The sequence below is a fragment of the Zalophus californianus genome, chromosome 1 (genome assembly GCF_009762305.2).
Source record: "Zalophus californianus isolate mZalCal1 chromosome 1, mZalCal1.pri.v2, whole genome shotgun sequence".
NCBI lineage: Eukaryota > Metazoa > Chordata > Mammalia > Carnivora > Otariidae > Zalophus > Zalophus californianus.
Genome location: NC_045595.1, coordinates 152040666 through 152243580, shown reverse-complemented (window position 1 = coordinate 152243580; position 202915 = coordinate 152040666). Strand labels below are relative to the sequence as shown.

General features: G+C 41.8%; 8 protein-coding genes across 26 annotated transcripts; 5 read left to right on the top strand and 3 right to left on the bottom strand.

Moving 5' to 3' along the window:
• Positions 1-1823: 1823 nt before the first annotated feature.
• Positions 1824-32544, bottom strand: TMEM39A (transmembrane protein 39A). Its single transcript, XM_027585432.2, has 9 exons — positions 32251-32544; positions 30920-31106; positions 24377-24599; positions 19418-19501; positions 14779-14933; positions 9077-9425; positions 8113-8300; positions 6077-6197; positions 1824-3171 (listed from the first exon to the last, which is right to left on the bottom strand). The coding sequence occupies exons 2-9, from the start codon at positions 31030-31032 to the stop codon at positions 2938-2940; spliced, it is 1467 nt and encodes a 488-aa protein (XP_027441233.1). The 5' UTR covers positions 31033-31106; positions 32251-32544; the 3' UTR covers positions 1824-2937.
• Positions 32545-33869: 1325 nt separating this feature from the next.
• LOC113918112 (10 kDa heat shock protein, mitochondrial) lies at positions 33870-34365 on the top strand. Its single transcript, XM_035722134.1, has one exon. The coding sequence runs from the start codon at positions 33936-33938 to the stop codon at positions 34242-34244; it is 309 nt and encodes a 102-aa protein (XP_035578027.1). The 5' UTR covers positions 33870-33935; the 3' UTR covers positions 34245-34365.
• A 2631-nt stretch (positions 34366-36996) lies between these two features.
• POGLUT1 (protein O-glucosyltransferase 1) lies at positions 36997-63754 on the top strand. 2 transcript variants are annotated; one of them, XR_004819638.1, is made up of 12 exons: positions 36997-37120; positions 37843-37933; positions 39050-39193; positions 45950-46085; positions 48252-48373; positions 53765-53824; positions 55406-55505; positions 57289-57347; positions 58364-58531; positions 60735-60791; positions 60895-60986; positions 61444-61569. XR_004819638.1 is itself a non-coding variant. In XM_027587260.2 (11 exons), exons 1-11 carry the CDS (start codon positions 37036-37038, stop codon positions 61598-61600), a joined length of 1179 nt encoding a protein of 392 aa, XP_027443061.1. In that variant the 3' UTR covers positions 61601-63754. The 2 variants fall into 2 exon arrangements, 1 of the variants encoding a protein (XP_027443061.1); XM_027587260.2 differs by lacking the exon at positions 60895-60986 and having other exon boundaries at positions 37036-37120; positions 61444-63754.
• A 3204-nt stretch (positions 63755-66958) lies between these two features.
• Positions 66959-89202, top strand: TIMMDC1 (translocase of inner mitochondrial membrane domain containing 1). The gene is made up of 8 exons (XM_027582187.1): positions 66959-67078; positions 67179-67386; positions 69746-69911; positions 72736-72824; positions 73341-73408; positions 82211-82289; positions 86272-86382; positions 89049-89202. Exons 2-8 carry the CDS (start codon positions 67193-67195, stop codon positions 89197-89199), a joined length of 858 nt encoding a protein of 285 aa, XP_027437988.1. The 5' UTR covers positions 66959-67078; positions 67179-67192; the 3' UTR covers positions 89200-89202.
• A 2179-nt stretch (positions 89203-91381) lies between these two features.
• On the bottom strand, positions 91382-129635 carry CD80 (CD80 molecule). Of its 3 annotated transcripts, none has more exons than XM_027582185.2 (10): positions 129505-129635; positions 120803-120881; positions 114069-117886; positions 113937-113987; positions 113686-113793; positions 106117-106434; positions 101097-101378; positions 95626-95727; positions 94290-94402; positions 91382-92449 (listed from the first exon to the last, which is right to left on the bottom strand). In XM_027582185.2, exons 5-9 carry the CDS (start codon positions 113783-113785, stop codon positions 94305-94307), a joined length of 900 nt encoding a protein of 299 aa, XP_027437986.1. In that variant the 5' UTR covers positions 113786-113793; positions 113937-113987; positions 114069-117886; positions 120803-120881; positions 129505-129635; the 3' UTR covers positions 91382-92449; positions 94290-94304. The 3 variants fall into 3 exon arrangements, with proteins under 3 accessions (XP_027437986.1, XP_027437987.1, XP_035581932.1); XM_027582186.2 differs by having other exon boundaries at positions 113937-114213; positions 114952-117886; XM_035726039.1 differs by having other exon boundaries at positions 113937-114210; positions 114952-117886.
• A 407-nt stretch (positions 129636-130042) lies between these two features.
• ADPRH (ADP-ribosylarginine hydrolase) lies at positions 130043-137286 on the top strand. Its single transcript, XM_027582184.2, has 4 exons — positions 130043-130181; positions 132170-132495; positions 133289-133649; positions 135272-137286. Exons 2-4 carry the CDS (start codon positions 132183-132185, stop codon positions 135684-135686), a joined length of 1089 nt encoding a protein of 362 aa, XP_027437985.1. The 5' UTR covers positions 130043-130181; positions 132170-132182; the 3' UTR covers positions 135687-137286.
• Positions 137287-146034: 8748 nt separating this feature from the next.
• PLA1A (phospholipase A1 member A) lies at positions 146035-179169 on the top strand. Of its 12 annotated transcripts, none has more exons than XR_003517926.2 (13): positions 146040-146376; positions 152975-153176; positions 154699-154876; positions 155382-155490; positions 156706-156807; positions 158358-158447; positions 160477-160644; positions 162254-162343; positions 165834-165942; positions 169073-169237; positions 170512-170723; positions 172111-172157; positions 178083-179169. XR_003517926.2 is itself a non-coding variant. In XM_027582666.2 (11 exons), exons 1-11 carry the CDS (start codon positions 146304-146306, stop codon positions 170534-170536), a joined length of 1311 nt encoding a protein of 436 aa, XP_027438467.2. In that variant the 5' UTR covers positions 146040-146303; the 3' UTR covers positions 170537-171759. The 12 variants fall into 12 exon arrangements, 7 of the variants coding, with proteins under 7 accessions (XP_027438470.2, XP_027438468.2, XP_027438467.2 ...); XR_003517925.2 differs by having other exon boundaries at positions 171767-172157; XR_003517927.2 differs by lacking the exon at positions 172111-172157.
• Positions 167192-202245, bottom strand: POPDC2 (popeye domain containing 2). Of its 5 annotated transcripts, none has more exons than XM_027582660.2 (4): positions 201317-202245; positions 196991-197099; positions 192025-192509; positions 167192-167774 (listed from the first exon to the last, which is right to left on the bottom strand). In XM_027582660.2, the coding sequence occupies exons 1-4, from the start codon at positions 201805-201807 to the stop codon at positions 167438-167440; spliced, it is 1422 nt and encodes a 473-aa protein (XP_027438461.1). In that variant the 5' UTR covers positions 201808-202245; the 3' UTR covers positions 167192-167437. The 5 variants fall into 5 exon arrangements, with proteins under 5 accessions (XP_027438461.1, XP_027438465.1, XP_027438462.1 ...); XM_027582664.1 differs by having other exon boundaries at positions 167588-167774; positions 192119-192509; XM_027582661.1 differs by having other exon boundaries at positions 167643-167774; positions 191978-192509.
• Between the last annotated feature and the right edge of the window lie 670 nt (positions 202246-202915).

Below are 202915 nucleotides of genomic sequence, written 5' to 3'. Positions count from 1 at the left end.
TGGCACCCAGCAGTGTCCAGGACATAGTAACTACTCAGGAAATAGAAATGGGGGAGGGGTACTGGTGGTGATGATTTGATAGGGAGGGGAGAAGCTTAAGGAACATAACATGGAATCAGAGTAAACAGGATGAGGAACACTTCCATCACGCTCATGCCTGTGAACTATTTTCCTCTACTTACCTACCTTAAGCCACCCTAACAACTGGTCAAGCATCTTCCTTCCTTTTCTTGTATTCAAAGTTCACCCAGCTGATCTTTTGCTATATACCGTTTTTCCACACACCATTTAATTTCCCAGTATATAATCACCAAAAGGCCATCCTTTACTGAGTATGCATCTCCTATCACTAAACAAAGATGATATCCTTTCTCTCACATGATCCATAATAGCATACACAGGTCACTGGTAATTTTTCTCTTCCCCATATGAATGTGGCACCTATAAAGGGCGGCTGAAATGAGTAGCAGCATGTTGAACTGCAGACTTTTATCTCCCTGATGCTGTTGTATCTGAAAAGAGAGGGGGGCACTTCCTAATTCCTATAGCCAAAACTAGTTATTTCTTATCCTCATTCATTTTGCCAGCCTGGCCTCTGGTCCTCCTGTACCACTCTGTTCAGGTCATAGCCGAGACAGGTCAAACTAGAGGGGGTGGGGGTGGGATCAGCTCACAAGAGTAGTCTGTTATCTCTAATCAGTTATCTGGGCTGCTTTTCAGTGACAGAACCAACTTGGAGCCATTTTGATGAGACATCTTTGTGCCAAGACCACCCATTTTGCTCTTAACTGTCAAGTAACCTCATCGAGATGTTTATTAGTCAAGGGTGCCTGGGTGGCTCAGTGAAACGTCTGCCTTTGGCTCAAGTCATGATCCCGGGTCCTGAGATCAAGCCCCGAGTTGGGCTACCTGCTCAGCAGGTAGTCTGTTTCTCCCTCTCCCTCATGCCCTTCCCCACCACTCATGTATTCTCTCTCACTCTCGCAAATAAGTGAAATCTTAAAAAAGAAAAAAAAAGATGTTTATTAATCAAAAGAAACCCTATTTTTAAGACCCTAAGGAAAGAATATGGAAATGGCAACTTTCCTGCCCTCCTTCAGTCCAAGAACTACCATATTTAGGCTGAACCATTTACGAAACCGATATACTGTGGTTACCTTGCTATTTTTCCAATATACCAAAATTGTTCCCACCTTAGGCCACTGCCCTTGCTATTACTGAATACTCCCCAAAGCTATTTCTATGGCTCAGTCTTGCTTCTTTGCTTTGCTCAGAAATTATCTTCTCAAAGATGCCTTCTAGCAATGCCACTCCTAGTACTTTCTATTTCCCTTGCCCCAATTTTTTTGCTCTTTACCACTTATTATTACTACCAGGAGACATTATATATAAATTTATTTATGGCACATTTTTGCACCCCCCCACATTCTAAGTTCTACGAGGGTAGGGTCTTTGCATTTCTTAGTCACTGCTATCTATATCCCCAGTGCCTAACATGGTGCCTGGTGGTCAACATGCGTTTGCTGAATAGCTGAATAGACTCAGACTTATTGCCAAATTACATAACTTAAAAAAAAAAAGTACATACATCAAAATACTTATGGAAACAATGGTTAATTTAAACAGAGCATTCACCTTGGGTAGCTGCGTATATACCCCTAGCCCTCATCATGCTGCCTTTGCTGCAAACCTGTTGGGAACTCTTCTGCAAGAATTGTTTTCAGAGCCAGTTTATGAATTACATCATTGGTCTTTTTACTTCATAAGTCATATTGTGTTTCACCAAAAAGTTCACAGTGTAAAAAAGCCAAACCAAGCACAGAAAACATATGAGAATATATTTCAGGCTCTCAAGACAAGGCCTCAGAAGCTTAGATGACTAGTGACATCAATTGACGAAGATCACCTCTCGAGAATACGGACATGGACTGAAAAGGGTTAATGCTCACAAACATAGAGGTTCTGGAATTTGAAATTAAAAACACATTTTAGGCACAGATCAAATTATCGGGGGACAAAGAGGTAACTTCTTCTATTTCACTTCAGCTTATAACTCCAAACATGCCGCTGTAGGTGAGCTGCTGCCCAGACTGCATCCAAGATCGTTTAGCTGAGGACTTGCCCATTCTTCTAGTCACTTGGGATCTTCAGCCTGCCCATACTCCAGCCCACATGGCATTTGCACTCATCTTCTCCCACTGGTCCAGCCATACACCTTCTTCCTGAGTGCAGGTACTCTAAAGACTTTGTCTTAAAAAGTATCACTTCAAACAGCTAACAGTTAAAGGAAAATCTTAAGAGGCAAAAGAAATGAAAGAACAGGGAAAACGACAGCAATATCCTCTGAGTTTCAGGACAGTAGCTTATTCATAGGTATTTTTAAATGTCATTGGGCAGAACAAAACACTGAGTTCCTATTTCTCAGAAATGCTTCCTCCCAGGATGCAACAAAGAGAGTCCCAGCCAGGACTATAAGCCACTCTTTGCCCCAAGTATTCCAATACTATTAACCAGCCAAAGAGAAAGAGAATGGGCGCTGTCAGGCACTGATCTCCCTTTCTGTAGCACGAAGGCCAACTGAGGACTGAAGATAATGAAAGGACTGGAAGGAAAGTAGACACACCAAAGATACGGTGTCAAGTGATATATGAGATGTGTTCATAAATGAATGAGTTATTCCAGAGCCATACAAACAAATCAATCTCTTTACTGGAGAGGCACACCTCTCGTCCTGTGTATTATTCAAATGTACTAACACATGAAAGATCACATCACCTTGTTTGTGGATACATTTAATATCCCTTACCCTTCCCATCTTTCAAAACATAATAGTATACAAAATATAAAATATCTTAAATATTTATAAAAATCGCAAGAAAAAAATAGAACGTATGAAAATATTTTTATCTGAGTTCTCCCTCATTGTTGAGAGGCAGCTTAGTTTGCCTTGAGTTCATAACTGTTGAGTGGGTAGGAGTATGCCCTGCCTAATACTATTCTGTCCCGGAGAAGTTTAAATAAAACATAGTAGTTGCAGAAGAGGATGAGAGCCATGGAAAGTGTGTGGTTCCACTTCTCCGACCGCAGCAAGGAATAGAGCTGGTAGAAGACGACACTGCCCTCGATAAGGATGAGCAGATTTAACAGCCTTAATGGACGATGAAATAGGAACTGTAAGGAAGTTGAAAAGCAAAACGTTATTTCATAGAAAGGTAAAGACTGTAGTTATTCTCACATTTTTCTCCTAAAACAATTTCATATTTACAGGTTCCTGTGTGCAGTAACATATGGATCTGCTTACTGAACATCAATCAGGCTATTTCTTGCTGTAGAGACCCAAACCTTCTCCTTTTTGCTCAAGGAATAATGAAATAAATTTTATTTCAATGCCCTGAGATATGAGAAAGGATCCCACCCAAAAGAACTGCCTCTAAACATTTTTCTTAAAATTATATCTTGGCTATATATTTTTTTTGAGATAATCGAAAGTACATTTATCTAAGACAGGGACTGGATAAATTGACTGAATGGAAAATATTTTATTTATTTTTTTTTAAAAAAAGATTTTATTTATTTATTTTAGAGAGAGAGAGAATGAGAGATAGAGAGCACGAGAGGGAAGAGGGTCAGAGGGAGAAGCAGACTCCCTACTGAGCAGGGAGCCCGGTGCGGGACTCGATCCCGGGACTCCAGGATCATGACCCGAGCCGAAGGCAGTCGCCTAACCAACTGAGCCACCCAGGCACCCTGAATGGAAAATATTTTAGACTTCGCAAGTCAAGAGGCAAAAATTAAAGATATTATATAGGTACTTAAAGCCATTTAAAAGGAAGCATTTAAAAAAGTAAAAATCATTGTTAGTCTGTGGGCTGATCTAAGACATAAACACACTAGACATGTCTGGGGGGGAGGGGAAGTCTTACAAGTGGAAATATCAAAACAATAATTTCTTAATTTTCCCTTAAACCGTTCACCCACCATCATCACTGACTCAAATCCTCTACACCATGTATTTCTGCTGGGTTTTTTTCTGGATATTAAGAAGTAGGGTACACTGACAGGACAATGAGGAAGGAAGGAAAAATTCATCAGAATTAGAGTTTGGCTAAAAACAGGACTGCTCACTGTTTTCATTCCACCAAATTCTTCACTCTAAGAGGCTAAATCCTGGTTTACTAATAAAAACATATTATGAATAGAAAGACAGAAGGTTGCAAACTGTGACAATGGTAGCATATCAGATCTAAATAAACTAATTTAGACCTCAAGGTTCAAATCTGAGAATAAAGCCAAATCATCATGACAGCTCCAAAAGGTAGCAAGATTCTTCGGGTCCTTCTTTGAGAGGAAGAAAATGTTTAACCTGGGTTATAGTATATGATACCCAGTAATATCATGTATAAAATTGGCTCAGAATTAATATTCCAAAAGGACTCAGGCAATGGGAGTTTCTGCGACAATTATAATATTTAAAATTAAATGTGCCAGTAAGCTATAAACTGAATGAGTAGAAAGGTGAGGAAAAGTTTTAACTTCTAACAGCTATAGGTAGTCGGCACATTTTAAATGAGTGTTCTCAAACTTCAGTGTGCCTAAGAATCATTTCAAATAGGTAAATGCTGCAAATTCCTGGAATCCTTCAGACATTCTGATTCAGCTGGGGTAGGGACCCTGAATTACTTTATAAAGAGTGAGCCAGGTGATTTAAATGCAAGTGGCCCAAGGACCACTTGGACAAAACACTGATTTACCTGTTCGGTCATGCAAAATCAGTAATAAGTTAATTTTCTTAATCCTTATTCTTTGGATTTCACCTGATTCTTCAGCAATCCAACACACTAGCAAGGAAAATACTTATTTTTCAAGCAGAAAACTCCAATAAAACATCTGGTTATTATAGGTTTCTTGAGGCGACTGCAAGGGCCAACAGAAGTCATTAACGGCCTATGGAATACACCTGACTGAATTAAATATTCTGTGTAGAAACCAAATGCTTATGTGGTTGTGACTTAAGTCGGCTCCTCCCTAGTTTCCTCATTCAAGGGCCTCTCACCTGCCCCATGCTCCTCCCAGCCCCCACCCTGTCCTCCCCTACCCACCCCCATTGTATTTACAAACATCCAGCCCTATGTGAAACTCCCAGTATTTAACTGCAAGGCCCTTAGCAGCAAACACCTGCAGAACCAGAACACCCATGTACCTTCACAGGGAACTGAGAGGGAGGCAGAATGAGATTCAAGTATCTCAAAAAAAGATCTCCAATTCTTTTTTAGACTATAATCTCCATTGAAAGGCAAGGCACTGCACTATGAACAGTCCCCTGCATGCACCTTCTTTTCCCCACTGCGACTGATCAGCTAGCCTTTCCCATATAATAAATACTTCTGCCTCCTAGAGTCAGAATTTCCAGAAAACTGAAAGATCAATAGAACATAATCCAAGGCATAAATTCAAATGGGACAGAAGCTGGGTTTAATGGATGTCTATTGCTTCTTCCTTTTTAACTTGTAAGCCTTTTTCCTTTTAATCCAGGAAAAGGTAAAAGGCCAGAGATCATGGCATTTGTCTTACTTTCAAAAGGGAAGTCAAGGTACTTTAAGGAGGTGATACAAATGACAAATACCAAAAAAACAACAAAAAACACAAAAAAAAAACCCAAACAAAAAATAAACCCAAACCCAATAAAAACAAACAAAACCATTACATTACTACTATACTAATATCACTTAAGGATACATAAACACAATATAATAAGGATACCACTAAACCAAACTATTACAAATAAAAATTATAAGATGAAAAAGGGAAGTCTTAAATAACTGCCTACTTGTTTTAGGTAATACCAGACATGACAAATCCCAATAGGACTTTTAAGCTGTTGGAGCTGGGACAATGCTAGCTGGTACCTGATCTTCAAACTGCCTTTCTGAATATATTTCCAAAAGACAAGGGCCATTATTATAGTAATAGTAATAATTATTACAGTGTGCCACACACTGTGCTAGGTGCTTACACATAGTGGCCTCCTAACACTTAGCACTAAGTTTATGTTTGAAAATAAATAAGTGGTACTTGCATAAAAGCGGGCATGGGATACATCTGAAGGCACTGCCACGTTGTAAGGCCCCATGGCTCTATATAAGCATCTGCTGTGTCGCACCAGCACCCCTTGAGGCCATATTGTATTTTCTGACCAACTAAGGGAGAAAGAAATGCAATGTTAGCATATTGGCAATTACAGATAAGACAGTGTCTGGCAAGGCCAACTACATTTCTATGGAAGGGATTAAGTATTCAAGGCTTCATCTGCCTGAATTCTGAGAATACATTGTATAGTCAAACTGGAAAGAGTTAGGAAGGATTTGTTATCATAACTTCATTGCTATATAGTAGAGAGGCTGCAAAGTGATACAGTTAACTCAGGGTCAAAGGACTTATGAGGCTTTGGAGAATGAGCAGAAGTTAATGTGTAAGGCATCTATGAGCCAGAAAATCAAGCGTTAAGTAAGTGGACTGTCATCTCAATCCCAAGTGAGCAAAATCTACTGATGGAAATGCTAGAGAGAACAAACAAGAGAAAGTGGACTGTAGTGAGAATAGTGGAGAAATGAACACACTGTCAAATCAGCATGACATCTACTGTAGACCTACATCCCAGAAAGCTATAGAAAATCAAGCTATTTGTCACATACTTCAAATGCCTCATATATGCGTGAAGATATACAGAACACAGAGACACACAAGGTAATGACACACAGACTTTACTTTTTACCGCTTTCTTGGTTTATTTTTATAGAAGTTTCTCTAGGAAAAAGAAGTTATGGAAGAAGCTTCATTGTTTCCAGCACCAATGTAATGGAGTTGGGGTGGGGTTGGGGATCTTCAGGTTAAGCTTTTTAAAAAAATCTAAGTTAATTCATCTCTTCCTGATTTTGGAAAGGTTAGTTTCCTAGGGTAAGAACTGGGACATTTTAGGTATGTTAAAAAAAAAAAAAGGAAAAGAAAAAAGTCTAGCACCCTGAAGCTTTCCCAGTTCAGAAAATGTTCCGTCGGCCTTGCTCACACTTACCAGCATTAAAGTGATGATACACCTCATGGCCATGTGCCATCAAGGAGCCTGAAGATGTACAGTACTAGTACTGTGGATTGTATTTTCAATTTTTATTGAAATTTGTCCTTTGCCCACAGTCGGGTTTCTTTTCAGCCTGGCCCAATCTCTTTCAGTTCCTGGGCTTGAAGGCCTGTGCTAATCTGTATCAGACATCAAGGCAGATAATTGAAGGGAGGACTCTGAGGGGGAGAGGGGAAGGGCAAGTCCCCTCAATCTGTCCCACTTCATTAGGAAAGAATTTCTAGGTGATGAAATTTGTGAAATGTTCCAATTATAAAAGGGAGGAAGATGAAGGTCCAGGTCTGACAGGAAGGTATGGTGAAGGGCTCAGAAGTGAGAGAACAAAAGGGTTCTAAAGTTACCCATTTTGGATCACAGGGACCATGCAGAGAAATGACTGATAAGGGGACACAATGAGAGGAATACTCAGAGAGAACTCAATTAGGGACAGTTTTCATTTAAATATGGGAAAAGCAGGGAAACATTCACTAACGAGTTTAGGAAAAAAGATAAAAAATGCAAGCAAGGAAAACTACTAGAACAAATTTGCATTTATTAGAAAGAAAAGATGAGAGAAGCAAATTCTAGCTGCCTGAGTGTAAGATGATTAGCTAGCAACTATTTAGCTGTGGCAATGAGGAGGAGAAGATGAATCTTACAGGCTTCCAAAGAGAATTAAAAATATATCATGACTCTGTGAATTTGGGCAAAGGGTTAAGACTGAAAGAAAACTCCAATATTACAGCTTGGGAAACAAATTACACACTCCAGGTGACCGAGCAGCTGACAGGTAGGAGGCATTTAAGGAGGGACTGGGGATGGTGGTGGGAATGAGTTAATGTCCCCTGTGTTCAGTTTAGAGTGATGACAAGCATCCACGTAGACAAAAAACTAAAAATTAAATGTTCAAAAGCCAAGAACAAGAATGACATACAAAGCAAATAAACATGATCAGCAGCATGTAGAAGGTGTTATATGGTTTTACCCTCTAGGCTACTCACATGTGCTGTGGAGCATTGCTGTAGGACCCATGTTCAAGCTTCTGCCACTTGCCCAGGTGAGCAGCTGATTTATGTAGCAAATCACAGTATTTGGATGGCAGCAGTTGTGTGGTGAGCATGACAAAAGCATTGATCCACACCATAATGAGGTGCTCACATGACCAGCGCATGTCATAGTACTGGGTACTCTGGAAAAGATCAGAAAAGGGAGAAATGATCTATGCACTGTTAAGCAAGAAGGTAGGGATGGGTGCGTGTACATATGCCCTGCAGACAGATGCCACACTGAGTCACACATGCACTGGTTGTCCTGCTGTCCGTGCAGAAAGTTCAAGAGCAGAGTCCTCCAAAATCCTTCAACCTGACTTTCTGGCTGTATGAATTAGGGTTGGGAGGGAGAGGCAATTATATTTTAAGTGCTTCCTTTCTAGAAGAGGTGAGTGCCCTCTGTAAATGACCACTCCGGCTGCAGATGTGCTTCTCAGTGGGTGAAGAAAGGGTACTAAAATGTCCCAAAAGATTTTGGGCTGAAGTGACATCCAGACCATTTTTCTTTTCTACTGAAGTAAATTGAAATTTAGATAAAGGTTAGATTAAATTCAAGGAAAGTCCTGATTAACCATGTTAAGATCAACTACAGTAGGCTGAACTGTATTAAAACCTCAATCCTCTTAAGCTACTACATACTGATTCTATTATAAACACAAATTTTATTTTTCCCAGAAACTGGAAAAAAAAAAAAAATTTAAAAAAGGAAAAAAAAGAGGGGACCACCACGGGTGCATCACATATATGGAAATACCTATCCGCCAACCAGGAGCGGTATTAGTGCACTCCAGATGCAGCCGAACTCCACCATCCAGGCTGCCAAAGGGGAGACAGAGAAAAGGGGGATTAAATAAGAAATACCCAGTTTATGTCATTCACACACAAATTCAGGAAGCACATAAAAGGAACCACTTACCTTCACAAAACACAGGGGGAGAAATGCAACATAGTAGGCACTGAAGAGGGAGTTGAAGAGAACTTCCTTGATTCTGTGGTTGAAATCCGCTTTTAGACATTCAACTTCATTGCGAATGAGGTCTGGAGATAGGGGGCAGCTGTGTGTGGGGATGGGCGTGGCATTATTAAACTGTTCTTTTAGAGACTCCAGCAATAAGGAGAGGAAGTCTTTGGATTTGGCCAAGCCACCCACAGTTGAGGCACTTTCTTCTACCGCCTGGTGCTGAACCACATAATTATAGTCTGTGAGAAGAAGATGAGCTCTACTATCTTGGTGGAAACAGCAGAGTGGAACATAAACACCAAACCTGTAGAAGACGGTAAATATGAAAATGAGACCACAGATGCCACCTAAGATCAAAGCTGATAACTATGTTAGTAAAATAGTCATGATTCACGAGAATGAACTTAAGAGAACAGGGACTCTGCTGACAGTAAATTCATTACTGGGGAAGTTCTTTAATTTCTTCACACAAAGGCAATATACATTCATTGGAGAATAGAAGACTACAGAAAATCACAATGACAAAATAGAAAACACCAAAAAATGATCACTTTTATAATTTTTACAACTGGGTGCACAGACTTCATACTTTTTTTTTTTATGTTTAGCCTCATACAGTATAAACTGTTTTGTAACTTTGAGTGTGTGTTTATGTATGCGTATCTATTTTGAGCATTTTTTTCATGTCATTACATATTTTTTCTATAACAATTTTTAAAGATACTATAGTATTCTCATAGAGATGTACCATAATTGACTCATTTCTCTCTTGTTGGAAACATAGGTGGTTTCTTACTTTGCATTACCATAAATATGAATGTATGGATAAGATCCTACATGATCTTTGTGTGCATCTGGTAATTTTCAAATGGTGCGCCCTTCACTTCCAACTTCCCCTTCTCAGTGAGGGGCTCCCCTGCCTCCCCACTACATCACCCACCCCAGTCCTACAGGCCCTCTCAGTTCCCCCTGCCTGGTTATTTTTCTTCACAGATCTTACCACTCATATATTTACATACTTTTCAGGTTTTTTATTTGGGTGGGGGTGTTTTGTTCTTCTTTTTTGGTCTATCTTCCCCCTCACTACAATATTAAGTTCTGTGTACCAGAGATTTGGGTCTACTTAATTCACTGCTATTTCCTTGATGTCTAAAATAGTGGCTGAAACATACTAGGCACTCAATAAATATTTGATGAATTAATGAAACAAATTCTAGAAGTACAATAAAAAAATTTCTAGAAGTAGAGTAACTTGGTTAAAGGACTGGATATTTTTGAGACTTTTCATAACTTCTTACAGTCATTTCAACCTTGGTTCCTTAAAACTTTTTAAAAATACTTTCCCCAATCCTCATTAAGTAATGTCCACATTGTGATTTACATATTGTAAATAAAATGGTCATTTCACTGGCATAAATTCAGATATGAAAAACAGCAATTACAAAGATATCCTATTTAGTTATGTATTTTATAAAAATATTAACAAATTCACCTATTCCTAGTTTTCTCTAGAGGGAGAAAGAATGAGCTTGTTACAAAGTAAGAGGATGGTTAGCAGCTCCATGATCCACCATGAATGTGCCCTGGAGTAGTAGTGTGGGAAGGAGTAAATGAAGAAGCAACCGGCAGAACTCACACATATGCAAAACTGTGAAGGCCAGAGAAACCTGTCAATATTGCTGGAAACACAAGCTGCACATATAGAGGTGAGACGAGAGGCTAGGGTGTGTGGCAGATTGCAAGGATGGCCCCATTTCTTAACCCTTCCTGTAGTCTTACTACACAGCCCTCATTCTGTGTGTGAAGTGACCCTGCCCTAGCCCCACAATGGGCTCAACAATGTGACCTGTTCTGGCCCATGGAATGTCAGCAAACACGATGTGATCAGAAGCTTAAAATGGGCTTGCACGCTGGGGCTTGCTTTCATTCCATTCGATCAATTTCATGTGTCCATACCTAGCCTGCCAGAGCATGAGAGACACTTAGAGCAGAGCTGAGTTGTCCTGGTTACTTAAACTGACAGCTAGTCAATCCCACAAGGGTGACTGAACCCAGCTAAGATCAGGAGCGCTTCTTGACTTCCGGCTGACTCCAACGCATGCACAATAAATACACATTGTGGAATGCTACCATGGTTTTGCAGCTGTTTGTTACAGCATTATATGGCAATAGATAACTGATACAGGGTAGAATGAGAGAAACTAGAAAGGTAGCATCAAAGGCTTAGACTTTGGAGGGCTCTGTAAGGTAAAAGGGGGTAAAGGAAATGACTCATTAAAGAATTTTAAAGAGGGTTAGTGACATGATTCAACTTCCATTCTGAAAATCATTACGGCTACAATAAAAAATGGAAAGAAGGAGAGCAAGAATGGGTTACCAGAAGACCAGATGGAAGTTTAGAATGTAACAGCAGAGGTTACAGAGAGCAGTGGATAGATTCAAGATAAATATAAGAGCTACAACCATTAGTCACTGGACTAATCTAAACTGAGAAGCTAGCTGAGAATCAAGTTAAAAAAAAAAAAGGCAGTAAAGAGTCCCTTTTTTAACCTATGAATAAACAAGAAAATAAAGATGTAGTTATTGCCACTGTCTAGTATGTTAAACTTCTTATAATTATTTTTTAATTTAAGTTAGGTGAAAGATTATTCAACTTTTAAAAAGTGAAGAAGGCAAATATATTTAAACATAAAATCTGTTTAAATTACATGCTTCTTTCATTGTTTTACAGGGGCGTGGGGAACCTTCAAAATTAAGTTTCTTTATATTCTACTGAAATGAACAAGTTTGCTACCCATTTTGACATGGTAATTCTTTTAAACCTGCCCAAAATATTGCTTGATATATCCATAATTAGCCTTTCAAATCAAATGCAGTTAAACCCAACTGATTAAACCAGCTATTGCTGAGAAATAGAATAATGAAATCATTTGAAGTTGAAGTAGGTGAAGTATTAGTCTAGACATACAGAAACAACTGATGTAAAATATATGCCTTGTAATAAATATGAATCATGGAAAATGTTTATAATATAGAGTTCATTTTGTAGGGAAAAGGGTAATACTAATGAACTGAGTTGATTGCCTTAAATAATTAAACAGTATAACTAGAAAAATAAATAAGTAAACAGTATAATTAGACCCACCATAGGACAACCAATAGAAAGACTCTTCCTGCCATCCCTGCATAACCTCTAATTATGCCTTGATTTTATACTATGTAACTACCCATATAAATCCATGCTTACACTTCAGCACCATAAATGGTTATATAAAGCAATGATTCTCAAGCTTGAGTAAGCATCAGAATCATCTGGAGGGCCTGTTAAAAGACAAATTGCTGGGTCCTACCTTCTGGAGTTTCTGTTTCAGTAGGTTTGGGGTGGATCTGAGAATTTCTATTTCTAAAAAATTTCCAGGTGATGCTGATGCTGCTGTTCTGAGAACCACACTTTGAGAACTACTGATTACAGAGTAATGGTGCAGACAAGAACGCTGGAATCAAAAAGACCTGAGTCTTTCTAATTGTCTGACCACAGGAAAGGTTTTTAGTCTCTTAATCTGTCTTTACCTGTGGCAAGGCCTGCTAATTGTCTGCCAAGAGCCACTGTTCTCCTGCTCTTCCACTGCAATAGAATTTTTAGTTGAGATACAGCTGTTCTACTAAAGACAAATTTCCAACCTCCCTCATAGTCTATCCTGTTAGGGAAGGTGGAGCAAAAAAGAGAGCAGAAGCCTGGCTCCCAACACCTTGGAAGCTAGCTGCCACAGCTATCCAAGATGATTTACACACAGACTATACAGAAGAGAGAAATAAACTTCTAACTTTTTAAAGCCACTAGTACTTTGGAACTGTTATGTCAGACTAAATACACAGCCTCCTGGGTTATGGGATGATTTCATGAGGTGATGTTTATAAACATCTAGCCCAGCAGCTAGCACATAACAGCAATAAGTGGTAGCTATCTACTAACATCCAATGAAGAAAGTATTAGCCCAAGGTATACAAGTTAAACTATTCAGAAGAGTTTAAAAGCCAGTATGTATAATAAGATACAACTATACACTCATCACAATGGCTAGAATTTAAAAAACAGAAAACATCAAATGCTGATAAAAATGTGGAGCAACCAGAATGCTTATAGAATTGATGGAAGGTGGGCGCCTGGGTGGCTCAGTCGTTAAGTGTCTGCCTTCGGCTCAGGTCATGATCCCAGGGTCCTAGGATCGGGTCCCACATCAGGCTCCCTGTTCCGCGGGAAGCCTGCTTCTCCCTCTCCCACTCCCCCTGCTTGTGTTCCTGCTCTCGCTGTCTCTGTCAAATAAATAAATAAAATCTTTAAAAAAAAAGAATTTATGGGAGGATAAAATGATACTTCTTTGGGAAAAGGTCTGGTAGATTCTTATAAAACTAAACATATTCCTCCTACCTTATGGCTTAGCAAGGCTTCTCCTAGGTATTTCTTTGAAGAGAATGAAAACATTTCTTCACAAAAAAAGACTTGTATAAGAATGTGCCTAACGGTTTTATTTTTAGTTAATAGCCCCAAACTGGAAACAACCCAGATATTCAACAGGAGACTAAACAAACTATAGTATATTCATATATGAAACGTTACAGACATATGTAACCACGTGGAGGATTCTCAAAAACAACATGCTGAATGAGAGAAGGCTTATACAAAAGTGTATATACCTTATAATTCCATTTATATGAAATTCTAGAACTGGTAAACTAATCTATGGTGGAAAAAAAATCAAAACAGTTGATTACCTCTGGGAAGTGGGGGGTGGGGTTTGATTGGAAAGAGGCATGAAGGAACCTCTGGAATAATGGTCATGTTCCACATTGGGATACAGGTTTGACTTACAGGTATATGCATTTCTCAAGACTCAGCAAATGTATACCAGATTTGTGAATTTTATTTTATATAATGAATTTTACCTCAAAAGGAAAACTGTAAGCAAATATCAAACTCTAGTTATTGATACGCACATGCTGACATATTTTGGAGGAAGTGAACTGAGGTCTGCAATTTAACTTTCAAATGTACCAAAAAAAGATGGACTGATGGATGGACAGAGGAATAGCTGGACAGTTATGTGTCACGCAAATATAGTAAAATATTAATGAATGGAATCTAGGTGGGGTAACAGGTGCTTGCTGAAAAATTCTTTCAATCTCATGTTGTTTAAAATTTCCATAATAAAATGCTGGTCAAAAAAAGTACTTAAGTCCACAGGGCTTGAGTATGGGGTATTTCTGTTACGTGAACCCAAAGATCAAAATAATCTGACCAAAAGACTAAGATTGATGAGCCAGCTCATTCAACTAACATTACCTATCATTTGTGCCAATATAGGCAGTACTTGGGCGCCTTATTTGATGAAGAGAGCCAATTAAAATATTCTCCACTGGTAGAATAGCCAGACCTCTCCAGTTTCTTGGGACAGTCCTGGTTTATCCCTATTGTCCCAAATGTATCCTAGTGTAGAGAATAAATTATATGGTCACCCTACTCACTGATTTTTCCAATTTTCTGAGCTTTTGGCTTATATTTGAACAATTTCCTCTTTCTCACTTTTATAGGATTGTTTGCTTGACCCAATAATTTCTTTAAAAACTTACTGATAAAATGGTAAAACTGGAGTACTCACGGGTAGCCAAGGAAAAGGAGATTGAGCACTGAATGGCTTCGGAAGAGATTGACGAGGGTCCAACAAAGTACCCATCCACATAAAGTGAGTAGCACCAAGCGAGCTGATATCAGAACCATGTAGTGAATCATAGATGCTGCACCCGCCTTAGTGGCCTGAAAGTTTGGAAGCACCAAAAGGAACATTTTATAAATGGCCTTATTCAAAAGCAATGTGACTCAAGGAATTAAGATTTAGTGGAAATCTGCCCCCCCAATTAAAGGGGGGGAGAAGAAAAACTGCCCGATCCCACCTTATCTTCATTTTTAAAGATTCAGACTTTTCCAGGCAATTTGTTGGTTCCTCCTTGTATTCTCATAGTGTCTCATACAGACGTCCCTTAAGTTCTTATGACATTGTCTAATTTGTTTACACTGGGGATTCTCAAAGTATGGTCCATGAACCACATTCATCAGAATTACTTGGGCTGCTTACTGAACTTGCAAATTCCTACTGCCTTTCCTTACCAAATATAGGGAACAAAACTAAGTCAAGGGACCTATATTTTAATAATCCACCAGGTGATTTTTATGTACATAAAGATACTGAACCATTAATTTACCTGATTTCAGACTAAACTGTAATAGTCTCAATAGTAGCAACAATGTTTTTTCCATTTTCCTTGGGATCCTCCTCCCAATCTATTTGCTGAATTAATGTTTAATGAATTACTGGAGCTTCAAAAAATAATCAGAGCTTCTCTGACAAATCCCTATATAAATAAAAGTTTCTCTTTTGACTTTTGCAAACAGAAATAATGGACAATCACTTCCACTTCTTTATATCACAGCTATTCAAATATTTTTCTTTAATCCCACATTTTAAAGACAGATTAAATATAGTAACGCATACTTGTCTAAATGTGAAGCTCTGCAATGTTATGTTCTTTCAGAATGAACTAGGAAGAGAATGAGCAAAACGCAGGGGAAAATGGCAGATTCCTACAACCTGAAAACAGCAGTGTCAGAATGTAGAAAAGGCAAAAAAAAAAATTATGTAGGGTCAACAGCAATGGGAGGGGATAAGGAGTTTTCAGGTCCTTCATGTATCCATTTCTTAATTTACCCAACATACTACATAGCATATATGACATATACGCAATATATAATACTTATACAGTGACTTATAAATGCGAAGAAGCAATTGAATTAATACTATAAGCCTCAAACCGTGGGGAAGGTTCAAACTGTTCTAACCGCAGGGCAAATAATTGTGTTATCACTCCCCTGATACATACCTCATGCCAATGTACCCTACATGTCAAAGCCTAAGGAAGGCATTTAAGTGGCTGGAATTACTCCATTGTCTCCATTTTCAAAATTAAAAAGGCTGCTCTGCCCAATGTCACCAGAGTAGCAGAGCTTGGACGTATTTATCATTTTTGTCTTATTCCAGAGCCCAAGCTCTTAACCACTATGCTAAGCATGGCAGATGCTATATCGGGTCCTAGGGACACAGTAGTAACCAAGACAAATTAAGAATTCTGTCTTTATGAGGCTGCCCAATTAAGAAAGACAAAAATTAAACTTATATTTACACAAATAATTATTTTTACAATTGTGGTAAGTGCTACAGGAAAAGAGTGGGCTATAAGGGAAAGCAAATAACAAGAGACCCCAACCTAGGGAAGCCTTTCTGAGGAAGTAGTATTTTAGCTGGGATTAAAGAATAAGCAAAAATGAGCCAGGTAAGGAGTAGAAAAATATTCCTAATATTATGTTAACTGAGAAGTATAGTACATATGCACATAAAAATTTATATACCAAATATATCAAAAATATGGCCCTTTCAATAATGAGGTTGTAATTTAAAATTTTTTTCTGCTTTATATTTTAGTGTTTTCCAATTTTTTTTTCCCAATAAAATGTACTACCTTCCTATTTAGAAAACCAGTTTCTTAAAAAGGGAGTTGCAGGGGGTGCCTGGGTGGTTCAGTGGGTTAAGTGACTGTCTTCGGCTCAGGTCATGATCCTGGAGTCCCGGGATCGAGTCCTGCATTGGTCTCCCTGCTCAGCAGGTTCTCTCTCTCTCTTATCCTCGCTCTCTCTTAATCTCTCTCTCTCTTATCCTCGCTCTCATGTTCTCTCCCTCTCTTATCCTCGCTCTCAAATACATAAATAAAATCTTTAAAAAATAATAATAATAAATTTAAAAATAAAAAGGGAGTTGCCTCAGGTTGGTAGAAGAATAGCTGAATTACTTTTTGGTCTTGCGGAGCAAGTCAAGAAGTAGAATTGGCCTGGAGGTGAATAAACAGTCTTATCTAGTTGGAGGTATTCCTTTTGAATAGTATTTAGCATTCTGAATTAATTACCTCCAGCCTCTCCTTAAAAATGATTGGTCTTTCTCAGGATATATAAGCAACTGCCCCTCCCCCCCCAAAAAAGGCAAACATTTTAATGGAAGGAAGGAAAGATGATTTATGATGGGTCTTACCATCTAATTTAGCTTTTTTAGGAAGAGAATCCCTATACAGCTCTTATTTTTAATTTCTGAACAGGTAATATGTTCACCAACACTCAAGATACAAAATGTGCAATAGTGTTTGTTGTGAAATTTCCCTTCTTCTGGTCCTGTTACCAGCCACAACTAGGCAGCCTGTTATTAGTTTGTAGGTCCTTCTAGAGATAATTTATTCATACATAAGCAAATGTATTTTGTTCCTTCTACCCACCTATTCTAAACACTGTTATATACTTTGTTTTTTTTTTTACTTAATATTTTAGTGGTCAGTGCATTTTCATCTTTTTAATGGCTGCATGCTATTCCATTATGTAGATATCCCATAATTATTTAAACATTCTTTCATTCTTCCTCATGGACTTTAAGGTACAGATTTCAGTCTTTGACCAGAAACCTGTTTAAATTTAGCTTAAGTATTTTGTTCTCAGTAAGAATTACAGGTTTCTTTAGAAAACAGCTAACATACTTTTCAACTAAGGTCATGCAAAACTTGTTAAACTACTGTGAAGCCATTAGCAAAAGGAAGAAATGGAGTACATCAAGTTATAGCCCTTGGAGCTCCAAGGTAGAAACTCCAGTTATGAAGGATTTACACATTAGCCGGACATACTAATTTGGCATGTTCAAATACCATTTCTATGTAACTGAAGAGATGAAACGAAATCCTGCTTGTTTTCACATAGAAAAACATAAAACTCCACTGAGTTCCTCTAAAGGAAGAATATAGTGTAATATATCCAAAAGTAAGCACCTACTTTCATGACCTAAATAACAAACTTGGGAGAAATGTGTTTTTTGTTTGTTTTTTAAAGATTTTATTTATTTATCGTCAGAGAGAAAGAGAGAGCACGAGCACAAGCAGAGGGAGAAGCAGGTACCCTGCTGAGTAAGGAACCCCTTGTGGGACATGCCAGGACCCTGGGATCATGACCTGAGCCGAAGGCAGATGCTTAATCGACTGAGCCATCCAGGCATCCCCCTGGGAGAAAAGATTTTAGACAGACTTTCCCCTTGTGAAAAACAGGTGATCCTACTACCAGTGTTTTTCAGTTAACTTCAAATGGCTTTCAGGTTATGACTTAATACGTTCAATTACTCTGTGCTCACAAGAAATAAGGCTCCTGAAAATGAGGGCTTATAAAAAGACTTTTCATGCATGTTTTAGAAGGAAAAAAATTGACTCTCAGTTATCTCTGATTACAGTAACGATTTAAAATTATACACTGAATTATAAACTCCAATATAGGGAGGTAAGGTAATTATTAGCCACTTTAGCTAAGTTAACATTTTTGTTTTTATTTTTATAATCATTTATAGGGCTTAAGATAATAAAATCCTAAGAGAACACATTTACCTCCTCCAATGGAGTTTACAAATAAAGAATCTTACCAATGGCCAGTTCTAGTAACATTTAATTTTAAAAAGATCATATTAATGTCCCAAGTCTTTACCGTCCACTAAGATTCTAATCTTCAAGATTAGTCTTATACAAATTTGATGTTGTCATTTTAAAATTCCAAGTTTTAACAAACTCAAATGTCTCTTGCTAGTAACCCCACAAATGGTACCTAATATTAAGCAAATATTACCTGAAACAAAGTTTTAGATGCAACTCAGCATTTATATATAACTCTTCATATCAACAGTTACTTAAAATTCATTCTATTTTTACTATAACTATCAAAATTAGAAAAATTATACAGAAGAACTCGGAAGCCAGAAATAAGCTCCTATCAAACAAATGAGATTTCTAACAGTTCTCTTGGATTCCAGCACAATGAATTTTAAATCCATTGCAGGAAAACCTTTTAAAAAGAACTAGCACATGGGGGCACCTGGGTGGCTCAGTCGGTTAAGCATATGACTTGGGCTCAGGTCATGATCCCAGGGTCCTGGGACGGGCTGGCGTAGGGCTCCCCGCTCAGCGGGGAGTTGGCTCGCTTTTTGCCCCTCCCCCCCACTCGTGCTCTAATGAATAAAATCTTAAAAAAAAACTAGCATAACTCATATGGAAGTAGAGAAATTAATTTGTAATTGTTTTCAAATTGTATTTGGGCAATTCACATACTCAGCTTGAACCCATTCTAGTAACTAACTCTAGCTACAAGTGATAAAATACAGTGAAATGAGCTATTACCTCTGAGATAAGGGCCCACACCAGCCTCCTTGCAAGCATCACCGTGATGAATGCTGCCAGGTGGTAATCAATGAGATGGAAATTCTGTTAAGAAAAACAAATCACTGCATCAGAAAGAAATATGCATATGTAGCTGGAACTACTACATCAAGAGGTTTGCCCCCTCAGATCTTCCTTACATCACCTTATAGGTACAGACCACAAGAATCTGAACGATCTTAGAGAGACTATCTACCTTCTACTTTCTACTACCTAATTCTACTCCTTTCATGAAAGATTGCTTTAACTTTTCAAATACTATTTTAAACTATCTGGAATGCACTCTCCTTTTTTTGAAAGTTTACTGTGTTGAAAGGAAAATAGAGCTTTGAGTTAAAAAGTGATAGCTGCAGAACTATGGCAAGAATAATTTAGTTAAGGGGCACCTGGGTGGCTCAGTCGGTTAAGTGTCTGCCTTTGGCTCTCAGGTCATGGTCCCAGGGTCCTGGGATCTAGCCCCGGGTCGGGTTGCCTGCTCAGCAGGGAGCCTGCTTTCCCTCTCCCCACCCCGCTTGTGCTCTCTCTCAAATAAATAAAAATCTTAAAAAAATAAAAAAGAGTAATTTACTTAAAATGCCATATTTATAATGAGTGTCAAATTCAATGGATCAGATGAACTCCCAGTGTTCAGGAGTTCCTATTTTTGGTCTCTCTATGCAAGCTTATGTTAATCTAATTGGGCATCTACTGACCTAAACTCCCTACTGGCTGACATGTCTATTACCTTCAATTTAGTCTTTCTTCTTAACTTGATTTAAAAACATGTCTTGGGTCCCTGGGTGGCTCAGTTAGTTAAGCCTCTGCCTTCCACTAAGGTCATGATCCCAGGGTCCTAGGATCCAGTTCTGCATCAGGGAGCCTGATCCCTCCTCCAGTGGGGAGTCTGCTTCTCCCTCTGCCCCTCCGCCTGGCTTGTGCTTGCGCTCTCTCTCTCTCTCTCTCTCGCAAAAAATAAATCTTTAAAAAAAAAAGTCTTATATTTGATCTTTTCCTTCCTAAGAAATGATAGTATTACCTAGATGCTGCATATGGTTCCTTCTAATTCTAAGCCTATATAAATAATAAGCACAATGAAAAATCATTAGCAACAAACAAAATTGGTAGTCATTTTGATGGTCAAAAGGTCTGTAGGTTTCTAGAGTTCTCCTTCCAGACTCAAAAGCTGTATTTCTCAGTTCAGTCAGTAAATATGTACGGGGCATCCACAATGTGTGCCAAGTACTCTTCTCGATACTGAGGATACAGTGCTGAAGAATAACAGACAAGCTTCCTGCTCTCTTGGATCTTATTTTTTACCGCAGTGTGAGAGGGAAAGGGGATGGCAAGGATTACTAGTTGTCTCTTCCGCCATCATAGTCAAATTTAACTGGACACTGACTCCTTGATAACTGGAGGTTCATTCCCTTGCCTCCCTTGCAAAAACTACTTGTAGGTAAGGGATGTGAGGGGAAATGACATGCCCTTAAAGGAAGGAGCTATCTTTCTCCTTTCCTCCTTCTTGCTGGCCAGATGTGCTGACAGGAGTTGGAGCAGCTATCTTGGACCATGGTTTGGAAGAAGCATGTGGGGGGTGGCAGAGCAATGGAAACAAAGAGCATACCACCTGCCTAACTCTTATTTAATAAGGAACTAAGGTTCTACTCTATTTTAGCCATCCTGTTACAGCAGCTAAAGCCGTATCTTTAATAAATTTAAGTGTAAAGTCAATGAAAAGCTGACAAGCAAAAGCATTTTAGCTAGTTACAACTGCTGGTAAGAAACAAAACAATGATAAACAGTAACTGGAAAGGCAGTTGCAGAGCCAATTTAAATTGTTGGTTACGAGGACATCTCTGAGATTGTGGCATTTGGGCTGAGAGCTGAATGACAACAAAGTAACACCCATGGCAAGATCTGAGGGCAGAGAGCCCCAGGCAGAGAGAAAAGGATCACAAAGGCCCTTAAAACAGGGAAATATGTCTGGTGTGTCTGAAAATCAGCAAGAGGGCTGGAATGATGTAATGAGTAACAAAAGACTGAGTTTATAGATATTTTTTCCTAATGAGAAGTCATGGAACTGTTTCATGCAAAGGGTGCCAGGTTCTATTTTAAAACAATCACAGTGATTGCTGTGTGGAGAATATACTGTAACAGGGCAAGATCGGTTAGGAAGTTACTGCTTTTAATGCAAGTAAGAAATGAAGATGGATTGAACAGGGTCAGTAGCAAGGGCGATGGAGTGGCAAGATTTGGTATACATTTTAAAGGTAGAGTAGCCAGAATGTCAAGAGAGTGCTTACCTCAGATCATTTCCTTTTCTCTTTCTCTGTTTTGGATTCTAGTGATATTTATCCCTTCTTAGCTTTGAGACCCCTTGTTCACCCCACTCCTCCAAAATAATGCAAGCAATTCACTAGACCCCCTACCTAATGTTTGAGGGTCTTATTTATGTATCACCAGTCAATCTCAGACATTTTTGTATCAAAAGATTTAATGCCTAACGTATCTTATTGTTAAGTAAATTTTGTTATACGCTAAATCACTGAAAACTAGTAATCTACTTATGATTAATTCTATAAACCAGAATATTTGATTAATCACTCTCCACTCCTGACTAATCTGAATAACATACTATGCTACTTCTAGCTTTTATGTTTCTTAGGGTTAAGACTCACTACTCAGCTAATTGCTTGATGGCTACAATAATACTTTATATAGTCGGGGGTCCACATTTCTTTTTGATAATTATTAAGATCTTGAAATGGAAAAAGAAAAACCTAATATATAAATCTGACAAATTTCTGAGTCAGACACACAAAATAGAAGAAAACTTAAAAGAGACAGACCACTAGTTGATATCTAAGTCCCTTCTAGAGCAACTCAGGCATGTAGCCATCTCCCATGTTCGAATACCTTCAGTGACAGGAAGTAACTAGGTCTCTGGCAGCCCATTCATCTTTGAACAGCTCACCAATTCAGGCCCCTTTCAGACTGATGGGCTGAAATCTTATTTGCTATTCCACAGATGTTACTCTTAGTTTCACAGTTAAACGCTAAGGTTTGTGTGAGCCAGGACCATATGTGGCAGATAAGTGAGCCAGGCCACAGGATAACCTGCTTCAAGTGTGCCTTCCTCTATTGCACAGACCGAAAAACTAAAAACTACATTTCCAGACTTTCTTGCAACTGAAGTTCTAGATTTGACTTAGTTTCTGCCAACCATAACCATTACATAAAACCTGAATTCAAACTGAAATTGGGAGAGGGGCAAGGTAAAAGGCACCCATGTTTGGTGGTATGAGTCAGAGCAAAGGAAGCATAATTCTGGGCTCAGCAGCTCTAGCAGCAGCTTCCTGATTATGACAGGAGCACTGGCTCCCTTTGTTGCAAAGCAATATTTGTAGGGGACTTTTAAAAGAACTCTTGTCAGAAATGGTTGACTGAGAGAAGAGCTCTTTGATTAGCCTGAAAATTCAACAACTGAGAAGTTTCCATGGAATGTCAAAGTGAAAACTGAATGATGAACTACCAACAAGCCCTTATGGAGTAAATACAGAATAAATAATAGGAAGTAGAGCACAGCAGTGAGCGAGAGTACTCACTCTGTTACTACGTGATTTTGAGCCAGTTTTATAATCTCTAGGTTTCATATTTCTAATTTTTTGTGGGTTTTTTTTTTTTTTTTTTTTTGAGTAACACAAGCAGGAAAGTGTTAAACCGAAAAGTACAGTCTTGATATACGAGAGCAGGTGAGCTCAAGAGTGAGAGCTGCAACAAATCATTACAATTCATAAATAAAGAAACCGAAATTCTCTTTACTTGGTATTAAGTAGGTACCTTGTCAATATGGAAAGAAAATTCTTAATAGTTAATTCCTGGAACAACCAAGTGATATATATTTTTTTAAATGTTTATTTCTTTCCCATATTATTTTGAAGATTTTGGTCCACATTTGATTCCTATGTTCATCAGGCCAAGGAACATTTCTAATCGTTGATAAGCCCCAAACACACACGTAAACTACCCAGCACAACAATCTTCTTTCTCCTAGAGCATATCTCCAATCCAAATCTGCCATTGCCAACCACTTACCTACCAAGTAACCTGAGTAGCCTTACTCGTTATTTTACACCCATCTATGGAGAACTTCTCTGCATCAAGATTATCTCTGCTCTCCTAAATAAATGGAAAGAGGGTGGAAGAAACCTACAATATACTTTAATGTACTTCAGCAAAGACAACTAGTCCTTGTCTCAATTTTTTGTAACAGAGCCCAATTTTATTCCTGGTAACAATAAATCATATGAAAGAATTATAGTTTCCAGTCTCCTTGTAGCTAGGAGTGGACATATGTAAACGTGATGTGAGCCTGGCCTATAACAAACTCTCCTATATACTTCCCTATGCTCTTTCCCCTTTCTAGCTGAAAGAGGTGGACCACAGCCAACTTGGAGGCCACGTCCTGGAAGACAGCAGAGCCTCCATCAGTCTAGGTTCCCTGTTGACCACATGGAAGCGTGCTACTCCTGCAAACCAAAACAACTGCCTCAGACTATTATGCGTTTGAAGCATTATACAATTTTGGGTTTATTTGTTACATTAGCAACCATTATCCTAAGATAGTCATTAAAAGGGTAAATTTCCTGGAATTTAGTCATACAGGCACCTTAAGTCCAACAAATTTAATATACTGCAAAGAAAGCTAGGCATCAAAACTCTTGATATTATAAAAAATTATTTAAAGGCTTTCTGCATTTTCAATTGTAATTTAACTTTCCAGATATTTATATTTTAACAATCTTATGAGATTACAGTTCTGAAAGTAATCTGTGGTTTAACAGAAAACATTTTTTTGGAAGAAAAGTAATCTGTACACATAGGCTTTCCAACTAGTTTCTTGGTTAAGTAACATACAGAAGTTAAAGGCCGATTAAGACTTACCAGTGAAGTACAAGAAGCAGGATGATTATAAGGGTACCACCACACTGTTTTATAGATATTGATGTACTGAATAAACAGAGCAACCAGCAGGTAGATGAAAAAGAGAAATTCAAAGAGCAGGCTTCCATCCACAGGCAAATCAGGAATTTGGCAATGACGAACAGGACCTGGGGTGATTAAGGCTGTGATAGGTGGGACCGGAAGGCCAATAGCACTACCATTCCTGAAAGAGAAAACTACGGTTAACTCAGATGGTGATAATCTTTCAGTATTATAGAGCATAAAGGGCCCCTGCTTCCCTCTCCACTTACTGCTTAACTGTTGGCCTTCCCTCAAGACTCTGTCCTAGGATCTCCTGCTCTTGTCTTCTCCCTCTCCACACACTCTCTTAGTGATCGAACATGGGGCCATGGCTTCCATTACCTCTAACATGCTGAAAACCACAATCTGAGTTTCAGACCCATGTTATCAAGCTGTCTACTGGACACTGCTGTGTTCTTCCTCCTACAATCCTGACCCTAGTTCATGGCCCACTCAGTAGCTGCCAAAATCAGAAAAATGGGAGTCATATTAGAACTTTCCTCTGCCTCTCCATATCCAATCACTCCCTAGATCTTAAATATTCCACTTTGTAAAGGTTTTTCCACACTGCACCCTCCTCTCTAAACCCACTGCCTTAGTTCAAGCAGTTACCATTTTTCACCTAAACTACTGAAGTAATCTCCCTAGAATTAACTCCATCAAATTCTCCAACCTGCCTTCAGAGATCTAAAGTGAAACTAATAGTGCTACTGTCTTGCCTAAAACCCTTTAATAACTCCCTACTGCCAACAGGATAACATCCAGAAATTTTTAGTATGTCCTATGAGGCTCTTGGCTTAACAGATTAGTCCCATCTCTTGTCACTCCTCCACATGCAACCTATAGAATATCCATGCTGTTTGCTATCTGTGAATATATATGCTATTCTTTTGTATATACTATGCCTTCCACCAGCAATACCACTCAAAACCACCTTCCTTAACCCCTCACTTACACATTTACTGACAAATCCTTCAAGACTTTTAAAATGATCAAGCATATCCTCCATGAAGCTTACTGACTCACTCAATCTAAACCAATTCATCTCACCCCTGTGCTCCCATTATACCTGAATTATACCTTTATTATTGTACTTTTCATTACTGTTACATAATTTCTTGTATATATCTATGTTTTGTCTATCAGATCATAATTAAGGATAGAGACTGTACTTTTCCTACTTCAATTCACATATATACCTTTATGTTGAAAAGACAGCAGACTAATGTGGTCACAAAAGAGAGATATCTTAAATACAAATTAAAATAGAGAGATTTTACTCCCCATCTTCTGGCTGTTCTTTCTTCCAGGCTTTTTTTTATAGGTCAGAAAAAGCGGGGCTATCTAAAATGGTAAGATGGGGTGGATAGGGAATAAACCTGCCCACTGTTTATAAACCTGGGAATAGTTACAGATATCTAAGGGTCTACTGTTTCAGAACAAGAAAAAGAGGCTTGGTTCGGTTATTTCCAAAGCAGATTCCAAAGAAGGAACAATATCAGCATTACCATTCTACTCTAAGATTTCCAAATATAGAATTGTAGCATTAGTATGTGACATTTATAGTACTTTAAGTGACTCATGGAACTATGAACTCTGCTCATTCTAAACATTTAAGAATACCATGGCAGAGGGGCGCCTGGGTGGCTCAGTCAGTTGAGCATCCGACTCTTGATCTCAGGTCTTGATCTCAGGGTTGTGAATTCAAACCCCATGTTGGGCTCCACGCTGCGTGAGGAGCCTACTTTAAAAAAAAAAAAAAAAAAGAATACAATGGCAGAATCTCAGAAAAGCTGGAAGCTAGAAGGGAAGAACAGGGTTGGGTGGGGAGATGGTGGGAAAAAAACTAAAAATTTCTTCCTCTTATTTCCAAAGAATACTCCAATAGAACAAGCTTACCAAGGAGTAGGTTGTGAACTACCAATAGGTCTCACAACCACACCTGCTTAACCATAAATCAATCATTAACATATCAGAGCCCGCTGATCTGTTCTGGGACATGGGCCACTGCACAATTCCAGGAGCTATCACGCACATAGAATACAACGTGAAAGGTGCTCTGTGGAGTCATACAAGTCAGTGGATCTGAATGTAGGGGATTAATGCCAATAGCTAATCTATTCCCTCTCCCCAGTTAAGCATGAGATAAGGAAATACAAAATTCTGATGAAAAGTTGTAAGGTTAGGAGCCTCTACTCTAGAACAAACTGAAAATTCTTATACCTCTTCAGTCAAAAATACATGAAGGGAGAAAGCATGCTAATTATGTTATTATTTAAAGGTTAAAAAGGTTTTTATAGAATTTTTCCCAAGTAAAGCAAACTAATGTGCTTCTGCCATTAACAAAGTCAATGAAATGCTGGGGTTCAAGAAATATTCAAAAAAAAGTGCAGAAGATCTACATTTATGATACTTTATACAGCCTTGGCTATTATACTTCAAGCCAAAAAACAAAGGGACAAAGATCAAATAAAATGATGCAGAGCATCTGAGGGGAAAAGGAACATTTTCTTTTAATTTGAAAGCTTAACAGATAAGGTCAAAGTTCTTAAAACCAAAAAAAATAGACAGCTAAAATAAACAGACTTGGTCTATACATCTCAGAAAATTAGTTAGAGGGGCACCTGGGTGGCTCAGGTGGTTAAGCAACTGCCTTCGGCTCAGGTCATGATCCCAGGACCCTGGGATCGAGCCCCACATCTTGTTCCTTGCTCAGTGGGGAGCCTGCTTCTCCCTCTCCCTCTACTTGCTACTCCTCCTGCTTGTGCTCTCTGTCTGCCAAATAAATAAATAAAAATTCTTAAAAAAAAAAGAAAATTAGTTAGGATTATGATCTGATAGACAAAACATAGATATATACAAGAATTTATTATTTAGGAAAAATAAAAGTATTTCTCTAACAGGATATAAAAATAGATGCAAAAAAAAAGCAAAATGGCACAAATACATTTGAGATACAATGTGGGATAATCCTGGTCTATCTAGGCCTAGACCAGGACTATCTACAGTCTTTGTAGAAAGTAACTTTAAAGGTTAGTCTTTGTGAAAGTAGTCTTTGAGAAAGTGACTTTATATCCTTGAGCCTCAGTTTCTTCACCTATAATACAAGAATTGGAATAGATTCTCTTTAAAGAATTCTTTTCAATGTTAACATAGAATATTCTCTTTCAAAACTGTGCTATAGGTCCCCAAGATCGTGCCCAGGCTTAAAGTTCACTAGGAAGATTCACAGGACCTGGCATACAGTTGTGTTCATTACAGCAAAAGGAGAGAAATCATAATCAGCAGAGGTAATAGGTACATGGAGCAAAGTTTGGAGGAAACCAGGTGCAAACTTCCAAGAATCCTTTTCAGTGGAGTCATACAGGACCCACTTAAATCCTTCAGCAACTCCCTGTGACAACACACGTGAAAAGTTGTCTACCAGAAAGCCTCATTAGAGACTCTGCACCCAAGGTCTTTACCAAGGTTTTGGCTAAGCATGTGGATCAAGAAAGATTCAAAGGAATAAAAAAGAATTAGGAGGGATGGAGAAAGCAGTGATCATTTGGACATGCTCAGGTCATATTATTAACAAAGTATATGCAAGGACAAAACAAAGAAAAAAAATCATTTAGTCCTTCTCAAATAAGATTCTCCCTCAACTAAAAGCTCTCTAGGAAACTCAGAAATTCACAGCATATCCTCCTGCTTTAGAAGGCAATCATCTAAGCACATTATCCTGTGAACAAATCCCTGCTCCCCATAGGAAAAAAAAAAAAAGAACAGGGAACTATGGATTTCAATCTTTACTGTGTCACCAAACTAGCTTTCTGTCATTCCCAAGTTGACCTTCACCAATCACGCCACAAACATGTACCAAACACGGGCAAATGCTCTCTTCTCCAGCTGACCTATGTCTTGCAGAACCAAATATATCATCCAAAATTATATCACTTAAGCAATTATCTATTTCTCTCTTCAGTACTCTACGGACACTCCAGAAGTTAAGTTCCACCTAGACCTTGTCTTTCTTTGTACATATCCTTCTTAAAACTGTTTTCTAGGCCATCTACTGGTTTTATATTTCCTATAACCCTTCCTAGGTGTTATATAATAACCTATTCTGGGCTTTTTCTTTCCCATCAAGAAACAAATATAGAACCATCTTCTTCCAAAATAACCTCTCTAGGTAAAAGTGTCACAAAATAATCACTCAATAATACTTTTAGTGATTTTTTAAGCCATGAACAACTATGATCTTTCACTTTATTCAAATATGTTAAAAAATGGATTCTTCTTCTTACTACCCCCATTGAATTGCTAAAGAAATATATATTAAAGGGGGAGAGTGGGTGGAGAAGTAGATCAAGGCAACCATGACTGGAACCCTGAAAGCCAGGATAGAAGAGCTACAAAGAAGATAGAGAAAAGAATACATGATCATAGCCACAACCATTCAAGAGCACAGGTATTTTCCAAATGTTCCTAGTTCTTCCTGGTACTCTATTTGCAAACTTGAAGGAAGATTTTGGTTCACTTTTGATTCCTATGTTCACCAGGCCAAGGAAGAAGCATCTAGAAATGTGATTTTCAATTCTTTTTTTTTTTTTAAGATTTTATTTATTTATATGACAGAAGGAGACACAGCGAGAGAGGGAACACAAGCAGGGGGAGTGGGAGAGGGAGAAGCAGGCTTCCCGCCGAGCAGGGAGCCCGATGCGGGGCTCGATCCCAGGACCCTGGGATCATGACCTGAGCTGAAGGCAGACGCTCAATGACTGAGCCACCCAGGCGCCCCTTCAGTTCTTTTTTTACCAGCAGAACACTTCATTTTCCCTCCCCCAAAGGACATTTCACATGATATCCTGATATCTGAACACACAGAGAAGGAGTCAGTCTGATTAAGAAAGGACTTGTAAACCTGAAGCCTGGACTACTAGGCCTCCTCCTCCCTTTGAAGCCCTCCTACAGCAGTCCCTGAAACCCTCCTACTCCTCCGCCATCTTGCTCCTCCCCTCATCCCTGAAACCCTGAGGAGGGATTCCATGGACAGTCTGAGAACATAATTATCTAGGGGAATCCACAAAGGCAAAGTAAAGGAAAATGAACAAACAACTGCCGGAGTTAATACAGAGACAGAGTTAGAATTTTTTAGCTAGCTACAATCCTAGCAAGGCACAGCTATAATTTCCTATTGCAATTTAAAAGAACTAAATCACTAAATTGATGGTATATATTAGTAAAATTAAGGCATGTACTCAAATACAAAACATCCTCTACCTCAAAATCTATGTTATATTTTTTATTTTTAAAAATATAAAGTAATACATTATTGTAGAAATTTTGGAAAATTTAAACTTTTAAAAAGTTACTGCAATTTACTATTTCATTTATTTTCAACATCCTGCTATAAAGCAGATAGTATCACTGTTTTTAAGATGAGGAAATCCAAAAACCAGCAGAGTAAAAAAATAATACTCTAGAGTAAGTTATAAGTACTCTGTATACATACATAAATATAAAATTTGGATTGAAAATTAGGATAATGAGAATCAGAGACTAGAAAAATCCCTTTAAACAGGAATTTCAGGGAAAGCCCCCCTGAAACAACAAGATCAGAATTGATTTTGAGGATTGAGCAGAACTTGGGTTGGAAAGTCAGAAAGAAAGGAGAAGGGCAGGCCAGGAAGAGCGAAGTGCACAAATAACATCAGGAGGGCCTAAAAAGGCGACAATTGTATTGATTGCTAGTAGTACTGAAAACTAGAATCCAAGCAAGAGAAAACTCTATTCAGAAAGGAAGCAAAAATTAGGTGACAAAAATCATCTTGATCAAACACTTGATATAAAGTAAAAGCCATCTCTTTCCACTGCCACATGACTGAAACTCCTCATGAAGTGAGTTATCCTGGCTAAGATTAGAAATAATTCATCCTAACTTTTGAAAATTAGGAACAAAGATAAATTTCCATTAAAAAGACCACATTCTTTATTCTCAGATACAAGTCTTACAATGTTTCGGTTACAACTGACAGTTTATTTAGTCATTTCAAACAATTTTTTGAACAAAATAATTTTTAAGACCCTTGATAGAATACAACTTCTAATTTTAGAATTTCATGTTAACTGTCAGTTTTAATTTGTCCTCCCCCACGCCAAAGAAAGAATGCTAGTAAGTAGTTAAACTACAACATTTCTCTTATACTTTAATTCACGTCTCCCTTCTTTTAATAGCTAAAAAAAAGTGATGACTAGAATTTGGATTATCAGCCATAAGAATGGGACTGCTTTCACTTTGTGGACCCCATATCACAACTTTCCACTCCAAAAGTATTCTGAAATACTAAGCTTTCAATCTTCAAGGGCAGGATCCCCACTTCATTGTCAAGAAATAAGTATTTGAATAGCATGAAGACTGCTATGTTAGTCGTACCGATCACAGGATATTACAAATTATGCATTGTCTTATTTCTTCTTTACCTGTTTCTCAGGCCTGTTCCATTGCCACAGCCCCCACCAACCAAAGTCTGTAAAGACGGTAAAGCTGAACGGCTTAGCTGCTGCCGACTAGGGCCCCTCCTTCCACCGGGCATGTCCGGGAACCAGTCTGCTTCCAGTGCCACCTGTAGTTGCAACCCAGGTTAATGGCTGTCAACCTGTTTCAACTCTGAACAAAAGAAAAGACATTTAAATATCAGTTTACTATTTCTAAATTAGGCAATGTAACAAAACAACAGAAAAACTGAATGAGTAGGCCTCGTAAAACCAGATTTTCAAATAAATGCTCCCCCAGTGTCTATTACCTACTTTATTCTAAGGAAAGGCCTAGTCAGACTCTAATGGGTTAGAAGCCTAAGTTTTGATCTAAGCTTTGTTCAGCGTTAGATAAGTCACAATTTGTGTCTTTTGTCTGTCGACTTGTGTCATATGAATGATATTTCAATCAGGTAGAAGTTAACAAGAAATGCCTAACATATGCATTTCCAACTCATATGTAGTATTTCACAGTAAGCCACTGGAAATACAGGAGAATCAGCACTGTCCAAAATGTTAGGTTTTGTTATCAAGGGATCTGGGCTCTGAGATTACATGTGCCACATATTATCTGACTGTAACTGAGGCATTTAACCTCTGAGTTTGTTTCTTCAAAAGTATTCCTTGTCCTATAGAGGTTGTTGTGAGGACAAGATGGACGAAAATACACCAGTTGGCCTTTAACTCTTTTAAAAGTAAAACTGCTCAAGTGGTAACTCCATATATTAGAGTGAAAATATCAGAAGGAGCTATAGCGGATGCCCACTACAGAAAAACTGGTATGAAATCATTTAGAAATTACTGAAACTGCGGGATTTTTTAAAAGACAAGTAACAGATGAAGACCCTCGCCGAAAGGAGGGTCCGCCCATATGTACGCCAAAACCTGCTTCCTAAACAAAACTTAAAGACTGAAAAACGGCATCCGGGAAAAACCCTGGTTTTCAAATGTTACTGCAGAATGATCCGATGTTCCCTATTCCTAGCAGCCTTTGGCTGTAGACTAAAAAAACGCCAGGTGAGACAAAACATTCAAACCGTCGGATGTAGGGCCTTCTGGTTCTTGCTCAATTAACGAGGGAAATAAAAGTGTGGCGCAAAAAATTGGGATAGAAGAGGCGAGAGGATGAGGTGGTGAAGGCGGATGACAAGAGACCACAAACTTCAACAGGCTGGCCCCTACAAGGGGACAAACGACAAAGCGGTTCCCGCGGCGCAACCCGAAGACCTGAAGCAGGCTGGGACAATCACACAGCGAGGAGGCTCGATAATACTCACGCATGGAGGAGGCCCAGCCGGGGGGGCGGGATCCCTAGGAGAAGGTGGCGGCTTTACAGGCTAGACCCCAGGCAAGAGAATTCCCTCCCTGCGTTGAAGCGCTCCAAACCAGTTGGTTGTCTGCAGGCCGTCCCCGCCCGGAAAGTCGAGAAAAGGTGTCCAGGCTTCGGGCTGCCAGCCCCCGCCCCAGCCCCAGGTCAGTACCAGAGTCAGAGCCAGAGCTAAAGTTAAAGGCAGAGCCCGGCCGGGTCAGCACTCATCCGCAGCCTCCATTACCGCGGAGCTGAGGAGACGTGGCAGCGCACGGAGATGACGTCAGTTCCGCGACTGCCGGCCGCTCCAGCCTCAGGCTGGCGTCCGGAACTACACCCTCGGTTTGGGAGCGGGCTCCCCCACCCGCTCCCGCATGCACCTGCGCAGTGGGACTCCTCTGTTGGCTCTTGGTCCCGCCTTCCCCGCCAGCGCTGGCCAACGTATTTCCTCCCTGGTCGTCTAAGATGCCCTGGCACCATGCTGGCGGGTCTTTGCTATCTCATGGACTCCCCTTAACAACCACATACAAATTATCACCCCAATTTTTACAGATAGGGGAGGTTGGGAGACGTCGCCTACGGTCACGTCACTGCCAGGTAAAGGAGTTCCAAGTCGTGATGTCATGCTTCAGCATCCAGTCGTGCGCCTATTATATGTAAAGGACTGGATGGATGCTGGAGTTAAACAAGTGAATACCACAGGTTGCTCAGTCTATTGAAAGAGACGAGACACCAGGAAAACACAGTAATTACAATATAGTAAATGCAACAAAGTATGCCTAAGGTCCAGAGGTTAGCATGCAATTCACTGTAATTTATTCAGTGTAATAAATTCTCTGGGATAGTGGTGGTGGCAATACCAAGAAAAACTTGTGAGCCTGGAGTTTAAAGCCAAGACTCCAAGAATGATTAGGCTGTTCGTGGGAGAATGGCTTTCTAGTGAAGGAAGTGGCAGATAAAAAGGTAAGATGGTGGGAAACACCATGATGAATTCAGAAACTGCCAATAGTTTAGTATTAGAAGAGTAAAAGTGTCAAGAAGAGCATGTGTTGAGATCTCTGGCTCCAGAGATTTTAAACACCTTGAGAGAATGCCCTTTGTATGTAGTATCACACAGTTATAGATTAGTTAACCTTTATGAGAGTTATTGCCCTGTACTCAAGTTATTGCCATGTACGACAGTAGACTAGTACCTTTACACATTTCATTTACATCTTATATTGCTTTGATATACCATCATTGTTCCTATTTTACAGAGGAAACAAGTTTTTTTAAATAGAAATCTGAGCTTTTTTTTTAAGATTTTATTTATTTATTTGAGAGGGAGAGAATGAGAGACAGAGAACGTGAGAGGGAAGAGGGTCAGAGGGAGAAGCAGACTCCCTGCTGAGCAGGGAGCCTGATGCGGGACTCGATCCCAGAACCCCAGGATCATGACCTGAGCCTCAGGCAGTCACTTAACCAACTGAACCACCCAGGCGCCCCAGAGGCAACAAGTTTTAAGAGAAGCTAAATAACTTGCTGAAAATAACCCAGCTAATAAGTGGCAGAGCCAGAATTTGGAGCAGAATGACCAATATCAAAACTACTAAAGTTAGCTTCTTGCAGAAGCGGCAGCTCCAGAGCAGAGTACCAACTGCGGCGGTCGGCGTCATGGCAGGGCAGGCGTTTAGAAAGTTTCTTCCCCTCTTTGACCGAGTTTTAGTTGAAAGGAGCGCAGCTGAAACTGTAACCAAAGGAGGTATTATGCTTCCAGAAAAATCTCAAGGAAAAGTGTTGCAAGCAACAGTAGTAGCTGTTGGATCGGGCTCTAAAGGAAAGGGTGGAGAGATTCAACCAGTTAGTGTGAAAGTTGGAGATAAAGTTCTTCTCCCAGAATATGGAGGCACCAAAGTAGTTCTAGATGACAAGGATTATTTCTTATTTAGAGATGGTGACATTCTCGGAAAGTATGTGGACTGAAATCATTATTAAAATGGCATGAAGTGAAGCTGCCCATTCCAGTGAAGTGAAATCTTTCATCATGTAAATAATTTTCATGTCTCTCTTTTATAATAAACTAATGGTATCCAAACTAATGATATCCAGTGTCTCTAAAATTCAGTTTTAGTGTACTGATACAAACATTAGTAAATAAAAATGCATAAATGAGTGGTTAAAAAAAAAAAAAACTACTAAAGTTAGTAATATTCCAAATATTCTTAGTACCCTAATATACTACAGAACTTTCATTCATGAATATATAAAACCCGACGTAGATCATTACATATTTCCATAATTTTGTACATTTATTTTCATGCTTGCTCTGCTAACTGCTTCCTAGCTTGCTACATTGAAACTCCTTTGCCGCTTTTCTTTTGGCTCACCAGCATCCTTCATTCATTCAGCAATTATTTATTTAGTGCCTACTGTGTACCAGGCACTGTCTTACTGCACAAGACAGATATGTTCCTGATCTCCTGGAGTTTATATTCTAATGGGAAGCATTTGATAAATAAAATAATTACACATTATAAGTATTATGGAGACAAACAGGGGCTAAGGTAGAAAATAAAGGAGGTTTTGTTTTGAGGGGTTATGTATATGAGGGAATAGTATTTCAGCAGAAACCTGAATGTTGGGAAGGAACCAGAGAGACAAAGATGGGAGGGAAAAATAGTCAAAATAGAAAACAAAATTTATGCAGAAATTCTATGTTGTGCAAGAGCTTGTTATGTTTGAGAAACAACACAAAGCTGTATAGCTAGGTCATCGTGAGCAAAGGAAAATGTGGCATGAAATGAATTTGAAGACACAGGAAGAGCTTAAACATGGAAGATCTTTTAAACCAGAGTGTTTGCAATTTAAATTAGTGGCTGGCATAGGACCCAGAAATCTGTGATTTTCATAGCTCCAGGATTCTGGCACTTATTTACATATGGGACCCACTGGAATAAACCACCTCATCTGTTAAGGAAATGAAACAATTATTGTTGGGGTTCACATGAAGTTCACTAATGTGTACAGGGCCCACTTATCTCCCAACCTCTTTATGTTCTTCCACATAGATAAACATTGTAAAATTGCAGAAAATACTGATTTATTTTCATTTCAAAGACATAACACAAGGTGATTTCCATTTTCTTCTGATTACAGAAAACTTGAATTACAGAAAATAAAAACTCCTTTATTAAAGTTTTAAAAATTATTCTCCACTATATTCATTTTAGACTAACTTTGAAGCCAGGGTTACTGTGGTGTTTGTCTATGTAACACACTGTTTTAGTTATGTGCTTTCAATGAACCATTCATTTTGAAGTACTGCACACCTTCCAGAAGTAGAAGAAATGGATTTCAAGTTTTCATTTGGATTCCTGAGGAAGTCTTGTACAATATAGTGTTGACGATCCATTTTCTCTTCTTGCCTACACACCCAAAGTGAGTGATATAACCCATTCCTAACTGATCAGCATTATTTTATCTTTCACCATTCCTCAGTGTATATCCTAAACCTCCCCTGCCATCAATCTATGCTCTGCCCCCACTTTCTACAAATTATGGCTTCCCCATTTTTAGGGTCTCCAGCACAATATTCCTTAACTGCAATATTTCATTTTCATGTCAGTAGACTCCTCCCACTCCTTTTCCAAATTTCCATCTCATGTTGATCTTTCTCTCCACTGAAACCAATAGCAATTGCATACTGCCTTATGTTGTAAATAATCTCTGGGGAAGTATATTTGTCTTCTCACTAGTTCCAAACTCGAGGACACAGATCTCATCTCGTACTTTCATATATTTCCACAGAGCCTAGGAGGTTACCTTGCACATTTTAGACAGTGAGTAAATACTTGTATGATTACTATATATACCTATGTATAGCTATAAACCTATACTGTCCAGTATAATGTTACCCCACAGGTTTTTCCCATGTCTAATTCACCTCAATTGTTATAAAATCCTATTATAAAGAGATTTGTGCTATATTATTTTCCACCTCTTGGTTTTTGTTTTTATTTGTTTTAAGATTTTATTTATTTATTTGACAGAAACACAGCGAGAGAGGGAACACAAGCAGGGGGAGTAGGAGAGGGAGAATCAGGCTTCCCACAGAGCAGGGAGCCAGATGCGGGGCTGGATCCCAGGACCCTGGGATCATGACCTGAGCCGAAGGCAGACCCTTAACCGACTGAGCCACCCAGGCGCCCCACACCTCTTGGGTTCTTACAGTGCTGTATATATTCAGGTACTCACCAAATCTATACTATTTAATAAGAAGCAGTCTGATGTGCAAACAACTTCTAGCCTACGTTGTTCCAACTTCAGTTTTCTGGCCGCAGAGTTTAAGGTGTTTTAAATATGCTACAGAGTGTAAGGAATTACCATTATCAGACATATTTTCCCAGGGGATGCCTTTTATTCATTCTCTCCTGGGCTTCAATTTTCTGAGAGACAGAGAGAGACAGAGAGATGCATTTTGAACCTTTCACTACACCTGGCGACATGAAGCAGCTAACTCTACAGTTAGGTTCCACACCAACGAGCGAGATTCGCCACGCTCTGCGGGCCCGACCCTCGGCTGACATCCCGGCACCGCCCTCCCGGAGAAACTCAGCCGCCTGCCGGCGCTTGGGGGCGGGGAGGCGGAGTGGCGCGCGGCCATCTCTGTGCGGGGCGGCCCTCCGCCCACGTGGTGCGGCGCCCACGGCCATCTTTGTGCGGGGCTGCGCTTCCGCCGGCGCGGCAGCTGGGACTCCGCAGTGGGTTGCGGGCGATGGAGCGGTGGGTGATCCCGCAGCTCCGGCTGTGGCTGCTGTTGCTATTACTGCCCCCAGTGCCGGGCCGCCAGAAGGAGTCAGGTGGGCTCCGGGCAGGGCAGAGCCTGCCGCTGGGGCTCCGGGTCGGGTCCGGTCCGCAAGCGCTCTCCCGCCCCCCTTGGTTTCCCAGTGCGGCGGGCGGCCAGCTGATGCTGTGGCCGCTGGAGCGCAAAGCTGGCCAGAGGGCACGGGGGAGCCTTGGAGCGGAGAGTGAGAGCGTCTGGTTGCCTGGCGCTGCTTTTACTGCCCAGGACCCTGGAGAGTAATCCGACTTTCAGGATTGGGATAGTGGGGAAGAGAGGGAATTGTGTTCACCCACAGCGGGTGTCGCCTGCGCTTGGTTACACTGCTCCTCCCTAAAACACACTGGGGGATAATTCGTGTGCGTGCGTGTGTGTGGTTCTTAATGAATTGCCAGAGAGATGAAGGGAGAATTAAAGTTTGTGGCTTTTAACTGATCCTCTTTATAGGGTTCACTTTGATTAGTAAAAGATGAGCATATTTGTCACCAGTTTATTCATAGCTTTCTGAGTGCCAGGCTTGGACATTTTCCAATTTCTCGGACACCTGACAGCCCGAGTAGAAGAGCAGACTTGACATGAGTGCTGGAGAGTTACAGAATGACTCCTTCCTGGCATTTCGTTTCCACCAGTGGAATGGGAAGGGGTGTCTAAAAGTTTTGGCCTTCTGTTGGTTCTGCATGCTTGCTGCTAGCAAATGAGAATGCCCAGGGTATTTTGTTAACTCTCATTTACTTCTTGAAGGTTCAAAATGGAAAGTATTTATTGACCAAATTAACAGGTCTTTGGAGAATTATGAACCATGTTCAAGTCAAAATTGCAGCTGCTACCATGGGTGAGTTCTTTTCTTTGATGTGTCTTTGAGAGTTTCGTGCTTGTCACAAGAAGTCCCCTAAAATCCCCAAGAGACCTGGGTTACAGTGATCAGAGTGCCAAGCATGCCTTGATAAAAGACAAGGTTCCTGCAGTAGGTTTTCTCTTTCTAGGGAACAAAAATCTACTAGGATAGGAGAGGCCCAGGTGGTCTCAGCAAGGCTACTTACTCCTTGGAGTTAGCTACACATAGTTATCTGTGTTCCCCACTGGACTGAAAGCTTCTTGAGGTCAAGGCCTATGTCTTAATCAGTGTTGCATCCCTGGTGCTGGCTTACTGAGTAAGTACTCAGTAAATATTGTCAGGGGAATGAACATATTTATAAATGAACCTAATCATAATTTCTTGTTGGTTATTTTTAAAGTTGCAAATTATGGCTGAGAGGGTAGTGTGGTAGAAAGGTTACTTTGAAAGCAGCCGTGGGTTCTAGGATCTGCAGAACTCCCACTAATTATCGCTGTGGCAAGTCACTTAACTTCTCTGGGTCTCAGATTCCTCATCAGCTAAATAACAGGGTCCTTTAGTTCCTCATTGTGTTATTCTATGACTCCTCAAAAAATTCACCTAATGCTTTTGGTACTTGTTGAAAACTATATACTGAACTTTAAAAGGGATACAAAATAGTGTAATTTCTGGTTACTGCTGTCAGGCTGTGAGAATATGTGAGGTGAGTGGGGACCAGACAGACCAGAACAAGGGAGTCAGTCTGAGACCAAGGACATCAGACAGTGTCAGACTCTAAGGCATAGATCATACCTTCTGTGGGAATCAGAGAAGGGGAGGTCAGTGGGAGGACATGGGTGTTGTGTATCAAAGCAGGAATGTGCATCAAGCAGAGGAGGGGCAATCCAGATGGAGAGAGGAAGAAGAGAAATTGACTTGCTTTTTCCTCTTTGTGGCTTTGTCGTTTGGGTTTAGATTACCTGTGTGCTTCTGGGGGAAACTCATTTCTGCCCTTTATTCTTTCTCTGGTTTACTGTGTCTTCTAATACTAAATCTAAACCCACAGATAGGAAGTAGGTGGAATGGTACCACTTTCTTGACCTGCTTTCCTTGACGATTCACATTCTTTCCCAGGGTCATAGAAGAGGATCTGACTCCTTTCCGAGGAGGCATCTCCAGGAAGATGATGGCGGAGGTAGTCAGACGGAAACTAGGGACCCACTATCAGATCATTAAGAACAGATTATACCGAGAGAATGACTGCATGTTCCCTTCAAGGTAAGAATTATGAGGTAGATATATCTTCCGATCTTCTTATATATGGGCTTACTTGATACTGTTCTTTTTAATTAAAGGGACCCACAGGTGAATCTCTCCTCACATTTCAGAGGGGCTAGAAAATAGTGACAAGCTCTTCTTACCTGGGGATTTTCCTTGCCAACTCCTGCCCCCCTTTCTCCTATATTAAAGTCTGTCTCCTCTTTCTTCTTGAGGCTTGGGCACATCACTGGTTGTACTGGCTATGGCTCTGCCCTCATCTTTCCCCAGATATAGAAGCTGCAGGGCACAAACTGATTGAGACCTGGTAGGAGTGAGCTGGGCTCAAGGAGGAGAAACATTGAGTGTTTATCATGGGTCAAGTATTGTTCTAGATACTGAATATTTGAAGAAGGGTGGCTGAAAGACAAGAGTAACTGGGGCTGCAGATTACGCAGGCTACACTAGCCAGGAATTCAGATGTGAAAGTTGAGGTAACATATCAGTGGGCTGAGGGCTTGGGGTGATTAGGGAGGGTCATGGACTGAGCCTGGAAGTTGGGTTTAGGTAGCATTATATATTTATACAACAAACGAGAAACTTCCCTTTTAGGGGTCTTTTTTTTTTTTAACTCAAATCTTTATAAAATTATGAAGTACAAAATTCAGAGGCCATGGTATTCCCCTGCCTAAGATCTTCTTTCTAAACAATCTCTATTCTGTCATTAAAAGTAAAGTAATTGAGGGACACCTGGGTGGCTCAGTCAGTTAACTGCCTTCAGCTCAGGTCATGATCCCAGGGTCCTGGCCTCGAGCCCTGGGTCAGGCTTCCCCCCTCAGTGGGGAGTCTGCTTCTTCCTCTCCCTCTCCCCCCCTCCTGCTTGTGCTCTCTCTCTCTCAAATAAATAAAATCTTAAAGTAAATGAGCAGTATTGCAAGTAACATCCATCCATATGGACATAAGGAATTTTTCTTAATAACAACTTTATTACAAGTTAGTACATTTTCATTGTCAAAAATACATAAAAACAACAACAAAAAAGAAAATAAAGATCACTTAATATCCTACTACCTTGAAGTAATCACAATTACATTTTTGTTATCAAGTGTCGGGGCAAATAAGGTGGTAGTGAGCAAAATTATTGAGGTATTTTATTTTTATTTTTTAAGATTTTATTTATTTGAGAATGAGAGAGCACGTGAGCATGAGTGTGGGGAGGGGCAGAGGGAGAGGGAGAAGCAGACTTCCTGCTGAGCAGGGAATCCTGTCGAGGGGCTTGATCCCAGGACCCTGAGATCATGACCTGAGCCAAAGGCAGACGCTTAACCAACTGAGCCACCTAGGTGCCCCTATTGAGGTATTTTAAACAGACATTTGTTTCATTATTTGGGATACTAATAGAAACTTTATAGATTATGAGTGTAGAGGAATTTCTAATTTCTACAAATGAAAAAGAAAATAGGAGTATAGACATTGTTAGACTTTGATAGTTTACCTAATGTTTAATAGTTAGCCAAACAATTTCCAGATGAAATTAAATACTTTCAAAGTTTCTGAAAGGCACATACCTCTCATTCCAGACCTCATAACATTTTGGTCAGAATCATGAGCTCTTAGAAATGTTCTTAAGGAAGCACAGGACCTTTCATTGACAATAAAATAGTCTATATCTCTAACGCATGGAAAGTTCCCTATCTCAACTACGTACACAACTAAGGAAACAGAGTTGAGCAAAAAAGAAACAAAATGAAATATTCAGAACCAGTGTCCTTAATGAAATGGATACAGTTGAATAATATCTCAGATTCCCATCTAGCCAAAACAGTATCTTTCTAGGTCTAGATACTTTTAATTCATCCAGTGGGAGAAGCCTGTATGGCATTTAGAAAATTTTATTCTGAACAAAGTAAAATGTAAATTCAGCAGTTAAAGAATGAGCTGAGAGATTTTGCTGAGGAACCAGAGCACCATCTAATTAAATGACTGGAGACATGTCATTTCAAAGATGGAGAATAATGGTATTTTTAAAATAATAACTTTAGTGAGGTATGGCTGACATAAACTGCGCACACTTAAAGTATACAACTTGGTAAGTTTCTTGATGTTCATTATCTTTTTAAAATTAATTTATTCTTAATTGAAGTATAGTTAATATACAATATTATATTAGTTTCAAGTGTACAACATAGTGATTAAGCATGTATATGCATTACAAAATGCTCACCCTGATACGTGTAGTTAGCACCTATCACCATACAAAGTGATTATAGCATTATTGAGTATATTCCCTATGACTTCTTTTTATTGAAGCGTCGTGACACACAACATTAAACTTAGTTTCAGGTGTACAACATAGTAATTCTGGACAACTCTGTATACTTTGCTGTGCTCACCACAAGTGTAGTTACTGTCTTTAACCGTACAACACTATTATAGTACCATTGACTGTATTCCCTATGCTGTCCTTTTTATCGTCATGACTTATTCATTCCATAATTGGAAGCCCGTATCTCTCATTCTCCTTCATCCATTTTGCCCCATCCTCTCACCCCCTTTCGCTTTGGCAGCCGTCAGTTTGTTCTCTGTATTTATGGGTCTGTTTCTGCGTTTTGTTTATTCGTTTGTTTATAGGTTTATAGGTTCTCACTTATAGGTTCCACATATAAGTGAAATCATATGGATTTATTTATTTATTAAGTCTTTTTGGTGCATGGTATTTGTCTTTCTCTGTCTGACTTATTTCACTTAGCATAATACCCTCTGGGTCCATCCATGTTGTCACAAATGCCGAGATCTCATTCTTTCTTACGGCTGATTAATATTCTATTATGTTATCTAATAATAATATCTGTATGGTATATTTTATATATATATATATATATACACACACACACACATCTTTATCCATTTATCTATTGATGGGCACTTAGGTTGTTTCCATATGTGGACTATTGTAAATAATGCTGCAGTAAACATAGGGGTGTATATATCTTTTCAAATTAGTATTTTTGTTTTCTTTGGATAAATACCCCCTAAAAGCAGAATTACCAAATCATAAGGTATTTCTATTTTTAATTTTTTTGAGGCACCTCCATACTGTTTTCCACAGTGGCTGCACCAATTTGCATTCCCAGCAATAGTGCACGAGGGTTCTCTTCTCTTCACATCCTTGCCAACATTTGTTATTTCTTGTCTTTTTCATAATAGCCATTCTGACTGGTGTGAGGTGATGATGTCTCATTATGGTTTTGATTTGCATTTCCCTGATGATTAGTGATGCTGAATATTTTTTCACGTGTCTGTTGGCCATCTGTACATCTTCTTTGGAATATGTTTATTCATGTCCTCTGCCCATTTTTTCATTGGATTGTTTTTTGGTATTGAATTATATTAGTTCTTTATTTACCCTTTACCAGATATATCATTTGCAAATATCTTCTTCCATTTAGTATGTTGTCTTTTTGTTTTGTTGTTTCCTTCAGTGTACAAAAGCTTTTTAGTTTGATGTAGTCTCAATTGTTTATTTTTGCTTTTGTTGCCCTTGCCTGAAGAGACAGTTCTAAAAAGATATTGCTAAGACTAACATCCAAGAGTTTACTGCCTGTTTTCTTTTAGGAGTTTTATGGTTTCAAGCCTTGTACTTAGGTCTTTAATGCATTTGAGTTTGTTTTTGTATATGGTATAAGAAAGTGGTCCAGTTTCATTCTTTTGCACGTAGCTGTCCAGGTTTCCCAACACCATTTATTGAAGAAGGTATTTTTTCTCCATTGTATACTCTTGCCTCCTCTATCATAGATTAATTAACCATACAATTGTGGGTTTATTTCTGGACTCTCTATTCTGTTCTAGTGATCTATGTGTCCATTTTTGTGTCAATGCCATACTATTTTGATTATTATTGCTTTGTAGTATAGTTCAAAACCTGGAATTATGATACCTCCAGCTATGTTCTTCTTTCTCAAGATTGCTCTGGCCATCCAGAGTCGTTTGTGGTTCCATACAAATTTTAGGATTATTTGTGCTAGTTCTGTGGAAAATGCAATTGGTGTTTTGATAGAAGCATTGAATGTATAGATTGCTTTCAGGAGCATGGACATTTTATCAGTATTAATTCTGCCAATCCATGAGTATGCTATGTCTTTCCATTTATTTGTATCATCTTAAATTTCTTCCATCAAGTACAGTTTTCAGAACAGGTCCTCTACCTCATTGGTTAAATTTATTACTAGGTGAAAATAGAGCTACCATATGATCCAGCAATTGCACTACTGGGTATTTACCCCAAAGATACAAATGTAGGGATCCAAAGGGGTACGTGCACCCCAATGTTTATAGCAGCAATGTCCACAATAGCCAAACTGTGGAAAGAGCCAAGATCTCCATCGACAGATGAATGGATAAAGAAGATGTGGTATATATACACAATGGAATATTATGCAGCCATCAAAAGGAATGAGATCTTGCCATTTGCAACGACGTGGATGGAACTGGAGGGTGTTATGCTGAGTGAAATAAGTCAATCAGAGAAAGACATGTATCATATGACCTCACTGATATGAGGAATTCTTAATCTCAGCAAACAAACTGAGGGTTGCTGGAGTGGTGGGGGGTGGGAGGGATGGGGTGCCTGGGTGATAGACATTGGGGAGGGTATGTGCTATGGTGAGCACTGTGAATTGTGCAAGACTGTTGAATCACAGATCTGTACCTCTGAAACAAATAATGCAACATATGTTAAGAAAAAAGAAAAAGAAGAAGATAGCAGGAGGGGAAGAATGAAGGGGAGTAAGTCGGAGGGGGAGACGAACCATGAGAGACGATGGACTCTGAAAAACAAACTGAGGGTTCTAGAGGGGAGGAGGGTGGGGGAATGGGTTAGCCTGGTGATGGGTATTCAAGAGGGCACGTTCTGCGTGGAGCACTGGGTGTTATGCACAAACAATGAATCATGGAACACTACATCACAAACTAATGATGTAATGTATGGTGATTAACATAACAATAAAAAATTTAAAAAAATTATTACTAGGTATTTTGTTCACTATACTGTGCATGAGATCTCTAGGGCTTATTTACTACTTGTAAGTTTGTACCTTTAAGCACCATCTATCCTCTCCCCCCTCTGGCAACCACCATTTTTTCTCTCTTTTTACAAGTTTGGCTTTTGGGACATTTCTTTAATATGGTTGAGCATCTTTTCTTTTGTTTATGAATCACTGATATTTTTTGCAGTAACCTCCCCATATATAAGTCAGTATTTTAAATCAGTCATTTCTATGCTGCTGGAAAACTTTGGTTGAACCCTGGAATGCTGCCCCCAGGCTAGTGCTGGTCAGGACCTCAAAGAATGGGGCAGAAGAGCTAAGCTGTCAGTGTATCCTCTCTTTCCAGAAGTCCTCTGAGGATACCTGGAGAGGCTAATCAGAAAGCTATACAGGCATACCTTGTTCTATTGTTGCCTCACTTTTATTGCATCTTGCAGATACTGCATTTTTTCTTTTTTTTTACAAAGTGAAGGTTTGTGGCAACCCTGCGTCAAACAAGTCTATTGGTGCCATTTTTCTAACAGCATTTGTTTACTTCATGTCTCTGTATCACATTTTGGTGATTCGTTCAATATTTCAAATTTTAGTATTATTACTATATTTGTTATGGTGATCTGTGATCAGTGATTACAGCTCACTGAAAGCTCAGATGATTGTTAGCATTTTTATTTATTTATTTATTTAAGATTTTATTTTATTCATTTGACAGAGAGAGAGACAGCGAGAGAGGGAACACAAGCAGGGGGAGTGGGAGAGGGAGAAGCAGGCTTTGCGCTGAGCAGGGAGCCCAATGCGGGGCTCCATCCCAGGACCCTGAGATCATGACCTGAGCGGAAGGCAGACACTTAACGACTGAGCCACCCAGGCACCCCTTGTTAGCATTTTTTAGCAATAAAGTGTCTTTAATTAAGGTATACATGTTGTTGGGGCGCCTGGGTGGCTCAGTTGTTAAGCATCTGCCTTCGGCTCAGATCATGATCCCAGGGTCCTGGGATCGAGCCCCGCATCGGGCTCCCTGCTCAGCGGGAAGCCTGCTTCTCCCTCTCCCACTTCCCCTGCTTGTGTTTCCTCTCTCGCTGTGTCTCTCTCTGTCAAATAAATAAATAAAACCTTTTAAAAAAAAGATATACACGTTGTTTTTTTAGACATAATACTATCACTGAATACTTAATAGACCCCAGTATAGTATAAACATAATTGTGTACATAACACTCCTTTTCTGACTTGCAAAACTGATTTTGATAGTGTTCTGTACTCAAGTTGAAGGCAATAAAAGTTTTCCTATCTTTCTTCCTAAATTATGAGACTTAATTTTGGTGGAAAGAAAAAAAATCTTTGTGAGAAGCAAAGCCCAAGGGACACAATTAGAAAATTAGCTTTCTCCAGTTCTTATCAAAATTTGTATCTTGCTTACTAGTTAAACAAAAGGGGAAATTAAGAAAAAAAACTAGGAATAGATAGAGAAGAGGTGGTAGGAGTAGCAATAATACATCCTCCAAACTTATGACCTAGTTGGAAAATTTCATTAAGTGTTGCAAGCTGGAGGAGGTTAGCTAGGAAAGATAACCTGCACAATATAAAAGAATAGAAAAGTCTTTTTAGAAGCATTGCTTTCAGGAAACTTTGCAGTAGGCTGATGATCTGAACACTGGCTTTCAAAGTGGGAATGGGACCCTGTTTTGTCCTATGGCAGACACTAGTCTGGTGAATTTGTGGTATTTCTGGTTGGCAGGTGTAGTGGTGTTGAACACTTCATTTTGGAAGTTATCGGGCGGCTTCCAGACATGGAAATGGTGATCAATGTGCGAGATTATCCTCAGGTTCCTAAGTGGATGGAGCCGGCCATTCCAGTCTTCTCCTTCAGTAAGGTAAGTGTGGGAAGAACTGTGTGGGGAGATGGAGGGTGGTCCTCTAGAGTATGAGTAGGAGATGACTGTCCTGTGACAGAGTCTGATGGGTAATGGTGAGGATGAGACCTGGATTCCAGGAATTGGTCTGTGTCCTTCTTAGCTTCACAGTGGCTGAGCAATAAGACTGAGGAGATGGGTAATGTGAAAGTGTCTATAGGGCTAGGGATGAAGGGTAGGGAATGATGGAGGCCTGAAGAGCCACTGAAGGCAAGGTTCAGAGATCCTACGGAGCATGGGATAAAGTGGCTCAAGATAGCTCATGGGCTTGGAGTTAGGAAACACCTTCGTTCAAAAAATATTTGTTGAGCTCCTATATATATAGTCCTATCTGTCCTATCTGTCAGTCTATCGTAGGGGCTCAGCATAGCTAACAGTGAAACTGAAGGTGGTAGATAACTCCACACAGTTTGTGCCTAAACAGTGTGTTGAGGGGGTAGGCCTGGGATATCCAAGAGGGATATGTGAGAGAGTGATCTTTGGGTCTAGTTATGGAGGAATAGGAGTACTAGCTCACACCTGTGGACTTGGAGAACTTGGGACAGTTAATATCTTCTCAGTGCTCAGGTTCTTGCAAATATTTATTGGCAGGGATGGGCCTTAGTTCCCTAGAGATGAGGCATGAACACATTTAGGGGGAGGCCTTGAAGAGAATAGATAGAAGATTCTATGGGGGAAGAGTGGATTTAGGAAAACCCTATGGACTTTGAGAAAAGGAACACCATCTCTGATTTGGTTTCTCCAAAGAGGGACCTTATATCCATACTTTTTCTTTATCACAGTTTACTTTCTCTCTAGACTTATTTCCTGTGTTGCAAGTGGGCTGAGGCCACATTGGTGTTGTGTTTCCCATGGTTTAGCCTCATTTATCAAAAGTGCTTGGTCTCGCTGTTTATCCTAAAACCCTCCCAGAAGAACAGATAGAGGCTCCCATGTACGTCAGTAAGGACTTTATGTTTGTTATTTATTTGTTGTTTTGGTGGATGGTAAAGTATGACCATCAGTATACTTTCTTTTCATCTTTACTTTTCTTTTCTTTCTTTTTTAAAACCAGTGACTCCTAGTCCCTAGAGAGGGATTTTAGTCTTTCATCTTTATAGGAATTGTTCAGCTTCTCTTGAGCAGCTGTTATGCCTGAGCTGCTTGATGAATCACGTACCATTTTTTAAAAGGATTTGAGAAAAGGTGAACAGCATATTGCATGTGTAATTCCAGTGAAGAAACCAAAGAGTTAGAGGTCTGTCAGTGGCCAGAATTTTAATAGAAGTAACCATAAAAAGGGGAACAAATGGTTTTTTTTTCTTTTTTTTTTTTTTGGAACAAATGGTTTTAAACTTTTTTCAAAAGATGTAGGATGATATCCCTTTCCCCCGTCCTGCCCATCAGCACTTCTGGTCCTGACCAACAAATAACCAAGAATTTACTGACCAACTGGTGTGAGCTCCACAATACCACAGTATTAGGTAATACTAATTAACACTTATTGAGTACTTACCATGTACCAAGCACTGGTCTAAGCTTTTCACATGTACTAACTCATTTAATATTCAAAACAAACCCATTAGATAGATAACATTATTGGTATTATTATTTCTCGCATCATAAAGATAAGGAAACTGAGGCATAGAAAAATTAAGTAACTTGTCTGGAGTTGTAAAGAAGTAGAATCAGCATTCAAACTCAGATGATCTGTTTCAAGAGCCCACGCTCTTAACCATTGCACTGTGATTCTTGCTCTCAAAAGACCCATTTAGGAAATAATCTGGAACTGGTAAGACAGTATATACAATAAGTGTAATAGCAGTTAAAAGATGAGAGAGTTCCTTAAACTAAAAACCCTAACAGTGTAATAATGTCCTCTAGAAAAACAGAACTTTGGGTAACTGGAAAAGTTGACTTTTAATGAGATTTCAAATTCTGGGATTCAGTGAGCCCATGAATTTTAACCCATGGTCATTTTTCCCTTTTAATGTCTAGAGTGTAGACTGCAGACAAGGGAAAACAGATGTGTGGCAATGTTAACACTAGAGCAAGACCTCTGTCCAGATCCTGTGGCATGACAGTAGTTTGCTTCTTCTCTCTCTGTTCTGAGACTGATTTTGAACAACCCTTCTGTTTCTGTTGAAGACATCAGAGTACCATGATATCATGTATCCTGCTTGGACATTTTGGGAAGGGGGACCTGCTGTTTGGCCAATTTATCCTACAGGTCTTGGACGGTGGGACCTCTTCAGAGAAGATCTGGTAAGGTAGGTCCTTTAGAGAGGTTTTCTTTGTCCTTCTTTGTGGGTCTTCCTGAAATAAACAGTAGGGTATACATAATTATTTACTTTAAAATGACTAACTTTTAAGTTAAAAACAAAAGAAAAACTGCTTACAGCTTAAGCAATTTTGTATGTGTATAAAATACTTATATATCCACAAGAAAAGAGCAGAAGAACCTACCCTAAAGTATCAGCAGTGCCTCTGTGGAAAGGATTATTGGGGCCCTTTCTTTTCTTCTTTAAATTTTTCTGTATTTTTAAGATTCTCCAAATAAGAGTGAATTCCTTTTATAATTAGAAAAAAATGAATGACCATGTTGTGGAGAATAGAGAATGACTTGGAGGAACGTAAATGCACTTTATAATTTAGAGCTAAGTCCTCCAGGTGGGGATGAGGAGGGCATAAATGTCCCAGAGATATCTCAATTACAAGCTTATTCCGGATCCTCCTGATTCACAACGGAGACGTGCCTGCGCCAGTTGACTGATCTGCTATCATTTCAGAATTTAGATTGTCCAGGTCATCCAAGCTGTAGGTATTTATTACCTGGCTACATTTCACATTAATGATTCAATCAACATTGGTACCTAATTAGCATACTTCTAGAAATATGGTCTTTATAGGTCTCAGGTAATGGGAAAGCAAAAATTTAATTCAACTTTATTTCCACAAATATCTGTCACCTGTACCACATGTGGCTGGAGATTCAATGGGGGTGAAAAGAATGTCCCTTTCCTGGAGAAACAGGTAGGGCTGCAGTCCTTAGTGGCAGTTGGAGCTGCCAGGTAAAGAATGAGTCTATTATCCAGTAGGTGTTATTTTGAAAATTCTTTTTTTTAAGATTTTATTTATTAGAGAGAGAGAGAGAGAAAGAGAGCAAGCGCATGAGCTGGGGGGAGGAGCAGAGAGGGAGGGAGCGGGACAAGCAGCCTCCCCTCTGAGCACGGAGCTCAATGCAGGGGGCCTTGATCCCAGGACCCTGAGATCATGACCTGAGCCAAAGTCAGACGGTTAGTCGACTGAGCCACCCAGGAGCCCCAAAAATTATTTTTTAAGATACCTCGGTCTCATATTTCATTGAACTAGGACTGGAAATTGTCCTTTTCAATTCTTTATTTCAGGGATGAGGGAAGGAAGGCCCAGAGAAATTGAGTGACTTGGTTAAGGTCAGGAACCAATTTAGGCCTGAAGTCCAGGCGTCCACACTACCAGTTAACCTTACCTATGCTCTCCAGACATTGAGACCATCATTTCCTATGTAGCTTTTGGTTTTGAACATAAGTTTAAAAGGGAAAAATAAAAAGGTCTTAACTTTTTTTTTTAAGATTTTATTTATTTATTTGACAGACACAGTGAGAGAGGGAACACAAGCAGGGGCAGAGGGAGAGGGAGAAGCAGGCTTCCCGCTGAGCAGGGAGCCCAATGCGGGGCTCGATCCCAGGACCCAGTGATCAATACCTGAGCAGAAGGCAGACATTTAACAACTGAGCCACCCAGGCGCCCCTAAATAAAAAGGTCTTTAACCAGTTTTTCTTTAAGTTATTCTTGGCCTTAATTATCTAATCCTTTTTTTTTTTTTCAGGTAATTGCAAATGCTCTTTTCACATTCTTCCTTCTTTTTACAGCTCTTTTTTGACCTGCTATACATCTACTTTGTTTTGTTTTTAGAAGAGAGAGAGTGTGAGCTGGGGGCAGGGGGTGGGGGGAGCAGCAGAAGGAGAGGGAGAGAATCTTAAGCAGGTTTTGTGCTGAGTGTGGAGCCTGACAAGGGGATCAGTGTCACAACCCTGAGATCATGACTCGAACCAAAATCAAGAATTGGATGCTCAACTGACTGAGCCACCCAGGCACCCCCTACTTTGTTTCTTAAATCCTCAAAAACAAGCTGTTTTTCTGATTATGAAACCTATACATGCTCATAAAAATGTATGTCTAACATCAGCAACTTTCCCACTGACTTGTTAGTGTGTCTTAGAAATCTTTCCATGTCAGTACATATGAAACTACCTCATTATTTTTATCAGTTGCATGATATTCCATTGTGGGGATAATAATTTACCTCATTATTTTCTGTAATAGACTTCTAGGCCACATATGTAATACGTGCACAATTTCTTTTTTTCTAGACTATTTGAGAGTATGTTGCACACCTTATGACCCTGTACATCTTAATATGTTAGTGTGTATTTCCTAAGAGCAAGGGTATTCTCTTTTATAACCATGCTGCAATGATCAAATTCAGGAAACAATATTGGTACAACATTTAATTATGCCAATAATGTCCTATATGGCACATTCTGCCTCCAGTACATGATACAATCCAGGCTCGTGTGTTGCATTTAGCGGTCATGTCTGTTTAGTCTCCTGTGATCGGGAACAGCTCCTTAGTCTGTCTTTCTCTTTCATAACATGGACATTTTGAAGAATGCAGGCTGTGCATTTTATAGAATGTTCTTCAATTTGGTTTTGTCTGTTTTTCATGATTAGATTCAACTCACGCATCCCTGGCCCGAATACTTACCTAAGTGATTTGCATCCATCCACGCCTCTTTAGAGCTGTTTATTTTGATCACCTGGTCAAGGTGTTGCCAATTCCTCCACTGTGTAGTTACTGTGCCCCTCCCACCTTGTAAACTACTAAGCAATTTTTAGGGACATAGATTATCTTTTAAAATCTAAGCTTATAAGAACATATTTTTCTTTTGGTATCTTCCCCTCTTATTCTTCAGTTGAATTTATTTATGGGGCACCTGGATGGCTCAGTCAGTTAAGCAACTGCCTTCAGCTCAGGTCATGATCTCTGGGTCCTAGAACCAAGCCCTGAGTTGGGCTCCCTGCTCAGTGGGGAGTCTGCTTCTCCCTCTCCCTTTGCCCCTCCCCCCACCCCCACTGTCTCTCTCAAATAAATAAATAAATAAAATCTTTAAAAAAAAGTATATGATCATAGAATTACAGTTTTATTTTTTAGAGCCTTCCATTCAGAAGTTCTAGCCATGTGATTTCATTTCTTAATTTGAAACTTTAATAATCTGCTTGTTTATCTGCATTGATGCCTGCCTACTCTTTTTCTATTTTTCTAATGTTTTGGGAGTTTGTCCCCATTGACTTACTTTTCACTCTGTAGAAGAATTAAGTGTTTCTGTAGATTTAAAGATTTCTGTCTCTACTGTCACGGGGTGGTTATAAAAGAGGTCTGACTCAGCACCAGGGTGCCACTTTTAACACTTGCCTGGGAAAAAAAGTCCTAACATAGGTCTTTTGAGGGGTAGGTAGGTGGATAGAAAGAAAGAGGGCGAGGGAAAACAGAGATGGTACAAGTCTGTGTATATTAAATGCAGCTTTCCCAGGGACTGAGGACATTTATACTCAAAATTTCAGTGTAAATTGATACTTTTTTGTTAGGTAGTTTGGCAATGTATATCAAAATATAAAATGTGTATGTCTTTGACCCAGCCATTTCACTTCTAGAATTTATGCCAAAGAGTTAATTAGACAAGTATGTAAAGATGTGTACACAAAGATGTTCACTACAGTGTTGTTTCTTAAAGCAGAAAGTTGGAAACTTCTTAAAAGCCCATGAATAAGTAATGAAGTGAATTATGACATGGCTGTAAAATGGAATATTGTGCATGAGTGCAAAGTAAAGGGACTCTGGGTTCAAACTCTGGCTCTTATTAGCTGTGTGACTCTAAGCTGTGCTTAGCCTCTCGAGAACCTCAACTATAAAGTAAGGATAATAAAACCCACTTCAAGAGTTTGTGAGAATGAGTATGTGTGTGTGTATATATATATATATATATATATATATATATATATATATATGATCTCTGTTATATAGAGCAAGGTTTCTCAATATTGGTAGTACTGAATTTCGGGCTGGATCATTCTTTGTTGTAGGGGGCTTCCCCGGGCATTGCAGGATATTTAGCATCCTTGGTCTTAATGTCACTAAATGCCAGTAGCAGTCCCCCAGTAGTGACATTCAAAAATGTCTATAGTCATGGCCAAATGTCTTCTGGGAGAAAGGGGCAAAATCACCACCAGCAGAGAACTACTGATACGGAGAAATGACTGGAAGGAAATTCTTCACAGAAACGTTAAATTGCTAAAAGTGGGATTGGGAAGGTTCCAGATGATTTTTTTCTACTTTTACTTTATGCTTTTCCATTAGAATTTTCTATAATGAGGATATATCATTTTTTCCACTAAAAAAAATCTCATAAAACAAAAACAACCCAGGGTTATGGTGTTTCTTTTTTGGTGGGAGGGCATATGGAGCACAGTGATAGATAGTTCTGGCCTTGGATTGGAGAATCCAGTAAAGATGGTCCAGCAAGAAAGAGCTATAAGATAGGCCAGGAAAATGAGCAATGCTCTCAGCTGAGAGAAAATGAGTAATGTGACATTTATGTATCTAAAAGTATCTCTACTTAACAAGTTTATATCCTAAGTCTCTCCATTATGGTAAACAGCCCCCCAATCCCTCATTAACTCCAGTTCAGCCCTTCCCCTCCTTTTTCAGAGGAAGACACTGTGCAACTTCTGTGCAGGTTTCCTACGAAGGAAGTTAAGAATGATGCATCTGTGAGCTAGCAGTTTCAGCAAGGAAAGATGGTCATGGTAATGTGTACTGAGACCTGAGTTTCAGGGACTTTGACGGAGCACTTAGTACAGTCTCAAGAATATCAGGATGCTTTGCAACATCAGACAAATTTCTGGTGATACTGCCTGTGCATCCAAAAAATGAAGTCAAGGAGTGATTTGTTTTCTTACCTTTAATTCAATTTCTGATATTTTCTGCAGTTCTCTTTGCCTATTAAATTTATCAGTAGCAGCACTCTAGTTAAAGTAGAGAAGAAATCCTCATTGTATTGCATTTAACAGCTCTACACATGTCATTTAGAACTTGGGAATTTTTTTTTTTTAGATTTTATTTATTTATTTAGAGAGAGAGTGTATGTGCACGTGCCTAAGCAGGGGAAGGGACAGAGGGAGAGAGAATCTCAAGCCAACTCCCTGCTGAATGAGGAGCCTGATGTGGGGCTCAGTCTCAGGACCCTGAGATCATGACCCGAGCTGAAATCAAGAGTCAGATGCTTAACTGACTGAGCCACGTAGGTACCCTGGGAACTTTTCTTTCGGTGTTGTTAACTCATTAGTGGAGCAATGGATTGTAGATATTATTGGCCAGCACCTCCAAAGAAGTGAAGTAACAACAAAAGGGAATATAATGTCATTGAGGGCTTTTTCTTTTGAGAGCCTGGGTCAGAGTTATTTAAAAATGTGAAGTTCTGAGCTAATCTTCAGAACTGGTTAAAACACATCCTCATATAGTTCAGAGAAAAACATAGAAACTAACTGAAATCTAATTTTAGGTCAGCAGCACAGTGGCCATGGAAAAAGAAAAATTCTACAGCATATTTCCGAGGATCAAGGTGACTATATTTTCTGATAATTTACGAAGATATTTGTAAGATACAAATAATTTTGAGGGTGTGAAGAACTGTAGTTCAAGGAGAAAGCTAGGATAACTAAGAAGTAAATGTAGAATCATAGAATTTTAGACTAGAGAAGAACTCAAATTATTTGCCCAAATCACTCTTTTTTTTGAAGAGAGCGCATACGTGTGAGCAGGGGAGGAGAGAGAGAGAATCTTAAGGCTTCATGCCCAGCCTGGAGCCTGACTCAGGGCTTGATCTCACAACCCTGAGATCATGACCTGAGCCGAAATCAAGAGTCAGATGCTTAACTGACTGAGCCACCCAGGCGCCCCTTGCCCAAATCACTCTTAATTGAACTGAAATTGAAAGAAGTAAAATTCATTCATCTAGTCATTCAACAGGTATTAACAGAGTGCCTTGAGTGTGTTAGGCATTGAATATATATTGAAGAGAACACCTGACTTGTCCTCTTGCCTAAAAGATTATAGTTTTCTACAGGGAGCTTCTGACCTGGCTCTCTGCTAGTCACTGCTAGTTAATGGCAGAGCAGCATCCATTACCAGATATCCTGACTGCCTTTTTCATGAGGCCATGTGGCTGCCAAATAGTGGTGGAAAGCACAGACTGAGACTGGTGGAAATGGAAAGGGAAGCAGGGAAGAAGAAGAAGAGGAGGGAGAGGGAAATGTTGGGCAAGGACCCTCTCTCTCCATGTTGCTCAGACCTACATCCCCGGTGCCAAGAACAGTACCTAGCATGCAGATACATGATGAATATTTGCTGTACAGATGAACAGAACAGGGAGAAGGGTTTAGTCGTTTTCCTGGTCAGTTCTTGTCGGAGATCACACCTTCTATTTACTTGGGCCGTGAACTTGAGAATGCAGACAGGCCCAGCAGCCACTGCTTACTGGTCCTTACCAACTTCTCTGATTCTCAGATCTGGAGATCACAGCTTCTTAACTTGGGACCTGTGTGTGGACTTGAAGAGTTCTAGGACTTCCTCTAAATTATATGGGGATATGGGCACTTTTCTAGAGAGCAGGCCACAGGGAGTCTAGGACCCCTCAAATGTCAAGACCATCTGCTACTTGAACCATAACTTGGACTTTTTCTACATATAATCTTCAGGTTTTTAAGCCCTTTAGCTTTCTTTTTAATTTAAATATTGTGCTGGACTGTACAGAACACAGACAACAAAGGTCATGTAGCTATTTTGGGGAGGGGTGATTACCTAGTCACAGAGCTGTGAGTACTAATGATTATAGAGGCTACATGAACTCTGCTAAAAGGGCACTCATTCCTTGGGATATGTCTGTAGTGCCCAGAGAAACATAATCTTAAAGATTAGATGCAAGCACAAAAGGGCCCAATATTCCCCATCCCTGCAGGGTAGAGTAGGGAACAGCCGGGAACACCTGTATGCCTCAGGGCCCAGTAAGCCCCTCCTCTGCTGTGAAAATAACCAATAAGTTATACGTCTCTGTGTATGGTCATTGCACTGCTTACCTTTCAGATATTGGGAACAGTATTATGGTGTGGGACACATTGTCTTATGTCACATGTTTCTTTTCTAGGACAAGTCCAGAACGAGACCCTCTCATTCTTCTATCTCGGAAAAATCCAAAACTTGTTGACGCAGAATACACCAAAAACCAGGCCTGGAAATCTATGAAAGTAATCACCAATCATCTGACTAGAACCATAGCAGTGCACGTTCGCATTCAAAAAACATTGCCACCTGGGTAGAATTCCAGATTAAGTTTCCTGTCAGTGGTAGATGGATGTAGAGAAAGTTCCACAAACTAGTATTAGCATATATGTAAATTACTCTTTTTCAAACTCATGTTGGTTTTCTGGGCCGTATTATGAGTAGTATTTTTTACCACTTTGAAGGTTTAAACCAGAGGACACCAACTTTTTATGGAAAGGGCCAAATGGTAAATATTTTAGGCTTTGTGGATTGTATGGTCTTGTTGTAGTTGCTCAGCTGCCATCACAGGGGAAAGCAGTCACAGACAATATGTAAATGAATGAGCCAGGCTGTGTCCTAATAAAACTTTATTTATGGCACAGAAATTTGAATTTCATGTAATTTCCACATGTCATAAATATTCTTCTTTGGATATTTTTCAAGCATTTGAAACCTAAAATATTCTTAGTTTGTGGGTTGTATACAAAAACAAGCAGTGGTCCAGATTTGGCCTATGGGCTGTAATTTGCCAACCCCTGGTTTAAACCAGTGGTTCTTAACTCTGACTATACAATCCAATCAGAGAGCTTTAAAAAAAATGAATCAAATGAATCAGAGTCTCTGGGGATGGGGTCCAGGCATCTTCATTTGTTTGAAAATAAGGATTTATGTTTCAAAATGAATAAAACATGTAACTGAAATATTATAATTGAATGCCAGGACTAAGGATTAGGTGAACAGGTAAAACCAGGTAGGGAGGAGGAAGTGGGGGATTCAGAGAGGTGAACTATAAGGTGAAGTGAGCAGTGACTGGCTCCTTCAGGTTGGGGTTCATCTCTGTCTTCTTAACTGTGTGACTTCTTGCCATATTCAAAGAACTTTAAGGCCTAAATATCCTCTTTTGAAATTTCCATATACCACATGAGGATGATAAGAAAAAAAGTTTTAGACTTCTTGTGGGAAAACTAAGCGTACCTGAGATGCATTATTTTGATAGTTTTAATCGAACAGGAGCAAAAGTCTAAGAAACTTTGTTGAAAAATAAAAATATGAAAAATGTATCCATTCAGCACAGCCTATACTGTGGGAAGCTACGAAAGCAAACCAGACTTATTTCCCTCATTAAGACGTTTACCATCTGGCAGGGTAGCTGGAATATAGATGGGGGTCTCAAACTGAAATGCCCCTGGGGGCCACAGGCATGAGCAAGAAAGAGCACTAAATGTCCGGTCATTTCTGCCAAGGGAATAGAAGCCGAGTTTACCAGACCTTCCTTTTTCTTTATAAGAAAACTTGGAAATCTGGATTTTTGTAAGAAATATCTTACCACCTGTGAATGTTGGCAATGGTTTGAATTTTTATTTTTAAATACTTTGCATCCCCAACAGAATCTGTGTGTGGGTTACACCTCTAAGCCCACCAGCCACCACCTGTAACATCCTCTATGTATAATTTACACAGAGTGAAACATGCTGTAGGTTAGGACCTCTAAGTTCAGAGAAGGATCCACATGGCCCTGGGAGCTTAAACTCTAAAATCAGACAGGTCCTTGCTCTTCTCCTTAGGCCCACATGCCCCTGAACAAGTCTCCCAACTTTTCAAGGTCATGGCTTCTTCATCTATAAAATGAGATAACATCTCTGAATGGATTTATTCAGGACACTGAAATGAGGTCATGTTTATGGAATGCTCAGTAATGCTTGCTGCACAGTGGTCTTCAATAAATACTACCACTCTCAATACTAACAGCTTCCTTTTCGCTTAAAGGATACTTTGGGGAAGCCAGCTGCTAAGGATGTCCATCTTGTGGATCACTGCAAATACAAGTAAGGCTTCCAGGATTCCTGACTCTTGGCTTCCCTGTTGCATTCAGAATAGCTTCACTTTGGGGCAGAACTTCAATACTAGGGCCCCGCTGGGGTTTATGAAAGTCCTGTTCATTCATTTGGTTGTTGTTTACCGAGACCATGCTGTGTGCACGAGGCTCTCGCCTGAGTTCTGCGGGAATTGCAGAGACAATAATGGTCCCTGCCTCCATAGACCTTGCTGCTAGTAAGCAAAGTGGTGGGACTCCCTCTCTCCACACCCCATCCAGCCAAGAGCTGAAGTTAGATGAAGTATTTATCAGGTAAAGAAGGGTTTATGTTTCAAAATGAATAAAGTATATGTAACTAAAATATTATAATTCAATGCTAGGACTAAGGATTAGGTGAACAGGTAAAACCAGGTCAGGAGGAGGAAGTAGGGGGATTCAGAGAGGTGAATACTGATTACACTGCACAGTGGGAAGTATAAGGTAGAAGCAACTCTAGTTGGAGACAGGGGTGCATAAGAAATGCTGAAAAGAAAATGTTCTAACATGGCTTTTTTTCAGAGGGTATTTCTTTGAAGATTGATTATGTATGCCTGGTTCTCTTCTCCCAACTTCAGAAGAAGAGGGAACAGGGACCAACAGAGGCTTTGGTGGGGTACCTTATGGGAAAAACAAGATTTTGGGGAGCCATGACTCATTAGAGACATTAGGCCCAGGAAAGCTTATAGGAAAGCATAAGCTACTGTCTCCATCTGAGCCTTGTATCTCTGTCTAGCACCCAGCTCGTGGCCCTATCTAGCTCTGTCTGGAGAAAGAATCCTCCTTCCTGCCTCACCCTGACATTCCCTGGAACAGTCAGTAGCCCCTGGAATCCCACAGGGATATGTGGATGTGTCCTGGAAAGCTGAAAATAGAAAGGGAGGGGAGAGGGGTCATAAAAGGAGAGAAGGAGAGGAGGGAATAAGAAGAAAAAGATATTTGTGGCAGCAGACATATAGTATCAGGTATATTTTGCTCTTTCTTTCCCAGGTATCTGTTTAATTTTCGAGGTGTAGCTGCAAGTTTCCGGTTCAAACACCTCTTCCTGTGTGGTTCACTTGTTTTCCATGTTGGTGATGAGTGGCTGGAATTCTTCTATCCACAACTGAAGCCGTGGATTCACTATATCCCAGTCAAAACAGATCTCTCCAATGTCCAGTGAGTGGCTCTCACCCAAGCAGAGTGCCTAATGATTCCCACAATCTGCCTCTAAGACCCCAGCCATTTAAGACATTTACTACTCATGACTCTTTCCCTTGACAGCTTTTTCTCCTTACATGGTTTGCATATATAATGTCACTATTCAACTAGGCTGTAAGTGAGATTTAATTTGAAAAAGTGCTCTAAAGCTAGTTTAAAATGTAACATTCAGATAATACACAGTAGAAAAGCTCTTATCTCTCAAAGACTAAAGATAAGGATATTAGATGTTGTTATATTGTCAAAGGGACTTTCAGATACAACATGAGAACTGACCCCACTGAAGCTGAGGCAGATTTTCTCACATGATAGAAACTAAGAAGAGATATGGAAAGGGGCCAGAAACATAAGCCCAGTGCCCTTTTCTGGGGGCAGGAGCAGGAGATAGAAAGGAAATTTTTCTTCATTGTTGATATTTGATGTGTATCATTGAACATTTCTCTATTTTCTCACATATGTCCCACATCTACAACAGGTTGCCTTCAGCCTGTGTGTGGGCTTTTGTTGTTGTTGTTTTGGTCTTGTGAGGACTCTAATATCTGTGCTTTAAAAAAGAAATAATCCATTATCCACCTATCTAGAGATTAACCATAGATCTCAGTCTATGGTCTTTCTTTCTTTTTTCTTTTCACATTTAAGGAACTGTTTTTATTTTTATTTTTTTATCTATTTAAATTTTATTAATTAACAAAATTTAGTGCAATATTGGTTTCTGGAGTAGAATTCGGTGATTCCTCACTTACATACAACACCCGGTGCTCATCACAACAAGTGCCCTCCTTAATACCCATCACCTGTCTAGCCCATCCCCCACCCACCTCCCTCCATCAACCCTGTTTGTTCTCTGTCATTAAGAGTCCCTTATGGTTTGTTTTCCCTCTCTCCTTTTTTACTTTCCCCCCTTCCCATATGTTCATCTGTTTTCTTTTTAAATTCTACATATGAGTGAGATCATATGGTGTTTTTCTTTCTCCGACTGACTTATTTCACTTAGCATAATACAGTCTAGCTCCATCCACATTGTTATAAATGGCAAGATTTCATTCTTTATGATGGCTGAATAATATTCCATTGTGTATATATACCACGACTTCTTTATCCATTCTTCAGTTGATGGACATTTGGGCTGTCCCCATAGGTTGGCTATTGTGGATAAGGCTGCTATAAACATCAGGGTGCATGTACCCCTTTGAATCTGTATTTTTTTTATCCTTTGGGTAAATATCTAGTAGTGCAATTGCTAAGATATAGGGTAGTTCTGTTTTTAACTTTTTGAGGAACCTCCGGACTGTTCTCCAGAGTGGTTGCACCAGTTTGCATTCCCACCAGCAATGCAAGAGGGTTCCCCTTTCTCCACATCTTCACCAATACCTAGTGTTTCTTGTGTTGTTAATTTTACCCATTCTGACAGGTGTGAGGTGGCATCTTATCATGGGTTTGATTTGTATTTCCCTGGTGATGAGTGATGTTGAGCATTTTTGCATGTGTCTGTTAGCCATCTGGATGTCTTCTTTGGAAAAGTGTCTATTCGTGTCTTCTGCCCATTTCTTAATTTGATTATTTGTTTTTTGGGTGTTGAGTTTGGTAAGTTCTTTATAGATTTTGGATACTAACCCTTTATCAGATATGTCATTTGCAAATATCTTCTCTCATTCCGTAGGCTGCCTTTTATTTTTGTTAATGGTTTCCTTTGCTGTGCAGATGCTTTTTATCTTGATAAAGACAAAACAGTTCATTTTTGCTTTTGTTTCCCTTGCCTCTGGTGACATGTCTAATAATATGGCTGTTGCTACAGCCAAGGTCAGAGGTTACTGCCTGTGTTCCCCTCTAGGATTTGGATAGATTCCTGTCTCAGATTTAAGTCTTTCATCCATTTTGAATTTATTTTTGTGTCTGGTGTAAGGAAGTGGTCCAGTTTCATTCTTCTGCATGTTGCTGTCCAGTTTTCCCAACACCATTTGTTGAAGAGACTGTCTTTTTTTCCATTAGATATTCTTTCCTGCTTTGTTGAAGATTAGTTGACTATATAGTTGTGAGTCCATTTCTGGGTTCTCTATTCTGTTCCATTGATCTATTTGTCTATTTTTGTGCCAGTATATATATGGTCTTTCTTTCTTAGTTTGGTCTGTATTTTAGAGTCTAATAATTCTTTCAATTTTAGGGAGTTGTTGCATTTTGTAAAAGCAAATGATGATGTGGCTCAAGAAATTGCTGAAAGGTAAGCTCTGTTCATTTTTCCTTTTCATCCCCGTTTTGCCCCAGCTAAAGGTATATGAATGTTGTTATCATGGTGATATCTGGATTTCATCCTCACTATACAGAGATAATCAGAATTAAAGCTGTCCAGGAGGAAAACACACATTCACATATATCCCAGGCCCATCCTTTATAGAAGTAGACTGAAATCTTTGAGGTAATTAAACATGTACAGAATTTCTGAGCATTCACTGCTTATGTGTTTGTTTTTTACGAAAAAAATATTAAATTTTGGGCACCTGGATGGCTCAGTTGTTAAGCGTCTGCCTTCGGCTCAGGTCATGGTCCCAGGGCCCTGGGATCGAGGTCCGCATTGGGCTCCCTGCTCCGTAGGGAGCCTGCTTCTCCCTCTCCCACTCCCCCTGCTTGTGTTTCCTCTCTCGCTGTGTCTCTCTCTGTCAAAAAAATTTTTTTAAAAGAAAAATATATTAAGTTTTATTGCTAAGTGCATGTATGTGGCTAGGATGGCTATAGGGTTGGCTCAGAATCAAGAGTTAATTCATATAAAGCATAAGCATTCTGAACAGTGCTTACCACAAGGTAAGCAGTCACATGTAAGCTATTAGTATTATTAAATGCTCTGCTTTAAATGTTCTTGTTAATCTTGTCTCTAGGGGAAGCCAGTTTATTATGAACCACTTGCAGATGGAAGACGTCACCTGTTACTGGGAGAGCCTGTTGACTGAATACTCTAAATTCCTATCCTATAATGTAACAAGAAGGAAAGGCTATGATCAGATTATTCCCAAAATTTTGAAAACTGAACTCTAGGCATCATCAGCGGACCACAGTCCTCTCTGGCAGCAGCTCTCAGATATCCTGTGGTGAGAAGCTTACCATGAGTGCGGCACCTATACCTTGAATACTGTTATCAAGCCAAATATCTGGTTTTCCTTATCATGCTGCACCCAGAGCAACTCCTGAGAAAGATCCAAAATGTGTATGATACAGACCTGAAGCAGCTCAATGCTTTGGCTGAATAAGGACCAGAAATCATGAGATGTGGGTTTTTAACCCAGTTCTACTTTTTATTTTCTTAAGACCAATCACAGCTTGTGCCTCAGATGATCCATACATGACTCTCCATCACCGTGAAACTGACTGTGTCTGTGGGATGATACTTTGTCCCATTATTTGGAGCAGAAAATTAATCATTTGGAACTAGTACAGCTCATCACCGCAGTTCTGCAGTTATTCTAGGTTTGATCTCTGTCACTGTATTTTACTGTAGGAAGCCCTATAGGGTTTGTGAAAAACACTTGGGGATCATTTCCTGAAAGGTCTAAGGAAGCAGTTTGTACCATGCAATGATGGGGCAGTTCTCTTTTGTAAAAGCATAGGCTTTTTAGTACTCAGGAGGTTTCTGTAATGCTACAGAGAAAGGGGCCAATTGCCTGAGTAATTATTGCAATTGGATTTCAAGTTCCCCTTTTGTGCCTTCACACACTTGTTTTTATTGTCTCTATTTAAAAAACAAAAAAAGACAAAAACCTCTTAATAAATGTAGGAAGTAGTCCTCATTTTTGAAAGGAACTGTGCATAAAACAGCAGTCCTTCCTCACTCCTTGCACACCCTTAACATTTTTCCTCTTGAAATTGGCAGCAGTCCATATCCTCAAAGGTGTGCAGGGACCTCAAGGAGTCTTCACCTATGAAATGTTACACTGGGAGTTTAGACCATCCAACTTGAGCACTTACTTATGTTGGAGATACTTCAGTGCAAATCCATGTTGGAGTACCTCCTTTCCCCTCTTTTCCCTTTTTGAAAAACACATTTGGATAGTAATTTAATCTCTCAGGATGCACTCCCTAGCACAGTCAAAAATGAAGAAAACTTTTTAGATGAAAACCCACAGAGTCTGGTGACTCAGAACCAACTTCGTCCCTTAGGCCCAACTTTTTCACATTGAAATCAACTCTTTTCCTTTGCTTAAGAACTGTTCAGTATTAGTTGGTTTCAAAATTAGTAAATGTAAGGTTCAGTCATATAAAATCAGGTATTTTATTCCATTAGTGAGAAATGTATTTGGCTTTTTAAACTTCCTTCCACAAAAGTTTAAGTCTAAGGACTTTTTAGAGGAGTTGAATATCCTTGGTAAGATCATTGCGTAGAATAAGGCAGACATTGAAAGATGTTTTGTTTCTGAGTATTAAAAATTAATGGGGACCATGTCTTTAGGTGCTAGAAGTCTAGCGGTAAACAGTCTGGATTTCTGAGTTGTACTGTAGTTTTGCCTTGTCAATATGAGGCCCCAGTAGATGTTCTCTTTCTGTGTTTTAATTTTCCTGTCACTAAACTAGAAACAGAATTTTCTATCCTTTGGATTAGGAGCTGAACCTGCATTTCCCTGGGAATTTCCCATTTTGCTTCAAGTTCCAGCTCAAGCATCTCATCTCTGAATCTTTTCTTTCATTCCTCTGGGCAGTTAGGGGCTATCATAAAACTTTGCTCATGCCTGTTATATAACATCACATTGCACTGTAGTTATTTGACTGTTTCTGCTACTGTTCTGTGGGCTTCTTGATGGGTGGGAATCATGTTTTACACATCTTGATGTCTCTATTACCCAGTACAGTGCCTCGCATAGAGTAGATACAAAGAATTATTGGAAGAATGGATGGGTGGATGGATGGATGGATGGATGGATGGATGGATGGATGGAGGCAGTTGACTTGACTAGATCCTCTTTATAGATAGACTATAGCCATTGGCTCCTAAGGGGGACTGGACAAGACTGTAAAAGTGGGATCAATGCAGATTCTTATCTGCTCTTTGAATAGTCAATAAGGTCATCTTTGTATTTAAATTCAGGAAATGTTATTCAGATTTTATACTTATCTGTTTACCTCAGTGTAGGCGGTATGAGGATGGTGTGTAACAATATGAAAAATGTATGTTTTTGGAAATAATTTTTATCCCCATAACTTTTGAAGGTTGTTGTTGTTTGTTGTTAACACTGGCTAGGTCCTGGGGTACCTGAGTGGCTCAGTCAGTTGAGCGTCTGACTCTTGGTTTTGGCTCAGGTCACGATCTCAGGATCATAAGATTGAGCCCCATGTTGGGCTCTGTGCTCACTGTGGAGTCTACCTGAGATTCTCTGCCTCTCCCTCTTCCTAAGCATGCCCCCCCCACTTACATACTCTCTCTCTCTCAAATAAATGAATAAATAAAATCTTTTAAAACAAAACAAAAAACCAAAAAAACACTAGCTAGGTCCCCACTTACCTTTCCTCCTCAAAGCGCTAAAGGCCATACTTTTCTTAGAAAAAAAAAGAAAACAATAGTTTATTTGAATGAAGTGGGATACATGGGTAACACAAGTAATGCTTTTCCTTTCTTTATCTGGAGAGTATTCTCTGTGTGACGTCATCAGTGTCCCACTTTATTTTACTGTGGTAGTCAGGTTCTCCTAGTTGCCAAGAACAGAAACTTCTAGCTAGTTTAAGCAAAAGAACTTATTAGAAGCATATAAGGGCATCTCGAAGAATCTAAACAAATTTCCTAGCAGTTAGAGGGATAGAAAGTAGGGCAACTCCAGGAACCTCAAGAAGAAGTTTGGACTGCTCTGGAGTGCTGTGTACATTTCCAGAGACTGTCAGGCTCTGTCTCTCAGCCTGAGATTCCCAAGAGAAAAACAATTTAATGGGCTTCTTTGGTTCAGCTCCAGAGAGGATAGTTCCCTACCCTTGATCCCTACACTGACCACAAAGAAGAACGCCCAGAAGTACACAAAAATCCATCTTCCCATGCATCTAAATATGCCATCACTTAAGATAATCCTACTGCATCCAGAGATAAGGTGCTGTGGGTAAGCCAGAGGGATACAACTACAAATCATTTAATATTTATCAAATACTTCTTGAGCATCTACTGTGCACAAACAGTAGGAGATAAGAAAATGTTTACAACAGACTCCCTAGCCTCAAAGGGCTCTGTAGTTGAGATGATAAAGTAAATAACAATATGAGAGGCTTCATAGGCAGAAGGTGATTAAGGTGACATGAGGCCTTAATCATAAGGCCAATTACTCATACAGACAATGGAGATTTGGAGTTCAGAAGAGGAAGAAATTTCCATCTAATGCAAATGGGAATCTTCATGGAGATAAAATTTGAGTTATGCTTTGTGGGATGAATAGTCCTTAAAAGTTCTAAAAATTCATTCTAACTATGAAAACAGTTTATGTCATATATAATACAAGAAACTAATATATGTAGCAAGGGCAGTATCTGGTGAATGTAGCAGGGAAAGGGAAACTTTCAGCTCCTGAGAGAAAGTTCACAATGGAGGAAAAAGTTATTGAGTTCTATGAGCAGAACTCAGCAACAAGGGCTGAGGGTAGGAGAATGGTGTTTCCAGGTAGGGTGACTATACTGAAATCCTTCCTTGATGCCTTTACTCTGGTGGCAAAGGCACATGCTGGGAAAGAGAGAGCTGTATTTAAACAATAATCCAAGCAAACCTCATAACACCTTTTGGCTTGGCGTTGTTCTGAGACCTCTCAAAAAGGTCAGATCACAGAGTAAGGAGAGTATTTCCCTAGTGATAAAAAGTAAGACCTGGGGCCTTGGAGAAGCAGAGTGTGACAGAAGGTAGAGTCTAGGGAGCTGAGATGGAATAGCAGCAACAGTGTGAGCAGTCACCAAAGGTGTGGGGACTTCCCGAGGTACTACTAGATGACAAAGGGAACCTTACAAATGAAGGTCCCAAAATTAACAAAAGAAGCAAAGAAGGCAGCTACAGAGTCAGTGAAATTTGCCTGTTAAGACATCATTTGTATCTACAGGGTAGTGAGTCCTGGGGACATTTGAGTTGTATACAGATGACTTTAGTAACTGCCCAACATCCCTGCTCCACAATTCCAAGTCCTCCCTCATCCCAGAATGATTCTGGGATCATCACAAGCATTTAACTTTTTCTACATGTAGACTGCAGACTTCACAGCCATTCTCTTGGATTTTCAGGCCTTGGGACTTTATCTTGGTGCCCACCCATATCTATACGGGATAAGCAGGAACCTGGACTCAAAGCCAGGAGTAAGGGGATCTGAATTCTTCATTCAACAACCTACATGCCAGACACAATGCTAGGACCTGGACATACAGAGATGAATATACCTGGTCTCTGAACTCAGAATTAGTCTACTGAGACACATCAGTAAATAGGAAGTTGTGATGCAATGTAGTAAGTGCTATGATGGAAGTTAATCTAATCCTGTCTCCCAGATGACTGTCACTAATTAAGGTAGTCCCTGTAGTCAGTCACTCTTCTGGGCCTTATCAAATTCCAAAATTCTATTTGTTGTATTCTACTAAAGAGTGTAGCAGTTTTGAATTACATCTAGAAAGGAATAAAGGAGGGTTAGGGATTGGCAAAAAATAAGGGGCTATGGTTGCCAGTAAAATGAAATTACACAAACCAGGTTGGGAATATTTTAAATGCGTGCATTATACCTCGAAGCATATGTTAGCAGAGGCTGTACTGAAGGGAAATTATTGCTGGAATATCAAAGAAAAACACCTGATAGAAATTCCGGAAGTTGTCTTGCCTTTTGAGAAACAGTAGGCATATCAACTGAAGGGGGTAAAATCCATCTTGTGAAGAACCGCCCAAAGCTGATTCTTCAAAAAAGCGTTCTGGAAATCCCGGTGTATATGGCACCAAGACTCATCTTCAATGCCACGGTTCTTTCCAGAAACCAGAACTGAAGAGTATGGGTGGACCCCGCCCAGCCCGGGAGATTTCTGCACGTCGGTGACAGGTAGGTTGGGCTTGTATTTGTGCAAATTGTCCTTCCCTTTCCCTCTCCACTTGTATTGAATACTGCACTTTCTTTTTCATCTGTGTGGAATTTCCGGATTTTTAAATACGCTAAACTACTTCAGCCTGTGACAACATCTCGTCGCCCGGAACCTGCCCAAGACCCGGCTTGTGTAGCCCAGGAAGCCGAGAGAAACCCACAGAAACCGGGCGGGAGGCGGGGTGCACGGTGCTGGCGGTGGCTACTCACTCTCAATTCGCTTCCGGGGGCGGGCCTGACACCTCTGGGGTTCGTCCCGCCTCCAACCGGAAGTGTTTTGACTAGGGCTCCGCCGTCGCCCCACCCATTGGCTTTTGCCCCGGTGAAGGTGGGACTTCCTGTCTCGTGTATCCAAGGTCCTCCAAAGTGAGGACAGGCACGGAGGACGAGGGTGTTAAGAGCGGTGACGGCGAGTCTGGCAGCAGATTAGCTGGGGCCTAGTGCACGGGTACTCACCCACTCATTACTGCAGTTATCCTTATTGCCCTCCTACGGCTTCTCCGGGAGGCCTTGGAGCCCTGAGAACCTAAGCGTGTGTCTGTCCACAGGTTCGGAGAGGGCCATGGAGGTGCGGCCGCCGGCGCCACAGAGCTTCCTCTGCAGGCAGCGGAGTACTTTCCCTCGGGTTTTTGCTGCGGGAGCTGTGGCCGCCGATTCGGAGGCTCTCGCGAAGAGAGAGAAGCTGTCTTCCTACGTCCCGGAGCCCGATTACTCGGAATCCGGATGGGACCGCCTCCGGGACCTGTTTGTCAAAGAGTAAAAGTGCCTAGGGTCTGTGGGGAGGGGACTGCGAAGAGCTGTCCCAAAACCTGGGTCATCTTGGGGTGAAGGACCCCTGGATGTGGTTTATTTTTAAATAAGATTTGGCGTTCTAGTATCTGTATCCCAAGCTTGTATCCTGACATTTGGTAGTTGTGTTGATTGACAGGACAGATTTCAGATGGTAAGGGTGAAACTCATTACATGTTCCAGCTCTTAGGAATACTTAGGGAATATAGTTTTAGTGTAATCCCCTGGTTTTACAAATTAGAAGAATTGTACCGAGCTAATTAGTGTCAAACTTGACCCTGGAATCCACATCTGCAAGATTCCGCTCCAGTATTCTTTTTCGTATTTCACTTTATCCCAAACTGATATTTTGTGACCATGAACCCTGCTCCTCTCCAGAAAATGAAGGTTGAAGAGATGGCAGAGAGACCTGTAAAATTTTTATTCTGTCAAATAAGGAATATATAAAACGTAGCAAATATTGTCTTATTTTATGAAACAAGATATTAGCTGGATTAATGGATAAGGTTATTTCAGAATAAAGGATCACTCTTCAAATTGAATTAACTGTAATGAAACTCAGGATATTTCATTCATTCGTTCATTTCATCATTTATTTATTTATCAATTACTGGTGAAAAATTTGCCCTTTCATTGAGTACGTTACCATACTACACTTACCCAGTGGTTAAATTAACTTTGAAGCGTTATGATGTTGCTGAGATTGTGAGATTGTTGGCAGAATCATATTTAATTGCTTTATTGAGATTTCATCATCTTTTTTTAAAAGGTTTTATTTATTTATTTGAGAGAGCAAGTGAGAAAGAGCATGAACCAGGAAGAGGGACAGAAGGAGAGGGAGAAACAGACTCCCCACTAAGCAGGGAGCCCAGCATGGGCATCTATCCCAGGACACTAAGATCATGACCCGAGTCAAAGGCACATGCTTCACCCACTGAGCCACCCAGGCGCCCCTCGTCTTTATTTTAAAGATAAGGAGGCAGCCTTTCTCATTTGTCCTTCCAATGAGATACTGGTGAAAGATGCTATGTAGTATATAACAGAGGAGGGTTATTTTGACCAGCTTTATTAACCACAGAATGTTGGAGCTGAAATAAATTTGACGGTAATGTGTATTCCATGCTCCCCTCCATTGTAGATGAGGAAACTAAGATTTATAGAGATTGTGATCTGGCTGCAGGTCGTTTAACAGTGGGTGACAGAACCAGAACCACAACCGTGTTGCCATTTGTGGTTTAGGTCCTTTTCACCACTGTGCCTTTTCTTGACTTTAATGCTGTTTGGGCCAACCATAGAACTTTTTCGAGCCTCTGTTTCCGTATCAATAAAATGGAGATAAATATCACCTATGTCATGGAATTTTTCAGAGAACAAAAAGGCAAAGCATATACATCTGGCTTGTTAAGTTTTAAGCTCTTACATTTTCTCTTCTGAGTTCTGCCATAGACCAGTTTTTAGGTAAATGTGTTTGATCTTATTCACTGTAAAAGATAAATACAGCATTCAAATTATAGGAGTTTTTCCTGTTGACATAAGTATAAGAATTAGTTTTCTAAGAAATTAGATTTCTCTTTAGATGCAGGAACTATAAAGAACTCATTGATTCTGATTTCAGAAATGTTATTGACGGGGCACCTCGGTGGCTCAGTCAGTTAAGTATCCGACTCTTGATTTTGGCTCAAGTCATGATCTCAGGGAACAAGCCCTGGGGTCAGGCTCTGCACCCAGTGGGGTGTCTGCTTGAGATTCTTCCACACCCCCTTCTCCTCCCTCCACTCATGCTCGTGCACTCTGTCTCTCTCGCGCTCTTAAATAAATAAATAAAATCTTTATTAAAAATTTCAAAAAGGGAAATACTGATCTTTGCATTCAGCTTACAAATTCTTCTTGCTTCCAGAGATGTGGTTAAGTTGTAATAGTCATCACATAAAAGCACCTTAGGAGAAAAAGCTTTGTTGGACTATAATATGCAACTAGAAAAATATACGTAAGTGTATTGATCAGTGAATTTTCACAAACTAAACATAGCTCTGTAAACAACACTGAGAGACTGTTAGCAGCATTTCAAAAGCTCCCCTTGTGCCCCTTCTAATCGCTGTATTTCCAAGAGTATTCAACCAATAGCCTAATTTCTAACAGCATAGATTTGAAGTACTTGTAATATAACTGCTATTTAATTCATCAGAAGATTTAACTTATCAGAAGATTCTGCCCATAATGAAAAATGCGGTGATGTTGGTATTGGGATAATTTTGAACATACTGTCTTTCAGAGAGCAGTATCCGTAAACTAATCCCAAACAACGTTGTCTTTCTGATGTCTTAAGCGAACAACAGAGAACGTCAAAGGAACTTGAGAATATTTATAAGGCAGCAGTTTCAGCAGGCATCATTGGCTGGGCATATGGGGGAATACCAGCTTTTATTCATGCTAAACAGCGCTATATTGAGCAGAGCCAAGCAGAAATTTATCATAACCGTTTTGATGCTGTGGTAAGTACTGATATTCTAAAAGTATTTGAGGGCACAGCATTTTAGTAGTTCATTTTACACTTAGTTACTCAAGTAGGAGGGTTGGGAGGGTTTAGGATGTCAGAGCAAAGGAACAAAGTCTATACTTAATAACAGTGGAAGTACTAATGCTAAAGTGCATACACATGGCTTGTCAGACCATGTTTCTTACCTGCAAAGGGATTACCCACAATGGCTCTACTCTCTGAAATAAATTTCTAATCCCTAGCTAAATCATCAAGGTTAGTTATAGCATATTAACCCCATTCACAGAGCCTCCATGGAGGACACTAGTTCGCACTAAAACGACAATTAGCATTTATAACTACAGTTTGTAGAGTGCTAACTCATTTGTTAGATTTGTATATCAGTTCTGTTGTATAAGCGAGGAAGTTATAGCTCAGAGAATTGTTTTGGGGTTTTTTTGAAATGTCAGACTCAAAGACAAGTTGTAAAAGTAGTGCAAAGAATCCCTATATACCTTTCACCCAAATTCTCCAAATGTTAACATTTTACCACATTTACTATATCATTCTCTGTCTGTATAATGCATGCTATTATTTTTTTGTGACTGCTAGAGAGTAAGGTATAGTCATGATGAATGCTTCAGCATATATTTCCCTGAAAACAAAGACGTTCTCTTACATAACCACAATATAATTATCCAGATAAGGAAATTAACACTGATATAGTACTTTTATTTATGTATTTATGTAAATTGTGCTAGTCATCCCACTAATATAAAAGTAAATAAAAAAATTTTTTTCAGTCCAGCATCTATTTCTGGATCAGATGTTGAATTTGCTTCTCATGCCTCTTTAGTCTCTTTTAATCTAGAACAGTTTCTTTCTTTAACTTTGATTGTGACATTTTTGAAGATTGTGGGCTATATATTTGGTAGAATGTTTCTCAATTCGGATTTGCTTAACGTTTTTTCATGATTAGATTCAGGCTCTTGAGTTTTAGCAGGACTATCCTAGAATTGATGTTTCCTTTTTAGTACGTTATATCAGGAGCACATGATATCTTTTGTCTCGTTACTGATGATGTTTATTTTAGACACTTGGTTGAGATGGTCTCTACCAGGCTTATCCACTGTAAAATTACTATTTTTTCCCTTTGTAACTAGTGTCTTATGGATACTTACATTTTGAAACTATGTGGATATCCTATTTTTCCACAGATTTCTGTGCTCTAGTTTTAGCATTCAGTGATGACTCTTACCTGAAAGACTTAGTACTGTGGTGGTTGCCAAATGGTTATTTTCTAATTCCATCTTTCCTATATTTGTTTGTTAGTAGTCAGCTTTAAGGAAGAGCTTTCCCTCCTCTTCTATTTGTTTCTTTATAATTTATTTATATCAGTGTGGACTCAAGGATTCTTATTTTATTCTGTAGGTTCATAATCTATTATTATCATTATTTATCTTGAAGCTCAAATTGACCTAGATTTGGACAGTTGGGGACCTTCAAACTAGGTCCTTTGTCCTTTTGATCTGTCCCCATCATTCTTTGAGCTTATCTTTACTTTTGGGCATAGCAGAATGCTCCCGACTCACCTTTTACTTTTCTAGCACCAGCCCCAGAATTAGTTACCACCAAAGAATTCTAGTTTCTTTTAGTGGAAAAATGGTATTTAAAAGCTAAGATTTGATGCTAGGTATGCTCATTGCTTACAAGGCTATCATGGCTTCTAGGCCCTAGGTAGACAAAATTAGGGCATGTGTGTGTTCATGTCTACTTCTATACACATATTCATACACACTTTTATATTTATTTATTTGTCCACCTATTTATTAAAAGCTATGAGTCCAGGGGCACCTGGGTGGCTTAGTTGGTTGAGTGTCTGGCTCTTGGTTTTTGCTCAGGCCATGATCTCGGGGTCATGGGATCAGGGCCCGAGTTGCGCTCTGCCCTAGGCAGGGAGTCTGCTTGGGGATTCTCTCTCTCCCTCTCCTTCTGCCCCTCCCCCTGCTCACATGCTCTCTCTCTCTAAAATAAATGAATAAATCTTAAAAAAAATAAAAAAAAAACCATGAATCCATACTGATACTCTTCAGAGAGTTTTGACTTGCCCAATATCGTATAGTAGTTAAGGATACACTTAGGAATTCTCTCAAAATCTAGACTATATCCTCAGGATATTATACCAGACTTGCTCCATGGTGATGTGATGAAAAAATACTGTGGAGACCGACAACCTATCTTCCAATTCTGACTTTATTCCTTATTGGCTGAGTGATCTTGGTTAGAAACTTCCTGTCTATGCTTTAGTAAAAACCAAAGCACCTGCCTGAAAAAAATGTTGTAAAGATTAAATGAGTAATATGTTAACACAACTTTTATGTAGAATGTGGATGGTAAATTTATCAGTTCTCTTCTCTTTCTCTGTTCCTTTTCTACATATCTGTGTTATTATCTTTTCCCTTTAATTTACCATTTAGTTGGTTCTTTTTTAGTTTATGGTTTCTTTTCCCCAAGATTTCCCAAATATAAAAAGCATGTCTAACACTGACTTTATATCTGCCATGGCATTTGCCATATAGATCCTCAGTTTATGCCTTATTGATAGATTACTTGGTTGACACAGCAATTCTTAGTTCCTTTTCCATCTCCAGATAGAATAGGATGCACATGGGACTTTTGCTTTGGCTTCACTACTTAAACAATGATATTTTTAGAGATTGTATGGTGTTTCTGTTTAGGTGTCCCTGCCTAATCCATAGCCAACATCCCTCTGCCACAGTTTCAGAATAAAGAAGGTATCAAGGTGTTTTGGAACCTCACAGGCTTTTCATTAACTTTAGCAATCTGCACATCGTGCTGCCACACGAGGCTTCATCCGGTACGGCTGGCGCTGGAGTTGGAGAACTACAGTGTTTGTGACTATATTCAAGTAAGTTCTTTCTGAATTGTGACAGAGCGTCTTGGTATTCTTTCAGGAGCGCATCTTTTGAGCAAGTGAGATTTTTAAAAACTAAATACCCACATGAAAGTGATTCATAATACCCTTTTCCTCAAGATCTTTTATCTATCTGTGTGAAAGATTGGTCCAAATGTAGTTTTGCATCCATGGGTGGAAGTCTACTAACTATTATCCAAATACATACAAGGTTTTCTAAGTAAGAGAAATTCTGCAAAACTCTTCTTTACATTTCTTTTTCTAAGTGAAAATTTTTTCCAGAAATTTGACTGCTCTTTGGTTCATTCTTCAGCAGAAGAAGGCCCACCTAGAAAACCGAGAGGCGTATTAGTAGTGCGGAACACATTGACGGGGTCTAGACTAAGACCAGGAATTGACATAGTAGGCATGTCTAAACTAATACCTAACACTTTAGTGAAAATTATGATCAAGAAAGTAAGGGGGATATACTTTAAATTTTATGTTTTCTTCTTTCCCTCTTCTTTCCAGCACAGTCAACACTGGTCTAAATGTGTACCGAAATAAAAATGCCCTAAGCCATTTTGTCATTGCAGGAGGTAAGACATTTTTGTTCTTGTTTATGTTTTTTCAGTCTTCTCAAATACGGTCTGGAAAATATTTATGGACTTATAAATCAGAGCTGCTGAATTCTTTCGTTGACTTCTCATCACATCTCATTCAACATTCATGCAAAATGTATGAAGAGCATTGTGCTTGGCCCTTGGTGTACTTGGTGAACAAAACAGAAAAAGTCTTTGTTTTCATGGAGTTTTACCATCTAATGTGGTTGTGGAAAAAAGGTTGCTGTGATAGAAGGTAGCAAATAGTTGAGGCAATGGGATGGTCAGGGTGATCAGAGAAGGGTTTTTTTTGTTTTTTTTGTTTTTTTTAATGTTCATTTAGCCAACATATAATACATCATTAGTTTTGATGTAGTGTTCAACTGTTCATTAGTTGCATATAACACCCAGTGCTCATCACCTCCAGAGAAGGCTGACATTGAAGCTGATACCTGAAAAATGAGAAGAAGTAAGCCTTGTAAAAAAGAGTAGCCTAGGCAGAGGGAACATTGAGGGTGAAGGCTCTAAGCCAAGAAAAGTTCCTCAAAAGCAGGATAATATGACTGGAACATAGTGAGTGAGGGGAAGAGTGGCTTGAGATAAGATTGGTGAAATGAAATAGAAAGGGACGAGATTTTTCATGGTAAGAGCTTGGATTTTATTTTAAAGCTTTATGCCTCTGGTAAATGTGACCTCTTTAAAATGAACATTAAAAATAGTATTGAAATACTATTTCCAGAAATGTGAATTATGTGCTATATATACCCAAGCACTCACTGACTCATGTACATTCTCTCACCTACAAAAACATACATATAATGCACATAACATTTAAAAAATGTTTAATTTGGAAATAATTTCAAGCTTACAAAGAGCTTTAAAAATAAAAGTAATACAAGGAATGCCATATAGCCTTTATTTATATACAGAGATTGAACTGTTGTTAACATTTTAGCCCATTTGCTTTATCACTTGTGCTCTCTTTTGGGTGCATGCTCTCTTTCTGTATATGTATAACATAGGCAAATACACATACACATAATTTGAATTTAACATTTAATGCAAACATTTTAAAATATAAAACTAGAAGTAGGCATTAATAGCATTGGAGCAGCTGAAACTTGCCCTTTTTTAATTTGCAACCATTTTTCCATGGTATTCTGTAGGCTCAAAATCCTGTATCCAAACCAAACTCTGTTTTCCTCCCCCAGCTTCCATACTTGTTCCTGCTTTTATGTTCTCTAGCATCCAGCCTATTAAATTAAAAACAACAATGAAGCGAAGCAGTGATATGGTTCTGCCCTTTATGCGCCTCTTTCCAAAGTTCTAGTCCTATCAATTATTTCCTTTAATGTATATGGACTCTCAGCTCTTCTTTCTTCCCACTGCTGCTGTGCGGACTTCCCTGTTTCTAGTTTTGGTGTGCTCCACTTCTAGTGTTGCCTTACCTTTTTGAAATACGAATATGATTGTAACACTTTTTTGCTTGAGGTTCTTCCACAGTTTTCCATCATTTTAATGTTGAGTCTTTATCTGGCCCCCATATACTGCTCTTGCTCCACCCTTATGACTCTACTTTGATTTCCCAAACCCAACATAATCTTGCTTTACATGTATTGGTCCCTCTTCTTGAACCTGCCTTCGCACTCCCACAGACAATTTTGTTCAGCTCTTATTGGACCTATCTTTCAAGGTTCAGCTCATCTGTCAGCTTCAGTTTCCCTAGAGATCCTTCCTAGCCCCTATTCTTATCTTTGGGTCTTTTTAGGTGTCTTCCCCTGTGTTCCCATAATTTACTATAAATAGTTTAATTGAAGCACTTATAACACTATGTTGTAGCTGTTAACTTGTTTTGCTTCTCTACTCAATGACTTACTTGATATCAGAGAAAGCCTTTACCTTTTATATCACAACTCTTTGACGCATGGTAGAGTAGAATAAATGTTTCTTGAATGTAAATTGAGTGTAAAAATTAGTAGAAATAGCCCCACATCAGGCTCCTTGCTCAGCGAGGAGCCTGCTTCTCCGTCTGCCTGCTGATCCCCCTGATTGTGCTTGCTCTCTCTCTGACAAATAAAAAAATAAAATCTTTTTAAAAATTATTTATTTAATTATTTGCAATTTTAATTTTAATTTTAATTATTTAATTATTTAAAAATAATAAGAATAGAAAAATACATCTGATACAATAGAAGTTTTTATTCTCAAACCAGCAACCAACATTGAACTTAATGGTGTAACAAAAAGTAATTTCCTCTGAAGTCAGAATCAGGTCAAGGATGTCTCCTCTCATTATTTGGCATTCATCTGGACATTTATAAATGTATATTTGACATCTGGAATGGCCGAGTGAGGAGCTTGTAAATCCTCTCCACAGAAAGCAACAATAGAATTGGACAAAATTATCAAAAACAACCATTTAAAGATGCTGGAAGATGACCACAAACACCCAACAAATCAGTAAGCATTTATCCATAATTTCCACTGAATCTCAGTAAGAACATTGAGAGTCTAGTCTCAGCCTAGGGCTGCTCCTGCCCCCTAACCCACAGCTCCATGATGTAGAAATTTCACAAGGACAGGCTGGAGGACCAAATTTCTGCTGCTTAAGGTGGCTGACTTTATTTGGAGCAGAGATCAGAAAATTCCAAGCCAAGGGGTATTGCTGAAAATAATTGCAATAGGGAAGGATAATATCACACAGCTAACCTGAGGTTTTGATACTATTTGGGGTAAAGAATAGACTGGCAGAGGAGGCGGAATCTTAACAGGGATAGCTAGGGAACAAGACAGCCAAAGAGGGCTTTAGTAAGATCCTACTTATTCCTAGAACTCTGGAAAGTTGCACACGTGTAAGTATTCATGCACATTCAGGAGAGACTGGTAAGGGCTCTAGCAAGCTACTTGTCTTTGGTTCATTGTGAGGGTTAATTGTGAACACCAAAAGAAAAAGCCAGAAAAGATTCATAAGCTATCTAAACTTTGAATGCATTCTTCAACCACAGATACATTGGCAAAGGATGGAAGCCTTACTGCCTTGAGATGTTTAAGCATAACCTCTGATGAATCATTGGCTGACTGCTTATACCAGTATGATGCCTAGGAAGCCAGGCATAAAGATAAAAATTAAGCAAAGACATTAGTGGCTGTAGTCTGCAGAAAAAAGACTCCACAGAATTGGTCCAGGCAAGGTACTACATAAACAAAGAATTATAGCCATGCCCCTGTGGAGGATGTGCTAACTCCAGAGATGCTGTAATTTATTACCTAAAACATGCAGTTTTCAACAACAACAAAAATATCGTAAGACATGCAAAAACGGGATTAAAAAAAGCAGCCATTGGGAATGTCTCTGACAGGACCCATCTGTTGAACATATCAGACAAAAAGACTTCATGCCATTTTTAAAGAAATAAAAGTAGGATGACAGTGACTTATCAAATAGAGAATGTCAATATTTTTTGACAAAAAATATTTTTATAATTATAAAAGATAAATTATAAAAAAAATTATATGATTATAAAAATTATATTAGAATATAGAATCACAAAAAAGGATCAAATGAAAATTCTGGAGTTGATAAATACAACAATAGAAATTAAAAGTTCACTGGAGAGGAGGAGCTCAACACCATATTTGAAATAGCAGAAAAGAATTGGTGAACCTGAAGATGCATCAATATAGATTGTTTCTTATGAAGGATATAATTTTTTTTAAAAGATTTTATTTGAGAGAGAGTGAGCGCATGAGTTGGGGATAGGGGTAGAGGGAGAGGGAGAAGCAGACTACCCACTGACCAGAGAACCCAGTGCAGGACTCGATCTCAGGACCCCGAGATCATGACCTGAGCTGAAGGCAGATGCTTAACCGACTGAGCCACCCAGGTGCCCATGAAGGACAGAATTTTTTAAAATGAAGAGAAGTGATCTGAGCCTCAGCAATCTATAGGACACCATCAGAAATACCAACAGGTATGTGATGGGAATGCTAGATGGAGAGAAAAGAGAGGCAGAAAAAAGTGTTTTAAGAAATAAGGCTACAAACTTCCCAAATCTGATGAAAAACATTAATCCATACATCTAAGAGGCTCAACAAACTCTAAGAAGAATAAACATGAAGAGATTCACACCTAGACACATAATAATTATACTATTGAAAGAGAAAAATCTTAAAAGCAGCAAGAAAAAAACAACACATACAAGGAACACCCCAATAAGATTAACAGCCAATTGCTTCTCAGAATGATGGAAGCCAGAAGACCGTAGAATGGCATTCAAAGGCCTGAAAAGAATAAGTTATCAACCAAGAATTCTCTATCTAGCAAACCATTCTTCAAAATTGAAGGCAAAAATAAAGACATCGGCAGATAAACAAAGAAAGAAAATTTGTTGCTAGCAGATCTGTCTTACAAAATACTATAAAAGTTCTTCAGGCTAAAAGGAAATGATACCAGATGGTAACCTGAATCTACATGAAGCATTAAAGAGCACTGGTAAAGGGGCGTATGGGTGGCTCAGTCTTTAAGCGTCTGCCTTCGGCTCAGGTCATGATCCCAGGGTCCTAGGATCGAGCCCTACATCGGGCTCCCTGCGCAGTGGGAAGCCTGCTTCTCCCTCTCCCACTCCCCCTGCTTGTGTTCCCTCTCTCACTGTGTCTCTCTCTCTCAAATAAATAAATAAAATCTTAAAAAAAAAAAAAAAGCACCGGTAAAGATAATTGTATAATTATTAAACGTCTATATATAAATTTTCTCTTAACTGATCTTAAAAGACAATACATAAAAATAAAAGGTAATACATAAAATGATAAAATTGAAGTGTTATACATATAGCATGTTTAAAACTGTATATGGCATTAATAGCACAAATGACAGGGAAGGAATGGAAGTATGCTGGAGCCAGGAGATGATACCAAATAGTAACTTGACAGGAAGAAATGAAAAGTACGAGAAATGGTAAATATGTAGATTAATATAAAAGACATCATAAACCTATTGTTTTTCCTTTCTTAATTTTTTCACTTCTTTAAAATACAGGGATTGTATAAAATAATAATAATATTGTATTGCTGTGTTTTAACATATATACATAACATAAGTGACAATAATAGCACAAAGATGGGAGAGGAGTGGAGCTGCATTGGAAAAGTCTGTGTACATCTTACTGGAATAAAACTGGTACTGATCTGAAGTAGACTGTGGTAAATTAAGATGCATAGGGTAGTCCCTAAAGCAAGTAATAACAAAGTAACTTTTTTAAGGAGTAACAAGGTCAAAAAGAAATTAAATAAGATATATAAAAACAAATAATAAGATGGCAGGCCTAAATCTAGCTGTATCAGTAATAACATTAAATATGAGTGGATTGAACACTGCAATCAGTAGAGATTAACTCTATTAAAAAAAGTTCCAACTATATGCTGTCTACAGGAGACATATTTTAGTTCAAAGAAACAAATAAGTTGAAAGCAAAACAATGGAAAAGGATAAACTGCAAACAGTAAGGAAAAGAGCTTGAGTGGCTCTTCTAGTATCAGACAAGATAGACTATAATATAAAAATGCTAGAGACAAAGACATTTTATAATGTTAAAAGAACCAATCCATCAAGAAAATATAACATTTATAAACATATGCATCTAACAACAGAGCTCCTAAATACATGAAACAAACACTGAATTGAGAGGAGAAATAGACAACTCAGTAATAGTTGTTGGAGGCTTTAATATGCCACTTTTAATAATGGATAGAACAACTAGAGGAAATACCAACAAAGATATAGAATACTTGAACAACACTATCAACCTGTATGACCTAACATCAATAGAACACTCTACCCAACAACAGCAGAATACACATTCTTTTCTTTTCAAGTGCACATGGGATATTCTTCAGGCTAGACCATATATAAGGCCACAAAACAAGTCTCAATAAATTTAAAAGTATTGAAATCATACAAAAAATGTTCTCTGACCTCAGTGGAATTAAACTGAAAAAAATGGGGGATCCACAACTATTTGTAAATTAAACAACATATTTATAAATAACCCATAGACCACAAGGAATCACAAGGTAAATTAGAAATATTTTTAGTTGAGTGAAAATGAAAGCACATGTCAAAATTTCTAAGATTCACCCAAATTAGTACTTAGTGGGAAATTTATAGTTATAAAACCTACATTATAAAAGAAGAAAGATCTCAAATGAACAATATAAACTTCAACCTTTAAAAACTAGAAAATGAGGAGCAAAATAAACCCAAAGTAGGCAGACAGAAGGAAATAATAAAATTAGAGCAAAACTCAGTGAAATGGAAAGAAAGAGAAAATCGGTGGAACCAAAAGTTGGTTTTTTTGAAAAGATAACAAAATAGACAACCTTTAGCGAGACTGACCAAGAAAAAACAAAAGACACAAATTACCAAGATTTACTCAAAAAGAAATAGAAAATCTGGATAGCCCCATAATAAATTAATAAACTAAATTATTAAAATTTTTTTTTCACAAAAGCCTGGGACCAGATGGCTTCAATGGCTATTTGGGAAATTTCTTTCACAAACTCTTCCAGAAAACAGAGGAAGAGGGAACACTTTCAAACTCATTCTGTTAGACTAGTATTATCCTGGTACGAAAGCCAGATGAAGACAACAAAGAAAACTACAGATCACTATCACTCAAGAGTATATACACAGGGGTACTTGGCTGGCTCAGTTGGCAGAGCATGTGACTCTTGATCTAAGGGTTGTGGGTTCAAGTCCCATGTTGGGTGTAGAGATTACTTTAAAAGAAAAAAGTATATACACAAAAATCTTTAACAAAATCATGACCCAATGAATTTATCCAAGGAATTTAAGGTTAGCTTAGAAAAAGCATTTGACAAAAATCCAACATTCATGATAAAAACTCTTAACAAACTAGGAATAAAAGGGAACTTCTTTAACCTGATGAAGGTCATCTATGATAAAACCTGCAGCAAACATCATATTTAATGGTGAAAGACTGAATGATTTTCCCCTAAGACTGAGAACACAGCACAGATGTATACACTTGTAATTCAGGTACTTGAGATGAATACAGTCGAATTCAGCATTATACTGGAGACTTTAACCAGTGCATTCAGGTAAGAAAAAGAAAAAGTACCAAGAATGAAAAAAACAAGTAAACTGTCTTTATTCATAGAAAATATAGTTATGTGTAATAGAGTCTTACTCCATTTTTGGTTTTTGGCTGCTGACAGCTTATAAGCCTCAATACTCCCTCCCCTGCCCTTTAATATAGTTACAGGTTCGCAGTAAAATTGGACAGAAGATATAAAGATTTTGCATATCCTCCCTCCCCCACTTACATGTAGCCTCCCCGACTATCAACATTTCACACCAGAGTGGGATATTAGTTACAATTGAAGAACCTGCAGTGAAGCATCATTATCACCCCAAGTCCATAGTTTTCTTTAGGGTTCACTCTTGGTGTACATTCTGTGGGTTTGGACAAATATATGATGACATGTATCCATCATTGTGGTATCATAAAGAGTATTTTCATTGCCCTAAAAATTTGCTCTACCTATGCATCCCACCTACCAACCCCTGATAACCACTGATTTTTTTCTTTTTTACTGTTTCCATCGTTTTGCCTTTTCCAGAATGTTATATAATGTTACATAGCTTTTTCAGATTGACTTCTTTCACTGAATAATCTGCATTCAAGTTTCCTCTAGTGTCTTTTATTGATAGCTCATTTCTTTTTAGTGCTGTGTCTGAATATACCAGTTTATGCATTACCTACTGAAGGACATCTTGCTTGCTTCCAAGTATTGACAATTATGAACAAAGCTGCTATATATATAAATGTCTGTGTGCAGGTTTTGTTGTGGACATAAATTTGCAGCTCCTTTGGGTAAATACCAGGGAGCATGATTACTGGATCATATTGTAAGAAACTGTCAGGCTGTCTTCAAAAGTGGCTGAACCCATTTTGGGTTCCAACCAGCAATGAATGAGAGTTTCTTTTGCTCCACATCCTTGCCAGCATTTAGTGTTGTCAGTGTTCTAAATTTTGGCTATTCTAAAGGGTTTTTTTTTTTTAATTCTTATTTTTTAAAAATGCTTTGGAAAAGAAGACTAGAAAAAAAAGACCAATTTATTACTACCTCTGGGTAGTAGAATTAAAGATAATTTTTGTTCTTGTTAATTTTAAAACTTAGAAAATTAAAAAATGATGAATAGTACTTAAATAAGACAAATAAATCTCAAATGTTTTTTAAAAAATGTTACTACCTGAGATGGCATTAGTTGTGTTGTACCTGGTGAGGGAGGAAAATGAATGACATCGTGCAGATGCCGTTCCAGTGGGAAGGAAAGAGGACCTGTGCACTGACCACCAGGTGGCACTGTAGGCCAAATGCCCACTTGCAGGCCTGCCTGAGGCGTGTAGCAGTACAGAAAGGGTGAGGCTGGGGGGAAGGTATAAACGGCAGGGGTTTTTGTTTATTTGGGGAAAGTTTTTCTTGAAGAAGGCAGAAATAGAAGAGGTGGAAGTGAATAAATTACAGATTTTTAGGAGGAGGTGGGCAAAAATGAAGCTGAACGAGAAGAGATTGGATCCTAGAACAGATGGAGAAAGTAGGTTTGCAAAAGGAATGTTTTCCTTTGAACCTGCAGTGTGGAAGAGATTGTGGTGGTATATTAATGTTGGGTTCAGAAAACTTAGGGGTTTATGTCATTTTTATAGAAGGAACATTATAAAGATAGATTCTAGTGTTTAAAGATAATTTAATATTGGGATTTTTTTTGTTTTAAAATAGCTGTCACAGGAGGTCTTTTTAGAATAAATTTGGGCCTGCATGGTCTGGTGGCTGGTGGCATAATTGGAGCCTTGCTGGGGTAAGTGTTAACACAATTTCATTCCAAATTAACACAACCTTCATTAATGCCTTACCTGTTAAAAATCTCATTCATTTCTAAACAAATTTAAATCTTAAAGCCTATAAAAGGTCTTTAGTCTTGTATTGTCAGTGGCTTTGACTGTCAAATTCTAAGTCTACCCTGATGGTTGATTTTCCTTCCAACTGTCACTGAGTAAAAACTGCTTAGCTATCACTAACACCTGAAACTATTTGTGGTTTGAACAATGGTATTTACAAGGAGCAGGAAAAAAAGAGTAAGAAACAATTAACAAGCACATTCTATTAAAATTGTTTTTGTTTGGGTTTTGTTTAGTTTAATTGTAAAAAATTTTCTTCTTCAGCTTTTTACTTTGAAACATTTTGAACCTATAGAAAAGTTGAATGACTTAGTACATTGAACACCCATGTATTCTTCACTTACATTCACCAATTGTTAACATTTTGCCATATTCATTTTTATATCTCTATGTGTGGAATGTATGTACACTTCTTTTTCTCTTTTTGGTTAAATCTTTTGAGACTTCATAATTCTTCACCTCTGAATACATCAGCATGTATCTCCCAGGATGAAATGAAGAATATTTGCCCATGATATCACAGTGTACTCATCACAATAAATAGTTTAGCATTAAGTAAAAGAAGCCAGCCACAAGAGGTTACAAATGTATGATTTCATTTATATGGTATGCCCAAAATATACAAACCCTTTGAGACAGAAAGGAGATTAGTGGTTATCGGAATCTGAAGGGAGAGGAATGAAAGGGTGTACTAACAGGTATGGGGTTTCTTTTGGGGATGATGAAAATGTTCTAGGATTAGTAGTGATGGTTGATGGATTTATAAATCTACTGAAAACCACTAAATTCAATACTTTAAAGGTGACTTTTATGGTGTATGAATTACAAAGGTCAATTAAAAAGGTAACTAACAAAAAAATAGTTTAGCATTGATTCAATATAGCTATCTAAAGTAGGGTCCGTATTAAAAATTTTTCAATTATTATAATAATGCCATATATATGTATATATGTTTTAAACCCAGGATCCAATTGTATATCATTTTTATGGTTTTGATTCCTTTATTTAAAAAAAGATTTATTTATTAGAGAGAGAGTGCACACAAGCAGTAGGGGCAGAGGGAGAGGAAGAGTGAATCTGAAGCAGACTCTGAACTGAGCATGGAGCCTGACTTGGGGCTCAATCACAGGACCCTGAGATCACAACCTGAGCTGAAACCAAGAATCCAGGGCTTAACCGACTGCGCCCCCCAGTTGCCCCTTGATTCTTTTAAACTAGAACAGTTCCACTGCCTTTTCCCCCCCAGAAAATTTCTCAATTTCTTTTGATTATCCCCTCATGATTAGATTTAGGTTAAATGTTTTCATCAGGAATACAATATAGGTGAAGTTGATTCCTTCTCAGTGTATCACATCAACAGACATATTGTATCACCGATTATAAGTGATGTTAATTTTAATTACTTGGTGCAATAGTTTTCTGTTGCTGTGTGACAGATTACCACAAACTTCAGCAAGTTGAAACACTACCCATTTATTGTATCACAGTTCTGTAGGTCAGAAGTCTGAGTAGGCTCAGATGGGCTCTCTCTGTTCAGGGTTTTACCAGGCCAAAATCAAAGTGTTGGTCAGGCAGGCTCTTATTGGAGGCTCTAGGGAAGAATCTGTTCCTAAACCATTCAGGTTGTGGACAGGATCCTTGTGGCTGTAGGGCTGAAGTCATTGTTCCTTGGCTGGTTGTTAGCCAGGCACCACCGTTCCTAGAGGCATCCCCATTCCTTCTCATAGTGACCCCCCCGCCATGTTCAAACCAGCAACCAGCATGTTGAATCCTTCTCATACTTTGAATCTCTCTGACTTCTACTCTGCCACCAGAGAAAACTCTCTGCTTTTAAAGGGTTTATCCAGATAATTTACTTTTTGATTGACTCAAAATCAACTGATTATTAGCCTTTATTACATCTGTAAAAATTTTTCCATGTAGCATAATCATGGGTATAATATATTTATAGTTGAAGGATTAGGGCAGGACAATTTGGGGCACCATTTTAGAATTCTGCCTACCGCATTTGGTGGTATCTACTAAATTTCTCCACTGTAAGGGTATCTTTTTCACATTGTGATTAATAAATAATCTGTTGGGGGCGCCTGGGTGGCTCAGTTGGTTAAGCGACTGCCTTCGGCTCAGGTCATGATCCTGGAGTCCCGGGATTGAGTCCCGCATCGGGCTCCCTGCTCAGCAGGGAGTCTGCTTCTCCCTCTGACCCTCTTCCCTCTCGTGCTCTCTATCTCTCATTCTCTCTCAAATAAATAAATAAAATCTTTAAAAAATAAATAAATAAAATAAATAAATAAATCTGTTGGATAAGATTGAATTGCCTGTTCTCCAGCTATCTTTTTTCTTGTGGCTTTAATGATCTATTATAATTGTTGCTGTAATCAGTTATTATAAAGATGGTTGCAAAATTATTTGGTAGTTCTGTCTTTTCTTCTGTTTTTATTAGTTGGCATTCACCGGAATAGAGGAGTTCTCCCTTTCCTTCCACCTGTACCCTCCCTTTTTCTATCCACTTTTTAGGAGGAAGTAACACTGTAGATTTATGCATTCTTTTTTTAAATTCTTTTTAAAAATTCAGCATGTCATAATCTATTGCTGAACATGATTTTTATTATATTGTGTTTTTTGTTTGTTTTTTAGCAAAGTCTACCCCCAACATGGGGCTCGAACTCAGGACCTGAGATCAAGAGTTACATGCTCAACTGACTGAGCCAGCCAGGCACCCCTTGTTATGTTGTTAATATACCAGCTTAGTTTTGGAGGGAAAAATTGTTGAAATTAGAAGCAAGAATAATTTTTTTCTTTGTCATTAAAAACACATAACATAAATTTTATCATCTTAACCATTTTTAAGTGTACAGTTTAGTAGTGTTAGGTATATCCACATTGTTGTACAAAAGATCTCTAGAACTTTCTCATCTTACAAAACTGAAAACTCTTTACCCATTAAACATTAATTCTCCCCTCCCCCTGTCCCCTAGCCTTTGGCAGCCACCTTTCTACTTACTTTGTTTCTATGATTTTGACTACTTTAGATACTTCATATTAATGGAATCATATATTTGTCTTTTTATAACTGGCTTATTTCACTTATCATAACATCCTCAAGTTTGATCCATGTTGTAGCATGTGACAGGATCTTCTTTTTAAAGGCTGCATAATGCTCCATTGTATATACCACATTTTCTTTATCCATTTGTCCATGGACATTTCCACTTAGCAAAAATAATTTTTTGAATGAGCTTCAAATGAGCTTGTAGTCAGAGGAAATTTAAGTTATATCAGAGTCAAAAACTTCTCTTTGATAACACAGGAACCAAACCCTCTTCTCTTACTGTAATGATTGTTATCTAAATCAGTTTCCCGATGGGTATCTATTGACGTTATGGGTGAGACTGTTGTGCCAGACTTTGGAATTTGAGGATGTTTTGGTGGTCCTGCCTCCAGAAGCTAGTAGTATCCTTCCTCCAACCAAAATGCCCTCCACAGTTCCTGCCCCCTACAGGGTTTGGTACCATTCCTGGTATTAATTTCACTTCTGAGAAATCTTCGGTGTAAAGCTACTTACTAGAACTTGTCATAAATATATATATTCCCAGTTTATCATTCATGATAAAACACAGAGCCAATTTATAGACCTGTTGTTTTTATACCAGTTCATTTTAGGAAGTTGCAGTGATTGTTTTTCTCTACTGTTTAGAAGACCAGGAAGGAAATTGCCTTAATAATTTTTCTTCATTTGACAAGGACACTTTGTCAGAGTCCCTGTACCTGGCAGGGACCAAGTGGCTGAGTCAGTGTTTCTCAGGCCTCAGCAGAACCCTCCCACAATGGTGCGCTCTAGTGGCCCTTTCATCCTAAGCTTGCTCTCTGCTTCCCCCTCAGCACACCTGTAGGAAGTCTGTTGATGGCATTTCAGAAGTTCTGTGGTGAAACTGTCCAAGAGAGAACACAGAAGGATCGCAAAGCACTCCATGAGCTGAGACTGGAAGAGAGGTAAGGAGTGCGTGAAGATGAGGGTATCTGACTTCCTTAGCCATCGTGGTGCTCTGTTAATCCAGGTCCTCCAAACTGCCCCTCAACTCGAAGATGAGTTTCTGGGGCACCCGGCTGGCTCAGTCAGTGGAGCACTCTTGATCTCAGGTTTGTGAGTGCAGGTCCCACGTTGGGTGTAGAGGTTACTTTAAAAAATAAATAAATAAAATCTCAAAGAAGGGTTTCCTTTTCTTCAACTTGTACCCTACCTGATCTTTTAATCTTTTTAATGAAGGAAAAATGAAAGATACTAATTTTATTTTTAATCTGATGAGGATCATTCTTTAGATACTTTTTTTTTAAGATATTGTTAATCTCGCTTGGTTGCATATTTTTTCTTTTTCTATATTCTTGACTGCATAGGAAATTACCTAAAGGAAGTGGACAGCAATGAGTGAGTTTCACATGGCGTTATTTAAAAGGCAATATCCCCGCTTACACATGCATCTATGAACAATACAGAGCATGTTAGGTCTCTACATGCAAAGATTCCACTTCTTGCTGTGGATGCACATGATTTAGGTAGTTATAGTGGCTGTTCATGGACTGGATGCCACTGAGGAGGAGGAAAACTTTGACCTGTGCCATCTAGTCGTTCCCTGGGGTCCAGTTATCAGACTGAGAGTGGACTTTCTGATTCTTTGTAAGATCACCGTAACAGGCTGCTAGCTAGCACTCCTGGTACAAAGGATTCTTGTAGCTCGGTTTCCTGCGTACTGATGAAAGCTGCTGCTGTTTTCATAGTTGAATAGATAAATGGTCTTTTTTTTTTTTCCATGTTTTTACTTGAAACTTCCATTGGTGCTAAACACACATATGCACTTGGAAATTCTTAATATCTATAGATCAGTTGTTCAGGGACTTGGGTTCTAGAGAAAAGCATTGATTTTGCAGCCAATGAGACCTTGAAAACAAACCTTAAATCCCAGTTAGGCTATTGATTAATTCCATGACCTTGGATATTTTACTTAACTTCAAGCCCTCTTGTTTTCTCAGCCATTCTGAGGGCAGAATCACACCAAAATGCTCAATATATGTTTGTTTCATTCGTTCCTCTTCTCCAGAGTAAGAGGGTAGGTGGGATATGTAGTTATCTAAGTTCTAGAATAAAGCACTTAAAATTCTAAATGCCAGAATAAAATGTGATGTAGAGAATTAAAAGCATGAAAGCGTTAGCTTATTTCTAGTTCTTTAGGTGTCATAAGAAACTTTTTTTTTTTTTTTTTTAAGAAAAGGAAGCTTTGAGAAAGGAATTGGAAAGGTAAGGAAAGTATATTGGTATTTGAATTTGATCCAGAAAGTTGCAGAAGAATTTACAGTTGGAAAAATATGAACAGATAATAATTGTACCCTCCCAAAAAAAGGAAACCAGAAAAATAACTGGGGGAAGTTGATCAGTTATTTAGAGATGGAAATCTCAAAAATGGTTAAAAACAATAAGTCGAATTGAATTATAGTAATGAAATACTTTAGAAGGAAATAAGGTAAAAAATTTATAAGATATTTATATGTCTATGATATATATGTGATATTCCTGAGGAGTTAATTTAATACACAGTTAAGAACTTATTATATGCCTGCTTCTTTGTTTGAAAATAACTATGGAGAAGTCAAAAAGAGTGTGAGTATAAAAAATTGCCTTAGTGAGCAGAAAATATAGAAAACTGGCTATGGAGATATGGAAGAAGAAATGGTCAAACCCAGTTATGAAGAGTTGAGAAAAAAGTCATGGATGACCTTGATAATCACTTAAAGAAAGGAAGACACTAATACGAGATTTAGAAAAAGAACTGATCTATGTTATTTGGAAATTGGATTTTAATTTTTTGTAAATATACATCTGTAGCGTTGTCCCATCTGACTTTTCCATATTGAATTTTTTTTTAAAGATTTTTTATTTAGTTATTTGAGAGAGAGAATGAGATAGAGAGAGAGAGAGAGAGCACGAGATCCAAGAGGGTCAGAGGGAGAAGCAGACTCCCTGCTGAGCAGGGAGCCAGATGCGGGACTCGATCCCGGCACTCCAGGATCATGACCTGAGCCGAAGGCAGTCGCTTAACCAACTGAGCCACCCAGGCGCCCTCCATTTTGAATTTACCATTGTTATAGCCTTTGCGCAGTTCCGGTAAGGTCTGGCAGCAGAGAGGTAATGGAGTGGCAGGGGGTTCACACCAGCCCCCCCATCCCCACCCCTAGCCCTGAGGGCAAGAGGACAGCCAGTTTGCAAGGGTCACACTTGAGCTCAGGGTGCTTTTCGTTCTTGCACGATACCCCTGCAGGAACTCTGGAATATTTTAGGGATCAGAGCTGCTGCCATAGCAGTGTCCATTTTGGTGATGTGAGAATTGCAGTCGGCCCTTGAGTGGAACAGGTTAGGAGAGTGTAGAAAGTCATTGTTTTTGAAGTTCGAGGAGCAATGTTTGCTCATAAGGCACAGGGAAAATGGATAAATACTATCTTTTTTAAAAAGATCTCTCTAAGAACTAAGAAACAGCGTTTTTGAAGTTCGAGGAGCAATGTTTGCTCATAAGGCACAGGGAAAATGGATAAATACTATCTTTTTTAAAAAGATCTAAGAACTAAGAAACAGCAGTACATGATATATTCTTTTCATTCTTTTATTACAGCAAAGCCAGACTACAATTTACTGAGCTCCTCCCTGAAGAAATTGAAAATAGCTTACAGAAAAATCGATCCAAAGATGATGTTAAGAAAATTGAAGCACTGCTAAATCTTCCTAGAAATGCTTCATCAACAAATAAACAAGACAAAGACTGAAAATGTTCTGGACTTAACATTCATTGGTGAATCGAAGGAATCTGTGTCCATTGAATGCCAATGGGTAGGCTTCCCTTTGGTCAGTCTGCTGACAGATTACGTGCTGGCATCTCTAGTGGCACTGACTTGCTCTTATCTTTTTTTTAACCAAGAACTGGGCTATTGTGCGCTCACTTTACTTATCCTTAAATCTAAATACACACTTACGTCTTTCCTGATTGATCTATATATTTGACGTTATATCTGTAGTGATCAATCAATACATAATTCTTTCCCCTGGATTTTACGACACTAGATTTAAAATTTCCCAAGATTGGAGTTGAATTCTGTAGGTTGTATGTTTATTCTTGCAGCCCTTTAAAAGGATACTCTAGGAATCACTAGGAAGAGGAGAGGAAAGAACCAGGTGAGGCAAATGGCCTGTGATAAAACCCTTGTGCCTTTGGGTCCTGAAAACATCACAGGCCTAAGTGTGTAGGGGCAGCTGGGTGGCTGTTGACTGAGTGTCCGACTCTTGATTTAGGCTCAGGTCAAGATCTCAGGGTTGTGGATTGAGCCCCATGTGGGGCTCTGTGCTCAGCGTGGAGTCAGCTTGTCCCTCTCCTTCCCTCTCTGCCCCTCCCTCCTCACGCATGCCCTCTCTCAAATAAATAAATAAAATCTTTAAAAATAAAATAAAAAGGGAATTCCTATACCATTTGAAATACAATATAAATTTAACAAATAAGTAGATAAGCATTACTAAAAAAAGGAGCCTTTGTTTCCTCTCTTAGTGTTGCTGACAAAGTGTCTATGCTGTAATATGCAGAAGTTACTTAGAATAGATACACAGTCTCTACACTCCAGGAGCTTGCTCCTTAAGAAGGACTCTGCAATCCTGCAGATTTTAACTTTTACTAAAGGGGGGTGGGTGGAATGAACTGTGTTAAGTGTACTAAGGGGGAAGAACTGCTAGTGCTTTGTTTTGGTGTTAGATCTCTGTTTTTAGTTCCTGCTCTGAAAGTAACTGTTTTCAGGAGCTGGTTTTATGTAGCCGAGTGATACAGTGGCTGAAAGCATGGGCTCTGGAGACAGATCGCTGGCTTAGCATCCCAGCCATGTGGCTTTGCTGCCATGTGACCTATAGCAAAGCCATTTTTACTTCAGGTCTCAGTTTTCCCCTCTGTCAAATGAAATAGTATCTACCTCAGAATGGGTATTAAGTGAAATGATGCATGTGGAGCATAGCACGATGCCCTGGAGCACAGGGGATGAGAGATAGAAGAACAGATATTAGTAATTATAAGGATAGAAGAACCTCTGCACAAGTATATTATTAACATGATTTACATGTTATCACCACACTCCATAAAGCATGTTTTTCTTAATTATCCCATTCATAAACTGCTGACAAGTTGGCAGTCAATCTGTTTATTATTTTATTCACATCCACATAATAGATTAAATTCTCCAACTAGAAATTAGAAAACTAGATGGTTGGTTTTAAAAATAATTTTATTCACATCACAAAAATATCAGAAGTACAACTCTTTGAAAAAATAGTACTAACACATTTATCAAATGTAATAAGTAATGTAATATAATTTAAGTATAAATAAGCTGTCTCTTAGGTGTGTACTATTTTCTGACTTGAGGTCTCCTTTTGATGTCTAAGGATGATTAATCTTAACTAAATGCGGCAATTCCCTTTTTTTTTTTGTTCTTTGCTTTAAGTTCGTGTCGGTTTCCTACTTTTATTTCCTTCAGCGATTTTGTTCTGAGAGCAACCATTTAAAAGTGTACTTCTGCTCCTTAGACTATGTAGCATAATCTGGTCCCTTTATAGCTACCAAAATTAAATGTTTTAGACCCAGCCACATGTGAGAAACTTGGTCAACTTGCTGTCCAACGTCAAATTTTCAAATGAGAATGTCTGATTGCTCCCGCTTAAGTCAGGTCCACCTCCTGATCCGTTGAGTTGTGGAAGACAACTTCAGAGAAAGAGGAGTCATGAGCAAGTAACAGGAACAGCAGTTGGCCACCTTTTCAATTCTCTGCTGGTGTCAGAGGATCAGAAATACCAAGGAGGGGGCGCCTGGGTGGCTCGGTTGGGCGACTGCCTTTGGCTCGGGTCATGATCCTGGAGTCCCGGGATCGAGTCCCACATCGGGCTCCCTGCTCAGCAGGGAGTCTGCTTCTCCCTCTGACCCTCTTCCCTCCTGTGCTCTCTATCTCTCATTCTCTCTCTCTCAAATAAATAAATCAAATCTTTAAAAAAATTAAAAAATAAAGTAGCCTTTAAAAAAAAAAAAAAAAGAAATACCAAGGAGGAAAAGCCACTTTAGGGATCTAAGGAAGGCCTATGGAATGCTGTTTTCATTACCTCGATAGATTTCTAAGGACAGCTTACTGTTTAGTAATACACCATAAAAACCTATCTCATTTTAAATGAGAACCTTCTCATATTTTATAAATGAGGTTAAACTAGCATAAAGCCATTTAAGGAGATTATTAGTCCAATATGAACCAGTAGGATATGATTCTTTAAACCCACCTATCCCTCTCCATCCTGACTATTGCTTTGAGGTGTATAAGTCATTCATCTTACATGTCACAGGATATCAGTTTTGGATAGATCTACTTTCTCCAGAACCTGATGGAGAAGTGGGAGAGCAACAGAAGAGAGCACAATGAAAAATGAAATACTGGCTAACACCACTAATGTTTCCATCGTCCTCACATCGGTATACATACCAGCATACTACCAACACATGAACATCAGATTGCTTTTTATAACAACACAAAATCCTCCAGCGTTGCATCATATCAAGTCTCAAGAGTTGACCTGACATTGGACAAATTCTTTTTCCAGAAGCATTTTGACTGGTGTGTGTGTGTATATATATACACACACACACCAGTTAATAGCACAGAGCCAGGCTAATGGAAAAGAGCACCAGAGACAGGAAATCTGAGTTCTGGCTCAGGCCTCTATCATTCAGGTCACCCCCCTGGGCCTTGATGTCCTTGTCATTAATGAGACAAGTGTTTTCAAATGTCTCTTCCACGCCTGAACAATTCTTTGTTTCTAAATTCTTTGACCAAGGTTACCAGAGCTACTTATGTCCCCACCATATTCCTCTGGTCACTTTTTGCAGGGCCACTGAAATGAAGAGGCTCCTAGAGAACAGATACTTGAAGTGCAAGGTGGGATAATCCTGGCCATCCGAGGAAATTCAAAGAAGAGGTCAATCTAAGTTGGAGGTGGGACCTGAGAAAACAAAAAATTAAATGAATACTTCAAACGCTAAATTCTCAAAGGGGGAAACCATTTTAAAACTTTATATTTTTTATCACAAAGGTGCTCCCAAGTTGAGGTGACATTTGTAGATATTAATCTTGATGGCCAAAGAATATAAAGGGAAGTCCAAATTATGGGATAATTTAGGATAAGTCTGACAATTTTTATTACATGAAATATCAGGCAAATATTAAGCACCAGCTATCATCAAACAACCAAACATTAGTGATCAAGGTAATATTCTACCTATGAGGCAAACAGAGGTATCAGGCATGGTTGTTCTCAATAAGCCTACAACTCAGTAAAGAATATAAGACATGCACGTGAGAATAAACGCAGGATGGAATGTGATGTGCTGGAGATTGCACCGCTCCAGCAGCTCAAAGGCAGAGTTGCTTGAACTGGACAAGATGGCCACGTAGGAGACTGGACTCCTGGCTTCAGTATGACATACCAGCTGGCTGAGCAGAAGACTGTTAACAAGGAAAGTCAAGGAAGTTCTAGGTAATCACAGAACTGAGGGGGACATCCTGGAAAGGGCATCCTGAAGAAGTTGAAAACAGGAAACAGAGAATGCTGTGGGGAAATGTGCATAGGCTGCTATGATGAAAGGAACCTGAGCTTTCATACCCGGTTTGAGTCCTGCTCTGCTCCTTGCCTGCCTGACCCAAGGCAAATCACAGCCTCTGGGAGGGAGCCTCGGGTTTCTCTCCTATAAAATGGAGATAAAGATCTTGTTCACAGAGATTTTTATAAGACTAAATGAAATAATAAAATAATGCTTTTGTAAAACATAACCTATTACATTAAGTCTCAGGTGTTATATTTCATTTCCTTTTTTTTTTTTTAAGATAACTCTGCAGACTCTCATTTCTTATGCTTTCTCACCCTAACTTCATAAGTCAAAAAGGACTGTTTATGGAGGCTATAAACCGCCCTGGACCTGGTATCAGTCTCTTGGATTCCAATGTTTCTCTCAACATGAAAAGGCCTGGGTAGTTTGGGATAACACAAAATTGATGTAAGTTAATAGTGTGACAAAAAACCTGCTGCTGTGTTAGGCTTTCTTAACAGAAAAAAACATTCCAGATCCCAGATATTAATTTTCCCATTGTATGTTGAATTAGACCATATCTAAAGTCTTGGACTCCATTTGTTGACATCTAGTGTATTCACATGAAGCTTCTGGAAAACTACTATGTGGAGAACAGTTCAAAGAACTGAGAATGTTTATACTGAAGAGATCAATTGAAATGTGGAAAGTTAGAAGTCTTAAAACTTTTCCTATAGGCATTGGGGGTCTTTTCTGAGTTTTTGAGTGGGAAAATGACATGGAGAAATGATTCTTTATAAAATTTGGCTGTTACTGGGTTAGTAGGATGACTCTGTTAGAGGCAGAGAGACCAATGAGGACGTTACTGAGGTGGTACAGAGTGACCAGTTAGGGACCCTAATCTGCATCCATCAGTAGTGAGGAATACAGGCAAAAAGGAATGATCAGAATAAGCAGCTGGGCCAGGAATATTACTTCAAGATGAACTTAAGGTATTTTACAGATAATGAAAGACAGTTGACTGACAAGACAGGGTGACATTTCAACACAGCAGAATGGCACAGCAAAGAAAGGGGTAACAATAAGCAAGTCATGTGGGGAGAGAGATTCCAACCATCTGTTTAGAGTAACCTGAATTAGGTTTTTGAGAAGGTGAGGTAGGGTTTAAATCTGGTACTGAGAGGAAGAAAACATTGTGCCTTGGGATCCATATATCTCATATATTCCACCCTGGTAGAGAAGAGCTAGAGGAGCTACCTCTAGATGTTCTGCTCATACGGATGCTTGGGCAGATCCTATGTTGATAGGAGTGATCTTTTCCATGTCCATGCCCTCCTCATTCCTCTTTCTCCTACATCTTGCAGCAAGTCCTTGAAGACAAGCACAAACAATAAAGATTTAGATAGGTGAGTTTCCCCTAAATTGTGCCCAAATATTTCAGGAAGCCTTCACTGGCTAAGAACTAGATTAGTGGTTCTTAAACCAGGGAGATTTCCCAGCACCCCCCACCGCCACCCTGCTCTGGGACATTTGTAATGTAATAGAGACATTTTTGGTTGTCACAACTGGGGCAGGCACGCTATTGGCATATAGTGAGTAGAGCCTAAAGATGCTGCTAAATATACTACAATGCACTGAATGAACCCTAAAACAAAGAATTATCTGGCCCTAAATGTCAGTAGTGTTAATAAGAGATCCTCAACTAGAGGGGTAAGGCTGGGCAGTCTGTATCAAAAACATCCTTGAGCCCACCAGACTTCTTCACCCTATCTGTGGGTTGAGTTGTTGGTTGCAGAGTCTTAGTGACTTCCCTGTGCTTTGACAGTTTTTGTGCTGAAGTTTGGGAAAATCATCAGATGTTGGTCTTCCAATTTTCTTTGCTCAATATACATGATTTCTACTCCAAGAAAGGTTGGTGCTCCTTCATGGTGACTATGGCCTCAGCTCTGGCCTAGCAGTTCCTCTTCATTTAATTACAGAGTTGGAGGGTAGCATATGTATAAGGCCAAAAATTTGAACTCCTAGGGAAAAACGTCCTAGATATCTCTTCTTTCCTCAACCACTCCTTATCTTTCAACCAAAAATGTATTCAAAGCAATTGAGAATTGGCAAAAATCACCTGTGGCCATGTAATTTCTCAGTGTCATTAGTGCATCTTACCCTCCTTTAAGAATTCTTGACCCCAAATCTTGTCCTTCTGACTTTCCTCCACTTGAAAATCAAAGATTAGAATATCACTTTGCATCAGAAATATTTTCAAATTAGTTATCAAGCCTCAGTGTCTCCAAGAAAACCCAAAGGGGAAAAAATAAATGGACTAAACTAGAATGTGTCTTAAGGGCACTAATTCCTCATGTTTGTAACTCCAGTGCCTAGTAGAGAACCGGACACAGAGTAGGTGTCCAAGAAATGTCTGTCCAGTGAATGAATAGAACTTGGTGGGACAAATAAAGAATACACTAAGGTTTCCATAAAACGAGAAGAGGCTATAACCTAGGCTAAAACCTTGGAAGGTTGCTGACACATACTGATAGAGTTTGGGCTTCCAGGAATTGAGGTCAGAATGATAGTATGATAGTATGATAGTACTTACTGTAGGCTGAGCAGATTCCTTTAATGACAGTGATCACAAAAATCCCACTTACTACTACGATGACCCAGAGCAGGAATGAATTATCAGGAGGGGGTGGCTCAACTGTGGAGGGAAAAGAATAGTGTCAGCTCTAATGTGTTTCCAGCTGCAGGATTCTATACCTGTTATATCAATACAACTGTAGAGAGTATTTTTCACTTCTTTCTCTGCTCAGCTCTCCACTAAGTAGCTGCTAGCATTTTTCTTGAATAATTCTTTGATCAGACACGTATTTGTGGGCAACTAATATCCAGATGTCAGGTATCAAATGTGAAAAAGAAATTTTGAACTTTTGCATTTACTGAATTAAGTTGGCATAAAAAAGATTCTAAGGAGATACTTTAAAAGTATTCTTGTCTTGGGGTGCCTGGGTGGTTCAGTCAGTTAAGTAGCCAGCTCTTGGTTTTGGCTCAGGTCGTGATCTTGGAGACCTGGAATTGGGCCCCACATGGGGCTCTGCACTCAGTGGGGAGTCTGCTTGAGGATTCTCCCTCTCTCCCCCTCTGCCCCTCCCCCAGCTCATGCACACACTCTCTGTTTCTAAAATAAAAATAATAAATAAATCTTTAAAAAAATAAAGTGTTCTTGTCTTTATATCTCATTTTTATAGCTGATATTTCTATGTATTACTAAAAATTAGTTGACATCATGTTCTAGATATACCTTAGTTTTCTCTTTCTAGACCTGTCATGCCTTTTCCCTTTCTCTCATCCACACCCAAGGTTTAAAATACCATCTGATTTCTAAATCTGTATATCATATTTCTGATCTCATTTTTTTCCTTACAGCACATTTTATTTAAAATGCAAATTTTATTTACAGATTGATTTACTTTAAATATTGCACAGGCATTGTCACAAAAAAAATTACTGGGTTGTTTGTTTATTTTTAAATTCTAGTTAGTTGACATACAGTTCAACATTGGTTTCAGGAGTAGAGTTCAGTGGTTCATCATTTACATAAAACACCCAGTACTCATCATAACAAACGCCTTCCTTAATACCCATCACCCATCTAGCCCACCCCCCACCCACTTCCGTCCATCAACTCTTAGTTCCCTATAGTTAAGTCTCTCATGATTTGTTTTCCTCTCTCTCTCTTTTCCCCCTCCCATATGTTCATCCATTTTGTTCCTTAGATTCCACATGAGTGAAATCATACGGTATTTGTCTTTCTCTGACTTATTTCGCTTGGCATAATACATTCTAGCTCCGTCCACGTCATTGCAAATGGCAAGATTTCATTCATTTTGATGGCTGAGTAGTATTCTACTATATATACATATGTGGACACCACATCTTCTTTATTCACTTATCAGTGGATGGCATTTGGGCTGTTTCCATAGTTTTGCTATTGTTGATAATGTTGCTATAAACATCGGGATGCATGTACTCCTTAGAATGTGTATTTTTGTATCCTTTGGGTAAATACCTAGCAGTGCAATTGCTAGATCATAGGGTAATTCTATTTTTAGCTTTCTGAGGACCCTCCATACTGTTCTCCAGAGTGGCTACACCAGTTTGCATTCCCACCAACAGTGCAAGAGGGTTCCCCTTTCTTTGCATCCTCACCAACACCTGTTGTCCTCCTGTGTTTCTGAACTCCAGATTTGAATTTCCAAGTGCCGACTACATGGCTGGATGCCAGAATTTCCACCTGATTTAAACTGAACTCACTATAATCTTTCCAAAGCCTATCTTCCAACCATATTCTCCCATTTCAGTGAAGAGCAACGCCATAGTTACCCAAATAAGAATGAAGCCTTATTTTTGTGCTCACTTCCCAGTAGGTTCCCATGGACTTCCTATTCTGTATTCAGGATACCTCTGCAGTTGGTTCCTTTTCCCAAAATCTCATGCAACAACTGCCTTAGTTCGGGTTTTTCTTCCCTCCCACCTAGTTGTCTCCATACTGGTCCCTTTGCCTCTGGTTTCCAAGGCTCTAATAATTCCTACATATTCTTCCACAGTGATTATTCTAAAATGCACATCTGACTTTAGTGAACCTACCACTTAGAGACTAGGGAAAGTTGGGTTTTGTTTTATTTTGTTTTTCTTTTCCTCTAAAACACCGGATTGCATGAAGTTGAGTGATTACCAGAATTGGCCTCTACAGACCAGAATGACAGGGAGGCTCTTGCTCTTATCCTGGGAATCTAAAAGTTCCACAGGTTCTGACTTACTCCTGACTTCCTCTCAGAGGCCACTCCTCACTCATCCTCAAGCCTCACTCAGCCTAGAAAGAGGATGTATGTTTGAGAAAAAGAAGGAGGAACTAGTAGCAGCAAACCGGCTCTGTCATGATGCCAAGTAGGAATCTAGTAATGCACCACCAGAATCCGAATTACAGAGTCAAGTGTGGACATCGGCACATACAGCTTGTGAGCTACACCATGAGTGGGACTCCCTGACTTACCTCCTTCCACACACATATGTGCCTTCCAGTATATCAAGGGTTAACCAATTTGGCAGGCCCAGGCTAAAAGAATCATGGACCCAATCTGTTTAATTAATAAATTGGGGGATTTTTTTAGAGTGGGTATTTACATAAAGCTTTATATAAATATATTTTTAAAAGACTTTATTGATTTATTTGAGAGAGAGAGAGAGAGTGTATGTGTGAGTAGGGGGAGGGGCAGAGGCAGAGGGAGAGAGAATCTTAAGCAGGCTCCACACTCAGCATGGAGCCCAACGTGGGGCTCGGCCTCTCAACCCTGAGATCATGACCTGAACTGAAATCAAGAGTCAAACGCTTAACTGACCGAGCCACCCAGATGCCCCTATATAAATATTTTTATGTAAATACATTTATATAAAGCTTTACATAAATATTTTTACATAAAATAAATTATAAAAATATTTATGTAAAGCTTTGCTCACATTGACTTGTAACATTTTTAGGAACTGTACACCTAATTTTTGTTTGTTTATGTAGCCAGCCCTTGACCACCCACAAATGCATTATTTGCTTTAGACTCTAAATGATGCCTGCAGTTCAGGGGCACCTCGTTGGCTCAGGCAGTTAAGCGTCTGACTCTTGATTTCAGTGCAGGTCAGGATATCAGGGTCGTGAGATCTGAGATCAAGCCCTGTGTAGTGCTCCGTGCTGGGTGTAGAGCCTGTCTTAGATTCTCTCTTTCTCTCCCTCTGCCCCTCCTCGCCCTTAAAAAAAATGGGGGGGAAAAAGATGCCTGCAGTTCAGTTAATAGATTTGAAGTATTTATACACTAAAGCTCTCTGACAATCAAGACAACACTAGTACTTAGGAAGATGCTTGGTATCTGATAACTACTTTAATAAAGATTGAATGAACAAAGAAATGAATAAACCCATACACTTAATCATCTTTCCATTAATTGTTGTAAATGTAGGGCAAAGAGCTAGTATTTTTCATTAGACCAAAAAGGTATACTCTTCATCCTTAGCAGGAGGGAAGAATTGAGAGAAGGCATATCAGGGAAAAGATTAAAGCTGGACAGTCTAAATCATCTTTAAATAAGAGCTCCCTCCTTTTATTTGAATGGGCTACATTCTGTTTCCTGTAAGTTAGCAAACTACAGTACACAGACCAAACCTGGCCTACTGCCTTTTTAAAATTTTGCTGGAACACAGCCATATCCTTCATTTATGTCTTGTTTATGGCAGCTTCTAGGTTATAACAGCAAAACTGAGTGTTGCCAATGATCATCTGACCTACAAAAACTAAAATATTTACTCCCTGGCCCTTTTCTGAAAGTATTTGCCAATTCCTGTCCTAAAATATCATATACACTCATATTCCAAATATAATGTCCAAAATAAGATGATTGAAGCTGCTATTACTGTTTTGTGTGCTAATCCCTACCTTAGTCACAATAAATTAATAAACTATATAACTCAAACCTCATTTTTATAAAATCTTTAGAACACATAAAAGATGACTGAAAGAAATGAATTTGGACTATTAATAAAATCATGTCAAAATTTTGTTTGTATTTGAACTAATATTCCCAGGAAATTTTCTCTCATTACCTACTGAAGAAAATAATGAACAAGTGTACTTCAAGATGGAAAGATCTAGAGTAAATCATTCACTAGAATGAGCTACTAGACCATCTAAAATATCTCCTCTACTACAAGTAAAGATCAGAGGAAGACATGCTATACATTCTATCTTATACTATATATCCATGTGCCACTATATATCAAATTCATAGTATTGTTTATTACTATGCAGCCACAAAATGTGCCATTAAGAGTGGGCCTGGGCAGGGGGAGAGAGAGCTGATGGTCTTCCATACAATCAGCCATACAAGTTAGACACTTATTTTAAGTATCTGAGTTCTGTAATAACCCATTATGGGTTTAACATGCATAAATTTATAGAAGCTCAACTTATTCCATTTTACATTTTCAAATGATTTCATGTCTTGGGGACAGAAAATTCTGTAAGTTTATGAGCTGAAGGGTAAAGTATTTGAAGGTCATGGTATTTGGGCAAAAATGACCTCTATTTTCAGGCATTGTCCTCAAGTAGTTTGTCATTTACCTTCTTTACCAGACTTAGTTGTGAATGAACCAGTAGTTCTTAAAAGGCACATTCACCCACAAAAGGCAATGATTTGATACCATGGGACAATGGGAAGGAGGTGCCCAAAAAAGAAAGTACCAAAGCCCCAAGTGCAAGTCCAAAGAAGGACAAATTTTAGTGCTTTCAATATCAACAATATTGTTACAGTAACTTCCTAGGATGACTACTTGAGGGAGAGCACTTATTTGGATGTCTCAATTTTAGAAAATTTCTTAAAGAAAATAAAATTGGGGCGCCTGGGGGTGGCTCAGTCGTTAAGCGTCTGCCTTCAGCTCAGGTCATGATCCCAGGGTCCTGGGATCGAGCCCCGCATCAGGCTCCCTGCTCCGTGGGAAGCCTGCTTCTCCCTCTCCCACTCCCCCTGCTTGTGTTCCTGCTCTCGCTGTGTCTCTCTCTGTCAAATAAATAAATAAAAATCTTTAAAAAAAAAAGAAAGAAAATAAAATTAGTCTAGTAACATGCTCACACCTTGTACAGTGATCTTAACAAGTCATAATATCACTTCATTATCATTTGTGGGTATAAAAATACAAGAAATGCTATCAAAGTCAATATACACGATTCTAAAATGGATCTGGCTGAGTTTTCTTTTTTTTTTTATAAATTTTTTTTAAAGATTTATTTATTTATTTTGAGAGAGTGAGAGAGAGAAAGAGAGAGCGTGCACATGAGAGGGGGGAGGGCCAGAGGGAGAAGCAGACTCCCTGCTGAGCAGGGAGCACGATGCGGGACTCGATCCCAGGACTCCAGGATCATGACCTGAGCCGAAGGCAGCCGCTTAACCAACTGAGCCACCCAGGCGCCCTGAGTTTTCTTTTTTAGATTTTACACAGTAGAAACTCCCCCAGAACAATGTTACTTACATTTTTGCCAGTTGAAGATCTGTGATACTGCTAAGTCTCCATACTTGACAAGACACACAAAGCTATGGTTGTTTGTTATATTGAAATCCAGTTCACTGCTGATAGTGTAGAGCTCAGTTTCAGGATCTTGGGAAACTGTTGTGTTGATGGCATTTAATTCTTCTTCATTTTCTAACCAGGAGAGGTGAGGCTTTGGAAAACCTCCAGAGGTTGAACACATTATCCTTTTGATGTTACGGGATGGATTTCCAAGGTCAGTTATACTAGGGACAGGGAAGTCAGCTGAAGAAAGAACAAAGATATAAGTACATATCATTATGTATTGGTGCGGTGGGGGTGTGTGAGGTTTTTTTTTAATAAATTAGCTTTAATAAGAATAATAAAATGAGATATAATTTGCAACTTCTCATAAATTATTGTTATGTATAATCCAAAGATCAACTTTGGTTTGAATTGGGTATGTCAATTCTTCATTACTTTTTTTTTAAAGATTTTTATTTATTTAAGTAAACTCTACACCCAATGTGGGGCTCGAACTCATGGCCCTGAGATCAGGAGCCACATGCTCTTCCAACTGAGCCAGCCAGGCACCCCAATTCTTCATCACTTTTGATGGAGGTAGGAGGATACTTATAGAAAGAAGTAGATCTATGTGAATAAATACTGACATAGTATTTTGCATTTGTAAGAGATGAAGGGAAAAATAATAGACAACATTTACTGAGCTCTTAATGTTTGTTAGGTCTTAGACATTACCTCATTTCATCTTTACAACAACCCTACGAGGCAGGTGTATGTCAAGAAAGGTCAAATATCAGCCATTTCATTTGACTTAACCTAATACTATTTCCATTTTATAAATAATCAAATTGAGGTCGAGAGAAATCATGAGTAAGTGGCAAAACTGGGATGTGAATTCAAGTTTTTCTGATACCAGAAGCTTCTCTTTCCTTCTCTTCTCTTCCCTTGCCTGCTTTTTTTCCCCTTTCCTTTCCTGCCTTTCTTTTCTTGCCTTTCTTCCTAATATTTGAGGTATACAAAGTGGCTCTCTTATTTATCTATTTATGAGTTAATACTATAAAAAACACCTGTGAAACCACCATCAAACTTGAGAGCCAGCACACTGACTGTAATAACTTATGTAAATCTACTTGTATGGTCTCACCTTTGTTGTCTCCCCATTTCCCAAACTTGAGATAACCACTACTCTAAATTTTCTTTAGAAAATTCTTTAGAAAATTCCCTTACTGAATTTTCAAAAGTAGTCTTTAATAAGATAAGCCTCTGTCCAAATTGTACAATATTGAAACTGTAATCTCAACCACTCTACTTTACCGACTCCCTTGCTATTCTGATATGCATCACAAGGACACAGGGGCCTTCCTAGCATTCCTCCAAGATACTTGAGGCATTCCTGCATTTGTATAGTTGACCCCCAATAAGATACTAAAGTATATACAAAGCAAAGCATAGTGAAATGACTGCAGAGAACACAGGACAAAGCTCTCTAACTCACATTCTCCCTTTGTCTTAGGCCTAAAGAAATGTATACTTCTCAGCCTGAGTGTGGGAAACCAAGCCCCGCATACTTCATCCCATACAGTTAGATTTCTTTTCACAATTCAGAGTTCCACAGAGAGACATAGTATAGCGTAATGGTCATCAACAGCGGGTTGCTGTGTTGTTGTTTTTTTTTTAAAGAGTTTATTTAGAAAGCATCATAGTGTAAACAAATTGTACCACTTGGATTTTCTTTTAATACAAAATGTATAATGTAAAGCTGAAGCCACTCATGAGGATTGTGATTCTCTAGAAAGTTGGGGTTTTTTAAAAGAACATTTGGGAACCATACATACGTAATTAATAAAGATTTCCTTTAAGGAACAGGCTGGCCAAGATCCAACAGCAGGTTTTGAAACCAGGTTTGCCTTTTAGCCCTGGGGCCAATTACTTCACCACTTTCAGTTTTAGTTGGCTCATCTCTAAGATGGGGATAATAATACCGGCATTTCAGGGTTCTAAGAATTAAATGACGTCATTAATATAAATCATGAAGCACAGGGCCTGACACATAGCATATCAGTTAATAAATACATGGAGTTATGTGGGTCTTAAATTTGTACTCTCTTGGATGAGCTCCCTCATTTAAATCAAGCTGCCCAGTGAAAACTTCCAAAACCACCCAGTAGCGCCGTGAATAATAAGAGAAAGGGGAAGTTATGACAAGTGATTATAACTGCCAGGAAAAGGAAAAACTTGCATTTGGTAGGAGGTGAAGTCATCTTTTCTGCATCAACCCTGTTTCTAAATTAAGTTTGACATTTTCCTGAGCCATTTTTAGTTGACATTTCCTACTCCTGCAATTTATCTTATAAGATCAAAAAATTATAATGGTAGCTGACATCAAGAATATTCCCTTTGTAGGGCGCCTGGCTGGCTCAGTCAGTGGAGCATGCCACTCTTGATCTCAGGGTTGTGAGTTCGAGGCCCACAAAATAAAATCTTAAACAACAACAACAACAACGAATATTCCCTTTGTTTCTTACAACATCAATGTTATGTGTTATAACCTGGAATAACAAATCCAAGTAACCCATATCCTAAATTATGATTCATGTTCATTTCTGTGCTCTGCTTTTCTGAGAGATACTTAACCACAAGAATATTGAAAATATTCTGTATATTAGAAACCATCTTTGCAAGGTCTGGCTAGCCTTAGCACAGCCTCAGCTGTCTTCTATCCCTTCAGTGAGGTGATCCATCTCAAATAACAGCACCTAAAGCCTTGCAAGACTGTGAACCATCAAAAAATTATTCCTTTGGGATAATAACTGGGTGGCTTAGTTGTTAGGCATCTGCCTTCGGCTCGGGTCATAATCCCGGGGTCCTGGGATCGAGCCCCACATCGGGCTCCCTGCTCAGCGGGGGAAGCCTGCTTCTCCCTCTCCCACTCCCCCTGCTTGTGTTCCCTCTCTCGCTGTGTCTCTCTCTGTCAAATAAATAAATAAATAAATAACCTTAAAACAATTATTCCTTTGTATCTCGTTTTAATGCATTAACCCACATTTTCACCATTCTGAATGGGTAGGGTAAAAATATCTTATTAGGAAAGGAAGAGGTGCACACGTGTTAGAAAGGTAAACATCCGTTACCCTAGTTAATCTGTTAACTAGTACAGCTAGTTCCCCAAATGCTGGTTAATGGAGAGGCTTTTAGATATTGTAATGCCGATATTATACCATTTTGCAATCTTAGGCAAATGTAGAGAGACCAACTTGTTCAGTGCCAAACCTGAGAAAGTCTCAGGTGTCTGAGGAAACCTCTTAAGTCCCGGGCAAAATGGGACAGCTAGTCATCCTAGTCAAATAAGTGATTTAATGTCTTGTTTCTCAAACCGTGGTCCTCAGCAGCTGTACATTTGGGAATCACCTGGTGATCTCTTAGTTCCAAATCGAAGATCCAACCCCACACCTACTGAATCTGAATCTGCATTTTAACAAGATCCTATAGTGATTCATAGGAACCCTAATATAAGAGAAGCACTGTTGTAACTGATGCAAATGGAAAAATAAGAATTGATTGGTTCTGAGTCAAATGAAAATTTTCCCTTTTTGTCTTCACTCATCTGACTTTGGTGCCCTGCCCCTCCGGGCCCTTCTGAGACCCCCAGCACTCTTGTGTTGCCTTTTGAGCTGTCCCTGGTCTGCTGCTGTGGTCTCCTACTAGGTCTTGCCGTTCCTGAAATTCTGCCTCTTCTCCTCTTGGGTTTTATTCTTTATCTTCCTATCAAAATGTATATAGTCCTGCATCTACTTCCCTTCGGGCATTCTGTGACAGGACTGACTATATCTAACGTAATTAACTACTACAGGCTAATATGTTTGTGGTGCCACCTCCCCCAGGTAACACATTTTCATTTTTAACAGAGATCTTGTAGGGGGAACAATGCTGAAACTGGCAGGAGAAGCAATAATGGTGGGAATTCTAGGAATCAGTGCAGGTCAGAACTTCGGAGAAGGTGGACCTGGTAGAACCCCTAAAATCACACCACCATATAATCATTGCTCTCTCCATGAGTAGGGAATACACAAAGAGGGAGGTTTAAGGTAATCCCATGTAACTGGCTTATCTCCTAAGCTTTAGGTGTGATTTGGATGCTGAAGTGGAAGATTCAACATAGCTGGAGAACAGAGCAGGAAAGAATAGTGAAGAATTCACCAAGGATCCACTTACATTATCTGTTACCAAGGTGAATGATGATCTCTTATTAAGTAATAGGTTCAGTTTCCACTAAAGGCCCAAGTGTCCAGGAAGAAATAGAAACATGGCTGAATTTCAGGTATGGGGGAAAGGTCAAGGGCTATCATTTCTCAGCAAGGGGCTCAGGCTATATTAGTATCTTCTAGTACTATCACCTGTGATAAATTCCTACCTTCCTACCCAAGAAATGCTTGCCTTCACAGTAGATGTAGAAGTAGAGCTTTGATTTATGAATTAATTTTCTTCCCTGTTACATAAATTATGCATCCAGTCCTCTAATGTCTAACTTTGTAGGAATACCCATTAGATGAGAGCTTCAAATATAATAATAAATATAAATCGTACAATAGCCATAGTAATAGGCATTCAAATATTACTCGAAAAATATCTCTGCCTGCATTGTTCTTATACCTTTCAATATACTTTCACAAGAATATATTACTGGATCAAGGGCAGTTAATAGTTCAGCTACATCAAATCAAGTGAGTCCCCTTATGACTCAGAAGGCATTTTAGGTCATTCTAGTGCCTCAGGATGACTGTCATAAATCTGGATTGTCAAAATGCAAGAAATGCACACTAATAGATATTTCCAGGATGTCTTGAGAAGTCAATTAGGGCTTGTAAAACCACAGACTTACTTAACCCTAAATGAAGATACATCCCTCTTCGGTAAAATTTTCAACTAAATCAGTAGGAGTATGTCTTTAAGGGCATCAAGAATCTGCCAGCTTATCGTAAATCAGAAAAATCCCACTGACCTCTGACCAATAACATCACCGAAGTCATGTGTTTCACTTTGTAAGAGCCTTTTTCAATCTTTTGAACGATACAGGTGTATTTGCCATTGTCTGACAGGCGCAGAGCCAGGATCACAATGGAGAGGTTCTTGGTGAAGTCAGTGAAGGTGCGATTCTCATACTTGGACCACACTTGCTCTTTTCCAGACATGATGGCCAACACCATTTCATCATCCTTTTGCCAATAGATTCGAACTTTCATCAGTTCTTCAGTGGAAATGTTGTAATCACAGGATAGTACTGCTACTTCTTTCACTGTCTTGTTCACCTGGATGATGCCTAAGGAGAGGTAAACAGAAGATTTTCTATTAAATATAGCCTCCTGCAGAAGCAGGAATTCAGAGTTGGCAATTCAGAGTCACTTATAATTTTGGTCCCCAGTGCTTTTCTCTCTCTCTCTCTCTCTCTCTTTTTATGTAGATTTTTTTAAGATTTTATTTATTTGAGAGAGAGAATGAGATAGAGAGAGAGCATGAGAGGGGGGAGGGTCAGAGGGAGAAGCAGACTCCTGGCTGAGCAGGGAGCCCGATGCGGGACTTGATCCTGGGACTCCAGGATCATGACCTGAGCCGAAGGCAGTCGCTTAACCAACTGAGCCACCCGGGCGCCCTATCTCTCTCTCTTTTTTTATGGTGGTTAAAAAAATGTAAAAATATACCATCTTAACCATTTTTAAGTGTACAGTTCAGTAGTGTTAAGTGTATTCACATTGTCAGAAAACAGATCTCCAGAACTTTTTATCTTGCAAATCTGGAACTCTGTATGCATTACACAACTCTCCTTTCTTTACCCCCCACTTTCTTGGTAACCACCACTCAATGTTCTGTTTCTATGAGTCTGACTACTTTAGATACTGCATATAATGAATCATAGAGTGTTTTCTTCTTGTGATTGGCTTATTTCACTTAGCATGGTGTCCTCAAGGTTCACCCATGTTTCAGCATGTGCCACAATCTCCTTCCTTTTTAAGGAATAATAAGATAATGATAATAATATTCCATTGTATGTATATACCACATTTTCTTTTCAATTCATCTGTCGATGGCCAGTGAGGGAGAAGGTCCACTAGTCCCATAAGAAGGACGACTTTAGGAGACCTAGCATATGAATGCCAACTATGGGTAGACAATGTACTCAGCCCCATGGGGATATGGAAGTCATCGGAACGTGAGATCTTGAAGGGACTTCCATGTTCATTCATTTTGGTGTTCTTATTTATAGATGAGGAAACTAAGCCCAGGAAAGTAAGCTGTCCCAGCTCTACACTTTCTGGGGCAGACCTTTCAAGCCACTCTCCTTGTTTACTGGTTTCCCCAACTTTAGGCCCCAGTTACAGGATAAGTGGGCCAACACTGCCCACACCCCAGCTGGACCCCACTGTTAAGCTTTTTTGCTTTGAAAAACAGTCCTTTTCTTTCCAGGCCTGGACTGACCTCATAACTTAAGGCTGAATTGACTCCCCTCATCCCCACCAGACAAAGTGTAGTTTACACCTCCAGACCATTTCTCTTCAGCGACCCTAAATGATCTATATCTGGTCCCCATCTCTTTCAGCTATCTGCAATCCATGCAACAGCTGCCCTATAAGAGGGTCCCCATTTAAAACATTCTGCTCATTTTCCCATCAGTGTATTCCAGGTTTACCAACATTTCAGTATCCAAGCTCCATCTTTTTGTTAGCTCCTAAGCATTTATCAGTAGCACCAAATTCCCGTCAGGCTGTGTTTTCTGATTTTTTTTATCATTCTTCCTATGCTGGGCTTGACCTAAAAGCAGATCCCCTAAACCCAAGCTCTTTCACAACTAGCCACTGCCTCCCCCACCCAATGCTATTATGCATTATCTCCCAGAGCCACACAGCCTCCCCTGGGCAGGAGGGGGGGCTGCTATCTAAGGATCGAGTCTCCAATCTCTCTCTCTCTCCTCAGACAGCAGGATCATGGAGCACTAGCACCTCTCTATTTCAAGAGCCACTCTTCAGGTCTTCATCAGACTGGATATGGGCCCCCCAAAGCATTAGGAAGTGAGTTTTGTGATGGCAGGTATCTTCATAGCAGGGTGAAGTAACTGAGAATGATCTAAGGCACCCCTTTTGGCAATTGTGCTGAACAACTTTAGGGAACATATCTGAAAAAGGGGGAAGAGATGAAAAGATATACTTGAGGGGAGCATATAATAGCTAAATAACCTGAGCTCTCTTTAAAAAGATACAGCAGAGGGGCACCTGGGTGGCTCAGATGGTTAAGCGTCTGCCTTCGGCTCAGGTCATGATCCCAGGGTCCCGGGATCGAGCCCCACATCGATCGGGCTCCTGGCTCAGCGGGGAGCCTGCTTCTCCCTCTCCCTCTGCCTCTCTCCCTGCTCATGCTCTCTCTCTCTCTCTCTCTCTCTGTATCTCTGTGTCTCAAATGAATAAATAAAAAAAATCTTTAAAAAAATAAAATAAAAAGATACAGCAGAAGCAAACTCACAGGTATAAGGAGCATGAACTATGGGTTTCTGTTGACTTGGATTCTAGTCCCAGCTCAGCCACCTGCTAATAAATCTGTTCCCTCATCTGTAAAAAGGATATGATACCTGCCCCCCAGGATCATTGTAAAATTCAATTCAATTAAATGATATACATGGAAAGTCCCTAATACATAGCAAGTCTTCTCTAAGACTTTCCTTTCCTCTCTTTCCCAACTCTTGCTCCCAACTTCTACCCTCTGGTCCTTCCATTGCACTCAGGGGTTATGTCAGGTACTCAGGACTCTGGTCTTGCTATGGGCCAGACAGATACCATGACAGAAAGCAGCTCATTGATCTGGGATTCCAAATAGGATCTCTCCCTATGATCTGTTTGTTCCCACCCAAAAAGAATCCAGGATTTCTAACCGAGTTTGACATGTGACATTAGCAAAAGAGGAATCTGAACTGAAAACGAGCTACTTTCAATGATGACACTTAAGGAGTTTTTGTCCAGCCATCTGAGGAGAAGCGTGGGTGTCCCTCTAAAGGTCAGTAACCATCAATGGGATCCTTAATGTTCCTATGTGAAATCCTCTCACCACACACTCATGCTGAAGAAGAACCAGACTGAAAAGAGGAACCAAAAATCTTCTGAGCGATTTGGAAATTCCACGGGACCCGGCTTCCATACTCTGGCCTGCTGCATGCAGACAACTGAAAGGTCTGAAGTGTTTTGTCTGCCTCAGTGGATTTGGAGGGGAGAGTCGGGTCCCTGGATTCTGAGCATTACTGCCTAAAACCTAGTGGAATTTTGACTTTGCTTCACCATTTTACAGATGAGCAGAGCCACACTTACCTTACAAAGTGGGCATGAAGATTCTGTGAGGTAACACACATGAGACGCCCCTGCAGACCTTGGCAAGTGCCAGGTACCAGTGCCTTCCCCAGACAGCCACACAGCTCAGTGCCTTGCTTCTCTCGGGTTTCTGCTCTGGTCCCCCTTTGTCAGAGATCCCTTCTCCGACTCTCCCTAACCAGCACCTTCTTCCCAGACCCCATCCATCCTGCTGCTCATTAGTCCCTTGCCCTGATTTATTTCTCTTCAAGTTTGTTTCCAGCAGTAGTTACTTTTGAGGCTGTGAGAGCCGGGGCTTTATCTGTTTAGTTCATGGCTATATCTGCAGAATCTAGGACAGGGACTGGCCCATAGTAGGTCCTCAATAACTATTTGCTAAATGCATGGTTAGGCATTAGAAGATGAGATCTGGCTCTATTAGCTGCACATTAGAATCATAACCTTGAACAAGGTGGTTCCTTGGGAATTTCTGCAAAATAAGCATAATAATTTTTCCCCTAAAATTTCACATAATTATCACAGGGATTGTATGATACCCAGATGTAAAAGTGCTTAGTTAACTGTAAAACACTATACAGATTTTTAAATGGGGCTGTTCCTGTCATTAATAGGATGTGATTTGTTGAACCACACCCAGGACAGGCCAGAATAATCGTGGTAACTGGCTGACATCCGGACTGAGCCAAGTATCCAGAGCTGGGCAGAAGAGCTTAAGTCCCCATGTGCTGTGATGTATGCTATGTCACTGGGACTTAAGTATGCTTTTTAAATAAAGGTGTTCTCGGGGCGCCTGGGTAGGTCAGATGGTTAAGCATCTGCCTTCAGCTCAGGTCATGATCTCAGGGTCCTGGGATCTCCCCACATCTGGCTCCCTGCTCAGTGGGGAGTCTGCTTCTCCCTCTGCCCTTCCCCCACTCTCCACTTGTGCTTTCTCTCATGTGCACGTGCTCGCTCTCTCAAATAAATGAATAAAAATCTTTAGAAAAATAAAAGAATAAATAAATAAGTAAAGGTGTTTCCTGACTCTAAAGGAGACACACATTAAATTTATAGAAAGAATAAAAGCATAGAAAAGCATAAAAGTCATCTATAATCCCACCATCTAGAGATTTACTGTTAATGGTCTGTGTATACCCTTCCAAAGGCAGTGACCCTTTGGGACACTGCTAAGTGCTCTTCATGAGGTGAACCAGCGCCCATGGGGCTTGTGTCGGCCTTGGGCTTGGTGCCAGGAACACAAGGAAGATAAGTGTCTGTTCTCCAGCGGCTGACAGATTTGAGACCTGTCACCTGATTTTTGCATCACTCCTGACTTTCTCTCCTCTTGAGACCCAGCCTGTACGCTCTGTATAAATCTGATCCTTTGCATCTCCAAATGGTACTTAAATCTTGAAAAAGCTCAGGGACTTTGAATATCAGGGTTGTCCCAGCCAGAACCACGGCTCATAGGAGCCCTTGGCCAGCAGCGTTCAGATGGTACCTGACGACGGGAAGAGTCCCTGTGGCACTCTGAGGGCATTCTTTTCCCTCTGGCTCAGTCTTCTTCATGCCATAGACTTACAGGCAACACCGTTCCTGTGTCCCTGGCCAACTCCTACCAAAGGCCTCTCCCCTCCCCTTGGAGCTTGCTTTCCTGAAAACACCCCACCTCTGAGAGAAAGCTGCCCGTGCTGGCCCCTCTGAGAGCCACCCAGTTAGACCCTCTCCGCCTTATAACTGCCAGTTTCTGGAGTCCACGAGTCCAGTGTTTTGCCTCCACAGACCCAACCAGAAGTGGAGAGGAGTTCGGCCAGCCCCTCCCTTCTCAGGACAAAGTGGTCCCCTGTCCTGGGCAGCAATGGCCAAGCTGGGGATGGGGGCGGAGGGGTGGGGTGGGGGGTAGTGCAGCTTCCTGGCCCAGACCAGGAGAGCAGGGTGTGTGGCAAATCCCTTTCTCCGAAGCCAAAGCCTCTGTGATCTCACCCAGCCTTGCCTCCTGCGGGCCATCCGCAGCTCCCAGCTCCTCCCTGATGCTATAGCACCACACTCTCCAATCCCCACCCCCCGCCCTGACTCCAGTGTCTTCATCAAAGCTGTCCAACATAGCCTCCTGACTGGTTTTACGCCCTCACTCTGGCAGCCCTACAAGCCGCTCTTTATGCTTTAGCAACACTTCTTTTTTAAAACATCATTTCGGAGCTTTACTACCCAAACGGAAGGTCTGTGGCCCAACAGCATTGGCATCACCTGAGTCCTTGTTAGAAATGCAGAATCTTAGGCCCCTCCCTGGCCCACCTCAGCAGAAACTGTATTTTTCAAAAATATACAGACTTTATTTTAGAGCATTTTAGGTGCACAGCAAAATGAATGGAAAGTACAGAGAGTTCCCATATACTCCATTCCCTCCACGCACACAGCTTCCCCTACCATCCACATCCTATGCCAGAGGGTACATTTGTGACAATCAGTGAACCTACATTAACACCTCATTACTACCCAAAATTTGTAGTCTCCCTTAGGGATCATTCTTGACACTATACATTCAGTGGGTTTCCACAAACATAAAATGACATGCATCCATCATTATAGCATCATATGGAGTCTTTTCACTGCCCTGAAAATCCCCTGTGCTAGAAACTGTTTTGGACAAGGCCCCCAGGTGATTGGTACAGACCACGTCACTCCTTAAAACCTTCCATGGCTTCCCAGTCCCTCCAAATAACATTCAGATTCCTGACCATGGCCTTGGAGCCCTATGGAGTCTGGTCCCTCCCTCCGCCTGCCCCAACACGCTGTCTCCACTTCCTTGCTTCTCTGTTTCTTTCACATGCTGCTCTTCTGCATTCACCCAGCTCATTCTTACCACTCTCCCCTCTGGCAGAGAAAGACAGTGTTTGTCGTTTGCACATTCATTTGAGGGATTCTTTGATTGAGTTTCACGTTCTTCCTAATGACCGTAAATTCCATGAAGGCAAAAGCCATGTCAATCTTGCTCACAACTTGTCCCCAGGACCAAGAAAAGTATCCTATACAGAGGAGATGCTCAATATTTGTTGAATTAATAGATGAGTACACAAAAGAAAGAACACTTGTGCCAGACTCATCCTTACCTTTAGCCTTTGTCTGCACTGTGGCCCCACCCAGAATTCTCCCGCCATCACCCGGCGTCTGCCATAAAGTTGGCCGGGCCGCCCCAGCCCGCCACGGTCCCACCTTTCCCAGGTCTCGGGCTCTTAGGATCGGGACCAGGCACTCTACTGCTCTTCACTAGCTTGGGGGTTAGTTTTGCCTTCTTCAACTAACACACTCGAATCTCTTAGAGGGCAGGAATCCCAGGTTCAGTTTTTGAGTAAATAATAAGTGTTCACACATAAGATGCTCAGGGCTTTGTTTGTTGACTCAGTACAGCAATAGTAAAATCTGAATATAGCTGTAGGACAAAGTGCTTTCCTAAATATTTTTCTTTAGCTCAAACATCGTCTCCTTCCACTTGCTTAATTGCTAAAACCCTGGTTTTCATTTTATAGTTTCTTTCCCTTTTTCATTGGTTTCCCCCCAACACACACACACATATTTCTAGGAAGCCTGTATAAATTTCCTTCTAAACATTTTTAAACTCTTTAGACTCCCCCAGAAGATTCATTAGGGAGTGCTTCCCCAGCTTCCTAGAAGAAAATTATAACTGTTGGAAATGTCATAGAACTGTCAAATATACACAATATCTGATGCATAAATTATGAAACTTAGGTCGTGGTTCTCTTGGTTCAGCAACCATGTAAAATAGCAAGTTTTCCAGCCCAGGACAGAAAATGCACGACTACCATCACGGCAGGCACGTAATCCGTGTGCCCAAACTCCTCTCCTGTCCCCTCTTCCTCCCTCCCTCACACTTAGACATTCTGATGCCTGCAGTGAACACATGCTTTAAGTGAGCAGCTCTTAAGACAAGGACCTTTGACATTGGGCTCTTTGCAAACTGGCAGACCGTGTTGAAGCCAAAGCCTTCTCTTTACTTTGGGGAAACCAGGTGGTATTCTGTTCAGCAGAAAGAAGATCTTTTGTTTTGACTTTAAAAATAAAGTCAGAACCATTCTTCAGCAGGATGAGCCCCACTCTTCTCAACAGCCCCCCAAATCCAGCCCTTGAAGGTCAACTTGCAGGGTGACAGAAGGGGGCAGCACAGAAAACCCCACCTCCTAAACCTTGAAGCAGCAAACTCAGTCAAGCTCCTGAGAGTTCCTTACCTGAACAGAAGTAAAAAGGACTAGTTAGCATCAAGAACTGAAAGAGCTTGAGATACAGATGCTCGAGTAGTGGTGTTCTCCACTTCGCTGGGTGATCCATGGCTTCTGCTGCTTAGAGAGTGAAAACAATTTCAAACCAAGTGAGACCTGGGTACCTTCCAGCAAGCACCAGGCAGGAGCAGAAGACAATTCAGCTATCTCACACAGAGGGTTCTCCTGTGATGTTTGCAAAAACACCGTGGATGGCGTACCTGGGTCTCCAAACTCCTGAATATAAAAGATTGTGGATTTATTTTCACAACCTGAAAGGGAAAAAAAAAATTAAAGTCACCCAGGAAGAAAGGTTGGCCTAGTATGGGTCATAAAACTCTCTAGTTGCCTACCTGAAATGAGTCGGGAACCTTAATCTGAGCAACATCTAAACCACACAATCTCAAGGGTAAAGCAAAGGTCGGGGGAACTCCGAGGAGGTGATCTTGCCTTGTACATGTTTCCAGAACGAACCACAGCTCCCATGGAATAGTTCTGCTTAATGGGGACAATGAGACTTCGGTCAAAGCACAGAGAACTATCAGGGCCCTCAATATCCGCTGGCCAAAATTCAGATCCTCTTCAAAACATACCAAGAAACACAGAGCACCAATGAGGTCCTATTTTGTCCAAGGCAGGACTTAAATTATGAAACGACTTCCTTCTCAATACATTAACATAAAAAAGTGTCTCCATTCTTAAACGCCCTGCACAAAGAACATGTCTTAAACCGGCAGAGGTTCTGAATCAACAGAAAAATCTGTTAGTAAAAAGGGAAAAGACGTACTACAAAAATTACTTATTTATATTATGTATTACCATGGGAGGAAATTTTTTCAGGAAATTTATCAGAATTTAGAACTGAAAATGAATGTTGTGCTCCAATGTGATCTTCTGAGCTTGTCACCACAGACACAGTCCAATGCTACTCAGAAGACATTTGGGACCCCTTTTGGGAACCATCCCAGAGCTCATTTTCTAGCCTCACTTGACTGTTTTATTAGCCACACTCCATTTTAACCAGGATTAGCTCAAATTCACTTCTTTAGAATTTTATGAGTCATAACTCTGTTGATGACTCACCAGCCATGCTGGGACCCCAGGGAGGCTCCTTTGGAAGTAAGTATGCATCTTGGAGATAGGAGTGATGGTATGTTTATTTAAAAAGGCAGTCAGGTTGTTGGTAACTATTCCTACTGAGCTATCCCATATTAAGATAGTAGTAAATGTACTTACTTGCTGAAGAACAATTCCTCTTTTTTTCTTGTGTTTAAAAAAATTAAAAAATCAAAGGATGAGGCCCCAGTTCTGAGATGTTCTTTTCTTGCCGTCTCCAAAATAATGGCAAGTTGCTCAGCTTTTCTTTGGGTGATATACCAGAGGTGGCAATCCCCCTTCCAACTTCCTTTTACTCACTAGAAGATCTATCTGATGTTCTTTCACCAGAAGCATTTAAGTCAAAGCAGGAGATGGGTAGGGTATTATGTATAATTTGAGGAAGCTTGCTCTTGCTGTCCTTTTTTGTCAGCCACCTCCTCAGAGGGTGTGGCCAGGACAAACCACACAGCACCTCCCTCACCATCTCACACAAACCAAAAGTCTCAAGGGGAGAGAAGACTGTAGAGGGCAGCCTGGGGGTGAATGGGAGGCCAGGGTGGGGAGTTGGGGGGGGCATTGGCTTTGGCGGTAGATAGACTGTGAGCTTTGTGGGCCAGTAGTTTCTGAGTCTCAAATTTTAACAACTAGTTACCCCTCTCTCCTCAACAGTCATGCCAATGCAGGAGTGAGCTGTCTACCTCATATGTCGTGGTCACTTTTTGGAGAGTGCTGGGTTCACTAGGCTGCCCTTAACTGCACTCCCACCCCCACTATCTTCACAGACAGGACTTCCGGCAGCCATGTTGGACAGGATCCCAGGCACCTCAGGTGAGCACAATGACAGAACCGAGGGGTAGGGTGAGGAAGATTTTAGTACCACCCCCTTACCCCTTACCCCACCCCCAGACTCCCTGTTTTCAACCAGCCTGTGTAGAATTCTGGAGCATTCTGTGGGTAAACAGCTGACACATGCTGGTGCAGCTGACTGGTTTTGCACAAATAGAACCTGACAGCACTTTGCCTGGGCCTGCAACCTTTTGCAGTTGGCTCCTGGCCCTGGGGCTTCTCTTTTGCTTTGGCAGGGGTTACCCTTGCAAGTTCTGTACTTAAACATGTGCAGCCTGGGAATATGGGGGTAGTTAGTGTCCATGGGGCTACTCTTGACCAGAGGAGGTTGGAAGCTGACAGCTTCCAGGTGGGGAGTTCTGAGAAACATTTCATGAGGGTTTCCGGAAGGCCCCAGTGGGACTGAGTGCCAGCTGCCTGCAGCAGAAGCCAGCATGGTAAAGTACCCTTCTACTGGCTTTTCTTTCTTCCCTGTCTCAATCCTCCCGTTCTGTACCGCTGGACTACCTTCTCAATAAACTAGACCTTTGTTTCCAGCTTTGCTTTCTGGATACTCTAGGCTAAGGGAGGAGGGATGCTCTTATGGTAGAAATACAACAGTTTTCTATCTAAATTTGTAAAAGTAGAAAGGTGAGTCAATTCAGAGAAAAAAAAAGAAATGTAGATATGATACATGAATATGGTAAACATTGTGAATATGGTAGAGAAGTGTCTGAACTATTGACGTCAGGCTATTAGAAAGTAGCCTCTCCTGGCAAAAATCGCAGTGTAAGCTGCCATCTATCCTAGTATTTTTCAGTGTTAAGGAAGGCACTGAGGTCCCTTTAAATTAAAAGCTGATAGGGAAGGATGACTGTTGAGGCCCCTGGATGTCCACAGGGTGGGAGGCGTGACAATCATCCCAAAGGAAGAGAAGGAAAGAATAAAGCCTTTTCCACTCCATGATTGTGCTTAGGCTCTGACAAGGCCTGTGGTATGGCGGATACAGGACCTCACTAGGGGGAATATGTCCCAAGGCTCAGCTCAGGCCTCAAAAAACTGCTGACTGCATTTGAGACAAATCTTATGCACTAAGTGAGTGGCAGCTTCTCTGATGTGATCTGCCAGGTCCACTCCCACACCGGCCCTCCTGGTATAGCATCCACAGTGCTGTGCTTCCCTGCCACCCACAAGATACAGCTGTTTGGGCTACGGCAATGTCTTCAAACTGAGATAAACCCCCAAGGGCACCTGCAGATTTTCAAAGGGTATGCAGGCCCGGTAATTTTAAGAGAATCCATTTCCAGATTTCCAGTTTCTTTATGGATGCTTTTGTAAAACTTACCTGCAGTGGGAAGGACCTTGTCTTTCTCCCTATCAGAAGAAAAAAGGCTCTGACCTGACTTGAATATTACTAGGGTGCCATGTTCTGGAAAGTGAAAAAACTTTAGGGTGCCAAAGAAAGAAACAATTTGAAATAGTGGTGTCTTAATCAATGCTGCCTCCTTAAGTCAAGACAATCTAAGCCCAAGGGAGGGTCTCACGTCCCTCCCATCTTGTCCACATTTCTGTAGAGATAGAAACGTGGCATTAGACACAGATGTACTGTAGAGTGGGGTGGTAGGAGAGGTGGCAGCGTTTACTAAATAAACGTGGCCTCTTCTACTTCCTGTCTCTTGGCAAAGACACCATCTCTCCGGAGGCAGCCAGAAAGAGCAAAGAGAGTGTGGGTAGGAGACAGGGAAGGCACAGGCACCTTGCCTTGCCCCAGCGACAAGTTTGTGGCAGGGTTCAGTGGATGGCTGCTCTATCTCAGATTTGGAATATTCAAGCTCTATAAAGTATGCCAGGCAAACTTTCTATGACAGGGGCCCCCTGCATTTTCATCTTCTCTGCGAGGAAAAAAAAAAAGCTTGGTGAGCATTTTTATTCATCTGTGTCTTGGTCTGAGTGTCAGCTGCATATTTTGAATAATGATGAGGAAGGATGTAGCAACTTCTACCTTACAGTCGCAGCAACCTTCAGCCTGTCAGTGGAGGGGCTGAAATCCTCATCTGGCTCCTCGCCCTGCTTCATTCAAACTGGCTTATAACCTGCGCCCAGCATGGGGTGGCCAGATCTAGCCTCTCAGACCATGGTGCTCCCAAGGGGTACCACAGTCTGCTTAAGCTGGTAGAAACGTCATCAGTGTGAAGACATTGAATTCCTCTTTGAATGCTGGTTCTCTGAAATGGAAGTCACTGGAATTCTTAAAAGGAGAAGAGAAGTGGACATTCAGAGTTAACCCTTGTCCAAACTGTCCCCACTGCCCACTGCCCCTCTTCTGCCTGCATTTGGCACTATAGTCTCTCTGCCTGGAAACCTTGCGGGTTCCTTAACTTTCTAGATGCCTTTACTTGTCTCTTTGCCCATCTGAACATCTTCCTTCCTAAAAGGACCAGACCAAATGCCAGTTCCTCAAGAAGCTCTCGTTAACTCTTCTAATCCCCATCTGCTCTTTCCTTTCTCTTTGCTTCTAATGCATGTACCATTCCTTTGTCATGTCAAGCCAATTCCCCTCAAATTTATTGAGTTTGCACTGTGAGCCCAGAACTGTGCCAAGCACTGGGGATACAAAGGTGAGTAGAATGGGAGAAATAAGAACAAGGTGGAGGGACCCTAAGCAAAAGAAGCAAGCAATAGCAGAAGAAAGAAGCAGAGCAATCAGCTGAATTGGAGTCTGCAGAAGGGGAAGATGCCCTCCCCACCCCGTACCTCCCCCAGAGCAGTAGCTCAAATTCTGTAAGTCACTATTTCCTAAACTTGGATTGGGAGAGCCATCCACCAGTAGATTTGGAACCCTTCTTTGGCACACTTCCTACCAGATGGCCTCGGCCTCTCTCCTTCTCCCAGTCTTGTTGGGATTTCCCACAGGGAGGGAAGCTCAGCTGCCCAGCTGACTCCCCAGGCTCCCCTCTCTGGTTTGCGATGGGTCTCTGATGCTCAGCCCTGTAGCCCTGTTCTAACAGACTTCGCTGCTCACCGGCTGGCTCTCAGTGGGTAGAAATACAGCTTCCAGAAAATGGAAAGTAACCACTCCTGTGGTGAAGCCTGGGGTGGGGAATCTAAAAAGAGTTTAGGCAGATTTCCTAGTGGTGTCAGGCTCCTAGAGAGTCCCTCAACCCTGCCCCCATCCCCACCACGCTGTGGCCCCAAGAAATCAGTCCAAAGCTGGAGGGATTTAGTCTGAGAGCACTGTTAAAGCTCTTCACTCCATCAAATTCTGCCTTCATGGTGGGTACTTGCTCTCTGCAGAGGCTTCAAATAGATTCTTTCTCACATGCAAATAGCAGCTAAACGTCTGTGTAAGGTGTGCTTTAAATGGTGCTGTTTCTGGGAAGACCTGCTGAGAGATGAATTTCCCTCTCTTTTCAAGCCATGCAATGTCTCTTTAATTGTATGAATAAAATTCAACTACTACTCCCCCTCCCCCTTTGAAGTCTGATGATCTTCTGTTTTGACCTTTTGGTTTTCCCCTTCAGTTTATATTACATTGTCAATGAGAAGCAAATGGCAACCATTACTTCACTTTTCAGAAAAATATTCCACAAGGAAGAAAGAGGAGAAGGGGGAGGAAGGGAAGAGAGCGGGAGGAGGAAAAGGAAAAACTTGAAGGAGAAGGAAGGAGGAAAGTGAAGGAGGCCAATGGCTCCATTTTAGGAGTGGTAAATAGCTTGGTGTGTCTAAGCAGAGAATAACACACTACTGTTAAATCTTTAATTCCCACGACCTTTAATTCATTGAAGTTTGCTTTCGTGGCACTACACTGTCCCGTTCTGAAAGCACCAAGATCATTTCTGACTTTTTCTCCTGCCTGGTGGTTGGCTCCTTATTATGTTTCTCAGGGGACAAAGAAAATGAAATAGAAAACTGAAAAGAGTGACTTTTGTAAATTTGTTAAGGGCTCTGGTGGACATTGTGGCTGGGGGAGTGGCAGCCAAAGGCTGTCTTAATCCCCCCCCCCCCCGAATCCTTAATTCCCCCATCCTTAATCCCCCAATCCTTAATCTCCCCCAATTCTTAATCCCCCCCCAATCCTAGAACAGGGACTGGCCAGGATCTGGGGGCAGGTCCCTACCTTCAGGCACAGAAGCCTCAAGTCTTCAGGACACAGTGTTTGTCTCTTCCTTTCTTGAAGGACTGAGCAATAAAACGCTGCAAACTCCTTCGAAAGGCACCCTTTCTAGTTTTGTTCGAAAAAAAATTCTTCCCTAAACACAACCAAACTATCTCCTGCTTTACTTTAAGCTTATTTTCTCTCTATTTTCTCTCGTTCAGTCATCTACAGAAGGTGGGGGCATTTATATCCATTACAAGCTCAAAACAAACAAACACTTTAGGGTGATAAAGAATCATTATCCAGCTCCTCAAAACCACTAGATCTGTGTGAAAAAAAATTCGCTCTTTTCTCTGAGTTACCAGTTTAGCATCCTTTTTCTTATTCCTTGTTACTTATCTCTGAATCCATTTTCTATATTTAGTTTGAACCTGAAGGTAGTAATATATCAATAAGGATTTGGGCTTATTTAGAAAGAATCCACAAAAATAATTCCTGGCCATGGTATGTCATATTCCCACCCATAATTACCACAATTTCCACTCAATATTTCCACGAATATTTTGTTGGCATTTTCATCATTCTGCAGGTGCATATTTAGCCAGTTGCTCCAGGCCGAGCAACTGTGCATCATTTGGGGAGAAAATGCCAACCTAAACTTGCATTTTTGGTTTTCTTTTTTTGCTTCTCCTGTGTGCTGTTTGGGTTATTTTTGGGCTTCTGGCAACTTTAGTTTATCTTTATCTTAATTATGCTTCAAAAATCAGCCCAGGTGTAATTTTCTCTGGATGCCTTCTCTGAACATTCTAAGCTGGCTATGTCTCTCATATCTGCTGACCTTGTACCTTGAACATTCCCTCTTGTCATAGTCTCATTGCCTAATGTCATTATACTCTACCAAGTCTCCACTATTAGTATGATTTTTGCCTTACCTCTGTAACTGCAAGGAGGACCTAGCAAAGTGCCTGGCACATCTTATATGCTATATTAGTAAGCATTCTCCAGAGAAACAGAACCAGTATGTATACACATGGAGAGAAACAGGTTTATTCTAAGGAACTGACTCACCTGATTGTGGAGTTTGGCAAGTTCAAATCTGCAAAGTAGGCCAGCAGGCTGGAGACCCAGGGAGGAGCAGATGCTGTAGCTGTGGATGCAAAATGAGTAACCCTTTTAGAATTTCTAAAAAAGAAAAGGAAGAGAGTTTTATCTGAGCCCAAGTTAGGACAGCTGCCTGGGATACAGTCTTCACAAAGAAGAGAGGGAACATTTGGTGTAGGGTTATGTACATTTTTACATAAAAAGTTACAAATTATTAGACAAAGAACACTTCAGAAAGTTGCAGACCTTAAGTTTCTAATATATGCAGGGCTGTAGGACTTTAATCTTATGGGAAGGAAGGAAATCTCTTGCTTTTTCTTGTCTTTTGTGTTCAGAAGACACCTTTATGGTGATTTTCTTTAACGAAGCAGATGGACAATGTGTGCTCTGGGCAGAAATAGAGCCCATGCTTTGAGGTCTTGTGGAATCAGTTTGACTTGGTAAATGTTGAAGTATAGCTTCCCTGGGAGCCCAGGAGCAGGGCGCACAAACATGAAAAGTTGAAAACTTCCTTTATATCAGGCCTGGAGACAGTCTGCTGGTAGAATTCCTCCTTTCGTGGTAGTCAGTCTTCTTTCCTATTAAGGCCTTCAACTGAATTGGTCAGGCCTGCTAATATCATGGAAGATCGTTGACTTTCCTTAATATCCACTGATTTCAGTGTTCATCTCATCTAAAAAATACCTTCACAGAAACATCTAGAAAAATGTTTGGCCAAATATCTGGGTATTACTGCCTTGCCCACGGTGATGTGCTCACCAAGACTTCTGGATTGAATTGCTGATACAGCACAATGTGAGCAGCTGCTTTGGGCCCTTCCAATTTCTCCTGTACTAGCTTTTTTCTGTTTTCTTCGAAGAAGCCTCTACTTCATTTTTTCCCCCCACTTTAAGTCATTTTAACAGATGTTTATTGAAGTCCTCTTCTGTGGTATGTTTTCCTTTGAATCTTTTTGTTATTTTGTGCCTGGTTGAGAGTTCAAGGGGCCCTGCCTTATAACCATTTCCTGTTAGCTAGTGCATGAGCTTGCTTTCTCTCTTTTTTAGGTTCTCATGCTCTGACTAGATGTGGTATTATGCATTCAGGACCATGAAGTGGCAAAGATTTGTTTAATACACTATTTTTCAGTTATCTGTGCTTCTGTTTTCCTTCAAATGAACCAGCTTTGACCTACTTTGGTTGGAGAACAACTGAATGTCAGGGCCTATTTTCTTTGTATCAGTATGAACGGGAGATTTTTCCAGAGGCATTATTTTATCTGAGCATTTGAAATCAATTATGTATCACTATATATAGTATAGTATTAGAAATAGGATATAAAGTTGTATATACAAAATGATCCAGTTTTTTTTCAAAACACATGTGCATAAAATAAAGACTATATACAGTATGAGTGATGAAATATGAGTGGTTCTGTTTTTCCTATGTTTTCTAAAATTTCTTTATACACATAATATATAAAAATTCTAATTGTGGAAGATTAAAAGTTTCTACTTACTTCTGGCAAACTCTCCCATTACCGTACTCTTGAGAGATAATCATAATCATTATTAACAACTTGGTATGTATCCCTTCAGTCATTTCACACACACACACACACACACACACACACACACACACACACACACACAGCTCTTTTTTTTCCTACCTAAGACCGTATATATTCTTCATTCTAAAATTTGATTTTTTTTACCTAACAAAATTATCTCTCAGCTCTTTCTATGTGAGCTTGATTATTTACCCATAGTCTGCTGATTTAAATGTCTACCTCATGGTTTTGAACAGTTCCATAATTATGCCATGATTTAGGAGAAGGAAATGCATACTCCCATGTAAACAGATATTGAGGTTATTTTTAACTTTCTGCTATTAGAAACAATTCTGCAAAGAACATTCAGGAACATTTATCTTCATGAACATGTGTGGTTATATTTTTTAGGAGAAATTTTTAGAAGCTTTCCCAACATTTCTGCTGGAAATATGCATTACTTTTATCATTTAAAAAATGTAAACATTTTGTTAAAAAACATTTTAAAAATAGCATCAGTCAGCAACCTAAAATAAGGTTACACGGCTGGGTCCATTCCACGACAGAGGGTCCTGGGTCAGGGCCTAGCATATACCTGGTACACAGTAGGTGTTTAATGTCTGTAGGATATATAAAGATCACTCCCGGACATTGTTAACAACTCTTTATGAAAAGTACCATTATTTCCACCATACAGATGAAACATCTCAGAGATCAGGTCTGAGTCCCACAAGTTTGTTTCTCAGTAAAAGCCTCTAAATGACAAATACTACTGGACTGGTGAGTAATGAAATACTTGCAGTACGTCTCCTTCAGTAAAACTGGGGGCGAAGAACTAAATCTTCAACACCTCTGTCTTCCCAGCATCTACACTAATGCCTAGCACTAGTAAAATGCCAGATAAATATTAGTTCTTCTTGGCAGAACAGGATTCACTCTTTCCTTTATGAACAAAAGCTTGGTTTTTGTATAAGTATCTACGTCTAGGGGAAGATGTTAGATCCTTGATCAAAGGGGAACTCATAATCTAACTTGCCTACCAGTGATTGGTTTAGTCTTGGAGGGGGCGCAGAGAGAGCCTTTCTTAACAGTTTCTTCATCCTTGAAAGAAGATACACAGCCTTTCCCATCAGACATTGTCTGTAATTGTAATTGGATTTTGTACCTGTCAGAGAAGTCAGCCTGGGGATAAAGCTAACACAGTGAGAAGAGCAGGGCAGGAAAATGGAAGGAACTGGATCCTTGATGATAACAAATAATTAACTCTGGGGATTTCTGCTTTCTAAGATATTTTTTTGTAAGCTAATCTAGACATGTCTAGACATTTTGTTATATAAGATAATAAGTGTCTTTATTATTTAAGCCTGCTGAGTATGGGGAGTGGTGGGAGGGGGGAGGGTAATGGTTATTTGCAGGTATTTGGAGCTGACAAATTGTTCTTTCGGTTTGCATGACCATGGAAATATTTCCCAGAAATATTTTCTAATTTTTGACCAAGGAGAAAAAAATGTCAGTAGGTCAAACTTAAAAATAAAATAGCCAGTTATTTTAGCAGCAAAATGAGTTTATTCAAGAATAGCAGAGGAATTGCAATTTGGGACACGTAAACTTCAGTAAAACATAGTCAAGACCCAGAGAACAAATGAGAGGGGACTGCTTTTACAGAGGAAAGGAGAAAGTTGGGCAGGGTGATTTTGAATGAAAGCTTACTGGAGGAGAGCCAGAGTTCAAGGTTGTGGCTACTTCTCAGTGGTTGAGATGTGGCCGTTTCTCATTGGCTGGGTTGTTGCTGGGCAAGGGGAAAATCTTCACTCCTCCTACTGGGGTAGTGAAGTAAGCTTCTTTCTGTCTGGGTATATAAAATAAACTGCAATGCGTGGTACGTGCATGAGAGCTTCCCTCTTCAGGGCTGCCTGACTCTGTTTTGAATGAAGCCTTCTTTTATTCATTTTCACATTTCCCCCTTTTGTTCAAGATGTTTCCTTGAAAACATCACTGATCAGGAGCCAGGTTTTCTGCATTTAGTGGTTTTGTCCCTTGGTGCCAGGAAGGACCTTTCCTGGTTGTCATGACTCATGTCAGAGGGGAAGTGCACAGGTTGGAAAACACTGAGGTCACATTTGAGTAACAAGGAAGGGTAGGAGGGAGAACTCTTAGGCATCTCCCATCTAAAGTTTATATCTTATCAGGGTCATAAATAACGATTGGAGATCATCTTGAAGTATTGAGTTAGCATCACCCTGTTGGGCATGTTGCTTCTATAGAGGCTTGACAGGCAATAGGTACAAAGTTTAAAAATGATTATACAGAACAAAATTAAAAGTAATGTGACAAATCCAGTTTGTGTGATGGCTCTAACCCAGGAGCCCAAACCTGAAGGTAACCAGAGAAAGAGGCCAAAGGACCATGGATCATTACATGAAATTTATTGTAGCCAATGTGCTTGTTCCCTAATTTTGTGCAGTTGGGGGTCTAATTCCCCAGAAGAATTTATCCATATATGACAGGTGGTATTGCCTATTCAAACACCTCCTTGTTCAGCAAGTAAATAATCGAGGGCTATTCAATTATCCAAAACTACTTTAGGCAGCAAGTCAAGTGATTAGTTCTGGGCTGCTATTGCCTTGGCTGTGGTTGGCTAACTCTCCCAATATTAGGGAGAGATTCTTGATCATCTCTCCCTCAGCAAACCCAGAGTCCTGTATGCCTCCTAGAAATTTCTGTTTAAGATGGCCATGAGGGCTTAATGGAGTGGACCAGTGGTAGGCTTCTGATTTGTTATGAAGAGAAAACAGAATGGCAAATACAGGAAGAGCACAATGCCCTTTCATCCTCCAGCTGTCAAGACGGTGAGGTGCCCAAGTATAGGGGCCATTGCAAAACCTCCTCATATAAAGGAGTAGCCAAGTCATGTACATAGGGCTCCCTCATAAGTATTAGCATTTATGGACTCTTTGTTGCTAATAGAGGCATTAGCATCATTCAGCCAAGACTCAAACACTGTTATTATTACTTATTGAAAGACTACCCTAACACATGGATTTAACAGCAAGCCTACAATAGTCTGATTTATGCTGACTGCTCTGCAGTATCTTTTATATATATTTTTGATGCATCTCGTTCTCCCACCCCAGGATTGGGTTAAATTGAGGCAAGGAACAGGGGTATGTGGGTTTAGTATTCTGACTTTATAAAAGGGACCTGTGGAAAAATTTAGGCATACAGTGGCATCTGGGATTTCAGCAAAATTCCTTACAGGGTAAACGAAGGAGTCCCTGCTGTCAGGACAGACCGAGGTTTCTGATGACAAATCTGACAGTTGGAGAGGTTCCCCCCGTTTTACAAAGGATTGGCAAATGCAGGCAAGGGCATTGTCTCCCCATGAAAGAGAGGGTGAAGAAAGAGACAGTGAACAAGGGAAGGAAGGTTTATAGGCCTGGTCTGGTCATCATAGGAAAGTGGACTTCTTCAGCTGCCATCTGCTTCAACTCCTGGAAATTTTCAGGTCACCAGTTGATGTGCAGGCCCAACTTGGGGTTTGTTCAGTCTTTAGTGTGACACATGGATTATTCCCAGGGGTTATTCTCTGGGGTTTAGCAGCACTGGGGTTGGTTAACGGTACCTGATGGGGGTCCCTCCAATGAGGTTGAAGAGAGTCTTTCTGGAGCTGTCTTTTCCAAGAGACAAAATCTCTGGGTTATAAGGAGTGATGCTTGACGTCTTCATCCCTGGGGAGTGTACTGTGGAAGGATTCTTCCACTAGAGCATGGTTATTTTCAACAGAAGCAATTAGGCCTTTACAGTATTGAAATATATCTCCTTTCATCAGCTGTAGATCAGTGGAAACAGGAGCCATGTGCAGTGGGAACCCTGTGATTATCTCACAGGGTGAGAGTTTCTGGGTTCCAGAAGGTGTGGATCTGAGACTTAGAAGGACTGATGGCATTGCCTTTGGCCAGGGTATTTGAAGAGTCTCTACAAATTTTGCCAACTGAGTCTTTAACGATGCTACTAGTGCATTTAACTAGATGTGAGGATCGAGGGTGGTAAGCACAAAGTGTCATAGAACTGTCCAAATAGTACAGACCTTTTGAAGCACTTGGCCAATGAAGTGAGTTCCCCAGTCACTATGAAGTTCAAGGGGGGTTCCCCAGGTAGGGATAACACTTTCTAATAGGATTTTAGCCATAGAAGAGATAGTAGCCTGCCTACAGGAAAAAGCTTAGTCCAGTGAGAAAACATACAAACCATGACTAAAACATAATTTTATCCCTGAAGTGGGAAAAGTTGAATGAAATCCATTTACCAAACTTTGAATGGCCCATTGGGGAATTTAAAGCGTCCAAGAGCAGTTGTATCTTGTATTTCTCTATTTTGTATTTTGGACTAGCGGGGCAAGCAAAATAGGCACTTTTTGCAGTTCTTCGTTATTTCCCCACCAGTGTGGGTTCACAAGAGTTATGATCTTATCAGTGAACCAATGAGTCAATGCATGTACAGTAGTCAGTAATGGGACTTTTAAGGCCTCCGGTAGGTCTGGGTTTCTATTTGGGCCAAACCAAAGTGCTCTTTTTATTGAACAAACAGTTATTAGGCTTCCAGTTTTGTTTTCCTTTTTCTGGGGCCAATTTTTGAACATCTCTAGTAAATTTTTCCAGATTATCATTGGGGGAACATCCCCGTGGACCATGACAGAGGCTTGGTTGTTGGTTCTTCTGAGTGCAGTGTGTTCTTGGTGGAAACATCAGTGAGGTGTTTGGAATGCCCAGGGACCTGAAAATAGCCAAAGTGGCCAGTAGAAGTATGGCATCTAATAATATGGCATTTTGAAGGTGAGAACCATTTTAAATTTTATCTTTGTTGGAAATAAGGAAGCCTCGCTGTTTCCACAGCATTCCAAAGTCATGAGCTACTCCAAAGGCCTATCTCCTGTCAGTATAGATATTTGCAGTTGGCCCTTGGCTAAATGCAGGCCTGAGTGAGAGCATACAATTCGGCCTGTTGGGCTGAGGTAGCCAAAGCCAAAGGCCACCTCAAGAACTTCAAAAGGGAGTTGCAGTTGTATAGCTCACACAATATATATCATTTTCACCTTTTAAATAAGAAACATCAGTAAACCGTGAAAAGTCAGCATGATAAAGCAGTTTCCTGTAAGTCATTATGGGAGTCAGAAGGTGATTTGTATTAAGCAGTAGTGAGAGGTTTTTTCAGGGGAGGAAGGGAGAAGAATCGCAGGGTTAAGGTTATTACAGTGAGGAAGAATCTGAGAAGTGGTTAGCAAGATTTTGCAGGAGGTGAGGCGACTAGATGAAACATGTTGAGTATGGTGAGAATTTAGAAAGGCTTCTACCACATGGAGTCCCAGAATAGTTGGGGCCGTGGGGGAGGGGGGGCGGGAATCTTATGATTATTTCTTCAGTGGCCTTGACTAAAAGGACTGTGGCAGGAATGGTCTGAGACAAGGGAGGGTACCTTGTACAGTAGGGCCTCGCTGGTGGCTATAATAAATGCCCTTTGGGTAAGTGTGGTCCCCATGTTTTTGGGTGAGTACCATAAGAGCATTCCATTCTTTTTAACATACAAAAAGGAAAAAAGAGAAATTGATCATTGGGATATCCAAGGGCGGAGGGATTTATTAAGCTTTCCTTTAAGGCTTTAAAGGCTAAGTCATGTTGATCTTCCTAAATAATATGGTCAAGTTTGTAGTTTTTTTAGTAAAACATCTAGGGGATGGGCCATAAGAGAGAGATTTGGACAATTTCCACACTCAGTAGCTAGCTAGCCCCCCAAAAACCTCATAGCTGGTACTTAGTTTTGAATTTTGGGAAATTCAAGATGTCATGAAGCCTATTTGGATCTAAATGTAGTCCTTGTTCCAAAATCAGATGCCCTAGATATCAAACCTGAGTTTGAACAAAGCACAATTTTTCCTCAGAGACTTTATGTCCCTTTAAAGCTAAAAGTTTTAACAGATGGATGCTGTCCACCTGTGAAGAGGCTTGGGAAAGGGATCAGAGATGGAAGTCATCTACATATTGTAATAGGGCAGAACCTCCAGGAAATTTTATATCATCTAGATCAGCCTTTAAAATTTGTGAGAAGTAAGAAGACGTTTCAGTAAAACCCTGGGGCATTACTGTTCAGGTGCACTGTTGTTCTTCCCAAGTAAAGGCAGAGCCTTTGGCTGGCCTTATGCACTAGAATACTAAAGAAGGCAGTAGATAAAGTAGATACAGATAACCACAGTAAAAAAATGTGCTTTCCGGGCGCCTGGGTGGCTCAGTCGGTTAAGTGACTGCCTTCGGCTCAGGTCATGATCCTGGAGTCCCTGGATCGAGTCCCGCATCGGGCTCCCTGCTTGGCGGGGAGTCTGCTTCTCCCTCTAACCCTCCCCCCTCTCATGTGCTCTCTCTCTCTCTCTCAAATAAATAAATAAAATTTAAAAAGTCTTTTTAAAAAATGTGCTTTCAGTGGGGATGGAGGCTAATAAAGTATGGGAATTAGTAAAACAAGGTGGTGAAGGATGACAACAGTTTATGGCTCAGAGGTCCTGGACAAAACTCTATCTGCAGCCATTCAGTAGCATGAATGAGTCAGGAGTCCAAGTTTTAGCAAGGTTCACAGGCACCATAAAGTAAAAGGAAACTAATGGCTAAGAACAACCCTAGTTATTATTTATATTCAAGCCAAAGAAACACTTTTTCCATGGATTCTTGTGGAAAGAGCATTATGTAATATGAACAATATCCTCAACAGACATTTTAAACTGAAACAGTTATGAGTTTGATAGGAATGCTTATTAAAAATGTCCCTCACCAGGGAACTTTGACTACACCCTCAGAGGTGGACAGTGATTTGATTTTTGCAAACAATTAAAAATCACTTTGGCTAAGGTTGAAGGTGGAGGTGGGGCCTTACTGGAAAAGAGCACAAGGGAACATTTTGGAGTAATGAAAATATTCTGTATCTTGACTATGGTTACTCAGGTATATATATTTATTAAAACTCACTGAACAGAACACCAAAGGAGTGCATTTGCATCTCAATTAAAAACAAAATTCTCAAGCCAGGTCTGGGTAATTACAGCCAGAAAGATAGGGATAGCAAATTAAAATTTTGGACAAGTATATAGAATACTTACATATGGTGATTCTCATTCTCTTCAAGGGTGACATAATTAATTTAGCCAAACAAAAATACTGTTAGTTTTTCTTTGCTTTTATTTACTATCAGGGTGCAAAAATTCTAAACTGCTACCAAATAAGAGTTAAAATTAATCCTTACAACCACCATTTAGAAGTAGGTGCCATTATTTTCCCATTTTATGGGAGGGGTTCGGAACCCGGACAAAGGTCTTGCACTCAGCACCCTTTCCCCAGTATTTGGCCACACACTGGCTCACCATAACCCACAAAAGCTGGGCAGACGAAAGGCCCAGGCGTCTGCAAAGGGCTACAGGTGAGTCATCGTCACTCAGTCTGTGAGTCTGGTTGTCTGAGCCGCGACGTTCCGAAATGCCAGGCGCTGCCCGGAGCCGTGGCCAGCCCAGGTGGCCGGTGACGCAGCTCCCCCTCGGCCCTGCCCGGACGCAGAGGGCCACACCGCTGCCGGGAAGTCGCGCAACACTTGTCCACGGTCCGTCGAACCTGGGCCCCCGAACGCGGCTGCGCGGCTCCGCCCTTTCCTTGTGCGCTCCGCTCGCGGCGGGGTGGCTCTGCGCCTCCACACACCGGACGCAGCCTGCCCTCTCCGCTCACCCTGAACCCCCGACGCTCGGCCCCGCCCTCGCCTCGCGCGCGCTCCAGGACCGGCCAGCAGGTACTCCTCCCCGCCGTCCTCCCACAAACCCGCGGGCGCCCGGCTCCCGGCAGTGCCCGGGGTCCCGCCTGCCCTCCTCCCCGCGATTCTTGCTCGGCCCTGCCCCCGCGCGCGCCTCCGCCGGAGACCCGCGCGTTCAGCCCCGCGTCCCGCCTTACACCGCGGTGACCAGGCGCCCACCCAGCCCCTGTCCAGGCGTCTTTCCCCACCACCACTACCAAAAAAAAAAAAAAAAAAAAGAGAGGACCGCCGGGAAGCCGCTGCCCAGACCTTAGTTTTGAAGTTTTGAATTTGTTTGAATATATAGTTATAGTTTGGGGCCAAGAATGTAAACGGTAGAAGAGGAGGCTGGGGAATAGTGGTGTTCTGAAAGCGGGAGGCTGAGAGCAATACGTGTAAATGTTAAAAGAGAATTTCCGAGGAAAGAAATGGTCATCGTTCCCCACCTCTGCTTGCCCTTCACAAAAACACACTTTCGGGTAGAGCCAGAAGGAATGGCAGGACATTGGGAGAGGGCATACAGGGGGTTAAAAGTTGGTGCTTAAAAGCCAGCTAAGCTTGGGCTGCGAAGGTCTCAGCGCAAGACGGGAGCCCCCACTCTCCTATTCATAGATGGGACAGTCAAGGTCCAGAGTGGGTGGCTTGTCCACAGTCATACACCTGACTCTTGGCAGAGCCAAGTCTAGTAGCCCGGAACTCCAGTTCCTAGGTATCGTTTGTAAATCATAAAATATGTAAACAACGTTTTACAGATAGCGTTTGTGAATCAAGAAACTCAGTAAGGTCAGTATCTCTGGTTTGGTATGCTCAGCCGGTCTTCATCATTTACTCTTATCCAGGTGCTTGCCAGCCTGCACTCCCTGGCCCACAGCAGTGCAGTCCACCCGCAGGGGGACCGTTTAAAAGCGCCTGGCCCCTGCAGGTGAAGGAGGTGGGTAGAGTTGGGACAGACGGTGGAGGGCTTTGAACATGAATGCTGCAGGCAGTAGGACACAATGGAGAATTGGAAATGCACCTCCGGGAAAACCAGCACTTCATCAGGGACTAAATTTGTGGAGGGAATATTAGCTGAGATCCTAAAACTCTAGAAGTTAAATCATTTAGCAGGAAGACAAAATTAAAATGTTGCTGTTGAAAGGAAGGTTGTGGGGAGAAAGTATTCTAGTTCAATAAGAGAAAAATCTTTTCCCCTGGTTGTGTATGAATAAAAATGGTGCTTACTATGTGCTAAGCACTGTTGTAAGTGCTTTACAAAAATTTATTTACTTCTCACAACAAACCAATGAGGTTGTTACTATTTTGTCACCATTTTAGAGATGTAGAGGCTGAGGCACAAAGAGGTTGCCCAAGGTAAGTAGATCTGTGCTGAGGAGGAGTGACCTGGAGTCAGAAGATTCCGGTCTCAGTGCCTCCATCACTGGTTGTGTGAATTTACCCTCTCTGAGCCTCAATTTTCTTATCTGTGAAATGTGTATTGTCATCCCTCCCTACTACTGAGACAGAATGTGCAGGTGCTTTGCAAACTGTGCATTGTGATGCCAGTGGAAAGTACTACTGTTTAATAAAGGAGGGGTACACTTCCAAGGCCAAATCCCAACTAAAAAGAGAAAATGATGAGCTTGGTTTGACTCGCAGAATTTAATGGGCTTGCTACTCACAGAGAGGCAAAGATGGAGTCATAGTTAAAATCGTTGGCTGTAAAGTCAGATGGACCTAAGCTGGAATCCCAGCCCTGCCACTTAGTAGCTCTGTGACCTAAGATAAGGCACATCACGTTTCTGATACTATGTTCTCTTGGTGATCCTCAATGTACTCACCTCTAAAATGGGTCTAATACATTCCTTATAGAGCAGTTGTGAGGATTAAATGAGATCCACTTAATACAATGCCCTACAAGTAGTGAGTGCTCAGTAACATGTAGGTAGGCCTGTTAAGTTTTTCTGATTCTTCTTTTTCCTTATCCTCTGTATATCTTAATATTCCCACAGAGACAGCCTCACCATGTGTGAGGGACTGATGGAGAGGTATGTGGCTGCCATGGTGCTGAGTGCAGCTGGAGATGCCTTGGGGTACTTCAATGGGAAGTGGGAGTTTCTCCGGGATGGGGAAAAGATTCACCAGCAGCTGGCCCAGCATGGTGGGTTGGATGCCATCGATGTGGAGAGGTGGAGAGTCAGTGATGACACGGTGATGCACCTGGCCACGGCTGAAGCTCTTGTGGAAGCCGGCAAAGTCTTGGATTTGGCTCACCTATATGCCCTACTTGCTAAGCATTACCAAGACTGCATGGAAGACATGGATGGCCGGGCACCAGGTGAGTGTGGCCAGTGGAGGTCACGGGCAGGTAGAGAATAAAACAGGCCCAAGGCACTCATTAAAAATGTTGACTTAGATTTAAATATCAAGACGACAATTGTTTTTTATAGTTGCGATAAAAATAGAAACAACCTAAATGTTCTCTAATTTTTTAAAATTATGGTGACGTGTTCACAGCCATTTAAAATCATGCAGATAGATATTGACTGATATGGAAAGATATTATATATTAGTAAAAAAAGAGGCTTACAAAACATAGGGCACCCAAAGGCACGTTGTTGCTCTGAACCCATTGCTCCTTTTCTGAGCCTGGTAGTCCTCACTCTAGAACGTGCAGCCTCTTTCTAGCATTCAGATCTCCATTGGTCAGGTTCTCATTGGGTTCTCTAAGGGCTGGGGCTCTGAATCTGATGGTTTTGATGGGGCCACTAGCTAGCTGGTTAAGTGATTTTGAGCAAGGTTTTTAAGCTCTGAGCTTTACCTTAGTCATTTAAGAAAAGACAATCATATGTTAAACCTATCTTTTTGAGTTATGATGTCTCAGTAATAACTGATAAAGATTCCAAGACTCTATATGAATTTGATTCTTGTATCATCAATCTTCTCATGCTGGGGGTTATATAGAAAGTAAGGAACAGTGTTGGCTTGGGGTTTGGAGTCTGGGGGCATTCATCATATTTTGGGGGCTTTCCCTGTCCATCAAAGAAACAGAGACAGAACTTGGTTGTTTCCTCCTGCGGGGGCCTTTGCTTTGGTTACACTGACCTTCTCCTCTCCCCGACTCTTCCCAGGGGGTGCTTCAGTGCAGAATGCCTTGCTGTTGAAGCCAGATGAGGCCAATGGCTGGAGGATTCCCTTTAACAGCCACGAGGGTGGCTGCGGGGCTGCCATGCGTGCCATGTGCATCGGCCTCCGGTTCCCTCACCGCAGCCAGCTGGACGCACTGATCCAGGTGAGCATCGAGAGTGGCAGAATGACCCACCATCACCCCACAGGCTACCTGGGAGCCCTTGTTTCTGCTCTTTTTACAGCCTTTGCTGTGAATGGCAAGCCTCCCAGGCAATGGGGAAAAGAACTGATGGAGGTGCTACCAGAAGCTAAAAAGTACATTATCCAATCAGGCTACTTTTTGGAGAAGAATCTTCAACACTGGTAAGTTGGTAGGTGCACGCTCCTGCTGGAAAATGATTGAATCTGGGGGGTGCCTGGGTGGCTCAGTCATTTCACCATCTGCCTTCAGTGCAGGTCATGGTCTCAGGGCCCTGGGATCGAGTCCCACATTGCGCTCCTTGCTCAGCAGGGAGCTGGCTTCTCCCTCTGTCTTTGACTCCCCCCATGCCCCCTCTTTCTCATGTGCTCTATCTAAAATAAATAAATAAAATCTTAAAAAAATGATTGAATCTGAGTGTGCACGTGCATGCACATGTATGCTTAGAATTCATAGATCAAAGCAACCATCCTGGTTTTCACCATCCATTTTTGTTATCTCCTGCATCCAGCACCGCCCTCTCCCCCCGCCACCTGCTAACGGTTTCAGGTTCACTGCCTGCAGTGGTTGCCACCAAGTAGCCAGTGAAGACCTCAATGAGTAGTACACCTGCAGCACTTCCCTATTGTGTAGGGATCCTGTTCTGTATCCCAGCCTTCTGTCGGTTTTGTGGCTATCCTGTACTGCGAAGTTCATACTGCTGTGAACTTTCCTGCTTATTCCTGGAACTTGTTTCTTCAGTGTTGTCATGACACAGTGTTTTAAAATCCTTCGTTACAGTGCCCAAGAGATTGGTTTTTTTCACTAGTTAGTTCATAAGCAGTAAAGCCACAGTTTCCCTTTTTGGTGAGTTCGTGTCACATCACCTTTCTTAGAATAAAAAGGTCTAGAATCTTTCTATGAAATCACCTGTGGTCATGATGTTCCAAAGTTCTGTATTGAAAAAGCAATATAAGTGTATAAGGAGATGATGTGTTAATTAGCTTATCATAATCTTTTTACTATGTATTTGTATATTATATCATGCTGTATGCCTTAAATTTATACAAGTTTTAATAAGAAAATAAAGTGGGGACATAGGTGGCTCAGTCGGTTAAGCGTCTGCCTTCAGCTCAAGTCATGATTTCAGGGTCCTGGGATCAAGCCCCTCAACAGGGCTTCCTGCTCAGTGGGGAACCTGCTTCTCCCTCTCCCTCTCCCTCTGCCTGCCGCTCCCCCTGCTTGTGCACACGCGTTCTCTCTCTCTCTCTCTCTCTCTCTCTGTCAAATAAAATTTAAAAAATAAAGGGGCACCTGGGGGCTCAGTCAGTTAAGCTTCCAACTGTTGATCTCAGTTCCAGTCTTGATCTCAGGATTGTGAATTCAGAACCCGCACATTGGGCTCCACACTGGGCGTGGATCCTACTTAAAAAAGAGAGAGAGAGAAAGAAAGAAGAAAAGAAAAGAGAAAGAAAGTAAAATAAATAAATTTCACCCTTGGCAGGTGACACTTGACACTATTCTCAATTCAGGAAAAATAGACCTTCATTTCTCACCTTTAACTTCCTGTGTATCTTCTTTATTTAGCAACAGGTATCAGTGCCTTGTTTATATTAATCTTTGGCAAAAACTTATTGAACAAATTCCTCTTAGAGCTCATTTTGAGTTTCTAATTACAATTTTGATATTAGCACAAGAAGTTGAAGTCATCTTTGAATTTTCCCTGTTCACACATCTATCTGGTACCTTTCCTTATGGCTCTCAAATTTGTTTTTTTAATTGACTATAGAATTTTTCCTTCCTACAGGTCCTACTTCCAAGACCAATGGGAAAAATACCTAAAACTTAGAGGGATTTTGGATGGCAAGTCAGCCCCTATGTTCCCCAAGCCCTTTGATGTGAAGGAGAGGGATCAGTTCTATACCTCGGTGAGCTACTCTGGCTGGGGTGGCAGCAGCGGGCACGACGCCCCCATGATTGCCTACGATGCCATCCTGGGTGCAGGAGACTCCTGGAAGGAGCTTGCCCACCGAGCCTTTTTCCATGGGGGAGACAGCGATTCTACAGCTACTATTGCTGGCTGCTGGTGGGGAGTTATGTATGGTCTGAAAGGAGTGAGCCCCTCCAACTATGAGAAACTGGAATACAGAAACCGGCTGGAGAAGACAGCCAGGGCTTTGTATGCTCTGGGGTCAAAGGAAGACACTATAATCACCCTTTAGGGAGATGTGACATCATTTCTTATGGTTTTTTTTTCCTCTTGTGTGGTCCAGTTTCTTTTCATTTTTCCCCAAGTCAAGAGTTTTAACCTTGTACTCCAGGAATTGTGAGATGACAAGTCCCTTGAGCACCTGAAGCTCATCTTTCCAAATTCATCCTGTTCCCCCCCAAATCTGTCCCTCTTTCTATCCTGAAGAATCTTTATCTCAGTTGACGGGGTCAGCGTCTCCCCAAGGTAGAAGTCTCCAAGCCTCATATTTGAGTCTTCATGTTCATTGTCTAAACTTTGAGTAAGTTTTTTCTGTTTGTTTCAGGTTGAGTTTCTCAAAATTGGGCTCTGAGACAAGGATTTAAGTACAAGTCATTTACTGGGGAGGTGATTCCAGGAAGCAATAGGAGAATGGGGAAGGGAGACAGGGAGGGGAGGGAGGCCAGTAGAAGGTACAGTACTGAGCACGTTACCACTGTGGGCAGTTGGGACTTAGTCCATTAGGTTCTCTGTGTAAGCCACTGCCCAAAGGTGTCCCACCTGAGGGGCAAGCAAACCTGAGGTGTTTATCTGCCCCCCCTCCATCTGACAGTGGTTGAGGACCTGTCCTCGGGATGCTAACTCCCTGGTACTTCTTGGCTTGCCTCTTGTGCCAGCCAAACCCAGATGTCTTCAGGCAAAAGACTCAGAGATGCTTGCAGTGGCAAGCCGTACAGTGCATGGGAACAGTGAGGGTGATATGTGGGGTCCCAACAGCATCTGCCAGGTGGTTCTGCCTCCTCAATATCCTTCACATCTACTATCTCTTTTACCTTTTTGCACCAACCATCTTTCAGCTGGATTTCTGCAGTCCAAGCTACTCAGGTCTGGGGAGGTGCTACTCCGAGCTGTACCCTGTACATCACTGGACGTGACACTTCACGTATTGCCAGTTTTGTTGTTGTCCATCTGTTGTCTTTATTCTCCTCCACACACAACCTAGCATGGTGCCTGGGAACACGGGAGTTACTGAGTCCATATATATGAAATGAATGTTGTTCATTAACCCGCCTGGTGCCTTAATCCAGTCTTCCTTTCCTCCTTGCCCTCCAGAGTTCTCTTTACAAATAACAAGTCAGTCATGCCGAACTTTTGCTCGTGTTCCAGTGAATGCACACCCCCTTTCTTCATTTCTTGATGCTATTCCCTCTCCTTTTTCACCTGGTAGGTTCTTTTCTTTTTTTCTTTTTTTACTTTAATTTTATTATGTTATGTTAGTCACCATACATTACGTCATTAGTTTTGGATGTAGTGTTCTATGATTCATTGTTTGCATATAACACCCAGTGCTCCATTCATCCCCTGGTAGATTCTTAATCATCCTTCAAGCCCCAGCTCAAGTAGAACCTTCTAGGTGAAACCTGCTCTGATTGTTTGGACACTTGGCCACTTTCTCCTCATATGCCCACAGCCTTCTGTCTCCAGCCCTGTCATCACACTGATCCTGTTGTGTGGTCATTGGGTGTCTTCTGAGGACAATCTCAGCTTCCTTGTGAGGAACTGTCTTGTTCTCTTTGTGCCCTCCCTGCCTGGCCCATGAGAGACGTTCAATAAATATTTACTTTGGAAGTTCATCATGTTGTGTGGATGTGAATGCTTTCAACATGCAGTTCCACATCTGTTTCAGACACCTGCTACTTCATGGTTGCCCGGAGTGTCCTGTGGTGCACTGGGAGAGATGGAGAGTCTGATGCTTTAACCATGCACCTGTGCCGACTCGCATGAGACAAAGCTCTCAGCTCCGTATTTGCAGCAGGACTCCAGCAAAGGCATGGGACTTATAAGTCTTTTATTCATAAAGAGAGAAGGGAATTCCAAAGTTCATTTTCTGGCTCAAAAAACTCTCCTATGTGTTTAAATATTTCAGAAAACAAACATGTTTTAAATATTACGAGTACAAAAACAGATTCTTCAGTAAGACAACCAACCAGAGTTGCAGACTTCCAAGGATGCTGGGCTACAAGTCACAGAACAATGTAATAACTTCTTAAATTCCTGTGTCTTAAAAGACTAGTTTGTATAAATATTCTGAGTACAGTTTTAGAATCATAGAAAACACATACTATATACATTTTTATGCAAGATTCCTGAGAAGAAGATTAGTAAGTTGGAGACCCTCATGACTACTTTTGATTTCCCACTTGATAAGATCTCACTTTATAGCACAGAACAGTGGGTGCTTTTCTGCAGATGTAAGAAAAGTGGAAACATTTCTCCTTGTCTTTCTGAGGTTTCTTTTCCCAGTAGTTAGGAACCTCCACTTTCAAGGTGGAACACTAGAATTCTTTTAGCACTAACCAAACAGCAGACTTGGGTTGCTTAAATCTTAGAGTATAGGAAAGAGCAGGAGAGAATTTTAACAAGTGGAATCTGAGGCATGACCTGTTTTACCTCTGTACTGGCTTGGTAAATCATCTGAATTTAGTGAGAAACAAACATGAAATGATTTCATTTTTCCCTCATTACTGCCTTCAGAGTACCCTGTTGAAGCTGCTTCTCCTATCCCTTAGCAGATCATATAATTTTTGGTCTTTTGGTGGGGAGTGGGGAGCGTATAAAACCCATTCCAGTTGATCCCAGTCCAGTGTTTTTTTAAATTTCAGCTTTATTGAGGCCTAATTGACACATATAAGGTAATTAAGTACATCCTGGTGATTTGGTGTACATATACATTGTGACTAGACTCCCCCCATCTAGTTAATGAACACATCTATCACTGCACATATTTATCTTTTTTGGAGGGGTTGCGGTGAGAACATTTAAGTTCTACTCTCTTAGCAAATTTCAATTCTACAATGCAGTGTTATCAACTGTTGTCACCATGTTTTACCTCAGATCCTTGGACCTTATTCATCTTCCAGCTGAAAGTTTGTACCTTTTTACCAAACTCTCCCTATTTTCCCACCTCCCAACCCCTGGCAACCACTTTCCTACTCTGTTTCTATGAGTTTGACTTTTTTTTTTTTTAAGATTCCACATATAAGTGAGATACCATGCAGTATTTGTCTTTTTTTCTGTCTGGCTGTTTCACTTAGCATAATGCCTTAAAGTCCATCCCTGTCATTGCAAATGGCTGGATTTCCTTCTTTCTCAGGGTTGAATGATATTACATTGTATGTATATATATATATATATAACATCTTCTTTATCCATTCATCTGTTGACACTTAGATTGTTTCCATATCTTGGCTATTGTAGATAATGCTGCAGTGAACAAGGAAGTGCAGACCATTTGAGACCCTGCTTTCCTTTGGATTTTTTTTTTTTTTTTTTTTTAAAGATTTCATTCAGGGCGCCTGGGTGGCTCAGTTGGTTGAGCGACTGCCTTCGGCTCAGGTCATGATCCTGGAGTCCCGGGATTGAGTCCCACATCGGGCTCCCTGCTCAGCAGGGAGTCTGCTTCTCCCTCTGACCCTCTTCCCTCTCGTGCTCTCTCTCTCTCTCTCTCATTCTCTCTCTCAAATAAATAAAATCTTTAAAAAAAAAAGATTTCATTCATTTATTTAAGAGAGAGTGCACGTGCCACAAGTTGGGGGCAGAGAAACAAGCAGACTCCCCACTGAGCGGGGAGACCAGTGTGGGGCTAGATCCCAGGACCCTCAGATCATGACCTAAGCTGAAGGCAGACACCCAGGTGCCCCTGATTTCCTTTGGATTTATACCCAGAAGTAGGAATTCCAGTCCAGTTTTATCAATTCTAAAACTTTGATGTCATGCCGTCCTCCCTCCCCACCATCAATCCTGGGCCCAAGGAACTTGGAGGAGAAATGGGGACATTCCTCCCCACCCTCTTCTAGGCTCCTTGCTCCTCTCAAGTGTTGCCCTGAGATCTTTCTTACTGGTGGAGCACTGGTGGGAAAGGCTCAAGACAACTGTCTTCTGAGGAGTCCACTCAGCCCAGAGGAAGCTCGTCCTTCCTGCTCACATCCTGCGGTGGGAGTGCAGTCTTCCCACCTGCTGCTGTCTTGCATTTCCGCCCAGGCCTCTCAAATAGGCCCTGAGACATCCAACTCAGAAATAGATGCCGATGTGACCTTGATGTGGTCACCTTCAATCTCGGGTAGGCCCTCACTCACAGGCTTGTTGTGAAGGATCGGAAAGAGCACCACCTCTCCTCCCCTTTCAAGAAGGTAAGGGAGAACCCCCATAGAACTGTACTGTTGTTTATTTTTCATTCAAATCACTAGTTTTCAGCTGGGGGAGGTGGGGATGGGAGGTCTGATAACAGCAGTTCTGCTACCTCCTCCTAGATCCTACTGGGATTTGCCTTTCTGAGTCCTTCCAGTCCCTTTAGAATGCAGTGGAGGAGGTGGGGGAAGGGGGTAGGAGGGTAGGGACTAAGCATTTGTTATTTCCCAGGTAGGACTTCAGCCACAACTGGGGACACCCAAGAAAGACTCTAGAGATCCTGCTATATTTGCTTTGAGATTCTCTTCATCACAGGCACACTTCAAAAAGAGTTCAGATTTTCAGACTCTTTTTTATCAAACCTCAAAATCTCTTCAGACTTTACTCTCAACTGGCAACCTTGCTTGCTATCTCTCTGAGAAAAAAGAAGCAAACAGAAGAGAACAATTGCACACACCCCTCACAACCTCTGCCCACCCACCTACATGTAACTCATGGTCTGCCTTTGCTCCTGAATATGAGTGCTAGTGTGTGTGTGTGTGTGGAGAAGGAGGAAGGATGAGAATGAACAGATGAAAGAGATAATAAACTTAATTATATGCATGTTCTTTTTTTTTTTTTTAAGATTTTATTTGTCAGAGAGAGAAGAGAGGGAGAGAGCACAAGCAGGGAGAGTGGGAGAGGGAGAAACAGACTTCCCACTGAGCAAGGAGCCTGATGCGGGGCTCAATCCCAGGACACTGGGACCATGACCTGAGCTGAAGGCAGACGCTTAACCGACTGAGACACCCACGCGTCCTTATATGCATGTTAAAAGTAAATTAAAAAACGATCTGATGCACATATGAATTTATCATGCTTATCAAGTTAATACATGTTTACTAAAACAGAATAGGTCATATGTAACATTACAGGATTAATGAAATATTTTCGACCCGCTATATGATGGTGCTTCATTTGCTTTCTTTGTTATCTAAGATTGCTAGATGTTGTCTAGAAGTCTTGGCAATATTTTTTTTAAGACCTGAAAAACTAGCGTTGGGCTCAGCCACCCTTCTCCAAGCTTCTTCAGCCACCATATTCTCCATTTATTCCTCTCTCTACTTCTCCAGGGTAAAAGTGTATCTTTTTTGAGATAGCCACAGAGCTACAGGGAGTGTGGGGGAAGGAATGGAGATTGTGATGATTTCACAACCAACCAGCCTACTGAATCAGCTCCTCAAGGAATGGCTGCTGGGATCTGGTTAGGAATCCAGGGATCATCCAGATAGGGCATAGTGGGGAGCCCTGCCATCATTTTTCATCCTTAGGGTTTGGGGATTGGGAGAAGTGACACCTGGGGAGTAGGGTAGACTCTTCCCATTTGGAGAAGGAAAAAGAAGAGGAGGAAGAAAGAGCTGCCCATCAGGACCCGTTAACAGATGAAATAATTGGGCTCCGAGAAGCTGCCATCTGTCCAAGGTCACACATCTAGGTGAGAAGGAGCTGCGGTTTAAACCCAGGCTATGTGTCTTCAGTCCTATCACACTACAACTGTTAGCTGTAGTTAGAAAGTTTTCCTTAGACAAGGCTAAAATGAAACCCAAGAGTTCCATGGCAATGACAGAAGCCTGTGCCCTCTGTTCACCTCCACAAGTACGAGGTGAAGTCAGGCCTTCAAATGTGGATTTGGGTGCAGGCATAGGGAGGGGCAGAACGGAGGCCAGGTCAGACTGTGAAATGGACAGAATCTTCACTCTCCTCTCAGCATCCCTCTTCTCCTTAGAGAGCCTCCTCTTCCTCTGACACCAAAGGCACCCCACCCAATCCCTGGGCCACGATTGGGACTTCTCTCTCCATACTGTGCTTGGTTACACCTGCCCCACTTAAGGGTCCTACTTAACCTTTTGTTTTTCCATATCATCATCTGTACAGGCGGGCGGTCTCAGGCAAGTGTCCACTCTCAGAGTCTCTGGGCTTGGCGCCCATGGACTTTCAACTCTAACATCCAAAGAACATGAGTCAAAAATGAGGTTGTCCGAAGATTGGGACAGAGTCCAACAAAGAACCCTATGGTTTCTCCTGAGCTACAGAGCTGTGGATAGAGGTTTGTGCTTTGAATAGAGGGCCATGCTTCAAACCAGGGTGTCGCCTCATTTTGGGTGGTATATGGACAACCATCTCCCATTGCTAATGCCAGCAGATGGAGGTGACACAGTCTGCTTGTCAGACCACTTCAGGAGCTAATCTTATGTCTTCTTTTTGATATAAACTGTCCTACTAAAGTACCTTTATGAAAGCTTATTTAAATGAAAATTTGAAAGACATGTAAGCACAGGTGGTAGGTGGACATGGCAATAATAGGGAAGGTGGCAGTGAATGAATGAAATTGGGAAACATGACTTTCAGCAAACAAATGAATCTCCAGCAGGATGATGTCTACTGGAGACTGCTCTAGTGAAGGCGACATTTTGAGTTGAGATGTGCTTTCTGGTGTCCCTTATTTCACACCAGTCCTGAATCCAGGAAACTGGGAGGAAGGCCCCCTTTGAAGGCATGCATGTTTTCCTTCTTGCAGGAATGGGGTAATTAGACCTAAGAAAAGGCACATTCTGTGCTGTTTTGCAGAAAGACCTACCACTGACACCTGGCACTGTTCCTGGGCATGATAGTTACCCCTCTGAGCCTCAGGTTATTGAGGGCTAATGTACTTTGGAACCAATAATGCCCACCTTGAAGGCTGTGGTGAGGATGAGACTAGGTGTGAGATAATAGAAAATATATATATTGGTCTCTGTCCTTGGTTCCTGTCCCAGAGCTCCCTGTAATTTTCTACATTATAAGAGCACTAGGAGCATCTTTAGTTCTAATATTTGGTCTTTGGCCTCAGTTCCCGACACAGGGCTCCTGAAACCCTTGTAAATTCTTGGTTGATAAGAGTGTCTTATGTTCTAATGAGGTCACTCTGGGTGGGTTCCTGGATGGCTCCTGGATGAGGGCTGGTCACCAAGAAGGCCAAGCCATGATTGGAAGCTTGGATTTTTCAGCCCTGCCCCCCATTCTCTTGAAGGGAGAGGGGCTGAAAAATGGAGTTAATGATTGATCATGCCTACATGATGAAACTTCCATAAAATCTCAAAAGAACAGACTTGGAGAGCTTCTGAGTTGGTGAACGCATGGAGTCACACTTTAAAAATTAATGTGACCTCATTTTGTAGTCCTAAGCTGGTGAGACCTAGAATTATTTCCTAGAATTGGTTCATACTGGTTATTACACTAGTTTATATGCCCACGCCCCCACCCCCACAGTGAATGCAGTGATTCCACAGACACACATGGACACACACACAGAAATAAATAAAGGCATATTCACTTATGGAGCTGTGAGCTAGGGATCCTGACAGAAGGCAAGGGAGCAGGGAATCTGAGTTGGGAACAGGCAGACGGGGAGGGCTGCAGGGGATTCAGTGGACTCCAGGGTGGTAGCCTAGAAGTCTCCCTCTCTTCCCCCCAGCCTCTCCCTTCTCTTCCTCTTCTCTCTCTCTCTTTTTTAAGGATTTTAGTTATTTGAGAGAGAGATGGAGAGTACAGAGGGAAAGGGAGAGGGAGAAGCAGACACCCACTGAGCAGGGAGCCCGATGTGGGACTCGATCCCAGGACCCCAAGATCATGACCTGAGCCAAAGACAGATGCTTAACCGTCTGAGCCACCCAGGCAACCTCTCTCTTTCCTTTTTTTCCCAAACAAATATTTTGTGAGCACCTATTGTATGCCAGACACTGTTCCAAGCACTGAGCACACAGCAGGGAACTCTGAGCCCTGGATACTGAACACCCATCCTTGGTCTCTTGTTTGCCTCCTCGTGTTTTTGGATCCTTGGCAAATAAAGCCATCTGACTGCACATGACAATGGGGTCCTAAGTGTTGTCTCAGATCTGGCCCCTTGCCACTGTCCTCTCCAGACAAGCACACTCTATCAGATGTACCATGCCTTCCCTTGGCAAATATTGAGCACCAGCTGCGCGGCAGGCACTGTGCTAGGCTCTAGGGATACCTCATTGAGCAAAAGAGACACAAATTTTGTCCTGAGGCTAACATTCTCCTTGGGGGAGACAGACCATATACACTGAATATAACTGGTGCTCCTCAGTGTCTCCTGACCTCACCTTCTAAAATCTGCCACCTCACTTTCCAGGAGGACCCCCCTTCCTTGGCCCTTTGCAGCTGGGCTCCCCACGCTGCTGGGATCTCTTTGAGCTTCAGTCTCCTCCCTGGTAAAATGGAGATGACTGTAGTAAAATTAACAGAAAACTAGTGGTTCCAGCATGTGTACAAGCATTTAAGGAACATGCCGGAACTGCAGAATCCTGGGCCCAACCCCAGAGATTCTCATTCTGCGCTTCTGGGCTCAGGTCCCCCGGATGATGCTAAGGCAGGGGATCCTGCACAGGAGCACTCCAGCCCCACCCAGAGAGCACCATTCTAGATGATGAAGGGGAAAGGGAAGGTGCTCTCTAAATGTCAGCTGTGTTAATACTGCCCACAAGGAATACCGTGCTGGGATAACTGGAGTAACTGGTGTGACATGCCCGCTCTGGAGGTGGTGTGAGTGGCTGTGAAAATGCAGCCCTCAATCTGCTGCCATGGGGAACCTAATTGATGACGGTCCCAGTTGTCACCTTTCTGGATCTTCCCTCATCTTTGTGCAGAGACTGACCCCAGCTAGTGACAGAGCAGGGTGGAGATGCTAATCCCCAGGTTCATGCCTAGAAGACACAGGACTGCAATAACGAGAAACTTCAGCTTGAGGATTCCCCATTTCCCTTGCCAGAACATTCCAGGAACCGTGAGGAAGTCCAAGACTTTTCAATGTCTTCCTCTTTCCTGCCTGCTCTCCTTCACAGGTGTCTGACCTGCATCTCTGTCTAAGGGCTGTCTCTAACTTCTTTAGCGCCCCTTATTCTTTGCAGGTGTTATCACCAGTAAATCTCTTTCACATCTAGTCCCGTCTTGGCATCTCTTCCCCGAGGACCTGGACTACCACCCCTGGCGTGGTCTGTGACAGCAGAACAGCCTTCGGTCATGTCCTGTTTATGGCCCCTCGCTTCCCAGTGGCAGCCACGCTTGAGCAGTGGGATCACGTGCACGAGGGAAAGCCAGGGCTGGCCCCTCCCAAACCGTTTATCCTCAGCCTGGCCAGGCCTGGCACAGCCATGCTGACGTGCCACCAGTGCCTCTTTGGGGGCTGTTCCTGCCTGGTGCAGGGGTTCAGAGCACGGCCGCTGGGGTTAGCTTGTTCCAACGCTACATGGCCTGGTGCAAGTTATTTAACCCCTCTAGGCCCTAAAGCTATACTCACGTCCTGGAGCCATTGTCCGAAACGTTTAGCATTGCCCTGCTGGCAGGTTCCCAGCCCCCTAGCAGCGTGCTACAATTTCAGGAGTGCTGGGCAAGTACCTTGCCTTCCCCTTGCCCCTGACCTGCTCAGACTAAGCTCTCTGTGGTTTCTGCCACTCCTTTGGGTGGAGAGGCCGTGTGGTACACTGGAAACGCCCTGGTTCCAGGCCAGCTCAGCCACTTCTAGCAACAGAGTTTCTATAGGTCACTTTTGTTCTCTACCGTTCAGTTTCTGTATTCGCGAATTTAAGAAGGTGAACGTCTCTTTTTAGAGGCTGGGCTTTACTTCTAGCTCCAAGAGTCTATGACAGGATAGCACTCTCAGAGGCAAACTTCGAATTCTTCCACTCTTTCTGTTAAATGTACACTAGACACATCGGTTCAGTTCTGTTCTAGGCCATGGGGATTCAAAACTGAAAGGAGGACACCCGGGTGGCTCCATGGGTTGGGCGTCTGCCTTCAGCTCAGGTCATGGCCCCGGAGTCCTGGGGCTGACCCTGCATCAGGCTCCCTAATTGATGATGGTCCCAGTTGTCGCCGGGGGGGAGTCTGCTTCTCCCTCTGCCTCTGCCTCTAACCACTCCTCCCACCCCCAGCTCCTGTTCTTTCTCTCGCGCTCAAGAAAACAAAAACAAAAACTGAAAGGAGAAGGTCTTTGCCCTTAAGCTGCTCAGAGTCTTCCTAGAGAGACAAACATGTCCACAGATGATTCCAGGACGATGCGGATTTTGTCATCACCTAGAGATGAAAGACTGCTGCCTTGGCTTTTACTAACATTTTGCAATGGGAAGTGGGAGAGGTGCAGGAAATCGCTTCCTGATGATGTTTGGCTCAGAGAGGAAGGACAATGTGTTTCAACATCCCTTGCTTTAAAAAAAAGAAAAGAAAAGTGTATTTATTTTCACTGAGAAGAAGAAACCAACTAACTGTGGAGGTTAAACAGATAGGGAGAGTTCATTTTTCTTCTACAGGTCAAGAGGCCAGTTAATGATTAGTGCCACCCAAGCGGGTGTTTGGTGTCCAAAACTTTGAGAGGCTGGCTTGTAGGAGTCGGCTTCACCCCAGCTCTGAGAATTGCAGCTCAGCGATGCCCCCAGGTCTCAGGAAGATACAGTTCTGCTCATGGGGGCTCCTTTTGTGGCTCAGCATTGGAAGTGCAGGTAATTCGGGGACTGGGCTAATTGGGTGGAATTTCTTTGTCAGAGGTTCTAGTTCCTAAGCCATCTATTTATGCAGTGCTAACCTTTGGAAGGTCCCCTAAAAGCCCTCTCTTGAGATGAATTTAAAAGAGGGAGGAAAAAAACCCTACAATCATAAAGGGACTGATGGTGACCAGGACACTCTCTCAAGCCCCCTAGTTCTTGTACTCTTTTCTCTAAAAGCTGCATTAATCCTCTTTACCTGGCACAAGCCAGGATGACTCTAAAAAAATAAGACTTGATTAATTCCAAAATATGATTTACATTCCCCCTATAAATATCCGGTGTACCAAGATATATTTAATTTTAAAATTTAAATTTTCCATGGGGCGCCTGGGTGGCTCAGTTGTTAAGCGTCTGCCTTCGGCTCAGGTCATAATCTCAGGGTCCTGGGATCGAGCCCCCTCATCGGGCTCCCTGCTCATCGAGGAGCCTGCTTCTCCCTCTCCAGCTCCCTCTGCTTGTGTTCTCTCTCCCTCTCTCTGTCAAATAAATAAATAAATCTTAAAAAAAATTTTTTTTTTTTTTTTACTTTTCCAGACTAACAGATTTTGGCGTTGTGAACGGTAGATGTCCTTGCTAATCTTACACTGACCCAACTCAAATTTAGGTTTGTCGTCTTTCTTGGTAGGACTACGCTAGCAAGTCCCTGCTAACTGCAGATGACAGGATGACCTTTAGAAAAAATTCCCGCAGGTGCTACTTGCATTTCTACCTTTCCCCAGGTAAAAACCCCCACCCACCACGCCTGCTGTCCTAATGTAGCAAATGTAAACACTCCTAAACACTGCCGTGGCCTGGAGGTTCTCTGGCTGGTGAAGATCCCTCTCTTCTGAGCGCTGGTCCTTCCCCTCGGAAAGCTCCTCCCTGCCCCCAACCCTGTTCCCCACAGCAGGCCCCTATTCAGTCCTGTTCACAAGACATTTAATTGTCAGTCCCCAGGTTTAGAATGTGTCAGTCCTTCTGTCTGGAGCTGCTCATACCTTTTTGTTGATGTATGCTCTTCACATCTTCCAGGAGGCCTGCTGCAATTCCTCCCTCTCTTGCAACACCTCATCCCTCTCTCAGCACCCCTCCCTGCTCCAAAGTTCAGAGTGCATGAATGCATTCACCCCCTGCATTAGTGGGTGGCTTTTAAAAGGTGCTGCTTAGCTTCATGTGCGCTTTCTCTCAAGCACTTATTTGTGTGTGTGTGTATAGAATGGCCTCCTTATATGTATATAAAATTTGTGTGTTCGTGTGAAATTCTGCCATATGAACACACAGAGCTATCTTGTTATTCTAAATGGCCGTTTATACATGATATACTAGATCCGAAAGAATTTCTGTCTTATGGATTTTTGATAGATGTGGGAAATATTGCCCTACAAAGAAGTAGTAGCAATGTATTAGTATGTGAGCATGACTATTTCCCTGCCCCGCCTGTCTGCCGATACTTTGTAGTATCAAACGTTTTTCGTATTGTCAACTTGATAGAAAAAATAGTCATTACATTGTTGTCTTAATTCTTAGTTCTTATGATGATTTGTGCTTCTGGTGTCTTGTTTAAGCACTCTTACTGTGAAGACAATTTTTCCATATTTTCTTCTAAGCCCTATGGGCTAGCCCAATCAGACTAAGATCACCAGGAACAAACCCTTTAATCATGGTGTGTTTTTTAATACAATGCTGTTTTATTTTGCCAAAATTTATTTTTATTTTTGTATATACTTATATATATTATTTTGCATGTATGTCCATAAAAAATTATCTATCATTTTCTTGTATTACCCATGTCCTGTTGATTCTAAGATTATTATAACCTCATGAAATAAGTTTTTATTCTATAAACAGTTTATATAAGATAAAGATTAATTGTACTTTAAAGCAGTGGAGTTCTCAGATAAAACCATCTAGCTCTAGTGTACTTTAGGGCCAGAGAAGACTCTTGATTACCAATTTAATGTTTGGATGCTAGTAGTTTTTTTGGGCTTGCAATTCCTTCTTGAGTGAGTTTCACTAAATTATATTTTTCTAGAAAATTATCCATTTCTTCAAAGTTTTCCAATGCATTTGGGAATTTTTAGAAATATCTTTTTATCTGTGATGTTCTGGTGTTATACTATAATATACCTTTAGATTGATTAATTGATTGATTGAGAAAGGTTTATTTATTTATTTGAGAAAGGTGGGGCAGAGGGAGAGAGAGAATCCTGAAGCAGACTCCTCACTGAGTGCAGAGCCTGACGCAGGGCTCCACATGGGGCTCCACTTGGGGCTCAATCCCACAACCCTGAGATCATGACCTGAGCCAAAATTAAGTTGGATGCTTAATTGACTGAGCCACGCAGGTGCCCTGTTTATTTTTTATCTCGCACATTACCCTGAGTGTAATTTTTGATTGGAGAATTCATATATTTTTTCAGTTATGGAAAATTCTTAACAATTATCTTTTCAAAATATTGCTGCTTCTCCTATTCTCTTCCTTTATAGAACAGCTACTAGATAAAAATTGGAACCTCTCCATCTATTGTCTATACTTTTTAACTATACTTTCATATTAAAAGTTTTTTTACTTCTGAGGCACCTGGGCGGCTCAGTTGGTTAAGCATCCGACTCTTGATTTCCGCTCAGGTCAAGATCTCAGGGTCATGAGATTGAGCCCCGCGTCAAGCTCTGTGCTGGGCATGGAGTTTGCTTGAGATTCTTCCTCTCCCTCTCCCTCTGTCCCTCCCCCTGCTTGTGCTCTCTCTCTTTCTCTCTCTCTAAAATAAATAAATTAATTTAAAAAAGTTTTTTACTTCTGTACTAAAAATTATAGTATTGATTCCTTTTTTATTTCAATGGTTATCTTTTTCATTTCCAATTTTTGAACTAGTTTTTTCCTATATATCTTATCATTTATGCCTGTTTTTATTTCATGATTTCTTATTCTCTGTCTTTATTTTTATCCTTGTAGATTCTCAGCATACTTATTTTAAAGTCAATGTCAAAGGCTTTTAAAATCTTATTTTACCTGGAATGAATTCATGATTCATTTATTGGCTTTTGACTATCTTTGTAAACATTTGATTTCTGTATATATTTAGGCATTTGGGTTGCAGGATTTTTTTAAGTAAATTCGTTATTAAAGTACAGCATATGTACAGACAAGTGCACAGATTATTAGTATACAGTTTAATGAATTTTCAGAGTGAATTCACCTGTGTAACCATCATCCGGATCAAGAAATAAAACATTACGAAGTTCTTAAAACCCTTTCCATGTATCCCCGTCTTAATCACTACCACCCCAAAGATAACTACTATCTTGACTTCTAACACAATAGATCAGTCTCATTTCAATGTTCAATGAGAAGCTTGTGTTTGGCCCCCCCCCATTCCCTCCCATCACCTCCTCCCCTTCTCATCTTTTTTTTTTTTTTTTTTGAAGATTTTATTTATTCATTTGAAAGAAAGAGAGCTTGAAAGCCAGGGCAGGGGATGGGCAGAGGGAGAGGGAGAGAGACAATCAGACGCCCCGCTGAGCACAAAGCTTGATCCAAGGACACAGGGAGATCATTTCCTGAGCTGAAGTCAGACACTTAACCGGCTGGAGCAACCCAGCCGTCCCCCATACCTTCTCATCTTTAGACTGTCTCCTCCAGTTGGGGGGCAGGTTGTCTCAGCTCTCACTAGTGAGGCCTTGTCTTTCCATTCTGTCTTCCTAAATAAAGCTATAGCCCCAAGTAAAAAGACTATAGCTATTTTTTTGGTTGTATTGCTTTTGTTTTTAGCTTCCTTTACTGAGTTGGGGATCCCCTCCCCCCACTACCGCAGGTGGGCCTGGTGCTGAACTTCCACACCTGACATGGAGCACTCTAGGACCCCACTTACCTCACAGAGCTGCCTTCTTCCAGACTAGGAACCCAGCACCATCCTGCAATTCTGTTCTTGTTCACAGAGATATAATCTTTATATTTGAGATTGGCTGTCTTTCTCTCTTCTCTTTTGATATTCATCTACGATTAGTCTTTGGTTGGAGTGGCAGTTGGAGAGAGGGGATATCTGAGCATGATTCAGGGCACCACCTTCCATATTCCCAAGTGATCAAAAGTTTTCTTCTATCATCTGCAAATATTGGTGATTATCTCTCCTCCTTTTCAAACTTTATAACTTTGATCCCATTTTATTGTCTTGTATCCCTGGCTAGGACTAGACCTTCCAGGACAATATTTCATAGAAGCACTGATAGCAGACATTCTCATTTGTTTCCGGTTCTAAATGGAATGCTTCTAATGTTTCACCCATAAGTATGGTCATTGCTATAGGTTCTTGGTAAACACTTTTTCTTAGGTTAAAAGTGCTGGGTGTTAAATTTTATTGAGCTTTTTTCTTCTACATCTGTTGAGATGAGCATATATCTTTTTTTCTTTAATTTTTCATATATGCATTAGATTAATACATCTTCTAATGTTAAGCCATCTTTTCATTCCTTGGATTAAACCCTGGCCATGATGTGTGTTTAGTTCTTGTTATCCTTGATTGCCTTAGATTTGCTGATAATTAATTCAGGGTTTTTACGTCTCTGTTTAATAGTGAAATTGGCCTTTCGTCTTCCTTTCTCCTTCTGTCCTTGCCCAGTTTTGATATCTTGGTTATTTTCATAGAATGAATTTAGATTCTCTCTCCCCTTTCCTACTCTCCAGAACAGTGATAAGAATTGAAGGATTGGTAGAATTTTTCTATAAAACTGTCTGGCCCAGTAGAGTTTTTTGATGAAGAGACTGAAAACTACTGTTTCAATTCCCTAATGCTACAGTTTTACATTTGACATTCTGTTTTTTCTTTCTTGACTAAGTTTCAGTAAGCTATACTTTTCTAGGAAATTTTCCATTTTCTAGGAAGATATCTGTATTTTGAACTTTTGGGTGGGTATAAACATGCTCTTTTATGGTTTTAAAAATCTACTCTATTTATATCCCCTTTTTATTCTCTGTATTGTTTACCTGTGACTTCCCTCTTTTTTTCTTACTCTGTCTTATCGAAAGTACATCTAGTGTATTATTCTTTTCAAAGAACTAGCTTTTCATGTTTATTGTCTGTGGCAGACACTATTCTAGGCAGGAGAGTGAACAAAATGGATAAAAATTTCTGCCTTCTTGGGGCACCTGGGTGGCTCAGACGGTTAAGCGTCTGCCTTCGGCTCAGGTCATAATCCTAGGGTCCTGGGATCGAGCCCCGCATCGGGCTCCCTGCTCCGCGGGAGGCCTGCTTCTCCCTCTCCCACTCTCCCTGCTTGTGTTCCCCCTCGCTGTCTCTCTCTCTCTCTCTGTCAAATAAATAATAATAAAAATAAAAAATAAAAAATAAAAAAAATTTCTGCCTTCTTGAAAGTATATGCTAATGTAGGGAAATCAATAAACAATACACTTAATAATAAACTTGTGAATTCCATAGGAGATTAGAAGGGTATGATTTCTATAAAAGGAAATAGATCAGGATGAGGAAGATTGAGAGAACTTGGGTGAGGGGCACAGGCAGGTGACAATTCAAACGAGAAAGTTACCTTTGACAGGCAAAGACTTAAAGGAGAAGAGTGGGGTAGCCATGTGGATGTCTGTGGAAAGACACTCTGGGCAGAAGGGATGACCAGTGCAAACACCCTCAGGGGGTCTAGGACTGTGCAGAATGAGAAAGACCTGGGAGCACATGTGTCCAGAACAGATGAAACAGTAGTTGGACAGGCACAGTGCTCCTGGAGCCCGTGGTTTAGACCATTCAGAGCTTCAATCCATTGTTTGTACATCAGATTTCATTCTGAGGGAAATGCCTTAGAGGCTTTTTTTGCATAGAGGCATGACATTATTTGATTTAATTTTTGGCTTGCAGTTGGCCGTCTACTCCATGTGTCTTCATGTTGTCTTTCTTCTGTGTCTGTGTCTAAATTTCCTCTTACAAGGACACCAGTCATACTGGATTAGGGCCTACCCTATTGGCTTCATTTTAATATAATAATCTCTATCTCCAAATGCAGTCACATTCTGGGGTCCCAGGCATTAGGACTTCAACCTATGGATTTAGAGGGGCAACCCAATTTATTTCATAACTATATTCACTTCACCATGCATGGTCTTTAATCTTTTCTGGTTGAGTAATAGTCATATCTTTTTCTGGCATTGTATCTTTAGATATGAAAACTATTTACAGATTTTGGTTACAGAAGTGATGTCTTTTTTTTTAAGATTTTTTTTTAAATTTATTTGACAGAGAGAGACACAGCGAGAGAGAGAACACAAGCAGGGGGAGTGGGAGAGGGAGAAGCAGACTCCCCGCTGAGCAGGGAGCCCAATGCGGGGCTCGATCCCAGGACCCTGAGATCATGACCTGAGCTGAAGGCAGACGCCTAAGGACTGAGCCACCCAGGCTCCCCAGAAGTGATGTTTTTAATAAATTAGTCTGAATATTGCACTAGCTGATTTATAATAACTGCTTGTAAGCCCCTGTTTCTTTCTTCCTCTCAAGAATACTTTTCTTCCTTCTAAGAACAGATGACCTCACCTTGGATCATTCTTGTTTTTCTTTTTGTTTTCTTCCTCCAGGAGATGCACCTCCTACCCCACAGACAAAGTGCACTAACTTCCAGAACGCTAATCTTCTCCAAGGCACCAATCTCAAAGTCCAGTTTCTCCTCTTCACCCCTTTGGCTCCCAGCTGTGGGCAGCTAGTGCAGGAAAGTAGTGACATCCAAAACTCTGGGTTCAATGCCACTCTAGGAACCAAACTACTCATCCATGGATTCAGGTGGGAGTAATCAGCCAATAGATATATCTCAGCTAGGAACTAGAGAGTGACCATAATGCCATAGGAATTTAGTGGGGAGCAAGAGGAGAAATGGATTTACTGACAGTCCCATGTTTCATCTTTCCCCTACTGCTGTCTTTGAAGGTATCTCATATCAACATGAACACACATTGTGTTGCTCATTCCTGTTGGTCATGTACATTACTCCTCTGCTCAGTCTTGTCGACACACTTTCACACAGTAAATATGTATGAACCCGAACAAGTCACCCCAGCACATGGAGTCTTGATTTCCACATCTGAATAAAAGGGAAGTTGTACAGATGGTCTCAGTGATCCTTTTCTCCCTGAAGCATGGGTTATGTGATTCATCTCAGCCAATGAGGTCATAGGCTTTGTGCAATCAGGGTAACAGCATGGTGTTTTATCCAGAGGTTTATTTCCTCTTCTTCATTTCTTCCCTGGTTTCATGATTTAAGAAACTTCCACTCACAGATGCTACTTCCATCATCTCCTGAGGTTAACCTTCCTCAGGTGCTAGACACTTCTCTTCTTCAATGTCTTTGATGCCCTACAGTCCAAATTTTGTTGTAATACTGAGTCTTAATTCAACCACCATCCATCCTTCTAATATCTCTCCAGAGCCCATTGGCAAGGCCAGAAACAGAGGAAGGTTGGTGGGAGGAAAGAAGGAGAGAATGCAGTGAAATAGTAGCAGTATTGAGCAACTAGAGCCCCCCCCACCCCCGCCGCAAGGAAGACGTGGACACAAAGCCATTGCACAAAGGATCACTATTTCATGGTCTCCGGGTTCTCTCTGCTTCTCAAATCACTGGACTCCAGGGACCCAGCCACATCTCTCCATAGGCATTCTTCCTCACTCTTGTGCCGAAGTCTCTCCTCCAGGAAATCTTTTATATTCAGCCACTCTCCAAGGCTGAGTGTGTACCCCCAACCCAGAGATAGCCAACAAAGCTAGAGAGAAGCACCTAGCATACTGCCTGGCTCATTGAATTAATGAAAGGATGACCGAACGAACAAGTAAATAAAAACATCCCTCAAGGAGAGTGCTTATATTATAGAATGAGAATTAAGATTGCAAATCATAACTCTAAGGTACAAAGCTATCTTTTCTCCCCCATGAGTAACACAAGCAGTGTCAGTATATATGGTTTGTGTAGTATGCACTGCACCAAGGTACCTGACTGAGGCCTGGTGGGACTGAAATCCAACCTGAGTTCTGGGCCCTGGCATGAGGCTGCATCTACCTGGAACAAAAGGCCTTTCTATAATTTACACAAAGGCTCCATATATGCAGGCTGAAGCCCTGGTGACTTTGGGATTATGCTCTCCCTAGGCTCAAAGTGGTATAAAATGTATTGCCCATATACCCCCCTTATTTGTTTGTACCTTTTTTTCCCCCTGGGTTTATTCTGTTAATAGAGAGTATCATTGTCATTTCCATGACAATGGATATTGGCTTGGCAGATAATTTTCCTATCCTTTCTTGGCCCTCTGTCTAGGGCCTTAGGTACAAAGCCTTCCTGGATTGATAAATTCATTGGCACTCTTCTTCGGGCAGCAAATGCTAATGTGATTGCTGTGGACTGGGTTTATGGTTCTACAGGTGTCTACTTCTCAGCCGTGGAAAATGTGGTTAAGCTGGGACTTGAGATCTCCCGTTTCCTCAGAAAACTTCTGGTAGGTGCTGAAGGGCTTGGGGGTGAGTTTTGGCTGCTTATGGAGGAGAGAGGGGACAAAAAGAAAGAGTCAACACATGAGGAGGAGCTTTAGGGCAGAAGCAGAGCCACCCAGTAACTTGTGGGTCTTCCCTTCTAATCTCCACTTTGCCACTTAACAGTGTTGACTTTGGGCAAGTTGTTGCCCCACTTGGAGCCTCTGCTTCTCCTCTGTAGAATGTGCCACTGACGTTAGATATGGAATCCCTCAAGAGGAAGTGGCCATGTTCATTACTCACACACTTTGGGCACCAAAGAGAAAGTGAGGCAATTGTCAAGGTGGGGTGTCTAGGAAGAGGGCAAGTAATGAATGGGATGGAAGTTCTGCCTTTTTCTCCCAAAGAAGGTGTGTGGGGGGATGTCATGCCCAGGGTCCTCTGATTCTGAAGCTTTAGGGAAAAGTGTGACCCTGTGAGGCCAGAGGCTGCTGTGGCCATGTGTAATTCCCTGTAAATGCCCCATTGTAGGTGCTGGGTGTGCCGGAGTCTTCAATCCACATCATTGGTGTTAGCCTGGGGGCCCACGTTGGGGGCATGGTGGGACATTTCTACAAAGGCCAGTTAGGACGGATCACAGGTAACAGTATTCTCTGCCCATCCTCCCGAGTTCAGACATAGAGAGAGAATGCCCTGGAAATGCCTCTGTTGAGGCAAGCAGAGGGGATCTTTGTTATTATGATTGAATTATCTACTTCCACTAAAATTTATTTATTGTGGCCCTTTTGCATGAAACGGTATTGTGTTGTTATTGTGTGATCTCTAATGTCAGTGTAAGAAGCCACGTATTTCTTCTGAGCCTCAATTACTACCTCTGTAACATGAGTTGTAATAGCTCATATCTCCTTGGCCCACTGTGGAAATCACCCTTAGACAATTATGCTAAATACTTGCAAAAGCACTAGGGACTTTATGCTTCAGAAGCTACCCTCAGTCAATAAGGGACTAGAGTTGTGTAGTAAATACCCCCACTTTCTGGCCCTTCAGTGGGATAATTCTGAGTCATGTTCTGCAGAGCCTCTCAGAAGGGTGCCAGTGGGATGAGACCCAGTTGCCCAAAGTGATAATACATCCGTTTTTCCAAACTCTGACTCATTTTTCTAATCCTTCACTATACTTTCTCTGATCTACTCCCAAATCAGCTCCTTGTGCTTTATTTTTTTTAAAGATTTTATTTATTTATTTGAGAGAGAGAGAGAGAATGAAAGATAGTACGAGAGGGAAGAGGGTCAGAGGGAGAAGCAGACTCCCCACTGAGCAGGGAGCCTGATGTGGGACTCGATCCCAGGACTCCAGGATCATGACCTGAGCCGAAGGCAGCCGCTTAACCAACTGAGCCACCCAGGCGCCCAGCTCCTTGTGCTTTAAATCCTTGTCTCAGGGTCTGCTTTTTGGGAAAGAGAGAAAAGGGCATCCAAACTAAGACACAGGGATAGTAATTTTTACTTCACTGTGTTGTTATGAGGACTAGCACAAGGACTGGCAGACAGTAACTGCTCAAAAAATTATAGCTGTTGTGCTGAGTACATGAGGATTAATATTATAGCCCTTGCCAGATGGTTGATGTTATCAAGCTCATTTCAGAGCCAGAGAAGCTGGGTCATTGAGAGTTGGAGACAACAACATGGGGTTTCCTGGGTCCAGTGGTCCTGGGCTGGCCCTCTTGCCTTTGGATCCTTGCTGGAGGACTCTAGGACCTGACCGGGAAGGGCTGCCCTGAGACGTATATGGTGGGTCCATGAGGGTTGCTGCAGCTGAGAGGAAAGGGGCCTCTGACATCAGTCTGTCCCAGCAGGCCTGGACCCTGCTGGACCGGAGTACACCAAAGCCAGTCTGGAGGAGCGCCTGGATCCTGGAGATGCCCTCTTCGTGGAGGCCATCCACACAGACGCTGACAGTGAGTATGGGGGGTAGGTGACCCTCCTAGGGTAGGGGAATGAGCCTGGCCGGGGCTAGGTAGCCGGTATCCATTTGCATGGCTCTGGGCAGGTTCCCTCCCTTCTGAGCTTCTGTTGCAGTAAGGAGTTTACCAGTGTCATGTTGATCTCTGATTAATACTAAACCTTGTGATGAGGCTGTGTGGGGGAAGGCATTGCTGCCTGGCAGGCATAGGGGAAAGTCATGCTGTTTTTTCAGGGTGAATGTGCCTGGCCCCGTGGGACAGGCCCCTCTGGGGCAGATACTCAGGCCTGTCAGGACTTTCCTCCTTCCTAGGGAGGAGCCCAGCCCTTCAGTCCAGTGAAGAATGAGAATCCTCCCCTCCAACAGTGACAGGCACAGGAAAGAACCCCAACCCTGAATCCATTATGACCAAATTAAGCTATTCTGACCAGCTGGGTAAGGGGGGTGGGCATTCTTCCTCATTTCTACCCTTTATGAAATGCCTAGGTGGTAGCCAGGCCTTGTGCTCAGCATGGCAGGTACAGGAAGAAATAATGCCTATCCCTCGCCAGAAGAATGTGCAGTTCAAGTGAGAGGTGTCCAGGTCTCATTCCTTTGGGTCAGAAGCCTTCTTTTATTTATTTATTTATTTTTAAAGATTTTATTTATTTACTTATTTGACAGAGAGAGAGAGAGAGAATACAAGCAGGGGGAGTGGGAGAAGGAGAAGCAGGCTTCCCGCGGAGCAGGGAGCCTGATGTGGGGCTTTGATCCCAGGACCCTGGGATCACGACCTGAGCCGAAGGCAGACGCTTAACGACTGAGCCACCCAGGCGCGCCCGAAATATATTTTGGAGGTAGAGCTGACCAGACAGGTGATGGGCTAAGTGTAGGGAATGAGGGAAAGGGAGAAAGTAAGGATAACTTCTAGGTCCTTGGCTAACCCCTGGATAGATGTCATTCAACAAATAACATACAACCAATCACTTACAGTAGTGATAGATGTGGGAAGGGGAAAGATTTTTGAAGAGGAAAGTTGGGGTCTTTGGCAGCTGGTTCGGACCCAGTCTCAGGGGTCAGATATGGCCACGGTGATGAAATGAGAGCTACAGGCTACAGTCTTTCAAACTAGCCAGGTTTCTGCTCCGTTCAAGACAGCACAAAAATATGAGGGACACTGTGGAAATGTGGCCCCAAATATATATCTACCTGAACTCTAGCTCCAAACAAAATAAACACTTGTTCAACAAGGACATTTACCAAGCTTATAAGATTTAGTGATTTATCAGAACTGATTGATGTTAAGGGATATTTTTCTTGATTTTATTAGACAAATATGAATATCTGCTCATGGCTTTACTCTTCTTGGCTACCTTTCAGTGTAGAAAATGGAGGGCACACTCTGCTGTGTCCCAGCATTGAGGAGTGAGGTGGGTACCCATTGGGCACACAGAGTGGGTGGGCTCCCAAAGTCAGAGTTCAGGCTCTGCTGCTGGGGAGCCCTGCTGTGGGATCCAGAAAATATGCCCCTGCAGTCCGAAACAATGGGGTTCTGCCTCCTTTCAGATTTGGGTATCCGGATTCCTGTTGGACACGTGGACTACTTTGTCAATGGAGGCCAAGACCAACCCGGCTGTCCCACCTTCATTCATGCAGGTCAGAAAGCCAGAGAGAGTTGGGGTTTGGCTGCCCTGGAGGCTGGAATTCACCAACAGCCAGTGCAGACCACAGGAGGTCTTCCTTCTAGTGTCCTTTGCTATGCTCCATAATGCCTTTCCCTGCACTTATTGAATGCATGTCTTTAGGAGCCTGGGGAATTTTGGGAGGGGAGGGCCCGAAATGAAAAGCTTGCACCATACTTTTGCTGGCCTCCCCACTTCTTAGGTCCTGCAGTGATATATCATCACTCAAGCCAATAAACTATTCTTCCTGGGCCCCGCTTTGTGGCATGGTCCACACTAGCTACATCCCTGGCAAGAGCCTAGTTGTGGCAGAAGTAGAACGCCCAAAGCTGGCTAGCTGAAGGATCAATCCACAGATGACAATTTCCCCAAACTTATGAAATTTGGCAGTTCTCCAAAACTGTTTCAAGATAATCATCTTGAATACATTCAATGAATATACATTTCTTCTTTTCTAAATACACAATTGATGCTTGAACAGCATGAGTTTGAACTGCACAGGTCCACTTATACATGGATTTTTTTGATAAATACAGTAGAGCACTGTAAATGTATTTTCTCTTCTTTATGATTTTTAACATTTTCTTTTCTCCAGCTTACTTTATTGTAAGAATACAGTATAGAATACATATAGCGTACAAAATATGTGTTAATCAACAGTTTATGTTATCAGTAAGCCTTTCTGTCAACAGTAGGCTATTAATAATTAAGTTTTGGGGGAGTGAAAAGTTATATATGGATTTTCAATTGCATGGGGGTTTCCCCTGTTGTTCAAGGGTCAGTTGTAGTCTCCTGGAATGTTCTTTTTGAATACATTCTTCTTAGCATTATTTTAAATAACTTTAAATTTGTCAAAAGCTAAGGATCAAGGTTTGTTTAATCTTTTTTTATTCTTCTTGTGAATATAGCCAACCTATCAGCATTTCTTATGAGAATTTTATCCTGGTTTCTGTTTACTTTGTTTTTAGTCTTTTCCTGCTTCACCAAATTTTTGACATTTTAAGGGCTCTTTTGACAATTTTATTGAATAACCACTCATCTAATTTACCAAATTTATTGATTTTCCAAAAACACGTTTCTTTTTCACAATTTATAGATTTTCTAGCATTTTTTTATCAGATGAGATAGTTTGGATTTAATGACCTTTGAATATTTCTGTGGCATTTTAGCTGGCCACTTGTCATTTTTCTTCATAACACAATTTGAGAAGGGTTTTGTTTGTGTCCCCCAGCTCCCTGTTGCAGCTGGAAGGAGCTTGCCCATAGAGTGTCCCAAACATGGGGGAAGGCAGGTTAATATAAGCTCAGACTCGGTTGCTGGTCCCAGAGTGGGGTTCCCAAGGTGAAGGGAGAATCTGAAGACCCCAGAACGCTAGAGCTGTGACTCACTATAGACCTATTAGCCCAGCCAATTCATCCAATGTGAGTTACTTCAAATTTTTATACAGTAAACAGTAACAAGAAAACCAGGTTTTTATTAAATTGAGACATTTGGCAAATTCAGTGTATCAGTCATTTGGCCAGGTGAACTCGAAGCACATTGACTTTCAGAGACTTACCATGAACTGCTGCTGACTCCCTTGATTGTCTCATCACTAGGTTGGGTATCATGAGGTTGTAAAAAATTGGATTGTGTAGGTGATGATGAAGAAGGTAAAATGTGCAGACAGATATTCATTGTGAGAAGTGGGTCAGGATCACCAATTCCCAGTAAGCTCCCATTTTCCAAAAGAGAATTTGCATGATCATGGAAGATAGGTCTCAAATTAAACAACTTTTTTCATAGATTAAGCTTAGGTATCTCAGGAAAATTCAAAAGAAGAGGGAGAATATAGTAGCCATGTCCATTAACATTTTAAAATGTGGCTCAGGAGACATCCCATGCATTTATAGCCTGCTGGAATATAAAATTCAATAGAATTACAATAAGTAGCATGAAGGGATTTTCATCTGTCTTAAACTAAAGCCTTGGTTGTGTTTCCCGCCTCCCCCCACCCCCCACAGGCTACAGTTACCTGATCTGTGATCACATGAGGGCTGTGCACCTCTACATCAGTGCCCTGGAGAATTCCTGTCCACTCGTGGCCTTTCCCTGTGTCAACTACAAGGCCTTTCTTGCTGGACAATGTCTGGATTGTTTTAACCCTTTTCTGCTTTCCTGTCCAAGAATTGGTAAATGCCACCCCTTTGGCTTCCTTTGACAATTTGGGGAAAGTCCAAGTCTTGCTTGTTGTCACCTCTGTAAGTCCTGATTTCTTATGATCAACAAGTCTATCCCCCCGGAGTAAGGAAATTCACTGATAAGGTGTTTGGTCTGTTCCCACCCGGAAGAAGGCACTTGGCCTTCCACGTCCCACCCCTCACCCTCTGTCCTGCTGCCTGATGCCATACTTGCTCTGCACACACCCTTCACACACAGCCCCTCATCTGCAAGTCCAGACTCAGGACACTTTAGAAACATTGGTATAGCCCAGAGCCTCTGCCCCCACTCCAAGACCAGATGCTTGCCCTAGGTCTTTCTAGCTAGGCCAGCCATTCTCCAACTCCTGATAGACTCTAAATCAAGGTGTTGTGGGGAATCCCCAAGAATGGCACCCATGGCCCAATTCAGAGGTGTCAGGCTGTGGTGGCCATGTGCCAACTGGAGGCCTGCCTCATTACTAGTTGGGTTGGGCACGTTCCTGGATGTTCCAGGCCAGTCTGGGGAGAAGGACTTGGGAAAGGCTGAGGGATCTGGCCTCAACTCACCCTCTGCAGGTCATTGCTGAGAACATCCTAGGGTTCTCCAAGATGAAGGATTTCAGGAAGAACTCTGGGAAATATAAATGGTTCCTTCCCCTCCCTCATTTTCTCACTTCTCACCCCCGGTTGCCACTCAGAACTGTGGCAGCCTGCCATTCCTTATGAAACAGATACCAGCTTGACAAAATGTTAAAGTAGATGTAGCTTCCCACAATAAAGCAAATCTACATTACTTCTGACTCAGTAGGCATATGCCACAATGTCCCCCAGGTGTGATGTACCTGCTGATATAAACAGCCACCTCACACTATCTGCCAGTGTCACCTCTCGCCACAGTTTCCCTGGTGCTGAACACCCCAGGGATGCTGACTACCTGTACTTCCAAGAACATTTCGTCTCTTCACCCTGTGTGTCTTTGCTGAACTGTACTCTCTGCTTAGAGTGCTCTTCCCTAACTTGTCAACTACTATGCTGCAGGTCAAATGCTTCCCCGTGCCTTGTGTGCACGGGATATAAATGCCATTCAGACAACTCTCTTATAGATTATTTTGCCAATTGGAGACATAATTTCAAATTTCTGATAAATACCGGGCGCCTGGGTGGCTCAGTTGGTTAAGCGACTGCCTTCGGCTCAGGTCATGATCCTGGAGTCCCAGGATCAAGTCCCGTATCGGGCTCCCTGCTCAGCAGTGAGTCTGCTTCTCCCTCTGACCCTCCCCTCTCTCATGCTCTATCTCATTCTCTCTCTCAAATAAATAAATAAAATCTTTAAAAAAAATTTTCTGATCAATACCTCTTGGAATGGGCCAGATGATTTGAAGAATGTACTTCCTGTTTACTTCTGTGTTTATCCTTGGCTGGACTGGGTTGCAGGTACCCTGGGACTCACCATAGAGCATGGCATAGAATGAGCATACAGTGTGGGTGTTTGTAGAATGAATGAGTGCATGAATGACTCAAAACATGGTTGGGTGCTGTGGGACACTGCAATGGTGTCCTCAGGGCTCTGCTGTCTTTGTCTTTGCCTCTCTGCTTCCAGGGCTGATGGAACAAAGTGGTGTCAAGATAGAGCCGCTTCCTAAGGAAGTGAAAGTCTTCCTCCTGACCACTGCCCGGGCTCCATACTGTGGTGAGTTGGGGGAAAGATGTGTAGCTCAGCTCTGCTAGTGTGCTGTCCTGCAGAGTCCAGGGCTCTGGCTTGGGCTGTGTCTAGCACAGCATGGTGGCCGCGGTGGGAGGTGAAAAACTGGGGCAAAGATGTCATCGGAGGGGCGTGGGGGGCAACAGCTACTGGTCTTAGATGCTGTACTTTCAGAGCTAGTCCAACCCATTGCTCAGCTGCAGATGAGGACTTAGGGACATCTTACTGCCTGTATACTTCTCCTAGTTCCTCCCCACCTCCCTCCAGTGTGGGTTCTCTGTAGTGTGGTATTTGGGAGGGCCCTCTGGCTCCCTCCTTCCTGCATAATTTTTTACCCCCTCCTTGGTGCCTGTCTTATGAGTCTCCCACCCTGGCAGCCCTCTTAGGTCAGGGTCTCTGAAGAATATTGAACCTTGCCCTCTGCCCTCCTTCCCCTACACATACATATTCCAATTCTTCACCATTGCTTCTAACCATGGCATTTCACTGAAGCAAAGATGCTAGTAAAAGATGTTAAATGTGAGAGGAAAGTATGTCTTAGAATCTATGAAATCCATCCCAGGTTGGAGCATCATCTTTCCCTGCGCTATTTGCATCTTAAGTAGATGGCCTATACTTCTTTTTTTATGCTTGTTATCCTGGGATCTCATCTGGTTTATTGTGGGTACAGGACAAAAGTATGCTGGTTAGGATGATAAATTATATGGCCATGCTAATTCTAACTGATTTTCAGATCAGCTTGTGTCTGGTTGGTGGAGGGATCTTAGTGTACCAGAACTCCTGGTGCCATGTGATATGGAGCCCAAAGCTCAGATTGTGGTCACATAAACGTGGATTTGAATCTCAGCTTCTGCACTTCCCAGATGTGTGATCAGGAGAATCTGACTTAACCTTTCTGAACCTCTACATCCGTATGTAGAAAATGGGAGCAATAACAGTACCTACTGCAAAGAATCAACTGTGAGGATAAAATAAAATAGTATACAGTAAGTTACTAGCACAGTGACCAGAACTTGATAAGTAATATAATTCCTTTCCCTTTATCAGTCAGAGAATTGGAAGAGACTGGATAAGGGTGTTTATCATGCTAGAGAGAATTCCTGGCTACCTCTTAGGAACAAGTGGGTTACAAGAGTCGACTGTGGGCTTCTCACATATATCCACTCATTTGACAACCCAACTCCGAGTTAGGTGTGAGGAAGGGGAGGCTCTGGGAGACAAAGTCTTGTCCCCGAGGCTACACAGTGAGGTGGAAAAGGCAGCATTCAACTCTGGGTCTTCTGACTCCCAGATCTGTTCTCTCTCCATGCCACCACCCACCTCCACACTGGCCTCTTTGCCTCTGCTTCTGAGAGCGAATCTGCTCGTTACGGCCATGTTTCTTGGTTACTCCTCTGTCCTCACCGCCCCCTCCAGAGGTCAGCTTGAGGGAGGATGCTTTGTCCGGTGGCAGAAGTGAAGATGCCAGGACCAGAGCCTGGGGCACACTTGAGGTTAGAGGCCTTTTAAGGTCCCTGCTGAGGCAGATCTGCGGAGCCACCATTTTTGTGACTGTTTCCTATTTGTGATGAGACACCCTCTCTGTGGCCCAGAAGCATGACCCTGTCTGTTCACCAATCTCAGAGAGGCACAGAAGGAAACAAGCCAGCATGGATACCTGCTTGCCTGTGTGCTCTGAGCCTTGCAGTTCTGAGCTTTTTGTTCTTAGCATTGCAGCTGGGACCCTCCTCCACCTGGAGGGGCGGGCCGTCCACCTGGCAGTTCAGGGGGCACCAGCAGCCCGTAGTTCCCCCCTCTCACCCACCCCCCAGGCCACCACGGCACTGGGCTCCTCTTGCCTGGCTCGCTTGGCCTGTCGGGGCCACAGCAGTGTTCAGTGGTCACCCTTGACTCCTGCCAGGTATGCACCTGCTGGGCAGAGAAGTCCTCTCCAAATAACAATTTTTCTAACAATATTACTTTCCCCTTGTAGGATGTTTCCCATGAAGCGCTTTCTCCCCATTACCTCATTTCATCCTTGCCATGTTCTATGAGGTAATGTCAAGCGTTATTGTTTACAGATGAAAAGGAACCAGGACACAGAGAGGTTCGGTAACTTAGGGAAAGGGGCAGAGCGAGGAAGCAGGGCCGGGCCTTGGATCCGAGTCTCCTGGATCTCCTCCCGTCCAGGGCTCTGTGTGCTGCTTCCCATGTCTCACTCCTGCACAGACTGGTTCCCACCCACCCAACATTAGTAGACCCGACCCTCCCCGGGCTTCCAGATACTGTAAAGAGAGAAGCAGAACCTTAGGAAACTTTCTTGATGAGGTGAGACCTGCTGACAAAGGAAGGAGTGGTGTAATATATCAAACTCAGCCTAGAAAATGAAATTCCTAAAGCTTATGTAGTTTAACTTTTATTCCACATTGCAGTTACCCACTCCAATTCAGCCCTTGCCCATCACCGTAACAATCTGCATCCCCTAGCAAACAACTGAGAGAGAGACAGAAGGGGCATGGCACTGGATGTTTTCCTCTGCGGAGGAGAAACATACGGTGCTTTCTTTCTTTCCTGTGGGTTCCTGGCTTCTTAGCACCTGTCAATGAGTCTTGTTACCAGCCCCATGAGCCCAGATGGATCACAGCAATCCTCCAGCTTAGTGCCAAGTCTCCCTAAATCCACTTGATGTCCCTCCAATAACTGCCTGTTAAACATGACAAATGAAAAAGTACAAGTAGAGCAGAGCTGAGGGATTGCCTCTCCGGCTATGTCCAGAGCACCAGAGAGGTCTGTGAAAACGCCCCAAGACCGAAGATACTGCAAAATGCAGCCAGCTGGGCCTCCCCCTTAATAAGGAAAGGACAGGATGTTAGAGAAGCTGTAATTCTTCTTAACTTCTCTTGCCAGAGAGATAGCAGGTCCCGGGGGTATCACCATGAGCTGGGCTCCTCATACAGGCTGTGTCAATGACACCAGCTTTGAAAGCCTCAGGATCCATGCTGCCTGGGAGGGTGGAGACGTCCTAGAGGCACCCAGGCTGCCAGAGTGGGAAAACGGTCATCTCCTACACACAAGTGGGCTTCCTGAAACTGTGTGTATGGAGAGGAGCAGAGGGGGATTGCTACATTTTATGAGTTACTTATTTAGTATATGAGACATCCTTTTCAGTTCTTTAAAAATCACACCACCAAGATAATGTCATAAAGCAGGGGGGAGTGGGACATTCTAGCATTTCAAGTAATAACAAAAACTAACAGGTATTGAATGCTTCCTAGCCACAGGCACTAAGGACTTTGTAGGTATTAACTCATTTAACTCTCATTCAGACCTACTTTTATTTCCCCCAATTTACAATGAGGAAGCTAAGGATCTGGGATGGCAGGTAATCTGTTGCTAAGAGGCAGGGCTCACATTCCTGCCCTGCGGCTCTCTGGGGCTTTGGGTGCGTTTTGCACCACTGACCTCTGGCCCAGGAGTCTGCTCTGTTTTGGTTTCCCAGTGCATCACAGCCTCGTGGAGTTTTACTTGCAGGAGCCAAGAAACAAGGACACCCTCATCTCCGTCACCTTCCTTAGCAGCAATGTTACTTCTTTGGTCAAGATCACCATGTACGTAAGTGTCCCGCATCACACGCACACACATCTCCCACGACAGGCACTGTGTGCTCACTGAGAGGTGGCCCGAGCCCACTAGGCTGGAGGTGGGGGTGAGGGCAGTACCTCCGACGGATGCACCCACAGACACATGCTGGGCAACTGTCCCAGGTTCATGATCAGTAGTGGATCCAAGGATAGTGTATTTAGGCAATTGCAGAGGAGGCGGGCGAGCAGAAGTAATGGGATGTCTCAACGGGTGGTGAGAACATGAGAATTGGGTCCCTGATAGGAAACATTAGTCAGGAATCCAGGAAGGGGGCATCAGGGATGTCAGCAAGTAGGAGGACCTCAGCCACCAGCCCAGGGAGTGCTGACCAGAGCCTGGGGAGCACCCACTCCTGGAAAGTGGGGGTGGTACTGGGCGAGTGACTAGAACTGAATCACAGACAGAGGGTCAGTTAGCAAATGAGTACAAGGGGAGGCCAGCACGGCTTGAGGCCATCTGGTGCTAATCCCTAGAACCAGGCTGAGCATTTCCTTCCCTTGTGGAGTCACATTTGGGCCTAGCAGCTGGCAGGACCAGGCTTGAGGTGGGAAGACAGAGAACAACTATAGGGAGGTTCAAGCCTGGCAAGGGAGAGGAACTCAGCAGCAGGGGTGCTTGTCTCTTTAAAAAACAACTGGTAATGGGTCACCACCCTGCCCTAGGCTTGTGGGGGGTGGGGGGTGTCTTTATGATAATCATCTGTGACCAATAAAGAATAACCAGCCCCCAAAAAGGAAGTAAGCCATTGAAGGTGTTATCAATAGAGATGTTAAAAGGATTTAAGTTCCCTGGTTAGCTTTCTATAAAAGACGAACCCTAAAGGCCCTCTGGAGGCTGCAGCATTAGACATTAATTATACTATCAAGGAAGACAAATTTCTGCTGAGAGAAGCACACTTCTGGACTCCCAAACACCCTGCCACCACCCAGGACTCCAGCTGACACAGGCCACAGAGAGAGAGGGATGGCAGGCAGTCAGGATCCCAACACAGATCTTCAGGTGCCCATGTGAGTCTTGCAGATTATAGCTGAATAATTTTCATTAGATCAGTTCGAGGTCATGTTATTTCCATCAGGTGTCTTCATCACCTCTCTGTGTTTTGGTAGATGAGCTAACACTGGCTGGAGTCAAGATAATGACACGCAACTAGCTGCTGATTAAAATCACCTGGAGAGTGTTAACCACCAATGACACCCCCCCCCCCAACCCCACCCCAGGCCAATTAACAGCAGAGTCTCTGGGCATAACCTCAACCACTACACCTTTCAAAGCTCCCTGAGTGATTGGAATGGACATCCACAGATTCTTTCTTCCTTCTCCCAAAAGCTGTTTGCGTTTTAATCGTTTGTGGAAGATTCAGAACGTGGTTATCTTCAATTCCTTGTTGTTGTTTTTTTTCCTTTTTGCAGAATAGAAATTGAAAAAAAGGAGGGGGGTTTATGTGTGGTCTTTCCTTACATTCTATAGCTTTGCGAAACCCCAAGATTTCCTTCTAATTAGAAAATTTACCCAAACCAAGTCCTTAGGTTGTTGCAGAAAAATAAAAATCAGACAGGTGAGAAACCAAGTGACGCTCAGAGAAGTAGGAGAACTCAGGTTTATTTTATGCGTACGGACCCAGAGGAGCTTGCACTCGAAATTTGGAGCCTGGGGCAGCGGAGTTATAGAGTGTTTTATAGGGGATTGCAGGGGGTCAGGTTCCAAGGGCTGTGCTGGGTGCTGGTAGGTGGGTTTAAGGTGGGGGAGTGGGGGCTGCTTTAGGCGGGAACAGCAGTGCAGGAAGGCTGTGGTGGGAAGCCTGTTGACAGAAGCAGAAATGGCTGGTTATCTCTTGCTCTACCAACAGAGCTAGTAACTTTCTATCTACTGGGGCCTGTGGGCCTGGGCCTGCTCTAGGTAATTTTCCTCTTCAAGGTCACTCACAGCATCCTTCATACCCTGCTAGTTTGCAAGCTCTTCTATCCATTCAGCTTCTTAAAAGGAAAAATCTTTTTCCCCCCTCTGATATATTTCAAAACACTTCTAAAATTAAAAAACAAAAACAAATGAGGAACAGCTTTTAAAGTCATATAGAATCTTCCACAAAAGAAAAAAACAAACGATATGACTAACCTTGGGTTAAAAAGTACACAAAGAAGACATTTTTATCACTCCACAGAGGCCAGAAAGGAAAGGAAAACCATGTGGTTGAGCCATGCGCCCCCTCTTTGATGATAACCAACACCCATGCACAAAGGCGAAAGCCCCATCCCCCTGCTCTCCTCCTTTTTCTCCAGGCCCCACTGCTTCTGAGCCTGGAGAGGCCCCGGGCAGGGCACAGGAGGCAAGTGCCTTCCCTGCTCCCCAGGGCTTTGCCCAGCTTGGCGAAATCCCAGCAGGCCTCCTTGCTCCACACCTGAATCTTGCTTTTGTCAACTAGATTGGTCATTTCATACTCCTCCTTCCATCTTGGGCCAAGAGAGACCTGGACTCTGCTTTCACTCTGGGTCACTTAGGGTGCAGTCAAGACGTACCAAGCCCTGTGGGTCAGGCTCATGGCTAGCACGTGGGAGAGCTGGAGATTAGACCTAGGGCGTGTGACTCCAAAGCCACACAGTTGGGAAGAGACGAAACCTGGGTACCACACCAGCTCTGTCTGGTTTCAAGATCCCTTTTTTGTTTGTTTGTTTTTTCCCCATCCACACATTCATACTCAGTCTAAAATACAGTAGTCTACACAAAATTTATGGAACTGAATGCCCTAAAAGAGGCCTGTACTTCCAGTAGGTAGACCTGAAAGTGAAGATCTTCTCCAGTTAGGAATCTAAGAAACACAGACATTTTTCCCAGATATGAAAATCCAAGAGCTACTATTTTGCTGCCATGTCCACTTGTTTGCTTTCAAAAATCAACAATTATTTTCTGAACCATGTTTAAAGCTGTGAGTATGTGCACAGAGGGGCTGATGAGTGTGATACAAAGGATCGTGGTCCCCACCTTCAAGGAGTTCTTTTGTGCGTGACAGCTAACCAACACTGCCAGCAGAGCCCTGTAGGAGCCAAGGGGGAAGCAAAGGCCAAATGTGCTTGGGTAAATTAATTTCTCTTTCCCTTGCAGACCTAGACAGGAACTCCAGGGGAAAGGAGTCATAGCTCACACCAACCCTCAGTGCCAGATAAACCAAGTGAAACTCAAGTTTCACTCTTCCCACCGAGTTTGGAGAAAAGACCGGACCACCATTGTTGGGAAGTTCTGCACTGCTCCTTTGCCGGTCAATGACAAGTAAGCCCAAAATCCACCCTACTCCACCCCACTCCACCCAACCCCGATACACCCACAAGGACCAATCCTGACCTTAGATGGGACATTTGCTGAGGTGCAATCTCATCACAGTGGTGAGCTTCCTCAATGAAGAGATGACAAAGACCCAGGGTTTTCTTGAGTTTCCTGTGGTGCCATCTTGGGTTGGAGGTATTAGAAAGCCAAAAAGGGTGGAAAATAGCTGGGGTGTGGGTGAGGAACAGAGAGATCTGGCACACACCTCCACCACTTTCTCCACAGCCAGGTACTCCCTGGATTCTTCCAGACTTAATTGTTTTCTTTAACTCTTTAAAAAAATCATTTAAATTATTTTCAAGTGTATAATTCAGTAGTCTTAAGTACATCCATCCTGTTGTACAACAATTACCACTTTCAGTTTCCCATTCCCACTTCAATATAAGAAACTTCATTTTATCTGTTATATAGCTGGATAATTTTATATATAAATATAGAATCTGTTTTATATATGTCTTATTTAGTATCTACATATGATTTTATTGGAATAAAGATTTCTAATTGCACAGCCTGGTCACATTCACAGGTGAGGATCCACCTGTACCTCTAGCAGGGATTTATACTAGTCTTACCCCTCTGGGCACATGGAGGGCAGGAGTAGTAAACTCCTATAATGGACGATTGTAGACTTCTTCCACCTAACACCATGGAACCACAAGAGCACACAACTCCTAGCCCTCTCTCCTGACCAATCAGGAACCTGTCCTGAGCGTATACTTTCTTGTTGCTCTTCTTTTGCAGCAAAGAGATGGTCTGCTTACCTGAGCCATTGACCTTACAAGCAAGTGTGACTGTTTCTTTTGACCTGAAAATAACGTGTGTAATAGTGTAAGCCTGGACAGGATACATCTCCCTGGATTTCAGAGGAGGTTGGGCAGCTATGTTCAACTTATTCTAGGCCATTACTACTAGAAGGAAGGCAAAACTCTTGATTATTTCCCTTATAGTTAGCCACTTTAGAGGGGAGAGATAGCTCATCTAATGGAGCTTTGTCTCTATTACCAATTTGAACTGCCTTACAAAAATACCATTTCAGCTTTTCTATTCATATTTAACTGCAGTTGCCCCATATCCTTGAACATCTGTATCTAGGATTCAATAGAAACATTCACAGGAAAAATGCTTTTTTAAAAAAAAATAATAAAACACCATGGAATATCTGAATGATTTGTTTTACTGGAATGGAATTCTGTTATGTACAAAAATGTGATTGTCTATAGGATTGGAGAAAACAATGGATGCTGAATTCTCTGTACTAAAATAGCAATTGAAAAGAAGTTCTTGGAACAAGAGAGGGGATGGAGAGCAGGGAGGAAGATGGAAGACCCCTTACCATTGCCTCCTCTGGATATCTGGAAGGTTTTGAGGATCAGAGAGATCTTTTGGGGACAGAAGTGGATCTTCTTTGCATCAGTGTTTCCCCAACTTTGTTGTAAGTTACCTCACATCAGCCATAGTCCAGCAAGAAACAGATGATGTGCTCAAAATGGGTAATTTGTGGAGAATTTAATAAAAAGACTATTGACAGAGGTGTTAGTAGGAAGTGGGAAGACCAAAAGGGATAGTGCGGTTCTCTGGGGCCAGGGACCGTGGCAACTGCTACTGCGCTCGGTCTGAAGAGGCAAGAGCACCAGAATCCCGAGACTGAGAGGGGCTGCCAGACCTTCAGACAAAGGACACGGTCACCGGGCAGCAATCCTGCAGGGAGGAGACCAGGGAAATAGATTCTGTGACCTCACTCTTCTCTCTGCCCTCATCTCCTGCTCGTGCTCCCCATTGAATGACTCCAACCAGAAACCAGAAGGCGAGAGGCATGCTGATGTGAGCCAGGGCGTATAGCAGGACAGGGAAGGGTGGAGAGGGGCTGGGGTGGGGGTGAGGAACAGAGATCTGGCATACCCCTTCCCCACTCTCTCCACAGCCAGGTACTTCCTGGATTCTTCCAGACTTAATCGTTTTCTTTAACCCTTTAAAGCATCATTTTAATCATTTTTAAGTGTACAATTCAGTAGTCTTAAGTACATCCATCCTGTTGTACAACCATTAACCACTTTGCATCTCCAGACCTTTTTCATCTTCCCTAACTGAAACTCTATCCCCATTGAACAGTTGTTCATTGCCTCTCCCCCCTGCCCCAGGTAATCACTATTCTGCTTTCCGTCTCTATGATTTCTACCCTTCTAGAATACCTCATACAATCATACAGTATTTGCCCTTTTGTATCTGGCTTATTTCACTTCGCATAATGTTTTCAAGGTTCGCCCATGTTATAGCATGTGTCAGAATTTCCTTTCCTTTTCAAGGGTTAATAATATTCCATTGTATGTATATTCCACATTTTGGTTATTGATTCATCCATCCGTGGACACTTGGATTACTCCAGCTTTTGGCCATTGTGAATAATGCTGCTGTGAACATAGACGTGCAAATATCTGTTCAAGACTTTTTTTTTTAAAGATTTTATTTATTTGACAGAGAGAGAGACAGCTTCCCACTGAGCAGGGAGCCTGATGTGGGGCTCGATCCCAGGACTCAGAGTTCATGACCTGAGCTGAAGGCAGATGCTTAACGACTGGGCCACCCAGGCATCCCTGTTCAAGACTTTTTAAAATGTGCTTTGAAAGAAACTGATTTGCTGATTCCTGCTTGCCAGTAAAGGCAGGAAAATGATGTAAGCCACAGGCTGCAACTGTGTCACTTGAGCCGTCACCCAGCTCACCAGACCAGAGAGCTTGAGCCTTTGGGCTGCAGAAATGCAGCAAGAGGACAGGGGACACGCTGTGAATACTGAAATACCTGCTTTATTTTCTGCACCACAGTCAGGAGGACCAATAACATGTCTGAAGAAACTTACCCCAATATGCAGGTTTGGAGTTCATTTTTATTTTTCAAAATCCAAAGCCTCTCTTTCCTTTCTTTACTCCCTCCCTTCCTCCACCCAGGACCTGGGCAAGAACCTGCCTGGACATGGGCTTACCCAGAGCTGGGTTCAGGCTGCGCTTCCTGTAGCTCATCTGCCATCCTGGGAGACACTGCTTAGCACATAGTGCTTCCTTGGCTTTTCCTACTGCTTACCGCTTCGCGGTGTGTGCCAATTATGCTTCTGTGATCAAAATTACGTTACGGGATCCTGACTCGTGGTACACTGACCTGACCTGTTTACCCTGTCCTCCTACCTTCAGTTTTGCTTTTGGACACACCCCTGTGTTGCTTTGCTAATAGCTTCTTACTTTCTTTTTTTTTTTTTTAATTTATTTATTTATTTGAGAGAGTGAGAATGAGAGAGAGAGAGAGTACATGAGAGGGGGGAGGGTTGGGGGAGAAGCAGGCTCCCCGCTGAGCAGGGAGCCTGATGCGGGACTCGATCCTGGGACTCCACGATCATGACCCGAGCCGAAGGCAGTCGCTTAACCAACTGAGCCACCCAGGCGCCCTAGCTTCTTACTTTCAAGTGCCGTTAGACTCTCCCACATTTGATTTTCCTCCCCGTGGGAAACTTTAGATCATCACCTTAAAAAACCAGTTTCCCTTATCACAACTTAGTACAATGAGAACATAATGTTCAAAATTCCAACAAGATACTGTGGCTTGCTGAGGGCTCTATGCTCCGGGCCTATCTTTTCCTTATTAAAAAGGGAAGATCAGCAAATACGAGAGAGATGTCAAAACCGTATTAACAGTCAGAGACTTTCTTCTGTATGTAATCAGTGAATTGAAAGAAAATGAAAACAGAAATAGCAATCTCACCATGAGATTTAATGTTATTTAAAGCTGGGTCTATGTGCTACCTTAAACCATCTTGCCCAGCAGCCCACACTTTGGGAAACCCAGCTTTACGTAGGTGGGGCATGTGTGGAGTTCAAAAAAAGGGAGAGGTAACATGGAATTCTGCTTGATGCCAAGGCAAGAGCGTGGGTCTCCCTTCCACACCCACGTTGTTCACAACCTCTTTGAAGATCTTCTCATGAACAGAGACTATTACAGAAGTAACTCATTTCAATAGTCAGCCTGTGCCCTTATGTGGCACTACAAACGTGGTTTCCAGACCCTTCTCTTCTCTGGTCACTCTACCCTAAGTATGCTCAGTTTGTGCCATGGTCCCAGAACTGGGCTCGATATTGGAGGCCTTCCTCCCACAGAATATATACCAGGAGTATATTTTCACATGTTCCTCATAGTAGTCCTCCAGTAATTCAGCCCAAGAGTCACTTCAGGGAAACTGTAGAGTCTATATTTTTATAGTCTATATTCTTATTTTATATTTTTAAAGAGTCTATATTCTTACTGCATCCAGCTTGCTTGCTTTCTTGTGGAGTTGATTTTTTGAACCTGAATGAACTTTTCATACAACCCAATTCCATTCCATATTATTGTTGTAGTATCTCCAACCTGTCAGGAATTTCTTTTTTTTTTTTTCTCTCCAGACTTAACTACAGAGAACAAACAGAGGGTTACCAGAGGGAAGGCGGGTGGGGGGTGGGGGGTGAAACAGGTGAAGGGGATTAAGAGTAAACTTATTTTGATGAGCCCTGAGTAATATACAGAATTGCTGAATCACTATATTGTACACTGAAACCAATATAACACTGTCTGTTAACTATACTGGAATTAAAATTTTAAAAAAATTTATGGTCCCGTGGTCAGAGGCATGCTGGACATCCCCTCCAAAGAGAAAGACAAACTATTACATCTTTCACCAACTACAATGAAAATGGATGCCCAGTGCCAGGTGGGTGTCTCTGGGTTCTGGAGGCATCATGTTCTACAGCTAGCAATATGCTGATGGCCCATTTCCAGAGGGATAACAGTGGCTGGATCTGAGAGCTGTAAAACAGGAAAGGATTCTGCAGCCAGTCCAGACTGCAATGCAAGCAGCCCTCCTGTTTGAGTCACATGACTCAGTGGATCCCCTGGTGTTATCAGTGGTAGGAAAATATTCTGTGTGAAGTTTGTGGCAAACCCCATTGAAAAAATCACAACATAAGTCCCTGAGGTTCGGGAACAAGGCCATGCCTTCTGGAAAAAAAAAAAAAAAAATTCCCTGTCAGGAATTTCTTATATCCTGATTTTATCCTTTTTTTTTTTAAAGATTTTATTTATGTATTTGACAGAGAGACACAGCAAGAGAAGCAGGGGGAGTGGGAGAGGGAGAAGCAGGCTTCCAGCCAAGCAGGGAGCCCGATGCGGGGCTCGATCCCAGGACCCTGGGATCATGACCTGAGCTGAAGGCAGACGCTTAACAATTGAGCCACCCAGGCACCCCATCCTGATTTTATCCTTAAGAACATTTAGTTCTCCCTCCAAGCTTCATGTAATTTTTATATATTTATCATAAGAATAAATATATATATACAGATAAATATATATATTTATATATATATGCACATTTATATATGACATTTTTATAGACTGCAGTTTTTATATCTATAGCCAAGAACTTGAAAGCCCTACCTCTGACCTACCTCTAGAAGCTTCCTTAAGATTAATCAATACCCTGGGGCTCACCCTTCACATATATTTCTAACTCATGTTTATCTTGACTACTTACATATTATAAGAAAAGTTTCAGTACTTTATATCGACAATGATCCCCTGATTTGAGGGAGAGAGAGAGAAAAGAGAAATAATATGATTAATTGGGTTTTAGCATGACTTAATTCCCAGGAGCCCATGTATGCTCTCCTACTAATTGCTACTTCATTTCCTAAATATATACAAGTGATGTTAGTGATTTGTTCCTGGACTTTGCTGATAACATACCAAGCTTCCTAGGAATCTCTGCTTTCCCTCTTTTTGGTCACTGGAGCAAATGTATCTACCTACCATCTTCTAACTTCTTTTCTTTGGGATTATTCAGTGATCCCCGAACAAAGACCTCAGTTACCCTACAAGGTCTTTCTAAAGCAAGACTGTGATTCAGGATCTGGGTACCAGGATTCATTTAAAGCAGCTGGGTGATCTTTTTCCAATCTTGACCCTCAGATTAATTTCCAAACAAAACACCTCCTCTACATTGTTATATATATATATTTGAAACTACAAAATCAATAGATGCTCATTTTAACAAGTCAAACTGTATAGACATATAGCTGCCATGGCCCTGAGGTAATCTATGTTAATAGCCATATATACATCCTTCTACACATTTCTCCATGCAGATACAAATATATACATACAAAGCTTTTTTTTTAACAAAAATGAAATCGTAGCACACCTATTGCTCTGCAATTTTCCTTTGTCACTTAATAACCTATCCCTCCTATTAGACATAGGTCTAATTTACTCACTGGTTGTATAATAATCCACAGTATGGATCTGCCATAAGTTAGTCAACCATTTTCTTTGTGATGGATATTGAGGTTGTTTCAACTACAAATGATGCCACAATAGATATTTTTGTACATCTCTCTCATTTATTGGTACCCCCATTTCTATATGGTAGATTCCTGTGTGAGAATTGCTAGGTCAACAGATATATCAAAAGGTTAGTAATGGTGGATTACTTTCCAAAAATGTCATACCAATTCACAAACTCTCTGACAATGGTTCAAAGAAAATGTTTTCTTGCAATTACTTATTCAAGTATTTGTCTTCCTAAGCTGAGTTACTCAAATTCCCAAATTTCTCCTCTGGAGTTCCCATGTGGTGTTCAACTGGTTCCAAGTTGGCTGACTCATACCCATCTGTGAAACTGGAATGACACTTTCCTTCAGAACTATAGGGGCCTGAGATTTCATTACCTTTAAAAATGGCATTCATTCAGATGCCATAGTCTCTGAAGAGTGAAACCACTGGGGGGGGGGGGAGCTATAAAGAACTTTAAAAAAATAAAGGCTTATTTATGATTATAAAATTCAACTCATCTAAAAAATTTCAGCCAGGGGCGCCTGGGTGGCTCAGTCGTTAAGCGTCTGCCTTCGGCTCAGGTCATGATCCCAGAGTCCTGGGATCGAGCCCTGCATCGGGCTCCCTGCTTGGCTGGAAGCCTGCTTCTCCGTCTCCCACTCCCCCTGCGTGCGTTCCCTCTCTCTCTGTGTCTCTCTCTGTGTGTCAAATAAATAAATAAAATCTTAAAAAAATAAAAAATAAAAAATTTCAGCCAATACAGAAAGTTAAGAAAGAGAAAGTGAAAAACTAAAACTTCCTGAGCATTTAGTATGGGCCAGGTAGTGGTCTAATCCCTTTATATAAATTATCTCATTAATCCTCCCAGCAATTCCATGTATTACCTCATTTTACCTATGAGGACGCAGAGGGAGAGGGAAATTAAGCACCTCGCCCCTGGTCATGCAGCTAGCAATGGGTGAAATCAGGATTCACACCAAGACACATGCCTCCAGAACCTGGGCTCTAACCACCATGTAATACAGGTTAGCCTGCTCAAGATAGTTTCTAGCACTTGCATCCAAATGTCTTATTGAAACAGAAACTTCCTCAGTCTGGCCCCACTCTGCCTAACTGAAATTACCTGCCCCATGTCCCCCATCATGCTGGAGCCAGCACTGCCCTAAAACATAGTGTGGACGATGTTGCCTCCAGCCTTTGCACCTGCTACCCCCACCATCCCTTTCAGATTCTACCAGGCGTTCAGGGTCCACGATCAGATCAGGTCTATCTCTTCCAGGAGGGCTGACCATCAATATGTCATTTCAGTCAGTAGCTCTGCTGCCTTGCAGTGGTGGTCAATAGTTTCCTGCATGTATGTCAGGCTTCTATAAAGAAATTGTAAGGTCCTTAACAGCAGGGTCTGTGTTTTCTCTTTCTCTGTGTCCTCCATGTTGTAAGCATGCAATAAAAGCTTCTTGAGTGGAATTCGAGACAGCCTTCTAACGATGTAGACGAAAGCAAAGAGAGATCAAGCTTAACTGACCTGAGAGGCTTAACTCCAAGAACGGGTTGGCGTCTTTTCATTTAGTGTCAGAATGGCCTTCATTTATTCATCTTGTTTTAAAATTTTGCTTGCCAGTGTTACATTTTAACCTTTAAAAATTTCTACAGGAGTGGGGTGCCTGGCAGGCTCAGTCGGTAGAACATGTGACTCTTGACCTGGGGGTTGTGCGTTTGAGCCCCACATTGGGTGTAAAGATTAGTAAAAAATCAAATCTTTAAAAAAAAAAACCTCTACAGGACGAAGCTCTGGGTATATAAAAGGAATTATATTGAAACATAAATCTCGTCAAATTGCTGAACTCTCACCCAGTCCCTGCTCTCCTTGTTCGGTGGCCCTAAGTGCCCTTCTCAGAGAGATATACACTGCTGCCCCCGGCCTTAAACATGCCTCTAACCTCACTCGTGGGCACTCTCAGGCCCTGGGGTGACCATCACAGCCCCATCTTTACCCCAGAGAGGTTGGCCTCCTCCCCTCAGAGGGGAGCCTGAAGGTGATGTGACCATCCCTGTGCCTGAGTTCTTCCATTCCCCAGGCCCCCAAATCCTCCCTATCCTCAGCATTCACCCTCTCATTTATGAAACTGTAACTGTTTGCTTTATGGGACCATTCTGTGTCCTGACAACAGCCTAAACTCAACCCATCCAAAATCAACTACACATCTCCCCCGAAGTTGTTCTTCCTCACCTCAACGGTAATAGCCACAACACCACCATCCAACATGCAGGCTTGAAGCCTGAGTCATCTTTGATTTAGAACGCTATAATGCTCAAAAAACAAAAACAAAAAAACAGTCATTATCCTCCTTTCTCCCTCCCAATACCTTATTTACACTTAGACACCATGTCTCTCAATTTCTTCAGAATGTGTCTGATATTTGTCCCTTCCTCTCTGTTCTCTCAGACATGTGGTGAGGTCCTGGATTAGTCAACAAACCACAGAGTGTCAGAGGAGGAAACCAGAGCCCAGAAAGATGGAGGGAATCACCTGAGGTCAAACAGCCACTGGAGAAACAGCACAGCCCCTCTCCCGTTCGTATAGCACTTCCAGACCTGTGCTGCACTTCTGCTGGATTTTAGGAACTCAAAGTGACTCTTCATTACCTGTGACACGTGAGCTTTAGGAACTTTTTAGAGGTTAACAAGGGACAGTGTTTGCTTGGAAGTAAATTCCTGCGGCTACCTTGAAGCTCTGGGTCTTTCCCATGTATCCAGGCCTGTGCCAGTATAAACAGTTCTTATTTTGGACAGAACCGGAGGGTGGAGAGGTAGAAAGAGATCTAGGCAAATATCCAGGGAAGGAGAGCCCATTATGTGAACATCTCTCTTCAAGGCCCTGGGGTCAGGCTGAGTCCAGTGAAAAGGTGCCTACTCTCTTGCAGTTACCAGCCCTCACAACTGTACAACTTCTGGTGTTCACTCAGCCCTCCTGCTCTGGACCCCAACCTCAAGATCATTCCTTCTCACTCTCAGCCCCAGGTTCATTTCAGAAGCTGCCCTCTGCTGTATTTCCTCTCTGGAGAGTACAGGGAAATGGGCAAAACTGGAGACAGGTGATCCCAAAACCAGAATGTCCGTTCATTCGTTCATTCATTCACTCATGTGGCAAATCTTTATTGTAAGCCAACTATGTGCCAGGCACTATTCTGATGGCAATCCTCTTAAAAATAATTGCAATGTATTGAATGCTTACTATGTGCCAGGCATAGTTTTAAGTCTCATTAAACTCCCACAGCAACACATGAGAGGGTTTTTTTTTTTTTTAATTATGTTATGTTAGTCACCATACAGGGCATCATTAGTTTTTGATGTAGTGTTCCATGAGGTTCTTTTTTTATTGCAAACTGAAGTGCAGAGCAGTTAGGAAACCAGACAATGAAAGTGGTGGTGCTGAAATTCAAACCCGGGTGGTCTAGCTCCAGAACTTTGTTTTCTTAACCCTACACTATGTTGATGGGGCATCCTAACTCAATCAACGTCTACTTATGTCATCCCCGTCTCCTTCTTGTTTTTCAAACGTGATTTCCTGGCAATGGCACGGTGTCTGGCCATGATGCATTAAGGTCAGTTTTACTGGGTCAGATAAAGTAACACAGCATAAATAGGAGGGTGTAAAAAATATGTTTATGTTTGTGATGAAGAAATGACAGCTGTCAAATAATTTGAGAGCTCCTGAAGCTGAAAAAGGAGAAGAGAAATAGAAGGTATGTAGCGAATAGTGAGGAATCAGGTTACAAGAAACACAATTCAGGGAAAAGAGAAGAAACCACACCGGAGAAATTAGGGGTGACCAACGCTCTCCTGTCACACACTTCAGGGAGGGGCAGGCAAGCAGTGTGAGCTGTCCACAAGCAGGAGATGGGGGGCAGCAGGCCTGAGCTAATCAGCCTGGCCGGGAGAAACCAAACAGAAAGGATCCTTCCTCAGTCACACATGAGTCAAAGACAAAGTACCCTAGCTCGAAAGGGGGCAGAAGCAAAAGAACACTGGTAAGTGGAACTAGAAGTTTCTAAGATCCTAATCTGACCCATGTTGAAATGTTTAGCCTCTGAGTTTAACAAAGATCTAACAATTACCAACTGAATGCCAGGCACATGGCACTGTGTAAGGTGCTGGGACCAGGGATAAGTAAGAATCTGCCCAACCCTCAGCACCAGGACAGGAAGTCTGGAGGGAGATGAGCTGAGGGAGGTGGTCCCAGAGGACTCTGAGAGTCCTGGAGGGGACAGGTTAATGCTGACAGAGGTGGGGTAGATGGCAGGGACAGTGTGGGAGGGGTGGGGATGCTTGTAGTAGCCTTGACGGATGGATAGGATTCAGAGCAGAGGGATGGTTGGGTAGAGGGCACTTCAGGCCATTGAGCAGCCATCAGCTGGCAGTCAACAGTTGGCAATCGTGTGCTGTGCAGAAGAACACTCTTGGTAAGGATCACGTCAGAAGGGGCGCCTGGGTGGCTCAGTCGGTTAAGCGACTGCCTTCAGCTCAGGTCATGATCCCAGAGTCCTGGGATCGAGCCCCGCATCGGGCTCCCTGCTCTGTGGGAAGCCTGCTTCTCCCTCTCCCACTCCCCCAGCCGTGTTCCTCTCTCACTGTGTCTCTGTCAAATAAATAAATTAAAAAAAAAAAAAAGGATCACGTCAGAGAAGTGAACTAAAAGTGAAATAAAATCCCATGATCTCTAGGGAAATTTCTGAGTGGGAGACATGTGTCAGTGTATGAATTCCATGACAATTAGAAGTGAAACCCCTGAGAGCATTGTTCACATTTTTCAGTCAAGATTTGTAGGGGAGTCTACAGGAAACCAGGGTGTCAAGAATATATAGGGAAGAAGATGCAGAACCTCTAAGATGGATTTGACCCCTCTCCCAAGCAATTCTCCCCAGGCTATCTCTCAGATGTCTGCCTCTCTGTTGCCATCGCCATCCTACATTCTGGCCCTTGGTACCTCACAACCTCACTGACCATTTCAATGGCCAACACTGTTCTCCTGGCTTTGTATTCTCAAGTCTCTCAGAACGTGAACGTTTATGAAACAGCTATACTCTGCCAGGCTCTGTGGTATGCACTCAACGCAACTTCCCTCAGCACTGCTCTGGGATGCGCCATTTTCCTGCTCACTTCCTATTGCCTTTTGATTAGAGCTCAGATACCACAGCTGGTCACTAAGAACCACTGGTTCTCTTCTCTAGCCATGCTTTTCTTGTACCTTCCAGCCTTGGGTCTTTGACTCAGGTATTTCTTTCCCCTGGATTGCTTCTGCCTTGCCTAACTCTGTCCTGGAAGGCACGGCTCAAAGTCAGCTTCATCATGAATCCTTCCTGATTCCAGAAATAGGAAGTGGTATCTTCTGCCGAACTTCTGTAGGTCATATAGTGGTTTCAGCCGCTACTGTAATGTTTTCCACAATGGAGTGACATAGTGCTTATTTGTATGTACGTCAGGGATCCAGCTACATCTTAAACTATTTATGGGCCACAAGAAGCCTATTTACACAGGAACTGAGGAGTCTTCTGCGAAAAGATTAATCCTCAGAGGAGTCAGGCCTTGGTGGGGAGGGGACAGGGTGCCTATGATTCATGTCTCTCCTTTGCTAGAGCTCAAGCTCCTTCAGGACAGATACCCTGAATGATTCACCTATTGAAGTATGTGGTGTCCAGAATAGTGTTTGACAACAAGTGGATATTTAATAAGTATTCATGAGATAAAAAAAGTATTTACTATCTTCTCCTTAGAGCAAATCTGACTATATGTCAGATTTTATTGCTGAAAATATTAAGCTATACCCCAAAGATTTTCTTTTCACATGTGTAACCTCTATTGTGGGGTTAGTGTAGGAGATTCACAAATCTATATCATGTCAAGAATTTTCCATAGAGGGGCACCTGGGTGGCTCAGTTGGTTAGGCATCTGCCTTCGGCTCAGGTCATGATCCCAGGGTCCTGGGATCGAGCCCCACATCGGGCTCCCTGCTCGGCAGGAGGCCTGCTTCTCCCTCTCCCGCTCCCCCTGCTTGTGTTCCCTCTCCCGCTGTCTCTCTCTCTGTCAAATAAATAAATAAAATCTTAAAAAAAAAAAGAAAAGAATTTCCATAGACTGAGTAAATAAGATACTTTGTACCAACATGTCATGCTAGATTTCAAATACATAAAGATACCATTGTGGCGAATTTTAAAAATCCACAAATTTACCTAAAAACCTTATAGGAATCCAGATATCTTTTGCCATTACATATATCATTAGATAATAAAAGCACAACTTATACCAGGTAAGGTCTGTTCCTTTTAAAAACAAAGACAGGGCGCCTGGGTGGCTCAGTCGGGTTAAGCGACCAACTCTTGATTTTGGCTCAGGTCATGATCTCAGAGTCCTGGGATCAAGCCCTGCATCAGGCTCCGTAATCAGCACAGAGTCTGCTTGTCTCTCTTCCTCTGTTCCTCCTCTCTCATGCGCTCACTCTCTCAAATAAATAAAATCTTTAAAACAAAACAAAACAAAAACCAAAGACACACACATTAAAAGAAGTTCCCATTCTGTGAAGCCTCTGGTATGCACCACATGTAACAATAGCCCTGCCTGGGTGGTCCTCTAGCTTAGGGGTGGCACCATATCCCAGATAACACTGAGTCTCAATTTACAATGTATGAGCTTTTTTGTTGTTTGTTTATTGCTTCATTTATTCTCCACAGTAGCCCTCAAGGGTTGACAAGAGAGCCATCGAATTTCTCAAAATAGACAGGGGAGAAATATATTGTGAAATATGTGGGGATGAGACAGAAATCAAACAAGAAAAGAAATACACAGTGTAATTTCAGAAAAAAAAAAATGAGAAAGGAACGTAAGAGCTCTGTGGAACACACTGGAACACAGCTCTATCAAGCACATAATTGAAATCCCAAAAGGAGAAGAAGGAGAAAACAAGATTCTGAAGAGAGTCCAAGCAGAACAAGGGGACAGAAGGTGATGGTGAGGTGAGTGGGTATCTTAGCTGGAATGGTGACAGGGGCTGAGAATGGAATGGCCAGAAGAAGTCAGCCAGGAGAAGTTATGAGGGAAAAGCATTTCAGAGAGAAAAAGCATCTGTAAAGGCCCTAATATAGAAAGCAGCTAAGTATGCCTAACAGGCACCCAAAAGAACAGTATGGCTGAAACATGTTACATAAGAATGAGATCAGAATGTAAAACGGCTGAAGGACAGGCAGGTAGGGCTTTCTGGCTTATAAGTGGCCAGAAGAATAGGACTCACCAATCATGTCTTTTGCTTCCCCCCCCATTTCCCAGTCTCTTTAATCAACAAAGCACAAAGCTGATTATTAAGTGGGTCCATGTGACTGCCTTTAGTCAATGGACTCTGGGCAGAAGTGATTGGTACGTATCCTTTCTGGGCCACAGCATCAAAAAGCTAGCACCAGAACGTCAAACTGTTTCTTTCTTCAGGTGACAGAGCCAGAAGGTCAAAGTAGATTGAATCACTGAGTTGCAACATGATGACAGTTACCCTCATGAGTCATGCAGACTCTCAGTAGACTTTAAGAGAGAAAAAAACCTTTGTGCTATTAAGTCATAATAAACCGATCCTAATATCACATGGTAAGAGGTTTAGATTTTATTCTAAGTATAATTGGAAGCCATTTGAAATTTTGAGCAAGAGAGTGATGAGATCATATACATGTTTAAATGGCCACTTTGCTGTTTGTACAATAGATTATGGGGAGGAGAAACAGGAGAAATCAGGGGACCTGTTGTAAGTCTATTGAAGTTAATTTAGGTATGAAATAATGGTAGCTTGAAATTGGTGGTGGCAGTAAAGGTGGTGAATTGAATCCAGGATACATTTTGAAGACTAAGGTGGATGGAAAGACTCCAAGGTTTTGGGCTTGGGCAACTGAGTGGAAAGAAGATAGAGTAGGAGGTAAGGTTGTTGGGGTGGTACTCAAGAGTTATAAGGCTGTTTGGTTTAAAGATCTCTTCCAAAGAATAGGAAAGAAGAGAGAAAATACTTCCTAACTCCTTTTACAAAGTCAGCATAACCCTGATATCAAACCTGACAATGATATTACAAAATACATAGATTTAAAATTCCTTAAAAAAATATTTGCAAACTAAGTTCAGAATAGGCAAAGAGGAAAATACAATGTAATACAATTAGATTTACTCCAGGATGCAATGTTATTTTAATAGTCACATGTCTATTAATGTAATTCATTAACAGAAGGAGGGAGAAAAATAATCTCAATAAATGCAGAAAATCATTTAATACAATTCAATACTCATCCATGATTAAAAAAAAAAACCCTCAGCAAATTAGGAATAGAACTTCTTTAATCTGATAGGGGTATTATGAAAACCTTATAACACACATCATACTTAATGGTAAAATATTGAAAACATTTTCCTTAAGGTCAGGTATGAGAGAAGAATGTCTTCATTATCCCTTCCATTCATCCCTATACTGGAGGTCCTACCCAGCACAACAGGCATCAAAAGTAAAAGGAGGAGAAGGGGGTGGGGGGAAGATATAGGTTAGGAAGGAAGAAATAAAACCATCATTATTTACAGATGATTTATTTGAATCTATGGAAAATCCTGAAGACTCTATGGATTGATGATTAGAATTAATACATTATATAAACATTTGATTTATAACAAAGAGGACACTGGACACTAGTGGGGATAGGATCATTATTTCAGTAAATAGTGCTCCGTCTATTGGATATCCACTGGAAAATAATTTAATCTTACTTCATACCATACACAAAAATCAAATCCATGTTGATTGTAGCTCTAACTGTGAAATGTAAAACAATAAAACATCTAGAGGGTAACATAGAAGAATATCTTCAGGGGAAGAAAAGATTTTTTGAACATGACACAGAAAGGATGAATGATAGAGAAAAAGATTGATAAATTACTACATTGAAATTAAGAACATATGTTCAGGAGTGTCTGGGTGGCTCAGTCGGTTAAGTGTCTGACTGGTGATTTCGGTTCAGGTCATGATCTCATGGGTCATGGGATCGAGCCCTGTGTTGGGCTCCATGCTCAGTGGGGAGTCTGCTTGAGATTCTTTCCCTCTGCCCCTCCTTCACTCGTGCTCTCTCTCTCAAATAAATGAATAAATAAATAAAACTTTAAAAAAAGAACATGTTCATCAAATGACATGATTTAGAGAAAAAGAGAAGATTCACAAAGTGGGAGAATAAATTTGAATACATATAATATATATAAGCAATGAAGGACTTTTAACTTGAATATTTGAAGAATTATTTTAAGTCGATAAGCAAAAGCATACAAACAAATAGAGAAATGGGTAAGAATAAGAATAGACACTTCACAATAGAGGGTATCTATACGGCTAATAAAAACATGAAAAAATACTCAACCTTATTACTCTTCAGGGAGATGAAAATTAAAACCACAACAATATGCTGTTACCTACACCCAAATGGCTAAAATATTTTTTTTTAAATGACAAGGGTCAACCATTGGGAGGATGAGAAACATCTAGAACTCTCACATACTGCTGGTGGAAATATTAATTGGTACAATCACTTAGGGAACTGTTTGGCAGTATTTACTGTAGTTGAACATACACGTACCCAATACTTGAGTAATTTCAGTCTTAGGTATATGCCGCAGAAATGTACACATATGTGTACCAAGAAATGCATTCAAGAGTGCTTATACCAGTACTACTCATAATCACCCCAAGCTAGAAACAACCCAAATGCCCATCAACAGTAGAATTGACAAATAAATTATGGTATATTCATGTAACAACTGCAACAGCAATTTTGCAAACAGCAACACAATGAACAAACTATTGAGAGAGAGAAAGAGAGAGAGAGAGATGCCCCAGGACTCCCACCTGTTTCGGTCCTCAGCTGTTTGAGTGTCCCCAGATTAGGCCCCAAACATGAGTGAAGAAGTCTTGGAGATGACTCTAGCCCAAGCCACCAATCTGAACATGACAGCATGAGAGACCTTGAGTGAGAATAGCCCAGCGGGGCCCAGTCAAGCCCCACATGCATCAGCAAAATAAACTATGGAAGTCACCATTTCAGGTATGAATGTTACACAACAATGGATAACTGGAATATATGTTGAAGTATTTAGGGAAAAAGTAAAATAGAATGTGTTAAATGTATAAACCCACTTTAAAATATTTAAGGAAATTTAATTAACTGAGTTTGTTAAAGTCCCCCTAAAAACTATTGTTTAATGCTAGGGTCCTAAACAGAACAAGAGATTTGTAAGTTGAACTTAAAAGCTTAAGGGAAAACTAGGTTTTTATTTCTACTTCCATAAATTGAATCTAACTGGAAAAAACAACAAACAAACTAGCAAACCGTGAAAACTTCTTGGCTAGCTGACTTCAGAGACCCTTTCAGACAGTTCCAAGAAACAAGGGAAAAAAGCCCGAGTGATTTATTGAGTGCTTACGAGGTGCCATGCCATGTCTGAGGTGCGTTACCTAAGTCATCTCATTCGATGCTCACAACAACCCTGTGAGATGGGTTTTATAAGTCCCAACTCTACAGGAGAGGCTCAGAGAGCCTCTGGAACTTGCCCAAGATTCTGCAGTTAGTGAAGGATGCAATCAGTGCTTTTGCATTTTTGGGTGACTTCTTCTGGAAGGAATGCTGGTGAGGGCAAATTGGCACAAGTTGCTGGGGGCCCTTGGCGTAGCTATAGCACCGGCGTCTCCTGGGTCTGCTCCGACCTGGCCCATGAGCCTTCTAGTGGGTAAGACGGGGTGTGCACTCAGGTGACCCTCCTGTGAAGATTCGTGTGGCCGGAGAAAAAGGTAGCCTGTGGATCCTTAAAGTTCAGGAGTGTGGGTTGGAGCCAAGGGGGCCTGTCCCCTGGACATAACTTGAGAGTAACTATGGAGAGGAGTTCTAGAAGCTGTGAAAAGAAAAAGAGGCAGGATTTCAGCACTGTGGCTCCAGCTAGCTTGCTTCACTTCCCAGTGTTCTTTTCTGTTTTATCTTCTTCTGCTAATTCCCACTGTTTTAGCTGGACCCAAGGCCTGACATGGTAGGGGCAGTTGTATCCTTGAATCATTTCATTCTAGAAATCAGCTTTGAACTTATTTAGCCCAACCTCTCGTTTTATAGGGGAAGAGACCAAGAGATAAACTCCTGGTGCTTCCTATGAAAAATCTATAGAACTCTTCTTCCTATTTGGCACTACTGAATGAGTTTCCAAAAAATCTGTGTGGCAAAATGATGAGTTTGATAAGGTCCCTGTCTTTTACTTTCACACAGAGACGGGTAGGTGAACGAGGCCTGTAGGACACAAGTAGGAGGACTAGGGAGCCAGCATGGCGGCGGCGGCAGGCTGCTGTGAGCCAGGGGGCGGGGAGGGAGCCACTGCTCCAGCCGAGCTGACCCAACACGGGGCCTTGGTGGGGAGAGCGGTGCTACCACCCAGACACCCAGAACCCGAGGCCCCGGGGCAGCTCCTGCCATGCCACGGTCAAGGACACGTTTTTCGCTCCCGGAGTCTTTCCAGTGGTTTCTGTGGGAAAAGTGCTGTTTAACAAACCTGACAGCTACAACAGCACCTGAGGGCCGCCGCAGAGAGAAATTGCACGCGATGGGTAGAGTGTGAATAGAGTGTGATGGTGTTCTGTCTCCCCCTGAGCCAATGAAGGAAAAGAGGTGAGGCTCTGGCCAGTTGTTGGTTACTCAGGGGCCGAGGAGCTCATCGTCCGTGTTTTCTCTGGGTCTCCGCCTTTTTGCTGACCCTTTTGTTCTCAGAGGCCTCTGCCAGTTGCCACCTTCCCTGGAAAGCCAGACTGGGGGGAAATGAGAGGAAAAATCGTGTGCCTCTGACAGAGGGAGAGGGAGATTGCTAGACAATCCCACACACAATAGGATCATGAAATACCTTACACATTCATCCAGCGCTTTACAAGTTACCAACTACTTTTGTATACATTATCTCAATTACTCCTCACAGCAACCTGCTACCTGTCTACCTATTAGTAGGTGTTAATTATCTATGAGACTATTAGTCCTGTTCTGCAGATGAGCAACTGCTCTTTATGGTGGCTGAGTGGCAGAACCAGAGTCAGATCTTAGAATCACAGAACCATAGCGTCACAGAGTTAGAAGGCACCTTACCAGCAATAACCCAGGGCATTCTTCTCTCAGAGCCTGAATCAACTTATAAGACCTCTGAGATCCCCTCTTCTTCCTGCTTGGCCTCTTCCAATGGTGAGAAACTCACAACTCTATGAGGCAACCCATTATTAACACTGAGCAAAGCCCTTCAGCCCTTACCTCATTTGCCCTCAAGAACTACACCAGATGGAGGCAAATTCTGATTCCCCTTCTTTTTGAAATGTGGGGCTATCGCTCTTGCTCATCTCTTCCAGATTAAACACCTTCAATTCTTTCTACTGTTACTCATGATCATTCATGATGTAGTTACCTGGCACAGTGCCTGAAATATACAGTAGATACTCAAATGTTTGGTGAATTGGTTCTCTGGCCCTTGGTACTATTGTCCTGGTCCTGTGCCCCTTCCCTGACCACAATTAGCCTCCATGTTGTAAGCTGCTTCTCATTTGCTTGCTTATTTATTTAAATAATAGGGAGAAAGGCAGTAACATATGGTTTCTACTTTCAAATCACAGTTTTCAGAATAACTTGGAAACATAATCAAAATTGGCCAGATTTCAAACAGCTTTCAATTAATTTGTGCTAACACACTTGTGATCTGACTTCATTGCTCACTCCAGAGTTGCATTCACTGAGCATCTCCTGTAAGGAAGACACAAAATGGAACATTGTGGAGAGTGTCCCCAGAATTCAAGCATGTTATGAAGGCCGGGTTAATGGGAAGTCTAACTGGAAGACCCTCCATGAATGCCTTATGCTGCAGTGCTGCTTTGTCCGTTAAAAGAAGCAACATTCAATTCTGGGCACCACCAGATTAAAAGATGCACACCGTCTTGAGGGTTGCTGGAGTGATGGGGGGTGTGGGAGGGATGGGGCGGCTGGGTGAGAGACATTGGGGAGGGTATGTGCTATGGTGAGCGCTGTGAATTGTGCAAGACTGTTGAATCACAGACCTATACCTCTGAAACAAATAATACATTATATGTTAAAAAAAAAAAAGAAGATAGCAGGAGGGGAAGAATGAAGGGGGGGAATCGGAGGGGGAGACGAACCCTGAGAGATGATGGACTCTGAGAAACAAACTGAGGGTTCTAGAGGGGAGGGGGTGGGGGGATGGGTTAGCCTGGTGATCGGTATTAAAGAGGGCACATATTGAATGGAGCACTGGGTGTTATATGCAAACAATGAATCATGGAACACTAATCAAAACCTAATGATGTAATGTATGGTGATTAACGTAACATAATAATAAAAAAATTAAAAAAAAAGAAATATAGACCAGAATAAAGCTAAAAAAAAAAAAAAAAAGATGCACCGTCTTCCAAAGAGTGCTCTAATGGAAGCCCAGACTATTTTTAGCTGGTCTTGGTGTGAGGGACAAGCACCGTGTCATTGTGATGAAGCTGTGTCATTCTCAATGAGGCTGAACTCAGCCAGCTTCTTGCCTCTTATGTAAATGCTATGCCAGGATGAGCAGCACTGAGCTTATAATGCTGGTAACTGCAGGGCCAGGGAACAGAGGGTGAGTTGAGCCCTGCATTATAAAGGACAAGTAGTAAATTGCTACCAATCACAAGAGACTATGCTTACTCATTAAAGGAATAGCCCTAGAAGGGGCCTGATGGCAAATTAAGTCAAACCAAGCACCCCAAAACACAAGTCCAGAAAAGGATCTCTGGTTTAAATTATCCCATGATCACAGACTGAATTGAAAGCCATCTGAAATTTGTACAACTTGACCAGGTTTTCAAGTTGCTCTCAAAACTCGGTGGTTTGGAAGTAAATAATATGTTTTTTCCTTTCTATTACCTAAATAAACAAAACATTGAAAAACCTACTCTCTTTATATTGCCAATACCACTACTTTAGAAAAGGAGTTATATGAGCAGTTTTCTCCTCTCGAGGTTCAGAAAAAGCTGGATTTGAAGGGAGGTATTTCATATGAGAGTCTTAAGGGTGGAGGAGCTTTGAGACTGAGTGGTGACCTCCTTTCACATAGAGCATCCGCACTTGTCATCACATGGTAGGGGGTAGACTCTTCACAGGTGCAGCATGGGGGGAACTTCTAATCAAGCAGGACCCTCCATTCAGCAAGCAGGACAGTCCCAAGTCAAGAGAAATAGTAGTAAAATATGGCAGAGGGTTTTGCTGAAAGACACTCGGATGTCCTGGGGCCTGTGTCCATTATATTGCTGACTGTTTCTCTTTTCCTCTTCCGAACAACTCATCCATTGCCTTCTTACATAAATTCATTAAGACCTTTGGGGTCCAGCTGGTCCAACACACTCAAGCACAGAAAGTGAGGTTTGGAAAGGTCGTGTGGTTTGCAAAAAGTAGCAGACCCAGACACAGAAGCCAGGACTGCAGGCGCCCAGTCTGGCTCTCTTTCTGGTTTATCATGCTGTGCCTCCTAATGTCTGGGAAAACTCGTGCAGGAAATGTGTAGCCACCTACGGCTGGGAATGTTCACACCTTCACTCGAATGGTTTTATCTACAGGCAGAGGGTGAGGTACTAATCTTGGAAGAGTATGGATTAAAGACCAAGATGAGGGTGCAGGGTGGTTTAGGAGAAAGAGCAAGGCAGGAAAGTGGGGGGAAAAGGAAAAGAAGGTAATAGAGAAATACGTGAACGATAAAAGTGGGGGGAAATGTAAGGGACAAATATGGAGAGGAGAAATTACCTAAGAAAAAGAAAAGGGCTTTTTTCTTCTCCTGAGCAGCAAATGGAGGCAACTAAGGACTGAGCAGAAGTCAGAAAGAGGGAAGAAAAAAGAGCAAATAGAACCAGAAAAAGAGAAGAAACCAGAAAAAACATGAGAACACCAAGAGCTACCGGGAGTGAAGAGTGTGTACGGGGGGGTAGGCGTGCTGGGCAAAGAGAGGGATCCACAGAACGTGACCCATATGCACGGATGGGGGCGCACCGGCAGGACGGTGAGAATCAGCACAACGGGAAAGGGGCGGTGAGAGTGCTCAGTGCAAATGGAGGAAGTCAACGGGTGATCTCCAGTCCTACGTAGATCCATGGAGTTACTCCAGAATCAGCTCAACTATGGTTCTAGGGACGGGTATTGCAGGAGACGACGAATTCCCTATCTATTAAACAAGACATCTAACCTCTTATCATTCACCTCCCCTGCCTCTGTCATCATTTACATAATTTGTTTTTACAAAAGAGACAAACATTCACTCATTCACCTTGTGTGCCCTGGAAACCTTCCTCCCTGGGCTAGTTTCTTGAAAAATTTGTCAGTGCTTCCCAAAGGATGACGGGTCTCGTAGGCCCCTGCATCACACACACACTTGGAAATGCCTTCCCAACTGGCAACAGTGGGATTTTCCTCAGGAAAAGCCAGGCCTCCGCCATGGCTAGGTGGAGTCCCAGAGGAAAATGTCACAGCGTTGTGAGAGCAACCAGGGGGAATATGAAAGCAATTTCCCAGAACTACTCAGGATAGACTTTCTAGTACATTCTCCTGAGCTGTGAGGGAAATCCTGCCCTTCCTGTTAGGTCCTCCCACATTAGTGCCCATCTACCTCACACAGGTGTGGTTTGGGGGAAAGCCAGGCCATATGATTAGAGTAACAAAGCAGCACCCAGCCCTCTGCCTGAGTAAGCAAGGTACTCTCCACTGGGGAAGAGGAGAGCAAGGTGGGACATTTTCCTCCCAGGGTGATCAGCCTACATCACAAGCCTCTTTGAAATTTGTGATTTTAACAGAACTAGCTGCCAACCCAAGCTGAAGAGTGACTGCTTTCTAGAGCTGCCTCTACGCTAGGAAGAACGGATAGGAATTAGAACCATGGCAGCTTTTTTTTCCCCCTTTAAGACGCACGCCACAAATAAAATCTCCTTGAGCCCTAGCTATCTATGGCCTTAACTCTTCACACAAGCTTGCAAACAATTTCACAACCATTCGCTTGCTCAAAATGTCAACCAGCCCACTTTCCAAAACGCAATCACACTTAATAAAAATGAGTTAAAAAAAAAAAATCCCCTCATGCCTTGCTTGCACCTGGAATGAGTTGCTACCGCAAGGTTGGGTTAATGCCACTTTCTGGGAGTCCTCTGAGAGGACAGGTGCCGGGGAAGAGTTTTTTTGCCCTTACAAGCCCAGTTAAGGCCAACTGTTGGCAGGAAGGCATGGCAGTTGCCTTCTGAGTACTTACACAGGGTCCTGAGCCAGGTGGCTGTGCCCGTGTTAGCTCTCCCTCACCTCATGTACTCCCCATCACTCCTATAATCCATGAATGATTCTGATCCCGACACCTCCTCAAAATCCTCCAGCACCAGACTGGTGGAGTCCTCACCCAGGAGGCCGCTGTCGGGCCTGGACATCCTGGCCCGGGAAGGAGGTGCAGGGGGGCCGGCAGAAGCCGGAAGAGGAGAGCGAGGGGGTGTTTGCTGGGCGGATGTGGGCATGGCTGGTTCACGGGCTTCCTCATCATCCTTCTCCGACTCTGGCCCTGTATCGGAGGCCGCAGGCCCCAGGACGTGGTAGAGGCTGGGGAGGCGGATGTCGAAGCACAGCCCAAACTTGGCAAAGAGCTTGTCATTGAGAGCGTAGAGCTTCTCTGAGATGTCATAGCCCAGCAGGGCCGAGAAGAGGTGGGAAATGTATCGCTCTTTGGTCAAAAGAAGGTGGAGACTTTTCCGGGGCCAGGAAATGTAGCTACACGGGGTCTCGGCAGTCAGAGTGACCTGAGAGGGGTCCGGAGAAGAGAGTGAAGGTTTAGATTAGACTGAATGTCCATGCTTAGCACAGAGAAACACACAGTTACTCAACAAACGGCTGCACTTTTGTTGAAGAAACTGTGGGAGCGCCCACCCTGGCCTTGCCTGGAGGAGGCCAGTGAATGACTTTTACTTGTGTGCACTGATATGGAGGGTGTCCTTGTCAGCAGCCCTGGGTCCAGCCAACCACTCACTGGGCCTTCACCCCCTTGGAGCCTCAGCTTCCATGGCCAGTCTCCTCAGCTCTCACATTCTGTGGTCCCGTGGCTGATACCGTTAACAGCTAAGGAAGGTTCTGAGTCTGTTATGATCTCGTGAGAGAGACGGGGCCTCCTATTGCCCTGAAGATAGGCTGGCGTGCTGATGACAGTTTGTTTTGAGAATAAAGAAGGAGAATATATTGCCGGAGGGATTAAGGACGAGTTGGAAAGCAATTCAGTTAGAGAAGAGCTTCTGATTAGGCATGCCAAGCTGCATCAAGTGGCAGAATGCTGGCCTGGAATTCAGGCCCGGGGAGCTACTCTTGACGTGGCCACGACAGGTAACCAAAGAGATCCGCTGGCTAAAGTCAGAAGAAGGGCAGGAAGGAAGAGGAGCTCTTAAGAGCACAAAGTCGAAGGCACCCCACTCTCCATTTATTTAGCCACGTGGGGATTTCTGAGCACTCACTGCGGGCCCATGACGCAAAGCTAAATTACACTTGCAGGGTAGGAAATGTGTGCCTGGCACGTAGCAGGTGCTTGATAAATCCTTATTAAAGCAATGAGGAGTGGTAAAGCCAGGCTTAAACTAGAATAGTTTAACTAGGATAGTAAAGGAATAGGGTGTAGAATCACAATTTTTTATAATCAGATTGGCCACAATATTTATTTTAAAAAATTTTAAAGATTTTATTTATTTATTTGAGAGAGCGAGCATGGGGGGGGGGGGCAGGGGCAGAGGGAGAGGGGGAAGCAGGCTCCCCACTGAGCAGGGAGCCCGACCCCGGGCTCAACCCCAGGGCTCCAGGATTGTGACCTGAGGTGAAGGAGACAATTAACTGCCTGAGCCTCCCAGGCGCTGCATGGCCCCAATACTTTAGAAATGAGAAGGCCAGCAGGGCTCATGATGAAGATTTGTGAATGAGGACAGCGGAGATGATAATGATGATGACAGCAGCTAACATTTATTAGGAGATGACTGTGTGCCAGGCATTGTGTTCAATTCTTCATGTGGATTTTCTAACTAAAGGTAGGGTTGACTTCCAACCAACCTTTATTAGGGATCTTCTATAATCCTTTGAATTCCTGCATTGTGTCCCAGAGCTCCCACTACCCTCCTCTCCGCTCCCCTTCTGCAGTACCCCGTGTCCACTTGCTTCACTCATTTCCTCCCCTCTGCTTCTTGCCCCCTAATCCCCAGCACTGAAGTCAGGCCCCGAAACTACCTCATCAAGGCTGGCAGCTGGCTGCAAGGTCCAGCTTTACCCCTTTAGCAGCTGTGTGGCATCCGACAAATTACTTAAGTGTCTCCGAGCACGCTGCCTCAGGAGAGAAAATGCTGAAAGTAGTGCCCACAATCTGCCCCTTCCTAGCAGTTGAGCAAGGAGGTGTCGCTGTCTGCCAGGGCCCGTGCTGGAGGCGCACTGACTAACAATTCCCAAACAAGAAATCAGAGTCCTGACCCTGAAGTGGGTGTGTATTAGAGCCACTCTGGACGTGCCCCGCGTCCTTGATGTCAAACACAAAGACCATGGGCCTGCTTATGAACATGATCTTACTTCCTTCCATCTTAAAATAAATCAAAATCCTTTTCCTTCAGCTCGCTTCTTTGGCTAACTACCACCTCATTAGTTTACTCCCCTTCTCAGCAACACTCCAGGAGAAGAGTAGCCTGTACTTGCTGTCTCCAGCTCCTCTCCTCTCACTGTCTCTGAAACCAGCAAGGCTTTGTCCCTTGCAGTCCACACACACTGCTCCTGGTAAGGTCACCAGTGACCTCTACGATGGCGTGTGGCATCAGTTTTCCCGGTCAGCCCTGCTGAAGCTCCCTCCTCTTTGATGCGCTTTGTCTGCGTGGCTTGCAGGGTGTCTGGCTCTCTTGGGACAATCTCCTGGCAGCTCCTTTGAGACTTCCTTTTGATCTCTAGCTCCTACACACTAGAGTATCCCAGGGTTGGTCCGTTCTTAAACGCTTTCTCTCTCTAAACACACTCACTGAGTGATCTCATCCAATCCAATGGCTTTAAATATCATCTGTATGCCAAAACTCCCAAATCTGTATCTCAGGCTCAGACCTCATTCCTTAATTCTAGACTCAAATATTCAACTGCTGGTGCAGCATCTCCATTGAAATGTCCATAGATGACACAAATCTATTATATCCAAAAGTGAACTTCCTCTCTTCCCACCTAACTGATTCTACCTGTAGGCTCCCTTGTTTCAGTTGATAGCAGCTCCATCTTTCCAGTTGCTCAGATCAAAAGCTTTAGGGGGCTGGTTAAATGGATTAAATGAAATAACATAAGGAAAGAGGGCTCAGGTCCAGTAAGACACAATGTAAATTGGAGAAATGATGATGATTTCTGTGTGATACCTTCTATGCTATGTTCTTGGTGACTAACGAGAGGGTCACAGTGCTGAATAGTCAATAAGTTCTTATTTAATTGGATTGCTGAGAGGTGTGATGGAACATTGATTCATTTGTGGTAAACACAAGGAGAATTATGATTCAGTCATGGTGGATTGCCCTATTAGTCTGCAAAGACTGTAATTGCAAAAGGCAAGGACAGGATGAACTATAACTCAGGACAACACCTGACATTTGCAAAGAGGAAATGGGACTTTACATAGCCAATAACGAACGTGTGGATCTCATTGCTCCCAAAGGAGGTACGCACTAAAAATATAAATGGGAGGAATATGACGGTAACTACATTCCAGGCTGAGAGGCCATCCGGGGTTAGAGCCTCTCCTTTCAAGCAGAGCCTCTCCTTTCAAACAGGCTTATCCCCCACCTGTTCCTCGGTGTCGGTGTCAGAAACAGGCTGGTCTGGCTGGCTCAGGACCTGACTTGGCCCTCCTGGAGGTTCTTCGGGGCCTGAAGGAGTTCTCATAGAGGGCTGCTGGGCTGGTTGGAGAGGGTGGGGGTGTGTGTGGTGGGAAGGGAACATGATCAGTGGAGGCCTAGGGCTGGTGGCCCAGCAGTGGGATCGGGATTACCCCGTAGGGTCTGTCCTCAAGAGCCAGGAGTCAGGCTGGGGCAGAAAACAGGCCCAGCCAGGTGGCCCTGCCTGGCATGTGTCTATTCTGGGGTTAGTTCCTATGCTGGCTTGAGGGACTCCCTGATAGAAGTGGTACAAGTCACATAGAACGCAGTACTAGCGAACTATCTGGACAGGGGAGTCCCTATAATAGGGTGTGTGTGTGTGTGTGTGTGTGTCTGTGTGTCTGTGTGTCTGTGTGTGTGTGTACTCCACTCTACTGGTGTCCTGCTCATTTTAAAAAAAGAACAGTAATAGTAGAGCCAGGCAACTTCACTTTGTCACTTTCTAGATGAAGACCTTGGGCAAACTGCTTGATTTTTTGGAACCTCAATGTCCTTACCTGTTAAATGGGATAATAATAATATCCACCCCAGAGGGTTGTTGTGAGAATCAATAAAGCAGTATAATATTTAGTGCCTGACACACAGTAGCCATTCAGTAAGCGAGAGCTACAAAGCAAGGAACCAAGTTTTGAAGGACTGGCAGAGAAGAGAGCAGGGCCAAGCAGCCAGGCCCCCACCGTGGAGCACGGCAGGGACTGCCTCATAGAGTTCCCTGAGACACCAGCTGCCCACTGCCAAGCCAGGTCAGCAAACCTTTAGTGAACACCTACTGTGTTCGGGGTACTGTCCTTTGGAGCCTGGGAATAGAGAGAAGAGGAAGCCCAGATTTCTACCTCAAAGAGTCAGGAAAGGAAACCAAATCGTTAGAGCAGAGAGCAATCTGCACCCCGGTCAGCACAAGTGAAAGGAATAGAAAGGCACACAGACAGGAACCCGAAGCTGTAGGGATTAGAAGCCGATGAGGTAAATCTGGACAGGCCTCAGAGGAAGTAAGCTGCCATTGCCTCATTTGGAGGGGGCGGAAATGTATTTCAGAGAGAAGGTGCAGTAGGGGCCAAGCATGGCCATTGCAAAACACTGGGATGTGTTTAGAGAGTGCGGGTTTTTATGTTGTGGTCAGGGGGGTCTTCCCGAGTTTTCGGCCTCGGAGTGACATGGCCTCTCAGGGGTTAGCACCTCCCTGCCTCCATCCCCTGCCGGCAGCCCAGGCCCTCTTTCCACAGAAGGAGAGCCCTCCCACCCCTAGCATCACATTGGCAGTGGTTCAGAGAAGAGATGTGAGTGGGGAAAGCTGGAGGGGGGCATATTCCTGGCTCACAGTGGGACAGGGTGGGCCAGAGCCGCCACAGGCTCTGGATTACCTGGAACACTCCCTCCTCTGAAGGCTGCAGCGATTCCCACTCAGGAGAGTCCATGAACTGGTAAGGGAAGATGTAGTGCAGAAACTGCCCATCCTGGCTCACACGAACCCTGGCAAAGGGAGAGAAGAGACCGTGTGGGAAAAGGAAAGTGGCCACCCAAACCCTCTTCAGTCGAAATTATGTATTTAGAAATGGAAAATGGTTAGGATCCAATATGGGCTTTTTCCTCTTTCCCCCGGAAAACTCAAGAGTTTCAGCTTCAATCTCTAACACTGAGTTATACCAGGAAAGGAGGTGTCTCTAGCAAACAAAGGGGGGGGGGGCGCAGATAAAGGGATCTCTGAGGTACACTCTGTCCATCGGGAAGGAGCTATTGTTCCATTTTTACCCCCTGGAGCTTTACTGGCTAAATACACATGCATGGAGTACCTCCTGTGTTCCTGGAGGTCTAGAAAAGCAGAGATGGGTATGATCTGATCCTTGTCTTTAAGGATTTCACAATTTAGTGGAAATCACAGACGTGTGCATAACTGGCTGTAAGTCAGTGTGTGCCCTTGTGGAACCGGAGACTAGAGGAGGGAGAGAGATTAGTTCTCTTCAAATGGCAGACTTCTCAGAGATGACATTTGAGCTGACTTTTGAAAAACAAATAGGAGCTGAGAAGCCGATGAGGATGGGGATAGATGGAGGCGTGGTAGTCTGTTTTCCCCTATCTGCTCTTTCCTTTCCTCCACAGTACTAGACTTTTAGCGGGGATTGTGGCTGATCAGCTAGAGCGCATTTCCCTACCTCCCTTGCAACTAGGTATAGCCACGTGATTAAGTTCTGGCCAAATGGGATATTAGCGCTCCAAATCTTGCTCCCAATGCATGGCTGCATATATGCATGGATACAAATTACCAAAGACCATCACCATTTAATAAGCTATTGCCTTTTGTCTGACAACTTAAGATGGAAGACAGAAGGGGATGTAGTTCTCACACCAAGCCAAGGATGTGGTGTCAGCCCATAGTCTCCGATGGCAGAAACACAGGTGCTCCTACAAGACCAGGTGATATATAGAGATAGCCGGGCAAAACTTCCCGGAGTAATAAAAGATACAAGAGAAAAGGAAGTGCCATGCTCTCCTACCTCAGGGTCTCCACATAGTCTGTCCCCTCTAGTTGAACCTCTTCCCAATCCCCACTGTCTCCCCAGGTCTCAGCTTAAGCATTCCTTCTTCCAGGAAGTTTTGTTGACCTCCCCAGAAAAGTTAGCTCTACCAGGTACATGCTCTGACTGCCCTTTGCATTTTTCCTTGGAAACATCATGTCTGTGATTCACCACTATGTCAGGCATTATTGATTTTCTTGATAGACAGTAAGAACAGTATTTTTCATATTTTAACACTAGATCCTTAGTCCCTAGTGCTTTTAATAAATATTTTTGAAGGAGGAAAGTAAGAAAAGGAGGTAGGAATGGAGGGAGAAAGGAGAGAAGAAAGGAACAGATTGAATAGATTGTGTGAACTCACTTGTGTCACCATAAAAGGGGACCAACATCTCAAGGAAAAGCTTCTCGAATACAGGAAGAGAAATAGCAGGAGAGAACAAAGCTGCTGCTGGATACACCAGACCCTCTTACCAGCTCCTCAGGCAAGGGATCTGACCACTTGAGCAAACTACGAGGAGTGTCATCATTTAAAGTATAACATCTAATGAGCCCACATGGCTCCCCGAAGCCATTTACATTGGTATATTATGCCCTTTATCATTTAGGTCTCTTCTTCCTTCTTGATGCCCTGGATGACAGGTATTTCCTCCCACATGAATAGCTTAGACAGTTAGTTCTGTAGGAGAGAAACTCACCAACAGTAATTCCAGCTTAACAAGGTGACAAACTTTGGGGAAGTCACTTGGCCTGAGTCTTAAAAGGGACTGGTTGCATATATTAAAATAGAACAGAAAGGGCATCTGAGGTTTCAGCAAAGGGCTCCAGATGAGAGCCTGCACGTGATATGGGGGAGGTCCGCACAAGAAGCCCCTACTTCCTGGCACAGCGTTCTTGTACACCTTTGAGGTGTTGGGTACCTCAAATGCTACCAGCCCAAGGTACAATGACTCTCCTTTAAAACTGGAGCCTGGTCACAACAGGAAGCCTCTTCTCCCAGCTCCAACTTAGCAAAGTTGAGACAGGATGACATGGAAAGATAATAAATAAAACTCTTACTCCAAATCTTGACAAGGAAGAAAAAAACCTGTCTAATTTCTGACTCAGGTTTTGGTGCTAAGTATACTAGGAAAAGCCACATTGAGGGGGCAAGCCCACCTCTCCCTGTCACAGGGAAGAGGTCTTCTACAAATTCATGGTAAATTCATCATATTAAAAATAGATTAAAAATATCATATAATAATCATACACCATACAAGTGCTGCGGGCCTGTCCCCCACCTGTCTCAGCTCCCTCCTCTGAACAGAAGAGCTATGGGCAGCAAATAACATCCTGGATCTCCTGAAGGAGAACATTTCTTAAATTGTCTTTATTTTATTTTGGAAGAGTTTTATTTATTTATTTGTCAGAGAGAGAGAGCACAAGCAGGGGGAGCGGCAGGCAGAGGGAGAGGGAGAAGCAGGCTCCCTGCTCAGCAGGGAGCCCGATGCAGGGACTCCATCCTTGGACCCTGGAATCATGACCTGAGTCTTAATCACCTGAGCCATCCGGGCGTCCCAAATTGTCTTTACTTGAAGCATGGAACTGTAGGCGGCAAACATTTTGGCAACAGTGATAATGTACTTCTGTTTACACATGTATTTGTTTACAAATAATTCCATTTGTTTACACTTCAATTTATTCATAAATGAAATGAAATGTCTCCCCACAAAAATCTCATAGATCATTCAACCCAGGACTCTGAGGCCAAACAAAATCTCATGTATACCTAACACTTTTGATTCTACACAGTAGTGCAGAAATGCGCGTTACTACTACCAGTAGTCATTGTAGTACCATCATCATTCTGAAACTTTTTTTTCCCTTTTTTCCCCACCTTGGAATCAGGCCTTCTGATAAGATTACGATCTGACCTTTTCTATCACGGTCTCCTGGTCTCAAAAAAGCAGGGAAGGAAACTGAGAACAAAGCTTTTGAAATACTTTGCTTGCTTTCCATGGAGGTAGCCCAAGTGTACCAGGTTACATAGTTTACTGTTTGATGCTCAGCCCCACATGTTAAGTCCCACTAGGGCAATATTTCAAAGATTCCACAACCGCCTCCCAAATGTACAGCATGGAGCCCCGTGGTATTTGTTCAGAAGATGTCAGCCAATGGCCAACACTCATGTATAGGCTGATTGGGCATACACTAATCCTGACTAAGACCACTTCTGCTAATTTCTGCTGTCACCCGTCCTAAAAGGAATCAGCCAGGTACCTCTGCCAAATCCTCAATGAGACACGTATGGGCATCACTACTCTTCCTTCACTGTGTGGTCTTCTTGGTACTTGATCACTGGTTTGTAAGAATCTCAATAGAACAAATAAGAATGGAAAAGTGGACAAGGAATATTCCCTCTCTCCACCTCGTTGTATACCAAATGGCTTTCCCACAGAGTCTATATAGGATATCCTCAACATAATTGGGGCTCTTTCCTTGATGCCCTGGCAAGGTATAGGCACTGTTCCCTGCACACAGTCAGCACTTAGGAAATACTGAATACATACGGGAGGAACAAATCAACCTTATTGTAATGTTCACGTTTTCAAAGCTTACAGAGATATTGTGGCAGCTTAAGCATGACCTGCTGATGTGTGTAATACGTGTGTGTGTGCATGTGTGTGGTCATTTTATTTTATTTTATTTTATTTAAAGATTTTATTTATTTATTTGAGAGAGAGAGAATGAGAGATAGAGAGCACGAGAGGGAAGAGGGTCAGAGGGAGAAGCAGACTCCCTGCCGAGCAGGGAGCCCGATGCGGGACTCGATCCCGGGACTCCAGGATCATGACCTGAGCCGAAGGCAGCCGCTTAACCGACTGAGCCACCCAGGCGCCCATGTGTGTGGTCATTTTAGACCCAGGCTCAAGAAACACTCACCCCACACCTCCTAGCACCAAGTGCACACACAGTCCTTCCTGCCAACCGAGAAGCTATCTCATGATCTTGTTTCCTCTTGGAAAATGCTAAGAAAGAGGAACCAAACCCATGCTTAGAAAAAAAATCCGTTTTTGTTTGTTTGACTTGCCACATCCTTCCCTCAATGGAAGGGGCCTCAGAATGGAAAGGGACACACTGGGAAACGAGAAGCATGGGCAGAGGGAGGAAATGCTGAGACATGACTGAGTAGCTTACCGGCCAGAGAGTAGCAGGGACAGGCGGTTGATGGGTGTCTCGCCCTCCACCGCGTAAGTCTGCTCAGTGGCCAAAGTCAAGACCTGCTCCTCACAGCAGTGAACAATCTCCTTGTACACCTGCAGAGGCACCTGCAGGGGTAGACACAGTGTCTTGTAGAGGACTTCGAACTCCTCAGGGAGGGTGTTCCTGCGCAGGCGGTAGATCAGGTAAGCCAGCTGGAGCAGGCAGGCCATTGCCAGCAGGAAGCTCCAGAGGATGATGTCCAGGCCGCAAGCATCAAACCAGCCCCACATCACACAGCACACGTAGCCTGTGCCCAGGAAGCCAAAGAGGTAGAAGCATCCATACACCCCGCTGCCCCCCATGAAGCCCAGGAGCAACAAGCAGTTGGCCAGATGGTAGACCGCCCCTTCCAGATCCCGCTTCCAGCCAACGCACATGGGGCCCTGCCAGAGAAGCTGGCTCACGGCGTGGCTGTTAGCACTCATCTTCGGGGCGTCTCAAAGCCTTGCCGGGGCTCTAAGACTGTCCCCACATAGGAAATTCAAAAAATGGATTAGTCCGTCCTCCCAGGAGGTCTTCTCACATCCGGCGTCTAGCTACCAACTCCACCTTTCCTGAGGGGAATGCCTCCAGGAGCTTTGGGAATAAATGGCAGAGCATGGCACACTTCGTGGAGGATTTTTAAACTTGTTTTCCTCTCTCTGTTTCCTTCAGCAAGGCTCTGGCCCTCTCCGCAGAGCTCTGGCGAGCTTCCTTGGCTCCAGGTTTCTTCTTCACATTTGGCTCTCAGCAGCAAACCTAAATTGTCCCGAGGCAAAGCTAGGGCTCTGGGGCTGAAAACTTTAGCTGTGAGGGATAAAGTGGCCACATCCTGCTCTCAGTTGTGCCCACCAGAATGAGGAGAGCCCAGCACGGGAGGCCCCCTTGTGTTCCACTTGGAATGCGTCTCTCTTGGCACCGGAAGAAGGGGTGACCCCAGATGCATACCATGTTTGGAATTGGAATCCAAGAGGTACTGGCAGTGAGAAAAAACAGACCAGGCACACAGGCAGGCTGGCAGGGCACTTAACATATCTCCCCAGAGGACAAGACCTCTGAGCCAGGGAGGCAGGCAGGGGAGAACAAAGGAAAAGTGATCGCAGAATTTACCACAGTGCCTCAGGCAGGATACTGTTCAGAGTTCCTGTGGGGAGGGCTAGGGGCTCTCCTGGGGTAGGAGGACACATCAAAGTAGGAAAGTAGGGGACTATTATGAGAAAAAATCCTAACAGTGAGAACTGGAAAACCCCTCAGAGCCTGTATTAGGTCACATTATAAACATTACTAGGCATTTATTTGACATCCATTAAACAAAAATGACTATGCAAAGGAGCTTTTTGAATTCTAAGCTGACTTTCTCCTGCTTATGTCTGGATCTAATAATAGTTAATACAGTGGTAAGACATTACTCAGACCATCACCCTATCCATTATTTGCAAATTATAATAACTGCCATCTATTAAATACCTACCAAGGGCCAGACCATGATTAGGTATTTTACACACATATTATTTAGTCATCACACAACCCTTCCAGATAAGTATTGTCCTTCTT

Coding starts and splice junctions, on each gene's coding strand:
- TMEM39A (XM_027585432.2), bottom strand. CDS start 31,032: ATGCCCGGTGGAAGGAGGGGCCCTAGTCGGCAGCAGCTAAGCCGTTCA. Junction 8,301..9,076: donor TCCCCCTGTGTTTTGTGAAG/GTAAGTGGTTCC, acceptor GATCTTTTCCAG/AGTACCCAGTACTATGACAT. Junction 6,198..8,112: donor AGCAATGCTCCACAGCACAT/GTGAGTAGCCTA, acceptor TTTCTCCCTTAG/TTGGTCAGAAAATACAATAT.
- LOC113918112 (XM_035722134.1), top strand. CDS start 33,936: ATGGCAGGGCAGGCGTTTAGAAAGTTTCTTCCCCTCTTTGACCGAGTT.
- POGLUT1 (XM_027587260.2), top strand. CDS start 37,036: ATGGAGCGGTGGGTGATCCCGCAGCTCCGGCTGTGGCTGCTGTTGCTA. Junction 46,086..48,251: donor CAGTCTTCTCCTTCAGTAAG/GTAAGTGTGGGA, acceptor TTTCTGTTGAAG/ACATCAGAGTACCATGATAT. Junction 55,506..57,288: donor AGGCCTGGAAATCTATGAAA/GTAATCACCAAT, acceptor TTTCGCTTAAAG/GATACTTTGGGGAAGCCAGC.
- TIMMDC1 (XM_027582187.1), top strand. CDS start 67,193: ATGGAGGTGCGGCCGCCGGCGCCACAGAGCTTCCTCTGCAGGCAGCGG. Junction 73,409..82,210: donor CCATTTTGTCATTGCAGGAG/GTAAGACATTTT, acceptor GTTTTAAAATAG/CTGTCACAGGAGGTCTTTTT. Junction 86,383..89,048: donor GAGCTGAGACTGGAAGAGAG/GTAAGGAGTGCG, acceptor CTTTTATTACAG/CAAAGCCAGACTACAATTTA.
- CD80 (XM_027582185.2), bottom strand. CDS start 113,785: ATGGATCACCCAGCGAAGTGGAGAACACCACTACTCGAGCATCTGTAT. Junction 106,435..113,685: donor TCCTTTTTACTTCTGTTCAG/GTAAGGAACTCT, acceptor ACCTCTCCTTAG/GCATCATCCAGGTGAACAAG. Junction 101,379..106,116: donor GGTGATGTTATTGGTCAGAG/GTCAGTGGGATT, acceptor TTCTTTCTTCAG/CTGACTTCCCTGTCCCTAGT.
- ADPRH (XM_027582184.2), top strand. CDS start 132,183: ATGTGTGAGGGACTGATGGAGAGGTATGTGGCTGCCATGGTGCTGAGT. Junction 132,496..133,288: donor CATGGATGGCCGGGCACCAG/GTGAGTGTGGCC, acceptor GACTCTTCCCAG/GGGGTGCTTCAGTGCAGAAT. Junction 133,650..135,271: donor GAGAAGAATCTTCAACACTG/GTAAGTTGGTAG, acceptor TCCTTCCTACAG/GTCCTACTTCCAAGACCAAT.
- PLA1A (XM_027582665.2), top strand. CDS start 146,304: ATGCCCCCAGGTCTCAGGAAGATACAGTTCTGCTCATGGGGGCTCCTT. Junction 154,877..155,381: donor GTTTCCTCAGAAAACTTCTG/GTAGGTGCTGAA, acceptor GCCCCATTGTAG/GTGCTGGGTGTGCCGGAGTC. Junction 156,808..158,357: donor CATCCACACAGACGCTGACA/GTGAGTATGGGG, acceptor GCCTCCTTTCAG/ATTTGGGTATCCGGATTCCT.
- POPDC2 (XM_027582660.2), bottom strand. CDS start 201,807: ATGAGTGCTAACAGCCACGCCGTGAGCCAGCTTCTCTGGCAGGGCCCC. Junction 192,510..196,990: donor CAGAGGAGGGAGTGTTCCAG/GTAATCCAGAGC, acceptor GACCCCTCTCAG/GTCACTCTGACTGCCGAGAC. Junction 167,775..192,024: donor AGTGATGGGGAGTACATGAG/GTGAGGGAGAGC, acceptor TTCTGTCAACAG/GCTTCCCACCACAGCCTTCC.